The following is a 226,496-nucleotide window of genomic DNA, read 5'->3' on the forward strand; positions in this document are numbered from 1 at the left end:
TTATAGAACTTCTATATGATGCCTCATTGTACTTCTGTATGTACCTCTGTTCGTCCTGTCCCTTACACTTGGCATGTCTTTCCCGTCCCAAATTCCCACAGAATACCTGGAGAATATCTTGTCTTTAAAAATTCTATTCAAGTATCACTTCTTCTTTGAAGGGTTTTATAATGATAACAGGAACTAAAAGGGTAATAAATAATACTAAAAACATTTTTAGAACTCTAGAGGTAAATTTCAGCACATACCCACTTATACATACATGTATATGATGTATTAATATAAAGAATGTATTGGGGTTGTAAACTGTACTTGTTGTCATGGTTTGTGTTTAAAACAAGTTTGACAATGCTGTATTATATAATACATGTAGAGCATTTCACATGATACTAACACACAGGAAGAGAACAAAGTTTGCCACAAAATATTATGACAGGAGAGTTTCAAGGATGGGCTGATTAATGGTGTGAAATACAGCAGAGAACAAAAGAGGGTGAAATCAGAGAGGAGGTTATTGTTTTCAAAATAGTTTACTTGTAAAAAAATCAAACGTGATCAACAAAACATGACTTAGTCCACAAAATATCTATTGTTAATAACATATACAGTAACGATGTTTTATAGTGCCAAATGACAGTAAAAACTATAAAGAAAAACTATACATGTAAAGAAACACACAAGATGATTTCTACACAGAAATTACAATAAACAATGAACAACAGCTCTACCCCTTTAAGCATGTTCTTTAAAAGGAAATAAACTACTTACATTATGTATATAATGTAAGACAAAAACCGTCTTGGAACTTGGGACACATGAAACCTTTATGAGACTCCCTTTTTTTTTGCTGTCTGATATGGATTGAAATTTTGGTTGAATTCCCAGTGGGGCAGGTGAGTCTGGAGGTAAGCTTATGGTTTCTCCAGCAGGTGTCTGCAGACTACAAACACAGCAGTGGTTCCAATTCACCATGTATCTGCGGCAGCTAACATTCCACCCACATTTTCATTAGAATACCGGAGTTTAGTGAAGGTTCTTAAGCTGTTCAAGTAATTAGTCTCCAAGTGCCTGGAGGGGGTGGAATGGGAGGACAAAGCAGGAGAATTAGGGTAGGTAGACAGAGAAATCAAATATCTCACTCTTTCTTACAACATTAGAGGGAAAGCCTCACTGCCTGGCCTCACTGTGAGAGTCCCAGTGCACCTTCCTTGTGCTCCCAGTGTCCTGATCTCTTCTCCACACCCTCCAGACATTAGTTCTTTTTTGCTACTAAATTCCACCTCTTTGCATTTTCTCTAGAATCAGTCATGCTTTCCTACAAAAATTATGTATGCTTATTCTCCCTCTATCTCATCTAGTGTCTTACAAAATGAACAACTGCCAGAAGTTAAATTTCTAAGCTTTTTGTCTGCTTACTTTTGCTCTGTGGAAGGGTAACCATGTCTCTTTGTTCATAACTCCCCCACCCCTGTCCTGTGGGGATAGGTTGATGAGAAAGACCCGTATATTCTTGATCCCACGCATGAAGTGGTGCAGAGAAATACTGGGAATTTTTTGCTATATACTATAGTTGTACTCCCCCAGCTGTGACTCTCAATCATGGCTGTGTATTAAGGGAAGCTTTAAACAATACCCATGTCTAAGCCCATCTCAAACCAATCAAATTAGAGGGAGGGTTCCAAATATCATTTGTTTGTCCGTTTGATCATTTTCTTTCTAAGCTGCTCAGGTCATTCTAAGAAGTTGCTTTGACAGTATTCTGGAGAAGGAAAAAGCTAAAAGGTGTTAGTCCTTCCCCTCACAGAGTTTACAGTCTAGGTGAGTAGGACAGGCAATGAATAAACACATAAAATGGGAGGAGAGACCAGGAAGATGTAAACTAAGCTAGGGTGCTAGTAATAAGCTCTCGAAGAGAAGTTAAGCAGAGACCTAAAGGAAGAATGAAATAGTTTTAGCACAGTAGAAGCTTAAAAAAATATTTGTTGAAATGCATTGAGATACATTTAACCAAATCAGTGCCTCTGCCTGGGCCAGAAATTTTAGAAACATAGTCCTAATATTATGAAACAGTCTGCAGTATTAGAAAAATGGCAATTATGATTTCTTTTTTATTTTCAAAATTCATAAGTGAAAGCATAGAAAAACATAAAATGGAAAGGAATGAATTTCCTTTCTCCTTTCCTTTCCAGCCACACTATCTGGAGGCAATTACTTTTAAGCATTTCTAATTTTATTTCTCTTAGTGGTCATCTCTATTATTATTCATAAAATGTTTATGGTTCTATTTCTTGATCTATTAATTCAGATAGTATCTATTTACTTTACACAATGGAAAGTGAGTTGTTAACTAACTCATGCTGCCATCTTACATCTGACTGTTTTTGATAATTGTATTACTATATATCATAATTCCTCAACTACTTATATAAATTCTTATAATGTACTAAATCCTATCTCTTTTTCAGTGTTTTTGAGATAAATTGACAAAAATGTGTATATTTAAGGTATGCAGTTTGATGTTAGATATACATTGTAAAATATTCATCACAATCAAATTAATAAACATATCCATCACCTCACATAGATATCATTTTCTTATCTTTTCTTTCTTTTTTTTGTGATGAGAATACTTAAGATCTATCTGTTTAGAAAATTTCAAGTATGCAATACAGTATTGTTACGTATAGTCACGTTGCTGTACATTCGCTCACCAGAATGTCATCTATTTCACTCCTATAAAATAATAAGCCACAGGGATGTAATATACAGCATGAAGAATATGGTCATGTAATAACTATGTATGAGAACAGATGGCTACTAGATTTATTGTGGTGATCATTTTATAATGTATGCAAATATCAAATCATTATGTAGCACACCTGAAAGTAACATAATATTGCTCATCAACTGTATTTCAATAAAAAAATTAAACTCACTTATGATAAACTGGAGGAGAAAAAAGGAAATATATGCCTATCTTTAGTACAAATCCTTATATAATAGAATACGTGTAAGGATGTTTATAAGTATTATATAATAATACAATTCAAGGGATATTTTCCCTGAAAATATGAGTACGCTTTTTAAATTAAGACATATTATTACATATTTTCATGCCCAATATGAAAAAATCAAATAATATATTCAGTAGGTCATAATGTTTGCATAACATCGTTTTAGAACACTGTAAAAATAAAGCAACTCCCAGTTTTGACTAAGGACGTTGGCTGACATTTTACTTCCAACATGTTACATTCTGTCTTTATATTTTTAAACAATGGCAAAAATTCAGAATATGAAGGGCCAAGCTGCTCTTGTTGGCTCTGGATATGCCTTGCTTTTTTTGGGTTTCAGTCAAATATTTGACTCCAGTTCAGTTTACTTTTAGACTGTTAATTTCAGAAGTAGACATAATCCCATTTATGTAGTTTAGATGTACATCTCCAAGTTCTTCAAGAACTATGCCATTGTTTGCAAAATGAAGATTTGCACAACATATGCTTCTCATTCATAATGGTAATGGTATGGAAGAAGGAACAAGGTTTTAAGTCAGACTGCCTGGATTTGAGTTCTTGCTTTATAACCTTTTAATCTTAGGCAATTGACTTAAACTCTCCCAGTCTTATTTCCTTAAGGGAAAAATGAGGATGGTAATGCCGATCCTATGCTAGCTATAGGATCTAGCTAATCAAAATCATAACCATAATCTGAGTCATAATGATAATCATAATGAGGAGGAGGAAGAAAAAAGTAGTAGTTATTGAAGAAGGAGGAATAGTAGTAGAAATAGTGCTAATAGGGTGAGATGTGATGTGAATAGTATTTACAGTAACATTTATTGAATTGCTTTTGACGTACCAGGTACTATTTAAAGTATTAGAATGTCTAAAGTGATTTAATCCTTGGAGCAATCCTACAACCCTAGATCTTTAGGTAACTGTGGTGGGAGTGGAAAAAGGAGGCAAGGGAGAGAGATCATGAATTATTATGGAACTGCAGAGGTAGAGAAAGACAAGATCAAGAAAAACTGCCAAGAACATTGGACTTTATTGAGTGTGTGACAGGGTTCTGTCCAAGGTGATTAAGCAGGACAGTAATGTGATTAGATAGATAACCCCTGGAAGAGCTTGAATGCAGCTTAGTCAAGTTTTCCAGATAAGAAAAAGTTCAGGTCCTAACTAAGAGACTGTAATGTGTTCCTTTTCACTCTGATCTTTCATCTTTGAAAATTAATCTTCCTCCATGTCTGGAATAAATATGCTCTTCTTTTTTCTATTGATTTTTCAATTTTTTTTTAGAAAAAATATCTGTAATATATTATGATGTAGTAGGGCTATACTTTTTTATATGGCTGCTATCTAGTTTCTAAAAAAATTATTAAAATTGTTAATTTAGAGACTCTTTAAATACTGTACTATTTAGTTAAAAGTTTGTTTAAATTCTATCTTATCCATCTCTTTATCTTCAGATATTATTAGCACAGTGCCTACTCCTGGAAGATAAGAGAGAGAGAGAGAGAGAGAGAGAGAGAGAGAGAAGTGGGAAAGTAAAAAGTAGAAAGGAAAGGAGGAAAGGCTGATCATGATAATAAATTACCTTAAGGATCTGATGAAGATTTGTGTTATAGCATCTGGTGGTTCATTGTTATTTAGATCCTTTTTGAGAGCAGTAGAAAAAAAAATCATTTCTCCCTCCTTTAGTGGATAAACTAATGCTGTTAATTGGACAATTATTTCGTTTTGGTTATCACTCCAAAGTTGGTAAGAACCCCCTTGGAGAACTTACTTATGTATCTCTTGACTCAGGTATTTAGGTGAAAGGCAGGTGAAGAGCAAATAGTCAAATAACTAAAGCCCTAAATGGTGTAGGATAATTAGTTACAATAAAATTTAAGAATACTATGATTATAATTTTGTTTGTAACATCTGTATTCATTTAAAAGATGGCTCAAAGGCAGTAGAAAAATGCTAACATTTCTTATTGTAGGGTGCTGAGATTGAATAATTCTTGTATTTGTTTCTTTTTCCCCCTGCAATGTGTTCACATTACTTTGAGAAAGAAAAATGTAACAAAAATAAAAATTAAAATATTCTAGGACTAAAAGATCAAACTCTTGCAAAGAGAGCTCTATTTAATTCACTTTTCAATTTTATAAAATTAGACTCTAAATTCAACACATTCGAGCTGGGAAGGAGTTAAAATCCAAGATCATACTTAAAGACCTCTTTCTCAGAATTCGTAGTTATCAGCCACTCTTATGTACAAGCAGGCATAATGTAAACACCTCTATGTGTAAAATATGGTGGAACTGAACAGCAAAACCTAAAAAGATAGAAGCATACCATGAAGAAAATCCAGTAAGGACAGCCAAACTTGCCAAAGCACCATGTCCCAAATGTTCATCTAGCTCAAGTATATTTCCAGGCAAGATTCCTGGGCACCCAACCTACTGGGTAAAAATATTCAAAAGAGCAGAATCTGGGAGAACTCTGAGACTATTCTAAGTTAATTTCCTTTTCAACAAGACTTTCACTAACTCAGAGAATTAGATCTATCCTTAGGGAGAAAGCTCTGGAAAGAGCCGAACAGAGAAACCTGAACCAAGTCCTATGGGATGGGGTACAGGACAAAACAAGATTCTGCGGGACATCTGACTATTATGAGAATGAACCACATCAATGATGGTGTGTGTGGTGTGGAGATGGTGGTTGTTTGTTGAAGAGGAGGGGCAGTGGAAAGGAAGATGGGGAGAGTAAGGAGAAAAATCAAGACTGTAGACTGTGCCAGTACAGTTAAAGAGGAATTAGGAAACACTAAATCAGAAAAATAAGGTCTATGTTTATGCCCAGAACAAAAGCCATTCTTCGAAACAGTTAGGAAAGAGTCTTCCTGTCTAATCTAATCACAGAGCAGTGTCACTGAGAGTGAACATGACCAATGTGTTTTTGCAGAATTAAGAAAAGGATAAAAACAGAAGTTGAGACTTGGAGTACGTGAGAAAGTGGAATTAAATCTGCCTCTTTGTAATAAGGACTTTGTTCTATTTGTCCTCCCAACACAGTTGGGCAGCTGGAGACAAGACAGACACTGTGAGGTGAGTCAAGTGATAAAATCAGACATCACCATGGGGGCCTGTGCTGGGGAAGGGTGTGGAGAGTGGTCAGAAAGAGCAACCTGGGATGATCAAAAGGAAGGAGTTAGGACAAGCTATCTAGAATTAACAACCTTTAGGGCAAACACTAGTCAGGAATCTGTGAAGGAAAGTGGTTCCCGAGTCTATGTGCAGGAATTTGTAACCTGGGGGCTGTGTTCAGAGATGGGGCTCTGGTTCTTAGGAGTTCAGTTAGTCATTATAATTAACATTCATTGTTATAACAAAGAATTCCCAAATCTTAACCACTTAATGGAAAAGAATTTTATTTCTCACTCACAGTGAACCGGTTGGAAGCAGCTCTAACAGCTCTACTGAGCAGCTTTTCTCCAAATAATGACTTAGGGAACTGGGGCACCACGTAATTTTTCTGAATCTCCAGTCTGAGTGAGATATTCCTACCTGTGTCACCTTAACACAAGGGTTTTCCCTTTATAGTAACACCAGCCTGTACTGTCGTATCTCTGTAAGATTTCTCCCACTAGACTATGAACCCTTAAAGGCAGCAGTTATATCTTTAGTTTGTGGTTTTGGTAATCAAAGATATTTGAAGGGGAAAAAAGAAAGAAAGGAGGAGAAAGGAAAGGAAAGAAAAGAAGGAAAACTCTGTTTTAAAGGAAGATTATATAGCAATTACATAGAAAACCGATTTAAGGAATTCACGTAGATAGCAATGACACTTATTAGCAATAAGGTAATAAGGTCGGAACTGTGGCGAGTGATAAAAAATACCATTTATTGAGTGCCTACTATTTGTCAGACACTGTGTTTAGCACTTTACATAGTTTTTTTCTAATCCATACAACCATAATTTGAGATACATTGTATTATCTCCATTTTTAAAAAGCTAAGGTTTAGTGAGACTAAGTGACATTTTCAAAATCGCTCAGGCAGCTGGCATCTGGGATTCAAATGCAGGTCTGGTCTACCTAAAGTCTGTGCAAGTCTTAATGTTGATTCGTTTGAATTAATGCTCTAGGAGAGCAGTTCCCAACCTTTTTGACACCAGGAACTGGTTTTGTGGACGACAATTTTCCACAGACCGGGGAGGGAGGATGGTTTCAGGATGATTCAAGCCATGATTACATTTATTGTGCACTTTATTTCTATTATTATTACATTGTAATATATAATGAAATAATTGTACAACTCACCATAATGCAGAATCAATGGGAACCCTGAGCTTGTTTTCCTGCAGCTAGATGGTCCCATCTGAGGGTGATGGGAGACAGTGACACCCGAAGTGTGTTGCTTATGTCCAATCTCCTTCGTGAACTCGTTTTGGTTGCTGTCACTGCAGAAATCCTGCTTCACAAGGATAGGATGTTGGAAATGGAAGCAGCCTTTTCAGTGCTTTTGTGGCAATCTCAGGATATTCTGCACTGACTTTAATCCAGAATGTATGGAGATTTGAAGTTGTCTCAAACATACTTTTAAGGCCACTGTCATTTGCGATCTCAAGCAGTTGATTCTCTTCTAGCACAGAGTCCATTCACCTGGCTTATTCACAAATGGGTCACGGATCCATTCCTTCCCAGTTCGGGTGCCTTTTGTGGTAGGGAAGTAATGTTCAAACTCTTTTGAAAGCTGAGATAGGTAATCATGCACCAGCTGGGAGAAAGAAGGCCCTGGCTCAGTCTCTTTCAAAATCTCTGCTAATATTTGAAACATGTCAAAAATCCCATTGTTCACTCATAGCCCCCATAATTCCAGTTTGGCTTTGAATGCAGCCACTTTATCTGCCGACTTGAACACAGTTGTCATCTTCCCCTGAAGTGACAGATTGAGTTCGTTGAGCAGGTTGAATATGTCACACAAATAAGCACATTTTGAGACCCATTCTGTATCACTGAAATGTGCTGTCAGTGGTGACTGTTTTTCTAAAAGAAATCTCTGGAGCAGCTCTCATAACTCAAAAACTCTGGCCACTGATCTACGTTTAGAAAGCCATCTCACTTCTGTGTATAAGAGAAGAGGTGTGTGCTCTGTGCCCATCTCCTCACAGAGCTGCGTGAACAGACATGAGTTAAGGGCATATATTTTAATGTGGTTGATAATTTTAAAACATTGTTAAGTTCAGGTGACCCTTTTTTGGCTGACCAGGATTTCTCTATGTATGACACAGTGTGTAGACTCACATTCAGAAGTGACCCCTTTGACCCAAGTAGTGAAACCAGAAAGCTGTCTGGTCATGGCAGCCTCTCTGTCCATGCATATACCAACACAAAATGACCAGTTCAGTTTTCCTGATATGTAATCATTCAAAGACTTGACTAGTTCTGCAGCTAGGGTGTTGGTTGGCAACAAAAGTGCACATAACATATCCTTATACACACCCTCCTGAAAAATATATCACACAAAAACAAGCATTGTTGCCTTGTTGTCAACATCGGTAGACTCGTCAACCTGGATTGTCTACCATGATGACTCATTATTCCTCTCTAACAATTGTGCCTCAATATCCTCTGCTATTTCATCAATTTGTCTAGTTATGGTGCTAGCCGAAAGAGGAAAATGTGCCACTTTTGAACTGCAGGCTCTCCTAAAATTTCATGACAAATGTCCTTAGCAGCAGCAGGATCAACTCTTCTCCAGTAGTAAAGGGCTTCTTAGCTTTAGCAATGCGGTTAGCCACTAAGAATGATGCTCTCAGTGCAGACACATTTGATGAAGTGGTGGCCTTCAATAATGGCTTCTGTTCTTCGTGTTCAAGTTTCTTTTCTTTTGAAAAACTCCAAAGGCTCGTCTTTTAATGCAGGGTGCTTGGTCTCCATGTGGTGACGCAGTTTTGAAGGTTTCATGACTTTGTTGGATAGCCGGTCACCTCGTGTTATACAAAGCCGGCTTGGAGAATGTGGATCACTTGTTGCAATGAACTCATAATTTAAGTAACATTCTTGGTATTTTCTTTTAAATGCAGCTTTCTTTTTTTGGCAGTCTTAGAGTCTTCTGCTGTCTCATCATTGAGTCTTTCCTCCTTTTCAAAGAAGCTCTCCAGTGACGTTTGTTTTTTACTCATTTTGTCTAGGGTTAGCTTGTGGGCTTACCAAAGCTGTGACTGAGACAAGTGTGCAGTGTGGGAAAGAGGCACAGAAGAAAGTAGTAAATAAAATAATGGGCGGGCCACGTGTAGACTAAAATTAGTGTCGGATTCTGACTTAAAGCCTGACAGCAGATGCAGCTGTACAATTGAAGTGCATCAACTCACTTGTCACTATAAAACCTGACACCAGATGCAGCTTAATTGTCATTTGCCACTCACTGATAGGGTTTTTTTTTTTTTTTTCGCGGTATGCAGGCCTCTCACTGTTGTGGCCTCTCCCGTTGCGGAGCACAGGCTCCGGACATGCAGGCTCAGCGGCCATGGCTCACGGGCCCAGCCGCTCCGTGGCATGTGGGATCTTCCCGGACTGGGGCACGAACCCGTGTCCCCTGCATCGGCAGGCGGATCTCTCAACCACTGCGCCACCAGGGAAGCCCACTGATAGGGTTTTGACATGAATCTGCAAGCAATTGATTTATTATGGTCTCTGTGTAGTCAAACCTCTCTGCTAATGATAATCTGTATTTGCAGCCACTCCCCAGCACTAGCATCACTGCCTCAGCTCCACCTCAGATCAACAGGCATTAGATTCTCATAAGGAGTGCACAGCCTAGATCCCTCACATATACAATTCACAGTAGGGTTCATGTTCTTCTGAGAATCTAATGCTGTCACTGATCTGACAGGAGGTGGAGCTCAGGCGGTAATGTGAGTGATGGAGAGTGGCTGTAAATACAGATGAAGCTTTGCTTCCTTGCTGGCCACTCACCTCCTGCTGCACAGCCCGTTTCCTAACAGGCCATGGACCGGTACCGGTCCATGGCCAAGGGGTTGGGAACCCCTGCTCTAGGATCTTAAAATCAGTGTTGCCCAGAAAGAGGTTTGGTCCTCGTTATGTGGGTAGGGCTAAATGTGTGGCCTCAGGGGTCTCATAGAGAAATGCAGAGTTAGAGGTTTACCCAGATCTTTGTAAGAAAAGATTTAAGCCCCTAGGGGCAACTTGATCTTTGAGGTCAGTAAAATTTTGCCTGTTTATTCTCTTGATGAAAATCAACTCTGGCATGTTTGGTATTAGAACTGTTGGACTGCAATAAAGAAAGTCAGCTGGAGCTAACTTAAGCAAAACAGAACAATAAATTATGGTGGAACAAAGGAATGACATCATGGAACCCAATGGGAAGAATGCAGCTGGGCCCCAGGAAGGACTGGGATTGGGTGCTGGAAATAGAAATTATTGAAAGCCCAGGCAGCAATCTCTCTTTCTCACTTTTACTTCTCTTTGTACATATGTTTCTTCTTTTTCTCTACAGTTTGGCATCCTCTGCTTCCCAGTCTACAAATCCACATATGTCACTCTTAATTTTACCTCTTGGTCATTAATTTCACTTCTTTGTCATTAATTTCAAAAAGCCAGAGGAGGGACCCCAGTTAGCTCAACTTGTATCAGGTATCTACTCATGAATGAATAAACTCTGACCAAGAAGGAAAGAAGTGGTATTTATGCAGTAAAGAATTGAATGGTAGTCTAAAAAAAATAGTTTTCTAGAAGAACCAGTATTGATTAAATATGAATGTGTGTGTAGTAGAGGAAGTGAGGGGGAGGCAATTAAGGGTTCTTTGTGTGCTAGACTGACACTCTGCAGGGTCTACTACAGTGACCATGCCTACAGCCTCTGGCTGAAAAGAATATGGGATTTGGAGCTAAGCAGACCTAAATTTGAGTATTATCTCAACAACTCATAACTTTGTATAGATCATTTTAGCTCTATACTTTTTATTTTTTACTTATAATATTGGGTTTATAACTCATATTTTCATAATTACTGTGATGTTTGGCAATACAGTATGTGAAATAACTAGCATATAGTGGGTGCTAAAAACTGATATTTGACATTGTTAGTTCTTCTCTTATATTTTCATTTCTTTTGTGTGTTCTATCTGTATGAAAGTGAGCTCCATCATCCCCCAAAGAGATAGGTTTTATAGCAACTATCCCAAGAACATGGGAGCCCTTGTGCTATAAATGTTATCCCCACAGGTTTCTTTATCATGACCAATATTTGTACATTGTATCTAATTTGGTAATTTATCTTCCAGTCTTGGATATATTTACCAATGAAAGATTTCCAGTATGACATTGAAAAAATGAAAGCATTAAACTGTCTGGAGACGGGATTTTAGAGTTTGTATATTCCCTCTTGTCACAGTTTATCTTTTATAAAGTGATTGGTGGTTGATATTTTGTGTTCTCTTCTTTTTATAGCTTTTTCAAGAATCTTGAGTTTCTAAACATCTCAGGAGATACTCTGGAATGAACATGAAATAAAGTATCCGAAGATTGTATTTGTGGCTTTTAACAAATAATCCCTGGCTTCAGGACTGTCTAGTATCTGTTCCCAGGTATTTTACCTGCTTAAATGTTTTCTAATATTATTGTTTATTTGGTACATTGAAGGTTCATATATTCAGTCTGCTTTTCCTGATTTCCCCAATGCATTCCTTTTTTTTTTTTTTTCCCACCTCTTGCAGTGACACTTTGGTTTTAGTTAACTTGATTATGGTTGTAAATTGAATATATTTGCATTTTCCTGTTCCTACCTTAAAGCCATCCTCATCACAAAGTCACTTAAAAACAAAAAACAAAAAACAAAACTACTTCCGGGCTTCCCTGTTGGTGCAGTGGTTGAGAGCCCACTTGCCGATGCAGGGGACGTGGGTTCGTGCCCCGGTCCGGGAGGATCCTGCATGCCGCGGAGTGGCTGGGCCCATGAGCCATGGCCACTGAGCCTGAGCGTCTGGAGCCTGTGCTCCGCAATGGGAGAGGCCACAACAGTGAAAGGCCTGCGTACCGCAAAAACAACAACAACAACAACAACAAAAAACTACTTCTAAAAACCCTTGAAAATAATGTAAATCTTTACTGAGGGTCTCTTGAGAAAACTGAGAAAGGTGTTAGATGGAACATCAAACACAAAACTTTCAAAAGCACAGTAATAAATACCATACATATATTTTTGGTAGTATCAAGATAAAAATATCAGTCTCAAATATATATGTGTGTGTATATATATATATATATATATATATATATATATATATATATATATACACATACACATACACATATACATGATATTATAGAGAAAGAGACCAAAATTCATGGAAACATGCTCAATGTCATATAATTAGGAAATAACAAAATAGGATTCCAACTCAGGTCTGTATGATTCAAAACTCCATGTTCTTAATCACTATATATAGTTCATACTTACATTCAAATATGAAAAGGTGTAGAAAATATTTACTCCCTTTTAATTTTACTGTAGAGATTCCCTTACAAAGGAAATTTCCTTTCCCCAAACACCCTGATCAGCTCTGGAGGCATCAGGAGGCCCTAAGTACTCAGTTGACTGCAACTGAGGCTTCAGAGAGGAAGAAATATATTGTGTGCTGAATATTCCTATTTGGAAGAATTTTTCACACACCAGTTTCTGGCTCCATGCATTTCAAACCTTTTTTTTCTCCACTGTGCACATTTCTACCAAAGTTAGAGTAAGATCACATCGTAGTCCCTGAGCCTGTACCTTCAGGTCACAAAGTTGAGTATATTGACACAGTAGACAGAGGAATAGTCCTACAACAGGAGAGCTTACAATAAATTAACTATATATGAAAGTGAACTACTAAGGTATTTACTGCTAAATTCCAACCATATGAATCCTCAACTCAGTGTTGCCTTAGTTAGCTAGAAGACATTGATGAAAGAAATTGAAGATGACATAAATGGTAAGATATACTGTACTCATGGCTTGGAAGAATTAATATTCTTAGAATGACCACATGATCCAAGGCAATATACACATTCAATGCAATTGCTATCAAAATACCAATGGCATTTTTCACAGAACTAGAACAATTAATTCTAAAATTTGCATGGAAAAACAAAAGACCCTGAATAGCCAAAATAATCTTGAGAAAAAGAACAAAGCTAGAGGTAACACACTCTTTCATTTCAAACTATTCTACAAAGCTACAGTAAAGAAGACAATGTGGTACTGGCACAACTACAGACACATAGATCAATGGAACAGAATAGGGAGTCCAGAAATAAACTCATGCTTCTATGTTTAATTAATCTGCAACAAAGCAAGACTATACAATAGAGAAAAGACAACCTCTTCAATATATGGTGTTGCAAAAACTGGGCAGCTACATGTGAATGATTCAAACTGGACTTCTTTGTCACACCATGCACAAAAATAAACTCAAAATGAGTTAAAGATTTAAGTGTAAGACTTGAAACCATAAAACTTCTAGAAGAAAAAAAAAGAAAACATAGACAGTACACTCTTTAACATCAGTCTTAGCAAGATTTTTTTTGATCTATCTCCTCAAGCTGGGGAAAAAACCCCAAAATAAACAAATGGGACTACATCAAACTCAAAAGCTTTTGTACAGTGAAGGAAACTATTAACAAAACAATAAGGCAGCCTACTGAATGGGAGAATATATTTGCAAATGATATATCTGATAAGGGATTAATGTCCAAAATATACAAAGAACTCATATAAATCAATGTCAAAAAAACTAACAACCCAATCAAAAAATGGGTGGAAGACCTGAATAGACATTTTTTAAAGAAAACATAAAAATGGGCTATGGACACATGAAAAGATGTTTAACATCACTAATCATCAGGGAAATGCAAATCAAAACCACACTGAGATATTACCTTACACCTGTCAGAATGGGTATCATCAAAAAGACAACAAATAACAAGTATTAGTGAGGATATGGATGAAAATTTACAATCCCACCCTTGTGTGCTCTTGGTGGGATTATAAATTGTTACTGCCACTGTGGGAATCAGTATGTCTATTCCTCAAAAAATTAAAAGTAGAACTCCCATATGATCCAGAAATTTCGTTTCTGGATACTTAACAGCCCCCCACCAAAAAATCCACTAATTTGAGAAGACATATGTACCCCTATATTCATTGAAGCATTATTTACAATAGTCAATACATGGAAACAATCTAAGTGTCCACATATAAGTGAATTGATAAAGAATGTGTGGTGTATATATATGTATACAAACACACACACACAATGGAATATTACTCAGTCATAAGGAAAAAGTCAAATCTTGCCATTTGTGACAACATGGATGGATCTCAAGGGTATTATGCTAAGTGAAGTTAGTCAGACAGAGAAAGACAAATATGTCTGATCTCACTTATATGTGGAATGTAAAGAACAAAAGAAATAAAACAAAACAAAATGAAAACAGACTCACAGATACATGGAACAAATGGGTGGCTGCCAGAGGGAAGAGAATTGTGGGGGGGAGGGGCAAAAGATGCAAAGAGGAGTAAAAGGTACAAACCTCAGTTATAAAATAAATAAGTCATGGGTATGTAATTTATAGCATAAGGAATATGACCAATAATATTGTAATAACTTTGTATGGAAACAGATAGTTACTAGACTTATTGTGGTGATCATTTCACGATGCACACAAATGTTAAATCACTATGTAGCACACCTGAAACTAACATAATATTGTATGTTAACTAAATTTCAATTTTTTTAAATTAGAAAATTAAAAAGTTAAAAATAAAATTTCAATAGTATTACTAAAAAAGTGTTAATTTTTCTCAGATTGATCCAATGGTTCAACTAGATCAAAATTACAATAATAGCAAGATTTTCTGGAGAGAACTTGACAAGCAGATTCTAAAATTTATATGGAAGTTCAAATGACCCACATCAGTCAAAAATTTTAAAAAAGAAAACACAAAGCTGAAGGATTTATACATTTGATTTCAAGACTTACAAATATATATTTGTCAAGACAATGTAATATTGGTATAGAGTTCAATGGAAAAGAATAGATGGTATCCAAAATAGACTCACATATATATGGTAAATTTTCGACAAAGATGCCAATATAAATGAATGGGGAAGGAGAGCCTTTTAAATAAATGGTGCTAGAATAACTGAATATTTCTATGGATAAAAATGAACATCAATCTTTACCATATACCATATAGAAAAGATCAAATTGAAATGGATTTTATACATGAATGTGGAGTCTAAGATATAAAATTTATAGAATAATATGTAAGAATAATCCTTGAAACCTTATAGTAAGTATATCTTATCTAGCACAAAAAAATTATGAGTTCCCAAAACTGATAAATTTAACTTTAACAAAATTTAAAACTTTTGCTCCTCAAAGACACCATTAAGGAAAAGAAAGTACAAATTGGAAAAAAAATATTTATAGAACATATATCTCATGAAGGACTTTTATCTGCAGTACATGAAGAACTCTTTCAACACATTAAGACAAACAGCACAATATAAAAATGGGCAAAATATTTTAAGTGATGCTTTACAAAAGAAGATTTTAAATGGTTAATAAGCACATAAAAAGTATTCAACTTCAGGGAAATGCAAATTAGGACCAAAATGAAATACCTATGGATATAGCCATTAGGATGGCTAAATTTTTTTTAAATAAAAATACTATATATCTGCTAGATATAGAGTATATAAAGCTTTTATTCATTGCTGGTGCAACTGGAAAACGATTTGGCTTATGAAGTTTCTTATAAAGTTAAATATACATCTATAATATTACCCAGCTATTCCACAGGTAGACATTTAACCAAGAGAATAAAAAGATATGTGCACATAGGGATTTATACACAAATGTTCATAAATTTTTGTTTGTAATAGTTCCAAACTGGAAACTAGGACTAATCTAAATATTGAGCCAAAGGTGATTATATTAAAAATGTAGTATATCCATATGATAGAATACTACTCAGTAGTTAAAAAGGACAAATTTCCTATACAGGTAGCAATATGTATTAATTATAAAATGATTATGCTGAATTAAAGAACCAGACACAAAAGAATGTGATTTTATTCATATTCTTTTTGAATATAAAAGCATGCATATTCAGTATAAAAATACAAAAATGTATATTCAATATAAAAGTTTGCATATAAGAAATTATAAACTATTCTATCATGAGAGAAATAAGGTTAGTGATTGACTAGGGCCAGGCATTGAAGCAATTCATAAATGGCATGAAAGAAATGTATGGTGTAATGAAAATGTTCTATATGTTGCTTGTGATAGTGATTGCATGAGTAGATAAATCCATTAATTTTCATTGGAATGTGCACTTAAAATGGGTACATCTTACTGTACATAATGTGCACTTCAACATGTTAAGTAAGCAAATCTTACATAGGAATATGAGGCCGTTCTCTGCAATGATCTGAAAGCCAGAGGAAATCAGATAAATTTTCTGAGCCTTGAGTTTTTTCACTTATAATCGAGATTAAATTAGACATATTTCATTGAAATAAATGATATAGCATAAGTAAACATTTATACTTAATAGCTAATCAGTCCTTGTTAATTTCTTTCCCCTTAGGTTCTTTTAAATAATTATATCTCTTACTTTTAATAAGTATCCTCTCAAATACTGTTCAGGAAAAAAATACTTAGAACTTGAACCTACTTGACTTTTCTAGTAACTAGGCCTTAAACAGTGCTCTGCTTTGTGTTCAAGGTTAACAAATTTTCAGAAATACTTTTTGGGTTTTTGGGTTTTTTTCACTTTTTCTCTTTTTTTAAATTAAAATACAGTTGATTTACAATGTTGTGCTAATTACTGCTGTACAGCAAAGTGATTCAGTTATATATATATATATATACACATTCTTTTTTATGTTCTTTTCCATTATGGTTTATCATTGTATATTGAATACTACTGCTTGTGCTATACAGTAGGACCTTGTTGTTTAACTATTCTATCAATATATATACCAGTTTGCATCTGCTAATCTCAAATACCCAATCCACCCCTCCCCGATCTCCCTCCCCCTTGACAAGTCTATTCCCTATGTCTGTGATTCTGTTTCTGTTTTGTAGATAGGGTCATTTGTGTCATATTTTAGATTCCACATATAAGTGATATCATATGGTATTTTTCCTTCTCTTTCTGATTTACTTCACTTAGTATGATAATCTCTGTTGCATCCATACTTTGATTTTTATATTCTCATTTATGTCTCTTCTCTCATCATGAGGGTGTCTTTTTTCCTTCCTTGTGGTTATCAATATGCCTGCCACTTGAGAGTCACTACTTTCTCATATTGGGTCTAATCTATTTTTTCCAGGTAATCCATGCACATAATTTAGTTAAGCTCATTATAAGTGATGCTAATATAAAGACATGAAAATCTGAGTGAGGCTTTCCTGTTGCCCAAGAGCACAAGTTCCAGAGAAATCTAGTTTATTTTCTTGAAAGACTGTTTTTCTTTTTCCTACTTTCTGGGTAATTGTTTGTTGAGAAGTACCCTGTGATAAACTGTGGTCAAACCACCATGGTTTGATTCTACTTTCCTTAGTAGATATTATTGTTACATACAAGAAAATTAAGAATTTACTTTTACTTTGTGGAAAACATTAAAAAAATCCTTCAATCAATTTCTTAAGTATTTTTAATGGTTCTCATTCAAAAGCTCTAATAATTTCATCTCACTTTTTAGTATTGTTCAAACATTTTCATTCCCCACTTTATTTATAGAATTCAAACCGTTCTTTTATTTTTTTTATTTTTATTTTTTTTCAGCATTTTTTTTTATTTTACAAAATTAATCAGTTATACATATACATATGTTCCCATATCCCCTCCCTTTTGCGTCTCCCTCCCACCCTCCCTATCCCACCCCTCCAGGCAGTCACAAAGAACCAAGCTGATCTCCCTGTGCTATGCGGCTGCTTCCCACTAGCTATCTACCTTATGTTTGGTAGTGTATATATGTCCATGCCGCTCTTTCACTTTGTCACAGCTTACCCTTCCCCCTCCCCATATCCTCAAGTCCATGCTCTAGTAGGTCTGTGTCTTTATTCCTGTCTTACTCCTATGTTCTTGATGACATTTTTTTCTTAAATTCCATATATATGTGTCAGCATACAGTATTTGTCTTTCTCTTTCTGACTTACTTCACTCTGTATGACAGACTCTAGGTCCATCCACCTCATTACAAATAGCTCAATTTCATTTCTTTTTATGGCTGAGTAATATTCCATTGTATATATGTGCCACTTCTTCTTTACCCATTCATCCGATGATGGACACTTAGGTTGTTTCCATCTCCGGGCTATTGTAAATAGGGCTGCTATGAACATTTTGGTACATGTCTCTTTTTGAATTATGGTTTTCTCAGGGTATATGCCCAGTAGTGGGATTGCTGGGTCATATGGTAGTTCTATTTGTAGTTTTTTAAGGAACCTCCATACCGTTCTCCATAGTGGCTGTACCAATTCACATTCCCACCAGCAGTGCAAGAGTGTTCCCTTTTTTCCACACCCTCTCCAGCATTTATTGTTTCTAGATTTTTTGATGATGGCCATTCTGACTGGTGTGAGATGATATCTCATTGTAGTTTTGATTTGCATTTCTCTAATGAGTAAAGATGTTGAGCATCCTTTCATGTGTTTGTTGGCTGTCTGTATATCTTCTGTGGAGAAATGTCTATTTAGGTCTTCTGCCCATTTTTGGATTGGGTTGTTTGGTTTTTTGCTATTGAGCTGCATGAGCTGCTTATAAATTTTGGAGATCAATCCTTTGTCAGTTGCTTCATTTGCAAATATTTTCTCCCATTCTGAGGGTTGTCTTTTGGTCTTGTTTATGGTTTCCTTTGTTGTGCAAAAGCTTTTAAGTTTCATTAGCTCCCATGTGTTTATTTTTGTCTTTATTTCCATTTCTCTAGGAGGTGGGTCAAAAAGGATCTTGCTGTGATTTATGTCATAGAGTGTTCTGCCTATGTTTTCCTCTAGGACTTTGATAGTGTCTGGCCTTACATTTAGGTCTTTAATCCATTTTGAGCTTATTTTTGTGTATGGTGTTAGGGAGTGATCTAATCTCATACTTTTACATGTCCCTGTCCAGTTTTCCCGGCACCACTTATTGAAGACACTGTCCTTTCTCCACTGTACATTCCTGCCTCCTTTATCAAAGATAAGGTGACCATATGTCCGTGGGTTTATCTCTGGGCTTTCTATCCTGTTCCATTGATCTATCTTTCTGTTTTTGTGCCAGTACCATACTGTCTTGATTACTGTAGCCTTGTAGTATAGTCTGAAGTCAGGGAGCCTGATTCCTCCAGCTCCATTTTTCGTTCTCAAGATTGCTTTGGCTATTCGGGGTCTTTTGTGTTTCCATACAAATTGTGAAATTTTTTGTTCTAGTTCTGTGAAAAATGCCATTGGTAGTTTGATAGGGATTGCATTGAATCTGTAGATTGCTTTGGGTAGTAGAGTCATTTTCACAATGTTGATTCTTCCAATCCAAGAACATGGTACATCTCTCCATCTATTTGTATCATCTTTAATTTCTTTCATCAGTGTCTTATAATTTTCTGCATACAGGTCTTTTGTCTCCTTAGGTAGGTTTATTCCTAGATATTTTATTCTTTTTGTTGCAATGGTAAATGGGAGTGTTTCCTTGATTTCACTTTCAGATTTTTCATCATTAGTATATAGGAATGCCAGAGATTTCTGTGCATTAATTTTGTATCCTGCAACTTTACCAAATTCATTGATTAACTCTAGTAGTTTTCTGGTAGCATCTTTAGGATTCTCTATGTATAGTATCATGTCATCTGCAAACAGTGACAGCTTTACTTCTTCTTTTCCCATTTGGATTCCTTTTATTTCCTTTTCTTCTCTGATGGCTGTGGCTAAAACTTCCAAAACTATGTTGAATAAGAGTGGTGAGAGTGGGCAACCTTGTCTTGTTCCTGATCTTAGTGGAAATGGTTTCAGTTTTTCACCATTGAGGACGATGCTGGCTGTGGGTTTGTCATATATGGCCTTTATTATGTTGAGGAAAGTTCCCTCTATGCCTACTTTCTGCAGGGTTTTTATCATAAATGGGTGTTGAATTTTGTCAAAAGCTTTCTCTGCATCTATTGAGATGATCATATGGTTTTTCTCCTTCAGTTTGTTAATATGGTGTATCACGTTGATTGATTTGCATATATTGAAGAATCCTTGCATTCCTGGAATAAACCCCACTTGATCATGGTGTATGATCCTTTTAATGTGCTGTTGGATTCTGTTTGCTAGTATTTTGTTGAGGATTTTTGCATCTATGTTCATCAGTGATATTGGCCTGTAGTTTTCTTTCTTTGTGACATCCTTGTCTGGTTTTGGTATCAAGGTGATGGTGGCCTCGTAGAATGAGTTTGGGAGTGTTCCTCCCTCTGCTATATTTTGGAAGAGTTTGAGAAGGATAGGTGTTAGCTCTTCTCTAAATGCTTGATAGAATTAGCCTGTGAAGCCATCTGGTCCTGGGCTTTTGTTTGTTGGAAGATTTTTGATCACAGTTTCAATTTCAGTGCTTGTGATTGGTCTGTTCATATTTTCTATTTCTTCCTGATTCAGTCTTGGCAGGTTGTGCATTTCTAAGAATTTGTCCATTTCTTCCAGATTGTCCATTTTATTGGCATAGAGTTGCTTATAGTAATCTCTCATGATCTTTTGTATTTCTGCAGTGTCAGTTGTTACTTCTCCTTTTTCATTTCTAATTCTATTGATTTGAGTCTTCTCCCTTTTTTTCTTGATGAGTCTGGCTAATGGTTTATCAATTTTGTTTATCTTCTCAAAGAACCAGCTTTTAGTTTTATTGATCTTTGCTATCGTTTCCTTCATTTCTTTTTCATTTATTTCTGATCTGATTTTTATGATTTCTTTCCTTCTGCTAACTTTGGGATGTTTTTGTTCTTCTTTCTCTAATTGCTTTAGGTGTAAGGTTAGGTTGTTTATTCGAGATGTTTCCTGTTTCTTAAGGTGGGATTGTATTGCCATAACAAACCGTTCTTTTACATCAGGAATGTGTGTTTATGTTTGCTGATGGGGTGAGAGATATATGTTTTGGAATATAATTCCTAAATATTTTGTTTTGATGGGGTTATGTAACGAAATGTTATTAAATACTAGACATTTAGGGGAATTATTAGTATGTTTTTTTTAAATCAGTAAATATTTATCAAGCACTGACATGACAGTATGTACTTTTACATGTAGCAAAGGGGAAAATAAGGCTTTTTGCCAAATATTTTTTTCTCAAATCCTCAGGGTAACAACTGTAGGGTATAAGTCTGTTTGTCTACTCAGAATCACCCTTCTATTAGAGAGCTACCCCTTCCTCAACACTTCCCAACTCTAAAGATGCCATCAGTCACAATGTACTGTCTGTAGTAGTCCTCTTCCTTATTTCAGGATTTGGTAAGTGACAGTGTTGGCCACTAGTTAGCTCTGGAAATTTTGGCTTCATAAATCTCTTCTTTCAGGAGTGCTTCCCCTTGTCCTTTGAATATCAGCTGATATGCCACAGCTTCTTTGCAGATATCTTGATTTCCTTAGTTGGAGGAAATTTCCTCTTTTAAATGATAAAAATTTGTATAGGTCACTTTTTATGTCACTTTTTACTTTTTATCCAATATTTCATTTACCTACATTTTATCTTCTGTTCAAAACCATAATCACCTTAAAATTAGGGTGTTTTTTTGTTGTTGCAGCAGCTGCAAATCTCTCCATAGAACATAACACAGCTTTATATAGAAGATATCATTTGCCTTGAAAAACTTTCCCTAATTTCCTGAAAACCAAGTGAAGTGATATTCTTTTGTGCTTTTACAGTACTTTGCATTTATTCAAGTCATAACACTTCTTATAAGGTTCAAAGTTTTTCTGTTGGCCTGTCTCCCTTATTTCTTTATAATTTAATTGGAAAGTTGAAATGTGTTGATTACTATTTCATACCCACAGCCTAAACCAGTACCTAGGAACATAACAGACACTTAGTATTTACTGAATTAATGAATAAATGCAATGCAGTGTAATCCTATGTAAGGACTATAAGATATTCTTTACAACCTTATAATTTTAAAAATTTACTCCAATACTCATCTTTTTGGTAAAGTTTTAGATCATAATCACAGGTTGACTTTAAGTGGAAAATTATTTGAATGACAAATTAGAAAAATTATAAAAAACGTCATCTTGTTGAGCCTCCTTGCTTAGCCATTGAGAGCACTGAAGCCCTGCAGTCTAGTGAAATACTCCATGTCACACAGTTCATTAAGGACAGATCTTCTCATTTATTTTTCCATTTCTTCCTTTATCATACTGTGCAGCTTTTTGTTTAGTATTGGCTTATCCAATTTGGCAAAAATACTGGGCAGGGATTTCATGGTTTTTTTCTTAGTAAAGGGAATGCTGCTGTGGACTCTTTTCTGTTACCAGGGATAGAGATATAGAGTTAACCCAGACCAAAATGCCTTTGATATAATCTTGCAAGGAACACCAAGATGGTTACTACATATATATATATATATATATATATATATATATATATATATATATATATATATATATATATATATATATATATCATATTATTTTAGTTTGTGTAGCCAGTAGGTCTGATTATGTTTTCTTCTGATTTTACTGGTTTTATCAACAGCAAGTAACATTTTTGCCCCCAACTCCCATCCCACTGATTTTCCATAATCATTAACAAGAACTTTGATAATTGAATTCTTGTGATTATTTTCTATAGATGTCCAGAAAACATTTCCAAATTTTACTGGTATTAATTATGATCTGTTCCTATTAAAGCACAAGGAGTTTGTTCTTATTAAATTTTTGTCTGTTCCCCAAAAGACTTGTTGTCTTTTTTCTTCTTATTTCCATTTTTTACTTATTCCTAACTGAAATTTCTTATGTATGTCTCAACTTTCATGTTGCTTTTCTTTCAATGTTAAAAAAAAAAAAAAACTTAGCTCTATTTAGCCAGTTCATTTAATCTTTATTATTTGGGGATTTTAAATCCAATGTGATTTAAAGTCAAAAGTTTCTATACTATTGATGTTTGCTGGAATTGCTTCATTAAGACTAGAGATAATTTTAACTTCACGTTTTACAAATAGTTTGCCAGTGATTTTATTTTATTCACTCGGTCAATATGTATTCAGCACCTATTATGTTCCAGCCACTCTGCTGGGTGCTGGTCATACAGTGGTGCACAAAACAAACATAATGCTAATTCTTTGGTGCTTATATCCTCATGAAAACAATATATATATTGATGTAATTATAAGGCAGATAAACACTAAAATAACATACAAATGCTTTCAAAGCACATAAAAAAAGGAACAGAAGGATTACTTGGTCAGGTAATACTTAACCAGACATCAATGCATTGATGTGGTTAACCAAATAATTTGAAAACTTGATGAACAACTGGAGTTGTACTTAGCAAATACATAAATTTTATAAACTGAGTCAAATATTAAAAATAGTTATTTAAATTCTTAAACATTACAAAAAACAAAAGTCACTGGAGTTTTAAAAAACAGCAGCTGAAAAGGACAAGAAAGTCAAGTTCTTTGGCAGAAGGCATTCTCCAAGTCATACACAAATATTCATAGCAGTTTTTTTCATTCTAACCAAAACTTAGAAGCAAACCAAATGTCCGTTAACAGGTAATGCATGAAAAATGTTATGTTATTCCCATACAAAGGAATAAAAACAACAAAAACAAATGAACTATTGGTACATGAAGGAGCACTGATGAATTTCAAAAATAGCATGCTGGTCCAAAGAACAGAAACAAAATAAAATATGCTGAATTATTCAATATATATGACACCTTAGCACAGGCAAAACTGATGTATAGATGTATTCAAGAAATGCAAGTTTGGTTTATCATATGAAAATCAGTCAATGTAGTATGCACATCACCTTAATAGAATAAAGAACAAAAGCTATGTGACACATCACAATAGACACAGAGAAGCATTTGGCAAGGTCCATCATGCCATCATGATAAAATATAACACAGCACAAAACAAACAAATGAACAAACCAATTTATCAACAGTTTAGGGATAAAGGGAACTGCCTTAACCTGACTAAGGGCACCTATAAAAAACTCACAGTTAACATCAAGAGAAAGACTGAATGCCCTCCCCCTAAGATTGAGACTATGAAAAGTTTGCCTGGTCTTGTCACCTTTGATAAACATTGTACTACAGTTTCTAATCAGGGAAAAAACAAAGAAATAAAATGCATACAAATTGTGGTGGAAGAAGGAAAACTATCTCTTTTTGCAGATACATGATCATGCATATAGGAAATCCTAAGGAATTCACGTAAAAACTATTATAGCTAATAAATGAGTTCAGGAAGTTTGCATGGTAAAGTATCACTGTATAAATATCAATTAAAACTCCATACACTAGCAATGAATAATCTGAAAATGAAATGAAGAAATCAATTCTATTTACAATAGCATCCTAAAAATAAAATACTTAGAAATAAATTTTACAAAGCACACTTGTATACTAAAAATTATAAAACATTGTTGAAAGAAATTAAAGAAAATCTAAATAACTTGAAAGATATTCCATGTTCATGTATCAGAAGACTTAATATTTTTAAGATGACAATATTCTCCAAATAGATTTACAGATTTAACGTGATCTGTATCAAAATCTCAGCTGGTATTTTTTTGCAGAAACTGACAATCTGATCATAAAATTCATATAGCAATGAAAGGGACCTATTATAGTCAAGACAATTTTGGAAGAGAACAAAACTGGGGGCCTCATACTTTCTGAATTTAAATCAAGATAATGTGGTACTGTCGTAAGGGTAGACATATAGATAAATTCACTAGAACTGATAGTCTGGAAATAAATTTATTGGCAGTTGATTTTTAACAAGGTTGCCAAGAAAAGTTAATGGGGAAAGAATATTCTTTTCAAGAAATAGTGTGAGGACATCGGGATACCTACACACAAAATAATGAAGTTGGTCTTCTTGCTTATACCATATAAAAAATTTAATTCAAATGAACCATAGACCTAAATCTAAGAGTTAAGTTTATAAAAACTCTTTGAAAATAGGAGTAAATCTCCATGACCTTGAGTTAGACAATGGTTTTGTAGACATGACATCAAAAGCACAAGTGGTAAACATGTACACGTGTATACATACATACATAAACATACATATATACATAAATTGAACTATATTAAATTGAAAACAAAAGATCCCATCAAGAAAGCAAAAAGACAGCCCACTGAAAATATCTGATAAGGGACTGATGTCCAGAATATATAAAGAAATTGTACAACTCAATAATAAAAAGATGACTCAATTAAAAATGGATTTGAATAGATATTTTTCCAAAGAAAATGTACAAATGACCAAGAATCATATGCATGGATACTCAACATTATTATACATTAAAGAAATGCAAAAGAGATCTCACATTCAGTTGGATGACTATAATAAAAAAGACAGATAGCAATGTGTTGGCAAGGATGTGGAAAATTGGGACCTTCATACCTTGCTGGTGGGAATGAAGTGGTGTAGTCACTTTGGAAATAGTTATAGCAGTTACTCAAAACATTAAACATAGAGTTATTGTATTATCCAGGTACCACTTTAGGTATCTATCATTAATTTTGGGAAATTCACAGTCATTAATGCTTCAAATTATTTCTTCTATTCTTTTCTCCCTTTTTTCTCCTTCTAGCATTCCCATTGCATGTATGTTACACAATTATAATTGTCCCACAGTGCTCAGATATTCTGTTCTGTCTTTTTCACTTTTTTTTCTCTTTGCATTTCCGTTTGGAAATCTCTATTAACACTTCTTCAAGCTCATTGATTTTCTCTTTGACCATGTCCAGTGTATTAATGAGCCATCAAAAACATTCCTCATTTTTGTTACAGTGTTTTTGATTTATAGCATTTCCTTTTCATTCCTTCTTACTTTCTATTTCTCCACTTATACTGCCCATCTGTTCTTGCATGTGTCTACTTTCTCCATTAGCGCCCTTAGCATTTAATCATAGTGGTTTTAAATTCAGTCTGATAATTCTAATATCCCTGCCTTATCTGAGTCTGGTTCTGAGGCTTGCTCTGTCTCTACAAAAATTTTTTTTTTGTACATTAGTATGTTTTGTAATTTTTGGTTGAAAGCCAGACATGATGAACTGGGTAAAAGTAACTGAATTAAATAATCTTTAGTATGAGGTTTTATGTTTATCGGCCTACGGATTAGACTATGTTTATTGTTTGCTGTAGCTGTAGATGTCAGAGGTTAAAATTTTCACGGGTGTCCTTGTTATTGTCTCCCTATTATCTTTGGGTTTCCCTAGAGACTTCTCAAATAAAACCCGGGACTTGCGGTTCTTTTAGCTGTATTCCCTGTTATTATGCAGGAACCATATTGATGCTGTGATAAGGTGTAGGGGGAAGATAAGCCTTCCATAGCCTATGGTTTGGTCTCAGTCTTTTAGTAAGCCTGTGTCCCTAGGCTGTGACTTTCACAAGTGCTTTTCAGTCCCCCGCACTTTTAATTGAGACAGGAAGGCTATAAAGGACTAGAGTTGGATATTTGCTAGCTTCATGTGGAAGGGCAGAGTAGGCTTCAGTTGGGTATTTCCCTTTCCCGAAGTCGAAGTCGCTTAGGCTCTGGTAAAATCCCAGTTGGTTAGGCTCTGGTAAAACAGTTTCTTTTGAGGGATGGTCTTGTTAAGAACAGAATTCTCCAGGAGTATTTCAAAAAGGCAACTTTCCCCTTCCCCCTTCTAGAAGTGTGAGGAAGGGTTTTCCTTCATTGTGAGAACTTTGCAAGACTTCTGGGGGTAAAATTTACCCAAGTGGGGGAAGCCCTTTAAGACTAGGACCTCCTGAAGTTTTTAACTTTCTGACTTGTCCACAGTGAGCCTCTAGCAATTTAACAATTACAGTTTAGGTTTACCCACCCTGGTACGAGTTCCCAGAGATTTCAGCTCATGGATTTCTGCTCCACTGAATTGTGATTCTCTATATCTACCTGCCTGTCCCTCCAATTTTGGAGTTAGTTGTTTGCCCTGAGACCTTAGTTCTCCAATGGATGCAAAAAGAGTTGTTAATTTTTTGTTTGTTCAGCATTTTTCTTGTTGTGTGGAGAGAAGTGACAACTCCCAAACTCCTTACATGATGGACAGGAAACTGTAAGTCCCACTCTAACTGTTATACCCTAAGAGAAACAAAACATATATGAATGTTCATAGCAGAATTATTCATAATGGTCAAAAAGTGGAAACATGTCAAATGCCCAACAAATAATGAATGGATAAATAAAGTGTGATACATCTATACAGTAAAATACTTCACAATAAAAAGGAATGGAGAACTGATGCATACCACAACATGGGTGAATTTTCATTTATGGTAAGTTAAATAAGCTTATCCCAAAAGACCATATATTGTATGATTCCATTTAGATGAAATGTGCAGAGTAAGTAAAAAGTAAACTAGTGTTTGTTGAGGCCTGGGGGTGGGGAGGCTGGGGAAAGAGTAAAGATAGGGACTAATTGCTAATAGATATGGGATTTCATTTTGAAGTGATTTAAAAACATCCTAAAAATAGAGTGTTATAATTGTGGCACAACTCTGTGAATATACTAAAGACATTGAATTGCATGCTTTAAACAGCTGAATTTATGGTTATGTATTATATTCAATAAATATGCAAAATTTTAAAAAGTGAAAAAGTAAAACCATCTTAATGACTTCCTGGAACCAGGAGCAGAGGAGGATTGACTGCAAAAAGACATGAGGAAACTTATGAGGATGCTACTAATATCCTGCAACTATTATGCTGGAAATATCTTAATTGCAGTGATGGTCCCATGGGTGTATATATTTACCACAGCTCATTGAACTGTCCTATTGAGTGGATGCAGTTTATTGAACATAAATTATATTCCAATAAATTTAATTTTTAAAAACCTTTTGAGTAGAAGAAAAAATTGAATATGTTGACAGAAACACAGATTTATACCATGACATATTTATTTAGTGATCTTGGGCAGATTACTTACCCACCTTGTACTTGATTTCTCCTCGGTAAAATAGGGATACTAATATATACCTCACAGAATTGTTCTGATGATTAAATAAAATAAAAATTTTAAAGTGCCTCATTTATTTTATGTCAAATAAGAGGGACTTACAAATTGTATTTTTTTCCCTAAGAATGTCAGTTTGTATTTCAGGACAATTTATTTTTAACCAGCATTCAAGTAATTGCAAAAATTAAGATCTTTAATCAGGTTCTTTGTATGATGATGGATGTTAATGCATCTTATTGTGGTGATCATTTCCCAATATATACAAATATTGAATCAAATGTTGTATACCTGAAACTAATATAATGTTATATGTCGACTATATCTCAATAAAAAAAGCCTAGAGGTTCTAACTTAAAATGAACTGCTTTAATGACTGAAAACACATGGAATTTCCCTGCCTGACATCATAAACTTTGTATTCTTCAGAAAATATGTAATTGAGTTATGGAAGCCTTAAACATATGACTTGATAGTGATATTCTTACCAAGAAGTTTTTCAATTTCCCATATGCAATGACTAATGAATTTCCTAATAAAAATGATCATATTGAAACCACAGCCAAATTTGAATAGCACTAATACAAATCATTATATTGAGGGTTTTTATAAAGTCTCCAGCTTCTTGGATAAGGAAAGTAATGAAAAATTCCGTCTGGTATTTTTATAAGTAATTAACATGTGGTACCACCTATGCCTTCCATATCACCAAAATATCAACCTATACTTTGTGATCAGTCATTTGTATGCACTGCAGGGAATGCTGCAAGGATCTAGGGTCTCTTGAACCAACCCTCTGAAAATTATAGTTTTTGTGATCCAAATGACCTGTGAATAATCAATATCACCTAAGGGAAGGTAATATTACCTGCCACTATGATTCTTAGACCTTACCCTAATGAAGTAGTTTTTAAGTTTTTTGACTTAGAAACTGAGACAAGGAAGCCATGGACTTTCTCTGTAGTAAAATGTACTTAGACACACTTGAAATTTTTGCTCAGAATTTCAGGAGGTTTATGGACTTGATGAAGCTAATCCATGACCCATCATGTTAAAAAATCCTGTTATAAAGAAATGTGAGCATCATTTTCTATAAAGATAGCCTTTAGGTTGGACAAAATATCTGTTCTGCAGTCTTAAATCTATGGCACATAAATATGTCATCATCCAGAACCTAAATAGGGATTTATAATGTCTGAAAAATCTACATTTCTTTTGCAGGCTATTTTATTTATTCAGCTGACTGCATTGCAAACATTGTTTTGCTTATGTTTGAAAAATTATAAACAGATCCCTTAATTTCTGTGGCATGTCATTGTAAAATCTCACTGGCTAGAGAGCTTTTCATTGTTTTGAATTTTTGTTTTGTGTTTGGTTTTCAATGAGATTTGAAGTCAAGTTTTCCAGGGGACCTAGTGAGTTAAGACAAAGCTCTTTTGGAATTCCTTTCATCAGTGTGGTAATATAATAACAGAGTTTCACAAATATTCCTCTGAAGATTTCAGTAAATTCATTTATTCAATATATTTTCAATGTCAAGTATGTTCTGGGCACTTTGCTAGATGCTGGTCATGCAGTGGTGCACAAGTCAGGACAAAGCCCTACCCTAATGGTACTTGAGACCTACTATGTAGCACAGGGAACTATACTCAATATTTTGTAATATCCTGTAAGAGAAAGGAATCTGATGGCACTTGTGTATCTGTGGTGTTTATATACAGACCAGAACTGCAAGTGTGATTAGTGGGAAGGAATCATAGAATGATTTAGAAACACATGGTAGGTTAGGAAAAGATTCAATGGTCAGGGGGTGTTTAACCTGAGATTAAAATGAACATATTGGTTTAATCAAGAAGAAATAATGCAATATTTAATGAAATCCTGCAAAATATCAAATAAAACATTTCTTTTTAAAAGTGCTCTGTTGAGCTCAGTGTCAAGCTCAGCAATAAAAACACCTACTAATGATATTTATAATCTCCAAATGAAGAAGATTGGTGGTTTTAGTGAGAAGATGTTCCTTTAATATGTTTAAGAGTTCATTAAACTGTGATGATCTTAAGAGAAGTAGGGTCTGTTTGGAAACAAGTCTGAGGTATGTGTGGACCCCATGGAAAATCTGGAGAGTGGTTCTTCTCTTTGGAAAACTTTACTTTGTCCAAATAAATGTAAGCCTCAGAGAATATGAATCCTGGAGAATACTTTAAGTGGTTCTAAATCCTTAAATTGTGCTCCAAAGAAGCAGTTTTAGGAAGGCTCTACTCCAGCTTCAAAGTTGATCAAATTCAGTATTATTTGAGAGAGGACTGTCTTCTGATACACAGGTATTTGTAAACAGGAGCCTGCCCATGATGTTTGCAATTAGACAGCCTGAAAAGGACTAGCCTTAAACAATAACCCTTACTTAGGAAGTTTATACCAGAAAAACCTTCCCCAAACTCTGCACTAAAAGGTGATGTGGACTCCAAAAGAGCCTTGGTACCATCGCTGCATACTAACATAACACAAATAGTTATTTCTAGAAAAAAAAAATGATGCTACGTCAAATAATCCAAAAATGTTTACCTGGGACCAGTGAAGCAGCAGCAGCAGAAGGACTGTATTAAAATTAGATGAGACTTTATCTACCCTGAGATACTGAAGGGAGTGGACTACAAACCCAAAGAGAGGCAATCACTTATTGATTTCTTTTAGGAGTGAACAAAGTTTAAATCCTGGAGTAGAATTTTTGCAAGTTAAGCAGTTCCTGTATCCAAGGCTACTACATGCCTACACAGCATGTAAACTAGATGCATCTTACTGCTAAGATGGAAAAATGATCCTTTTTCAGAAAAATGTATCAAACATTTCAGGCTTGGACTTCCCTGGTGGCGTAATGGTTGGGGGTCCGCCTGCCAGTGCGGGGGACGCGGGTTCGTGCCCCGGTCCGGGGGGTCCCACGTGCTGCGGAGCGGCTGGGCCCATGGGCCGTGGCCACTGGGCCTGCATGTCTGGATCCTGTGCTCTGCGGTGGGAGAGGCCGCAGTGGTGGGAGGCCTGCATACCGCAAAAACAAAAAACAAAACAACAACAACAAAAAAACATTTCAGGCTTGTGAAATGTTCTTATTTTTTCATTTTCTCTGAATTTTTCTTAAACTGTTGGCATCTGCTATTATACATCAACACTATACTCAAGTATAAAACAACATCTGATTCAGTACAAAACTCCATGGTTTGATAGCAATTAAACATACAATCTTTCATGTTCTTTTGTAGGAAGTACTATGATTTTGGGGCACTCTCCCATCTGCACAATTTTGAGAAGCATTGAGCTGTAGTAGTCTCTTGTCTATCACACTCATAGGCAAAATGCGATCCCAGGTATATGGAAGAACATTCTGCAACCTTCACATTTTTGTCTAGGGTGAGTTTGCCTATGTTCAGCCTAGGAAAATAGAAGCTACATCCTGGGATATTTTTTATCTCTCAACAGCAAACATAGGCTTCTTTGCTCTGCATGATTTATGAGGAATGTTCCTTGTCTTCTTCCCTAAGTATCTCAAATGGTCATTCTATGTAGAATCGTAAAGAGGAGGGTGCCTCCTAGGATAAACCTAAGGGTGTGATCGCTTTGGCAAGCCTGACCATCTCTATCCCAGCTAGAGTCCCAATAGGTGCATTGCAGGTGGCTCTTCATGCCTTCTGATTAAACCAAGGGTCCACAGGTTCCTAGGAAGAAAGCTGTCTTTCTATTTACCGCTGTGTAGATTCTAATTATCTCCATTACAGGAGGTTGTGGCTTTTCTACTACCAATCACCCCCAGATCATCTCTTTGATTTATGAGGCCAGCAGAGTCTACCATAATGGAGGTAGAGAATTGTGAGTCAGCGTTGTTCATCTTTATACAGAGTAACATCAGAGAAGCGCTGGTGGTTAAAATCAGGAGACACGGACAGATCTGTCGATTTGTTCTCCCTCAGTCCCTGAACAAAAGTGTGCCTTGGACAGGTTACTGAACGTTGCTTAGTCTAAAATGTTTCACTTTCTGTCCCAGCGGATCCTGTCTCCATGCTTTCAAGGCTGACTCTGACAGATACATTATTTCTTCAGATATGTTGTAAAATTTAGTTTACATTCAGTAACAAACACAGTTCCAGAGGTCACGATGGTTCTCCAGGGTGGTTTTGCACACTTCTATCCTGAATTGTTATGTATTTGCTTTACAGTTGCTACTCATTTCCCTAGTGTGTGAATTCTCCATCCCCCACCCCACTTTTATCTCCATCTAATGCAAGTTGGGTCTCCTGGATAGGCAGAGCCAGCACTAGGCAGAAGGATTTTGTCTTGCTTTGTCATTCCAGACAATTGGTGCTTCTACAAGACGATTACAAATGGCATTTGGGGCTGTGCAAGGCAGGCAGCCCACACTGACCGCTGACATTATATGACACTGACCTTTTGTTCCTTTGTAGTCAACTTTTATTGGAGATTGAGACTATTTTCAATTAATTGTGCTAGTTAATGTCTAAGAGACACTATCTGTTATATTAGTAATCAAGATATATTGTTTCCTTTATACTTCCATTATCTTTTGGCCATGTAATTATGTTGGAAGAAAGAAAGTAATTAGGTTTGCTCAGAATGATTTATTCTTTATAAATATATTCTGCTTATTATTTCTGCTTCTCATTTCTTTTTTTGAGGAGCAGAATCATGTCATTCATCATTTAAAAAAAATAGAAACAGTATAAGTGACATATTTTCATAAAGTCCTCAGTGACATCATGATCTGAATTTGGATCTGAATTATGTTTCTTGAATAATATGAAAACACTAAAATTTTCCTCTATGCTGGATCTTTCTGTCTGGGAGTTTGGATAGTATGGTGGAAACCCTATGCAGTCATACAACCCTGGGTTTAAATAACAACGTTACTTTGTTGCTTTCTGAATTCCGCAAGTGGCTTAACATTTCATAGCCGCAGTTTTTCTGTCTATAAAATAGGGGTAATAATAGTTACCTTACAGAATGTTGTGAGTATTGTATAATACAGCATCTACAACAGGCCTGGCATGGTGCCTGGTAGATTGTTGATATTAGTTTCCTGTCCTCACTCCCTGACTTCACCCTCATAAATCTTTCCAAAAAAATGTCCCTACTTCGGCAGTCTCTGGTTAAGTCTGAGAGAATGGGAATCTTATGACATGTCATTGGTCATATGATTATGTCTGTTTCAGTAGTTGGAATCTGGTTCATTCCTAGGTGTATAACAATCATAATAATATAACAATTATTTTTAAAATATACATTACCACCTCTATTTTCTCAACATGAGTAATCTTAGGGAGGCTAAAGAAAAAAATGGTTCAGAGGTGCTGATGATTAAAGTTACCATCAGGTGTATTTGCAAGCTCTGGGCTGCCTTCCCCCAGGCCAGCCAGAGAGCAGCACTTTTCAGAGAGAGAGCACTCACTCATGGGACATATCACATCTGTAGTACAGACATGCCAACCTTGTGACCTTGGGCAAGTCACTTTTGAGCCTCGGTTTGTTCTTCTACATAATGAAGGTTTGGACTGGTGGCCTGTAAAACTGCATGTAATTAAGATTCTTATATCTAACAGTATCTTCAGGATTAGGGAAAAGTTAATTTGTATATCAATAATTATTGCATTGTACCATTTTAAAAGCATGTTTATGTGATCTCCCTGGCTTTATACATTCTAAATGAGTGGGTGCTTAGTATAAAAATAAATCTCCCTCTATATAAACTATGAAGGCAGATACAAGGTTTGAATTGGTTTAAGTGAGAGAGAATGCTTAACTATTTGGATTTTATTTTCAAGTTATTTAGGTTCTTTGACGTTTGAATTAACTGTGATTTTTCTAAGAAATCATTTTTGTTTTTAAAGTGCCATCATTGCTATTCTTGGGAGAGAAATAATTCCCTCTAGAAGCTTACTTCTACTAAACTCAACTATGAGCTCTCTGATACTTACCGTGTGCAAAACACTAACTTGAGCACTGCAGAAAATGAGAGAAGAGTAAATGAAAGTAACTGCAATAAAGCAGACTATTACATAGGAGACATTCAAAGTGAGGTAGGCCCATCTGTTTAGATACTGATTTGCAGAGAGGGATAGATTTGAGGATGACTTTTAACACAGTCACCTATATACCTCTACACACATCTTTAATCTCCTTGTAATATATATACAGGCATACCTCAAAGATATTGTAGGTTTGGTTCCAGACCACTGCAATAAAGCGAATATCTCAATAAAGTGAGTCACATGAATTTTTTGGTTTCCCAGTGCATGTAACAGTTATGTTTACACTATAGTACAGTTTATCAAGTGTGCAATGGCATTGTGTCTGGAAAAACAATGTACATACCTTAACGTAAAAAAATGCTTTGTTACAAAAAATGCTGACCATCATCTGAGGCTTCAAAAATCAGAATCATTTTGCTGGTGGAGGGTCTTGCCTCCATGTTGATGCCTGGCATTGACTTTTCCTCTCTAGCTATGAAAGTCTTAGATGGAATTTTCTTCCAACAGAAGGTTGTTTCATCTACATTGAAAATCTGTTTTTTAGTGTTGCCACCTTCATTAATTATTCTAACTACAATTTCTGGATAACTTGCTTCAGCTTCTACATTAGCACTTGCTGCTTCACCTTGCACTTTGATGTTATGGAGATGGATTCTTTCCTTAAACCTTCTGAACTAATAACTTCTGCCTGCTTCAAATTTTTCTTCTGTAGCTTCCTCATGTTTCTCAGCCTTCGTAGAATTTAAGAGTTAGGGCCTTGCTCTGGATTAGGCTTTGGCTTAAGGGAATGTTGTGGCTGGTTTGATCTTCTATTCAGACTACTAAAACTTTCTGCATATCAGCAGTAAGGCTATTTTGTTTTCTCACCATTTGAGTGTTCACTAGAGTAGTATTTTAAATTTCCTTCAAGAACATTTTCTTTGCAATCACAACTTGGCTAGTTGGTGCAAGAGGCCTAGTTTTAGGCCTGTCTTGGCTTTTGACATGCCTTCTTCCCTAAGCTTAATTATTTATAGGTTTTGGTTTAAATGAGTGATGTGCAACTCTTCCTTTCACTTGAACACTTAGAGGTCATCCTAGAGTGATTCGTTGGCCTAATTTAAATATTGTTGTGTCTCAGAACATAGAAAGGTCAAAGAAGAGGAGGAAAGATGCAGGAATGGCCTGTCAGTGGAGCAGTCAGAACACAAACAATTTTTATTGATAAAATTTGCCATCTTACACCGGCTTCAGAGGTCAGATCCCAGGGAGAGGATTGGGGTTGGCTGTGTGAACACAGCCTGAAGGAGAGTAGTGAGCCACAGCTAGCCAGGAGGGAGTCCAGGAGAAAGTCTGGACCTGGCTAAGAGGCAAGAGACCATTGTTTCAGGGTACATGAGGAAAGGGGATTCAGAGCACAGCATAAAAGAGCTCCAAAAAGGGGTGCGAGCTGTGGCTATCAGTGCGGACGTCAGAGACAGGCATGAAACACTAAAGCTACTGCTGCAGCCACCAAGAAGCTTATGTGCAAGGACAGGTCACTATCCACACTTCCCCTCCTGGGAGCCTGTGTAGCCCGCCACTGCCAGGGTCCCTTGATCCAGGGACAACTTCCCCGGGAGAACACATGGCACGCCTCAGGCTATTGCAACATCATGTTGCCCTCTGCGGCCGCAGGCTCGCCCCACATTCTGTACCCCTCCTTTCCCCCGGCCTGAGTGAGCCAGAGTCCCTTAATCAGCTGCTCGTTTAACCCCATGCTATCTGAGCGAAGAACAGACACCCTCAGGGGATCTACACGCAGAGGCGGGGCCAGATCCAAAGTTGAACCCCAGAAACTGTGTGAACAAAGAATAGAAACGGAAATTTTTCCCAGCAGGCTCAGGAGCAGCAGATTAAAGCTCCACAATGAACTTGATGTACCCTGCACCTCTGGAATACCTGAACAGACAACGAATCATCCCAAAATTGAGGTAGTGCACTTTGGGAGCAACTATAGACTTCGAGTTTGCTTTCTGCATCTAATTTGTTTCTGGTTTCATGTTTATCTTAGTTTAGTATTTAGAGTTTATTATCATTGGTGGATTTGTTTATTGCTTTGGTTTCTCTCTTCCTTTATATATATATTTCTTTCTTCTCTTTTTGTGATTGTGTATGTGTATGCTTCTTTGTGTGATTTTGTCTGTATAACTTTGCTTTTACCACTTGTCCTAGGGTTCTGTCTATCCAGGTTTTTTTGGATTTTTGTATAGTTTTTAGCACTTGTTACCATTGCTGGTTTTTTGGTTTGGTTGCTCCCTTCTTTCTTTCTTTCTTTTTTTTCTCTTTTATTACTTTTTAATTTTTTTATTTTTAATACTTTAAAACTTTTTTATTTTAATAACTTTCTTTTATTTTATCTTCTCTTTCCTTCCTTCTTTCTTTCTCTCTCTCTCTCTCTCTCTCTCTCTCTCTCTCTCTCTCTCTCTCTCTTTCTTTCTCCTTTTTCTTCTGAGCTACATGGCTGAGACAGTCTTCATACTCCGGCCGGGTGTCAAGCCTGTGTCTCTGAGATGGGAGAGCCAAGTTCAGGACATTGGGCCACCAGAGACCTCCCGGCTCCACGTAATATAAAACGGCAAAAGCTCTCCCGGAGATCTCCATCTCAACACTAAGACCCAGCTTCACTCAATGACCAACAGGATAGAGTGCTGGACACCCTATGCCAAACAACTAGTAAGACAGAAACACAACCCCACCCATTAACAGAGAGGCTGCCTAAAATCATAATAAGGTCACAAACACCCCAAAACACACCATCAGATGCAGTTCTGCCCACAAGAAACACAAGATCCAGCCTCATCCACCAGAACACAGGCACTGGTCCCCTCCACCAAGAAGCCTACACAACCCACTGAACCAAACTTAGCCACTGGGGGCAGACACCAAAAACAACGGGAACTACAAACCTGCAGCCTGCGAAAAGGAGACCCCCAAACAGAGTAAGTTAAGCAAAATGAGAAGACAGAGAAACACACAGCAGATGAAGGAGCAAGGTAAATATAGAACTGATAATCAGTCAAGTTTTTGTTGCATTAGTAAGTTATCCAGTTTCAAGATCCCTCTGCTTTCCTAACTTTACACTTCCATCAAATAACACAACATGCTCCCTCTCTTCACTGAACATTCCCTCCAGCTGTCTCCTCAGTAGGTGAACTCTAGCCATATTAACATGCTAAACCTGAGACCTCTCCCATGCTACCCTCTCTTTCTGGGATATCCTGAATCAAAATTTTCACCTAAGTAAATTCTACTTAGTCTCAGCTTAAATATCAGGTTTTTAGAGAGGCCTTTCCTGACACTTGCTTCCCATTATTCCCATACTATTCTTGATCAAGCATTTTCATTTTTATTATGATCTATGCCATTTCTAATTTTATTTGTTTACTCATTTAACAGTTATCTGTCTCATTTGAGTTTAATCTTTGTCTACCCAGTGGTTTTGGTTTGTCTTCCCCCCTTGTGGTCCCAGTTCTCTTAAGGTACTTTATGTCTAGCAGGGAAGACAAACATTAACAATTCTAAGCTAAAAAGCACCATGAAGGAAAAAATTAAGGTGAGACAGGAGTTTATAATGAGGGAACTTAATCTTCCTGTGTTAGGCTTTTCTGAGAGAGTAGTAGTTAATCTAAAAGACCTAAAAGATGAGTAACAGCTAGTAAAGAGTGACTGAAGAAAGAATTCCTATACTTAGCCTGGGGAAAAGAGGCTTGTGGAAGCAAGCTGGGCATAGAAGGAAAGGTGATATGCAATATTTCTACCTTGTTATGTTTGAACTCTTGCCATGTCAAAGAGAAATTAATCATAGTCTCTATTGTTTTGAAGTTCAGATATAAGACAAGGGAATTAAGATGATAATTAAAGTCAGGATTTTGACACAATATCAGTAAGATCTTTCTAACATCTGGAAATGTCCAAACCAACTGTCTTTAAAATGCAATAACTTCTCTGAAATTTGAGGTGTTCAGAGATTGTGTGATCATTGTTTAAAGGTGTAAATAAGCATAGTTTTGCAGTAGTTCCAAATGTAATATTCTAATCACAAGTACCCTGAAATACAATTTATGCTGGGATTCAGACTAGCAGTTGAATTTATTCATTCATTTATTTGACAATTATAACAAGTACAGCCTAGACATCAAGTATTGTTCTAGGTATTAAGTGAACAGAGGCATTTAAAATAAGTCTGGGGACTTCCCTGGTGGCGCAGAGCTTGGGAGTCAGCCTGCCAATGCAGGGGACACAGGTTCGATCCCTGGTCTGAGAAGATCCCACATGCTGCGGAGCAACTAAGCCCGTGTGCCACAACTACTGGGCCCGTGAGCCAAAATTACTGAAGCTCACGCACCTAGAGCCCATGCTCCACAACAAGAGAAGCCACCAAAATGAGAAGCCCGTGCACCACAGCAAAGAATGGCCCCTGCTTGCTGCAACTAGTGAAAGCCCATGCGCAGCAACAAAGACCCAACTCAGCCCAAAATAAATAAATAAATAAATAAATTTATAATAAATAAATAAATAAAATAAGTCTGGATCCCATCCTTAAACCTGTAATCTAGGAAGTAGCAGTCCAGATATAATAGCAAGGCTTCACATTCAATATTCCTCATTTGAGCAATGTTCTGAAACATCATTGTGTTGCTCAGGGTGGCTAGTATAAAGCTTTCCTTGAATGGAAGGACAGTTTATAAATGAATGCTAGATTTAACTATCTCTCCCATGGCTGTTCTTTTGTCTGGAACTTTTTCTTACAACTCCTTTTACCTTACTAACTAGTACTTACCCTGTAAGACTCAGCTCACATGTCACGTCCTTCAGAAAGTATTCATTGAACAACTGTCAATACTCCTAGTAAATACTTTAGTGTTTTCTCCTCCTTGGTCACTGCTGTTCCAGGACAAATGGTCATCCTGGGCAGGATGATTTGGCATCACTTCAAAATAAGCTCTAATTTTTTTGTTAAACTTTTGTTTAAGGCTAGGAGAGACTGAGCACTTCATGAGGCAAGAGTAAAGACAGAAGATCCTTCTCTTATCCAGTGGTGTTCTTTTCCATTTCATTGCCGCCCTTACTATGTCCACCAACTGGTCATTTACACTGCTCAAAATTGCTCTAAGTAGAAAAACTAATTCTGTAATCCTCTGACCACAACCTCCATTGTTTTGGAGATTAGCTTCCTAATTATTTATATTATATCTCTTCTGCTACCCAGAATTCTACAGTATCCAATTAATTGTCCTATTTTTTCTTTATCCATTAGCCTCCTCTTCTTCATTTATATACATGGCATACATTCTTTAGTCCCCTATTTCAAGCACTTTTGCCATCTCTATATTTTCTTGCCCCTTTGCCCAGAAAAAAAAGCATCACACTTGAGTTAATACAATTCTCTCCCTGGGTTAATGACTCCATGTTCCTGAAATTCATTTAACTACAACTGCACAATGAAGCAGAGAGGTTGTTTTATGATTCAAGACTACCTATTTTAACTGTCTCAACAGGGACTGGCAGTATTCCTGTGTTTCTCTCATTAGCTGTCTTTCCTACTTTCTAAAACTACTATTTTAAACCTTCTCTATTCTCTTCAAACTTCTGATCTTTTGCCTCACTTCCAGCAGGTAAATTTTTTTCTATTTTGCAGAAAAAAATGGAAGCCATCATAGGGAGACCACTTCAACTTCCTGTTTCCAATTTTATAAATCTTCCTGTGTTTTTACCATCTTTTCCTCCTTCCCTTCTGTTAAAGGATGTATCCTTTCTCCAATTAAACTCTACTTGTGTTATGAATCTCATACTCTTCTATCTTTTTAGGAGCATTTCCTATCAACTAGCTTCTTAATTTCTTCTTTTTTTGTTTTTTGTTTTTGTACCACCTACCTTCTATTGGATCCTTACATTGCCATTTAAACATATCCTGCCATCATTAAAAAAAAAATCCCTGAAATTTATCACCCCTTTCAGCTACTGTCCAAATCTCTTTTCAGCACCTTATAGCCAATTATCTGAAAAGGTACCCATCTCCATTTCTTATCTTCAATTAATTTCTCAGTTCACTCACTTTTATTTTCTACTACCCAACCCAGACTACTCCTCTGAGCACTCCAATGACCCCTGTGTCAATTATATTAGTAGGTACTTTCAGTCCTCACTTTATTTGACTTTTCTGCAGCTCTTCATATAAGTGATTGTACACTATTTCTAGAAATACCATCTTACTTTGGCTTCTTTTTTTTTTTTGCGGTACGCAGGTCTCTCACCTTTGTGGCCTTCCCCGTTGCGGAGCACAGGCTCAGCAGCCATGGCTCACGGGCCTAGCCGCTCCGTGGCACGTGGGATCCTCCCGGACCGGGGCACGAACCCATATCCCCTGGATCCGCAGGCGGACTCTCAACCATTCGCCACCAGGGAAGCCCTACTTTGGCTTCTTGACACTAAGTGCTTCTATCCCACCTCTACCCCCACCAGCCTCTGCTACTTCTCTTATCACTTCTCCATTTCCTTGGTTTTTCTTCCTCTTTTCTATGAGTCTTATATGTTAAATATCCTCAGTGCTCTGTCCTGGGCTTTTTCCCATTCCCTTTTCCTCCTTCTCTCTTCTCCTCTCTTTTCTTGTTATGCTTTCTACCTTGAAAACTTAATCCACTCTCATCATGTTAAATACCATATGTGTTATATAGAATCTAAGAAAAAAAAAAAGGTTCTGACGAACCTAGGAGCAAGACACCAATAAAGATGCAGACATAGAGAATGGACTTGAGTACATGGGGAGGGGGAAGGGTAAGCTGGGATGAAGTGAGAGACTAGCACTTACATATATACACTACCAAATGTAAAATAGATAGCCAGTGGGAAGCAGCTGCATTGCACAGGGAGATCAGCTCAGTACTTTGTGGCCACCTAGAGGGGTGGAATAGGGACGGTGGGAGGGAGACTCAAGAGGGAGGGGATACGGGGATATATTTATACATATAGCTGATTCACTTTGTTACACAGCAGAAACTAACACAATATTGTAAGGCAATTATACTCCAATAAAGATGTTAAAAAATAAATTAATTAATAAATGAATACCTTATGTGTGTTAACTGCTCACTTTATAATATATAAAATAATATATATTATATATCCCAAAAATGTCTATTAATATTTAGACCTCTGTATCCAAATGCTAGTCAACATTTTCTTTACGTATTGCATAGGCAGCACAGACTCATTATTCAAAATTGAAATCCTAATTCCTCCGTTCTCCACAGTGATCATTTCTCTGGTGTAATCTAGTTTAGTATACGTTATCCACAACTGCTGGCTGCTGAAGGCTGAGAATACAGTATGACCTTTGAAATCTCATGCTTCTTCAATATCAATATCCAAATTAATCACAATTTTGGTAGTTCCTAGCTTCTAAATATATCAAAAATCTATTCATTTATTTCCATGTAAACTATAAAATCCCTGCTAAATTCACATTATCTCTCACTTATCTGCTACAGTAGCCTCTGGTCTGGTCTTCTCATATCCACAACTGCCACCTCCAATATTCCTCGGTGATAGAGTAATGTTTTAAAAGCAAATCTGATCAGGTTGCATCCTTACTTAAAATCCTTCTATCTCTTTCTGTATGTCTTTGTAGAGTCCAAAATTCATACTATGCTTATCTTTAAGGCTCCAAGTGACCTGACCTTGCCTCCAATTCCAATCTTATTTTGTACCACTTTGTTCTCACTCTGTTTGCTCCAGCAACACTGGTTTACTTTCAGCAGCTTAATTGGATGGAGAACTCTCTTCCATCACAGGGAATTTGCTCATGCTATTTCCTCTGTCTGGACTTCCCCTCCGATCCCCCTCCTTTTTGCCTGTCTATTATCCTTCAGGTATCAGGTTAAATACTTCTTAATCAGAGAAGATTCCCTAGCACTCTAGACTACAGTAAATTTGTTTATTTTATATCTTACAGTATTGTCTACCTTTCTCGGTAGAACTTCCCACAAATGCAATTAATTATTTAGTGTTATAATTATGTGTATATTTTTCTATCCACTTCACTGTAAGTTCCAGAAGGATAGAGATCATGTCTGTCTTAGTCCTTTATCTTCAGCTTTGATATAACTTGGTATCTAACACAAAATATATTAATGTATGTCGGAGGAGTTTTTAATGTTACAGGATAGACTGGGAAATTTATAGAATCAAAAAACCCTAAAACCAGAAAATACCTTAGTAATCATCTAGCCCATCCTGCTAATCTTATATATTAAGAATGCAAAGCTTGGAAAAGTTAAGTTACTTATCCAAAGCCTTCTAACTCCAAATTCACTGCTCTGTCCAGAATATTAGACAGCCTTCCTAACATAACATTTTCAGTTTCACAATCTGATTTTTTACTTACTGAGGAAAACAGTACAACATCTAGTACTAATGAGCTTGAAGGAGGAAATACAATTTGGTAATAATCAAAGAAATGAGCATCACTTTTCCTTCTACTGTGTTGAATATTATGGCCCAGTTATATTATTCCAGTGTTCTCCACACATATTTCTTATTTATATTCTGTTAGAAACCATATTAATGAGTGTTGCCACTCAGATAATTATCACAAATTGAATTGGCTGTTTTTCTTATCTGTATTAAGTCTGTGTGGGAGAGATTATTTGAGGACTTCTTTCTGTGTGACCTCATAATATTTTGGAATACTACAGTGTAGTATGGAATTTGCCACTGAAAATTTGGCTGTGGGTCTACAAAAATATAAAAAGGAACTTTTAAATCTTCTGCTAACAAAGCACATCTCCACAATTACCAAATACTTAGCCTAATGTTGTTGTTTCTGAATTTGCTGTTAAAATAAATGATTAGAATTTTATAGGACAAATAAATAGGGATCAAGAGCATTTTTCATTTAGATAGGACAGATAACATGAGTAATATAATTCATTTCAAATCTAGGACAGGATTAGACACTATGGAAACAAGTTCAATTAACAGGTAAAAGAGGCAGAATTAACATTCATTTAAAAAGCTGTTTGAATCATACAACCATTCTTACTTTGCTATTGTCATTATGTGAATTATTTAATTAATAAATGAAGGCAATGTGTGTTATCATGTCAGGCAATAAGATAAATATTAGGAATATGAAGATTAAGATGCAGTCCCTTACTTATCAATAAATTAAGATGTAATAGAAACATTTAAAATGTTAATATGGCTGTATTTCTCAATATCAAAAATATTCCTCCATTATCAATCCATATTTTTACAATCTAATTGTAACACTTAGGGTATAGACTAAGCTACTGTAACAACAACACAGTGAGTTCATCAAGGTGGTATTTTTTTTCTCTCTCATATAGGAGTCCATCCAATCTTGGTTAGCAAAGATTGTGCTCCAGGAGGTCATTCAGGGGCCAAGTTTCTCCTGTTGGGTTACTCAACTATCTCTTAGAGTATGGTCCTCATTCTCCTCATAAAAGACAGTTCATAGTTCATCATCCATTTTGTTCTAGTTTTGAGAAAGGGGAAAGGGAGAGGAAATGAAAGGTAAGGGATTTCCTATTTAGTGAATGTGACTAGAGTTTTAACACATTACTTCTACGAACATCAAGTTGTCCAAAACTTAGTCACATGCTCTCTCTTACCTCAAAGGTAAACTGGGAAATGCAGTCTCTTGCTGGACAGTTCAATGTTTAGATAAAAGTCTGGAGGTTCTGTTATTAAGTGGACTAGGGGAGAATGAATATCCATGGACAATTAACAGTCTCTGTCTCAACTTTCTCTTTTAGTCACCCAGGTATCTATGCACCCTCATCTTTCCTCACAAATATACTCAAACCTTCTACAAGGGAGCCCACCTAAAATCCTATCTAGTAACTGCAAGCAGCTGAAAATCCATAACCATAGGTAGTCTTTTGTATCAGGTTCTGGAAGTGGCTCCTTTTAATCTGATAACCCATCAACTAAACACAACTCATATGTCTTCTCTAACTCCAATATACAATGATAGAATAGAAACAGGATAACTGAATTTAAAACACCCCAGTTGTGATACCCTGAGAAGGATCACAATGTCACTTGCGGAAATTCCAGTCAAGAACACACAGAAAGGAATATTATTCAGCCATAAAAAAGAATGAAATTCTGACATATACTACAAAGTGGATGAACATTGCTAAGGTTGAATTATGCTAAGTGATGCTATGAATGAATTATGCTAAGTGAAATAAGCCAGACACAAAAGGACAATTATTGTATGAGTCCACTTATATGAGGTACTTAGAATAGTCAAATTCAGAGAGAAAGGAAGTAGAATGGTTGTTACCAGGTTCTGAGGAGAGGGGAATAGAGAGTTATTGTTTAGTAGGTACAGAATTTCAGTTCAGGAAGATAAAAACGTTCAGGGGATGGATGGTGGTAACGTTTGCACAACAATGTGAAGGTGCTTAAAGCCACTGAATTGTACACTTAAGAATGGTTAAAAAGGTACATTTGTGTTATATATATTTTACCACAATTAATTTTTTAATCAAGAAAGGAAGAAAGAAAACCATCCTTTCAGAAATGTATAAAATGGAAAGCTCACAGTAGTTTTTGTCCTTAGCAGATGTTAAATTATCCTGGGCAGGAACTGTGAAAGCTTCTTGCAAGTGGAGTAGGTTCCTTGGTTAATTCATCTGCTAGCTCTGAAGTGTCTCTCCTGTTCATTGGCCCCTTAAGCTTTGCTTTTGTGTGTGGTGGGGAGGTTTTTCCCTGTCCACTATCTATATCAGAAAGCAGCAAGAAAGAGTGGGCTCCACTGAGGGCAGCTTTAGGAGACTGAGTATTGTGTTAGAAATTTAACAATCATAGGCTCTTATACACCAGGCTTGTGGTTTCTTTGGTAATGAAATTCCCTCAAAACCTTAATAGAGAAATGAAAACACTAACTCAAAAAGATATCTGCACCCTCATATTCATAGCAGCATTATTTACAACAGCCAAGACATGGAAGCAACCTAAATGTCCATTGACAGACGAATAGATGAAGTTGTGGTATATAGATACAATGAAATATTATTCAGTCATGAAAAAACAAGGAAATCCTGCCATTTGACATAACGTGGCTGGATCTTGATGGTGTTATGCTAAGTGAAGCAAGTCAGAGAGAGAAAAACAAACACTGTATGTGATCTCATTTATACATGAAATCTAAACAAAACCAAAACGTGCACAAAAAACAAGCTCATAGAAAACTCATAGGTGCGGGGGGGTGGCAGTGAGGATGAGGAATGTGCATTGGCTGAATGTGGTCAAAAGGTACAAACTCATGGTTATAAGATAAATCAGTACCAGGGATATAAGTATGACATGACAAATATTATTAACTCTGCTGTATGTTATATATGAAAATTGCCAAGAGAGTAAATCCTGAGTTCTCATCACACACACACAATTTTTTTTTGCTTTTTCTTTTTATTGTATCTATATGAGGTAGTGGATGCTAATAAACTTATTTTAGTAATCATTTCAAAATATACAGTAGTAAAACCATTATGCTGTACACCTTATACAGTGATGTACGTCAATTATATCTCAGTAAAACTGGAAAAACACAAGAAAAATGTTAGTTAGGTTTTTTGTTTCTAGACAGTTCCATGTGGAATAGCCACACTCGAAGACATCTGCTGGACAAATTTCTGTAGAGCGTATAGACACTATTTAAAAATTTTATTGTCTCCTTTGCTCTGCTCAACTCTCTTTCCCTTAACCTAATGTCAGCCACCCTAATGCCATCTGAAACTAAAGTCTTGGCAAGTTGGTTGGGAAGCTCATACTCTTAAACTGATTTTTGCCCCTTGGCTGGCTCTAATGAAAATGTGATGTCATGCTCTTTGAGGAATAGAAGCAGTTGACTTTTCCAACCCTGTAGGGTCCCAAATTAATGGCATTTTAATTCATTAAAGTGCAGGTCAAGGGTAGAAAGACTCTCCATTAGTAGAGCTATATTCCCTTTCAACTCTATTTGCAAATGGGCCATTTCTTGTCTAACTTTATCACATGTCTCTCGTAGCACTTTGCTAAAAATTCCAAGCAGCAGCCAACATGCACCAAAAATCTGATATCCTTTTAGATTATTCCTCTAGAGCTACAAGCTTGGTAGTAATGTGGTTTGTTTCCAAGTTAGCTTGTATTTTCTAATGACATAACAAAGGGCACTTCTTTCTAGCCTGGATATCTCTTCACCTACTACACAACTTTCTAAATTAATGCCACATATTTATAATGATGGTGTCCCACTTCCAGGAGCGAATTTCTAAAAAAATAGTATACAAGCCAAGCAGATGTAACTTAAACTATAGTGTGTCAGAATTTTATTTCTTTCTCTCACAACAATCAACAAGCAAGCTATATAGGCTGGCAGCTGTGACTCACCTACAAGGTAATCAAGATTCTTAATATCTTATTTCTTCGTTATCGTTCAAAGTGTTATCCTTACCTTCATTATTTGAAGTGTATTTCCAGCTGTAGGAAAGGGGAAAAAAGAAAGTGGAGTGAAAGCAATTTCCTTTGTGATAGTGATGTACACATTCCTTCTGCTCACCTCACATTTGCAGAAACATAGTACCTACTACTGACTGCAAGAGAGGCTGAGACATGTAATTGCTAGCTGGGTGGGTTTGATCCAACTGAAAATCAGGGTTATTTATTATGAAAATGGAGATGAGGCGAATAGTGGAAGATTAGCCAACCCTGCCACTCCAATGAAATCCATTGATATGGAAATATATGGGTAGCAAGTAATTGCATCACAGTTCAGTAATTGAACATATGTAAATAACTGAGCATATGTAAATCTGAAATAAGGACTATGAAAGACCAGTGGAGGCATAGTGCTGCCTTCAGGGGGAATCTTATTCAAAAGAGGCTCCAGATAAAGAACTGATAGAACTTGAAGAAAAAGGGAAAAAGGAATTAAGGATGTAAACCTTTCCTCTTCACCAAAAGTTCCAATTGTAGAGCATGAATCTGGCACTCCAAGATGTCAGATCATTTTGCGTTTTAACATTTGATCCCATACAATATTTTCCCAAGCTATTGAATACTTCTAATCAGCTAGGCTATACATAATTGCATATGGACATAGAGACATGTAAGTTGCTTTGTCAGTATAAGCAAGAGTGAGTCACTAGGTGAGCATGAGAATAAGAACAAGAAATGCTTTTGAAATTTCCAGCCTCAGATATTTGGAGAGTAGGAAAAGTGTTTGTCTAAAGGTTAAATTACATGGAAAGTTGTTGAGGAGGAAGAAAAGACAAAAGTCAATTTGTTTTTCTTTCATGTTCCTGAACTTGTTTTCCATCAAGTCTAGCATAAAATCTTTGCTACTGTCAACTAAAAAAAAAATGCACAACCTAAAAGTTGGGAATTGTGTTTTATTCAGCGGATTTTCTGAGGACTTAAGCCCAGAAGAAAGCCTCTCAGATCACTCTGAGGGACTGCTCCAAAGAGGTAAGGGAGGAGCCGGGATATATAGGAGTTCACACACACAAAAAAAACAGGTAGTTGAACATCAAAAGACTACTGCTAATTAAAGAAAACCAGGCATCTCAAGTTAATGAACTTAGTGCTTTTCTCTGTATGGGAAGATGCAAGTGTCTGGGCTCATTGAAATCATTACTTTGATATGCACCCCTAACTATCTAGGGACAGTATCCTGCTTTTCTCCATCCTGAATCCCCTTAGGGTGCACAGTCGCTATTGGCTTGATGATCGCCGCATCCTTTGTTTACTGACATGGCAGACAACATTTTTCATCCACACTGTACTCTGGGCAAATAGAATAGAATTTTGTGAGTGCTGATTATCCATTTGGAAAATAACCTAAACTGTTACTGCATGCTAGAGTTTCATTCACTGATTCATTCACTAAATATATTTTGAGCTCTTACCATACACCAGGATTTAGGTAATGAAGAAAAATTTCCTGTTTTCATAGTGCTCACAGTTTTAGTTGGAGAAACAACCTAGAAAATACATCAAAAAATTCAGCCTGATATCTACCCTGAGAGAGGGCTACACACAGTGGACACAGGCTCACAAACAAGAGGTTCCTAATCCCATTGGGAAGAACCCATGTGAGCCTCTACGAAGGAAGAATTCTCACCTTGAGTCTGGCCACTAAGTGAGTATCACTAGGTCTGGTATGCCAGGAAGCAAGAATAGCACGCACACAAGGATGAGACTGTGAGTAAAGAGGATATATTTGGGGAAGAGAAAGAATTAGAGAAGTAAGAAATCCCATGTCAGTGTACAAAAGAAAATAGTGTGTAAAGATTATTGGAAGAGAAGTTGGGAAATTTATTCTCCTCCCGTCTTTCATTTCTTTCCCTCAAAATAATTACTGAGAACCTACTCATGTTTCAAGCCCAGGGAAATAAGAATGAGCAAAAACAGAAATATACCTGCCTTTGGGGAGTTCACATTTTATGAGAGAAATAGTCATTAATCAAATAAACTCATGAAAAAATATATAAATACAGGCTATCAGGCTGTGCAATGGCCCAGGGGTGTGAGTTGATGGGGAGGCTGGTGAACTCAAAGGGCTGAGAAAAGGGTTTCAGTCTCCTCTCTAACAAATTAAATGGAAGTTATAATGCTCTCCAAAGCCTTTCCTATTCTGATGTTTTTTATGACTCTAAAACGCATTATTTAACATGGGTTGCAATAGTTATGGCTTAAGATTTTTATGATATGTTTAGAAAGTGAAGTGAGACTAGGAAAGTAGTCCAATCTTATTTCCTTAGCATTTCAAAGCTGTTTGAGGATGCAACCAGAAACATGCAAGCAGGTGTTAAGATCATTTTTTTGGCCTCCTGGGGCACTTCTATTTAAAACTTTAAGAACAATAAAATAACGCAAACATCCAGGAATTATTCTGTTAATGGCTGCATTCAGGAAATGCCACACAATAAAAAGACAAATAATATAAATAATAGACAAGCCCGTCCTTTGAGAATGTGTACTGTCTTAGCAGCACATTGGTAAATTCCTACACACCTCAGATTATTGGGGGGAGTTGCCAACCATGGCTCCATTTGGGGTCTAAAGTTTTACAGCTCAGAATACAGGGAAATTCTAGTTCAACAATGACTAAATGGTGTAGAGGAGGAGCATGGGTATTGGCTTCTTGGAATCTACTACTTAATGCCTCCGAGACCTTGGGCAAATTTGTTACTGTCCATGTGCTTCAAATTCCTCGTGTATAAAATTAGGATGAAGTCAAGAATGGGCCTACCTATCTTACAGAATAGATCTGAGGATAAAATCATGAAAAATAATCAGAGAGGGGAGAGAGAGATAGGGAGAAAGAGAGGGGGTAGGAAATGTAATGAGTTTCTGTAGAAGCTGAAGGTAATCAGTATTTCTTACAGTTATTTTTGTGTTAAAAGTAAATTTTCTTTAATGAGCACAGCAATGGTATTTTTGTTTATTTGTTTGTTTTTTATTTAAGCAATTGTCCTTACTAGCAGTAAAATTTGCATAGTCTGTGTTGGTTTCCATTTAGTTTTTGCTTTTTGAAATTTTATTTGTCTATGATATTCAGACGTTTGGAAAAGGGTTCTATGCAGGGCAATTCCGAACAAAAGTTCATTATCATTCAGTTTTATTCAACAAACTTTTATTGAGCCTCTTCAGTCTGGCATTCTTAAATTGCCTTCACATTAGCAAGCCTTATTTTCCAACCAAGTATCTGATCCTTGAGGGCTTCAACTTCTTCAGTATTTCTCAGGGAATTGACCCAGCTGTGTGAGTGCATGGTAGACATTCCTAAAGGCCTGAATCAGAAGATGGTCTACACTTGTTTTTGTGTAGAAATGACAATGAGTCACTGTCTGGAACTTGTCCCCAGACTTGTGAATGTTAAGCCTTTGGGCCATTTCTTGCTGGTTCCCTGGGGGGCCCTTCTTCCTTGCCAAGGGTCCCAGGGATAAAGTGTAGCTTCCTTTTCTCTTTAATATGGCTGTCAGTTATTCACAACTTTAGGATTCTTTTGCCTACTTTACCAGTTATGCTGCATACTGGGACAGAGTTTTCCTACTTTCTTCTTTTCTGTTTGTAAGAAAAACACACAGGCTCTTTTCCATTTTTGAGTTTAATACTAATGACTCCTGATAATCAGATATGGGATAACCAAAATACTAAACTCAGTCTAAGTCACAAAGGTTAAGAAAGCTTGCTGAGTTCTATCTGGCATTATTCCTGGTCTATAATTTTTGACTTCTTGACAGAAATGCTTAGTAAAAGTTCCAACTTTTATGTCTTAAGGTGAATTTCCTCAAAAATCCTTCTCTCAGGCTGGGAAATCAGGGAAAGAAAATTAACATCAATTAAGTAACTTTAGGTACTAGAGTAGTCTGAATAATGACCACCCAGATATATTACATCTTAATCCCATGAACCTGTAAATATTACTTCTTATATAAGGCAAAAAGAGTTTTGCAAGTATAATTAAGTTAAGGCCCTTGACGTAGGGTGATTATCTTAGACTATCTGTTGAGCCCTAAATACAATCACAGGAGTCCTTATAAGAGAGAGGCAGAGGGAAATTTGACATACACACAATGGAAGAGGCGAGGCCACGTGATCACTGAGACAGAGAGTGGAGTCATGCAGCCATAAATCAAGGTACACCAGCATCCAGCAGAATTGGGAAGAGGCAAGGAACAGATTCTCCCCAAGACTCTCTGAAGAGTTTGGGGCCCTCTCAACACCTCGATTTTGACCCAATCGCCTGATTTGGGATTTCTGACCTCCAGAACTGTGAGAGAATAAATTTTTGTTGTTCAAATCCACTAAATTTGTGATAGTTACCCCAACCCCAGGAAGTTAATATAGGTGCTCACTTGTCCCAGCTGCATATCCTGTGACTAGTGGTATAGGTGACACCCATAGCAAGAGTTCTTGCCCCATTGGTTCTTTTCTGGTAGTTAATTATCGAGCTAAGCAGAAACTTTTCTTACATTATTGGAAAGTTACATTTGAGAAACTGGAGTTTGAGAGAGGCACAAAAAGAAGGATAATATACTTAACTATTATTCATTCATATATCAAACATTCTGAAGCTCCTACTATGTAACAATCTTTGTCCAAAGTCCTGGAATAAAAATTGAATAAGACAAGATCCCTGTCCTTGAGGAGGTCAGTTGATGAGGGGAATTAAACACACACACTCACATGCATACAACTAAAATAATATGTGGAAAATGGAGTAATGATCATGTGTTTGGTGGAGTATTATAAACACATTGAAGAATGCAGACTACAGGATGAGTCTGTGTGAGCATAGAGGTGAGGTGGGCCAGGGAAAGCTTCATGGCAAAGGTGTGCCTCTGAGCTGATACATAAAGAAGCCGACTAATGAAGCAGACCAAAACGAGAAACTTTTATCAATTTTTCCCCATGGATTTCATATTTTGAGGGACACTGTCTACCAAAAAACAAAGCTTCTGTGTTTAGTAAGTAATAAATAATAGACCAGGAACATCTCAAACTGCCAAACAGAGTTTATAATCATTGTAGGATGATCACTACTATTTTACCATTATTTCAGCCAAGAGCAAAGGTAGTTGTCATTTGATTTTTTCCTGTGAAGTTTTTTCCTGGTAAAAGTGTGATTTTTATTCTTGTTGTTGTTGTTGTTATTATGCTTTTTGGAATACTGATACAGCTACAGGATTCTATCTTCATTGCTTTCAAGGACAGCCTTCCTTATCTTGGGAAAGACAGTATCTACTTGCACTAAACAGTTGAGCCTAGAGAAAATTATACTGAAAAGAACCTCATTAATGAGAGTTCCTGCACAACATGGCAATAGCTCTGTCCCCTGGGGATAGCTTGCAGTACTGTTTCCTTGTAAGGCAACATAGACAGTTAGGACCTAGTCCCCTTTTACAGAGCTCCTATAAAATAATAGTGATAAATATAATAATCAATGTTTGTATAGCATTCTATCATGGTACAAAAGAGTTCAGAAAAGGATCTGATTATGGGTTTTTTTGAACCATAAGCAAAAGCCTGTTTTGTCATCTCAGACAGATTTCTCTTCTCTTTTAGTTTATTTTTTTTCATCTTGCGATGTTCGTATTCTTCCAGTTAACATAATGTTTTTCCAGCTTTGTTAAGATATAATTGACATACAACATTGTCTAAGTTTAAAGTGTATGTCATGTTGATTTGATCCATTTATATATAGGGAAGTAATTATCATCCGAGCTTTAGCTAACACCTCTATCACCTCACATAGCTACCATTTCTGTGTGTGTGTGTGTGTGTGTGTAGAGAATATTTAAGATCTATTCACTAAGCTACTTTCAAGTATATAATACAATATGGTTAACTATAATCACCATGCTGTGTATTAGATCTCCCCAAACTATCCATCCTATAACTGGAAGTTTGTACCTTTTAACCAACATCTGCCCATTCTCCCCACCTGCTAAGGCAAGTTTCTTAATCTCTTTTAGCTTCGGTTTCCTCAACTCTGGAGTAAGGGCACTGACATCCACATGTAGAGCTGTTATGAGAATGAAGTGAGATTTTGTATATGAAGTACCCAGGACAGTGGCTGACACAGTAAGTACATAGTAAGAGCTGGATCCATTATTTTTGTCTTTTTTTTTTTTTTAGAAGTAGTTAAACTTAAAAGAAAATTGTCTTTTATTCTACTGTTCTTCAGTTGCTTCCCTCCTCTCAACTCATGAGAAGAACCAGACCATTGTGCCAGAATCTCCCCACTTCCCATCGATTGAAATTGTGGCTGGAGGATGGCTTCTTAGGGGGGAATTTGAGGAATACCAGTGCGTCCCAGAATTTGACCTGCTTCCAGTGGTGACACCCCTGGGTACTCCCTCTTTTTCTTGTCCTCAGGTATCACATGGTCAATAAGAACAGGGTGTTATTCATAAATAATACACTCCCTAGCCCCAGAAAGATCTGAGGCAGTTTTCAGGTTTAGATCATGCATGAAACAGTAAAGTCGTATGTCAAAGAGATGGCAGGACTCTTAGAGCATTTTGTGAATTCTAACTGGGATTTCATACTGATTTATTCGTGTTTTGAACTGGGGGTGGCAGTCATTAATCAGTTCATGAAATTAATTGAGATAAGTACATTGCATGTAGTAAAGGAAGTATGATTTTTATGAAATTATACATTATATATTATAATTTCATATAATTATATGTCATAGCACGTGTTGTAAAATGTATTTCACTAAAATAAAAAAGAGCTTGAAAGCCATGGGATTAGGTACTAGTGGTTTACTTTTTCTGCCACTTATTAGTTGCTAGAGTTGAGAAAATTCCTGATTTAACAAACATTTATCCAACACTTACTTTGCATTGGACATTCTTTCACGTGCATGATTTTTTTTGTTTGTTTTTTCCCTAATACTGATACGTTTCAGTGTAGGCTAGGTAGCCTGTGAACATTCCACACTTTAATCACCCTTCACCGGGCCTCTGGTACAAGTATGAGAGGATTCTTATTACTGAACAGACTCTGATACTAGGTAGTAAAACACACATTTCTAAATAGAGTGAATCTGAGCTTCCCTAGAGCCCCTGAGAATTACGTCAGTTTTAACCATTAACTCCCCTGGACTCTTTATTTTTTTTAATTATTACTTTTTCCTAAAATAATGGGTTTATGAGATGTAATTCACATACCATAAAATTCACATGTTTAAAGTGTACAATTTAGTGGTTTATAGTACATTCACAAAGTTGTGCAATCATTACCACTGTCTAATTCTCCCCAGGACTCTTTATTCAGAAGTTTCTTAAAAGCTTTGCATCGGTGTTAGGGGTGGGGGTAGGAAGGAGGAGGTAGAGGGAGGCTTTAGGTAAGGGTTGTGACGGGGGCGTTTGCTTGGGGGTGGGATGAGTTGCTGAGGGTGGGCGGGAGAAGGGGGACGCTAGTACACAAAAAACAACTTCCGGCTCAAATTTCCAAGGCTCTCTGAGAGGAACCTTTGGGGGTGGGGGGAACGACAAGTCCAAAAGGACTAGGGGTGTGTGTGTGTGTGTGTGTGTCCAAGGGGGCAGCGAGGGTGTCCACTCTATGTCTGAGTACCAGTCTCCACATCTTGGTGGGTCTTTCGGAGCGGGGCAGGCCGGGCTGAGGCTGCTGGGGGACGCCTCCTAGATCCTAGCCCAGGACATCCTGCACTGCGGCATCCACAGCAACAGGCTCGCCCCCAGACAAAGGGGCCGGCGCGGCGGGGCGGACTCGCGCAGCCGGGGAGCGCGCTCTCGGCGCAGGGGGTCCTGGCGGCCGGAGGGCGCAGCGCAGACCCCGCGAGGGCCGAGTCCGCGGCGCTCGGGAGACCCGACACCGGGGCGCATACCCCGCCCGGCCTGGCGAGGCGCCGGCGCCGGGCTTCCATTCAGTCTTTGACCCTCCGTCCCCACCCTGCCCCACCCCCCCCCGGCCGCACCACTGTAACCGCTGTCCCGGCGGCCGCCGCTGCTTGTCGGGCTGGCGGGCGGAGAGCGCGGCGCGGCGGGGCCGGCGGCATGGCTGTGTCCTGGAGGAGCTGGCTGGCCAACGAAGGGGTTAAACACCTCTGCCTGGTAGGATGGCGGGCGAGGCTCTCCCAGCGTTTTGTCTCTGGGACAGCGATTTTGATTCATTCTCTGAGCGAGCGCGGGTGGGAAGCTGGAAGTTTTGCCTCTAACTCAAACATTCTCAACTAACAAAAACTTTCTGCCAGGAATACCTGGAGATAATAACCATCCGCTTCCTCCCTTCCTCCAAGTGCTGGGCAAGTTTCCTACACTTTTGATAGGAGAGCGGATGTGGAGGAAGGGAGAAGTGATCGCTGTTAGTGAACGCAGCTTCTTCCTTAACCATTTAAACATCTCCCCCCCCCCCTTTTGCTCTTTTTCCACATTGCTTCTGTTGGTTTTATTTTATACAGCAAAGTCCTATTTTTCATTATGTATTGTTCATACAATTGATATTTTTGAAGTTTAACAACATGCAACGCCCGGGACGTGGTGATGTCGCTCATTTCTTAGTCTCATTTTGTCCTGCAAGGGGATATCTGCGATCTTTAGAAGACCTGTTTGCATCCCAGATGCTTAATCTCAGGTGTGCAGAGGCTGAGTGAGGTCAGATAGGTTTTCCTCTGGGTGGTTTTCAGCTTGCTGGTCAATTGAGAATGCTCTCCAAAGCCTTTCCTATTCTGATGTTTTTTATGACTTTAAAACTCATATTATTTAGCATGGATTGCAATAGTTATGGCTTAAGAATTTTATGATATGTTTAGAAAGTGAAGTAAGACTGGGAAAGACCATCTTCTGATTCAGGCCTTTAGGAATGTCTACCATGCACTCACACAGCTGGGTCAATTCCCTGAGAAATACTGAAGAAGTTGAAGCCCTCAAGGATCAGATACTTGGTTGGAAAATAAGGCTTGCTAATGTGAAGGCAATTTAAGAATGCCAGACTGAAGAGGCTCAATAAAAGTTTGTTGAATAAAACTGAATGATAATGAACTTTTGTTCGGAATTGCCCTGCATAGAACCCTTTTCCAAACGTCTGAATATCATAGACAAATAAAATTTCAAAAAGCAAAAACTAAATGGAAACCAACACAGACTATGCAAATTTTACTGCTAGTAAGGACAATTGCTTAAATAAAAAACAAACAAATAAACAAAAATACCATTGCTGTGCTCATTAAAGAAAATTTACTTTTAACACAAAAATAACTGTAAGAAATACTGATTACCTTCAGCTTCTACAGAAACTCATTACATTTCCTACCCCCTCTCTTTCTCCCTCTCTCTCTCTCCCCTCTCTGATTATTTTTCATGATTTTATCCTCAGATCTATTCTGTAAGATAGGTAGGCCCATTCTTGACTTCATCCTAATTTTATACACGAGGAATTTGAAGCACATGGACAGTAACAAATTTGCCCAAGGTCTCGGAGGCATTAAGTAGTAGATTCCCAGAAGCCAATACCCATGCTCCTCCTCTACACCATTTAGTCATTGTTGAACTAGAATTTCCCTGTGTTCTGAGCTGTAAAACTTTAGACCCCAAATGGAGCCATGGTTGGCAACTCCCCCCAATAATCTGAGGTGTGTAGGAATTTACCAATGTGCTGCTAAGACAGTACACATTCTCAAAGGACGGGCTTGTCTATTATTTATATTATTTGTCTTTTTATTGTGTGGCATTTCCTGAATGCAGCCATTAACAGAATAATTCCTGGATGTTTGCGTTATTTTATTGTTCTTAAAGTTTTAAATAGAAGTGTCCCAGGAGGCCAAAAAAATGATCTTAACACCTGCTTGCATGTTTCTGGTTGCATCCTCAAACAGCTTTGAAATGCTAAGGAAATAAGATTGGACTACTTTCCTAGTCTCACTTCACTTTCTAAACATATCATAAAAATCTTAAGCCGTAACTATTGCAATCCATGTTAAATAATGAGTTTTAGAATCATAAAAAAATCAGAATAGGAAAGGCTTTGGAGAGCATTATAACTTCCATTTAATTTGTTAGAGAGGAGATTGAAACCCTTTTCTCAGCCCTTTGAGCTCACCAGCCTCCCCATCAACTCACACCCCTGGGCCATTGCACAGCCTGATAGCCTATATTTATATATTTTTTCATGAGTTTATTTGATTAATGTCTATTTCTCTATAAAATGTGAACTCCCCAAAGGCAGGTATATTTCTGTTTTTGCTCATTCTTATTTCCCTGGGCTTGAAACATGAGTAGGTTCTCAGTAATTATTTTGAGTGAAAGAAATGAACGACGGGAGGAGAGTAAATTTCCCAAGTTCTCTTCCAATAGTGCTTTTTTGCAATGACTAATTGAGGTTCCATTGAAAGTACTGTGTCCAATGAATGTACTTGAAGTGTCCATTCATCAGGTAATGTTTATTTTTAAATTTTTTCTCTCCCCCTTCATATGATTTAGCTTATCTGGCTGTCCCTGAATGTCCTGCTTTTCTGGAAAACCTTCCTGCTGTATAACCAAGGGCCAGAGTATCACTACCTCCACCAGATGTTGGGGGTAAGTGGGACTTGGTTGACCTGTGGAATGGCTTTAATGTGGGCAGAGGATGCTACAAAGCTTGGTCAGTTTTTACATTCATTAAAGAAACACTGGGAGGGTTGTTGATTTCAGAAACATTTGTTACTCTCTAAAGTGGTCAAGTTTTCATGATTTATCATTTACACCGGTCCAAGTTAAAACGACTGACTGTTTTAAGAGCCAAAGATAGTATCTTCTAAAGTGAACTGTTGGTCTAGTAGTATCTGAGAAAAGTGCTACTCCTTGCCAGCTGCAAAGTGTCCTGAGGTCTCCTTCACTTGGAGGACCAACCCATGACAGGATTTTAGTTTTTACTAATCAAGACTTCAGCCCACCCAACAACTTACAGAGAAGTTCTGCACTGTTTCCTTTTACTGTCAGTTCTCACAAAGTATGTGTCTAAGGCGGTTATTCACTTCTGGGCATTTCTCAGCTGCTTGCCCTAGGTTAATGGCTGCTTATGGTTCCAGTGCTCTGGTCTAATAGGAGAACGATATTGTGCAAAACTTTGCTCTGATTTATCTCAGGTCGATATTTTTCTTTTCTCCATTCCATGATGTTTCTGTTCTTATTCTTCCTCTCCTTCCCCTTCCTACTTGTCTCCTGAACAAAAGGCAGTGGCACTGAGGGCATCTTACTTTGTACAATACAAGGAGACAGCTTTTTCTAAGCAAAAGCAAAAAATATAAAACATATTGAAAAATCTTAGGGCATCTGAAAAAGCAGATTTTGTCATTCCTTTTCATTGGGGAAGAAAATACATTCTAAATAGGAGATGCATTTTTTTTTCATGGTTTAATGACTATTTAAAATTCTGATTAGTTCAGATAAACTTAGTGGAAACAGCCTTCCATTTTCTGCTTTACAGTTATAGATCTCATTTATCTTTAAACCTCAGCTCCTATAGTAGTGCTTGGCACATATTAAGATTGCAATAAATTGAGGCTGAATTAATTGATTTATATTTCATTTTAAACAGTAAGGCACTATCTTCAATATCTGTTGTTCACACAGTTGATATTTTTAAAGTTTAACAACTGTTGTTTTAAAGAATTTTTTTAGAGCTGTTTAAAGTTCAGAGTAAAATTGAGGGGAAGGCACAGAGATTTCCCATATGTTCTCCTATCCCCACACATGCATAACCTCTCCCATTATCAACCTCCCACATCAGAGTGATACATTTGTTACAATTTGATGACCTACATTGACACATCATAATCACCCAACATCTGTATTTTCAGCTGATGGATTGATAAAAATAGTCTCAAAGATTAAACTCATTTTATTGCAGATTCCTAAATCTGAACATTTCTTTCTTTTGTCCAACCAACCTGACATCCAGCCATCCAGAAAACTGTCATGAAACCTTTACTTTTCAAATGGGCACATAGAGAGTAACACCTCCCCTTTGCCCTCAGGTTGCTTACAATCTAATGGAAACTCCAACAGCTAATTCAATAAACAAGTTAAGAAAAAATTTTCTCTAAGGAACACAGGAAGGTTTACTGGCCTATCATGTTACTTTGTTTCCTAAAAATTCCCCCTTAGGTATAAATTAGCAAACACGAGGTTTTTCAGTGGGAGCTATATTTGACCTATTATATAACTTATGAACAACTTGGAGAAAACTCTTGAGAGTTACGATGGTAAAATTTGCCATTAAAAAATGGTAAATCTTGATCAGGACATAGTTGTAATAATATAAAATCTAAGCCTAGACAACTTGGAACGTCATAATTGAACTTTGGATTTCAGCTCTATGACATTGTATAAGCTAAAATGATAACTTATTTAAAAATTTATTATGTTGGAAACCAACAAGTTAATTTTTTATGAGTTTGGATGCTGTGTAACAGCTTCAAATTTATTTTGGTGACAAGTCAGATATGAAGAATACACACACACACACACACATATATAACCCAACTAATTAAAAAAATAAATGTTTCACCTCTCTCTACCTCATCCCACTTCAGTGGTTTTGTTTGAATAATATGACAAGCTAGTGAGGTTCAATGGTGAGGCCTACAGAATAGCTGGCACATAGTAGGGGCTCAATAAATATTAATCAGTTGAATGAAGACAAAAATGATAAAAGGACTCAATGGAAGGCTATGAGTAAAAAATGCAAGAGTCAGACTGAAGGAGAGAAAGGTCGTTGTAAATTAGTTTTCATGGAAACATAAGAATGATCATAGTGAGTTGACCCTTAACCCATCAAGTCAGGAGTCAACATTTTATGAAGAGTCATAGTGGAAAGGAATAGCTTTTCTTCTTGGCATCATGGAGAAGGAAGAAAGATGACTTACAAAGTCTCACTTTTCAGTAATCACCTATCTGAATTTTCTAGTCATTAATTTATCTACACCATTTGGAATAGATATCATCTGTACTTTTACTGAAAAAGGAACTCTATCTATAGTTTGACTATTTGTTTAATGAAGGAGTATTTAATTTTATTTGTCCTTGGCTTATCTTTTCTAATCTTTTGATGTTTGTGGCATTGTTGCATAGTATAAGAATTTGCAGGCATTTTTCAAATTGCAAAGAAATACAGTATAACAATGAGATATAATTAATTTTAAAATAAATATTGCAGGCTCCCATGTTTTCATGTTTAATAACTATTTATTATGAACTTAATGCCTTAGAACAGTTTTTCTTAGAGCCTACCAAACACTCACAAGAACGTGGTCCCACCATGATAGAACTGTAGAAATCCTGAAAAGGACATAGGTACTCTGATATTATAAGCCCCTTTTAGGTAAATTTTAAGTTCATAAAAATTATGATGGTATTTCTGGAAATGAATTTGATTGCTACCACTTTAAAACACAAATGGAAACAGTACTTCCATTTGTTGAACTTTTTTTTTTTTTTTTTGCGGGACTCGGGCTTCTCACTGTTGTGGCCTCTCCCGTTGCGGAGCACGGGCTCCGGACGCGCAGGCTCAGTGGCCATGGCTCACAGGCCCAGACGCTCCGCAGCATGTGGGATCTTCCCGGACTGGGGCACGAACCCGTGTCCCTTGTATCCACAGGCGGACTCTCAACCACTGCGCCACCAGGGAGGCCCTGTTGAACATTTTGATAATAGCCTTTAGTCTAAGGTTGCTGTTATTCATCTGTAAAATGTAAGGTAATAATAAAGTTGTACTAGTATTATAGGAATAAAGGGTCCACAAGATATAGCTCATTTGCAGGAAGACATAGACATTCAGAAGCAGTAAATTCTTTGAAATGGTCCGAAATCTCTGCTTTCTATTGAAAGATGATTTATTCAACTGTTTATTTATACTGATGATATACTAGTCACTTTACAAATGCTGTGTTTGAGCTAGGAAACTATTCTTCCCATTTGTACCTGGGGAAGTATAGGCTGAGGAATCTGAATGAATGATTTGATCAGGTTCCTTTGGGTGGTCAGTGTCAAAGCTAGGATTTGAATGCAGTGCTCTTTGGCCTTTTGCTTTTTCCTCATGCTACACAGATTTTCTAATTCACTGGCCCATCTAAATCACTACACAGATTTTCCACTTCACTGGCCCATCTCAGATATTTATGTCACTGGTTAGTATTACTCTTTATCAGTGCTACCCAATAGATATATAATGTGAGTCATATGTAATTTAAAATTTTCCAGTAGTAATTCAAAAAAGTAAGAAGCCAGTGGCATTTAACTTTAACAATATATTTTATTTAAAATAATATATCCAAAGTACTGTAATAGATTGAAGCATTCAACATGTGGTTAGTATTTTTTAAAACTATTACTGAGATATTTTACATTATTTTTGCCTGTTCTTGAAATATAGTGTATATTTTACACTTATGTACATCACAATTCAGTCACTAAATTTTCATCAGAAATACTTGACCTGTGCTTAAATTTCATAAAATTTTACAGATGAAAAAGTGGATTCACATACCCAAGTTGTTCCAAACATATTTAAAGATTTTCCTATAACACAGATGAATATCAGCTTTTAAATTTGAATTAAGGGACTTACCTGGCAGTCCAGTGATTAAGACTTCATCTTCCAATACAAGGGGTGTGGGTTCAATCCCTGGTCAGGGAGCTAAGATACCACATGCCTGGCAGCCAAAACACCAAAGCATAAAACAGAAGCAATATTGTAACAAATTCAATGAAGACTTTAAAAATCATCCATATGAAAAAAACCTTCAAAAAATTTTAAATTAATGAAATCAATGAACCTAAAAACTCAGTTTTTTTGTGGCCCTAGATACATTTCACATGCTCAATAGCCATGTGTGGTTAGTGGGTACCATTTTGGACAGTGTATGTGTTGGCTGTGGTTGGGGGAGATTTTCCTACCTTCATGGCCAAATGTATTTATCGTTTTGCTTTAAGGTAAGCAACTAGTCACCAATCAGCCCAATAAAAAGACATCAGCATATGGGTAGTCCTCTTGTTTCCGTTCTCCTGAACAGGACCTAATATTGGGTAGGAAGTTGTGCACTCTAGTTATTGGCATATAACTATAAAAATATATCTGACTTCTCCCTAATCTTCCTAGCTTTCTGGGGTGGGAGCATTTGAGAATGAAGGTAAAATTCAGAACTGGAGTATCCATTTTTATTACTAGTAGCCTTGATGACTGTTCTCAGACCAAAATTAAGGGTTAAGGGAAAAGAAGATCTTAAATGATGGAAGATAAAATAAAATTGGGATTTAATATGTCTTAGTAGTAGTTTTCATCAGAATTGTTTTTTCCCAGACTAGGCTGACCCAGGCCTGGAGGCAACATGGTCACGGCTGGTTTATGCCTGAGTTAATGTGCTAATCAGACTGTGCACTTCCTAGGAGATGTTTAATTATGACATGCTGTGAATATTGGAATCTTAAAATTAGCTAAGAGGGGAAAAAAAAAAGTCTTTTGAGGAAAGCCAAAACAAACACCCAAACAAACCAAACAATAACTTTCCTCACTTTCCCATAACGATGTTTTAAACAAAGGACTCCATTGATTACTTAAGTTGAAATCTGTCTTGATTTATTTATTTTCAAAGAATGGAAAATGTATTTAGTACTTTAATAGCAAATACTAATGTGTTGTGACAGACTGAGAAATTCAGTTTCCTAAATTTTTTGAAATGTTGGGGCAATTTAACTCAGGATACTATCTATAGAAGCCTTCATATTCATGTTCACCTATTTCTGAGTTCTATTTCTGACATTTTAACAATTAAAGGATATAATTTAATTGATATAAACATTTTAATTTGCAAAGAGAATGCATTTTATGGTACCAGATTCAATTAGTCTTTGCTTTATATATTTTTCCCCAAAGCTAACATTTGGGGAAAAAAACCTAGTTTTTCTCACGGTGCCATGATGAGAATTTAATTTTTTTTTTTTTTGCTTCATCTCACAATTATTATTTTAGATCTGCTACATGGTCATGAAGATCTTTTCTTTCTTGTTTTTAAACTCTTATTGAGATACCTATGTTGATTGGTATCTCAATAAGAAGTTGTGAAGAAGAAAGTTGTGAGCATTGAGGTTTTTCTAATCTTACAATGATGATCTTTCTTTGGTCAATCATTATGCTTCAAGTGATTTAGAAACATTAACAATTTACCCTCTCAAGAGTCCTAAGACTTGTATCATAATTAACATTTTTCAGAGACAGAAGTCTGATGTCATGTGAGTTACTTAAGGTTGGAGATTGGAGTCTCTGGACAAACAGACCTAGGATTTTAAGTCACCGTTGGTTTTACAGCTGGCCTAGGCAGCTTTAATTCTGCTGAGAAGGAATATATGCCTCCTGTATGCCTCCTGTCATTTTCAGAAAAGGCTTGATCATTAACTCTTTCCTTCTATTGCACAGAATATTGTGGTTTCACTTCAGAGGATGCTTTTAAATAAGTTGGTTTTGTTTGCTTATTTGTGTTTATTCTTAACATTCTGCTATTGAAAACAAGTTACTTCTTGTTTATTGACAGGTGAAGTGAGTTACATTATATTGATGCAATCATTATGTACTTAATCCATTTACAATAGAGACTCATATAATTTTACACTTGAAAGAGAGCTTTGTAATCTTTACTTAGATTTCTTCCTCATTTTCCCAAATAGAAAAATGAGGTTGAAGAGATTTGCTCATTATTACTCACTCAATTAGTGTCTTGGTCACTATCCTGGTTCATTGCTCCTCTCAGTCCAATATTCAGCCTGTTATAATTAACAACTCTATAGATATATGCAAGACACATTAAATGCCATGCTCTGTAGAACACTAGTTTTTCATCTTATGTGAAATGATATTTAAAGATGTTTAGCAATTCAAGAAGTTATGAAAAATTATTGATTTACACCCAAGATAACATATATTTCCAGTATTACAGTTGTTTTTGACAAATTGTTAAGGATTATGAGATTGATTTTTATTTAATTTTTTTCTGATTCCATGATGTTTGGCAGAATTTTAGCACAATGATTAACCTCTTTGTTATATTCACCTAAATACCCAATGTATAATTCTCTTTTATCAATGCCATCCAAAATAGCATAGAATTGGAATTTGGAATTAATTTCTGAGATTTTCAAATCTACTTCCTTCATTTCCTTATTAATAGTATCAATAGCAGATTGCATTCATTGAGGACTAAGTACCAGGTATTACTCCAAGAGCTTTGCTTGGATTAATTTATTTAATCTTTTCATCCATCCTATGGAGTAGATATTTTTAATTCTTAATTTTCCAGCTAAGAAATTGAATTAAAGAAGCTCTGTAACTTGCTAGTGAGTGACAGAGCCAGATCTCTAGCCCAAACATCCTGATTCTAGAACTTGTACTCTTAACCATTGGGCTCTTCTGCCTCTAGGCAACATTAGTATTACTGTAGGCTGAACCATATGGAATTGTCATTTTGATAGAACAAAAATAATCCAAGGGCTTCCCTGGTGGCTCAGTGGTTGACAGTCCGCCTGCCGATGCAGGGGACACGGGTTCGTGCCCCGGTCCGGGAAGATCCCACATGCCACGGAGCGGCTGGGCCCGTGAGCCATGGCCACTGAGCCTGCACGTCCGGAGCCTGTGCTCCGCAACGGGAGAGGCCACAACAGTGAGAGGCCCGCGTACTGCAAAAAAAAAAAAAAAAAAAAAAAAAAGAAATAATAATAATAATAATCCAATATCAGCCATTGATGTGATTCAACCTAATAACAACTATAACCATTTGTTAATCACATATTATGTACCAGACACAGTTAGCTCTTTGCTCTTTTATAATCTCATTTAATCCTTACATATTTAATTTAATCCTTATAATAACCCTGGAGGATAAGAATGATCACTTTACAGAATTGAGAAACAGATTCTGAGTGGTTAGGTAACTTCCCCCAGGTCACACAACTAACAACTGGAGAAGCCCAATTTGAGCCCACATTTGTCTCATACTAAGACCACACCCTCAATCACGCTGCTCCTCCAGGGAGACAGACCCTCCTCTGAGACACAGAGGGTTAGAGACTGGAATTTTCTACTCTTATCCAAGGTTCTTATGCATCCCACCACATTGGCTCTGGGTAAGACTGTTTGTATGTATGTTTGTGTGTTTTTTTATTAATAAGTAAAGAATATAGTGTATAGATTATTCTTAAACCTGAAGCAGACTTATATACCTCATCCTAACTGATTCCTACTGCATTAATTTGCTCAGGCTTCCATAACAAAGACCACAGACTGGGTGGCTTTAACAACAGAAATTTATTTCCTCATAATCCTGAAGCCCATATGCTTTTTCCTAGGGATCACCCAGCCTGAGGGAATGAAGTTTGTAGAACTGCAGAATGTTATAGGCACCTTAGGTATTGTTCTAGTTCATTTATCTCATTTGATAGACAGATTTAGTATTGGGAAATGCCTTCTTTATGGACTCAGTGCAAAGTTGAATGTGGACAGTAGGTCTTCAAACTCTAGTCAGTGTTTCTAGTTCATTATGCTAAGCATTGTGTTGATCATAGAATTGACTTTAAAAATGCCTAGGTAATTCTGTGGAGGAAAATCAATCATCCTTAATTCCTTATTGACAATGCCATAAGCTTTGGAGCTATATGGATATGAGTTTGAACCCTGGCTTAGGCATTTATCTCCCTTTATGATTTTGGCAAATTACTTCTCTGAGACTACGTTTAACTCACCTTCCTCTTAGGTTAGTTGTGAAGATTTCCTGAGAAAATGCACATGAAATGTTTAGCACTTGGTGCATATGTGCTTAGCAAAAGATAACATTACTATAAATATTAAGTAATATTAATTAGCATTAATGGTATTAATACTATTAATAGTAAATAGTAATAGAAATTATTTATGCTTATCAATAAAAATATTAAAAGAAATTCAGAGAAATATAAAGATGGAAGGAATTTGCTGAGCATATGGCAGATGGCATTAAGACAGAGAGACTTTTCCTTTCCTTTGATTGACCTCTGGCTGCCCCCCAATCCTGTGGACAAAGGAAGCCTATCAGTTGCTATTTGTAATTGGCACAAAATTTGTAGCAACTTGGTTATGATTGCTGAGTGGAATTTTATCTTGAGATAGAATGCATTTTATTCAGAAAAGCTTGTATTAATCTTCATTGAATTTTGGAGTCTTCAGCAGATAAACAGGGAAGTAATGCTTATTTCACAAGATTACTGTGAACCTTAAAATTAAAAGAAATAACCTCAATAATAGCTAGAGCCAACATTCACTGAAATGTTCTCATGGGCCAGACATGATAAATTCTTTATACATTCAGTGTCAGAGTCCTGACTAGTCTACAAGGTAGGTTCTATTACAAAAGAGGAAGCTAAAGCACAGAAATTATAAATAATTTGCTCATGGATTAAAGTACCTTGCACAAAGCCTATTATGTAATGAGTTCCAAAAATACCAGCTTTCCTCTTTCCTTCCCTTTTCTCTCATCCTTCATATTCATATACAGCAATTCACTTAACTGTTCTGTACTCCCATTAAAACATGATGAAATGATCCCACTTATCTCAGAGTATTGTACTGAAGATTAGGTATGACTTAAGAGGCAACTACTTTGAAGAACTGAAAGCATCACAGATGTAAAAAAATAATGGTTATTATTACGTATTGTTTCTGTCTCCTATTCATTCCTCCAGCTTTTAAGGCTCCAGCCATTGGTACTCTAACAGAGCTGCTTTGGGAGTTGTAAGGGACAAAGAAATGAGAAGATTTCATTTTCATGACAGAAAAGCAACAAGTGGCCCTTAACATCTAATATGCTTTACTCCAGTATTGATTATTGAAGTGGGATCTTAAAGGGCTGTGACATGTTGTAATTAATAATTGCCAAGGCATGAACTAAGAGTGAGACTTTAGTATAAGAGTAAATTACCTAGAGGCGGGGTGAGCCTACCTTACTTCTTAGTATCCACGTCTTACTGCAGCTTTGTGATGTGATAAATGTCGATGTAATAAATAGTCTTGTGAAATGTAGTTTCATTTCAGTTCTGGCAATGGGATTAAAGAAAAAGTAGATAAAGAAGAAGATGGTTTTTCCATGATCAGTAGAATTTGTTTACATTGTTAGAAGCTGGAAAGTTGAATTTGACAATGACTCCTATCTATGGATAGATGAATCCAACACATATTTTTAGGGAAAAGTTTCATGCTTTGATGATTTTCATGGATTTGGAAATTGTTAAGTCTCCAGACACATATCAGGAATACCAGAGGTCTGATATAGTTTAAGGTAAGAAGAGATGAATGATGTACACAAAGTGAAAGCATCTTATACACCTGAGATTTTTAAAAAATAGGTACATCAACACCAAGATAAATTTAAGAAATGATCTATGGCAAATGCCTTTCTGACTATAGTCATTTTTCCTATGATAGTGTTATCAAATAACCGATTTCAAATTTCAAGTAATTTTCTTTAATATAATCTTAGAATGCTCAGGTCCATTGGAAGGATCTGAAGTGGTAATGATCTAAACAAGATTCTTCCCCGCCCCCCTCCCCCCCACCCCCCCACCCCACCCCGTTATACTTTTGGTTCTCTTTGTTGACTTCCATTCCCCCAGTATACCCTCTGTTATGCACCTTTCAATTAGCATTTTATCCTGAGTGAACTCCCTGTCACCCCACCTCATATAGGAACATGGATTTCAAGGATGCCCTAAGAAGAGACAGTTGTGGAGCAAGAAAATAAGAACTGTCTATTGAAAATACTGATGAGATAGGGTGATGAGAGAGTTTTTAGTTCTCACTGATTTTCCTTGGCCAAGTTACTTTTGTTAAGTTACTTTGAGCCTTTGAGCTTTGTTAATTTTCTTGGTCTGAAAAGCACAGACTCCAAAGCACATTTGTAAAGTGCTTAGAGTTATACAAACATAGGTGAAGATACATTTTTCTTTTCTTCTTTTTCCATAGCTCAGAATATCTAAAGGGAAAAACCAAGCAAATATCATCAGTGGTCTATACTAATGGATTCCAACTGGAAAAAAAAATGACTCAAATTAAACCACAAGAATGTAGAGCTTCAGTAAGAAAGTTCTTCTCCCACCTGAGAAATGGCATTTTTTGTTGGGCATTCTCTGTATTACGTTTGTTACCTACAATAGAATTTTCTGGGGTTTGGGCCTTAGCTTGGACTATGTAGAACCCATTATTGAACTGTTCAGTTATTTTGATCCTGTTTGTACATTTTTTAAAACTTAAGAGAGTGATAAATGAGTCAAATGAAAATCTTGGAAAAGTTTAGTTTCCTGGATCATAATGGATCTACAAGGTTTACTTAATTTTGGTTTGCCTGAAGAAAAGTCTAGTATTAGACTTGTGCTGGTTTTAAAGCTTGAGTGTGTCATGCTTAAAGAAGAAAATATACTTTGTTCAACCCACAAATTTTATATATATGAAATTTAATTTGTTAAAGTCTTGTGTGACATTCATTCTAATTCTTATCAAAACCAAGTGCCTGCTATTGCTTTTTCCTAGCACAGAGCAACTATTAGCTTAAATTTCAAATAAAAATAATATCTGTAAAAATTTCAGAGTATCAATGGCAAAAGTATAATGTAGTGAAAAGAACATGGATTTTGTTGACAAATTGACCTAAGTTGAAATCTTCACTTTACCTCTCAATAACTGTATCTTTATTGAAATCTTCAAAACCTAGTTTCCTCAATTTTAAATTGAGAATTATATTATTAGATTGAACTACATGAAAATTTCAATATTGAAACATTTTGACTTACAAAAATGGCAATTTGGCATAGTTTAACCTGATTTCTCTCTTTTAGGATTATTATTATTACTATTATTTTGAGGAGAGGATTAAGTAAGATGAAAAAGAAATGAGTGTGAAGACCACAGATTGTGTTACTTCCCTTCTTTCTAATGACAAGTTATAGTAGACAAATTCATGACAATGCTAGACTCATTTCTTTCAGAAAACACTGTTGAAGTTAAGAATGTTTTGATATTGCAATCTCCTTGTAAATGTTTGCTAATGACTAAAAGTTTCCAGTAACTAAGAGAAGTGTTAATGCCTAATTTTGTGCAATGTATAAATTCTGAAGTATTTAAAAAGATAGTTTGCAAATTACAGTATACATTTTTTCTTCATTATGGTTTCAGAAATATTTAAGCTCACAATTAATTGCTTTTCAATTGGCAGTAGTTTTCAAATTTTTGCTCCAAATTTCTTGGCCTTTTTTAAACTTTCCATCAAGCAAACCAAAGTTTGAGGTTCACATGAAGAGGACAAATTTTATAGGACACTAGCAGTGAATCTTCTCTGTAAAAACAAAGGAGTTAGAAAACTATGTTTCTGATGTTAGGTACAGAGTGTTTAAGCATGTACCTCAGTTCACAGCACACTATCTTCATGGGTCTGTACAAGGCCCCTGTTTGCTTTCTTCACCACTGATTTGGCAAAATTTTTAATAATGTGAAGACATGTATCATTCTATATTGGATGCTGGTGACACAGAATTAGAAACTTCACTTCTAAGAGATAACCAACTGTATATATAAAATCTATGTCAATTTCTCTATCTATATTTATGCCTGTATATGTAGATAAACATTTATATGCATGTATATTATTAATTCAAAAATATGTCACATGGGCTTCCCTGGTGGCACAGTGGTTGAGAGTCCGCCTGCTGATGCGGGGCACACGGGTTCATGCGCTGGTCCGGGAAGATCCCATATGCCACGGAGCGGCTGGGCCTGTGAGCCATGGCCGCTGAGCCTGCGCATCCGGAGCCTGTGCTCCGCAATGGGAGAGGTCACAACAATGAGAGGCCCGCATACCAATAAAAAAAAAAAAGTCACAGATATTATTATTTCATTTCCATTACACAAGTTTAATTTATCTTATTTTTAATGGCTACATAGTATCCCATAATGTGTATGATAATTTGTTTTATATTTCTCCACTGTTGGCCCTTTTAGTTCTATTCTTCGTATCACAGATTGTACTGCAGTGAGTATCTTAGAAATTTACCCTTGGTTTGCTATTTTCCTTTTTTAAGAAAGTCCAAGATGTGATATTTTGGTCTTATTTAATGTTATTTTTTTAGGGAAAAAAGGTTAAACTTTATTTACATCTTCTCTCTTATACCAAAATATCATCTTGTATTTGATTTAATGTATTGTTCTACCAGCAGAGGAACTAGTGTGGCCACTGTAAGTTGACCAGGTAAACTCTGAAGACTTTGTCAGAAGAGTCTAATGCTTAAATATGTGTGTATCAGGAAGTTTAAGTAAATGGTCTGTAACAAATGATCCATCCATACAGTCCATCTTTACTTTACCTACTCTGTTAGGTATTTGGGCCATTTGAATGCATCCAGAGTTCTTACTCTTAGAATTGATAACTTCTTGGAGACAGTGTATATATATATATATATATATATATATATATATATATATATATATATATATAGTTTTTTTTTTTTTTTCTTCAAAGAAAGACTGGAAGAAAGTGAACTTGATTCAAACTTGGAAGTTATGGTTAAAAGATGCTGAGTTAGGGCTTCCCTGGTGGCACAGTGGTTGAGAGTCCGCCTGCCGATGCAGGGGACACGGGTTCGTGCCCCGGTCCGGGAAGATCCCACATGCCATGGAGCAGCTGGGCCCATGAGCCATGGCCGCTGAACCTGCACGTCCAGAGCCTGTGCTCTGCAACGGGAGAGGCCACAACAGTGAGAAGCCCGCGTACCGCAAAAAAAAAAAAAAAAAAAAAAAAATGCTGAGTTAGCTAACAGTGCTAGTATTTCAAAGACAAAGACAGAACTTAAAGACGCTTTTATAGTTTCAATTAAAAATGTTATTAACTAACAGGACTGAGTTCGGCAGTTATAAAATAGATATGTTTAAAAGTAGGTTATGCTTGACAGATGTGCGAGAAAAATCTTAATTTTGAATATCCTATATTCAATATATGAGTTTTAATACATGTCATTATGGATATTCTGATTAAAATTCTAACCAAGTGAATGGGTACCATTGCTATGAGTATTGTTTCCTTCCAAAAATTACTCCATATGCTCAAGTTACTAGTATATCTGTTTTGGCTTCCAAATTTTAGGAGGAATATTGAGAAATTGAAAGTGGTGTGAAGATGAAGAAGAAAGATACAAGAATGATTGTTTCTGATGAAGAGTAGCTTAGAGGTGGCTAAATACTCAGTAATTGTGATCAGATATGCTGGACCTGTGATGTAGGAGAAACAAGGCCTTTCTCAGCTTTTTAGCCAACCAATCTCTGCAAAATACATTTTACTCCTCAGTGCTTTCCCCTGTGCATGGATCATTTTTGTAGGAGGAGGAAAATGTAACAATGACGTGCAATCAAATGCTCTGTAACTCTTGAGGCCCTTGTTGTTGGGCCTTAGAAAGGAGTAGAGGAAAAGGGATAGGTGTGAATATCCACAGGGATGTCATAGATGAATTTTTAAAATTCCATTTTAATAATGTTTGTCAGCTAAAGAGGTCAGATAATTTTTACTTTATATGTTTTTACCTTTTAGAACAATTCCATGAGGGAAAGTAGAGGACATTTTTATTACTGTTCTGTTAAATTCTTCAGTGCTAGGTTTTGGAGACAAGTGACCTTGGTAGAGGTCACAGGTGTTAGCTGTGGTAAGAATTTCATACCTTTTAATCTGGTGACTGTTCACTAGACAGCATTGCCTTTAGAAACCCATGAACGTGTTCATATGCAGTTCTGACTGCCATTTATGTTGAAGTTTAACTTTTCCAGACAGACACATAGTCTAGAAGTGAATCTCTTCTGCTCTCTGGGCTTTTGGTACAGGAAAGACAAGGTAGACAAAATCAGGACAAAACTATATCATGTATCCATCTTGCTTTCATCTTTCTCTGTAATAGCTACATTTCCTTCCAATTCATAGTAAATTTCTAAGAAAAGACCACATTCCCACTGTAAATGGAAGAAAGTTCATTTCTAAAAAAGGTAGAATGAAGGATGATGACATATAAAAGGGAAGATTTGAGTTAAGCATAAGGATATCTGGATAAAGTGTCAGGATGGACACTCTACTTTTGGTGGTCCCTTGAGCTATATGGAAAAAAATTTTCCCCCAGCTTCCTTCTTTGGAACTGATAGCTTCTTTTAGAGACACTGTTTTTTTAAAAAAACCAGTTTATAGATGGGAAGAAAGGTCAACTTGAGTCAAAAATTACATCATAGTTAAAAGTCTCCAGGGCAGTTAGTTGACAGAAACCAGCTAGGATCATTTGGAATGAATTACAGTTTTTTATTATGACATGAAGGGACATTCATGAGCTTTTGGATATATCCCAAGAGCACTGAATTTGTAGTCTATATTGGGATTATGTTAAGAAATAATTACTCCAATTATTATTAACGACTTTCTGGTTGCTCATGACATGCTATTCATTATTGTTTCCATATGAAACCTTATCAAATAGTTAGGTAATCCACTTTTGAAGTAGCCCTTCATTGAAATGTCATTTTTTTATTCTTAAGTGCAATCTTGCCCCCATGGAATACTCATCATATTCTATATTCATATCCTTATCATAATATATTAATGGTACAAACTAAACATTTAAATTAGAACCACAGTTTTGATTTATAGATAGAGGAAAAATAAATTGTTCTGATTTTCTGCCATGAACCCTTTTGGTTACTGTAAAGACAATTTAAAAATTCCTACCATTGCCTTGTAAATCATATAGACTACTTTATGGGGTTGTCTCTTCTTGCTCATGTATTTGCCTCCTGACCACTTTCTTTGGCTTTCACTGCTAAAGGAATATTTTCCCCAAGGAGTATTTTTTTGAAATAATTTTCTTTAGTATTGACCATGCGTTTTTGAGGTTCCCAAGGGTAAGAGGCAGTTTGGGCTTGTCCACTTACTATGCTGCCACTTGCTAGCTTTGTGGGGGAGATAAGGATATGATAAATAGGTAAACCATTACAATATAGTGGGTTAAGTGTTCCAGAGGAGGTGTGGTGAAAGGCAGAAGGGAAGCTTTGAGAAGGATGCTCCAAATTTTTCAGGGTATTTGAAAAAGGGAAAAATTTGGAGGTATAAATGAGGATACTGTCGGGGATGTGGCCCTAGCAAGGCCTAAGAGAGAAAATGACCCTGGGCTGAGACTTAAAGAATAATAAAGAGTTCATCTGGTAGTTAGCACGGAAGTGGGTGGAAGAGGCGGGAAGCCATCACAAAGCGAAGGAATGGCCACAGCACGAGCTGTGGGTAGGCAACTGAGATATGCAGGGAAAGCTTGGAATAGCTGGTCTGGATAATGCATCCAGGAGCTGAACTGAGTCATATAATAGAAAGTATAGCTGACTGGCCTTATGGTATCATCAGTTTGGCTTATTTACAGGCTTCTAATACAAGTTGGATCAAAAAGAAGGTTGGACTAGGTGACTTATCCAGTCTTATCAGAGAGCTACAGTGGCCCTGAGGGTTTCCTTCAAACTAGGTGTTGCTCAGTTCCATACAGTTAATCCCAGTCTCTAGAAGGGTGGGTGCTGGGGGAGTGGAGGTAGAGTTGGTATCCTGGGAGATGTGGTGTGCAGGAAGGAGCAGGTCCTGTGCTCTGGCCCTGGATGTTAACCAGATCTCTTGGGTAATCGCTTTTGGTTTTGATTCTTTTTTCTTTTATTTCCAAAATGAGGGCATTGAAGGATCCTCTCAGAGGCTCACTCATTCATCATCCGCCATATACTTATTGCACATCTACTAGTTACCTAGAACTCTCTTTGACTTCTTTAGATACAGTTGAGTGGAATAAAGCTCAGCTCCCATAGCTCCAACTATAACGAGAGGTGAGGATGAAAAGACAGGCTTGGAAAGAGTGATTTTCAGGAAATTATGCCATAAGAGCATTTAAATTCTGTAACTAGACCTAATTTGTGGATGGCCAAGGACCAGGATGATAGCTTCTATTTACTTCTTACTATATGCTGAGTACTACACTTAGTATATATATATATTCATTTAATACCATTACCCTTTGGGGTGATTATTTTCATTTTATAGATGAGGAAAATGAGACAGAAAGGGTAAGAAAATTACCCAAGGCCACACAACTAATAGAAGTGCTTAAAACTCAGGTTTGTCTGACTTCAAAGTGGATTCTAAAACAGTGATTGCCAAGCCTGCTTGTACCTCCTGAGGGCCCCACTCCAGATCTAAGGAATCAGAATTTCAGGAAGTACAACAGAGATATGTTTATTTTTAAATAGTCCATCAAGTGATTTCAATGTGTAGTTAGATTATGGAAATCTTGATAAAGAGTTACACAAAATGACAGGAAAATCTACTGGTTGGATAAGAGGCTAAGCAATTGAAAGAGTAAGAAAGTATTATGGTTTGGAAAGAGTTATATAAGGCATCTGAATTCACATCTCTTTCCTGGAGAGTGACCTGTCCTGTTCTGTTCTCAGGGAAGTAACAGCAAGGATAAATGGAGGCCTGGGTTCTAGTCCTTTGTGTCTTTACAAACTAACAGTGCAACTAGAGGCAAAAAGGTTGGCATGGATGATATGTAAGGCCCCATGAAAGAGCTAAGTTCTATGATTATAAAATATGTAAGAATTAGGTGTTGTATTGGCTTCATTTGGTTTGATTAAAAATATTTCCTTGGAGGAAAAGAGTCAATAAAATTGACCTTAATGAATACAAATTTATATACTTTTTGACAAATGCAAAACGCCAAATCACAATATAAAATCTTTAATAAACCTCTATAATATTTATTTTTAGTTTTTCCTGGAAATTACTAATTGTTGACCCACCAAGGGGTAACTAGAAAACGGACCAATTATTAAAGCATACTATTAATACTACTCTGGGGCTTCCCTGGTGGTGCAGTGGTTGAGAGTCCGCCTGCCGACGCAGGGGACACGGGTTTGTGCCCCGGTCTGGGGAGACCCCATATGCCGCAGAGCGGCTAGGCCCGTGAGCCATGGCCACTGAACCTGCGTGTCCGGAGCTTGTGCTCCACAACAGGAGAGGCCACAACAGTGAGAGGCCCGTGTACCGCAAAAAAAAAAAACATTACTACTCTGGCCTTTTCAAATCCCGTTGAACACCAGTTCTGCATAGATATTTACATGTAGAATGTCATTTTATATTTCCCTAAAATAGCAGAGAAAATTCTGAGTTGAGAGCAAAATGTTCATTTGAAAGTTAATTTACCAGAAAAAGTAGTTTTCAAGTCCTCTCTAGAGTCAACCATTTCAACAGAATTTTGTTACAATTTAATAGCTTTGTCAAGAACTTGGATGAAGATGAGGAAACGTGAATTTGTAAAATATTCAGCTAAGGTAAAATTGGGAAGGAAAACTATCAAAATACGGCATTCACACCCAGTATAACATAATGGGCTGACACCAATAATTCTTACATTTATGTACCTGCTCTCTCACACCTCTCTTTCTTTGTTGCTTGATAGCAAGTCATGTGCGAAAATTGTTGCAAACACAAGATGAGCCATTATGCCTCATGGTTGCCCCACAATATAACACTGTCTTAGAATCAGCTGGTCTTAGAATCAGCAGGCCTTGGACCATGTCCTTGGTGAGGGAGAGCATGATCTTAAGTACTGAATTCTGGTGAATGGGGAAAGGTCACTGAGATGATGAGGCAGTCTTAAATGTATATCAAGAATTTTAGAGGCCTAAAGAATTGTGTTTAGCCTGAAGAAAACAAGATTGAGCTAGGATCCATCCTACTTTTACCTTCAGTTTTTTAATGTCTATTTAGGAATATTGTTATCCAGAGTAGCCTGGTGGGTAGAAGTTGTAGAGACACAGATTTCATGTAAGTGTAAGAAAACAAAATAGAAGTTCTTGACAGTAGAATAATCTGCTGTCTCTGGACACATTCAGCAGAGGGTGGGTTACCTTTGGTCAGGGCTGTCATAGAGGAGGTTAGTCACTGGATGGATGGTGGGATGTGGGTTAGACCCTTTTAGTTCTCCAATCTTAGATGTATATGTTTTAGGAAATTATTTAGCAAAATAAATTTACTGATAAATAAATATTTAGTTGAAACTGAATCCCTTCTATATGTAAGGCTCAGATATAATTACCATAAAATGTAGTCCCCGTCTCAAACAAAATTTCACTTCTGTGATGATTAACTACACAAAGTATTGTCATTGCCCAAATTATGTCCTTCCAATGTGTTCTCCACACTTCATTCAGAGTTATCATTACCAAATACTAATCGCTTCTTACCACCTCCCTACTCAAAACACAATGCTCTGCATTGACTTTAGGATAAAGATGCACATTCTTAATATGACCTACCAAGTCCATCAAGGTCTAGCCCTACCTGCTTTTCCGGTTTTATGTTGTACTCTCCTCCACTTCCAATCCAGCCATATTGGCCTACTATTAATTTCTCGTGTATACACCATGCTCCCATTTGCCACACATCCATTCTCATGCTGGTTTTTTCTGCACAAATGTCCTTCTCATTCCTACATGATTTCTGCTCACCCTCCAGATCTCAGTTCACTTTTCACTTATCAAGGAAGCCTTCCTGACCTTCCTATTTAGATTGCATTTCCTGTTAGGCATGCTCATACTCTGTATTTCTCATTCACAGCATTGGTCACTGTGTATTGGTTACAATTTACATTTGATTATGTAGCTATTTGATTAATATCTGTTTGCCTTACTAAAATATAACATCCTAAGGAAGAAGGCATTTTTTGTTTTTAGTTCACTATTGAACTCCTGGTGCCTTGTGATATGTGCATATCATAATAAATATATCTTGAATGAATAATGTAAGTGGAATAGATAACACTTACTATGGAAACACAGAAGAGACCATTTAGAGAAAGGATGTGATACAGTGACCCTAATCAATAAATTAATTTTTTATAGTGCTTGCATTTTTTAGACCAGTTTTACTTTTCACAAAAGTCTTGCAAGCTAGGATTATTAGACCATATCATATTATATTATATTAATTTTATGGATAAGAAAATTTTATTCCTCTCAACTTTATGGATAAGGACAGTTAACTAGCCCAAGAAGAATAGTTATTAGGTAACAGATTTAAGATTAAAAAAAAAGTGTTTGAGATTTTAAGAAAATGACCATGCACTTGTTATGCCCAGATATTACATTCTTTTATAACTTGCTTTAAATGGCATACTTTCTTATAGGACTGTCTTAGTTCAGGCTGCTACAAGAAAATACCATAGACTGGATGGCTTAAACAACAAACATTTATTTTTTCGGTTTTGGAGGCTGGGAAGTCCAAAATCAAGGTGCCAGCAGAGTTGGTGTCTGTTGAGAGCCCTTTTCCTGGTTTGCAGATGGCTGCCTTCTTGCTGTATCCTCACGTGGAGGAGGGAGAGCGAGCTCTGATCTCTTCCTCTTCTTAATAAGGGTGATAATCCCATCATGGGGCTCTACTCTTATGATCTTATCTTAACCTAATTACCTCCCAAAGGCTCCACCTCCAAATACCATCATGTTAGGGTTTCAACATATGAATTTGGGGGAACGCAAACATTCATTCCATAGCAAGGACCAAACTGTGTATTATTTATACATATTCATCTAAAATAGACTTATAGTTTAAAAAATTACGCTTGGAATTTTCAGTTAATTATGTTTGAGACCTTCACAGGTAAGATGTGAAAGTAACGCTGCCATCTAGTGATAACTAACCTGAATGAGATTTGAAAACTAGAGTAGCAGGTTGAGCTCTCTAGGAATGGTAGAACACGTCATCCACACAGAATGGGCTGGGCACATAAGTAGGCAGTCATTTCTTTTTAGTGAACATTTGAAGTAGCTGATTCTTATGAAGTTCATTAATTAATAATGACTAAATAAAACAAATCTTAGCTGTAGAGTATTACCCATCTAGTAAGTAGATAAAATGGTTTCCTATGATTGTCACTTAACTGAGATCTGTCTCCATTTCCTTACCCTCTTGACTGCTTCTGAATGAGGGAGTTTTGTACTCTGATAACCTAATAAAAAGAATTTTTCATCTTGGTTTAAAGAGCTAAATATATTCAGGAATAAATATATATGAGGAAATGAGTCCTCAGTAAAATTTCCAGTTAGATTTTGCAGCATCATAAGGAAGAAGTGGAATGCCAAAATAAACTCCATTCATCCTAAAAGGACACTTAAAGCCACTTTGAATTAAATTACTGTATGAGTTAATGTAAACACAGCAATAAAACACTTCCAGACGTGCAATAAATGGTTAGAAAATGCAAAAATATAGGAATGCTCTTTAAAGCACTAAACTGCAAAGATAATTTGGATAATTTATTTGTAGCTCTTAAGTCCTGAACGTATATGGTAGAATTTAGCTGATATATTTTAAGTGAGTTATTGTCCTAGTACATTAAAATTACAAATAAAATTATTATCCAAAATCCCTGGAGCTAAAATTTTCTTGTTACATGCAGATGCCATATCAAAATGATATAATTATTCCTTCTCTGGAGGCCTAAACAACAAAACCTATCACTTTGAAATGATATTAATTTTTGCTCATTGAGACAGAAAATTATACTTTACATTTTTTTACATAGTCCAGTGAGGATTATTTCTACTTGTCCACTGACTGGTATACTCATTGAACTGTATCCCTGAGGTGTTCAAATTTGTGGTGTAGAAATAGTCTAACTGGAAATATCAATTACTTTTTATATAACTCAATGAAAATTATGGTTTTCCTGACATGAGTTATTACTCCATCTCCCTTTCAGGAATAATAGTCCGTATGGTGACAATAAACACTGTGTAACAGAGTTGCTATTTTGCCAGGAGTTAAGCTGGGAATCTCAGGGACATGAACAATTTCAAGATAAGAAAAGCATCTGACTTACACCTGTTTCTTAGTTGATATCCTTAACATAAAGTAGTTTTGTGTTTATTTCAGGACAAGTGCACAGATATGACCCCATCTCTTGTTTTCGTGTGATACATTCATCATATGAAGAATGTGGCTAGTACCAGACAACAGTAGATGTCAATCTAGCAAGAATTTGATTTAAAATTAGTTGCCAAAAGTATTGGATCATACCAACGGGACTGATTCTTTGAAAAATATGTTGTACAATGTGATTATGATTAGCTTTGTATGAGGCACAGCTGATCTGGGATCTCTCTTGGTTTTGGTTTGGGGAAGAACTTTTTCTTTTTAATTCATTTTGTTAGTTTATTTACAATGTGTTAATTTCTTCTGTACAGCAAAGTGATTCCATTATGCATATATGTTATACATATATATGTATTCTTTTTCATCTTCCTTTCCATTATTTTTTATTGCAGGATACTGAATATAGTTCCCTGTGCTATACAGTAGGACCTTGTTGTTTATCCATTCTACATATAATAGTTTGCATCTGCAAGTCCCAAACTCTCAATCCATCCCTCGCCCACTCCTCTCTGCCTTGGCAAACACAAGCCTGTTTTCTGTCTGTGAGTCCATTTCTGTTTCATAGATAATTTCATTTGTGTCATATTTTAGATTCCACATATAAGTGATATCGTAGGGTATTGTCTTTCTCCTTCTGACTTACTTCACTTAGTGTGATAATATCTAGGTCCATCCACGTTGATACAAATGGCATGATTTCATTTTTTATGGCCGAGTAATATTCCATTGTATATATGTACCACACCTTTATGGGTCAGGGGAGAACTTTAGAGGAGGAGTGCTTAAGATGAACCCTGAAAGATGGGTAGAGTCAGTAAAGTGAAGAGCTTAAAGGCGGGTGCTGGTGTGGAAGGGAGTTGTGGGGAGGCTCAGAGTGTTTAGAGAGAACACAAATGAAAAGCCTTTGTTTTAAATTATTGGTACCCTACCAGTGAACAAAGGATTCAACACTGCACCTGTGTGGAGGTACAGAATATACTGAAGCTCTCTAGGGCTCTTAACACCCAGAACAGTCCAGGGTGAGTACAATAAGAAAGTGACCTTGCACTGAAACAATGTAGTGAGGTGATTGGAACACTAGTAGAAATGAGGGGAGGCTAAGTTTTATGGCAGTGCAGAGCAGAAAGAGACCAGTTTCTCTTTTGGTGAGAGAGAAAGTGGAGGGTTATTCAGGTCTCTTGAAGGAGTTGGCACTTGCCACAGTCCTGCCGGGTGAGGTCTGCAGCATGCTTGTAGTTTACTTTTGTCCTTGACTGTGTTTTGCCCCTTGCCTTATTTGTTCAGCTAGGATTGTGTCTAAGCAGAGCCTCCGCGTCTGTTCTTAACCTCAACTGCAGCCTTATCCTCTTACCCATGTGCCGGATGCTCCTGGCTTACCTTCGAGGATCCCAGAAGGTAAGAAAAAAATCCGTCACTGATTCCAGCATAGAAATCAAGTGTAAAAGTGTCATGTTAGTCCTACTTAGTTTGCATGGTCTGACTTTCTGCTGGAGTGATTTCTTCAAAGATGATAGTAAAGACCACATCGCATGTCAAGGTGATCAGTGAGCTATTCTACAACAGTTGATAAGGGCAGAGGATACCAGAGTATCAGGCACTGTGTTAACATATATAAAATTCACATATATTGAATACTTGTGGATCCTCACATGATTCTGTGGGTACTGCTGATGAAGAAACTGAAGCCTAGGGAGTTTAAATAACTTGACCACGACCTTGAGACTAGTGAATGGTAGAGTTGAGATCAGCCCCAGTTTTGAGCTCCTTCTCATTCTTCACTGAGAGCTTGTAGTTTCATTTAATTAAATTCAAGTGAGCAAACTAGAGCTGTGTGGAGTTTGATTAATATACAGGATGCCTGCTGGTATTGGTGTTAGTTTATTAAAACACATACCTGTTTTGAGCTATGTAAAAGGCTTGAAATAGATTTCTTGATTAAGTTGTGATGTCATATATGATATTTAGTATAAAACAAAGGATTTAAGAAAACAGAAAAGCCCTTTGAAAATTAAAATTCATCTGAAATTGTTTTTTGTTTTCTCTTATCCTCGTGTGTTTGTGTGTTTGTGAGATACATGTGTGTTTATTCCTTTCTTCAGTAAGATAGTTAGGCACTGCTAGATCGATACTGATATTTTAAAAGGAGTTGTTAACATGAGGTCATTTTGATGTTCTGTGAAGTTCAAGTGAGTGGATTTACTGTGGTAAAACTTCTCAACCTTTTCACATAATTATATTTAGAAACTCTTTGCTTTTAATGCAGTAATTTGTGGAAATAACTCTTTCTGTAGGTTGCCAACTATTGCGAAATGCTAGGTTTTGATCCCTGTGGCTGGCCATTGGCTTGGTGTGAAGAAAGAGAAGATAAATGGCAGGAAATGAAAAGTGCCCACATAAGTCTCTCAGTATTTAATGTCTTAAAGAATTATCCCCCAGTGTGAAACATAGGTACTTAAAGATGCTTGACATTTTACTTTTGTGTAAGATCAAGCAGGCATTTAAACCTGTAGATAAAATTGCTTCATTTAAAAATAATCTTATATTTTGACCACAAAAGGAAATTGTATATATTGTAAAATTAAAACATTCCAGAAATATGCAAAGTAATCAGTGATGGTTCCCCTAAATGTTACTCTGCCAGAACAACCACTATTTGAGATAAATGCTTGCAAATATGTTAACATACATAATGTCATTAATTTTAAACAATACAGGATCATAGTTTAGTTTATGTGTTGTAACCTTTTTTACCTAACAATATATCTTGTGTATGTTTCCATATCAATAATAAGCCTTCTCACATTCTCTTTAATGATTTGAGTGTTCCATTGACTAGATATAGCATACTTCATCTCACCAATTTTTAATTGATAAGCCTCTGCCATATTTACAAAGACTCATGCATATATCTTATTTGCTGCATCATTTTTATCATATTAAATGATTTTTATTTAGGTTCCAAGCAGGAGAACCAGAAGATTGTTGGATAAAAGCAGAACATTCCATACAACCTGTGGTGTGACTATCTGTATTTTCTCAGGTGAGAAAACCAAAAGATGTTAAATATTATGTTAGAATAGCACATTTTATGAATGATATTTTTATTGTTTATGGTTTTCTTATTATATACCTTAATTTTGTCTTCTGTGTATTTAAAGAGATTTATCTAGTGGTGCTACAGAAAATGGGTGTTTTATATATATATGCAAAGTTTGGCCCCCAAGCTGGTAATGATTATTTTCTAAAAGTAAGTCATTTCATTTAGAAAGATTGGAAGAAGGTGATTAAAAGTTTTTAACCTCTAAAAGTAATGATATGATAGAAACTTAAATGTGTGAAAATTAGAATGTGAAATGTGCATTCACAGAATATGATTCTATCAAAATTATATTTGTTAAGTGTTTCTTTGATATTAACACTTGGGCAGAAAAGCAAATGTCAAAATTTGTGGAAATTTATCCTGCTTAATTCCAAGTTAAAATATGAAGTGAGAATCTTGTGGTTGTTAAGAGCCATTTTAAAATAAATTTTTATCCTGAGCATTTATATGATACTTTTCAAATTTTTGAAACAGAAATTAATTAATGTATTAAGTACAGGTACTCTGGAGACAGATTTTGTAGGATCTATCCCCAGCTACCCTTCTGCCTTACCGAGTGACATAATCTCTCTGATCTTCAGTTTGTTGTTAACTGTAAAATGGATCGACAGTAGCACCTATCTCATGGTTTTAAGACTAAAGTAAGAACATGCCTATGAAGTTCTTAGGATAGAATTAGTTATTATAATTTACAACCTCAAGGGTAAATTATCTCAGTGGCATAGCATCTGACATTTTCATCTCTTCATTATTTGATAGGACATAAATTATCTCAGTGGCATAACACCTGACATTTTCATCTGTTCATTATTTGATAGGACATAGGTGTTTTGATACTTGGGACATTTGATCTGAATATTTGTGTATGGCCATTTTGAATCAGAAGTGTTTTGGTGTAGCTATTGCCAAGAAATCATTAAACTTTAAGCTTTTCAAAAATTGCCAAGTATTATTGAAACAGGCATCTTCCCAGTGTTTTATCCCAGAACATCTTCCCACTGGTAGTTCCCACCCTGGAAATGAGAGATGGGGAGAGGCTCAGGGATGGGCTGAAGACTTCAGTATAGCTCAAGGCTAGGAATGGAGTAAGAGTCCAGGATATGATGAGGACCAAGGGTGTGGCCAGGGTTAGGGTTGGATTAGAGCTAGAGAGAGTGAAAGTTCAAAATGGAGGAGGATCGGGAAACGCTGGCTCATTCATAACTTGATTTGTTCTAAATGGGAGTTGTGTCCAAATATTCTGTTCAGTTGGAGAACAGCTGAAAGACTCAGATAGTGTGGAGTATTGCCATGAGTGAGTATGTGTTCCAGAGGGTTTGCCTTCTGCCACTCACTAGGGGTCTGACTTTAGGTAAGTCACCTTCCTTAACCTTAGTCTTCTTATCTGTAAAATAGGGATGAGGAAATTCCCTGGCAGTCCAGTGGTTAGGAGTCCATGCTTCCACTGCAGGGAGCCCGGGTTCGAACCCTGGTTGGGGAACTGGGATCCTGCAAGCTGAGAGGCGCAGCCAAAAAAAAAAAAAGAGGTGATTCCACCTACCTCATTGTTTTGTTATGAAAATTAAATGGGGAAATCCATGCAAAGTGCAATGTTTTCTCTCTTTTGCCTAAAATTAGAAGCCCTGAAGTCTTTTAACCTAAAAAGCCTTTTAAGGAAGGTGAATGTATCCCTTAAGGCTGTATCTCATACGGCTGTTACCTAGGACTTATTTTCGGGAGAATTCGGAAAGAATGGTAATTCCTCTAAGGATGCCCTTACACTTTTTTTTTCTTTTTTTTTTCTTTTTTTTTTCGGTATGTGGGCCTCTCACTGTTGTGGCCTCTCCCGTTGTGGAGCACAGGCTCCGGACGCACAGGCTCAGCGGCCATGGCTCACGGGCCCAGCTGCTCCGAGGCATGTGGGATCCTCCCAGACCAGGGCACGAACCCGTTTCCCCTGCATCGGCAGGCGGACTCCCAACCACTGCGCCACCAGGGAAGCCCTTCGCCACCAGGGAAGCCCGCCCTTGCACTTTTGAGCCATGTAATATGTAATGAACATATAAACCTTTCATTTAAAATGAAGGAGTTTTTTTCCTATAGATTTTAGAAGTACTGAAGCTATAGGACACAGACAGTTTTGCTTCTATAATGTTTTATATCTGTGCCATAGTTGAGTCTCACCTAGACACCCTTTGTTTATTTCTTTGGAACCCTGTCCTTGCTTATTAGTTAATCCACTTTCAGTTTCCTCTCCATTTTTTTTTAACACCTTTATTGGAGTATAATTGCTTTACAATGTTGTGTTAGTTTCTGCTGTATAACAAAGTGAATCAACTCTACATATATCCCCATATGCATTCCCTCTTGTGTCTCCCTCCCACCCTCCCTATCCCACCCCTCTAGGTGGTCACAAAGCACCGAGCTGATCTCCCTGTGCTATGTAGCTGCTTCCCACTAGCCCTGTCCATTTTTTTATGGGACCCTTTTCCCTCCTCTAATTTGGTCATTGGCAGGAATTTAATCCTTTAAATAACTTTTAGGTTATTTAGCATTCTAGCCCTTCTCTCTCACTTTCATTTGTCTTTGTGTGTAATTTGGAACTCTTGGCTTACCTATGTACATCTCGTATGTGAGGTTGGAGGGGTCATAGAATTTTCTAGTTTCCAGGCCATGTCTTCTTTTGAATCTCAACACTCCATATATCAGTGTAAATTGTAATAGTTTCCTAAGCAATTTAGGTTCACTTATCTCATTAAGCCTCTTATTTCTGTCATCACCATTTTACAGAGAAGTAAACTGAGGCATTAGTAGACAAGAAATGTGGCCAAGAAAACAGGTTCTCTAACTAATTAAATATTGTTCTTTCCCATACATTACAATGCGCTGTTAATGTTAACTTTATTTCACCTACAAGGAAAGGTTGGGAAGGGAGGAGGGTATTACATTTCTGTGCAAAATGTCATTAGCTTCTTTCTTGTCCAGGCTTCTCAAGATAATTTTCCTTTCCCTGACCATGCCGAAATGAATTTGTCTTCAACTCTCTAATAACTTCCTAACACTTTTATCTCTAAGTCAGTTGACTACTCATTACTGTGCCATTGTAGGTAGCTTATTAAATGCTGATCATCATCTTCCTGAGTTTTTGTCCCATGAAGTGGTTACCAACACTTTTGCTATTGGGTTTAAACACTATGACTTGAATCTGTGGATTGTGAAAAATGTTAACTGGTTAAAAGCCTTTTCATGAGCCTATATTTTAGGTTGAGTGTCGGTGTAGTATACAAGATATATAACAGGTTTGGAGCTATGGGAGAAGTGAAAGATGTGGAAAATCTAAAGTACAGCGGTTCCCCCTTATCCATGGGGGGATGTTTTCTAAGACTCCCAGTGGATGCTTAAAACTGAGGACAGTACTGAATCCTATATACTGTTTTTTCCTATACAAACATACCTGTGACAAAGTTTAATTTATAAATTAGGCACACTTAGAGATTAACAACAATTACTAATGATAAAATATAACAATTGTAATAAAAGTTACATGAACCTGGTCCCTCTTCTCTCTCAAAGTATCCTATTGTAGAAACTTAATGCCTTTTCTATCTTAACTAAACATGAGTTGCAGTTTGAGGTGTGACAGCAAAGTGAGTACGAATTTCTTTTCTCCTTCCACTTTCCTGGATAGACGATTCATTCTTACCAAGGATCTTAGCAACCTCAACATACGAAATTTTGTCCTTTCCTTATTAAGTCGAGAACTTTCACCTCTTCATTTAAAGGAAGCACTTTACAGCTTCCTTTGGCATAAATGAATTGCCAGTATCACTACTCTTTAAGTTTGGGGCCATTATTAAGTAAAACAAGGACGACTTGATCACAAGCACTGCAATACTCCAGAAAGTTGATCTGATAACCAAGCCAGTTACTGAGTGACCAACGGGTAGGATGTGCTGGACAGAGGGATGACTCACATCCCGGGAGGGATGGAATGGGATGGGTGGAGATTTCATTACACTCAGAACAGCATGCAATTTAAAGCTCATAAACTGTTTATTTCTGGAATTTTCCACTTAATGAATGTTTTCAAACCACTGTTGACCACAGGTCACTAAAGCTGCAGAAAGTGAAACAGTGAATAAGGGGGGATTACTGTATTCAAGAGCTGCTTAAATGAATACAAAATTCCCATATTATTATACACATACGTGTGTGCATGTGTGCCAGTGTGTGTATGTGTGTTTTTAACTCTTGACTTACTAGGGTTATTTTATTCCAGCCTTTGAAAATTCTGTTTCTTTACATGATTTCTCATACTAAAACTGTCTATAATTAAGATTCTTTGTGCTTTTAAAACTTCCCTTTTAATTGAACATTTTATTGCACACATAGCTGTCAAATTGTGACCCTGTGTTTACTTAAAGAGAGGAACTGACTCCCTCTTATAGAGCATATGTGAAAATCCCAGTGATTGGTGTGATTCTATAGGTGTGCACGTGGCTGCCCACCTGGTGAATGCCCTCAACTTCTCAGTGAACTACTGTGAGGATTTCGTTGAACTGAACGCAGCAAGATACCGAGATGAGGTGGGTGGTCTCTGTCTTCTCATTTTTCTTTCACTCGTCGTGAGATGACTAATAAGGGTCTGTGATTTTCACAGAAAATTTGTACCTTGCTGCTCCTTTTGAGTGCTTTTAAAATGCACTTGTCAAGTTGAGTTTTATTCTTTTCAGTAGGAAATATAGGTAATTACTATTTCACAGTCTCTCCCATGAAAATGAAAGTTCAGAGAGTGTCTACTTTTTATATTCTGCAGTGTTCAGAAGGTTGCCACTCAGGTCTGCCTTCTGCCTCCCAACAGCTTTTGTCTAATTCCTGTTGCTTGGTGGAGACTGTTGACAGTGTCATTACAGGGTAAAAATCCTTCAGTACAGTGCTTTGGGGGGAAAAAGGCAGAAAAGAAGGTTGACTATTTGAGGATCCTGGACCATCAGTTTTTTGACTTAAAAAGACTGTTGACAGTGTCATTACAGGGTAAAAATCCTTCAATACAGTGCTTTGGGGGGAAAAAGGCAGAAAAGAAGGTTGACTATTTGAGGATCCTGGACCATCAGTTTTTTGACTTAAAAAGACTGTTGACAGTGTCATTACAGGGTAAAAATCCTTCAATACAGTGCTTTGGGGGGAAAAAGGCAGAAAAGAAGGTTGACTATTTGAGGATCCTGGACCATCAGTTTTTTGACTTAAAAAGATTATTGAGTTTTAATGCTTTACTCTGTTTTATTTTGTTTTTAATTCTTATAGTAGGTGACCTTGAGCTGAATTCTATAGTGGGAAGTATCTAACTTAGGGGTGCTTTTCTCCATGTGAAGCTGCCCATGAAATGAAGTTATATGTACAGCGTGCTGGGCTGGACCAATGAACAACACACGCACAGCCCTAGTTAGGTGTGTGTTGCTCGGCATTTTCATCGTGCCCTCTGGCTGCCTCTGACTCCCAAAGCCAAGACTGCATCAACACCGAAATGTTCAGGGTCCCATGCGATCAGAACCCCACCCCGTTCTGCTAAGTGTGGTAGTGACTTAATGGATTGTTCTCCATCTTCCCCTTACATATCACCAGAGTTCTCTAGATTAATACTGCTGTGACCATGTGCTTGACCTCCCTACCAAAACAAAACAAAGGTCAAAGTAACAACAAACAAGCATAGACATAAATCATGAATCCAAAATAACAAGCAGCCCTGGATAAATCCCATAACTATACCAGTATTTTTTAAAACACCAATGTAATTTCATTGATCTGGGTTAGGGCCAGGCACTAATATTTTTAAAAAGCTCACTAGTGATTGTAGAGTGCACCTAACATTAAGAACCATGGAAAAGTCTAGCTCCTTAGCATGCTGGTGGAAGCTCTTCACATGTAATGATTTCAGAGCAAAGCTTCCATCTCTCCCTGTCTCTCATCACTTCTCTCATTCCTCTATCCTCCTCTGCCCAAATCACATGGGGTTACTTGTGTCTTACTCCCACCATGCAGTTTCCTTTTTTATCTTTTCCTTCTTTGCTTCTCTCTTTTGCTTTCTAAATTCATGTCTTCAATAACTACAATCATCTTATCATTTTATTACAATATACATTTGCTTAATATTCCAATATCTTAGTCATTTTAAATTTCTAGTTATTAAATTTATTTCACTTTAAGAGAGATATAGGCTCAATGGAAAATATTTTAAAACTCCCAAGTAAATGAAAAGCAAAAGCTTCTCTTCCAAAACTAGCCACAGTTAATGATTTTATGTTTTCTTATAAGATATTTGGAGTGGTATTTTATGATATATATTCTTCAGCAATTTGCAAATATATGTATTGTGGCTTGCTGTATCGGAAAGTATACATCTGCCTCATCCTCTTCATATGAATATACCATAATTTATTTTTAGCCTTTTCCTTATTCACAGATGTTTAGCTTGATTCCGAGTTTTTGTCATGAACTGCATGCCAATAAATTAATTTTTTTGTACACTTCTGCTAGGCAGATTCATGGAAGTAGAATTTTGGTTTCAAAGTTATACACATTTTTAGTTTTGATGGACAAATTGCCTTCCAAAAAAGATTCACCGGTTGATACACTCTACCAATTTTATCAGAATGCTTATTTCTACACTTCACTTGTTTGTAAAAAAATTTTGCTGATCTGATGGATGAAAAATGCTAACTTATTTTAATTTACATTTCCCCTTTTTCCCCTTCCTTCCTTCCTTTTCTTCCTTCGTATCTTCCTTTTTTTCCCCTCCCTCTCTTCTTTCTTGTATAAATATTTTTGAGTACCTAGTAGGTACCAGGCCATGTACTAGATGAAGATGAAAAAATATACACATACACAAACACACACTCACACACACATATATTACATATATAAACAGTTATATTCTTCTGTGAATTGTCTCTGAAAATGATGGATTTATGACATGCACCTTATTGTTCTGCTCTGTGCTTTCATCCTGTCTTCTCCACATCTCCAATGACCCCTCCATCCTCCAGTTTGTGATGGTGGCGCATTCCTGACAGCCTAGCTCAGTTGGCCTAATCTCGTCCTCTGTGAAACAGTCTCTTACTCTTCTTCTATTCCATCTTCATTCCCTGGCAATATTAATTGTTCCATCTTCTGAGTTTCCAGAGTTATTTATTCATATTGCTGGTATTACCACTTTGTTCAGCCCATTTGTATTTTTACTAATTTTTTATGTATTAGGTTACTCTAGATTAGCCTTTAGTCATGTTTCTTACATCAATGGTAGAATTCATTTGACCTAAACTGGATGAGGAGTTATTCTTGGGCAAATGGTCCTTGTTCAAGACCCCTAAAATTGTATCATATAAATGGCTTCCTACTTTGTATGTAGCCTGGCCTGACCCCAGATTCAATGGAGGAATGAGGAAAGAAATTCAGAAGTTGTACAATATTAGGCACCCTTAGGATGAAAAATTAATCCATATTCTACTGGGAATTGATCTAAAGTTTTCCAGAAGACAGAAAGGGAGTTGACTTCAGTCCATTATAGCACAAGAATGTAGTTTAAAGCAAATATTACAATAACAATATTAATGTGTTATATTTCTGAGTAGCAGGAACCTGTCTTTCTTATTTGAATATCATCACTTCTTTTTATAGTAGCCTTTGAAACATTTTAGTTCTCAGTTAGTACTTTCTGTACTGAATTTACACAGTACAACCCCCCTTACATATTTTATCACTTTTGATTCTCACTATCTTGACACTCATTAGCTGCAGTTTGGCAATTGTGGTAGATAGAGTATATATTAATGTTTCCACAATATAGGTAAGGTATTGAGCCACAAAATGGTCAAAGGGTGGGCTTCTGGCCACTGCCACTAGCTCATAATAGCTTATAACTGGCCATGAAGATGAAAACCTAGGCTTTCTGACTCTTCATACAATATTCTTCCTTTTTCAGATAGCTAAACTTCTTGGAATTGGGTTTTGTATGTATTATAATCTCCTGTGATATCATAAAAACACTATGAAATTCAATTGCCTCTTATTTCCATTGGGAGAACAGTCTCTTACATACCTAATACATGGCTCTTATCTCTCTCAGACTCACTGCAGAATTTTATGTTATCAGTGTTTTATTTATCAGTCAATTTTTTTTCCCCTTTTTCTCAGGATCCTAGAAAACTTCTCTTCACAACTGGTAAGTTGTTACTCATTTCTGCTTCTGAAGATTCAGGGAAATCTTGGAAATTAAGCATCATCAAATTACACAGCATTTAGATATATGCCAAAATACAACATGGAAAATTTGCATATGAGAACAAATGATTAGGAGTTCAAGCATACAGTTGCAATGGAAACAGAGGGACAGGGCAAACAGTCAGGGTTCAGATGAATGAAGAGTAAAAGTAAGCAAACGCATTTGCCTTTCATATATTCTTTCAAAGAAAATAACATAATGCCTTATGCTTATTGAGGGCCTGCTATGTGCCCACTGCTTTGACAAGTACTATTGGAGATAATATATATGGACCAGTTCTCTGTCCTCAAGGGTTAGAAAGAAACACCAAGCACTCTGAGTGTCAGTGTAGTTCTTCTAATTCAGTAATTTAGTAGGATATTTTGTGATCTTAAAACCCATGGAAAAAGAGGAGAAATTGTCATTAAATTAAGTTATCTTTCTTGAAATGTCTTCTTTCTCATTTCTAATTTACCTTTCCTTCTCAAATATATTGTCCATGAAATCTCAGTATAGACTATTCATTTGTTAAAGCACATTTGAACATCTCAAAATTTTGCCCTGATGTTAGTACAGTTCTTACTATTTTCTTCTTTTTCTCAACCTTACACTTATAATAATGAAAAAGAAACTGTATTTGATGGATTTTTTTTTTTTTTTTTTTTTTTTGTGGTACGCGGGCCTCTCACTGTTGTGGCCTCTCCCGCTGCGGAGCACAGGCTCCGGGTGCGCAGGCTCAGCGGCCATGGCTCACGGGCCCAGCTGCTCCGTGGCATGTGGGATCCTCTGGGACCAGGGTACGAACCCGTGTCCCCTGCATTGGCAGGCGGACTCCCAACCACTGCTCCACCCTTGAGGGATTTTTAACTTGTATTTCAGGGACAAGGACGATTGTGTAGCAGAGATGGTCTATCATAAAGGCTTGGCTGTACTCCCTTATTAAGGATCAGAATTGCATATGGGACTGAGGCATGATTCTGTCAAATGCATTGTTTTTCTTTTGAATCAATTTTATGATGAAAATAAGAATAATTGGGGTGTTTTCCACCTCCATGTCGCAACTACATGTTTAGATTGATAATATATATATATTTTCTGCCTATCAATGTATGATGCTTGCCATTTGCAAAGTACTCATTTCAGTTTTCTCTTTAGGAACACAATTTAGTTTTGTTTACAAATTTGCTCATTGAAAACATGTTTTTATTCAAGCCTTAAGAATTAGGTGAGAAGCAGAAGGGAGAAAAAGCAGAAAAACAAAACTTAATGTATGAATCAATGTATTTTTTGGTTCATATGAATCAGTTTAAGAGAAATAAACAAGAATTTTGTTTTAATATTATCTTGTACAGCACAGAGTATAGTTGAAGACTTGGAACATTTGAAATGCTTAAAACAGTTCAGTTTACAAAGATATAAGAAGATTTCTTATATGACAAAGATATTACCCTAAGAAACTTAGTAAAATTAATACTTCTTTATAAGTAGGTGATCTCTCCACCTAGCTTGAAACACCATCATACTATGTTCTTTCCCAGAAGTTCCCATGAGTGTATTGGGCTAGGTAAAGATGATACTTAAAAACACAAATTCCTGATTCCAGCCTAGAGAGAGTCCAGTTTGGGACCTGCCTATATGTTTTATTAACCTTTCCACTACTGGTTTACCCTTTAGTGAGCATCTCATTATACTCTTGAGCATAACTTCTCAACACTACCTACCTTTTATCTACTCTCTTACTCTCTTTTTTTCACGTGGTCAACTCTTGCTTATCCTTTAAGTCTCAGTTGACATGCCTATCATGCACAGATTTCTGCCAAATTTCACTAAGTAGAGCTGGTCTCTTCTTGCCCTGGGTCCCTAAAGATACATAGTGAAAATACTATGAATAATTTATTTCCTTGCATATACTGTAGAATAATTATTACCTTACATATACTGTGTTTTCCACTCAAAGGGGAGATTCTCCAGTGTGGAAAAGGGATGCCCGTAGGGCATGCAGAGAAAATATTTTCTGTGGCATTTCTGTCAATACAAACAACTTGAATTATCCAAAGTCAGCATGTCAGCATCACTTTAGTGGCCTAGTTCCAAAAAGTTTCATGAAAGAAGTACTGTGCTTGCCATCAGGTGCCATCTACTTCACAGGGACACAGGCCCCCCCTTAAGTATGAGGCTAGAGCTCCTCAGGCATCTGGTTGACCCCACTGAATAGTAGCAAGTGAGAGAACAAAGCAGAATCTAAGGATGGTAATGGGATGAGTGACACTGTTCACTTAGTCCAACTTTGAATTCACTTAGTCCAACTTTGTGTTATGAATACATCTCTGACTGAGTCTATTTCACAACTATCTTTGAACATTGTCAGGCACAATACCTAGGAAGAATAAAGTTCCTGATGAAGAAATGCATGCATGTTTTTAGATGTTCTGATGATAAAACATATTTTCTATTAGTTGATATATTTCTTGAATTTTAATTTGTTTAATGTTACATAGAGTCTTCTCTCTATATATCTTTAAAAGTCTTTCCATGTAACCTAGGCCTAAGAAATAAGGTTGTCTTGTAGAAAATAAAGCTTGTGGCAGCACAAGTGACATAAAATATGGGATTTAGACTCACTAAATAAGAAATGTTAAAGACATTTCAATTAAGAATTTATAGAATAAAATAAGTTTAATAGATTGAATTATTCAAACATTTTATAATGCTTACTACATATCACCAAATTTAGTAGTACTTGTATGATGAGAATAAAATGCATAGTATCTAATTTTATTTAGAAAAAACCTCACAAACAAATAAAATTATGTCTCCAATTATGTTTGTAAAAACAAGATAATGAATACAAGATGGTATATTTCTGACTATATCTGGGTATGGATGAAAATGATCTTTCAGTTTCATCTAGAAATGGCAATATAGTGCAGTTATTCATTTGAAGGGCTACTAATTAATTAACCTAATATGCATAGATAAAAGAGTAATAAGAGTAAACATAACAAGCATGTTTTTTCCTAAGGAAACAAATATAGGTTTTGCTTCATAACTTGAACACTGAGAGTTTACAGTGTACTTCACTTTGACAAGTAACTTTCCCCAGTGAGCTTAGACTAGCACAATAATTTCTAACCTGTGCTTCCTGACTCTTGGAATATGTGTAGCAATAGAAGCTAATTTATTGGGACTTGGCTGAGCTGTTGTCCAGCACTAGGTTAGGATGCCCTTTGATGTACCTCGAAAACACTCAATGCTTAGCATTCTTTCAGCACTTAATACCCTATATTGCAATTGCCTGCTTACGCTGTCTCCCACACTGGACTGGGATTTCTTTTAGAGCAGGATTCATTTTTTCCTCTAGCACTTAACAGTACAGTACAGATGCCTAGAAAATATTCACTGAATGGATAAAAGTCATTTATTTTTAAACTCTACTACTTGTTGCATAGATATTCTCTACAACATTCCAGATAATTGGTTGGCCAACCTGTTTGTTTAATTCCAGTAAATAAAACCATAGCTTTTTTTTATTTTTTTTACTGAAGTATAGTTAATTTACAATGTTATGTTAGTTTCAAGTAGACAATGAAGTGATTCAGTTATACATATGTATACACGTATATTCTTTTTCAGATTCTTTTCCATTATAGGTTATTACAAGATACTGAGTATAGTTCTTTGTGCTCTACAATAGCTCCTTGTTGTTTACCTATTTTATTCAATATATATAGTAGTGTGTATATGTTGATCCCAAACCCCTAATTTATCTCCCCCCCAGAATCCCCTTTGGTTTTTAAGTTACCCACCCCACCCTTTTATTTTGACCACCATAATTGCAATTTTTTTCATTGCTAATTATAAGTCAGTTTTTTTTCTTCATTGCTCTGAAGTCTATTACTCTATAAATTACAAACTCTGTTCCTTTTGTACTTCTGGGAGACAGAAAGGAAAAATGAATTCTTTAGATAAAAAAGTTAACTTCATAAATCTGAAAGAACCTTAAGAAGTATTGAATTGATCCTCAGTTTACAGATGAGATTCAGTGAGCTAGGGGTTTGGCCTAAGGGACAGTAACAGGACCGCAATCCCAGAATATACATACATACCCCAGGTTGTCTGGGGCCTCTACTTCATGTTGAATTCAAATTACTGAGGTCAACTATTTCACCCTCTCTAAGTCTTTCCAGTATGTTTTCCATGCTCTGCTCTAAAAGGTGTGCTCTAATTAAATGTTTGAGGAAGTATCTCTTCAATTTTACACTGGTTTCTTGACTTTAGTACTTCTCAGAAGCTTTACATTAATGTGCTCTGTGATTCTTCAAGGAATGGTTATAACACTTTTGAGTAATATAAATTAATACCTCAAAGAATTAATGTTTAAATAATACCCTTTGGAAATTATAACTTTGTTCTAAACATACTCTGTTTTTTCAGGTGCCCTGATGAAGTGATTTGCAGACATTCTGTAACTAATCTTGGCATGTTCAGGACTACATAGGAAACCTTGTGTGTAGACACAGTAGACATTCATGAAGCCTCAGTAAAATTACTGGAAAGGCCTCTCCAAGCACAAATTTTACATTTTAAGTGAAATTAGTTGAAGCCAGAGAGACAGACCTCCTTTTTTTTTTCTTTAAATTTATTCAGTTACAATTGAAGCACTCTGAATTATACATATGTAAAGCATGCTACTTGATTGGTTTTGATATATGTATACACATGTGAAACCATGATCAAAATCAAGATAACAAATATGTCCATCATTCTGTCCTGCTCTCTACCCCTCCTAACTACAGATCTGCTTTCTATCACTAAAGAATGCTCTGAATTTTCTAGAATGTTGTATAAAAGAAATCATAGAACTTATGTTTTTTCAGGTTGTTTTGGTGGGGGAGGGCAGTCTGGCTTTTTACACTAAGTCTAATAAATTTTGTGATTCATATGTGTTGTCATCTATGCATAGTTATGTATCAACAGTTCTTTCTTTTTAAACTGCTGGTTAATTTCCACGTACAGATAAACAATTATTTATCCATTCATCTGTTGATGGAAATTTGAATTGTTTACAGGCCTTGAGTATTAAAAATAAAGTGGTTATGCACATTTTTTAACACGTTTGGGGTGGATATATGTTTGTGTTTTGGGGGGGTATATTCTTGGGAGTGGAAAAGCTTGGTTATTTTGTAGGCATGCTGTTCTTTTTAAACAGGATTTTTCTGTGCTATTCATCCTTTCATGTGAACTAGTGTAGTTATCTTGCTCTTCTCTTACCCCCTAGGAAGTAAGTACTCACCTGGGGCAATGGGAAAGGGAGTACCCTACAAAACAAGTGTAGAGAAGAGATGATTTGGATTAGGCATATCTGGGAAAGGCAAGGATTGTTAAGCTTCCAAATTTGTGTATTGGGAAGAGTGAAAGGAGAGCATATTCCAGTATTAAGTTCCAAAGACCAACTCCCTTATTTCTCATGTGTCCCTTTACAAGTGGAAACTTGTTTCTATTGTACTGGGATTTCTAATGTTATTTTCCAATGATTCTAAACCCTCTGTGATCCTAATGGTGCACATCACTGTTGCTCTTATATTGTCCCCAGCTTGTTTGCTTCTGCTGGTGGCTTACAGCCCCTGATGGTCCTTCTGTTTCATAGGTGGTTCCTTGTCAAGAAGAAGAGTGGGGGAATGTCTATACTTTTGGAGGCAGAATTGTTTCAATACCTTTTCTACAAAGATTTAAGATGGAATCTCTCAGCTAGGTCATTTAGTACTTATTGTTGCTTGTATGATTATAAGAGTAAATAAAGGTGACTTATAGACAGAATATTTTATTTGGTAGTAATAAGATAATAAGAAATGAGGCTATTGTGATTTTAACTCTTTGATAAAACATATCACCTATTCACCTTGGATGTGCTGTATGAGCTAACACTAGATTTGTAGCAATCTATTATGTCAGAATTAATTTTGAAAATTGACATGTTTGCACACTTTAAAAAATATTATGTACTATCAGAAGCACTGATTTCAAAATGTCTTCCATTCTGAGGGGAAATACGTCTGCAAGTGTTCTTAAAACATCAACACTGTAACTTTTTTCTTCAAATTCACCATTTTTTGTTCTACACTCGAAGTTGCAGTTTTTAGAAAGGTTCAGGTTTTGTTTATTTTTTCTTGAAAATTATTCTAGATAGTGAAGCCCAAAAGAAATTATTTGACATTGAAACTGAAGGAGCTACTAGTTCCATAAAAGCGGGGAGGTGAGAGTAAGGAGAGTTTAGTACTGTGGTGGAGAAAACCAAAACAACAAGGGAGTTGAATGTCAACCCTGTCCTGTTGTATTAATTATTGACTTTTGTTATAGTATGTACCTATAAAAGTATGCACATATTCACCATTCTGGGTAGAATATTTGAAAATACCAAAATGGACTCTTCTGTTAAAGGTGGAAAAGACTCTGCTTTGTCCTAAATACCTTGAAACTTATGCTAATTCAAAAAAGACTTTTTTAAGAGGGAACATACAAGGAGACATACAATTTGAATTGGGCTTCCCACAGATCAGCCTAGTACTTTGAATTTTAAGGTAATAACTTTTTGTACATTTTTTCTCAGCATGACTTAAGTTAAACATACTTATGTACATTTTTATAGTTCCTGGCCTGACAGGGGTCTGCATGGTATTGGTGCTATTCCTGATGATTACAGCTTCGACATATGCAATACGGTGAGTGTCAGAGCCATTATTTTGATGTTCCTTGGTCAGATTATTTAGACTTCCTTAAGATTATCTTCATTTTCATATGTAGGAAATGTCTCGATTAACCTGAATGTTTAGCCAATGCAATATTCTGGTTACTGGACTGTTCTGTGTAACTAAGAGGGGAATAGAGAGGCATTTCTATATATCATTTCCTGTTTTAGAAAAATCTCTTTCTTTCAGTCAAATATTCTGGGTTGTAAGGAATTGTGTATGGAGGCTTTCCAATTACATGTTCTAAAGTGGAATAAAAGGGGGCGGGGTGTGGCTTATGCTTCAGTAACTTAAAACAGGACAGGGAATTACTATATTGTACACCTGAAACTAATATAATATTGTAAGTCAACTATACTTCAATGAAAAAAAAACAACCAGAATAGGACTTACTTGCAAAAATGACCAAGATGTTGAACTAAATGATAGTAGACAGAAAGCGCCGTAAAAGACTTCGCTATATGTAAGAACCTGCTAAATAATAAAGGTGCCATTATAAACTTATGAGGAAAGTAAGGCTTAAGTGAATTAAATTCTAGATAAATTACTGAGTTTACTGTAAAAATTATACCATTAAAGATTTAAAAGAAACTTTAAGTGGATATTTATCAGCTCTCATAATGGACAAGGAAAAATATAGGAAATATTTGGCTACCTAAAAATATGAAAATTAAAACTCCTGAATGTCAATATACATTATAAAACTGAAAAATAAACATGCTATTGCAAAAATTATTACACTCACATGGAAGTAGTACATTCTTAAATTTGAATAGTTTAACCCACAACAATTGAGAAATATGCTATAGAAATGGGTAATTATTATGAATAGATAAGTCACAGAAGAATACAAAGTGAGTAACACAAAAATGAAAAAATACCTAATTCCACTTATACAAAATACTGAAGATGTATAAAGTGGAGTCTGGGTTTGGGGAAACAGGCCCTCCTGCACTATGATTGGGTTTGTAATTTATAAACATGTTTCAGAGAGCAATAGGTAATGTGTATCAAAAGCCTTACAAAATGTGTGTCCTCTGATGTCATAATTCCACTTCTAGAAATCTAGATTCAAAAAGAAGCAGATCTGTGCAAAAAGGCATATGTTACAAGGATGCTAATGAGCTTGTTTATGATAGCAAAAACTGACCCATGTAAAGGTGACTCTACTGGCTCTTGCCTAAATTGGGGATTCTAAAGTTTCTAGGGGTTGTATCAGAATCATCTAAGCTTTTACGAATACCTGCCCGCCACCTCCAAGATTCTAATACATGAATATCTACCGAGATATATGAAATAAAATAACTGTTAGTCTTTACTTCTCTCAAACATTCTAGGTTGTGTTTATTATACCCATTCCTCTTCAAACTCTTTGTCCTCCCCCAGGACAATAACACAAGGTGTTACTTTAAAGTTATACACTATCCAGGAAGATAAGAGAAAATTTTAATAAACACTTATTTAGTTTATCTCCATCTGAGTTTCCTTTGAACTACTCTCAAAATATATATTGGGATAGAAACATTGGTTGTCTTAGAAGTCATTTGCAAATTGAGAATATTGATAAAAAGGACAACAGAAGTACGTATTAGCAGACTATTGCCTGCACCTTCGCCTTACATCATACTAACTTTAATATAAACAGCTGATTTTAATTCTTTCTATGTATCTTTATTTGAAATACAAAGAACCTTCAAAATGATAAAGTGTTACTTATAATTTTTGTCAGTTCTCTCTGCAGTGGTATGTTAATACTTTGATATTAATAGATAAATCTCAGATGAACTCATATTTTAACTTTCAATTGTGACATGTATTTGAAAGGATGCACGATTTTTTTAGTGAGATGGAGTGTAAAGTGGAATTGAAATTAAGTTATTTGTTTTTTCAGAGTTTCTAACTATGACATCTTCTGGTACACTCATAATCTCTTCTTGGTCTTCTACATGCTGCTGATGTTACATGTATCAGGGTAAGTTTAAAAAAAATGTTTTTAAAGCTATGTGTGCCTAAAAATGGGGTAATAAAAGAGAAATCTATAGAAATTTTCATAGGAAATGGTAAAATTATTTGATTACTTGGAATTGAGGATAGTGTCAAGAGTGGGATAAATAGTTCTATTTTTGCCATAGCATGTTTTAACAAAACTAGCATAAAAGTATATTAAAACGGAAAGACAGAGTTACTTCTCCCACAATGTTGTAGTTTTTAAAGCCCCTTATAGTTATGTCCTGATAAGCTCTAAAAGAAAGTGAGTAGGAACTGGAGAACTTCAAGAAGATATTTAGTGTTTGAATTTTCAGGAATTTATTATGTCTTGCTGCTGCAGAGTTTGGAACAGTGGAGTTACTAGTTTACTAATATTTGCAGAGACAGCCAAAGATTTATAAGACCCAAATACGAGGATCTGTCAAAAACACCAGAAAATCACAAAGGGAAGAGAGATAACATCCCAAGTTTTTACAGAGAATTTACCCCAAATACTCTGAAAAGTATGTGGACCCAAGCAGTATACTCAAATGTATGGTGCTTAAAATAATTCATTAGGTCAGAAGATGTAAATAAATAATATATTTTTGTGTATGTATATGTCTGCATGATTACAGCGTGGACCTGTGAGTTTGTCTTGACACTCACACTAATATGACACAATAGGCTATTGTCTGGCATCAGGTCCACTTGGCTTAGTAGAAGGATTCAGGACAGGAAACATGGAATGTCAACAGGATAATGTCAGGTGCTTCTTCAGTAGGGCTCCCTCTAGATGCACAGTAACCATTTTCCACCTTCTCTCCCTTACCTTGCATGTAGTAACTCAGTTTTAAGATGAGGAGACCATATGGATACACAAGGACTACCTTCCCTTGGGAAGGCTCATGCTCCACAGGAACCAGTCTCTTGGTAACAGTCCAAGTCTCCTCAAGGGATGCCCTCAGTTGCTAGAACACACTGCATCAGGAAGCTGAGGTCACTCAGCATCCTCCAGGTCCAGATGCTTTCCATCAATAATAATCAATGCTGGCTGGTAACACAGCTGGCACTCCCTGTTTATCTTAACTCAAAATGTTTCCAGGGAAACAGTATTTGGAGAAAAGTTCAGACCTGCTGTTAATTTTTTCTTCAGAATGTTTTATAATGTACTTTGTCGGTACAGTAAATCTTATCCATAAATTTTATATTTATTTCAAGGTGCATGTTCAAAATGTTGTTCCCCCAGTTTTGGAGGCCATTGATTTAGACATCAGTATTTTATGTGGATCTCTGTCTCCTACGTCCTGGTTCAATTTATTCTGTATCATGGTTCTAGAACATATAATTGTAGAGCATTAGACACATGGCCACACATAATCCCGACTTCCAGCTAGCCATGACTGCCACATAGGGAAGAGGGCCACAGTCAGTGGAACCTCTGGGTTCTGTTCTTTTCCCATTGTAGGGCTAACACATTCTGTAGAGCATTAGGACACCAAGAAAGCCCTTGGTAGAGAAAATCTGCTTTATATTCTGTTCTTTAAATGGCTTGCATGCCTGTCCAGGGCTATTATCATAAAAATGGACTATGAGTAAACAGATGTGCTACTAATGATAACACTAATTTAAAACATTTGCAAAGTGCTTACTATGTGCCAAGCATAAATTCAAAATGATTTAGATGATTTATATTATTAAAGGATTATAGTTTTATAAGGATAAACAATATTGTTAAACCCTTTTTATGGGTGGGAAAACAGATTTAGAGAGAGTAAATAATTTGCTAAAGTTTGCTTAACTGATATATCCTGGATTCAGATCCAGGCATTCTGACTCAAAAACTTATATTGTTATACTTTTTTTTTTGAGAGTTCAGTACTTCTAAGAATTTGGTCTTAAGTTTTTTTAAAGAGGTTAATATCTTGATTTATCTGGAATTGTTCTCTCTTCCTCTCTCTCTCTAGCTATAACAGATGAGAGAAAAATATAATAATTTGTTAGTATAATTAGTTATGCATTCTTTTGCCTTTATGTTGTACTAAATTAAAACTGAAAAAATCTGTTTCTTTGTAATTCAAAGTACAGTTATTTTTCAAAGTTTCAGGAGTTCTAACAGGCTTCTGAAGTTAGGGAGTATTAAGAGTCCTTTCTCCATTTTTTTGGAAGTAAAAGAAGGTATATTTAAAATTTGATTTTACTTCTGTAGAACAGGGGTCATAAACAGAAAGTGACTTTAATTTATGTAAAGAAACAACCAAAGACATCAACAGAATGAGTTAAATATAATCACTCTATTATACTAACTGAATTAATAGTTCTTTACATATGATTGATAAAAATGAAGAAAACAATTATTAAAATACTGTAATAACTGTTGTGCAACAAATATACAATACTCTAAGCATTCTATAGTGCACATTTTTTATAAAGTTTAATTTTTTTAATTGAAGTATAATTGACAAATGAAATTACATATATTTAAAGTGTACAAGTGAATTAACACATCTATCATTTCACATAGTTTCCTCTTTTTTTTTTTCTGGTGTGAACTTTTAAGATCTTCTCTCAGCAAATTTCAAGTATACAATACAGTATTATTAACTGTAGTCACCATGCTGTACACTAGATCCTTAGAACTTATTCATCTTATAACTAAAAGTATGTAACTCTATGAAGTTTAATTTTTAATAAAACTACATAGATTATGCTTCTGGTGTAGGAAAAATTATTACTGATAAATCTTACAGCTTTCTTAAAATGGAACATTTCTCAAAATGTTCTTTTTTATCTTTAAAGGATCTATCTACAAGTAAATCTACTGAAGCTATTATTTGTGCTAATGTTGAAGACTTAGACATATCTTTATTTATAAAATTCCTTGATAATGTCATTCCCTAGCTTTTGGTTATACAAGTAAAGTGCAGCTATTCAAAACAAGCTTCTTGAATTTATATTGAGATTTCTGTTAAACAGTATGCTTTAGGTTTGAACAGAAAAGCACTATTTGTTGGGCATTTGTTTCTTTCTCTATCAATGTGGTAAGTACTATAATAAAGAATGAAGAATGATATAATATATGATACTTAGTCTCCCAGAATTAGTAATTGGTTTGACATTAAAAAAAAAAAAAGAGTTGAAAGAGCTGAAGACAATTTTAAACTGCATATTTTCCAAGTGTAAACATATTTTATTTTCAAGAATTCTGGTAGCCTAGAGAATTGAAGGATCAATGTGGGCTAGAAATTTTAGAAAATTTTTGACTTCAAAAATGAAGCAGTTTGAAATTGTCGACTGGTTTCCTTATATAAGCAGACTTCTGTAGTAAGGAGGAACAATTGCTTCATATGATTTTCTAAAGTCAATTTTATTTTTATAGAATCTCAAACTTTGAAGGAAGCTCAAAAGATGATTTTGACTAAGAATCTTTGAGTCTCCCTACAATATGTCTAAGTAAATATATAATTGTGAAAAGCCCATTCTGTTTTTGGAAAGCTCTCATTTTCACAAAGTCATTTCTCTTTTGAAACAGAATCTAATTTACTTTAATTTCTACCCAATGATTTAGAAGTCTGTGACTCTGGAGACCATGGAAATTGAGTTCTTCTCCTTCTTTAAATTCTGTTCCTCTGTTACTTTCTCCTTTGAATAAATTAATAGTTAATATTCATTGAGTACTTATCTTACTAATGGTTGATTTCATTAAGTCCTCCCAACAACTCTGGTAAAGTTTGCTGTTATTATTATTATTATTATCATTATCATTATTATCATTCCCATTGTCCAGGTGAGAGAACAGGGGCACTGAGAGGTGAAGAAACTTGCTGAAAGTCATGGCTAGTAAATAGAAGAGCTTGGGTTTGAACCCAGGTATCAGATTCCAGAGCCCACATTCCTAACCAGTAAATCAAACTGTTTGGCATGGCTTCCCTATATCCCTTTCAAATCTGGAAACGAAAATTAAATACGGTGTTCTTGGTGTATGCAATGTATATTGGCAAAGTGGAAGTCTTACCTTCTTTGCTCAAAATATTACAACTCAATATTATTAGGATCTAATTATCATGTTCCACGATTATACATGCCTTTAGCTTAGCCTAGTTTTCATTCCTATTACCTATATTTTAGATTTTTTTCATTAGTATAAACAATTCTATTGCATGGCACCCTAAAAAATCCACATTTCATATACAATAAATTCAGATGTTTTATCAGTGTTCAAATAGATCTCTAAAATACATTAATTTGTTTTTTCCTAGGAGGTCAGTATAACATGGCAATTAAGAGCTACATCACTTAATAGCTGTATGACCTTGCCAGATAATTTGCCCTTTCTCTTTTATCTGTTTTATGGGATTAATAATAAAATATCTATATCAGGGTTGTCTCATGTTTAAATAAGTGAATGCAGCAATGTAGGCAGAATATAGATATACTCAATAAATGTTAGCAGGATAAAAAATTATACTGGTACTGATACTAATAACTGTGTAAGGAAGAAACTCCACATTTAATTTGCTGAAGGAACGTTTCTGTTTTGATAAGGACACTGCACTTTTGAAGAGCCCAGATTTTCCTATCAGCAAAGTAATTTGATAAACATATAATGAAAACTGCTTAGCAGATCAAAAGAATAATCCTAAAGGGCAACAGTTTTTATAATGTTGTTATGTCTCAAAGGTTCAACTGATTTTAATGATAAAGGTTTATTTTGGGATTTGCAAGACAAGCCTTCACCTGAGGAATTTTTTTCTGATTTTTAATACACCTTTCTAGGAGGTTGCCATTTGTACACTGTACTAAAGATATTTCAATTCAGAAGACATTCAGAAAAAAATTTTAAAACCAAAACTGTTCCCTCTTTCCAGACATGAATGTAACTGGACGTTTCTTTCTTCATTTTCATTTGAAAAACTCATCAGGAGGTGAGATATACTACCATTCTCACTTACTGATGAAAGGGTATTGGAGGGTATGAAAGGGTATTGGAGGAAAAAGCAATTATGAATGTCAGAGTCTCAGCCCAGAGCCTAACCCCTTTGAAAGGCATGTGGAGGGAAAGCATCGTAAATGAGATCGGGCACCCTAGCCTTTCAATTTTACGACAGTCAACACTCCCACTGGCTTTAGCTCTCCAAAGTGTTACATGGGTAGTAATTTTATTTTATTTTTTATTTACATAAGAGAGGAAATATCATGTGAGAATTCTGGGAAAGAAAGGGGGAAGGTCCTTTTCAAATGTGTAGATGGCAGTGAGAGCCAAACAATAGTGAATAACTGAGCCAGCTGGACTTCCCAGACTATATTTTATTACAAAAATAAGACCTGGATTATTCTTTTAAACAGAGCTTTCTGCCATTTGGGACTACTGCTGGCAAGAGTTCGTGGTAGAGCATGATTTATATTCTGCTTGAATCATTTTTTTCAGAGAATTTAAAAGGAATGGTTTTCTAGGTGCATGTTTCTAGAAACATTTGTTCTTTAAACCCGAGGAACACAATGAGTAGCCCCTGTCAACAATGACAATGAACCAGAGACACTGTCAGCTTCATAGGTATTGAAACTCAAGAAATTAACCCGGGGTAGACAAATACTTATGAGATTAAGCTTATTGTGTTGGTTTATCTTCCCTCTACTATGCCCTTAGGAGGAGAAAATTAAAAATATACTTTTGGGGGATGGATGTATTTATGCAATATAGTAAAGTGTTAGAAGTTGCCGATTCCCAAGAATCTTCTCTTTTATAAGTGCTTGTACTGAGGGCTCCTTTTACCCACACTGATGTGGAAGGAGGAGAGGCTTGTGGGATTTTCCTTTTGGGGAGAAGCACCAGCTCTTCTTAGAATGTCAAATGGAAACTTGGTGAAGCCAAGGGAAAGGAAGACCCAGAAGCTGTATGTTAAGCCAAAAGTACAGAATATTAAACACTATATAAAACCTTAGGTAAAAGGGAGAAAGTCAGGTTATAACTGAAGTTGTAGTTGAATAGTAGAAAATTCCAGTGTTCTCTGCAGCCTACCCCCATTATGCATCTGCGAGTTACAGTATGAAAGAGAAAAGAACATACAGCAGAGTGACGTATCCTAGGTAAATTATAGTGGTTTTGAGGGTAGGACTGTTTCTTACTTATCTTCATCAGTGGAATCCCTTTCATCATCAATCCTAAATCATCATTCACTCAGTGTTTGCTGGATTATGTGGAACTGTATTAATTGGCTTTTAGCTAGGAATGTGTTATTCTTCTAGGCCCTTCCAATTTTCCTCAAATATTAAAGTATTGCAGATAGCAATAAAAATAATCTGTGTATTTATTTAAATGTAACTTGGATTACCATTTTGGGCCTGTCACTTATACTTAGTGTTATCTAGGTAATAAGTTATTATGGCAACTGGAATGTCAATTCCCGTGTCTGAAGAATTAACTTTTAAGTCTTAACTATTTTCGTTGTGTTGTAGACTGGCACATTTTTGCTGGAGATTTTTGTGTGCTTCTGTGGCTAAAAATTCTTTGGATCATGAAGGAAATTTTTTCATCTCTTTTTATTTGTCTTCTTTCACTTTTTTGGTTTTTTTAATTTTTTACTTAAAATATATAGGGTGAATAAAATTCCTGAGGAATTAAGTCTTTGTTATGTGGAATTCAAATCCCCCCATAATATTCACATATTTTCCATATGTTAATAAATATAGTGTTCTATACAACTATGATCTTTAGACATGTATGTGTTTTTTCCCATTTCTAATTTCCCATTCATAGGATTAATTTTCCTTCTTGTGTAAAAAATGATTTTTCTATGTAATAATTCCTGACTAAAGTCTTATGATTTATTTATTTTTGCTGATATTTTATCCTGAAAACCAGGTAAGGGTGGGAATTGAGATTGTGGGGTATTTTCTCCCATAAGGATGCCATTTGTATAGATAGAGATGTGTAGTATATTTGAAGCATTTTCATGTAAATGAATTAATTTATGCTATAAGCTATACTTATTAATGAATTTTTAATCTTCTAAACTGTGAGTCAACGTTCTCCCCAATTTGAGGGTAGAAGTAGTGAGCTCCAGCCCAAATACTTTCTTACATAATTTTAACCTCAGTTTTTCTCCTGGGACCTTATTTATAATAACAAGTGGTTCTGGCTAGAGGTACAGGGTGAGAAAGTTGGGGAGGAAGGAGAAGTAACTAGGGCTAAATTTATTGTAAGAAATATTTTCAGTACATTAATGTTTTTTCTGAAATGTGGAATAATCCTTTTCTATCCCACTGCCCTTTTAGTAAAGCTTGAAAGCAGAGAAAATAGTAACAAATATTAGATGCTTACATATTTTTTCCTTCCCAAGACATCAATGTCCTTTCCTTTATATACCTGTGAATTAGAGGGTAACAGGCACTGTCTCTCTTGCAGCCGAGAAAACATATTAAAATGACCTATTTTACTTTACACACTTAGGGAAGTTTGGGATCTTGATCCTATGTCCTTAAACTCCAAGGCTTTGTTTTGCCAGCTGCATAGTGTCTATGGCAGGGTGCTTAATTGCAGGGCTCACTGCAAAATGAAAATACGGGGCCCTTTGATAGAAAATTATTAAGCATTTCAAGATGATGGCAACAGAACATTGAACCAATTACAGTGCCTTTCTAAGACCAGGGTCCCGTGAGAGCACACAGGTCACACACCCGTGATGCTGGCCCTGTCTGTGTTGCCCAGTCTTGTACCTTGGGTATCACCACCAGCAAGATCTAGACACAATACGTGCTCCAGTCAAGCTGCAGGTTGTGAGTACACTCGGGTATCTGTAGCAAAAGCCCAGCGAAGAATGCAGAGGCAAGTATCTGGCAAGAATCTGCCTAGACCCGACAAAGTGGGGGTGAGAGTAGAAACTTTGGTTGGATGGGTATCTGATGCTTAGGGTTTCCCTGAGGCATGCTGGATCCTTAGTTTAGGAAAGCACTCTATTTCTAGATGCTGCTAACAGATAGGCTTGACTCTCTTGATGACTTGTCTACCTAGGTTAGGATGGGCTCAGATTCAGGGCAGGGCTGAGATCTCAGGTTGGACTTTGCAGTACTCAAGGGTGAAGAGGGATGCTGTAAGTTGCAGACCTATTTAATGCTATTCCCTGCAAAGTTGAACGAACACACATGGTTTATTTTACTAACTGCCATTTGCTAAAGTCTAGATAGCTTTATTGAAATTAGAATGAGTTCAAACTAACTTCTGTGTTTGTTAAAACCGGGTGACTCCTCAATCACGTGTTTCAAAAATAACCACAACAAAAAATTGTTTATATACTTCTAGCCATTTATTAAAACATTCAGTGAATATTTATTGAACACTTGTTACAGATTATAGGCACTGTTCTAGACACCAGAAAAATAGAGGCACAGGACAAATCTTTGACCTTAAGTAGTGTATATTCTAGTGGATTCCTCAGAATCCAGTGGGTTTTGCAATATTGAATTTGGATGTATTTTCTTAAGCTCTTTTTTTGTACTTGAAGCAAAGTAAAAAGAATGGTCAGAAATTTTTTTCTGTAAAGAAAAGAAATATTTTGTATATTATAGAATACAAGGTAAAAATAGATTCCTCATGGGACAAGGATTTTTTTCTCCACTTTAAAAATGGATTAAAATCACCACAAACATAAAGGTCTCATAAGCAACACTGCATTTGTTAGAAATTTGTAACTTGCAGTTAAAGTAGAGATGATTTTGTGATTCTCTTTTTGGCAGGCATAGTGTTTTGTAATATTTAACTTTTGCCATAAAAAGTTATTATGATTTCTATGCTTTAACCTGGTAGGATTTATTCTGTGTACTATATTATTTTCTATGACTTTGTCACAGCCAGGCATTAAAAAATAGTGGTATAACTATAATGCCTAGTGAAGAAAAAAGGAAAGAAAGAAAGAAACCTATTTTGTGGAAACACTGTTGAGTGTTGCAAGCACATCTTGAAATCCTTATGAGTGCAAAAACAATAGTGTCCACAACCATGTGTTTTGATACATCATAAAATCCTTGATCTCTCATCATTGAAGAACGCTAGACATTCCAGAGATACTTAAAAATCTCTCTTTTAGAACATAATGCAATATACCTTAAAAAAATTAGTAATAAGTGTTCCTATTCCCACATAGGCCATGTGCCTCCTTCCCCAACTCCCTGCCACATCACTGTCTTAACTTGGCAATATTCTCTGCTTACCATTCACTAACATCTTTTTCTTTTTTTTCACTTTCAAATGATTTTTCATTTAATTATGAAAGGTACAACAATATAAGAATGTTCCCTTTATTTTTTTATTTTTTATTTTTTCCTTTTTGCGGTATGTGGGCCTCTCACTGTTGTGGCCCCTCCCGTTGCGGAGCACAGGCTCCGGACGCGCAGGCCCAGTGGCCATGGCTCACGGGCCCAGCCGCTCCGCGGCATATGGGATCCTCCCAGACCGGGACACGAACCCGTATCCCCTGCATCGGCAGGCGGACTCTCAACCACTGCGCCACCAGGGAGGCCCATGAATGTTCCCTTTATTTTAACTTTTAGATGCACTTGCTGTATTCAAACAAATTATGTAGTTATTATTTGCTTTTAAAATCAATTCACTAGAAACGCACTGAAGACTTACTACATGCAAGAAACTTGCTGGAGGGCTGATGAGATTTGACAGTGAGTGTAGTTATAAGGGGGATATATAAATGCACAAGATATTATCCCTTCTACTAATTTGGGAATAAACAATGTGCCTTTGTTCATACTACTCCCTCATATTGGAATGTCATTTCCCTAGTCTCTAACATTGGAATCTCCACATCCTTCAGTTGCTTCTCCATGAAGCCCTTTCCAGAATGTCATAATCAGAGTTCATTATCTCTATGTACTCTCCAGGGGTCACTATACATCTATATAGCATTACTTATTTTGGTTTTTAGTTGTTTTTGCTTTCATGCCTAATTATACCCATTAAAGTTGTGCTATTCAATTTCGATTAATTACAATGAAATCATATGAAAAATTCAAGTTTTTGCTTGCACTACCACGTTTCAATTGCTCAATAGCCACATGTGGCCCATGGCTGGACAGCACAGATTTGGACCATTTCCACCACCACAGAAAGTTCTGTTGGATAGAAGTGCACTAACTTCTAAGCGTCTTAAAGACAGAGGCCATATCGTTTAAAGTAATAAGTTTCAACACTTAAATAATAATAAATGTGAAATAGGTATATCTCAGTGGTGATGTGGGGCAAGGAAGAAGATCAGGATTATTCGTCAGACAGATACAGCTGTGCATTATTTAAAGTGTTAATTGAAGTGAGCTCTGTTGTATTTGAAAAGATTGCATTAAACTCTAAAGAAAGACAAGTCTATTATGTTTGCTGAAATAAATATAGGTACTAGGGATTCAAAGAAATCACAAAGACCACATGTAATATTGAACTCAGTTTTAACAAATGTGGTCACAGTGAAGTAATTGGATTAAAAAAATGATATCTGATTTTTATCTATCAATCTAGTATCTATAATATCTAATGTACATTCCTATTCAAAATTCTTCAGAGTGAAATTATTTTATGGACTTGAAATATAATTTTTAAAGCAATGTTATATTCTAGGGTTGCAAATTCTAAGAATTTCTTCAGTAGTACCAAAGAAATTTCTAAAATTTCTAAAACGTTCTGTACCAGTACTAAAAAAGTTTTATTTTTTACTAGTACAATGAAAAAGTAAGTTACTACATTTATTTGAACTTGAAAAATAACATAAAATTATTGGTTTGGTAGAAATACACTACCTCCTTTTCCAGATATATAACCATGTAGAGCCATAAAGTTTATTCATTGCACACATTGGCCTTCAATTTCAGTATATTGTTCATAAGTAGAATGGGGATTCTGCAGGGGGAGCAGGTCTAGTACATGGGAAGGTGTATGGCCTTTGTGCTCTGACTTGGCTACTGACTGACAGTGTGGTCTTGGGCAGATTACTTAACAGTTCTGAATGTTTTCACTCATTCTGAGATGGGGCTACTGACCTTTACCACACAAATGTATTATGAAGTTTGTGGAAATAGGTATTGAAGCATCAAGCACCTGTCTGTCATGTACTACCTATCCTTCCAATACTAAGTTCAATACCTGCCAGTGTCCTTCCTTTTGAACCCATCAGTATCTCTACCACCTAATTTAGCCAAAAAAACCAGAGATTCCATGCTTGATTTTTTTCTGATGAATGATATTTTTTGTTTCTTATCATTGTTTGCCTGTAGATCTTTTCTCTCTTATCCATGTTTCTTCAATGGCAACAATTACAATCTGAGACAAAGAAAAGACCATTTTAATGGGCATAGACAGAGGTAACCTATGCCATTAAGCTTGATAATAGCTTAAATAACATAACACTCTCAACATTAAAAGGGATTTTAGAATATTATATGCTACTTTATATACCAAGAATGGCAACATTGTTTATTTGATTGGGCTGTCCTGAAGATTTGTACTGCATAGTAAAAACATTTGTCATTCTAAAGACCATTAGCACATGGGGTGATGTCCACTTGAATGCTGTGATGACTTAGGAGAAGGAATAAATAACATTTCTTTGCCTGATATGAAGCAGCCCCTTCACACACACACACACACACACACGCGCACACACACACACACACACTCTCTCTCTCTCTCTCTCTCTCTTTCTCTCTCTCTCTCTATCTGACATAATTTCCAGGCTTTTGTTCATTTTGAACCCCTTCCCTTGATGTCTACTTCTTTAACCAACTGATTTGCTATGCACGGTATAGGTTTTTGGAGTGAGGGAGCTCAGGTTTCTGAGTCCCATGCTTTGACTACTACTTAATTAGTCTCTGACCTAAACAATAGCCTTGTGTTTCTCATCTGTGTAATGGGAATAAAAACACCTGGTATGTTATTTTGTTTTGAATTTTAAGTGGGAAATAGATGTTTACAAAATTCCTGACATACTTTCTTAATAAATGTTGACCTTCCCCTCCCTTACCTTTTCAAAGGTATGTTGTGAGGATCCAATGATCCAATGAACTAACATGCTGTATAGTAAGAGGTGAAGAGCTTAGAATTTGAGTCAGACCTGTGTTCAAATCTCGGCTCTGCCACTTATTAGCTGTGTGACCCTAGGGTATTAATTTATTAAAATAGTCTCTTAATTTGTAAAATGGGAATAATAATTTGTATTTCATGTAGCTGTGGTGAGGGTAATGTGAAATGTATACAAATTGCTCTGGACTGGACCTCATGTCTTCTATACATTACTAAGTTCTTATTAAATCACTCTACTCAAATTATTATTTGTGGTCTGAGTTATGTTCAGCTTCTCTAAAGATATCGTCTAAACTGGATTTTAAGTTTTTGGAGTGTTAGGGGCCAGATCTGACTATCTGCAGCACCACCCAGGATAGTGCCAGTTGCATTATGCCAATGTTTGTCCAACTTAACAACCAATAGAAAACAATGCTCGAGATTTTTGGCCTGCCCACCCATCAGCCACTACCCTTGGGATAGTTAATAAGAGCAACAGGTTTGGGTAACTCATTACTTGTAATAAAAGCTGTATCAAATTAATGGATTTTTCAAGTATTAAAATGGCACAATTGTATTATATGACTAGAACTCTATAAAAGATTATGTAATTGGCTCACATTTATATAATATGCATTCATTTATTCCATACCTAGGCCATATCTACTGCATTACTGAAAAAAATGTGTGTGTGGTCTACCATGGATGTTATGTAATACAGCCACTACTTAGATGCTCCTGACGTGTTCTCTGTGCTCTCCAGTGACTTCATAATGACTGGTTTTAGGGAAGAAAGAAAAATGAAGTGAAGAGAGAAAGGGAATTGAACATAAGCAAAAGGGGTAAAAGGGAGAATGATCAGGTTGAGTAGATGGTACATTCCACCAAAGACTACCTTAGTCATTGCTAAGTCATTGACCTATTTAGTATCAGTTTTCTTGTTATAGTTTTTGTTGTTTGAAAATATCATCCTTGTAATATCATTTGTAAAATTATAGCTGTGGTGAACTTAAAGATGTACTTTTTAAATGTACTAAAATTGATTAATTGGGAGCATGAATGGTAATTTAAAAACACTCACAGACAATGAGGAAAAACAATTTTGGAAACCAAAATTTTAATATCTCAAAATTAAAATAAATATTTTCAATGCTTTTCAAAATCTTATTTTTTTCTTCAAGATTTGCTTATGCAAAAAAAATTTTTTTTTATATAATCTATGATTTCATGCACTATCCCTGTGAGGTAGATCTTACTTAACTCCTTGTAAGAAATAGAGCAAAGAAAGTTGAAAGCTTATCTTAAATCTCACAAAATATGAAATAATAAGAATGGTATTTTAGGGTTTTAAGTTCTCCTTCCTGATTCATTATTTTGAGCCTTTTATGTGGTCTTGTTTATGGAGAAATTGAAAAGTAAGTAGGTTTAGGGCCTGATTGCTGTGTATTGTTTTCAGATCACAGGAGGTGCAAGCTTCCAGTTTCTGTTATGTTTGTTTAACGTTTCTCTGTAAATCAACAAGGCTTGTTTTATCTAGTCTTAGCCAAATCAAATATGATCCCCATACTTTTCCATTTGTGTTTGAAATTATAGTGAAAGTACTCATCATTATAGTGTTTATTGAAGTGAAAACTTGTATGTGATTGTATGAATGCCTAATAGACTTGAAGTAAAGGCTGTCAAATTCAAGAATATTTGGAAAGATTGCATGTGTCTTCTCTACCATGTATCTGTGGCATTTGTGGGGGGTGTCTAAATTTTTTGATTTAGTTCCATAGTAAAGAATTTATTAAAAATTTTAAGATTTCTCAATTGCTCTTAAGTAAGATATATGAGAAGCATTTTTTTGGATAAATGCTATGTAAAGTTAATAAGAAAATAAGGTTATTTTCTTGTACTGTGTTCTCTGATTTCAATCTCTTTTTCATCTCCTTGTTTTTATTTTTTTCTTAACTTTAGAGGGCTGCTTAAGTATCAAACTAATTTAGATACGCACCCTCCTGGCTGCATCAATCTTAATGGAACACGCTACCAGAATATTCACTTACCAGAGTATCTCTCAGAACATTTTCATGACTCTTTCCCTGGAGGATTTTCAAAACCAGATGAGCTTACCCAGAACACATTTGTGAAGATTTGTATGGAAGAGCCCAGGTTCCAAGCTAATTTTCCACAGGTCAGATTAATTCTGTCTTTAATGGTCTCTGCAAAGTCCATGTTTCCATAACATTGATCAACATTGTATTTAGACATGTTTTGAAGGTAATGAAGCAATTATTCTTGCAGAAGAGAATGTTTCAGGATGTTTCAATAGCAAATTAGTACCTATTGTTTCATTATAGGCAGCTGACTGCTCAACAAGAAAGAGCTATGATATTACAGAATATAGAAAATCCCTGCTCAACTGATCATATGATCTTTGCATACTGTGGCACTGGTACTTGCCACAAGAAAGGTAGCAAAGATATTTTCCTTATGCATTGAGAAAAATAAGTTGAATTAGGAAAACAATAGTGAAAGAACTAGTACTACTACTAATAATTATTATGGTATATTATAATATTATGGTACAATATTATATATAATATTATAAATACTAAGCTGTAAAATCAATTTATTGAATGCTTAATATCATCTGCTAGGAACTATGCTAAAATATATTATATGCATAATTTTTTCAATATTTACAACTCTTTGAAGTAATTACTATCACCCTCAATTTTTTAATGAGGAAATTGTGGCTTAAATACATTAAATACCTTGACCAAACTCTACAGACTAACACGTGGGAGAAGTAGAGTGTAAAACCAGGTTGTTGATTTGCTCTTAGAAAACTTCTTTCCCAAATACCCAGCCAGTAGTTTGATAAAGGTCCTAATCTTCCCTTGTGGCCATGAGAGCTGCCCACATAGGTATTATGCCCTGTATTCTTTGTCTGTAGCAAATGAAAATCAGAGAATAGTGATGTTGAATGTCTGTTTTAAGAAGAAGAAAGGGGGGTCAAAAGGTCAAGTTTGTAGATGACTTTGGAGTGAGGGAATGTTAGTCTTGTGTTTATTATTAATAATAACCCTCTAGATTTCTATTAGACTTTACAACCTTCATTGCTTTTCTGGGCTTCACATAATGCTATATGTTAGGGAGGGCAGGTATTGGGACTCCCATTTTATTTGTGTGCGATGTGATGCTTGAATGGTGACTGTCCCAAAGTTGCAGAGCTTGTCCTGTGATGCTTACTCTTGACACAGTTTCTAACCAAATGTGAGGAAGAGGCATGATTTGCATGGAAGAATATAGTTCTGGAATAACTCTGTAAATAAGGTTTAAAAAAGTGACCATTAAAATAAGTTTGGGTTGGAGGCCTCCAGGTGTTGAGGGAGGTAAAGTATGCAGCTGCAGGAGAAAGGTTGGCTACACAGGTTATGCAGTTATCCTGGGATCAGGGCTATCCCTCCAGCACACATGGAAAATTGTCATGGTTTCCAAATTCTAAATATTATCTGCTATTCATATTATGTAAAAGTAAGTTGTGAACAGCATATGTGATATACCCATATTTAAAAATATGTGCATATACATATTTTACATTGGGTATACATTTTGTATATGTACATTATGCATATGCATTGTGCACATTAACAATATCTAGGGTTCTCATTTTTTTAACAAACATTGAACTGGTACATTTTTGTTAAAATCTTCAGATTTATTTGAGCTTTTACTTCCCTTTCTTCTCTCATTAAATAAAGATATTGTATATATATACATTATATATTTCTGGTGTGCACAGAAGGATATATGAAACAATGTATACTTACCTGTTAATGGTAGTTATACCCTTAGCAATGGCTAGAGGGTAGGGTCTTTATATTACTTCCCCTTTTATTTTATACATTACTCTTGTTTAAGTTGCAGTGAGCATCTGTTGTTTTTTAAGCATTTTTCTTTACACTTTGTTATTTAAAATACAGATTAAAATATTATTACTGTTCTCACTTCAGCAGCACATATACTAAAATTGGAATGATACAGAGAAGATTAACATGGCCCCTGTACAAGGATGACAGGCAAACTCATGAAGCGTTCCATATTTTTGGCCATGTAACTAGCTTTGGCCAATGGGATGCTAGTGGATGTGATGTGAGCAGAGGATATGATGTGTGTGCTTGTCTGATTGGGCTGGTCCTCTTGTACTTCTACCAGCACCATGGCAAGAGCATACCTGGGGTATCCACTGTTCCTCAAGCTTTGGTCCTATGATGTGACACATGGAACAAACACCCCAGTTTTCCTACAGATATGTTACCAAGAAATAAATGTTTATTATTGAATGCTAAAAATATATATATTATTACTGTATTATTACTATAATGTGTCAAATAAGCAGTTGGGCAGGATATAAAGATTCTTATAATACAAGTGTTTCTTAAAGTGTATTTCAAAAATTCTCCATTAGACCTGGCTTTGGATTTCTGGACCTTTGTGCCTGTATTGTGCTGAAAGGCTTTACAGGTGTATCCGGAGCAATAAGCCAGTCACCATCATCTCAGTCATAAGTCATCCCTCAGATGTCATGGAAATCCGAATGGTCAAAGAAAATTTTAAAGCAAGACCTGGCCAGGTAAGTCAGTGTCCAGAAACTTTTAAAATACCCTTTATCTTTACATATTTTTTGAAAATTAGCATCATTAGACTATTTGAATTTCTTTTTTGGTCATTTAAAAATTTTTTGTTGCTTTTTAGTATATTATTCTACATTGTCCCAGTGTGTCTGCATTGGAAAACCATCCATTTACTCTCACAATGGTAAGTAACTTGTTTTTTGATTTTTTAATTTTTAGAATGAAATATGTCTTTTTCTTTATGTGTGTGTATACTCCACCTCATTCTACAAATCATTCAAACCTGTCACAATATCCTTAATGTTTAAGTAAGCCATCTTCCTACAAAGAAATATAATTATTCAGAAACTTTTAAACTATTTATTATTTTCCACAACTTTAAACTTCAGGAAATTGTATTTTTAATTTATTAAACCTTGTTGATTCAAAATGCAGAAAATTTCCTGAATATTTGGACTCTTCCTTTTATGAAGTATGCACCAGAATATAATATGTGCATGATTTTCTTTAGAGAGATTAAAATTATAGAAAAAGAAAGTACTCTGGGTTGAGGTGGAAGCATAAGAAAATGTTTAGAAAAGAAAAAGCCCAGTATAATTGGCACCCAGGTTGTGTATGGAGAAAGGAAAGGAAAATAAGATCAGAAAAATAAAATGGAATAATAATGAGGGGAAATCTAGCTAAATAACGGCATTATCAAATATTGTTAGCCCATTGTTTAACGTTATTTTTTTCCATTATACAAATGGCATGAGCCCATTATAAAAAAGTAAACAATTCACACGCATGTAAGATCACATTATAACTTTTCCTCATTTCCCCAGTCCCCAGTCCTTTTCTTGAGTTTGACCTATAGTCTTCCAGATATTTTTCTATATACTTTGGCATATATGTGTCTGGTATTTATTTGCTGGATCCTTTGTTTTATCATTTTCTCTTTTTACACAACAATATGTCATGGACAACTTTGCATGTTACTGTATTTGTATATGCCTCGTTCTTTTTGATCACTGTATAATATTTCACAGTAGGAATGTACTGTAATTTATTTAATATTCCCCATTGATGATAGAAGTTAAGATTTTATTCGGTTTCTAACAAAGGTAACTGAGACAGGGACCATATGTTTAAAATATATGCTAAGATATGCAAATAAAATTGAACAAATTATGGGGGAGAGACCAGAAAAATAACTGGTGTCAAAGTGCTAAGGTTTAGGGATGAGACTGTGCTGGGATTGGAACCGCTGTTAAATTTGATGTATTAGTCAAGTTGAAAACTTGGAAACCTTGGCCAAGTTACTTCATCTTTTTGTACATTCATTTCTCAGTGTAATATTGTGATAAAAGCAACAGCTATTCACACATTTATGAGTTTAAATGAACTACTACAAATAAAGTATGAAGAACACAGCCTGGAATGTGAAGTGTCAGGTACATGTCAATACATGTTAGCAAGTATTATGATTTTTATTTTCAGTGTGAACTTGCCCCTTGAGAACATGTACTTGTGAAGATGGTTAGGACAGAAAATTTTGTATTTAAAGGATAAAACAAGCAGAAAGGAAGTGCCAAACGGTTAGAGAAAAAACATAATTTATTTATCCAATAGCAATTCTTTAAAAAGAAAGAGAATTTTTTGCTTCATTTGCTCCAACTTTTGCATTCCGTTTGTGTATAGCAAATTTATTTATCTATTTATTTATTTTTAATTTGTCTTCCAGTTTTATTGAGATATGGCTGACATATACCACTGTAAAAGTTTAAGGTATGCAGCATAATGATTTAGCTTACATACATCATAAAGTGATTAGCACAATAAGTTTAGTGAACATTCGTCATCTCATATAGATTCAAATTTAAAGAAGTAGAAAATAAATATATTTTCCTTGTGATGAGAACTCATAGGATTTACTCTGTTAACAGTTTTCATATGTATCACACCACAGCGTTAATTATATTTATCATGTTGTATATTATATCCTTAGTACATATTTATCTTATAACTGAAAGTTTGTACCTTTTGACGGCCTTCATCCAGTTCCCCCTCCCCACACCCCACCCACCTTCCCCTGGTAACCATAAATCCTATCTCTTTTTCTTTGAGTTTGTTTGTGTCTTTATTTAGTTTTGAAGTATAATTGACCTACAGCAGTATGTTAGTTCTTGTTACCCAACATAGTGATTCAATATTTCTATATGTTTCTAAACGATCACCATGATAAGTCCAGTTACCATCTGTCATCATACTAAGATATGACATAGTTATTGACTATTTCCTAGATTATTTTTTTTTCTCTTTAAAAGGTGTTTATTGATCATATACAAAATAAAGAAAACCTTATATATCACAAACATACACTATGTACAGCAATAAATACCCGGGGCCCGGCCCAGTGCCGCCCCTCCTGGACAATAATTTAGCAATAAATACTGCACAGGGCAGGGAGGGCGCGAGGCCGCCGCCACCCAGGTCAGCCAGAGTGCTCCAGTGGGGCCCCTCCCCACCTGGATCTTCAACAACCCCCGCCCACCCCGGCAGATCCCAACGTACCCACCCCACCTCCTGTCTTCAGCCCTAGGCAGGGCAGGCAGGGTCTGATCAACTCTGCTCCGCCCACCTCTCAGCACCAGGAGAGCAGCAGAGCTGGACACACTGGACATCCCTTGTCCTGCTGCCCTAAGATGCCAGGAGAAGGCTTTCTGTACCCACTCCCGTTTGGTTAAAGGCTTCAGATTGAGGGGATGTGGGGAAGGGTGGGGCTGGGACATGAGGCTGTTAGAGGGGTCCCCCTTCACAGGTCATCGGGGACGAGCTCTCCTACACTCTAGCTCAGACTGAAGGGACACCCACGTACCAAGGCTGCTGCTGCAGAGTGGGGTGGAAATGTGTGCAACTGGTCCAACAGGTACAGCACATGCTCAGGACACACGGGCCAGAGCAGGACAAGCCATCAGTCTCGAGGGCACACCCCTGCCTCTTCCCATCTGCTTCAAAACCAGACAGCCAAAAGGACGGCGAAAAACGGCCAGCAAGAATTATTCAGTGGCTTCTGGAGGAAAAAATCGTTAATGTGTTGGTTCCTTTCACCAAACCACAGCCTAAAAAAGTAACTTAAAAGATCCTAGAGCGGAAATAGTGTTGCAGGCTGTGGCTTCCCAGCTGTGGACGGAAGCTTTGGCCAACCGGCCACCCCAGAGAGGGAAGTCGCAGGGACAAGATGGGGCTCGACCACCCATCCCAAAGCAGGCTGCAGCTGATCAGAGCCGTGGGCCCAGGCACCATCAAGGCTACTGCTGCTGATCAGGGTTATGCCCAGACCTGAAACCTGGACCAAGAGTAGAAAAGCCTCCAGGGAGGCCTGGCACCCGGCAGAAACCAGCACAACACACAGCAGCCACAACCTCTCACCTGCACAAATGCAGTGCCGCCTGGAGCAGCAGCCAAGAGCCATGGGGAGGGCTCCCTGGGGCCATACTCTGGGCAGGAGCTGACCTGTTCTCAAAGGGTTCTCCTCTGAAATCTGAGTGTCCATGTTGGGATAGGGAGGAGGTGGGCAAGGGCAAGGTGTGAAGGAAGGTGCACATTATGGTTTACTTAGCGGACAAGTTTGGGAGACTTGGCCTCGGCCAAAGCCCTCAATTTGCTGTGTCAAAAAGTTGAGGAGAGAGAACACAACACACTCACAGTAGGAAAAACGAATTAACGAGAAGCAGAAAGACGCCAAACAGTCACATGTGGAAACAGGATCTACTGTCAATAACCAAAGTGAAGGGGAGAAGGGGCAGAGCAGCCCCAGAGAGACTGGCTTGACGGGAGCAGGATGCTCCCCAGGCCCGAGGAACAGTTGCTCCAAATCCAAAAACCTCGAAAGGAAGTATAGCTTCACTAACTCCAGAAGCGTCTGTAAACCAAACCAAGGACCTGCAATTTCTGTTCAGCACATGCCCACCCTCAAACCCTCCTCTCTCTAGGTCTACAGCATGGCAGGGGTGCACAGAGATGGAGGACCACCTCCCAGCCAGGATAAAAGCGGGAACCATACTTGGACACAGGGAGCCTGTCCCTTCCCCTGTCCAGGACATGGCATGATCTCTCTTTAGGGATTCTTATGATGTGATTCCAACTTGCTGCTACAAGAAACATCAACTACTCTCGTCTGGACCTTAGGTAGACAAAGCCAGACTGCAGGGAGGCAAAGGGAGCCACTAAGTGATTCAGAGTCAATGGTCAAAATCTCTATTGCAGGCCAACCTGGGTACTGCCAGGAATGTCTCTGAATATCTACAGCCAAGATCAGCCCATCAAGACAACAGAAGTTGACAGCACATCCTCCCTCCTATCCCACAGGCACACCGTAAACTCTGGGATGAAGATTCTGCTGTCCACAAGGTTAAACCCTGCCTGGCCGCATTGTTTTTCTTTTCACTAGCCCACTTGTCTGTGCTTTTTCAGGGGTTCAGGGCCCCCAGAGAAGCCAACCAGTAACCCCAAGGAGTAGCCAAGCCCCACATGGCCAGAGCCAGGGCAGTAGCCTCTTGGGGGACAGGCACCACAGGCAGCCCCATCACATGCCTACGAGCAGCTGCCTGAGCCAAGTCTGGGAGACTTGGCTGCCTCACCGAGTGGCCAGGACGGGGAGGTGGGCTCAGCCCCGGGGAAGCACCTCCACAAGCCAAGCAGTGGATCCCTGGAAGACACAGACCCCAAAGGGAGTTGAAAGAAGGCCCATAGCCAAGAGCTGCCAGCATGTTCAGGGGGAGAGGGGGGACGGGACCTGGCCCTGGAGACTGTAGCCCTTGTCTGGCACTGGTGGAGACCCCCAGGCCCTCAGGCAAGGAGAAGGGGCTGCACCAGGTGGGCCCCGAAACCACCTGGTTCTGCCTGGGAAGCACCGTCCCACAGCATGGAAACAGTTCTGGGATGAGTGGGCCGCGGGCCCCTGGGGTTCCCCTGCTGAGACCCAAACAAGACCCACCGGAACAAACCCCAGATTGGTGGCTGGAGCCCAAACACATTGACTGGAGGCCAGAAGGAAGACAGTCGGGGGCAGCTTGGCCCTGGCCTGGCAGGCACCCACAGTGACTCCTTGGTCCCTGCAAGCCCCCACCCAGGGCCAGAGACGGTGGGCAAGGAAGTAGTGAGGGGGCGGGAGGGGGGCCCAGGATGACCCCCAGTTTCACCTACCCTACCACTGGATCAGCCCAAGCCTGAGACACATGCGAAACCAAGGGTCAGCAGAGGGGTGTGGCAGAGCCCTGCATCTGACCCCCCAGGGGCTTGGGGTGGGCGCCAAAGCAGAAGAGGCTGGGCTGGAGGCACAGACATCCCAAGCTCCACTGGAGCAGGCGCAGCCTGGCACTACAGCCCAGGCCTGACAAGCCAGCAGAAGCAAAACCACAACCAAATCCAAAAGACAAACACGGGAGAACAGACACAAGAAGTGACACCCACAGGTCAAAGGTCACCAGAAGCACCAGCACGTGACGCTGCACAAGACCTCACCAGGCACAGACAACACCACGGCACCGGCAAGAGACAGAAGCAGGAAGGGCAAAGGATTAAGTCACTTTCGGTACAATTGCAAAAGAGATAGCAAAGAGGACGTCAGGACGCGCCTTCTGGTCACTCACGGCTTGGCTTTTTTTTTTTTGTCTTTTTTTAACTAAGTTTTATAAATAACGTCTGATAACTCTGTGTATATAAAAACTAAACTTCAACAGCCACAAAGACTTGTCTGTAAGTTTACAAGAAAGGATGTTTTTTTCTTTTTTTAAACTAGCAAAGTTCTATTATACTTTCTTCCCTTTTCTGTTTATACAGTCAAATGTTCTCACTTTTTTTTTTTAAAGACAGTTTTATAAATACTCTGCAGCTTTTTTTTTCTTTAGCTTTTAAACATATAATTTAATAACTTCGTAAAAGGAACTTCTCTCTTTTAAATAAAGGGCTATGTAACCACACAAATAGGTCATGTAAACAGTGACACGGGACCCATCGCAGGACACTGGACACACCCTTCACGTACGCTCACAACCAGTGATTTGGTCTTGTTCAGTGCAACACGTCAGGTGTGAGTGCCAAGGCCCCCGGCCCACAGCCACACGACACCCCATCCCTGCCAGTGCCAGACCGGTGGCCCGCCTGTCCAGGGCCCTCAGGGACAGCCTACTCTGCAGAGCAGTGCCCGTCTATGCCTGCAGGCCGAGCTGAGAGTGAACTGCCTGGCCCCCCGCTAGCCTGGCCGCTGTCAGAGCCTGTGGGCCATTCTGCAGCGAGAACAGCCTCTCTCCTGCCCTGCAGCCCTCCCTGCTCAGGGACACATGTGCCCCAGAGCACCCGGTCAATCTTTCTCTCTGTCCACTCCCACAGGCCGACTCTGGACTCCAAGCCCACCTGCCCATGGTACAAAGGGGGCGGGGGCGACCCCACGTCACCACCAAACTGACCAATCCCAACGTACAAAACACACGATGACAACGACGAGATCAAAGGGGCTCAGCCCGGCGCCCCTGGGGTGCAGGTTGTGCTTTGCAGGGAAGGGAGGAGGTAGGAGAGGAGGAAAAGAAGAGAAGAGGAAGAAGAGGAGGGAGGGAGAAGGGGACAGGGCTGCTGAATTTGCCATGTGCCTACTGGCCCCTTGCAGACCCGCCTGGGCAAGCGCGTCCCTACGACCGGGCGTCCGTCTTGGACTTTACTATCGTGATGACGCTGGTGGCGGCCACCTTGCCAGGGACGAGGGGCCCCAAGCCAGCAGCAAGGGGACCCCGAGCTGGCGCCACAGGGCTTCGGGCCACGGTCCTGGCGAAGTTCTGCAGGGCCTCGTACTTGGAGCGCAGGGCATCGAGCTCCAGCTTCATGCTGGCATTCTCCGAGGCCAGCTTCTCCACCTCCTGCTGCAGCTCTGCCTTCTGCTTCTCCAGCTCCTCCTTCTGGGTCACCCGCTTCACGCGGCAGCTGGCGGCATAGCCGTGGTTCTTGAGCGTGCGCCGGCGCTGCTTCAGCTGGATGATCTCCTCCTTGGACAGGCCCCGCAGGTGCTGGTTCAGCTCCCGCACTGACATGGTCACCAGCTCCTCATCTGTCAGGCTGGTGCCATTCTCTCCCGGCTCCCGCTTCACCTTCAAGGCCTTGTTTCCTTTATTGGGGGTCGTCATAACCCGAGGGCACAGCAAGCAGGCACTCCACCACACTGCGGGCCCGGCGGGCCGAGGCCGGGGCGGGGTGGGGCGGGCGCTCCGAGGCCGTGCGGGGCTGGCCGCGCGGGGTCTCCGGGCCCAGAGTAGGGGCTCGCCGCCTGCGCGGGCCGGGCCGAGCGCTCTGGGAAGGCCGGGCCGGACCAGGCTTGGGGCTCCGGATCCTCCTCCTCCGCCGCCGCTCCACAGCTTTCCTAGATTATTAATTATTGAGGAAATGTAGTTTGGTATCTAGTGAAATAATTAGCAACATTCCATTTTATCAAGAAAGATGGCAACATTGGCCTACCTTGGAGACAGGTATAGTATAGTAGTTTATAGTCGTTATAGTAGTTTACAGTAGTTTACAGTAGTTATAGTATATATATATACTATATATAGTATAGTATAGTATATATGTATACTATACATACTGTAGTATATAGTATAGTATATACTACATATATATGTAGTATATAGTATAGTATATATGTATACTATATATATATAGTATACATATAGTAGTATATATATAGTAGTTATAGTAGTTTCTCCAATAGTGATGATAGACACCCTTCCATCTGGTGCTGTGTGGGCTGCAGGTGACAGTGAAAAGGGAAATGTGTCACCATGAGTAACAGTGGAAACTTAGTTGCCCTCATGAGATATAAAACCAACAGGGACCTCGGAGTCCTTAGGTCATCAGGGGCCAAGTAGCCATGTCACACCCTTCACTCCTGTAGCATATGCACACCCTACAGGGTGGCTGAATAAGATTGCCCACATTCTATTAGGACAGCAGGAAGCTTGGGGAGTAAATCTGATCAACAAACATTCAAGTGTGATGTTTCAGCTCAGTCAAGAAGCCATTTTCATGTGATTGAATCCACTACAGTCAGAAGCACAGTGCTTTAGTTCTGATAGTTGTAAGACATGTTTCTATTTCTCTGCATCCCTACATCCTGTAGGCATAAAGTTGGGAACATAAAAAGAAGGGGGAGAATGAAAAAGGGAGAAATACACAAGTAATTTTGTCTTGATAGAGTAGTTCAGGAAGTTTGGCCCAATCTTGGGGGTCATATGAAATTTACTTCAGAAATTAACCTTTCTTTGTGTTTGAACTTTTTTCCAGGTTTATTGAGGTATAATTGAAAAATGAAAATTGTATATATTTAAGGTGTACAACATGAGACTATATTTTGAAAATCGTTTCTTCATCATAGCATTAAGTAGAGTATATGGAATAAGAAAAGAAGGCAGTTGCTGAATGTCAACTACAGAGAAGAGAGGAATTTTTTATAAAAATGTTTTTCAACATACACAAAAGTAGAGAGAATAGTATAATGAACTCCCACATTCCCATCACCCAGCTTCAACAACAAAAAAAGAAGATTGTTTACTTTTTAGTATATATTCTGTCACTGAAAACTTTTATGTTCTCTCGAAACAGAAAATCCAGGAACTTTTCACCTGTGTTACACACTGAGTAGATGCTTCTAGATCTAGTCTCTTTCAGCTGGCCTAGAACTTTTTTACAGGGCAAAGGAGAAATAAAATAAAGTGTTGTGTAGAATCTGAAAGGCTTTAAGCAAATGCTTTATGTGGCCTGGTCTGCTTCCTGAAAGCTGATTGGGGAAGAACTGTGATAACCCTGAGCTGGCTTGAGGCACAGATGGGAGGAAAAGAAAAGAGGAGAAAGGAATGTAGGGAACAGACAGAAGAGCAGCAACTGGAAATAGGAGAGAGAGCTAAGAAAGGGACAACAAATTACATGTGAGGTAAAAGGTAGTAAATATTCACACAAATGACAGGAACTTTAGAATTCAGTCCCAACTCTGTCACTTATTAGTTCTGTCTGTGAGTGGATCTCTGCTCTCATCAACTCCCAAATAGTAGTATTTGGATATGAATCAAAAGAAAAGGTAGGGATAGCAGTCTAAAGATAAAACAAGCTAAAATGATATAAGAATTTTCTCAGGTACTTTACATTTTGTTGTGTGAATGAAAGAAAGACTGCTTACATTTCCCCCCCTCCACCCCATGGAATCCTAAGGTGTAAGAATAGGAATAACAATACATTATTCTTGGAGAAAGAATATTGGTTTAATGACTACTTTGAGAAATAGGATGTACTTGGCTGGGTGGGGAGACGGAAGAGCTTCTCCTCACCTCAGTGAAGCGCTGTTAGGTATACAGTCCTCCTGAGTCTCCTTATTTATGAGCAGCTTCCTACAGCAAAGGACCATCACCCTGACTCTAAAGGAGGTCTGGTAAGTCCTCAGCACAAGGGCTCTGTGTCCAGTACAGGCTTGTTTCAGAAGATTCAGGGTTAGAGTATGTTGGATGGAGACAAAGAAGTTGGATGCCTGGGATTCTGTATCCGTCATAGTTTTTCTTCTTTCTTACTTTCTTCAATTAAGAAAAGATATTTCCTTTTTCCTTCTGCTTCTTCCAGGCCAGTCTTCAGTTCTCTTCAAGGAACATGGTTCTCTGAAAATTGTCTAAGAAAAACAAGAAAGAAAAGACCTAAAATAGTTTGGAAAATAGTGCTTAGTGTATATCACTTTTAAAAATTCATAGTTTCTCTTACCATATTAATGGTTTTAAGACATTCTTTAATAAATAATCCCATTAAATTTTATTCACCCATTTATTTAACCCTTTTCTACTTTCTCACTTTTAGATCTTTGTCTAAAGAGACTAATCTCTTTGCCCTAGAAACCAACCACAACTTCTTTCACTTATTCACTCTCCAAATACCATACATTCTCTTGACCTTTTCCTTTTATAAGACCCTGTATATTCTCTTCAGCAATTAGTGCCCTTAAATTACCTTTTTAATAGCTGTCTTCCTCCTAGACTATAAGCTCCAGGAACCCTTTCAAAGTTACGTTCATAGCACAGCATCTGGTACACGGAGTAACGCAATATATATCTGTTGAAAGAGTGAAAAATGCTTAATATATAATTAGTGTTTGGGACTTACCTTGAGAAATACTTCATAGCTGGATTGTCTTTTCCTCCCATCTCTCACTTGGAAGGTGAAGCCAGAGAAAAGGAAAAGCTAGAGGATTTAAGGAGAAAGAGGAAATGCTTATGGCTGATGTGGCTCTCAATCAAAGAGCAGGCTTCCAGTCAGGTTCTGAGTCTAATCTTTAAGGTCATGATGACTATTTCTCTTTAGCTGATAAGAGGAATGGGAAATGTACTTATGGTGGAGGTAGTTTGGGTAGAACCACCAAAGACAAAGGGAAACAATTTACTGAGAACATCTGGTTAGAGACAGCAGGTCAATTTTTCACCTCCGCTGCCCCATTCTCAGGGCTAACAATGGAAAATTACTTGCTCCTAATTTCTGTTGCTTATTTGACAAATGTTATCAATATATCTTAGGTTTGCCTAGCAACCTGCAGGTCAAAATGGATCTTGACTTTGCAAGTTTAGGTTTTGTATTCACATTTATCCTTATTTTAAACATCATTTTTTGTATGTTTTGATCATGCCGTATTAAACCTCAAATAAAGTTTTAATTGCTTTAGAAAGAATTATATCTCATAGATATTTTAAATTGCAACAATAGTTGGCTTCCAAAAGAAATTTTAAGGCAGAGGAAGATTCTTTTCACCAGACCATCTGTGTACCTTGTACTTTGTGTAGGCTTAGGAAATGGTTTATAGCCCTCCCACATTTGGGGGGATTGCTAGCTGTCTCACTCATACCATGCCCCAAGGGAGTCTTTGTTTTTGTAAGAGGGAAAAGAGGTGAACGGTACTGCTGCCTGGAAATGAATTTGTAAAGCAAAAATATTTCTAAGCTAAATTTTACATTATGCTATTATGTTAATTTACTGTCTTTTCCTGCCATTTCCTTGTTTTTGTCCAATTACTTCTGTTTGACACTTACATGTAAAATATATGCTTTTCAAACATTTTCACTGGATAGTTTTAAGGGTTCCTTTGAAATAAAACAAAGCAAAACAAAGTGACTTCCCATATGCCAATTCCCACTAAAATTGTATACACACCCCATCTTTGTCAAAGATAATAGTACCTACTAACTAATTAAATGCCTAAACAAACTTTGAAAATATTATATTATTTAGTTCTACCATATTTCTGTGAGATGTGTATTGTTAACTCTCTATGATGCAGAAAATAATGTGACTCAGAAATATTAGATAACACACAACTTATTAGAGGCACAGGTGAGATAGAAACACAGACTGCCTGGCTGAAAGGTGTATTGTCAGCTATTCTGCCCTGTCTCTCTCATGCCTCACCACCTAGCCATGTTCAGGGCATTCATATTTCTAAAACGCCTATTGCTCTTAGACATACTTGTTGGAGTCAATAAAAAAGAATTACCATTTAAAAGAGAAACTTACTGAAACTATAAAAATGTATTTTCAAGAGAAATATGAAGTTGAAAGTTTTATATTGCCCACACTACTAAGCTCTTCAAATATTGTGGGGACTTGAAAGCCAAATTCCCCTGCTAGAAAAGTCTAATATTTACTTTAATATATTGTGTCAGTATAAGGAAAAATCAGGTCTATAAAATATACATTGATCCCAGATTCAGTAGCTTGAATTTCACCTCATTTTTTAAATGGAGATGAAGCTTTTACAACTGAAAATAACAAAAAAAGTTGGTGCAAAGATAAGGTACAGAAGCACTATAATATTTTTCATAATTTCAGTCAAAGTAAGGCTAAGTTTTGACTACTGATTTAATTAGGAACTCAAAGGTTGGACTTTTCATTGCTTAAAGGGCTTCAACATTTCTTATACTTCACATTGACTTTGCTACACATGGAAGCCATGCTAATTTGGTGGGTGTTCCCAGAAAGTTGTGATTGTTTTCTGCAGTAGCACTTGCATTCTCTTGGGGTGTAACCAGCAGGAACGTTTGCTGACAAGGGTTGTTGGAGAACAGAGGGCACTGTACAGTATTAGACCATAGACTTTGAAATCCTGGACAGCTGGGATTGGAGACCTGAATACCCCACTTATTAGTACTGTGAATTTGGACAAGATAATTAACACACTTACCTTTGGTTTACTTCTTTATAAAACATGGATAATAATAATAACTTCTCTATGAAGCTTTGAATATGAATTAAAAAGATATAATCAAGTGCTAAGCATGGTGCTTGGCACACAGTATGTTCTCAGTCAGTTAGAAGTTGTTTTTGTTGTTGTTTTTCTCACTCCAATCCCACAATTAAAAAAAAATTTTTTTATCGGAGTATAGTTGATTTTCAATGTTGTGTTAGTCTCAGGTGTACAGCAAAGAGAATCAGTTACACATATACATATATCTACTTTTTTTAAAGATTATTTTCCCATATAGGCCATTACAGAGTACTGAGTAGAGTTCCCTGTGCTATACAGTAGGTCCCTATTAGTTATCTATTTTATATATAGTAGTGTGTATATGTCAATCCCAGTCTCCCAATTTATCCCTCCCCCCGCTTCTCCCCTGGTAACCACAAGTGTGTTTTCTATGTCTGTGACTCTACTTCTGTTTTGTAACTAAGTTCATTTGTACCTTTTTCTTAGATTCCACATGTAAGCATTGTCGTATGATATTTTTATTTCCAATAATGAGTGGACAATCAAAACAGGATTAACCTGATTTTTTTTTTTTTTTTTTTTTTGCTTCCTTCTCCAGCATGAAATAACTGACTAAGCTCTGGCCATAGACGGGTTTAGAAACAGTCATTTGGGGGACTGATGATTTGCCTCTTGTGATTTACTAGCCCGTGGGATGAAGGATGTTTCAGGTTGGGTTTCCAGGGAAACAGACTGGGAGTAGAGATTTGCGTGCCAGAGGTTTGTTGGTTAGTGTGCTCAGATCAACACCCGGTAAGGAGTGAGGGAGACTAAGGAGGCAAGGCAGAAGTTGAACTGTGATATAGTCTCCACAGAGACCTCAGCAGCTCACACAGGAGATCTGCAGGTAAAATGATAGTTCAGAGTTGTCCTGTCTTGAAGTCAGGAGGACAAATCTTTGTACTCCCAAATTACAGTCATTGGGTTTGACGCTTAGACATGGATGGGGAAGAGTTTGTCTGTGGATGGTAATTCCTGAGGAGGGTCTCAGAAGTAGCTCTCAGCAGGCAGCACTTTCAGCAGCTGGGAGATTGGGGAAATGAGTGTTTTAATACTGAAAATTGGGAAAAGGGAGAAGGGAAGAAGCCTGAACAGTGCACCACTGTTTCCACTACACACAACACTTAGATAGATGTATTTAAATTTATATATTTATATACATTTATATACCTATAAATATATAAAAGGTGTATTAAAATATAGCTTTTGTGAGATAATTCTATTTTTAAAACTTAAACTTGAGACACATATAAATTCTAATAGTTTATCTAAAGTTATTGAACTTTAAAAATTTGTAGTCCAAACAGCAGATTTACTTGTTTCTTTGCTGTGAGGGAAGGAGGTATCTAAAACATAAATTGTTTAAAGGATCAAAAAAACCAAAGTAACACAATTGATGACAAAGTTGGAACCAAAATTCAAGTTTTCTGATTCTTTTCCTTCTTTAAACCTTTATTGACTTAAAACCTGGGTAGATTTTTCTTTTCTTTTTTTTTTCTTTCTTTTTTTTTTTTTTTTGACTATGTAGTTGATCTCTTAAAGTGTTTTCTAGCTGTGTTCTGTAATTACCAAACTTTGGATTTTCTGCCAAAACAAATGTATTAAGGTATGCTCTCATCTAATTTGATGTGTAAATCAGAGATGATTTTAAAAAGCCAAACTTAAGAAAGCATGAAACCTACTGCTTACTACAGAATGTAACATCTCTGTATTTAACTGAGGTAGATATTATTTATGTTTATTAATATTTTTCATGGATTCTCAAGTAAAGAATGCAGAATCTGCTTTTGTATAGTAGTAATTGATTGAAGTTAGCATATATATCTCTGTATCCTTTCATTATTATTTTTATTCAGAAACACACATGTGCTTTCCTGACATCTGTATTCTAAGTTGTATGATTCATTATTTTTAAACTCGGATAACCTGATTTCACATATTTTTCCATGAGTCACAGGAAAGTCTAGTTGTTAGTTTGTTACTGTCTGTACTTTTGCATAGCATGCCTGCACTTGCCATCATTTTTCTGATTTTTGTTTTTCATCTCTCAACCAGTCACTTTGGGAATAGTCCTTCCAGTTTTCAATGAAAACCAGACAAGAATAGCCATGGATTTCTCAAGATTGGCAAACTATTTTTGTTATTATTTGTTTAATTCCATGGGTTTAAATATAACCAGGAAGTCTGCATCAGTTGTTTTGATCTTGGGTCTTAATCTCATCTATTTAACTCTTAAAAATTACTTTTCTCTAGGGTTTCACAAATCTTTTGCTTGGACAATTTAGAAACTCAGCTGGGATGGATGATACATTAGCAAGGCAACAATGTTTCTTAACCATAGAGCAGGCACAGTGGTGGAAATTGCTCCAGGAGGTCACTAATGTTCAGGAAACTTAACAGGGCATCTGAATTCTCTGAAAATTAGACATTATCTAACTGCTCTAGTTTGACTTTTTTCCAGGGGAAAACAAAATATTCCTTTGGTGCCTAATGTGATCCTGCATGATAAATATGAACTTAAATAGGTCAATGTATTCAGAGCAAACCTGTTGTTTAATATTAAACTTGGTTTATTCAATTGGTATTTTTGGATGCCTCCTTTTACCTAGACACCAAAGAGAAGATGATCAATAAAAGCTCCTTTCTTGACTTAACATCTCCTTTCTGCTACTGCCCCATTTCTCAGTTTTTCCTTTCCTCTTATTCTCTGTTAAATCCACCAACTTTGCCCATACCACTCTACTTAAACATTTCCGAGGTGAACAGAGACCATGTTATTGCTAGGTCCAAGGGTCATTTCGCAGTCCTCAGTTGGACTGACCTCTCTTCTCCATTTGGCACAGCTGATCACTTGCTTTATCGACACCCTGCTTTCATTTTGCTTCCAGAACATCCGCTCACCTAGTTTGTCTCCTAGGTTGCTGGGTACTTTTACTCGGTCTTTCTTTTTTCGCTATTCCTTGTCATTCCATGACCTCTAAATATCAGAACACTCCAGTGTCCTTTCCTTGAACTACTCTTCCTCTCCAGCTAAATTCATTTCTCTGGTGATCTTTCCTATTGATGTATCTGTATGCTATCATCTCCCAAATTTATATATCTGGCCCAGGCCCCATCTCTGAAATTCAGAATCCTGGATCCAATCGTCTACCAGGAACTTCCACTTGGATGTCTAATAGACATCTTATATTAATATGTCTAAAATTGAACTAAACTTTGGCCTTCCAACCTATTCCACCCACCGTCTTCTCCCACTTCAGTTAATGCCAACTCAATTGTCCATGTTCCTCGGGCTGAAAACCTGAACATCATTCTTGACTTTTATCAGTTTTTAAAAATATAGGCAAAAATCCATCCACAAATTTTCTTAGCTCTACCTTCAAAATATGTCCACCATTTCCACTGTTGCCAACCTGGTCCAATCTACTACCATTGGATAGCCTTCTGACTGCTCTGCATCTGTCTGCCCTTACTCAGCTACCTTTTTTTTTTTTTACATCTTTATTGGAGTATAATTACTTTACAGTGGTGTGTTAGTTTCTGCTTTATAACAAAGTGAATCAGTTATACATATATATATGTTCCCATATCTCTTTCCTCTTGCGTCTCCCTCCCTCCCACCCTCCCTATCCCACCCCTCTAGGTGGTCACAAAGCACCGAGCTGATCTCCCTGTTTAGCTACCATTTAATCTTAACAATCTGCCAAGGTGATTATTTTGAAATGAAAATCAGATTATGTCATTTTTCTGTTAAAAAAACAGGCAGTTGTCACCTTGAGCTATACTTGATATCTGTTGACTTGTATCTGTGTGAGTGTGTGTGTGTGGGGAGGGGTGTGAGTGGAGAAGGGAAGTCAGAGGTCAGAGTGTCTGGAATAGACTAAGGAAAAGGAAGGATGGTAGGAAATAATGTCAGAGAAGTCATGAGGAGTCAGATTATGTAGGGTTTATATGACACTGCAAGGGCTTTGGTTTTTACTTTGAGTGAGGAAGGAGCCATTGGATGGCTCTGGGTAGAGGAAGGGCATAACCTGGCTTAGGTTTTAACAGGAGCACTCTGGATGCTATGTTAAGGTTAGATGAAGGGCAGAGCAGAGAGACCAGTTAGGAGGCCATTGTGGTCATCCACCTGGGGTATGATGCTGCTTGGACCAGGATGGTGACAGTGAAGCTGGTGAGAAATATCAGGTTCTTAATATATTTGAAAGAGTTAGCAGGATTTCTTGATAGACTGGGTATGGAATGGGAGGGAAATACAAGAGTTAAGGTTTTTATTTTATTTTATCTTTATTTATTTATTTATTTGTTTGTTTGTTTGTTTGTTTTGTTTTTTGGTCTGAGCAACTGGAGCTGCATTATCTAAGATAGGGCAGGCCCTCCCTATCAGATTCTCATCTACAAAAACTCTCATTCTGATGAGAATTTGTAGAGCTCAGTTTCGGATATGTAAATGTGATATGGCACTTAGTCTACTTTTATCAAATATTTCCTGAGCAAATGAATGACATCTCAGCCCTACTTTCCACTGTACAGGTTATTCCTGTATCTTGAGCCCTTTGTCCCACCTTTACTTGTCCTACTTGTGTTTGGATTTGTTGGAGCATAGCTGCCTGGCTTGTGCTTGGGGTGAGGTAATTTGGGAGTCAAGTTATCCCATATACAGACATGAACACTTTTCTTCCCTTTTTTAAAATTATAAGTCCAACCTTAGCTTTCTTCTATTGTCTGTGAGGTCTCTGAGACCTAAGTTTTCCCAATGAGGTGTGAGAAAGATGGGCTTGCTTCTCGAGGTGATCCCCTTTATGAAGGTTGTGTGATTTCAGCTTTGGAATTTTTTTCAGTCAGTTCCCTAAACCACCATGTCACCCACATTTCGTCTTTCAAAATGTGTTGACACCTCTCTATTGTTGTTATCATTCCCTGTGTCACCTTTGATATTGTCATGTGTATTTTTATATTCATAAATTGTTATTTCAGTGTTTTGTTTTTTTTCTTTTGAGGGAGCTGAGATAGATGCACATATTCCATTGAAGTTAGCAAAAATGTCACTTACATACTTTTCCAGGATCTTTCTGTTTAATATTTAGCATTTTTTTCATGAAACTATACAAGTAAACACTAACTTTTTCCTTCAAGTAAACCAGTAAATATTGAAATGTTATACCTGTCAAAATGTTTAGAGTCACGATGTTGCACTAATTGTGATGGATTTTGGGCTCCTGGCTCATTATCTCCTCTCTTACTTTTAGAACAATCCTCATTGTGAAGTTACATGAGCTCCTAGTATAGTCTGTGAAACTTTTAATACTCAATACATGTTTGTTGAATGTTTGACTAAATTGTAGAAGAATTGCCCATTGTTGAAGTCCTTATTCATTCTCAGGTTAATTCTCCAATATTTTATTAACTGATATTTGAATGCATACCCAATAAGGGTAAGATGCTATGGAATATATGATAATGATTTAGAAATAGTTCCCGATCTCAAGACACTTATAGTGTATTAATACTGGAAAAATTACATAAAATTAAAGAGGTAAACTGTAATAAAGGGCATAAAAGTCAAGTAATTTGGAATTTCAGAGAAGAGAGGGATTTTTGTAGCATGGGAAATCAAGATTTCTTCATGAAAGTGGTAGCATTTGAGATGGGCCTTAAAGAATTACCAGTGTCCAATATGAGAAATGGGAATGAAGTCATTCTAAATGAGTATACTAGTAAGTGGGAAAATGAAGAGACAAGAAAATATATTAGTTGATCCATGTTGGCTTAGCTGGATCAAAGAGGAAAAATGGGATATAAAATTGGAAAGAATTTGGAACAAATGTTGTTGGTCAGAGGCCATAGGAAAGAAAGAATGTGCATGTTTTCCCATAACAGGATACGAAAGGTTAATCAATAAGAGATTGTTGTGATCAGACGTTTTCTTTGGTAATATTATTTGAAAGGACTTGAAAATTGATTGACTGCTGGCAGGAAGAGAAATACCTGGTATTACTCTGAGATTTGAACCTCTGTTCTGGTGGGATGTAGGTTCCATGTCCAGACCTAGGGGAATTAGAAGGAGAAGATAATTTGGGAAAGAAGATAACAGCAATTTTAGATATATTACATTTACAGCGAATTTCAAGTAGAAATTATCTAGCAGACATAGAAAATGTGAAACTAGAGCTTTGGAAAAGAGGGTTAAAAATAAAGACCTGACAATAATGATTAAAGAACATCATATTCTGTGATCATTTTCTCTGGTTTAAGAAATTTGTTACATTGAAAATATAATATTTAACATAGTAACATCCATTTTGGAGTTATTTTTATTTATTGTTGCAAAGCTCATGATTTAAAATAAACACATTGTGGCTTTTAAATTCATTTTCCATGTTGAATAAATTCTTGTGCAGTGAAATCATTTTTACATTTTGTTCTCAAATGTAAGATGATTATGTAATATCTGTTTATATTTTTGTGGGACTGTTATAAAATCATTAGTCATTTGAGCACATTAAAAACCCAATGCCATTTTGAACAAATAATTTGAAAGAAAAGGTTATTTTTCTCCAGGATATCAAAGTACGCATTCCTCCAGGTCTCTTGCAAATTCTCTCATTTTATTTTCTTCTCCTTAAACTAGGTGTGAGTATTCTGCTACTTATATTAAGGTCAATATTAGCCAAACTCCATTCTCTTCATCTAGGAAACTTAAGTGAGACTAAAGTAAGACTCAGGAATGTTTTAACGTTTATATTTTAAATTAATCTTTTAAAGTATGTAAAATTATAAACATTAAAAAGCTTAATAATAAATTTTAAAAATAGATGTGTATGAAATGAGTTATTTTCTCTGTCTTCAATTTTACTTCCCAGAAATTAATATTCTTAACAATGTATCATATAGTCTCATCAATGTATTTCTGTGTATAGAGGAAAAACACTAATATCTGTTTTATGTTATTTTATTATTTATTTATTTATTTATGGCTGCTTTGAGTCTTCATTGCTGCACATGGGCTTTCTCTAGTTGCGGAGAGTGGAGGCTACTCTTCATTGTGGTGTGTGGGCTTCTCGTTGCGGTGGCTTCTCTTGTTGCAGAGCACAAGCTCTAGGCGCATGGACTTCAGTAGTTGTGGCTCTCAGGTTCTAGAGCACAGGCTCAGTAGTTGTGGTGCACAGGCTTAGTTGCTCCGCAGCATGTGGGATCTTCCCGGACCAGGGTACAAACCCGTGTCCCCTGCATTGGCAGGTGGATTCTTAACCACTGTGCCACCAGGGAAGTCCCCTAATATCTGTTTTAATTTTAATAATGTGAACTTTACTACATGTCCTACAACATATTTTAACTGAAAATTTGTCACTAGCATATTTATTTTTAATGTTCTAAGAGAAACAAGATAGCCAAAGATATGAATACTTTATTATTTCTTCCCTTTGAGAAGTTTTCTAAACACTTTTAAAAAGATAGTGAAACAACATTAAGGAATCACTACACTATGCTTTAGACAACATTAATGAATCTGAACATTATTTGTGCAAATGTACTAAAATGTGATTCTAAGATTTTCAGTCATTGTTTCAAACCACACATGCTGAAGTCATTCTGTGTGCTATTCTGTGCAGGCCCCCTTCAAATCTGGGGTGATATGATTGGGCAAATACTCTGTTAAAATATGTCTTTTTAATTCCTAGCTAGTTTGAGGAAGTATCAGTAATTTATAAAGGCATCATTCCCAAGAGTTTGAGAGGAACAATATTGTGTTCTACCTGTTCACAGCCAGATCAGCCTTAAAAGCTATCCTGATACATTTGGCCAACACTTAGAAGAAGGAAGTTTATAGGCCCCTACAAGGCCTGAGGGAATGTTAAACATCATATGTAATTATCTTTTACAATGTCTGCACTGAAAGAATAGAACAGAGATATGAATATTTGGCAAAATGTACATTTTCCTTTAGAATACATTATAAGATTAAATCAAGCCAGATGCGCACTCAGGCATACAAAGACTAACTTTGTTGCTCCCTGTTATATCTTCTTGGCTTAGATCTTCTTTTCATAACCTAAGATTTAGTTCACAATAAGGGAAACATCAAGAGACATGGGAACAATCAGGTTGGTAGCTTGGAACTCTGTTGGGATTCTTGCTTTCTGGCAGCTACAGCTTTTACAGCATAGAGGCTCTGGACAGCGTTAAGTATTGATAGTACGAAGTAAAAGTGGTGGTGGGTTTTTACAGATCGCATCATGTTATTTGGAGATTTACTAATGACAAAACATTGCTCTTGGAGTTATTAAAAACTAGAATGTAAATTAAATAACTAAACGTTAGATTGAGAATTATAAATGAAGTAATATTTTAATAGTATAAATAATATTTAAGTAATATGATTTTTATATTCTTTTCATTTATTTCAATATTTTAAACTACAGTTAGTAGTAATAATCCTATTAGAAACACTGATTGTGGAATAATGGTTTGGAAATTCCTTGTTACAATAAATCTCAACCCTGAACATGTGCTTTTTAGTTTGTTTATGATTTGTCATGAAGAAATGATTAATATCTAACTTTTTATTTAGTGTTTTCACTGACCTCCAAGCTACTTATCTTCTTTGATGAGTTGTTTACATATCTCCATGGTGTCTTCACCTCCTTTATTTCTTTTCCTTAGAGCATCCCTATGTGACCTATGTTAATTAGTCAACATAGTGAGCTCGAGGATCTTCAACTTACCTCATGTAACCCATTCTCTGTCACAAGGCCCACAGAGCCACTGGCATATTCTTTCATCTGTGCTTCAACTTCAGCCCATGTTTCCCCTTAATTCATATTGTTGTACATTGATTCTACTAATTTTCAACAAATCCTTTTTTTCCGTCTACTCCATTTGACTTCTCATGCAATCCTTAGCCATTTTCCGTATCTTTGCTTTAGTGGAGACAGTGGCCTGCCATAGTTACGAACTGTGTAGGCAGACAAACCCAGACCCAAACTCTGTCTTGGGCAAGTTGATTTTTTTTTCCTTTTTAAAATTTTTTTTAAAAATTTTATTGGAGTATAGTTGATTTAAAATGTTATGTTAGTTTCTGCTGTATAGCAAAGTGAATCAGTTATATATATATCTACTCTTTAAAATTCTTTTCCCATAAAGTTGTTACAAGTTGAGTTTAAGTCTTAGTTACTTAATTTCCTTAACTATAAAAAACAACTCACCAGGGCTATTGTGAGCTTTTAGAAATGAGGCACTTAACCCTGCCCTTGGTACATGATATTCAATGAACACTGGCTAGTCACATGCAGATGATCCCTTACCCATAACCCTTATGCTAGATGTATTTTTGGAATTCAGAATTTTGAGGGTTGTAAAAGGTATGCATAATTAATATATTACCTAAGATCTCTAGTAGGATATGAGGCAACATTCTTAAACAAATGGGTATTTCTGTAGGAAAATAGTTCTGTATGAACTTTTATACAGAAGTATTAACCTCTCATCATTACCTTCCCATCAATTCAGGTCTGATAGTGCCACCAAATGTGTTATGAAAAAACTCATTTTTGAAAATTTCTGAATTTTAGAATTGTGGAAAGGGTTTGGGATTCTGTAAAATAAAGGGAGATACTGCATTTTCTTATTGTGAACTAAAAATTATTCTCTCATTTTTACTATGTGGCTGTTTCCTATATTTGCTAAACGTGGGACCACAGGTACTTTTTCTTACCTCCAGTACCACAGCTCACTCCCCTCCTCAAGTACCCTTGCTACTTTACTCCAGATTTCTTCTGAGAATTATGAGAGGGAATGAAATAAAACTCTTTCAGTAGGAGTTTCTTCATTGGACACAGAAAATTCAGGTCACATTGATAATTACTTTTTTCATTTCCCCGGAATTTGTTAGGATGTGAATCATATAAGAATATCTGCAAAGAAGAAGACACTAAAATCATTAGTCTTCATTTCTTCCTTCATGGTTAAAAGCTGTGTCCTCTTAAATATTTTAACTCAAAATATATTTAAGCAAGATTTATAGTTAGATGTAATATACTAGCCGTTTTAGACTATGTGTATTTTTTGTTTTATATAATACATATGGGCTTTTCGAGAAACGTATAATATCTTATTGACTGGTTGGCATTGCTTTTTTTCTCCCACTAATGAGGATATGTATAGTTTTTTTTAGTCCATTCCTTTCTATTTCTTATTGATTTTGGAGATTTGCTATGAGAATAAAAGTAGTAATTGAATCATACTCTGGTGCTACATAATTATTATACAGAATTGATTCCAGTATTTATTTATTTTTTTAGTGTCCTACTGAAACCAAAGCAACATTTGGGGTCCACCTTAAAATAGTAGGAGACTGGACAGGTATGTAGAACACAGAGTTTTAAAATATACACTTTGAAAATAATGGGTCATACAATAATTTTGATGTCTAAGTAGTGGAATGACCAACAGGTATAGAAATGTGTATGTGTCCTCAAGCTGTTTTTTTGTTTTCCTTCTTCGCTTGTACAGTTTTTACATTCATGTGTTTGTTTTTTTCTTCTGTAAGACGCATTTTTGGAATTGGAATACCTTGGATATCAGTAATTGTTAATAGTGTGTTGTTCATGTGATAGTAAACCATAGATTTCTACCTGCTTGTCAGATGTACTGGAAATGGTGGGAACACTGAAATGTCTTTTAGAAAACATCATTTTAAAATTAGTGGTTGGTTTTACTTTCAAAATAATCGACACCTGGGATTGAGATCACACAAATCTTCCAGTTCTTGCATGACTGTCTGCATGGTATTATCTATATATATAGCAACTCTACAACATCTTTTGAATAGTGGTCATTTATAATAGCAGGTCTGTTGGTGATGTTTTACTCTTCTATTGATAAAATTTTTTTTTATTATCTGAAAGGTGCATTGTATTAAGAGTTCTGAGTAAATAAACATTACTCATTCTTATATTCCCTTTGCCCAACAGAGTGACTGACAAGTGAGTGCTCCATAAACATTAGCTTGTTGGCTGGTTGTTTATTTTGGCTATTCAAAGGAAAGGATGCAAATGTAACTAAAAATAATTTTTAATTGAATGCTAAACTAGGAGTTGGTTTGTGAAAATTATACAGAATCAGAAAAAGGCAGATTCAGTGTAATCTCGGGCAATAAGAGAAGCTTCACAGAGAAGATAAAATTTAAGCTGAATATTGAAAATCAGACAGATGAAGAAAGAAGAAGCTCATTTAAGTGAAATCCACAGCACTGTCAAAAATCAAGGAAGGTAATGATTAAACCTTATTGGAGAAGTGTGAGTCAGTCAGCCTAGCAGAAGCAAAGATATTGTTCTGGGAAGTAGTATGGAAAAACCATTTAGGGTCAGCATGGTAAAGATCTTGAATGCCTTGACAAGGTGTTAGAACAAATTAGAGATGTTAGGGAATCTTTGAAGGATTTGGAGCATCATAATGTAAATGGTATTGATAACTTGCTAGTTGATTAGGTTAGGATCAAGAGAAGACATTGGTACTGGAAGGCAGAGGAGAAGGAGTCAGTAAAGGAGTGAGGATGGAAACTGAGGACTAGAAGAAATATATTTGCAAATGCAGCTTAAGAAGTTAGTATTGGAAAGGGGGGATTAATTATTGTAAAAAAATAGGAAAGGACAAGATGTTATGTAACAGGGAAGAGATATTTTAGAAAGGACAGTTGAAAGAGCTTATATTATACAGTTAAATAATAATAGTGTGTATAAAATCCTTTGTCTCTAGAAAGAGCAGTCACCTTGGAAACGGAGATGAGAAGAAAATGGGGAAAATATGCAACATAGGATTTCATGGGCAAACAAAGAAACAAATCCAAATATCTCTGAGCAGTGATGATCTATTTGGAATCATGAAAAATCAGGCTTAAATTCATATTATTCATTTCATAGCTTTCGAAAGAGATCATTGTAGTCCATTGTTAGAAGAATACTGATGTAGTATAGAAATAGTAATTCTCATAAGCCCAGAACTAGTTCATACAATAAAAATTGTTTTGCACTGTTTGGCAAATAAAGAATGAGCTGAAATTCTTCTCTGGTAAGGATCCCAATATAGTAAGAATTAACTTCAATAATGAATGGTAATTGATAGAATTCTATATCTGAAGGGTAACAAGCATAATGAAGTCATAATTTAATTCATCAGGGTAAGCAGAAAGTTCATCAGGGCTTATTATTTTATTTTTATTTTTTAAACATCTTTATTGGAGTATAATTGCTCTACAATGGTGTGTTAGTTTCTGCTTTATAACAAAGATAAGCAGTCATACATATACATATATCCCCATATCCCCTCCCTCTGTTGTCTCCCTCCCACCCTCCCTATCCCACCCCTCGGTGGTCACAAAGCACCCAGCTGATCTCCCTCTGCTATGTGGCTGCTTCCTACTAGCTATCTATTTTACATTTGGTAGTATATATGTGTCCATTCCACTCTCTCACTTCGTCCCAGCTTACACTTCCCCCTCTCCGTGTCCTCAAGTACATTCTCTATGTCTGTGTCTTTATTCCTGTCCTACCCCTGGGTTCTTCATAACCATTTTTATTTTTTTTTAGATTCCATATATATGTGTTAACATATGGTATTTGTTTTTCTCTTTCTGACTTACTTCACTCTGTATGACAGACTCTAGGTCCATCCACCTCACTACAAATAACTCAATTTTGTGTGTTTTTATGGCTGAGTAATATTCTATTGTATATATGTGCCACATCTTCTTTATCCATTCATCTGTCAATGGACAGATGTCTGGGCTATTGTAAATAGAGCTGCAATGACCATTGTGGTACATGACTCTTTTTGAATTATGGTTTTCTCAGAGTATATGCCCAATAGTGGGACTGCTGGGTCATATGGTAGTTCCATTTTTAGTTTTCTAAGGACCCTCCATACTGTTCTGCATAGTGGCTGTATCAATCTACATTCCCACCAACAGTGCAAGAGGGTTCCCTTTTCTCCACACCCTCTCCAGCATTTATTGTTTGTAGATTTTTTGATGATGGCCATTCTGACCTGTGTGAGATGATATCTCATTGTAGTTTTGATTTGCTTTTCTCTAATGATTAGTGATGTTGAGCACCCTTTCATGTGTTTGTTGGCCATCTGTATATCTTCTTTGGAGAAATGTCTATTTAAGTCTTCTGCCCATTTTTGGATTGGGTTGTTTGATTTCTTGATATTTAGCTGCATGAGCTGCCTGTAAATTTTGCAGATTAATCCTTTGGCAGTTGCTTCACTTGCAAATACTTTCTCCAATTCTGACGGTAGTATTTTCGTCTTGTTTAGGGTTTCCTTGGCTGTGCAAAAGCTTTTAAGTTTCATTAGGTCCCATTTGTTTATTTTTGTTTCTATTTGCATTTCTCTAAGAGGTGGGTCAAAAGGATCTTGCAGTGATGTATGTCATAGAGTGTTCTGCCTATGTTTTCCTCTAAGAATTTTATAGCATCTGGCCTTGCATTTAGGTATTTAATCCATTTTGAGTTTATTTTTGTGTATGGTGTTAGGGAGTATTCTAATTTCATTCTTTTACATGTAGCTCTCCAGTTTTCCCAGCACCACTTATTGAAGAGGCTGTCTTTTCTCCATTGTATATCCTTCCCTCCTTTGTCATAGATTAGTTGACCATATGTGCGTGGGTTTATCTCTGGGCTTTCTATCCTGTTCCATTGATCTATATTTCTGTTTTTGTTCCAGTACTATACTCGCTTGATTATTGTAGTTTTGTAGTATAGTCTGAAGTCCGGGAGCCTGATTCCTCCAGCTCCGTTTTTCTTTCTCAAGATTGCTTTGGCTATTTGGGGTCTTTGTTTTTCCAAACAAATTGTGAAAATTTTCCTAGTTCTGTGAAAAATGCCATTGGTAGTTTGATAGGGATTGCATTGAATCTGTAGATTGCTATGGGTAGTATAGTCATTTTCACAATATTGATTCTTCCAGTCCAAGAACATGGCATATCTCTCCATCTGTTTGTATCATCTTTAATTTCTTTCATCAGTGTCTTATAGTTTTCTGCATACAGGTCTTCTGTCTCCTTAGGTAGGTTTATTCCTAGGTATTTTATTTTTTTTGTTGCAGTGGTAAGTGGGAGTGTTTCCTTAATTTCTCTTTCAGGTTTTTCATCCTTAGTGTATAGGAATGCAAGAGATTTCTGTGCATTAATTTTGTATCCTGCTATTTTACCAAATTCATTGATTAGCTCTAGTAGTTTACTAGTAGCATCTTTAGTATTCTCTCTGTATAGTATCATGTCATCTGCAAATAGTCACAGCTTTACTTCTTTGCCAATTTGTATTCCTTTTATTTCTTTTTCTTCTCTGACTGCTGTGGCTAAAACTTCAAAAACTATGTTGAATAATAGTGGTGAGAGTGGACAACCTTGCCTTATTCCTGATCTTAGAGGAAATGGTTTCAGTTTTACACCTTTGAGCACAATGTTGGCTGTGGGTTTGTCATATATGGCCTTTATTATGTTGAAGTAAGTTCCCTCTATGCCTACTTTCTGGCAGGTTTTTATCATAAATGGGTGTTGAATTTTGTCAAAAGCTTTTTCTGCATCTATTCAGGTGATCATATTGTTTTTATCCTTCAATTTGTTAATATGGTGTATTACATTGATTTATTTGCATATATTGAGGAATCCTTGCATTCCTGGGATAAACCCCACTTGATCATGGTGTATGATCCTTTTAATGTGCTGTTGGATTCTGTTTGCTAGTATTTTGTTGAGGATTTTTGCATCTGTGTTCATCAATGATATTGGCCTGTAATTTTCTTTCTTTGTGACCTCTTTGTCTGGTTTTGATATCAGGGTGATGGTGGCCTTGTAGAATGAGTTTGGGAGTGTTCCTCCCTCTGGTGTATTTCAGAAGAGTTTTAGAAGGATAGATGTTAGCTCTTCTCTAAATGTTTGATAGGATTCACCTGTGAAGCCATCTGGTCCTGCACTTTCGTTTGTTGGAAGATTTTTAATCAATTTCAGTGCTTGTGATTGGTCTGTTTATATTTCCTATTTCTTTCTGGTTCAGTCTTGGTTGGTTGTGCTTTTTTAAGAATGTGTCCATTTCTTCCAGGTTGTCCATTTTATTGGCATATAGTTGCTTGTAGTAATCTCTCATGATCCTTTGTATTTCTGTGGTGTCAATTGTTACTTGTCCTTTTTCATTTCTAATTCTATTGATTTGAGTCTTCTCCCTTTTCTTCTTGATGAGTCTGGCTAATGGTTTATCAATTTTGTTTATCTTCTCAAGAACCAGCTTTTAGTTTTACTGATCTTTACTATTGTTTCTTTCATTTCTTTTTCATTTATTTCTGATCTAATCTTTATGATTTCTTTCCTTCTGCTAACTTTGGGGTTTTTTTGTTCTTCTTTCTCTAATTGCTTTAGGTGTAATGTATGGTCGTTTATTTGAGATGTTTCTTGTTTCTTGAGGTGGGATTGTATTGCTATAGATTTCCCTCTTAGAAATGCTTTTGCTGCATCCCATAGGTTTGGGTTGTCATGTTTTCATTGTCATTTGTTTCTAGGTATTTTTTGATTTCCTCTTTGATTTCTTCAGCGATCTCTTGGTTATTTAGTAGCGTATTGTTTAGCTTCCATATGTTTGAATTTTTTACAGATTCTTTCTTGTAATTGATATCTAGTCTTATAGCGTAGTGGTTGGAAAAGATACTTGATACAATTTCAATTTTCTTAAATTTACCAAGGCTTGATTTGTGACCCCAGATATGGTCTATCCTCGAGAATGTTCCATGAGCACTTGAGAAGAAAGTGTATTTTGTTTTTTTGGATGGAATGTCCTATAAATATCAATTAAGTCCATCTTGTTTAATGTATCATTTAAAGCTTGTGTTTCCTTATTTATTTTCATTTTGGATGATCTTACATTGGTGAAAGTGGTGTGTTAAAGTCCCCTACTATGATTGTGTTACTGTTGATTTCCCCTTTTATGGCTGTTAGCATTTTCCTTATGTATTGAGGTGCTCCTATATTGGGTGCATAAATATTTATAATTGTTATATCTTCTTCTTGATTTGAGCCCTTGATCATTATGTAGTGTCCTTCTTTGTCTCTTGTAATAGTCTTTATTTTAAGGTCTATTTTGTCTGATATGAGTATTGCTACTCCAGCTTTCTTTTGATTTCCATTTGCATGGAATATCTTTTTCCATCCCCTCACTTTCAGTCTGTATGTGTCCCTAGGCCTGAAGTGGGTATCTTGTAGGCAGCATATATACAAGTCTTGTTTTTGTATCCATTCAGCCAGTCTATTCATTTTGGTTGGAGCATTTAATCCATTTACATTTAAGGTAGTTATTGATATGTATGTTCCTATTCCCATTTTCTTAATTGTTTTGGGTTTGTCATTGTCAGCCTTTTCCTTCTCTTGTGTTTCCCATCTAGAAAAGTTCCTTTAGCATTTGTTGTAAAGCTGGTTTGTTGGTGCTGAATTCTCTTAGCTTTTGCTTGTCTGTAAAGTTTTTAATTTCTCTGTCAAATCTGAATGTGATTCTTGCTGGGTAGAGGAATCTTGGTTGTAGTTTTTTCCCTTTCATCACTTTAAATATGTCATGCCACTCCCTTCTGGCTTTCAGAGTTTCTGCTGAAAGATCAGCTGTTAACCTTATGAGGATTCCCTTGTATGTTATTTTTTGTTTTTCCCCTGCTGCTTTTAATATTTTTTCTTTGTATTTAATTTTTGATAGTTTGGTTATTATGTGTCATGGTGTGTTTCTCCTTGGATTTATCCTGTATAGGACTCTCTGTCCTTACTGGACTTGATTGACTATTTCCTTTCCCATATTAGGGAAGTTTTCAATTATAATCTCTTCAAATATTTTCTCAGTCCCTTTCTTTTTCTCTTCTTCTTCTGGGACCCCTGTAATTCGAATGTTGTTGTGTTTAATGTTTTCCCAAAGGTCTCTTAGACTATCGTCAATTCTTTTCATTCTTTTTTCTTTATTCTGCTCTGCAGTAGTTATTTCCACTATTTTATCTTCCAGGTCCCTTATCTGTTCTTCTGCCTAAGTTATTCTTCTACTGGTTCCTTCTAGAGAATTTTTAATTTCATTTATTGTGTTGTTCATCATTTTATGTTTGCTCTTAATTCTTCTAGGCCCTTGTTAAACGTTTCTTGTATTTTCTCCATTCTATTTCTAAGATTTTGGATCATCTTTACTATCATTACTCTAAATTCTTTCTCAGGTAGACTGCCTATTTCCTCTTCATTTGTTTGGTCTGGTGGGTTTTTACCTTACTCCTTCATCTGCTGTATGTCTCTGTCTTCTCATTTTGCTTAAAGGGTATCTGTGACCTTTTTTTGATTTTAGGCAGCCTCTCTGCTAATAGGTGGGGTTGTGTTCCTGTCTTGCTAATTGTTTGGCATAGGGTGTCCAGCAGTGTAGCTTGCTGGTCGTTGAGTGGAGCTGGGTCTTAGCGTTGAGATGGAGATCTGTGGGAGATCTTTCACCATTTGATATTACATGGAGCCAGGAGGTCTCTGGTGGACCAATGTCCTGAACTCGGCTCTCCCACCTCAGAAGCACAGGCCTGACACCCAGCCGGAGCACCAAGACCCTGTCAGCCACCTGGCTCAGAAGAAAATGGAGAAAAAAAAGAAAGAAAGAAGAATAAAATAAAATAAAATAAAAAGTTATTAAAATTAAAAATTATTAAAAATAAAATTTAAAAATTAATAAAATATTAAGTAAGAAAGAAGAGATCAACCAAACCAAAAAACAAATCCACCAATGATAACAAGCACTAAGATCTGTACTAAAAAAAACAAACAAACAAAAAAACCGGACAAACCGAACACTAGTTAAAATGGTAAAAGCATAGATATATAGACAAACTCACACAAAGAAGCATACACATACACAAGATCTATAATCCTCTCAATGCAGACCACTAGCGTTCTCAGCCACACATGCACTTATAAATGTTAGTCACTGGCTTCACCTACACACTTGTCTGAAGTTTGCTCGACATGGACATCTTCTTAGTAATCTTCCAATTACTGGCACTTTTCAAGTACACTGAAGAAGATAAAACATGTGGCAGGTGAAGTAATGGTCCCCCAAAGACATGGACATCCATATCCCTGGCATTGCCTGGCTGCTGCGCAGCTATGGGGACCCGGAGCCCCATCATGGCTTATTACTAGCTATTGTTACTGAGTTTCTTCGTAAAGTTATTTTCTATTGTCAGTGGCTCATTAAAATAAATGATTATCTTTTTATCTCATCTTTTATTTCAACCTTCTCTATTAGGAACACTTAATAGTTTTAATTTTGTCCTCTTTTTTAATATACAGTGTCACTGAGGGAGAAAAAAGATCATTCTCTTCAGAGAGTTCAGTTCCAGTTGGATGCTTTTCCATTAATAGACTTTCTTGGTTGTTGACTTTAAATATTTGTTGATTTGTAAAAAAATGTCAGGCATTCATGCAGAGAACCACTAAATAGTTCTGCCACTATCTGGCATTTTATTTCAAAAGACGTTTTAGCTGTCTTAAAAAATGGAATTATAATTATGAAAGGAAAATTGGGAATATCATTGCTGAAATCAAGGATTATTGGGTTTTTATTCTAAAAGAATTACTTATTAAGTATTACTCAGTATTAAGAGTAATAAGTATAGAAAACACCAAAGAGATGCTTAAGAGGTTGAGTATCAAAGGTTTACTTCTCTAAACTGACTGACAGATATTTTACATTGACTATTTCTTCCTTGAAATATGTTCTTCTTGGGCACCTCTAAAAAATTAGGTTTAATACCACCTCATGGGTCTAATGTAAAACTAATCAGCTACACCGAGCTGTAGAGTACCCAAGAAGCAAATGAAGCAGCCAAAAGAAGAGACCTGTAGTGACCTGAAATATACTTCTTGTTGTTGTTGTTGTTGTTTCTATGACTAGCAAATTATAATGGTCATATTTTTGGAAGATAACATTTAAACTATGTGTAATTTTGGGTAATAATCAAATATTTATTAAGCACTTACTCTATGCCAGACATTGCACTAGTCTCTGGAGATACAGCGTTGACCAATGCTGTGTTCTAACCAGTAGAGACTTCCAAGAAACAAAAAAGCAAATCAATACATAGTGTGTTAGATAGTGATGAGTGCTATGAAGAAAAATAAAGAAAGGTAAGGGAGTAAGAATGATGAAGGGTGGTAGTGCTATTTAGATAAGGTTTTTAGTTATGGACTTTCTGAACAGACATGTAAGTAGATGAGGGAATAAATCAGGTGGATTTCAGGAAGAAGTGTGTTTAGGCAAAGGAAACAGTAAGTGCAAAGTCCCTGAGGTAGGGGTAACTTTGGATAGTCAGGGAACTGCAAGGATCCCAGTGGGGCTGGAATACAGTCAGTGAAGGGGGATAGTAGTGGGACATGAGATCAGAGAGGGGAGTTGGGGATCAGACTCTGTGGGTTACAGGAGGACTTGGATTTTAATCTGATTGAGATAAAAGGCATGATTTTGAGGTCTACATTTGAATGATTAGCCATTTTGTTCTAATATATACTACTTAGTGTTTGCCAACCCAAGGGTTTTGTGTGTGTGTGTGTGTGTGTGTGTGTGTGTTTTGTTTGTTTGCTTTGTTGTTTCAAAAAAATACTGAGTTTAGGGAGAAGGAGAAAAAGGGGATACTTCTGAGCACTGTAGAAAACAGATCAAAGAAAAAACAGGTCAAACTTTTTTGGTGAAGGGGGAGGTGTATCATCATTTTGAGATGCCTCGCCTCAGTGGTAGTTCTATCTTCTGCCATATGGGCCTGGTTTATGGGTTCTGGTAGCCTCACCTACACCCTATATCCCACTAGCTTGTATGGATGGTAGTAGCTTCCTGCTACTCTTTGGATTTCTCCCCTATCTTTAATATAGCTTCCCAATTCTTACCTCACCTGAGTTCCTTATATCAAATTCCTTTCAATTAAATCATATAGAGCCCTTCCTGGTTTTGGCTGGACCCAGACTTAGAAGGTCAGCAAATCCTCTCTGAACAAAGCATTGAATCACTGAGAGGAGTGATATATGGGAAAGATAAGAGAAAGTGTACAAGTCCTGAAGCAGTCAAATGTTTACATTCAAGGACCAGTAAGAAGTGCAGTGTTGCTGGAACTGAGTAAGTGGAAATGTTATAGGGAATAAAGTCTGAGAAATACCTGTGGACCAGATATGATAGGCATTTGCAGACTTCAATTTTATTATAAATGTTATGGAGAACCATTGGAGGATTTTGATTAGGGGATGACTCATATTTTAAAATGGTAATTCTGGCAGCTATGTAGAGAATATGTTGGGGGAGTCAAGAGTGGAAATCAGGAGATAAGTTGAGAAGCTCTTGCTGATGTCTAGACAAGAGGAAATGCTAGTTACACATAGAGTGATAGAGACTAGGTCTTGAGAAGTGGATGTATTTTGAAGGTGTATCTGACAGGTTTTTGGATGCATTGCAGGTGGAGTGTAAAAAAGTTAGGACTCAAAAATAACTCCAAGGTTTTTAGTTTCAGTAAGTAAGTGGACAGTGTTGCTGCTTATTAAGATATAGAACACTGTGGCATACTGGGGGGACAAGAGTAGACATTCAAAGTTCAGTTTTGTACATTTTAAATTTGAGAGGTCTAAACTAGAGATCTAAACTTGGGAATCATTAGTATCTTCATGGATTTAAATCCTTGAAGCTGGACAGGATCACCTAGGGCAGTAATTCTCAATCATGTAAGATCCAACACCTTGTTTTATAACATTTTATATGCCCACTTTACATTCTTAAAATTCAATTTACAGGTAATATATACACAAATGATTTATAAAAAATCAATATACCTTAGTATAAAGGAGGTATGTAAATAATTTATAGTAAATGATTTACATTCAATATTTAAATTCTTAAGCATGACTACACTAGAAGTCATAAGAAATAAGTGATTTGTGCCCACATACAGAATCATCATGAATAAAACTGTTCTAAATGCAGGCTCCCAATGCAAGTCAAATACTGTGAGCCCCAGTTCCTTTACGATGTGCTTTTCCAAAATGGTGAACATTTTTGGTAAAGATCTAGACACAATAGAGTACAATAATATTTAGTTTACAGGGTAGTTGCAATCCCAGAAATTCCAGTGCATATTTAAATCATGCAAAACTTTGCATTTTTTATAATTATAAATGAGTTTTTCATGTACATGAAAGTCATTTGAAAAGCATACGGGGAGTGAGACAATTTCTTGTTGCACAGTATTCTCCACAAATTGCAGGATGTCTGCTGTCTCTGACCCCTACTCTCTAACCATCAGTAACTTCTCATCATCATTGTGAGAATCAAATTGCCTCCACAAACTCTCAAAAGTCCCCCTAAGAGGTGATATTCTTCCATCAAGAGTAACTAGTTTGGGCTTCCCTGGTGGAGCAGTGGTTAAGAATCTGCCTGCCAATGCAGGGGACACGGGTTCAAGCCCTCGTCTGGGAAGATCCCATTTGCCACGGAGCAACTAAGCCCGTGTGCCACAACTACTGAGCCTGCGCTCTAGAGCCCACAAGCCACAACTACTGAGCCCACGTGCCACATCTACTGAAGCCTGCACACTCTAGAGCCTATGCTCTGCAAACAGAAGCCACCGCAGTGAGAAGCCCGTGCACTGCAACGAATAGTAGCCCCTACTGGTGGCAACTAGAGAAAGCCCGCACACAGCAACGAAAACCCAACACAGCCAAAATAATAAATAAATAAACAAAAATAATAAATAAAATAAAATAATTAATTAACTAAAAAAAGAGTAACTAGTTTAAGAAATGTGTATAGATAGAGAAGAAATCTAATGGAGGACTGAGTCCTGAGGCATTTCAACATGTAGAGCTCAGCAAAGGTGACTAAGAAGGAGTGGCCACTGAGGTAAAAGGAGAACCAGGCAAATCTGAGTCCTGGACACCACAGGACAGTATTTCAAAAATGAGGAATGGACCAGTTGAAACAAATGCTGCTGAAAATCGGAGAAAAATGAAGGCTGAATTAATGACCTTAGGAATCGTGTTTTTAGTGGAGTGCTGGGAACAGAAACCTGATTGAGGTGGGTTCAAGAGATAATAATAGTAAGAGAGGAACTGGAGATGGTAAGTATAGACAAATCCCGTGTGTTGGGTCCAGCTCCTATGAGCTCACTGGGTTATAGGGTGCTTATTTTCCAACTCTGTGTTCAGTGAAGTCAAGTTTGATAGCTTTAAATCATCCACAATGTGAGTATTCATTCCATAGAAATTGACAAACACCATAAGGTAGGGATTAAAAACATTTTTTAAAGACCTGTCTATTAAGTATTTGCCAAAATACCTCTGGACAAATTCTAAGGAGTTGGGATATAAAATGAAGTAAAGAAATAGGGCAGTAGTTGAAGGGGCGGAGGATATAGGGACAAGGCACATATGAGTTTAGAGTACATATAAAATATATATATATATATGTATTTTATATATATACACTTATATATTTAATGTGAACTATTATGTTTATATATGTCTAAGGACACTATGAATAATGAGATAAAAGTAGAGATGGAAACATTGATAATTCTGGAGAGATAGTGGTTATAATTATAAGAACAAAGCCCATGAGGGTCTCCTAATGGGTTTCAGAAGGACTAGATTACAATGTTCAAGTGGAGGAGTTGACCTCAGGTAAGGCATCTGGGCAGTTCATGCTTTATAGGAAGACAAGAGAAGATGGTTATGGAGCATGGCTACTAATTGGTTGGTGGACTTGGAGTGAGAGGAATGGGATTTCTCTTCTGATTCCTTCTGGGTTTTTTGTTTGTTTGTTTTTTTAAAAATAATTTTATTTAATTAGTTAGTTTTGGCTGTGTTGGGTCTTAGTTGCTGTGTGTGGGTTTGTTCTTATTGAGGCAAGCAGGGGCTACTCTTCGTTGTGATGCACAGGCTTCTCATTGCAGTGGCTTCTCTTGTTGCAGAGCACGGGCTCTAGGCGCACAGGCTTCAGGAGCTGTGGCACACATACTCAGAAGTTGTGGCACACGGGCTTAGCTGTTCCGCGGCATGTGGGATCTTCCTGGACCAGGGCTCGAACCCGTGTCCCCTGTTTTGGCAGGCGGATTCTTAACCACTGCGCCATCAGGGAAGTCCCTCTTTCTGTGTTCTTAGTGAAAAATATAGTAAGGTTTTCACTGAGAATGAGGAAGGGGGGAAGTACTTTGAATTTTGAGGAGAAGGAAGAAAGTGTAATGTATCATTTTAAATAGTAAATTCATGAGTGAAGCATGATGGCCTTTCTGAGTTGTGCCAAGAGTCCTACTGAGATATGTGGTCCAAAATTTAAAGTGAGAGAAGTCAGAATAATTGTGAGTTTTTTCCTGGCATGGTCCACTTTTTCAGATTAGCTATTGAGCAGGTGGGGAGTTGGATTTAACCAGCATTGGTCCACTCCTGATTAAATTCACTATAGTTGTCACTTCCAATCTATTCTCTGCACTGTAACCATAGAAACTTCAAAGCAAGAATCCAATTAAATCACTGCTTTTGCCTCATACACATTAATAGCTTTCCATTGCTCCTCGGATAAAGCAAAAAATCCTTACAGTGGCCTAGAAAGGCATCCCTGCATGGACCCTGACCTAATCTTATCTTGATTCAGTTTTTTCTTCTCTACACAGAGCACCTTGGCTTTTCTGTTCCTTTTGTTTCCCTTGTTACCTCCCACCATATATATATCATGAGCCATATACCTGTAATACTCTCCACCACTTCTTCCCACCCCTACCCACTTAGGTACCTAGCATGTTTAAATCATAGCCCAAGAGCCACTTCATCTGAGAAGCCTTCTAGACACCTCAATTTTGGGTGTTGTTTCTTATATGCTGCCATCACTGTATTTCTGGTTTTGAGAGCACTTATCTCCATTGGTAACTATATATTCAAAGTGTGATCATTGGTGTAACAAGTTTTCTTCGACATACTATAAGCATTATCATGATAGAGATCTGTATCTCTTTTTGCTCACCGTTGTACTCAAGGGTCCATTAAAATGGTTGTTCCTAATAAATGTAAATATTTGTTAAGTGAAGAGAGGAAGGGAGGGAGAGAGGAAGGAAGGAAGGAAGGAAGGGGAGAAGGCAGGTAGGCAAGCAAGAAGGTGTATCCTCTGCTTTGTGAAAAATCACCAGTAAGTGGGGCAGGGGTCAGATATATAATGTCATGCTATGTTCACCAAAATGGAGAATGAAGATGCATTGGGAGGGAGATTTGAGAGGCTTTCTGGGCCAAAGTGAGTGTAATGGAAAAATAGGACTTGTCTAGATTGGGAGATTTTTCCAGGGATAAAAATAGCTTGAATAATAGCACAGAGGGCTGAATTATCATGGAAAATCAGGAAAATGTCATGCTGTTGGAAGGCAGGCTGGGATGGTATCCAGAGGTCATGTTATGGAGGAGCTTGTAGGAATTACTAAGAAGCTTGGTCATTTTTCCTAAAGATGTTGGTGAAAAATTGAAGGGTTTAAAACAGGAACTGAAATCAAATTTGTACTTTATATGGGTCCCCCTGCTGTTTTTTTATACAGATTGGAAAGGAGAAAGACCAGGTTAGAAACAAAGACACCAAATTAAAGGACTGTCATAGCATCAAGGAAGCTGAGGAGATAAAAAGTTCTGTGGAGGGAATGATCTATGGTGACCAAAGAAGTAGGACTGAACAATAACTGTGAGAGGGCATCACTGCTAACTTGATAAAAACCACCTTTTTGGGAAAATGCAGAGAAGAGGTTTGAGGATGGTAGCGGTTGCTATGAATTACTGAGTGAAGTGGAGATCAGTAAGTAGAGAGATAGTGTACAAAGAGAAGCAGATAGCAAATGGGCTTATTTCTAAATTCTTCCTATTTCTAAATTGCCCCAGAACACTGATAGGGATTGAATTTATATTGATCTGTCCTTGTATTAGGGGGGGATGATGAGTAGCAAATACATATGCAATTACTTGTGTATCTATCTAGGTAACTAGATAGATACCTATTTACCTAGGGCAGGGTGAGGATTAACATATTATATCCTACAGTATGTATTATTTGTATAATGAAACACTATAACTCTAGCACCATGTAAGTCTATGTGGAAATCATTGAGGACCATTAATTAGCTAATATAATGGAATTTAACATAACTCATTTGCTATCATGATATAATAAATCATTCAATAAATATGAGCTGTGGTTAAATTGCATATTTCATCATCTCAGAATTCAAGGAAATTTTTCTATCAGGGAAATGAGAAATTTGTATTACCATATAAATGCCCATCTTTTCTCAGGAGAGAGGATCAATTGTTTTCCCCTTGGTTTCTTGGTTTATGAACATGAAATCTATGCTGTCATTTTTTGGTAGATGATAGTTCACTTATAATGCCACAGAAAATATCGAGATTGCTTAGTAAGTGATTGGAATCCACTACTCATTAAGTTTTATTCTAGTTCAGTTATCTTACAACATCAAAGATAGGGAAAAGACAAAATTTTGGGATTTTTATCCAATAAAAAGTTTTACTTCTTATTTTTGAAAATAAGCAAATTATATAATTTCTGGACCTGGAAGTAGAGTTATTATAGCAAAGTGGTTTTTTTTTGCATGGATTGTTACATTTTATTATGAACTGTTTGTTCCTAAGTTTGGGTTCTCTGTTACCTACTATTTTCTGCTTGATTTACTATATAATATTAAGGAAAATAAGAATAGTGATGGACTTCCCTGGTGGTCCAGTGATTAATACTCTGTGCTTCCACTGCAGGGGGCACAGGTTCAATCCCTGGTTAGGGAACTAAGATCACACATGCCATGCAGCCAAAAAAAAAAAAAAAAAGAATAGTGAGGAATTTTCTTGGTAACATAATTTCTTAAGCAATGTCAAAAATATGACAATAATGTACTGGGTGGTCAAGAAAGAATAGGTCATTTTGCCAAGCTAATCTTGTGGTAATGGACTAAATAATTCCAAAGCCAAAAAGACAAGGATTCTGTGCCATTATCATTATCATGAGGAACATTTTTAGTACTCATTTGTTTGACGCGATTGCTAAGCACTTTATAAAGGAAGCTAAATGAATATAGTTCCTGTATTCTAAACAAATTGTAATTTTTAAAGCAAAATTGTAACTTAATGGATTATAATCAAACAGACAGTGTTCTTTAGGGTCATCCAAATGAACACACCTAAGACATTAAGTATGTTAATCCCAAAGGAATATACTTATCTTCCACGGATTCAAAGGCAATCAAGTAAGGGAACTTTGGGAATAGAGTCTAGTAAAAATGCTATTGCTCTTATTATGATTTTTGAACTTTAACAGAGGGGAAGGGTGGGATTTCATAAACAAATATAAATAGAATGGAAAAACTAAACTCTTCCATGAAATGAGATTTTGAGAAAATTTGGAGGTGACAACTTGTGGACATGGAATGCTAGGGAACACCAAGAAATGTACTTTGGATAGATAATAAGGTGAAAAGGTAAAATGGTCTGTCGTAGAGTGATGAAGAGCTTAAAAATAGAAGGCAATCTTATTTTTTATTGGCACTGTATTGAGAAACTAGTAAAATGTCTTGGGATGTGGCTACCCACATAGTTAGAAGGAAGGGAGAGCCAAGAAGGTCCACATAGAAAACTTTGCATATCCCAATATTTTCAATGGCAATATCTAACAGAAAGTTATGCCTCTGATTGGAGCAGATAAGAAAATACATTTTAAGAGTTAGACTGTCCTTCTGGAATAGTCAAGTGATTTGTCATCTTTTCTTCGCCCAGCCCCTTCTTTTCTTTTCTTTCTTTCTTTTTTTTTTTTTTGCGGTACGTGGGCCTCTCACTGCTGTGGCCTCTCCCATTGCAGAGCACAGGCTCCGGACGTGCAGGCTCAGCGGCCATGGCTCACGGGCCCAGCCGCTCCATGGCAAGTGGGATCTTCCCTGACCGGGGCACGAACCTGTGTCCCCTGCATTGGCAGGTGGACTCTCAACCACCACACCACCAGGGAAGCCCCAGCCCCTTCTTATTTGTGATGTATTCCTCTGACATTACAATTTCACAATAATAGTGAAAACCTTTTGTTGCTGCTAGCATGGTGGACTGTTCAGTGGTGGTTTGGAATATCGTGTCCTTGCTGGTTGAGATACAGTACTCAACCATACAGACTTCCAGAGTTTGCAGCAAACATAGTGGAAAAGACAACCAAGGTTAAGATGCAAACTCAATAGAAATGAGAATTTATCATTTTCTTTTTTTTTAGGCCTGGGAATCAATTTACATAAATAAATATTCTTATTCTTATTTTTTCCACAGAGCAGAGACAGAGGCAATATTTTTCAAACCATCCTTTAAAAAGAAGTTCTTAATTGTATTTATTATTTATTTATTTGAGGTCTTGGTCTGTATGATGTAAACTTCTAACAAAAAATTTCCTAAGCCTATCAAAGGCATCCATTGGGTATTCACTACTTTTTCCATATTAGGAGGAAGTCACAGAGGAAAAAGAAATGATATAACTTCAGTGAGAACTGAGAATCAAGTGATGTAAAGAAAATTAAAGATTCTTTTTAAAGAATAGAAAAGTTGAAAGGGACATGCAGTTTTTCTAGATATAAAGGCAAAATATTTAAAACTCTTAATTCTTCCCAAAATAATTTACATCCTTAATATAATTTCAATTAAAATCAGAACTCAAGATCAAAAATAATATTATTTGAAGAAAACTTCAAATATTATTTGAAGAAAAATCATATTATTATTATTTTTTGAATTTTTCAACCACATTTACTGGCTCACATGAATATCTGAAAACAAATCCATCTGTCTTCCCTTTTTGTCTCCTTGGCACAATTTCCCTTAGTTCTTAAAAAACAAACTACTACAAATATTCCAAAGGGGAAAATAAATTTATAAGGTGAAAGAGGTCAGTAAATAGCCAAATATGTCAACCACTGGAAGGATTATTTTTTTTTAAGATTAAGTCACAGATTTTCAACTTTTATTAAAATAAATTTAACCTCTAAACACAAGATAATTGATACCTTGATCTCAACTCAAGTTTTGACAGCACTTGAAGTTTTACATAAACTAACTGCATAAGAAAACAATTAAAAATGAGTAACAAGAAAATCTAGAAAAATTTGAATAACAAGATAGGACTGGCTCTATTTAAACATGTTATAAAGTGAAATGAATTGTACAAACTAAGAATTTACAAGGCTAAATAATACGCCCAGGAACATGAAGCTATTAAGTGGATGAGCTGAGATTTGAACTCAGGCCCATATTATGCTAAAGGATGTGCTAATTTATAATTTACTACACTGCCTACTATAAAGTTCAAGAAGTTTAAGCACTGTGGCACTAGAGCAAAAGTGACAAGAAATATATTAACAAAGGAAAATAGCCTAGAAGTAGACCCTTTGATGCATGAAAATATATATCATATGATAAAGGAAGCTCTGTAAATCAATATGAAGTGTTAGTTTGTAAATAGTTAAAGCATTTGGCACTAACTATTTAAAAAAATTAAATCTTTACTTCAGATGACCAAAAATTACTTCCAGATAGGTTAAGTACTTTAACATAAAAATGTTAATCTGTAAAGGCATCAGAAGAAAATATAGAAATTAAACTCTCCATATGAAAGATCATTCTATTGTGGAAGAATTCACAGAGAAAAGTAAGTAGATTTAACTACATAAAAATTTTAAAATCATGCCAAAAAATAAAAGGAAATTGGACAACAAAAAAAATTTATAGTAAATACACACTAAAACCTTCAATATATAAAGACCTTGTTTAGTTCAATAAGAAGTAAGCTGCAAAAAGAAATGGATAAACTATGTGAACAGAGTAGATCATAATAATATTCAAATAAATGTTAATTAGAATAACTGTAATACCATATTTCATCTATCAATTAACAAAGATTTTCATTATTAATGGTATCTATTGCTGCTGAGGATGCAAAATATTGACATTTTCTCTCATGGATATATAATTAGGGTTCTTTAAGAGGATTTAACTTATTCTGCCTTAGGAAATCAGAAAATTTATGTAGGCATGATGAAGTGCATTTGAGCTGGAACACAGAGGTTAAAGTAGGAGGTTTCTATGAAGAAAAGGGCACTGTTGGAAGAAAGAACACATTGCCATAAAAGGCATGATGTCATAGCAAACAATAAGATGTTAATGCAACTGAGCTTAGAATTCATAGTTAGAAATATTAGGAGATAAGACTGCAGAGATATGTAGGAGCCAGTTGTTTAAAGAATATTCAACACCCAGCCAAACAAATTAGACTTCATTTTATAGTCCACAGGAGATTAAGAATCTCTGCTCCAGTACCTAACCTTATTATGCTGAAAATAAAAACAAAGGTTATCACTGGTAGGCATAGTTTGTGAAGGCCTCTTCAAGGAATGGGAATCTTAGTTGGTCCTGAAACCTTGGACAGGATTTGGTTAAAAGAAGGACAAGCAGCCTTGGCATCGGGAATTCACATGCAATAAAAAAGCCAGAGAGATGGGGGGAAACTCAAATTTATCCAATGAAACAACCTAATGAAGGAAGTGAATTCATATATTTCCTTGCTGCTCTTCCCTAATCCATCATTTCATAGGCTTGGTCTTTGACCAGGAGGTCCTGTATTTAAGAACAGAGAAGATTCCCACTGCAAGGTTGGTTTTGATAGGTTTCAAAGGACCATGTTTTTCATGCCAGTAATTTTGTTTGCCCAGGGTTTTAGGTTAGAACTTCATAAACACATTAAAAAAACCTCCAGTTTCTTTGGATAAAATTGCCTATTCCTCCTTGAATATGTACCTAGGGGGTATTGAGTTTGTGCAGAAAGCAGGGACTGAATTAGTATCAAGCTGAGCCTTGATCACTTTGAGGTGTTTCTTTTGTTGAATGCCAATGTTGTCAAAAAAGTGCATTTGCTGTGACAAATGAAAAGAAAACATTCTCCTTAAGACGTAGATTGTGGAAAGCTTAGTAGTAGCAATAATATGTGCAACTGAAAATGCCTCTGTTACTTGTTTTCACCTTCCTTAAACCTCTGTTCTTTTTTTTTTCACCCTGTCAATTTTTGTATTTAGCTTCAGTGGCAATAGAACTCATATTTTATAAGACAGCCAGTTACAGACATTGATTCATTGATGTATTTAGAGGCCAACAAGTCTGTTTGCAGTTCTTTCAAAAGCTGATTTTTTTGAGTTTTTTTTAAATAGTATGTTTAACAAGTAGGAACTAGAATAATGAATATTAAAGGAATAGACTTTTATCACTGGGCTTGCTCTGAAAATAAAAGCATCCATTAAATAGTTTTTCTTTGTGTAATACTACATGGCCTACCTCCAGACCTTACACTGTTAAAAGTACCAGGTGTGGAGACACACAGATTGTATATGAACTTGCTGCGTTTTTCTCTTATTATGTAATCCTTAGGCAAGAAGAAAATAAGAGAGGGGGGAGGCCAGGAAAGGGAGTATAGTATTTTCTCTCCCTAGAATGAGGCAATATAATGCAGTGGAAAGAACACTTGACTGTGAGTTTTGGGGGTTTGCTTCTGTTTCTGTTTTTGTTTTCTTTTTAAATCTCTTTGCCTCTTGCTAGCCATATGGCCCTGGGCCAGTCAGTGAAGCAGTGTGGTTTTTAGTTTCCTCACCTACAACCTGTTGCAGTGATATAATTTTCTCGTTTACCAGCTCATTGCTGACATAAGGCTATATAATTCTTTTCAGAGAAATAAATCCTAAAATGTGGATAATTTAATTCCACATAGGGTAGGAATGATAACAGATTAATTGAGGGATAGTTAAGAAAGTCTCACAGGGAATATTGTGGAGGATACCTGACAAATATGGGATTTGTGTGTGTGTGTGTGTGGTACGTGGGCCTCTCACTGTCGTGGCCTCTCCCGCTGCGGAGCACAGGCTCCGGATGCACAGGCTCAGCGGCCACGGCTCACGGGCCCAGCGGCTCCGCGGCATGTGGGATCTTCCCAGACCAGGACACGAACCCATGTCCTCTGAATCGGCAGGCGGACTTTCAACCACTGCGCCACCAGGGAAGCCCCCAAATATGGCATTTTTATGTTTGTTTTCTTTCTAGTACCTATTAGTGTTCGTATTCATTTATTAGCTCTGGTTTTATATATTGTGCTCTATGTTCTTATCTTCTGAGTTACAAGTATGGACTTGTTTTTCCCCCCCTTGGATAAGACAAGTATAAGATTCTGTTTTTTTGTATTCCTTTGATATTGGCCTTAATATTTGTGGAGAAGGTAGTTTTATATAACTAGAGCATGCAGCTGATTGTTTTTTTCTTCTAAAATCGCAGTCCATTTCCATTTGAATTTTATCAACAGAAGATTTGTCTATATCTTTAATAGGAAAATATTCTTGCTCTGCAGCTAGATTTTCTGATTTATCTTAAATAGTATTAATTTGAATGCCTTTGATGTTACTTTGAAAGCAATATTTTAAATAGCAACTATTGTTATTCAATACTGAGTTACCATGGTAATAAAGAACATTTACTTGATTTGAACTTTTCAGAAAAGGAAAATTTATACTCTGTATCTTTCTAGTTGGTTTGGATGTACTTCTTTCTAAGTTTGCCCTTTAATTCTCATTTTTTGAAGTAATTTGTTTCTTCTAAGATTAGTGTGCATATTTCTTTTCCTAAGGAAAATAAAACACCAAATTTTGACAAACCATTAATTTCTTTGAATCCCTAGGAGAACAGCTTTTCTTCCCCTCTTTAAGTAATGCTGTAATTACATTCTAAATTCTTTTTCAAGTAGATAGGGGGAGGAAAACTTTTTCCTTCTTCCCTTCTAGATTCTTTGGCTGGCCTAATAATTAAATTGACCTTAGCCAGATTAACAAGAAAAAAAAATTAATTTCGTATGTATTGGAACCCCAAAGAGATGAGGCTTCTTGGCAGTTAGGCAATTGAGGTTTATATGCCATGCTGAGCTAAGGAGAAGCAGGTAGGGTCTTCAAAGGGGAGGAAGACAATTCACAGGAAGATGGGAAGAGCAAATGTTTGGTAAATAAATGTTTCCCATGCCATGCAGATAAGTCTTTCTGATGTAAAAAGTTATGGCTTTAACCTAAAAAGTTAAGGCCCGTTATCTAAATTATTTTAGCTAGTTAAGGGGGAGGTAAGAAGCTCTTCTTGCATCTGTTGGGCCTTGATTGTCTTTAGCTTGGAATAATCCACATGCCAAAGTGGCACATTCTGGGGCAGCCTGCCCCAAGACCCATCATGGCTGTAATTGCATTGCAGTTCTTCTGTTGTCCTGGCATTTCCTTGTGATAAACAGGGCTGCCCTTGAGAATTACAATTTGTTTTGATCATAGTGTGTGACAAATAATAAGTACTTAATGGAAATTTGTTGAATGAGTGAATACGTGAATAAAGGATGCTTTAACTGATTATATAGAAGACAGCAAAAATGCTAGCAAAATTATTCATTTCATCTAACGTCATGGATAAGAAGGACTTCTTTTTGGTTTATTTCACTTTTTTATAAAACCTCTCTGCCTCTTTTGCTTTTTATTACAGATGTATCCAGGCAAAGTTGGTGGCTCTGTTCTTCTGGACTGTTAGAGTACGCGTTTATCACTTATTTATTTGCAGTGTACATCTCTTTTGATAACACCTATGTCTTCCTTACTAGACTTTTAGTTTATTGAGGACCTAACTTGGTACCTTATTTTTAGTACATGATCATAAATGTTTGCTGAAAAAAATTTCAAATATGCAAATTTTGTTTGTATATTTAAGTAGTACTTCCTAAATATTATGGAAAATATTAATTTGTACCTTCTCTTTTAAGCAGCATGTGTGTATGTGTGTGTGCATGCATGCATGCTGTTTCTGCATCAGTGTTATGTCTTCCTCAGGAGATAGAGGAGTGAATAGTGTTACAAAAGCTGTACTGTATGGAGTGTAAATGACAAGTACCCTTGATGGCGTGTGTGTATGTGTGTGTGATAGTATACACATCTATCTTTTTAAAAATGATTACTCTTATATAAGTTCTCTTTAAAATACAAACAAGATACAGATAAAATAAGAATTAATGCCTTTTAAACTTCCATCTCAAATCCTTAACCATATTTATTCTTAACTCTTTGGTATATATGCTTATAGACTTCTTAGATATATTGTAGATGAAGTTATCCAATACCTTAGAGAGACTGGAAAGCTGAAGAGAACTTATTATATATGATGGCTATCAACCCCTTAACTAAATGCCCATGAACGATTCTTTCACTACAGCTTTGAGAAATACATTTGTGATAGACACTCTAGAACCCTTGAAAAGCTCTATGGTGACAGTTTGCAGGCTGAGAATGACAAACGAGAGAGGCTATCATTGGGCTGCTTGAAGTCAGTGGAAATGATGAGGTCCCTGAGAGGCAGGGGTTACGAGGCAGCACTTAACTGATAAAGTCAAGCTGGGTGTGGTTACCATTATGTGCAGCGTGTCCAGAGCAGCGATCAGAATGGATTGACCTGTTGAGATCTTTGGTGTTGACTGACCATGGTGTCCTTAAGACTCAAGTAGATGGACAGCCTAGTAAAGTCTTACTTGATTTGTACAAATGAAAAGAAAACTCAAAGATTGGCAAACAGAGGCATAACCTGAATCATCTCAGTAGAGAGTCACAGCCCTTCATCCAATTCCTAGATCTGAGTCAGTTCACAGACTGTGAATACCTTTAATAAAGGGATGGTTAAAAGTCCCTTTGAGAAAAAACCCTTCTACATGTCAAAAATTAAACTATTAAATGATCCTCTTACTCTGTAGCCATTTGGCAGGGTGCTTGGAGCTATTTGGCAGGGTGGCTGTGCATGGGTGAAAGAAATATTCAACTTTGGGGGAACTAAACATTGACTCTAAGGTGACACCATTTTCTCAGGAACCAGAACCTTACTACAGTATACAAGTAAGGTCTTACAGGAAGGTAATAGTTTTGGCTTTAGTCTGTATCAACATAGGCCCAGTGGGTCTTTGAATCCACCTTAATTCCAGAATGCATGAATTGAATAAATACACTTAGCCACTGTCAGAATCCCATTATCAGTATAATCTCCTTTTTTTCTCCTTTTTTCTATTTTTTTTTCATAATTTACTCTTGGTGTTTTGTACTTCTAGGTAAAAAGGAACATTTCTCATGTCTTATTGTTAGTCCTAAATTTACCTCTTCATCCATGCCATTGTTTCTTCTTTAACTCCAATAGGTAGACCCCATTCTTTTGTATTTGTGTAAAAGTTGTCAAAGTGATGTGTTTGAAGAGCTCGCCTCTGGTCCCTACCTCACTAACCAGAACATGGTCTTGACCAGCTTACTTTCTTCTGTATAATTTCCTTTCCAAAGAAAAGGATGTGTTTGGGAACTATTGATATTATTGGTTTTTTGTGATACAGTAAATGGAGTGGGTAGAAAATGACTAGAGAAGTGAGAGAGAAGAATTTTCATTGGAAGGGATTAAGTTTCGTTTTTTTAAAAAAGAACAAGAAGAAGAAAGAACAGGAAGTTGAGTGTAGAAAGGAACGTTAGGAGAGAAAAAGAAAAATGAAACAAGTACCTGTTCTTCCTAACATGAAAATACAAGCTAGAGACCCTTGGGGGATAAACTGCAGTAGAGAATGTTGAGATGGACAATCAGTGGAAGGAGGGTAAGAGAGTTTAAGATGTTTGTGGACACTTCGAATATAATCTCTTCTCACTCCAACTCACCTTCCCATGTATTAATGGTCAGTTTTAGAGCAATTCTATAAAATTAGAATAGCTTTATTATTTTTTGATGAGTAGCTTGGCACTATGCACACAGACCAAGCCACCTGGATCCCAGTTATTGTCAAGTTACTTTTTTTTCATAACATTGATCACCTACTGCACCTTCTACATATTTATGTGTTAAATTATCATCACTGGACCAGTCTTTTCATAAAATAATGAATAACTGTTGAAGTAGATGCTGATTCATTATCAACAGATTTGAGTGTTTTCTTGTGTTCAGTGAAATTGTTATGGCTTCCAGGGTGGATGGCAAAATACAAATATTTTGTTCAAGTTGCATGTTCATCACCAACTTTCTTGAAAAAGACAAATTTAATATTTACTTTTATTTTTTTTAATGTTTATTTATTTATAAATTATTTTATTTACTTATTTTGGCTGTGCCGGGTCTTAGTTGTGGCATGCAGGATCTTTAGTTGTGGCATGTGGACTTCTTAGTTGTGGCACGCAGACTTCTTAGTCGCAGCATGCAAACTCTTAGTTGCGACATGCACACAGGATCTAGTTCCCTGACCAGGGATCGAACCTGGGCCCTCTGCATTGGGAGCGTGGAGTCTTACCCACTGGACCACCAGGGAAGTCCCAATATTTACTTCTAAATTAATCATTATCTTTTCTTAGCTTATTACTGTTGAAATAAGTTACTACATTTCATGATAAGGGCCAAAACCACTATACTAAGAGTGTTCAGGGTACTCTATACATTAGACTGTTTAACCTCTATTTCCTATACATTTTTCATACCAACCTAAATTATAATTTTCTACATTTCCACTGACATTGTCACCTGAAGGCTTGATGGCTGTGTGCATCTTATGGACTTCAGCATGGGGCATGGTGCAACTGGCTAGTATATTATGTGCCCTGAAAGGCCACTTGTTTATTTTTCCCATCATCAGCCCAGATTAGATGGTATTACTTGTCCCAGGGTATGTGTGTCTGAGGGCATTTCTGAGAGCAATTCTTCTTAACAATGAGCATCTGTGTTGCAGTGAAGGTGTTAGTTATGTTACCTCTGGAAAGAGCTGGAAAGGAAATGACTTATTCTGACTTAACTACACATTCATGCATCTCACCCAGTAGTAACCAAGAACACTACAGAAGCTCTAAGTACAAAGCGGAGGTCTGTCAAGCCCACCTGTTGCAGGTTGGGTTCACCAGAAACTGATTCTGAGAAGTAATTTGTGAATATAAAATGCTTATTAGAGATCAACACCTGTGAAGGGAAGAGGAAGGCAGTGAAACTGGGTAGAGGAAGAACTTGAACCACCATTTAGTCTCTACGAAGCCTCAGCCAAAGTGGCAGGAAGCTTTGGAACAAATTTTGCCCATCAGAGTTGCCTGTGTACAGCTAAACTACCCCTGCCTTGTTCAGTCACTGGATTTGAGCTGTTCTGGGAAAGGCATTTCCCCTGCACCTAAGGCCGACTCTGATGTAACTGACAGCTGGAGGCTACCCGCTGACTGTGCTTTTTGCGTTTTTTCCTCCTTATTATCATAGTGGTAGGGAGAAGACTTTATTTTTTTTTCATTCCAAGAATATATATGCATACTGTTTTTTGTTGTTATGCAGTTTTTTATTGCTTTTGTTACATTCTGCATGTTGGGGAGGATTGCAGATTGCCTCTTTTCCACTAAAGGGAAAATAAAGAATTTGAGTCACAGTAAATGTACAAAAAAGTTTGTTAAAATTGGAAAGAGGGGCTTCCCTGGTGGCGCAATTGTTGAGAGTCGGCCTGCCGATGCAGGGGACGCGGGTTCGTGCCCCTGTCCGGGAAGATACCACATGCCGCAGAGCGGCTGGGCCCGTGAGCCATGGCCGCTGAGCCTGCGTGTCCGGATCCTGTGCTCCGCAATGGGAGAGGCCACAACAGTGAGAGGCCCATGTACCGCAAAAAAAAAAAAAAAAAATTGGAAAGAGTATTTTAGTTTTCTCATCTTTGTTTTCAAATAAATAAGTATATTGTCTCACAATTGGTTGTCCAGGGAACCCAAATTAATGTAATTGTATGCAGCATGTCATCCAGGTCTGGTTGCCTGAGAATCCTTTTGTTGATTGAATGAGAGAAAGAAACAGTGGGTGAAAGGCTACAAAAGCTTGTGTTAATTAAGATATATCCTCTACTGGTAGAAGATTATGGTCAGACATTATCACATCATTAGTCAGCTCATCAAAATATCACTTTGCAGAAAATCCTCTGGTTCTTTTCAGTGGCTTTAATGAAATTGTTCTAAGAAGCCCTGTGAAAGGACTGAGCTCTAGTTTTTGGATAACTGCCATTTTCTTAAGAAACAGACTTTGGGCCTACTGAGAAAACAGATCAGCTGGTGTGACATTTTACTCTAAGAAAAGAAGAATTATTTTAAATTTTTTGCTATCTAACAAAGGAAACATCAATTTATTTTGGTCTTTTCCTTAGCATCAGATAAAGAATGGAATGCTAATTAAATAGCTGAAATTTAGGAGACTAAAGAAGGATTAATGTAAGCATTTGAAACAATTTTTCATTTACTTGGACTTTTCTAAGGATAATTTTTATCATTTATTTTTATTCTCATAAAGAAAAAATAAGCGATCATTATACTTTTACGGGAAAAAGTTAATTATTCTCATTTAGGAATTTATACATATGGTATAAAAATGGAAAATTTAAAAAGGACAGTTTTAAGGTACTGTGTATATTTTCTGTTTGTGTATATGTGAACTTTTTTTTTGACAGTCGCACTAGCTACTCAAGAGTCTTCATGTTCACTTGGTATTCCTTGCATTTATGATACTCAGATTAAAGGATGCTCCAGATGTAGGAATACTAATTATAGATTTCATAGTTTGGGTAGCTTAATAAATGATCTCTTATATGCTACTTTTGCTTTGTGTGTAGAGGGTGGGTTTTTGTTTGTTTATTAGTCCTATCAGTATAATGTCATCTCCAGAGATTTTCTCCCAGATTTACAATCAAATGAGTTTTATGATTATATAAACAAGGATAATCTATAGCAGTATTATATTATGGTCATTTTATTAATAATTCTGATTTTTCTTTGCATTTAAATCAGTTTGGGAAACATTCAGTAAAACTTTAACATATTAATTTTCAGCACCCAAGGATATATCATATTTAATATAGCTGTTTGATTGAACAGTTCTTTACTTGATGTGTAAAGTTCATATTTGCTGTTGGGTTTTGGTTTTATTTTTCAAGACCCATTCTAGGAAAGGCATAAATGGGGGGCAAAAGAAGGAAAAAAAAGAAACACTGCAAATCACTCATTTAATGGGATGCTACATAAATTGGGAAGTAGACTGAAAAGCATGGATCATGTCATCAGAAAAATTTACTAGTCATTCATTGAAATAATCATTAATTTTGTTGATGAAAAATAGCAGCATATCAGTTAATAATAGAATTTAATTTTGAAAAATATGAACTTAAATTAAAGAGTAAGTGTGCCTAAAGGAGAGAAAAATAAAGTATGCTTTCTTGGATTTGTGGACTGTAGGGTACAGCCACCTCTGTTTGAATTTTCTTAGTTCCTCTCCAAGTGTATTGTAAGAACTGTCAGAGTGGTGAAAACAAAATGCAGAGTAGAGGTCAGCTAAACATCTGATTCGATCTATTTTAATAAATATGAGGATAAAATCCACATCCTGTTTCTCAGCCATACTTGGTAACCACTGTACTCACAAATGTTTAAAGTCTGGCTATTCAGTAGCCTGGAAAGGGTGAGTCATCATCAAGTGTAGATTTTCAGTATTTTGTGGAAATTGCTCATCTTTTGTTAGTGATGGATTTACTGCAGTGCAGTGTTTCAGCTTTGTACTCTGTTCTCAGCCTGATGGTGTGACTGTCAAGGCTAGAGTACAGGTCCCCTGGCTTTTTATGGTTGATCGATGACCAGTGGGGCTCTTCTAAAAGGCATTAAGATTAACCTAGGCAAACAGTTTTCTGTATCCAGTGAAAGTGGAAATCGGAAATAGTCTTTCAACAGATAATTATCTAACACCTTAATATGTATCAGATAGTGTTCTGCATCCTGGTGGCACAATACCCATCTACTAGGAGGAGGGGGAGGGGTGGATAGACAAATGTATATAACAGTAAAAATGTAATATGATAGATTCCATGACAGCATAGCACAGAGTGTACTAGGAGTACCCAGCAGGGCCATCTATTCCAGATTTAGCAGGAAGAAAGAAAGAAAGAGGAGGGATCAAGGAAGCCTTCCCTAGGGATGACTCTAGAATTAGTGACTATCTAATCCTAGAAATGTGGGATCAGTATTAGAGTGATAGATTACTCTATCAGTGCAGATAGCTTTTCGTTGTAACTATTTCTAAGGTAGAACTGAGGATTCTTCCTTTCTCCACACTCCTTTTTTTCCTTCTCTTCTTTTCTGTTTCCTGTCTCACTTCTTCCCTCCCTGTCTCTTTCTCTTCCTCTTTCTTTTCCTCCCTTTCTCCTTCTTTCCTTCATTATGAATTCATGAGTACAGAATCGTATTAATCAGATTCTTGGTTCATGACCCACTCTCATCATTGGACAATTTCTGGCTCTCCTTCGCTCATTCATTCATTCACTGATTTATGATGCTATAGTGAATACATATGAATTTATTAACAATTTCTTTCACCTGTCTTTTTGCTTTTCTCCTATTTCATCCCCTCAGTTCTTCTAAAAGGTAACCATTGTCCTGAATTGTGTATATCATCCATTTTTTCACTGGTTTTCTTTGTTTCATATATAACATACCCAAGTAACACATTGCTTAGTTAGTTTTTAACTCAACAAAAAATAATATTCTTCTATATGTAATCTGCTGGTATTTTTTTCACTCAACATCATACTAATATGATTCACTGTGTTTTTATTTGTAACTGAATTCATTGTTTCACTTCATCGAATATTCTGTTGTGTGAATATACAACAAATTATCCATTCTCCTGTTCCTAGGCAATTGAGTTGTTTCCATTTATGTTGTTCTGACCAGTACTGCTATGAATATTCTTTTTCTTCTGCCTGAGACATATTTGAAAGTTTCTGCAGAGTATATACCTAGGGAAGGAAATATTGGCTCATAGGGTATGCAGAAGTTAAACTTAATACGGAATTGTTTTCCAAAGCTATTGCACCAACTTGCATTTCCACCAGAATTATATAAGAGCTTATGTTGATACAATCCTAACACTTGGTCTTGTGAGATTAATTTCTGTCAATTGAATGCCACATAATGTGAATGCTATCTTATGGTGTGTGGTTTTAATTCTTATTTCCCAGGTTACTAATGAGTTTGTGCATCTCTTGGTATATTTATTGGTCATATATGTTTCCTCTAACCTTTCAAATATAAGATTTTAGCATTAGTTTATACTAATGAATACTTGCTATTTTTATATATGCAGTTTTTATGACATCTTAATTAGAAAAATATGCATAGTCATTAAAGTGAAATAAAAACCTATTTTGGTAGTACATAAAATGGTGGGTAAATTTCTAATACAAGATATGCAGTCAAAATAGTTAACAAATTAAAAGAATAGGAAATAATTCTATTTTGAAAGTATGTTATGACTTTTTTTCATAGCCTGTTGTTTATTTTTATTTTGACAGAACGATTTCGAGATTTACTACTTCCTCCATCTAGTCAAGACTCCGAGATTCTGCCATTCATTCAATCTAGAAATTATCCCAAGTAAGCAATAGGAGTTCCCTAGGTATTATAAAGGGAATGTGCATAATGATGGGTGAACTTTGGGAGGGCAAAGAAAAAGTGTTTCCTTTTTAGGATTTCTGAAAAGGCCTGAAAAACCTAACCCAACTAACTAGAGCATCTCCTGCTCTATAATGGCTCAGGCTCTTCACAGCTAATCTCTCATTGGGTTTCCTGTTTTCTATCCTTTAAATGTAAGGATTTATATATATATATATATACACATATTTTTAAACATCTTTATTGGAGTATAATTGCTTTACAATGATGTGTTAGTTTCTGGTTTATAACAAAGTGAATCAGTTATACATATATAACTATACATATATCCCCATATCTCCTCCCCCTCTTGTGTCTCCCTCCCACCCTCCTTATCCCACCCCTCTAGGTGGTCACAAAGCATCGAGCTGATCTCCCTGTGCTATTTATAGCACTAGCTAGTTATTTTACGTTTGGTAGTGTATATATGTCCAGGCCACTCTCTCACTTTGTCTCAGTTTACCCTTCCCCCACTCATATCTTCAAGTCCATTTTCTAGTAAGTCTGTGTCTTTATTCCCATCTTGCCCCTAAGTTCTTCATAACCTTTTTTTTTTTTAGATTCCATGTATATGTGTTAGCATATGGTATTCGTTTTTTCTCTTTCTGACTTCACTCTATATGACAGACTCTAAGTCCATCTGCCTCACTACAAATAACTCAATTTCATTTCTTTTTATGGCTGACTAATATTCCATTGTATATATGTGCCACATCTTCTTTATCCATTCATCTGTTGATGGACACTTAGGTTGCTTCCATGTCCTGGCTATTGTAAATAGTGCTGCAATGAATATTGTGGTACATGACTCTTTTTGAATTATAGGTTTCTCAGGGTATATGCCCAGTAGTGAGACTTCTGGGTCATATGGTAGTTCTACTTTTAGATTTTTAAGGAACCTCCATACTGTTCTCCATAGTGGCTGTATCAATTTACATTCGCACTACATTAAGATTATTCTGATTCTTTTACTGACTCATTGAATATAGACTCCATTTGTGAGAAATATGTTTTAAGAGCTAAAATATGGGTTAAGAAGTGACTTATTTGCCCTATATTACGTGGTGTCACAGAGTGATATTTATAGAGGATAATGTAGCTGACCTTCTTTAAGTGAGACTCACTGTACACTGGTTAATATAGGCTGATGAATGGACAGTGGTAATTTGGATTGGAGGTGGGTTCTCTAGTGAGCATAGTGTCCCTATAATCTTGAGCATCTTATAGAGACACCTAACAGATAATGAAACATGGAAAAAGGTGTCTTTTATTTAGGGAAAAAATTCATGAAGAGAACTGACTAGTTCTTGAAATGTGTGTGTACGTGTGTTTTTTAAGGGAAAGCCATTTTTTAAAAAACGTTACATGCGATGATGCTGGGGAACGTTGTTCTAAAATATAATAATGCTAATTAGTCACATTCTTACATTCCTGAATTCAAAGTTGACCCATTGCCAAAACCGGGCACATCCATTCTCATCAGAATGTCATAGAAGACATTGCACCATGAAAATTCACAGAGCAGGAATAGATGTGTCAGAAATAGACAGATGAGTGAAAAGCAGGAAATGAATGAATACTTAACAGAAAGTAAATATTGATTCATAGGTTAGAGGAAAGAAATGGAGATAATGAGCTTAAGTTTTGTTGCTCATTTCTTAGCTGTCATCATCATTATTAACTGTGAAGTCTTTAGGTTTATAATGTATTTAGAATAGACGGTAGCTATAAATATTCTTATCCTTGTAAATGCAGCTTCGGGATATAAAATGGTTGAAGACATTTGGCATAATTTTACTCACAAATGACTTGCAACCATGTTGGCAATTAGGCCAGCAAAACATATTCCAATGGCTCTGAAAATTTAGTCATAATACATATAAAAATATTGTGGAAACCAGGAATAAAATGTCACGTATCTCTCTTTGGTTCTCATAAAGATCAAATTCTCTGGAATGCTTAATGTCAGAACTGTTTAGAGAGGGGAATACTATTTATGACAAAATTCAGAGCTCTTTCTTTTTGGCTTGGTTTGCCACCAGAGGACAACCTTGATTATTTGGACAATAAAAGCAATGTCTCAACTTAATGTCATTTCCAATGGGCTGTTTAAAAATGGCTTAAAACAGTGATATGGAGTAATATACTTAAATTGCAGAGCCTCAGATGACCTTTCCAGATGTCATCTATTCTCCAAATTGTCTTCCTTTCTCTTCCCAAAGAAAGTTTTGAGTTCCTCTTCTTCCAGAGACCCTCCCTCCCACTTCAGTAATTTTTGTTCAATCTGCACCCTTGTAATATATTTGTTACCTGAGCGAAGTTATTCTCATTTGTAATAAAAAATAGCAAGATTTAACACTTTTTACATGCCAGGATTGTGTTGTGTGCTTTATATGCATTATTTCATTTAATCTTTACCATCCCCTATGAGTTAGGTAGGACCATTTTCCCAATTTTACAGATTTTACAGATTAAGGGATGAAAATTTAAAGGGGTTAAGTGACTTATCCAAAGTCACATGACAGAGCTGGGTCTCAAACCCAGGTCTGTTTGGCCCCCAAATTATACCTAATTGTGCTATACCACCTCTCATTTATTCATCTGTCCATTTTTCCATTCTTCAAATATTTATTGAAAAACTACATGCACCAGAAGCAGTCATAATTACTGAAAATACAAAAATAATTAGGACATAGTATATGGCTTTGAGGGACCTAGAGTCCAATGGGGGAAAAGCAGAATCAGAGTTTAATGGAGAAATTAATTATAGTAATATGATAAGTCCTATAAATTATAGAGAAGTACTAAATTCAATCGGAGAAGAGAAGATAAAGTGCCTTCCTGTCTAGGCAATTCATGTAAAGTTTAATTTTCCCTTTGGGGAAAATCTTGACAAGTGCTATGGAACCAGATGAAGAGGCTTTTTATAGATGGAACAAAGAGCATAACAGCATATGGAACCATGAAAGTGGGTGGTTCATTGAGGGATCATATTTCATATTCAGGAGGGAAGTGATAAAGGATCAATTCTGTCATAATCGTAATAGGGAAAAGCAGATAGATGTCTGAGAATGTTAGGAGGCACAATCAGGAGAATGGGATGACTACTGGACAAAAAGAAGACGGGGGAGAGGATGAAAGGGTGAGGGGAAGGAAGGGAAGAGGAAGGACTTCAAGGAAGGAATTCAAACAGTTTCACTTGTATCGCATGCTGGCTTACTGTCCCCATGACTGAGGACAAGTGGGAAGTCTTTCTGAACATGATTTGTTTTCCCTCTATTTCAAATACAATATTAGCACTATAGGAAAAACTCCCTGTTTCTCCTTTACTCTCACATACAATACTTCTAACACCAGGTACGTGGGAGTTTTTCCCTCACCAACCAATTCTTTGATACCAGATGGGTGTCTGGCAATTCAATTCAATTCTGACACTAACCAGAGTTAGTTGCAGACCCTACAGCTTAAGGGTTCAGTCCCATAAGATTGCTCACTCCCACTTCAGATGCCAATCACAAGTAGTAGGTTCCCAAGTTACTTACAGCTTCTGCCCAAATTAGCTACAAATCAGGGTTCCCATGACCCTCTCCTTGGATTCTGTCCTTCGCTCACAGAACTCAGGGAAACACCTATGGATTTATTATACAATAAAGGATATGAAAAAGCATACAGATGAACAGTCAGATGAAGAGATACATAAGGTGAAGTCTGGAAGTATCTGAAGTGCAGGAGATTCTGTCCCCATAGAGTTGGCATCCACCACCCCCTTGGCATGTAGATGTGTTCATCAACCTGGGAGCTCTCTAAACCCCTTTTTATGGAGGCTTCGTCACAGAGGCATGGTCAGTTATTAACTTCATTTCCAGCTCCTCTCCCCTCTCCAGAGAATAGGGGGGTGGAGCTGAAACTTCCAAGCTTCTAATCATGGCCTGGCATTTCTGGTGACCAGCTGCATCCTGGAGCCCACAAAGAATTGTCTCATCAGAACAAGAGACATTCCTAGAATCAGGAAATTCCAAGAATATAGGAACTCTGTGTCAGATGCTCCTATCATTAAGGAAATTACAAAGGTCTTAGGAACTCTGTGTCAGGAATGAGTCAAAGACTAAATACTAGAATAAAAGATTTTCCTAGTACCCATATGTACAAGAGTTTAGGAGCTCTGTGTCAAGAACTAGGGATGGGTGGGTAGGTAGACAGATAAGTACCTTCCCTCTAGTGTTGCTTTGAGGAACACACAGTGCCTGGCATAATTCTACCTCATAAAGCTTTGTGATTGTTAAATAAAATGATGTAAAGTACCTGACCCTTTGCAAATGTGAATTCTCATTAGTATCCCCATTCCCAGCTCTATTCTACCTTTTCCCAAAGCTATGCCTCACCTCAGGGCAGGGTGGTGAGGTTCTACCCCATGGTCTGCTTTAGTGTCTTCATTCCAGTCTAGATCCTGCCAGAACGGACATGTTCTGCCCAACAATGATGGCTCTGGGTGATGGGATCTGATTGCACAGTGATTACTCAGGAAGGGACTCTTTCTATTGTGGGCCTGCTTATGACGGATGCACAGCTGTTCTAGTAGTTTCCACAATCACAGCTAGTCATAACATTCTTCATAATGTACATAATATTAAAGGATTACTGTCTCTCATTTTCTCATCCCTAAACTTAGGTTTTCTTTTATTTAGTAGATGATATTCCAACACCTGGCTGGCAGGAGATCTAAAACAAATGGTATTTTTAGGATTCTTAATTCTTGAATATTTTCGAATCTAGGCAAACATAATGTCAAAATTAAGCTGATCTATCCATAGCTAGTAGGTCCCAGCCCCTGGGCTGGGATTCACAAGTAAAAACCCTGCCATCAGGACTGCAAAAGCAAGGTGGACCACCAAAAAACAAAAAACACTGAACAATTCTACAAAAACTGAGGCATTGCTGAAATTGTGAAGATTCTGCTCAGACATATGATAAGTCAAAGAACTCTGTTAGTGCAAGACTAATGGACAAGGAATAAGGATGCCTCTGTGCTGAGTGAGAGAATAACTGGTTCTGGACTCCAATAAGAACTGGTTCAGGATGGGGCCAAGATGAACCTGTAGCTGGGAGGTCAGGAAGCTGAAACCTTAGAACAAATTGAGGAAGTAAACACTTTCTAGGAGATTAAGTTAAGCATATTGGATTCTCCATCTAGTGCCTTTGCGAGCTATTTACTTTCTTTGTTCTGCCTCATCCTGCATTCTCAGCTGTCATACATCTTCTCAGACACCAGCTGTTTTTAGTTTTTTAATTTTTTATTTGTCTTTGACTCAGAAATTGTCTATCAGTTGAGAGAGAAAGTGGACTGAAGTTCTTCCTTTGTTAAAAATCTTAAAATCCTATCTTAACATCCTTGGATAGAAACAACCTCCTTTTTGCATAAGGTGATATATAGCTCCTCAACAAAATTCTCAGCTCTAGAAGAGTCAGATATTATCAAAGTTAAGCCATGATTTTGAAACACTTTAGGAGCCTATAGTAAAAATGAATATTAAAAAAGCAGTTAAAATGAATTATTCATAATGGTTATGGTAGTATAATTTTGATAATATACTTGTTTTATGGGAACTTTTAGCCAAAGAATTTTTCTCCTTGCAGCCCCTAAATTAATTAACGGTTTCTGTTGGAAAATCTTGATTAAATGATTCAGAACTCCAAGAAACAGACATCAATCAAAGCAGTTTTTCGAACAATGTTGCTTTTATTTATGCATGAGATTGTATTATGTATTAATCACTCACTCGTTAATTATGGAGATTTCTTAGCCCTCTGCTGGTGAAGTTTTCTTCCTTAAGTTGTTCCTAAAGTCTAAGCAGTGTGGACCACTACCCACCGCCTCCCACTCAGTCTTAACTTAAATGTTAAGGGCCTGCCTGGGTCACCATATTTAAAATCCCCACCTGCACCAGCTCACTCTCTATCCTCCTACCTGCTCTTCTAGCACCATCAATGTCACATGGGATATTGTTAGAAACACAAGTTCTCAGACTTTACCCCAGACTTACTGACCCAGAAAATCTGGGGGTGGAGGCCAGCACTCTGTGTTTTATAGCAGGTCCTCCAAACAATTCAGATGCACACTAGCATTTGAGGACCATTAGAGAAAGATTTCAAAGACTTTCTCAAGCTTTTTAACTCCCTCACACTCCTTGTTGTTTTTATTGATATGATTACTTCCTGGGAAAGGAATAGTCTAAAACTGCAACTGTCCTTTCCAGGGAAACAGTTAATCACATTCACCTTTTTCCAAGAAACAACTGTTATATGAAGGATGGCTCTAAACCCTTCCATCCTGCAAACCAGGAATTTCCAGGAGTTCCTTGATATAATGTGCCCTTTTCATATTTTGTTTTGCCTTTATGTATTATCCATAACCAAAATAATTTCTAATTGACTGTAATCATTAATATGTGATCATTAAGAAGATGAGCTTCGGAGTCAGTCTTACAAGAAATTTAGTAATGCTTCTTAATAGAAACTTGGCCTTGAGGAAATTACTTAACATTTTGAGTTTTGGTTCCCACCCCAGTAAAAGGGAGATTATACCTTCCTCTGAAGGTTGTTGTGTGAATTAGGAGTGAAGGTGTATATAGAACATTTAGGTAGGTCCTGGGTTAAATTTAATGTTCAATGAGGAGTATCTATTATTATGATACCTTATTTTAGGTTTTGGGAGGTAAGGGTCTCTGATAGTTTTTGATTTTTTAAAAAATTAAAATCATTTTTAAAGTAAAAGTTAATCAGATGAAGATAACAAAGGCAAATAATTTTCCAGAAATGTACATTTGCACCAGCATTAAACGTATGTAAATTATAACTCTTTATTCTTAATAATAAAATCTAACATTTATCACACGCTTACTATGTCCAGGCACCATGATAAAAGTTTTGTCAAGTATATTTGCATTCAGCTACATAAAACAGAAACATAGCTAAAAGTGATGAGGGCTTGTTTTTCTCATGTGACAAGAAGTACCAAGGTAAGTGGTCGCTTATATTAATTCAGGGTCAGCATATTACATCTGATGTGTCGGCAACTCCCCTTTCCTTCTCTCGATTGCGAGATGCCTCTTTCAGCTTCAGCCATCGTATTCTCTTTCCAGACAGAAGAAAGAAGAGCAGAGGGCATAAAAGGTGCAGGCAAGCTGAGTCAGCATCCTCCTTTTCAAGGAGCTGCTCAGAACCCCAACCTCAAACATCTTACATCTTATTACCCTAAAGTGGGTCTTATGTCTTTGTAAGAAAGGGTGGGAAATACAGTCATTTTTTTTTCTCAAGTGGATACATTACTGTAATGCCACCACCAATTGGGAATAAGGGAGAGAAAACAGATAAAGGGTAGACAACCAGTGGTCTTTACCTTGCCTGAATTATCTCATTTAATCCTTACAATAACCAGTGAGGTGTGTATTATTTACATCACCTTCTGTTTACAAAGAGTGTAATTGAGGTACAAAGTGATAGGTAACTTGCTCAAGGTTACATAGCTACTAGCTGGTGAAGCCATGATTTAAACTCGATTTAGAGCCTACATTCTAATTTACTATATTACTATATAGTAAACACATAGTTTTATTCATCTTCCTTAAATTTTCTTTAATAGCTCTTTTAAGTTGCAATTTTCCCTCCTACTTGGATTTTAAAAGGCTATTTTTTGCTGTTAAAATCTCTGTACTGAAAGTAATTGCTGTGAAAGTTTTGAGAACAGAAAATTTTACCCTAGTGTGAGCGTTCTCCCCTCTAGTGAATGAGGTTGCAAGCGTATTATCTCTAAATTAAAGGCAAATGAACATGTTGAGCATATTTTATTCTTTCAGTACTTCTTTCAACCAAAATTTTTTAGTGCCTATTGTACGCCAGCAACTGGAGATAACAACTGAGCTAAACTATTTTAACAGTGTCCTGGTTTTCCTGGGTTTTTGAGTTAGTAGTAAAACCCAAGGAGAAAATCTGGTGATTCCTAGACAATAGGGCTAGCTGTATTTATAAAAATATGTTTTATTTTTTATGGCATTTTATTGTTTTCAAAGCACTTTCATGTGTAGTATTTTGTTTGTTACACCCATTTATTCTATGAGTTTATCTTACTTATATAATTTACCTCTTGTTTATTAAAAGCCTCTAATCAATCAAAGTGTAAGCATAGAAGCTAGAATGATAGAAACTTATAGCAGTAGAGTGATTATTTCTTTGTGTCTGAAAAATATTGCAGCTGGTAAGTTGTGTCACAGCTGAAATCCAGCATTTTAGGGTTCTGTTATTCCAGAATCACCTAGGGAGGAGAAAAATGGTGGCAGAGGAAGGTGAGACAAAATATTAAAATCCATATACTCACAAAATATGGTAATATTACACTTAATTCCCAAAGGCTGTCTAACTTTATAGGTTGAGATTTTGTTGATGATATTTCTGAACTCTTACTTTCTTGGATTATATTTTTAAATATAGTTCTGTGTCATTGTTTTGGTTTTGATTTCAGAGTCAACAGTTATATATATATATATATGTATATGACGTTACTTGCCTGTCTTCCTTTTCAGCCACTTTCTTTTTTTCTGTTGGTATTTAGTGACCATTTTTCTACAATAGTTATTCTCTGTCTCCTGGTAATGCTGATATGAATTATGTATGATTTTATTTGCATTCCTTATTGATCGTACAATTTTGGGGAAGATTCACATTCAGATAGCAGACATTACCCTCCAGATCTTGAAATAACTAAATCATCACTTTCTATAAAGTTTTGAAGAAGATAATATTCACAGAATACAAAAGAAAAATAGAGGGAAAAATCTCACTTTATTATCAACATTAATGGAATTCTCTGGAAAGATGCATTAGAGCAGTGCTTCTCAGACTTTAATGTGTTTACAAACCACCCAGAGGCCTTAATAAAACACAGATTCTGATTCAGTAAGTCTGAGGTTGGATCTAAAATTCTGTCTTCTAACAAGTTCTCATATAAAATTAATGCTATTGGTCCAAGAACCACACTTTGGATGGAAACATACTACATATTAGCCAAAGCCTAATGAAAGTCTTTTCATCCCTTTCAAGGTCAAATTTTATCACATCTGTAACCAGGGAAGAGAGGAGTGCTCAGTATTCTGAACAGAAGAGAAGAGAGTAGAATAAGGAAGTCTCTTGCCTCATGGTCTCCTATCTTTGATAACAAAGGAAAATCTGAAAGCACACCCCACCGAGCTGAATTACCAATGATTAGTAACATCATATCTGTAACAATGTTTTTTCCTTAAAGTCTATTTTATCTGAACTAAGTGTTGACTACAAATATTTTACTTTCGAATAAATTTTCCTTCTATATCTTTATTCTTTAACTTTCAACTTTTTTGTACCCTATTTTTTAGCTGAGTCTCTTGAAAAAACCCATGACTCAATTTTATTGTCTTATTTTAGTCTGACAGTCTTTCCCGTTGAGCTGAAGATGTTAGTTCATTTATGTTGAATTACATTCTACAGAATTATTTTGTACTCATTATTTGTCCCACGTTTTCTGTTTCTTCCCCTACACTCTCTATTTTTTTTTTTTTGCCTGTGAAGACGAGATGCATAATAATGACATTTTACTTCTATTTCTTAATTGAATTGAGCTCTCTACACTAATGGAAAAGAAATGACAAAACAAAATATAGCATAAATAAATTTGAGGTTTAAGAGTTTATTCACACTAAAATTAGCCAGCAAATAAGCCAGCGAGCTATACACCTTGCTTTCAGCAGGAGGATAAGTTGCCACATGCAAAAAAGAAGAAAGCTAGGAAAGGGATGGAATGATTTGTTTGAGAAAAAGAAATTGTAAAATATTTGCACCTAAATGCAGATAAGTGGACAGAAAATAAAAAGATTCGGTTATCATCTTAATAAATAACATTCCAAATTAAATACAATTTAAAAAATAGCACTCTGTTGGAAAGGCTGATGTAGTATAAAAGTCTAAACTAAAGATCTAAACTCAATCTTAAAGTGTTTATTTTAACTGAATATATTCCCTCTAAAAGCTTTCAGAGGTAATTTTATTTTAGTGTGGCTTGCAGCTGGGTTTAAATATATGTTGGAATGGGGTGTGAAATGTGGCTAGGTGTTTTACTTGAAGATTCACTAGGGGTTGGTCAGCTTATAATTCATGTTTCCAGTTAACTACCTAGTGTGTGCACAGTTTGAAGAGCTTGGTAGCTTTTCTTTTATATTATTTGAACTAGTTTTTGCATATTAATAAGCATTTCAAGTCACATATTAGCAGATCAAGCCTAAGTTAGCCAGCACAATTAAAAAAAAAATCAAAGGGCAAAAACAAATTCTCCTTAACTTTCTATAGGAACTAATTCCAATAGTGGGGATCCACCTATATGTTTATGTATGTGTATGTTTTTATTTAAGAGTGAAAAATAAACATACTAGATGTTCAATAATAATCTTACTAGTATAGAAAGCCTAAAAATCTAAGCACACAAACATTAGTAATTTTAATACATGTTTGATATGGTAGGAAATAAAAATAATTGCTTGGGGTCGTAACCCATAAGGAATGTCCTACCTAGATGAATAAATGAAGTGAGTGCTAAAGCCTCTATTTGCTCCTAACATCATATGTATTTATCCCCAAAAGTTAGAGCTGGTTTTAACAGGCCATATGGGTGGTGGACAATAGATAAGTCCTGGGCTCTGAAAAGGGTTGGAGAGCAGATCAGAGACCCCTGCAAATGGCCCAGTGGATAAACTAGAGCTTAAATAGTTGGCTCGGCAGAAGGAGGTGGTAGAGATAATTGACTTATTTTGTCCTTGGTTCTGAGGGGAATTAGAAAAGAAATCTCCCCTGATATTTAGTAAACACAAGCTCCCTCTCACTTGAATTGAAACACTGAATTCACAATATGTATATAACCCACTAAACACAGAGAAAAAAAATTAGTTTAAAGTGATTCCAGATTCATGGCGTCCTTTGGTGGCCTGGAAGAGGAAAATGAAAATACTCTTTTAGAGGGACACATTTTAATCCTCAAAGTATTCCTATACATGAGGCACCAAAGAGCTCGTATTTCTTAAAAAATGAAACAAATCACATGTTAGTAAAATTGTATATTTAAAAAGTATAAAGCAAATATTTAATATGCCAAAAGAAATAAAAGAGAGTATTAAAATAATGATTAAGAGACAAAGGACAATCAGATTTCTCAAAACACTTTTGAAAAAGAACCAATAGACCTTCTAGAAGTGAGAGATAAAATATCATAAACTTGAGCAGCTTATTGCAGCCATGGAGAGAATAATGAATTGTCAAGTAGAACTGAAATAATTATCCAGAATGCAACACACAGAGACAAAGGCAAGGAAAATGTGAAAGAAAGGTTGAAGTATGGTGGATGGAGTGAGAAGTTAATGCATTCCTTTACATTAGAGGTTCAAAAAGAGAAAAAGAGAGAGTGAAGGAGATGTAATATTTGAAGAAATAATAGCTCAAATTCAGGGATATCAATGAATCTCAAGCAACATAATAAAAATAAATTCACCCTAGGAAAAATCGTAATTTACTTACAGAAAGGTAAAAGTAGAGACCAACACTTAACATAAAAATAGTCAAAAAAAGGGGGGGGAGGGGAAGAAACAAAAAGTTGGACAAACAGTACAGGTGATACTGTGGTACGTAATTCAACATCACTGAACTAAATTCTACAGTTCAAAGGAAAAGGCTGTCAGCCTGGAATAAGAAAATGAAACAGGGCAATAAACTGTTTTCAAGAGATTTGCTCAGAACATAAAGGTAAAGACAGGCTGAAAAGTTAAAGAAGGTGAAGAATACAACAGAGAAATTCTAACTAAAGAAATATTGTTTCAGATAAAATAGACTTTAAGGTAAAAATATTTTCAGACATAAAGAGAGTTAATATTCAGTGAAAAAAAGGTTCAATTCATTATTTCTCTGGTTGAAAGGATTTGAATGAACTCCTTTTTTAAGAAGACACTTTTGATTTGTTTGGTTTCATAAATAGAAATGGAGTTCATTCTGGTGGTCAATATAAACCACTTCTTAGATGTGTGACCTTGAGGAAATATTTAAACTTCTAGAACCTCAGCTTCCTAACTGAGGAAGTAGAATAATACCACTTAACTCTTGTTTAATAATTACAAATAATTCATCTAAAACATGTAGCACTGTGCCAGTCACATAGCTCTATTGACGTCAGAATAGTCAAGGAAAAAGCTGTTGGTTTTACAATGTAGTATCTTTACATAAACAGAAAGATTAGGCCTATAAATTTATTTTGGTTAGAAAAATAATCCTTGGGCTGTCTAATTTAGTTCAAAGATAGCTATTCTCTTATAAAAATCTCACTACCCCAGAGCCTTGTTATATTCTGAAATTTCATTAAAAATAACATTTCCTTTGACATCAACCCAGATAGACTATGTGGAGGAATGTCCATTTTTGCCAAACACAGGATTGATCTGAGATCAAATCAGAACTTTATAGAGATGTGTTTTGTAAACTTTAAAACACTATAAAGTTGTTCAGTTTTATTATCCACTTAATGCCAAGTAAGAAAAAATATTTACTTTTTTACCTTTATATACTGTTTTTTTAAATTAAATTGCTAGATTTAAATTTTTTTTATTTTATTTTTTATTTTAACTTTTTAATTTTTATTTTTTATTTATTTTATTTTTGGCTATGTTGGGTCTTCGTTGCTGCGCACAGGCTTTTCTCTGGTTGCGGCGATTAGGGGCTACTTTATGTTGCGGTGCGTGGGCTTCTCATTGAGGTGGCTTCTCTTGTTGCAGAGCATGGGCTGTAGACACATGGGCTCAGTAGTTGTGGCTCATGGGCTCTAGAGAGAAGGCTCAGTAGTTGTGGTGGATGGGCTTAGTTGCTCCAGATCTTCCCGGACCAGGGCTCGAACCCATGTCTCCTGCATTGGCTGGCAGATTCTTAACCACTGCGCCACCAGGGAAGCCCTGGACAGTTACTATTTTTTAAGAAAGTTTTTTTTTGTAATAGGAAAAAAGCTTTAAAATGGCAGTGTTTTATATATGTGGGTCTTTTTTTTTAACATAAAGATATCTGGAACTAGTCAGTCCATAGAGGGTATGGCAATTTTGTAGTCATCATAAGTGTTTAGACCATCAAGTCAACATTTCAGGCACCAGGAAGGAGGAAAGAAGGGGACAGGGATAGAGATGCAACTTTCAACTGAGACAGCTTCCTTCAAGGAATCTTCCAGTTTTCCTAACTACACTTCCATTTATATCACATTAGGCATAACAGTCACACAACCGAAATAGATGCAAGACAGTCTGGGAAATGTTGTATTTTGGCTGGGCACTTTGCTTCCCTGAATAACGTTAATGTTTTGTTACTAAGCAAGAATGAGACCTAAATGTCCATCAACAGATGAATGGATAAAGAAGATGTGGTATATATATACAATGGACTATTACTTAGCCATGAATAATGGCTCAGAATGAAATAATGCCATTTATAACAACATGGGTGGACCTAGAGATTATCATACTAAGTGAAGTAAGCCAGACAAAGACAAATATCATATGATACTTCTTATATGTGGAATCTAAAAAAAAATGATACAAATGAACTTATTTACAAAACAGAAATAGACCCACAGACATAGAAAGCAAACTTATGGTTACCAAAGGGGAAGGGATAAATTAGGAGCTTAGGATTAACATATACACACTATTATATATAAAGTAGATAACCAACAAGGACTTACTGTATAACCCAGGGAACTATATTCAATATTTTGTAATAACCTATAAGGGAAAATAATCTGAAAAAGAATAGATATATGTATAACTGAATTACTGTAAACTAACACAACATTGTAAATCAACTATACTTCAATCAAAAAAAAAGCAAGAAAGAATGGGAGGATGAATATCGAGTGAACGATTTTCAAGTTTCATTGTAGTTAAAAAGGATTTCACACACATACACACGTACATTTGAATATACAATCACAAGTAGAGTAATCAAAGATTCCTTTGAGGTTGTGCTCTGCCTATTTCTATACTAATAAACCTAACCACGGCAAGAAGAGGAACAGGGTTAATTTCTTTTCTGTTCACATGGTAAACGTTTCAGGAAATATTTCTGCTGCTGTCTTTACCATGGTGAATAATATTATTGAATTTAGACACAATAAAACAAGATATTTTAATTTAGTCCAATATAGTAATAAAATACATCAAAGCTTTAACTAGTCCTTAGCTAACTATCATGGTCCTATATACATTTCCCTACACTTTAAATGAATGTTTCCCTCAAAATACCCATGCTTTGAAACAGATGTGCTTGTGTTAATACTGACAGTTCATAAACAACACTTCTTGTTCCTTTAAGCTTATCACTATGAGAAACAATGAAATGAGGCCCGAGCCATCACAAAGCCTAGACACTAGATTTATCATGTTTGGCACATATTATAGAAATTTAATTTAACTCATTTTCATTTTTTCCACCTTTGTCTGCCTTCTCCACAGGCTGTACATTGATGGTCCCTTTGGAAGTCCATTTGAAGACTCACTGAACTATGAGGTTAGCCTCTGCGTGGCTGGAGGCATTGGAGTAACTCCTTTTGCATCAATACTCAACACTCTGCTGTATGTCATTTTGATCCATTATGTTAGTCCAAGTAGAGAACTGTCAATATTTCAGACAGCTCTCTTTCAGTAAGAAGTAATTCCTTCCAGAATTCTTTTACTTATTGTTCAAGGAACTGCATTTACCGACTGATAAGGGGAATAACTGAGTAATTCTCAATATGTGGTCTATGGCTTTCAGCGTGTTCTCTCGTAGAATAACGTCAGTATCACAGTTATGCATTCCTCTGTCCTTTTCCTCTGTTAAAGTCATTCCACCAGCCTCTGTTTCTTTTCTTTCTCATCAGGGGCAAGTGGCATTACTAATGCATTTAGTCAACAAATATTTTTGAGCACCTATGTGCTGATTGATCTTATAGTTTCTGGTAATACAGCAATGACTAAAGAGAGTCTCTGCCCTTAAAAAGTTTACATTCAAATGGGGCAGGAAGAAAATAAACCAGTGAAAAATTCATACATAACATTACTTCAGAAAATATTAGAACTATGATGAAGAGAAGAGAGATTAATGGGGTATAGAAATAAAGGGCCCAGGTTATTTTAGAAGTATGGTCAGGGAAAGCTTTTCTGAGGAGATGACAAATGAGCACATCATTCCTTGGTCTGTTACTCAGCAAATTTATAACAGACTGAAGAATAAAAATTTTAAAGGTAAGATTGCTTAACCAGGATATACTTATTCAGTTATTTTAGTTCTAGGATTATAAGCAAAAATTAATGGACAGTAATTATCATGAAACCCACAAACAAAATCTACTCTGTTCACTTTTAAAGAAAACACAATTTGCATTAAAATTTTGTTTTATGAAGTACTAAAAAAGAAATAATAAGTTGAAGTGATGTGTTTGAATGCTATTTTATTTCAATTTTAAATACTTGATATAAATTTGGGACTTTTTGGAGGTTTTTCAAAAAATAACTATATTCCAAACCAGAAATTGTTTATGAAAACGTTTTGCAAGTTATTTGGACACCTAAAGTTTAAAAAAGGAATAATATTTTCTTAACCTCAAGCCTACTTCATAATTTTAAGGAGGAATCCAGACTTGGAATTGTGAGTTGCTAGAATGCATTACATAGTAGGTGGTTGTGAAATCTCTTTCTTTAACAATTATTAAGAAGGGGGTAAACAACCAACTTTCTGGAATGGTTTTGGCTCATTTTGCCTGGAAACCAGGGCAAGATGACCATTGGAGCCCTGTCGAATGGTAGAATTCACTGAAAATAGAGAACTTTCTTTTCCTGAGATGCAGAGCTGATATTATTCTAATCCAGGAGTTTAGTTTATTGCCTTCAAATGGAAATGCATATAATATCCACAAGCATGACCACTTAAATTCATGGAGTATATCATATCTTTGAGTCAGTATATTGCATTTTAAATAAATTTGGGAGTTAAAGTAAGTGGTATGTCAGATGCTAGAATGTAAATGACTGTTTTTTCTATAGGTTGCTTACTAATGAGAAGCAAAATTTCAAGTATATAGGGATTCTTAATTTTTTTGCCATCATAATCACTATCATGTTATTTTAATTTTAAAGGGATGACTGGAAACCATACAGGCTTAGAAGACTGTATTTTATTTGGGTGTGCAGAGACATCCAATCCTTCCGTTGGTTTGCAGACTTACTATGTGTGTTGTATAACAAGGTAAAATTAGGTTTGTTTTTACTTTTGCAGCTTTCTAAATTTAAAATAAATTATTTTATTTCAAATTGTAAAAGTAATAAGTGCTCACTATAGAATAAACCAGAAAATATGCAGATAAGTAGTGAGGAGGGAAAAAAATCCCTTAAACTTAAAAAAAAAAAAAAGGAGGTGACATCTGTTAATAATTTGGTACACATCTTTTCAGATATTGGTTTCTGTGAATTTGTGTGTATATCTAGAACATGTTTTAACGTGGAATGTTTTAACATAAAAATGTATGCATATGGCTGGTGATGTATGCATATAGGATACATATGCATGCAAATGTGAATGCATATGAGATTGTGACAGAGGACAGATAGAGGAAAACATCAACAGGCAATTACTATTACACCTTTCATCCTTTGTTCTAGTATCTCTTATCTCTTATCTCCACCTTTGATATTCCAAGTTGGATCATCAGCAGACTTTTGGCACAGTATACAGAATTTCAAAAATCCCAGATTCTAAGTTTTATTCCTTACAGAGATGAAAACAGGCATTTCCGTCTATCCTACATGTAACCTGTTACTTATCTATTAATGTATCTATCTTTATTTTTTAAGTTATTCAAGTAATACACATATGCATCCTGCTACAGATTTTTCTAATAATCCACATGAAGCAAAATCCCCACCCAATCTTTGTAACCAGATGTAACTCATGAGCATTCTATACATTCTACCATACTATTTGTATTGTTCTGCACATTGCTTTCTATAAACTTATTACTATCTAACCAGACACAAAAGGACAACTGTTGTGTGATTCCTCTTATATAAGGCACCTAGAGTAGTCTAATTCCTAGAGACAAAAAGTAGAGTGGTGGTTGCCAGGTTTCCAGGAAGGACAAATGAGGAGTTACTGTTTAATGGACACAGAGTTTCAGATTGGGAAGATGAAGAAGTTCTGAAAATGGATTGGTGGTGATGGTTGCACAACAATGTGAATGTATTTAATGCTAATCAACTGTATACTTAAAAAACAGTTAAAATGATCAGTCTTATGTATATTTTACCGCAATTAAAAAAAAGTGCAGATTTCTGGGGCTCACCAAGGGCCTGCTAAATCAGGAGGAAAAAAAAGGGAGAGATGAGAAGCCATTGAATGGATTTGAGCATACTTATATGATTGTAGATCATCTTGAGAATGTGTGTGAATATACCAAGCCTCGGGGTACTGCAGTTTCTAGAGGGGCAGAAGATGAGTGATAAGTCAGTAAAGGAGATTGGTCAGAGTGGCCAGTGAGGTAGTAGGAAACCAAGAGGTAGTTCTGTCCTTGAGGTAAGGGAGAAAAATCTTTCAAGAAGAGCATCATCACCACTTTCAAATGTGTGGGTATTTTTTCTAGGTTAATGCCTGAGGCTGGACTTCTTGAGTTGGAGGCTCTGAGGACTTTGGGAATGAATTTAAATTTTTAATATAGACTAAAAAAAGTGTCCCCCAAGGAAGCTAAAACAATTTACATTTCCACCAAAGAATATAAGAGAAATTTATTCCAAACATTATATCACCAATCTTTCAAATTTCTATCCATCTCTTAAACAGCGGCATCTCTGTAGTTTTCCCTGAATGCTAGTGAGACTGAACTTCTCTCCCTGTGCTTACCAACCACTTGTATTACTTTTTGGATTTCCTAATTCTACTTTTGCCTGTTTTTCTAGTTTAAAAAAATTGTTTTGAACTGATAGAGAGCATATACTTTTTTTTAATAAAAGGCTATAATTTGATCCAAGATGTGGAAAGGCACATTTGAATAATAGATGCTTTATAAGACAAGTGGCAGGGCAGGAAAGGAATAAAGGAAAGACAAATATATAAATGGCTGGACATTCGAAGTAGTTCAATCTTAAGATTTCTTCTCAAACTTTTTGGTGGATATGCTTCACCCTTAGAGTAAATAATATAAAAGCTTAAAACTAGTGTAAATAATGTGGTGATGATTATCTCTACACACACCTCTGTATACCTGTTTCGATTTTTCACATCAAGAGGATGAACACTGGTCCTGCCTATGAGGAAGATGTTAAAAAGAAGTCTTTTTTTATTTTCTGTGTTTGCAACTGATTTACCAAGTTCAGTGTGTATGTGTGTGTGTGTGTGTGTGTGTGTGTGTGTTTCTTTAGTAGATACTATTGCTTGTTTTCAATGACAGATAAGTTAAAATGGAGACATTGAAATCATTAAATACATTATTTAAGTCTGCATACTTTTCTCTGGAGGCTGTGGGCACCAAACACGTTATTTTTTTTCTTTTTGTTTAAATTAATTTTTATTGGAGTATAGTTGATTTACAATGTTGTGTTAGTTTCTACTGCACAGCAAAATGAATCGGCTATACATATACATATATCCTCTCTTTTTTGCATTTCCTTCCCATTTAGGTCACCACAGTGCATTAAGTAGAGTTCCCTGTGCTATACAGTATGTTCTCATTAGTTAAGAGAAAAACAAATATCGTATATTAACGCATATATGTGGAATCTAGAAAAATGGTATAGATGATCTTACTTCCAAACAGCAGTTATTGATGCAGGAGTTATTGGGGTGATTTCAGAGGAGCATCCTGGTGGACATTTAAGACAAAAATCAATGCAAGTCGTGTGTTTTGTGAGGTGCTATCCATTACTGGCACCTGGAAATTCCTGTTTCCTCACAATTAAAATTCATAAACCCTGATTCAATTCCTGAAGGGCCTTAAAATGACTTTAGTGTTTGGGTATAACTTGAGGCAGCTGTGGTATGGAATTTAATGATTATATTTTAAGACTATTATGATAAGAGAATCATCACTTATCACTTTAAAAGTAAAATGTGTTTTTATTGGGATTTTATAACTTAGAGTTGCCACCTGTCAGAAAATGTATAGTTTTAGATCTGGAAGAAACCTGTAGGATAATGTCATTCAACTCTATGATTGTCCTGATGAAGAAACTGGGGCCTTTATAAGTTGAGTAACTCCCTAGAAATCTCAAGGTTAGACAGAGATGGCAGTAGAAACAAGTCTCTAGCCACCTGCCAGGTGCCTTTACTATTATAAAGGGTGCCAGAGGAGTGATGTAACCTCACTTAATTACTCCCTATTTGCATAGTGACTTCTTTTGCATTCCTGAACCTTCTTTTTTGAGTCCCAATATATATTCATTAAAAATTATTACTTTCACACTCTGTAAAAACAGTACTTGAAATCAATTGATCCTTTTGCTGCAATAAGGTCCAGCAAAGCCATACCATCTCCAGCAAACCTACTACGCCCACTGATGCTCAAGAAATAGTTTGGCTGTTGAAGAAGTGCTGGTCTCTTCTAAGCCCTTCCTCAGGTTCTACACATCAGATATTCATCTCTCTTCTCCAGAGCACACCATGGTGATTGTGTTCCTTCCTTCTTTTCTACTTTTTGTTGTTTTTTTTTTTTACTTTTTGACTCCTTTTCCTTATCTTTCAGCATCTCCTTATTTCAGGAGGCCTTAAGAAGAATAATATTTTTTTAAATGTAGATTTCAGAAGTCAGGATTGAGTCAGAGCAAGGCCAGAGTCATTAGCAGATTCATTTTTGCCTTCTGGTAAAAGGAAGCCTATGGGGACAAAACCCTTTTACCCCCTTTGTTGAATTCATTTTTCTTCAGATATTTTTCTTTGTCTGTTTATTTTTCAAGATTTCAAAATGTTTGAGAGCTTTTCCAGACTATTTTATTTTGGCAGGTATATTTGCTGCCTCATACATTTTTATACAAGGGAAACCAGTGCTGAATAGGAAGAAGGTAGGAACTGGAACCAGGTTTTGTTTGTTTTGTTTTTTGTGATTCCTAGCATGCTTATTAAATATCACTTTTTACTTTTAAAAAATCATATTCTTTCTGAGTGAACTTTTTAGTAAAATTTAGAGGCTCTTAGGGAATAAAATAAGAAATAATTGGGGAGGATTTAGGGGAATATTAGTATAACATTTAGTGTGTTTGATTTTCTATCTATGAAGATGACAGAGAACTAATCCTGTCCACTACCTCCATCATAACTAATTAAACCAGTAGGTGACAGGTTATTAATGTTAGAATCTGCCATGCCTGTGGTACATATATATGTATGTATATATGTACATTTGCTCATAGATGTTAGCTGTGATAAGACACGATACATCTTAACAAATCGTAGAATCACATATGTTAGGATAGGAGAGAGTCTGTGTATACAGAACAAATTTTAATGTCTATTTATTTTTATGTCCTGTCAGTTTTGGCAAGAGAACAGACCTGACTATGTCAACATCCAGCTGTACCTCAGTCAGACAGATGGGTTACAGGTATGTGATTGAATGTTATTGTAAATTAAACAAGCCTCTTGAGAATAGAAGATTTACTGTAGGGGCTGTGTGGAAGAAAATTTCTGCAGGTGGTTTGAAGAAACGTTTCCCAGAGGAAAGCCTGTTTTGGAATGTGTCCAGCAAACTCATAGCTTGTCCTTGAAGTCAACCGTATTCTCCCTTTCACAGGGAGCTGGAACAGACCTTTTAGTTCATCTCTCTTCTCTCCACAGTTGCCTCATCTAGACATGAGGACATAAGCGAATAGTCTTGTGATTATGTTCATCGAGGGGAGGTTTTGGGGTTTTTTTTTTTTTTTGCAGTACGCGGGCCTCTCACTGTTGTGGCCTCTCCATTGCGGAGGACAGGCTCCGGACGCGCAGGCTCAGTGGCCATGGCTCACGGGCCCAGCCGCTCCGTGGCATGTGGGATCTTCCCGGACCGGGGCACGAACCCGTGTCCCCTGCATCGGCAGGCGAACTCTCAACCACTGCGCCACCAGGGAAGCCCCGAGGGGAGGTTTTATGTGGTGAGAGAAGATAAGATTAAGCTCGTTTCTCTTCAAGGGAAACTAAATAAAGTAACAGTCATCACGCATTATTTACTTCACTGCTAGACGCTGTGCTGAGCATTTCATATATGTTATCTCATGTAATTCCAACATATTCAAGAGGTAAATGATTTTGCAATCCCCATATCATAGATGAAGAAACTGTTTACAAACAACACGGAAGAGCTGTATAGCCGTATAAACCTGAGCATGAATGCTTTCACAAGTTTTATTGTAGTATTTTCCATTGTACATTTTCTATAATAGTTTGAATACAAAATATGAATGCTTGTCAGTTACTTTGAAACTAATCTAAACCTATTTTTTTAGTCAGATTTCTACCCTACTTGGTATGTAAAAACATTTTATTTTATACTCTCATGAAGCAAGTCAGTATCATTATTCCTCATGGTTTCACTGTAATTAAGGTACAGAGCATATATTACATCTGGTTCTCAGTTTGTCTGCCTGGGACTCAGACACTTTCTCCTCTCTTCTCACTTCACTCTCTTTATCACCAATTCAGATCTAATAGTCTGTTAATTGCAAGCACCAGTACATTAGAAGTTGTTTCTTGACAGATCCCAAATTTGGAGCTCTTCTGTTTTAGGCTATCATGCCCAGGATCATTTCCCCAAATTTATGGTGACAGTTTATAGTATTTTACTCATATAATGAGCCAAATATGATAACTTTGCAGTACAAAACGCTTCAATAAAGCTTATGTGCTGCGCCTTTTCTGAGAGTAGGCAATTAGAATGCATTCTTTAACGCTGCAGTTACTTAAAAATGATGCAACTAACTGAAGTCTAGGAAAATCAGCCATTTGTAATAATGACATTCAAGAAGGTAATGGATTTTAAAGGGAAAGAGGGAGGAAATTATGCTTCTAAATGACTTTACCTAATAGGTTGCCATATGATACTTATATTCTTTATATCACAGCAATTTGTTAGGAAGCCACAGCACCAGCAAAGATGATGTTAGAGAAATGGGTTATTTGTCCAACTCTGTGTCATATAAAATATAGTGCTTTCTTTTTGGCAGAAGATAATTGGAGAAAAATATCAAGCACTGAATTCAAGACTTTTTATTGGACGTCCTCAGTGGAAACTTCTGTTTAATGAAATAGCAAAATATAACAGAGGGTAAGTACTATTCCTCAAAAAATTTATGTGGCTAATGATCAAATTAAAATATTCCCAAGTCATCACATGAAGTTTTTAAAGATTACTTAGTAATGGGTTTACAAATTACAGAGTCACTTAAACACTCAATTATCACTACCAAAGGAGGAGGCAAGGCAGGAACCACCTCAATCATCTGTAATGCCAAATACTCAAAATTTGGCTTAAAAGTAGTCTATTTATGAACTAGACTCTCCTACCTACTTTTAAATTTACATAGATCCATATTATAAAGGGTGTTCATTCCAATAGCATAAGTCAGGTAATCATTGGGAAGGTTTTTTTAAATCACGTTAGCAAGCGAGGGAGCTATTCAAGTAGTTCTAACAGTGAATGCACTTAAAAGTCAGATTTTTGGTAGCTTTTTACCAGAATGAATACATTTTTTAAAACTGTTAGTTTTTAAAACTCTTTAATATGCAGTCTCTAAATCAGAAGTATTTCCAAACATATTTTTTTCTTTGAAGCTATAATTCTATAAAGAATTCTGGCATTATGGGCTATATGTCTATGACCTGAAGCGATACAGCTGAAGGAAAGCATTCATTTTGGGCACAGTCTAGGGAGCCTGTTTGTCTTCTGTAAAATTATCTTAGTGCAGGGCAATGGTCTATAAGAATTTTAAAAGCATTTTGAAAACCATATACCCACTCACACATTTTAAAGTTGGCATCAAAAAGGTTTCATCATAAGTTTTAATAGTCCCAAAGGCTATAATTTCTAACATACTGCAGATATTGACATTTTAAAATTAATGTAACTCTTTTAAACATATCTACTGGAATCTAAATATCATAGTTTCTTAATACCAACTTTGTATATTTGTATGTTTTGTAGCTTTCACTATCAGAAATTTTACATCACTCTTTTGTCTAGTTGAACTTGTATTTCTATCCTGTTTATCCTGCAGAATTTTATTAAAATTCAATATAATTTTACACTTGAACTAATCATACTTTTGTTGCTAAACTAAACACACCTGCAATAAGAATGTATATAAATAGAAGATTTTTTTTTTTTTTTTTTTGCGGTATGCGGGCCTCTCACTGTTGTGGCCTCCCCCGTTGCGGAGCACAGGCTCCGGATGCGCAGGCTCCGGACGCGCAGGCTCAGCGGCCATGGCTCACGGGCCCAGCCGCTCCGCGGCATATGGGATCCTCCCAGACCGGGGCACGAACCCGTATCCCCTGCATCGGCAGGCGGACTCCCAACCACTTGCGCCACCAGGGAGGCCCTAAATAGAAGATTTAATTTTTAAAATTTCCTGTGACTCTAAGGCACCAGTGATCATCGTTTTCTTCTAGATTGAATTATGCTACAATTATTAGCATATATTTGATTAATTCATAATTTTAAAAATACATTTTGATAAATATAAAAAGGGTATTTGATTGTAAATGAATGAGGCAGCTTATTAGATGGAGAGTTTTTTTTAAAGCCCCGATTTATAAATTTATGGATGAATATGATCTACTGAAATAATCATGGATTCATCATGGCGTTTGGCTTCATCTTCAGAGATTTTGTTTTAGGAATCATGGTGTGAAGCCCCAGAAGCGAAGTCTAAAAAGGAATACAGTGACCCATGTAATTCAGATTACAACCATGTTTGAAAGCACTCCTAGATTTCCTTCCCTTGATGAAGTAATTTGGGTTAAAGAGGAAAGCATTACTTGGAAAGCAGAGGTCCTTTGCAATTTTCAGGGCCCTAGTTAAAGGTAAACTATACAATAAAGAAAAAAGTCAACCCAGTTTTTGTTATATTTCTTTCCCTTCTTTCTCCAAAATCATCCACCTTAGATGTGATCATCATGTCATATCACCTGGGTCTTGCTATGCACCACAGACTCCTTCCTCCTTAATGACATTTAACTGACTTCTGACAAGCGTTCTTTTATTAGTTTTCATAGTAGTGCTGAAAACTTTGATAGTTTGTTTCTTTGTTTTGCTTGTTTGTTTTTGCTCAATTCTGAAACCAAACCCCCAAACAGTAGAGGATCATTTGCAAGAAATTACATTGGGATTTTTGGTTTCTTTGGTTAGTTCTCAAGAGTTCTCATTTGTTATACTGTTCATATTGAGAGGGATTTTGTATGTTTATTTGGTTGTTTGTTCATTTTCTTTAAACAGCAAAGCTTATTTAAGAAGAGCAAGTGTGCACCATCTATGGTTGACATTTTGTACACTTTCATTTTATGTATTTGCTCTGGGCAGGCACCTCAAATGCACTACTTTTTGAAGGATTTTTATGTAGCATAGCTAGGAAAAGAATGGATCAACGTCTTAAGGTTTGTTAACTGGAAAAAGGCACTATTTAAATAGAAGACTTCATTTTAGATGTAAAATTTTGGTTAACTTCAGGTACATAAATTGCTGAGAGCATATAAAGAGACAAAAATAGAGAAGAGGCATATTAATTTGCACACATGTATGAGAGTGATCCCTTCCTTGTATGTCTTTTTAAAAATTATTTATTATACCTGAGATCCAGTTTCCTGTTATTTATAGTAAAAATACATATCATACCTTAACTTAGTTGAATGTATGCATCATGGAAAAGGAGAAAGAAAGAACTTTACATGGCCTTTGGAGTAGGGAAAACTCTTCTGGGATTGATGTCTGAGATATATCTATATTTTACTGCCCCATGGAGTTTTAAAAACAAAACAGATTAAGGATACCTAGGTTTGGTCTCTTACATTTGCTCTTGTGTCCCTGGGTCAAGTCACTCGACCCTCTGTATCTGTAATACAAGAAGTGAATAATCCCTAAGGCGTGAATAAACTTTCATTATATGAGATCACACACTTTAAAAATGAATGGAAAAATGAGTATCGGTATAATAGGAAAATATTCACCAATATGTTGAACATTTCTGGAACTAGTTCCCAACATCTTCCCCCAAACAACATTCTGTGCTAGCATCTAAGTCTATCTCTACCCATCTCTACAGAGTTTTTGTAGATAAATCTCTAGATGATTGTTGGATTGCAGCAACCTAATGAAAATTAGTGCAAATTAATTATAAATGTTAATTAAAAGTTGTAGGATTTCATTGTTAGTGAAAGTGACATTGGGGAACTCCTCAAATTACACAAACAAAGATCTCCTAGAGTTAAACTAGTTAATAATTGGAAAACAAAATGTAAAAAAGAAAATGATCATATACGGAGCTTTAAAAATAATGATATTATTATGAAGAATTTAAGATAAGCCTTTAGGAAATTTGCAAAATTTGAAAATCTAACTCTATATTTGCCCTATGAAAGCCAAAAAAGAAAATAATGGTATCTTATTGTCATAATACAGTGTTGAAAGAGACTGTATACAGACAGCCAAAATGTCTCATTCCCTTTTCATCTTAATGAAAACTGCACTATGGTTTTTTTAATTTTTGGTGGTATAAATTCAGTAGTTCAGTTTTATTCATTTTAAGTAATCCATTGTTTCTAGCTCTGGTTTTGATAGTAACCTAAATTTTATTAAGTGTAAGAATTTATTTTCATACTTTTTTATTATTTTCTTTCTTCTGCTCATTTTGGGTTTAATTAGCTCTTCTTTTACTAGTTACTTAAGGTGGAACCACAGGTCACTGATTTTAGATCTTTGTTCTTTCATAATAAAAGTGTTTAATACTATAAATTTTCCTCTAAACACTTTAGCTACATACTACAAATTTTGATATGTTTTATTTTCATTTTTTTTTTTTTTTTTGCGGTATGCGGGCCTCTCACTGTTGTGGCCTCCCCCGTTGCAGAGCACAGGCTCTGGACGCGCAGGCTCCGGACGCACAGGCTCAGCGGCCATGGCTCACGGGCCCAGCCGCTCCGCGGCATATGGGATCCTCCCAGACCGGGGCACGAACCCGTATCCCCTGCATCGGCAGGCGGACTCTCAACCACTTGCGCCACCAGGGAGGCCCTATTTTCATTTTTATATAGGTCAAAATATTTTTACAAGTACCATGTGAATTCTTTTTTGACCCATTGTTTATGTAGAAGTATGTTGTTTAATTCCCAAATATAGGGGTATTTTTTCTTGATTTCTGGTTCAAATGGGTTTTAAGAAAACATATTCCTTGTTATTTCAGTCCTTTAAAATTTATTGAGACCTGTTTTACTGCCCAGAATATGGTCTGTCTTGGTGAATATTCCATGGGCACTAAAAATGAATTTGTATTCCATTGTTTTGGGGTAGAATACCCTATAAATATCAATCAGTTCCAGTTGGTTGATAGTGGTATTTAAGTCTTCAGTACACTTACTGATTTTCTGTCTACTTGTTCTGTCAATTTCCAAAAGAAGAGTGTTGAAGTCATTAACTATAATTCTAGATTTGTCTGTCTTTACAGTTCTATCAGTTTTTGATACATGTAATTTGAAGTTTTTTAGATCTAGGGTTTAGTTGTAGTGTTTAAACTATTTACATCTTACTATTATACTGCATTCATTACAAAATAAATTACATTTTATCATTACATAGATTAAAAATATTCTTCGTTTTTCCAGCTTTGTTGAAAAATAACTGACATATAATATTGTATATAGTATAACAATTTGATATGTATATGTTGCAAAATGACTACCACAATAAAGTTAATTAACATATCTATCACCTCAAATAATTACAAATTTTGTGTTTGTGTGATGAGAACTTTTAAGATCTACTGTCTTCTCAACTTTCAAATATACAATAAGTGTTGTTAACTATAGTCACCATGCTGTCCATTACATCCTAGAACTTATTCCTCTTGTAACTATAAGTTTGTAACCCTTTGTCAGTCTTCAGTCATCCCCTACCTTCCCCACCTGCCTCTGGCACCTGCCAATCTGCTCTGTGTTTCTGTGAGTTTTGGTTTTTTAGATTCCACAAATGTGTGAGATCATACAGCATTTGTCTTTCTTTGTCTGATTTATTGTGCTAATCATGATGCCCTCAAGGTTCATCCATGTTGTTGCAAATAACAAGATTTTCTTCTTTTTTATGGCTGAATAATATTTCAGTGTGTGTGTATCACATCACATCGCATTTTCTTTGTCCATTCATCCATCTATGGACACCAAGGTTGTTTCCATGTCTTGACTATTCTAGATAATGTTGCAATAAAATAGGGGTGCAGGTAATACTTCAAGAGAGTGATTTCATTTCCTATGGATATATACACAGTAGAGGGATTGTTGTATCATATGATAGTTTAATTTTTTGAGATACCTCCATACTATTTCCCATACTGGTTATACCAATTTACATTCCCACCAGTGGTATGCAAGGGTTTCATTTTCTCCACAACCTCACCAACATTTAAAATGTAAAAATGAATTGAATAGACATTGTAAAAATGTCTATTCAGTTGTTCTGCCTATTTTTTAACTGTGTTGTTTGTTTTTGTTTTTCTTTTGATATTGAGTTTTATGAGTTGTTTATATATTTTGAATATTAACCCCTTATCAGTCATATCATTTGCAATTATTTTCTCCCATTCAATAGGTTGTCTTTTCATTTTGTGGATGGTATCCTTTGCTGTGCAAAAACTTTTCACTTTAATTAGGTCCTATGTATTTCTACTTTTGTTTCCTTTGCCTTAGGATATAGATCCTAAAGCATATTGCTATGATTTACGTCAAAGAACATTCTGCCTATTTTTCCTTCTAGGAGTTTTATGGTTTCCATTCTTATATTTAGGTCTTTAATCTAATTTGAGATATTTTTTGTATGTGGTGTGAGAAAATCCTCTAATTTCATTCTTTTTACATGTAACTGTACAGTTTTCCCAGAACCACAAACCAAATTCAACAATACATTAAAAGGAACATACACCATCATCAAGTGGTATTTATCCAAGGCATTGCAAGGATGGTTCAGTATCTTTATATCAACCAATGTGATACACTACATTAACAGACTGAAGAATAAAAATTATATGATCATCTCAATAGATGCAGAGAAAGCTTTTGACAAAATTCAGCATCCATTTATGATAAAAACTCTCTGAAAAGTTAGTATAGAGGGAACATACCTCAACATAATAAAGGCCCTATATAATAAGCCCACAGCTAATATCTTACTCAATGGTGAAAAGCTGAAAGAGTTTCCTCTTACTGGATTATTATTATTTTTTTTGCTAGCAAGTTATATGAATTTCTTATATATTTTACATATTAACCCCTTATCAAATATGTAGTTTTCAAATATGTTCTCCCATTCCCTAGCTTGCCTTTTCATTTTGTTGATCATTTCTTTTGCTATGTAGAAGCTTCTTAATTTGATGTAGTCCCACTTATTTATTTTTGCTTTTGTTGCTTGTATTTTTGGTGTCAGTTTCATGAAATTATTGCCAAGACCACTGTCAAAGAATTTTTTCCTCTGTGTTTTCTTCTAAGATTTGATGGTTTAAGGTCTTATATTCAAGTCTTTATTTCCTTTAGAGTTAATTTTTGGGAGTAGAGTGAGATAAGGTGCAGTTCCATTCTTTTGCATGTGAATATCCAGTTTTCCCAACATCATGAATTGGAGAGAGTATCTTTTCCTCATTGAGTTTTCTTGGCTCCTATGGATTGAGTTACAGTCCAACAGTTTACTGTTGCTTTCTATTCATCTCATTTGTTCTTTCCTTTTTTCTTGCTTTCTTTACTTTCTTTTCAATTAGTGTTATTTTATGATTCCATCTTTTTCTCCTAAAGTGACATATTAGACATACCTCTCTGTTTGACTTTAGTTATTTCTTTAAGGAATTGGTTCCCAAGTTGCAATCCTTGGACTAGCATCACCTGGCAACTTGTTGGAAAACCAAATTCTTGGAGCTATATCCAAGATCTGCTGAATCAGAGGATCTAGGAATAGGGCCTTGCTATCTGTGGTCTGTGAAGTGCCTTAGGTGATGCTGATGAAGCTGAAATTGGAGAAGCATTGCTCTAGGTTTACGGTGTACACCATTAGCTTATCACAGTGTTCTTCAAATAATATTATACTACCTCATGTACTTCCATTCACCCTGCATCTCTTTGGCTGTTGTTCTTGTTTATCTTTCTTCTACATATACTATAAACTCCATAATGTATTGTTATTACTTTTGTTTTAAATATCAATTATATTTTAAAGAGATTAAAAATTAGACAAAATATACAGTGTATTTATTCACAGATTCACTATTTTGGTGTCCTTCATAGCTTTGGGAAGATTCATATTTCTATCTGATTTCATTCTCCTTCCCAACGAATTCCCTTTATATACCTTATAGTGCTAGTTTGCTGGTGACGAATTCCCTCAACTTTTGTTAGAAAAGTTTACATTCTATCTTCAATTTTGAAAGTTATTTTTGTTTGGTATAGAATTTGCTTGATATAGAATAGTTGCTTTTTTTTTTTTGTCTTTCAGCACTTTGAAGATTTCACTTCATTGCCTTCAGACTTAAATAGTTTGTGACAAGAAGTCTATCCTTCATCTATTTATTATTTATAGTGTGTCTCTGCCCCCACCCTCTGTCAGCTGCTTTTGTGTTATTCTCTTTGTAACTGGTTTCCAGAGTTTTATTATAACTTGCCTTATGTTGTTATGTGTGTGTGTGTGTGTGTGTGTGTGTGCATGTGCGTGTTCTCCTTGGAGTTCATTAGATCGTTGGATCTGGTTTTTTTTCCATCAAATTTGTAAAAATTTTGGTAATTATTTCTTCAAATATTTTTTTCTCTTTCCCTCTGTCTTCTTTTATGTTGAGACTATGATTACATATATGAAAGACTGGTTGGTATTGTCCCACAGGACCTTGAGGCTCTTCTCACTTTTCTGCCCAATTTTTGTTCTCTGTGTGCTTCCATTTGGATATATTCTACTGCTATATCTTCAAGTTTACTTATTTTTTCTTCTTCAGTGCCTATTCTTCTGTTAACCCATCAATATATTTATCATTTTAAATATTGCATTTAATCTCTAGCATTTCCACTTAGGCCTTTAACAAATCTTTTTTCCTTTCTCATTATGTCGATGTTTTTCTTTGAACATATGAAACATGTTTCTCATCACTGTTTCAGTGACCTTATCTAATAATTCCATCATTTCTGTCATTCTCGTCCCATTTCTATTGACTTATCTTTCTTCTTGTATTAGTTTGCTAGGACTTCCATAATAAAATCCCACAGGTTGATGGATTAAACAATAGAAGTTTATATTCTCACTATTCTGAAGGCTAGAAGTCTAAGATTAAGATGCTAGCAGGGTGATTTCCTCTGAGGCCTCTCCTTGGCTTTCAGATGACTACCCTCTTGCTGCCTCTTCACATGGTCAGTCTTTTATCTGTGCATGTGTGTCTCTAGTGTCTCTTTAATTTCCTCCTCTTACAAAGACACTAGTCGGATTGCAATAGGGTCCACCCTAACAACATCACTCTATCTTAATTACATCTTTAAATGCCCTATATCCAAATACAGCCACATTCTGGGATACTGAGAGTTAGAGTTTCAACCTATGAATTTGGGGAAGGGGACAAAAGTTAACCCATAACACTTCTAGTTATAGTTCATAATTTCTTGCTACACACATTCCTGATAATTTTTAATTAAATGCTATATACTTTGAAGTTTAGACATCAAACTCCAAATTTTTATTTATTCTTTTCAATATTGTTGGAATTGTTTTTGGCATACAGTTTTGTTACTTGGGTTCAGTTTGATCTTTCTTCTTTTTAATTTATTTATTTTATTATTTATTTTGGCTGCATTGTGTCTTCATTGCTACGTGCAGGCTTTCTCTAGTTGTGGCGAGTGGGGGTTACTTTTCGTTGAAGTGTGCAGGCTTCTCATTGCAGTGACTTCTCTGGTTGTGGAGCATGGGCTCTAGGCACACGGGCTTCAGTAGTTGTGGCATACAGGCTCAGTAGTTGTGGATCGCAGGCTCTAGAGCACAGGATCAGTAGTTGTGGTGCATGGGCTTAGTTGCTCCACAGCATGTGGGATCTTCCCAGACCAAGGTTCAAACTCGTGTCCCCTGTATTAACAGGTGGATTCTTAACCACTGTGCTACCAGGGAAGTCCATCAGTTTGATCTTTTCAAGGCTTGCTTTTAAGCTTTGTCAGTATGAGTCCAGAGCAGCCTCCAATCTGGGCTAATTTGACCAACATCCTCCCTACCCTTTGCAAATAAGGTAATAAATTTAGTACATTATCCATTACCAATGTATTATATATGGAGCTTTCCATTTCGGCTTGTGGGAATATAAGTTGTTGACAGCCTTGTGTAAACTCAGAGTTGTTTGACCTACTGCTCCTTGGTAGTTCTCTACCCAGTTTCACATGGTTTCCTCTAACACATGAGGAGATTAGTACTCAGCCAAAGACTTGAGGATACTCCTCTGCAGATCTCCAGAACTTCTTTCTTTTGATATCAAGTTCTAGCTGCTTTGGCCTTCGTGAACTCCATTCTTTTTCTCTTTAACTCAGTAAGACCACCAGTCTCTGCATGAGTTTCCCTCTTCTGTGCTACAGCTTCTAAATTGCCTTCAGGCAACAAGAAGAGATAGTTGTCGGGCTCACCTTGTTTTTTCTTGTTTTCTCAGGGATGACACTTCTGTGCTGCCTGTTGTCCAGTATCTGAAAATAATTGTTTCATATGTTATTTGTTTTGTCCTATTTTTTTTAATGCAAGAGGGTAAATCTAGTCCCTATTTCTCCATCATGGCTGCAAGTAAAAGTTTATTTTGTAGTTCTTTGTTTCATTTTTCAAGGTGAAAAGTTTTAATAAAACTTTTTTCAGTATTTATTATAAATTTTGGTACCCATTTAAATGGATTCACTGTCTTTTTTTCAGCAACAATTATTCTCAGATAATGAATACATACTGTATTTGTCCAAGATATGATAAGAATTGTCAATCATTTTGATATCATAGGAAGTATTCAATGCAAATCAACAAACTTTGTAGGAAATCAATGTGAAATAGTAATCATTTTGTGGGATTTATTTATTCTATTTGTTATGGATATGTATAATTTATCTACCAAAATTTTATGTTAGCAAATATAGCAAATAATAAAACCTGCTTTGTATTTGTTACAATTATTGTGGCACATAAATAAAAAAGAAAATGTATCCAGATTAGTATGCTTTTTGTTATAATGTAGATATAAATTAGTCACTTAAAATTATCCTTTCAAATTGGTAATAGCTTTCCTTTCTTTACACTTATTCACCACTTCCCATGAAAATCCATGGGATCTTTAGGGGGAAAAAATGGCTGTAAAACATTTAGCATGAGAAGAACTGATATGGTCCAGGGTGGATAGAAATCTATTCATATGTCAAATGTGGAGCAGTTGACATCTATCAATTGCTGCTCTTGACTTCGTTTCTGCCCTCATCAATGACGTGCAGACTAGAGGAGCTGCTGCTGTATGAGGGGAGAAACAAGGCTGCCAAGGTGACGCTGTTTGCCTACTCTGACCTGCTGCTCTTCACCGAGGATGAGCCAGGCCGCTGCAACGTCCTGAGGAACCCCCTCTACCTCCAGAGCGTGAAGCTGCAGGAAGGTTCTTCAGAAGACCTGAAATTCTGTGTGCTGTATCTGGCAGAGAAGGCAGAGTGCTTATTCACTTTGGAAGCTCACTCACACGAGCAGAAGAAGAGAGTGTGCTGGTGCCTGTCGGAGAACATTGCGAAGCAGCAACAGCTGGCGGCTCCATCCCCTGAGAGCAAGAAACTGCACCCTTATGGCTCTCTCCAGCAGGAGATGGGGCCGGCCAACTCAACCAATGCTACCCAGGATAGAAGCTTTACCTCATCAGGACAGACTCTGATTGGCTGAGCAAACCCAAGGGCAGGACTCTGCTTCTGGCAACTTAACCCTTTCTTGGGCATCCCCTACCACACAGTAACCTCACCTCAACTGGACCCAAAATGGAGGACCAAGATGGTGGGACTAGGGTCATCTGAAGGGAGTGGCCCCATGGGTGTGTGGACTGGCATCACAAGGACCACAGTGGTGTGCGAGACCCTGTGGGCAGATGCAGATTAGATCAGAAAGTCCCAAATGGAGAAGACCCAGAAGCTTATTCCCTACAAGGAAGAAGGAGGTGAAATAGCATCTGGGCTACTGGTGGTTCCAGCGCCTGCCTCAGGGGCAGCAGGAGAAGTTGGGAGAGGTCAGCCCTGACGGAGAACAATGCCAAGATCCTCTGCTGCCAGAAGATATCTCCACCCATTCACTCATTTTTCATCTGAACTCATGCGTTCATTCCTTCATTCATCAGATATTTTTAGGGTGTCTACTTTATGCCAGGTTCTGGGCTAGGAGCTGGAGATACTATGGAGAATGAGAGGGACATGGTCTCTGCTCTTATCAAGGTTTCAGTCTTAGTAGGGGAGAGAGCATTACATAAACACACACACACACACACACACACACACACACACACACGGGATTACACACTGTGATCATCTATGAAGGAAAAGAAAGGATTCCTTTAAGAGAGAATATTATTAGAGATTGCTGTGTGTGGGTGTGGGGTGGGAGAGGGGAAGAGCATAACTTTTAAGCCAGGAAAGGAGTTAGCCAGTCAAGGCCTTTGGAAAGAATTTTCCAGACAGATGGAACAGCCTGCGAAGAGTACCTGAGATAGCAAGGAGCATGGCGTGCTGGAGGAACGGAGGCCAGGCCGTTGTACCTGGAGCTTAGTGAGGGGGAAGACCAAGTAGGTGGGGGTCAGATCGTACAGGGCTTTGGTGGTTAATGTTGTATTGATTGCATTTGAGACACAGTGGGAAGCCAGTGAAGGCTTTTGAGAAAGGGAGTCACAGAATCTCAGGGACATTTCTAGACGATGAGAGAACCCAAGGAGGGGCCCAAGTGGGTGTGAGGAGATCAGTTTTTTTTGGGGGGGAGGGTCCCTTCAGTCCTCCAGGTGATGGGTGATGGTGGCCCATCCTGGATGATGTCTGGGGAGGCGGGTATGTGAATGCCCAGACCCTCGGGTAGGGGAGGCTCTGTGATGAGAAGAGAGAGTTTCCTGTCCCTCCACCACTCTCACCCTCATCCTCCACCGTGTCTCACTCTTTCAGTGGATGCAAGTAAGGATGGGGCCTTCGTCACAGAGCCCCCTCCTGTTGAGGCCTAGGTAGGGACCAGTGCTGAGTTCTGAGAATGTCCCTGGGAGTTGGGAGTTACGGGTGCTTCAGCTGGCCAAGGTGGTCAAGTTCACAGCCCCCCAGCCTCGGCAGGGGTGGCCTATGCTGTCCTCCATCCTGTGAACACAGCCTTCTGGAAACTGACTGGGTTTGCTTTCTGCAGAGTTCCTGAGGGTCAGGGACTGGGGCTAAGTGAGGCTCGCACACTTAGAGGAGGCCGTCCTGCCATGAGGCTGATGAAAGGCCTACATGGGGACAGCGATTAGCGCTCAGCCCGCTCACTGCCTGCCGCACCTTCTGGTGCAGCCCAGCGCTGGGCAGCTTTCACACCCTTCTCTAACTGCGCAGACATAGCTCACACACAAAGGGTATGTGTAGGATCAGGGTCATTTGCATAGAAAGGGGGTCAGAGAGGCTGGACTTCAGTTTAGAGAAGTCCCCTTGGAGCTTGGACACTCCGTGTTGTGCCTTTTAAGAGCTTCTCCGTGTCTTTAGAGAGGGGTCTTGTGCCCTGGTGAGTTTGCTCAGCTGCTTTGGCTACTTGACCCCTAAGAAGGGTGGCCCAGAAGAGGATTTGCCCCTTACCTCTCACGGATCACCCCTCCTCCCAGCCTAGGAAAGATCAGACGCGTGGCATCAGTAATCTAACAGGGGATCATCCCAATGCCCTGCCCAGCAGGGGAATAGCCTGGGCCTGAAGTGGGACAAGGGATCCGCAGTGTCTATCAGCCGAGACTCCGCCTGCAGGGTTAATTCTGAGTGGCTGAGCAGCTGAGTCTTCACAGACAGCAAGCTGCACCATGATTTCATTTGACTCCCTTACAAAATGACATTAAGGGGAGTGTGAGGCACAGGAGAATTGCCTGACTGGGAAGACAGCGAGCTTTTCTCTCCCGGACCTGGGGACCTACCTCTGTCCACCAGACAGGTGCAGAGGACGGGGGAGCTCTGGCAGCAGGGAAACAGAGACTCGGAACACGGCACTTAGCCCTGGGGACAGCACTTTCCTCTGGCTTGTCCCAACAAGCTTCTGAGTGGAGCGGAAGCTTCCGTCAGGGTCCTAGGCCTGGCTGGCTGCTGGGAAAGCAGACATCAGCTCCTGGAGAGCCCTGGACCCATCTTCCCCGTGACTGTCGTGAGCCACAGTGCCGTTGCTGCCCTGCCTCTCAAATCGATGAGACAATTAATTTGGCTCCACGGGCTTGAGAAGATGAAATATGACCGGGTGGCCACTGCTCCTCAGAGGCCCAGTCCATCCCAGACGTCCAGGATGATGAACGCATCGAAATCGCATTTGAGAGTCATAATCACGGGAAACATGGCCGAGCCCCTCCCTCCACATAAATCACGCTAAGAAGCTCACACAATGGTCTCTTTCCTGATGGGCCAATTGTCTTGGTGTGTGTCTCGGAGCGAGCTGGGAGCATGGGAGCACAACCATTTATTGTTGAAAAGGCCATCTGTGCGATTTGAATACAAAGTGATTCTTTAAGTTCCCCACACATCCTTTGATCCCATTTTTTTGTTTTCTTATTGTCTCAGGCTCTGGGTCTGTTGAAACTCCCAGTCTCTCCTGGAAGCAGTCATGCTCTGGTCTCTGCCGCTTGGGTCCTTTGGCCCTTTGGGAGTTGGAACCTGTTGGAAATAATGATGACATTTATTTAAAAAAAAAAAAATGACGTGCAGACTGCTCACTCTGTCTGATAAACAAATATGTGCTCATAGTTATATTCTTTGAATGATCTTGCTCTCTGGCATGAAAAGTATGAGGTAAATAAAATATCTTCCTAGTGGTCACTTATATTTGGTAATAATTGGAAAATTATTTGTATGCAAAGCAGCAAGAAATTAACTTTGTTAACACCTTAAACATGCTACTAAAAGATACTTCTTGTCACGTTCTGCCTAATTTTCCACCTGATTTTCCATTTTCTCCCTTTGTCTTTCCAGGAAAACAGTTGGTGTTTTTTGCTGTGGACCTAATTCAATTTCTAAGACTCTTCATAAACTGAGTAATCAAAACAATTCATATGGGACAAGATTTGAATACAATAAAGAATCTTTCAGCTGAAAACCTTTGAGATGAACAAGGACTCTAAAGAAGGAATGAGTGCAATTTCTAAGACTTTGAAATGTAGCTGGATCAAACAACTGTGTCATGCCAAAGAGTAGCAAGGTTTTCTTATTTATGATTATTTAAAATGGAAATGCAGAGAATGTGGCAAGATGACAGGTCACTTTACATGTTTAATCTGGAAACCAAAGAGGCCCTGAAGAATATTTGATGTGATTATTCACTTTTCACTGCTCAAATTAAAAGAAAACTATTAGATGCACACTGTTGATTTTTATGGCAGATTCAAGAAATCCCTAGTAAGGTGTTGCTCACTGAGAGGCTGATAGCTTTGGTCCTTTTTAAATTGTTTTTGGTTGAACAAATGCAAGATTGAACAAAATTAAAAATTCATTGAAACTCAGATTACATTTTCTACGTGAGTATAAACAGAGAAGCTTTGATTCAGAAAAGCTCCAGGTAAATATACTAGAAGTCTGAAAATACAGCAAGGACGCCATTGATATGGGTACTTTGTGTTAGTATCTAATCTTGCTCAGTACTGATGCTAAAACCTCTACTTAATATCCATAGACTTTATGCTCAATGAACCTTTTGCAGATGTTGATATAATACCTATTTTTATATTTTTCTTTCTTCTTTGTTCCTTAGTCTAGGGAAATCTGCCCTCCCTTGGCATGTGTTAGACACAATGATTTAATCGGTCCTTTCTATCCCCAATTTACTTAATCTATTACTATTGCATTTTAATGAGGAAAATATCATTACTATAAATTATAAAAGGACATATAGACTAATAACCTTTTTCCTTTTTCAGTATTTTGGCCTCTATTATTTTTATTTACTTTTTTTCCCAATGCAGTTTATCATAGCCTCTTAAGGGGCTTTGTTTAGTTTGCACTTTGAGGACCAAAGGGTGTTATGTCTGCCAAGGTCACTGAGATATAATTTCTCTCTCTTTTGTCACACATTGGTTTATGCTGGAGACATTGAAAGTGTAGTCACAACCCTGAATAGGAAACCTATATTTTAGTCTTTATACAGGAGGCAATACTTTATTTGCTTATTGAAATTTAAGTGCAGAATCAAGAATATTATTGTTGCACTGTCTGGTATTCTGGGTCCTGATAAAGAATTACTGAGTTTAAAGTCACTGTTAGGACTGTGCCTTGTGATCCTATCAGTTTATGCTCCCTGGCCATTATATTCTCGGCTCAGAGAATATAATTCACTACCTTAAAAATTAAGGCATTTTTACAATTTAGTGATTTTCTTTTGTAGACATCTATCAATTGCTATCAAATATAGCACATTGCTGAAATCAGCAGTGTAGCTTGTCATGCCTTTGTTAAAATTTTGCATGATATAACATAACATGATAGATGCTACTGTCATTTTTTAGCTCTGATTCACCAGTAGCAATCAAGCTAGATGTTAAACCATCTAGCATTAAATGCCCATGAACATATTACTTACAGCTATTTCTTCCTCTCCTTGGAACTCTTTCTTCTTCTCTGGAAGGAAAGTGAGTCAGAAAAAGATATGGGAAATGTGCAATGTTCCTGCAGATTTAGCTCTGAAGTCATATTTAATAACCAGTACATCTTGGCAACACTTTCTAAAATAAAAATAATTTTCATAAAAACACATAACAGGAAAAACTGGTAAAAAGAAACTTGAGTTAGTACAGGCTTTATATGCAACACTCTTTACTAATTATAATTTATTTATGTGATTATATTAATACACCTCATTTTAGTAAAACTGGTGGAAAACTTTTCAAGAAGAATGATCTTTCCTAGTAGGTCTGCTATACTAGATGAGCTTCTTTGCCTATTTTAAATTCTAGTGGATGTTCCAACGTTGAGTGTTAAACATAGGTAATTTTTGCTTCTGTAAGTAGGAATGAAACTAAGACTTCATCATGCATGTACAAGAGAGCTTTGGTTTTTTTTGAGGGATTCTTTCTTTGGGGCTAATTCTTGTCAGACCAATCTTAAAACAGTAATTTTAATGGCAATAAATGTTAAAATTGAAAAGGTATCCTTGAAATCTCTATAAGCTGACTTTACATTTGCAACAAATAAAGCAGGCAGAGTTTCTTCACAAGATGACACAAGTTTAAGAAACATAATTTATTTGAGTGTGCACTAGCATGAGTGGCCTTAAGGATCTCAGTTCTGGGGCTGTCAGTGACACTGGTTAGTGGTGTAACTGTGGCAATTGCTCCTCACTCTGGGAGGAAGACTTCTCATTTGGACTAGGTCAGTAGTTAGCAGTCTTTTTAGTAATGTATATTTTTGAGAACCCGATTAAAATGAATACTATGACACACCTACAAAGTATTACAAATAATTTTGGGGGGCCCACAATCTCCAAAAGCAAGGATTCCTTTTTAAGAAACTCAGAACAAATAATCATCATTATAGGTGGGTTTTTTTTATCCTATGCCTTTCTGTTCTCTGATGTTTTGGATGAAACTATCCTTTTTTTTTATAGGATTATACTAAGACATGAACTATATGGACAAAGGAAAGGAAATTCTCTTTATATGCCCCAAAACAAAGAATCCAATGGAATCTTCCATTCAGTTTTAAATCTTTTTTGGGTCTCCTGTTTTATGTAAGGGAATGCTGTGGTTCTTACATATCAATAATAATACTAAGCTCAGATTCACATACACACACACCCCAGACATACATTTAGGGCTTGTTTTCTGGAGTTCTTGGGGTTTTTTTTTACTTTTTTGTTTTTTTGTTTTTTTAAATTCAAGTTAAAAGTAAAATGACTGATAGTTTTTTTTATTTAGTGACTTCAAATGCCAGTAGGGTGATTGTGATAGTGCAAGCACTTAAAACAAACAAAAAATAAAAGCAATGGGGCTTACCTCGTGGCACAGTGGTTGAGAGTCCGCCTGCCGATGCAGGGGTTCGTGCCCCGGTCTGGGAAGATCCCACATGCCGCGGAGCGGCTAGGCCCGTGAACCATGGCCACTGAGCCTGCGCATCTGGAGCCTGTGCTCTGCAACGGGAGAGGCCACAGCGGTGAGAGGCCCACGTACCGCAAAAAATAAATAAATAAATAAAAATTTTTAAAAAATAAAAGCAATGTAGACAAAGCGTAGGCTGAATTGACTTAATCCATATGTCCATGTTACTTGTAACCCCCCAAATCAGTGTTTACTTGGAGCATTCACAGCAGGTAATGGATTTAAATTATAAGTCATTGTTAAAGAGGATTGCTAGAAGTAAGCGGGCCATGGTTGTCATCAATAGATAATGTTAGTGCTAAAGAATGTTCATTATATTAAGGAGAAAAAATTTTAAGTAAAAAAAAATTTGTTTCTTTTTTCCTTAAGGATGGTAAACTCAGCTGAACAGAGATTTTTCTAAACAAACCATGAGACACATTTTAAAGTGCTACTCATGATAAACAGATTCTTTTCCTTGTGCTGTCCAGGATACTTTCATATCCGGTTATATTATAGAAACATAAAACGCTGAAGTTGGGAGTACTCTTATTTTGCAGTTGAGGAATCTGAGACCCAAAGGGAGATAGAAGCTTGCTTCAAGTCATCCACTGAGTTTGTCACAGTGTGGAAACTGGAGTCCAGCTTTTCTAATCTCTGCTACTGAAAAGGACTTTCCCCCTCCCTGTGACAGAAACATCGATAAGTCACAGCTGTTAGTTCGAACCTCCTATAAACTCTATTTAGTGCTACGTGGAAAATAAAGTATGCGTGTTAATTCCAGATTCAGATACAGAAAATTTTCCCTGTATATCTTCTGATTATAATTTGTTAGTCATATATGTTTTGCTTATTAGAACCTATTTCTAGATAATCACTTTTAAAATATGACAATTGTGATAAAGGGATTATATTCTCCAGAAGTTTGTAGTGGAGAAATATGTAATAGTATAGTTTCTAGGAAATGCTAATATTGTAATTTTAAATTAATTGATAGATAGAAGTCATAACCTCACCAGCTTTCTAACCACCCAGGGAAATGTTGATATTAAAACAAATGACCGTTGTTCACTATTCACATGACCATAACATGCTTCTTGTTCAGGAGAAGAAAGTCAACTTTTTGTAAACTCTTGAGACAAGAAATAAATGAAATCAAGCATAATGAGATCGACATTTACTTCAGCTACCACAGAACAATGAGAACTCACCATTTCTTTCTGTCTAAATCTCCCCTCCATTACCCCAACTTCTTTATTTCATTCTGTAGTATTCTCAAAGGACAGAGTTGCAAAAGCTAGCTAGATGAGGTTTTGCAAAGAGAAGAAGCAGACTTCCAATACTTAGCAAAGAAAGGTCCATTAAGGGAAAAGAGAAAAAAGGCCATGTGAATCACTTAAAATTAGCAGAGTTAAGCAATGTTGTTTTAGAACACACACCAGTTATTCTTTTGAAGCAAATACACAGAATTTTTATTTTCTCCTATACAAAAGTTTGATATTCTTGCTTATAGAATCTGAAAATAGATTTTTTATTGTATTTTACACTGTTGAAAAATCCCCAATAATGTTAATGCAGTATCTTTTTTTTTTTCCTTTCTTTTGCGACATGCAGGCCTATCACCGTTGTGGCCTCTCCCATTGCGGAGCACAGGCTCCAGACGCGCAGGCTCAGTGGCCATGGCTCACGGGCCCAGCCGCTCCGCGGCATGTGGGACCTACCCGGACCGGGGCACGAACCCGTGTCCCCTACATCTGCAGGCGGACTCTCAACCACTGCGCCACCAGGGAAGCCCTAATACAGTATCTTAATACTGAAATTTAAGAATCTGTAAGGGCAGGAAATGCCTCATAGGAGCAAAACTAGGAAGGAAAAAAAGGGAGTCAGAGAAATAGAAATTGTTTAACAGATCAGGACACGATTATGCTTTTTTTCATAACGTAGATTCTCAAATGTGGGCAAAGCTAGCTATTACTCTGGTTTTGGAAAATGTGAAGAATGTAGTGTTTCGTTTGTTTTTAGGAATCCTTTCACATTTTCATTGCTACTAGAATTTTAGCAGAAGCTTTACTTTTGATCAGAATTATATTCGGCTTCTATAAGAATTAGAGTTTGATGAGCTACTGGTGGACCTGGAGACAACCCCAATATTTAGGTGAGAACCAGCACCACATAAATGCTCTAGTATATGTGGCAATAAAGAAGTGGAGGCTGCCGTGCACTGCTGCAGCTACATACACTGCACATTGATGTTCTGTCATTGCAAGGGCATATTTCTTAGTGCTTATCCTTCCACACAGGGAATGAAATCTTCCTAACAACACAGACGCTGAGAAAGATATTCTCTCTGCTGTAGCATAACAGTGTATCTGTTCAGCTATATCAGCACATTCATCTGAACCTACTTATCATTTTAGGATGACTATATAATTCATTTTACTGGTGAGAAACAGCCACAAGGCATAAAATGGGAGCCTTGCTTGCTCCACTGGCTAGGGAGAAAGCAGTTAAATCTTCCAGGGTATCCTCTCCAGCTGAGCCTTAAGGAATGCAAAATACCTTACCACACATGTGTTGGAATGTGACCTGGGTTGCACTCCACTCTCCATGATTAGATGTGCTACACAGTTTATTCTGGAAACTCCCAGGGACTATCCAGATCAGGAAAATACCAGCTCTTGAGCCAGCTTGGCATCTTTAATCACATAACTGGGTAACCTACCCACTAGGTACAATTACATCCGTATTTAAAGATGGCGATTATCTGCTTGCCAAATGGTGTTAGCAGGAAACTGCCTTCATGTTCTTCTGTTTTAATTAAAATTTAATTTAATTTCAGAGTTGGGAAACATAGAAAGCACTTTAAAAAGTGGAAATAATTGGCGGCAGTTCTTCCCGAGAGTGTGCCAGTTTCATCATTTTATTCAGCTACCTCCAATGTGTGGAGTGAACAGGATCCTGGGTTAGAAATCAGAAGACTTGTAGCCTTTACCCCTGGAAAGTATTAGACCATGTGCATAAAAGTAGGAATAATATTTACCTCTGCTAAACTTAGAGGGATGCAGTAGGGCAAGAACGTGGGAGAGAGGAGGAAAGGGTGATGAAGAAGGATACACTTCCTGAGCAAATCTTTCTTAATAAGTTTTTTGATAGCACAGCCAAAATAAAACGCTACTCCAAGAGAGTGAAAACACAGGCTTTTCTGAGTCACACTCTATTGTAACTGAAAGAATTAGTATTTGTATTTTCAGGGCAAGTAAAGAAGTACTCACAGGCAAACTGGCACCACTATCTCCCTTTGTTCTTCTGAGATTTCCATAAACAAAGTCACCCATTTGTCCAGTATAACTGCCCTCTGAATTCCTCTTGACTATTTTTGGTCAGGTCCAATGTGGCTGGAGATAGCTGTATTGATCTATGACAGTTGAGCTAGGAATTGCTGGAGGGTGCTCTAAGTTACTTGCTTATTTAAGGTTTGATGGAGAGAAAAGCAGGTGTTTTTGAGACCTCTTACTGGATTAAAACCAAGGCCTTTATCTTAGAACTAGAAATAATTCTAAAAAAGAAAAAAGCACTGCATCATAGCTATTTTTTCCTAGATGGAAATAAATTAAATTTATCTTTTTCTTATTCTTAACAAAGATACTTTGCATCATATATTTTCATCAAAGCTTACACTATTTCATAGATATTTGTATTTAAATTATGAATGCATGTGTATGTGAAAGGGAGAATATTTTTATGATGGATTGAAGGAAAATTGCCTATATGAATATTACAATCTGCAATAATGTGTAATGATACTTTCCATCTTTCATTAATAAGCATTCAATGGTGGCAGGTTCACAATTGGAGGACGCATAGTCCACTCATCACAATATGAGACACTCAGCATTCTAGGTGTGGTATTTGATTCTTGTTAGGCTAAATGGAAGTGTGAGTTTACGCGGTGCTGGGGAAGAAGCACTAACTCAGATTCAATATTTGTAAAGAATTGGAAAAAATAGACTTACTTTTATATGTAATTGTATTGTTGTAAAGTTATGGTATGTTTGTAGAAAATCCTTCATTGTTTTGCTAAACAAATAAAGGTTGGATAAATATTCTTAAAATCCCTTTCATTGTAAACTAATTGCTCACCTTTGGCAGTAATAATCAAGAATTTTTCCAGGATTTTAAGTGTGTTAGTATTGTTTTCATCCTAATGAAAGACCAAATGATCACACTAGTCTTACTTGTGAAGATATTAAACAAGTAATATTTTAAAAATGTCTCTGAAAAATTTTGAACGTGGTGTAGTAACAAGCTTGTCAACACTCTTGTAACGTTCAGTTCAGCAGGATGTATAATTGGGAATAATGGAATTCTAATCTCTAAATTTACTATGCTGGGTTTGGGATTTGGATTTTATCTTTGGTTTCTTTGTTTTTTGGTATTATTCTCAAATCTCATAATTGTGCTTATTAAAACAGTGAAATATTTATACAATTTTAAGATGTCAAAACTATACATATTTCTCTTCATAAAAATTAATAAAACATAATATGTACGTTATGAATTCTAAAAGTTGAGTTTTCATAGTTGATCATTGAGGATTTCTATTTTACCTAAACACTGACTATACTGTAAATATTTACACCTATATTGAAACTTCTGCTTAAAGGATTTTGTTTATTTTTTCCAATATATCACCATCTCCCTTTTTTGAAATTTGTGCATTACACAAAATAAAGAATAATAAGATAATAACTCACAGGTATGTCTGACATTTACATAGGTGGAATATGAGCAGTTTGCTCTGTCTTATTTTTTACACCTGTGCTCCAGTACCATCTGAAAACTAGCTGTGTGACTTCCCCATCAGAAAAACGCACACCAGAATTTTCTCTAAGATTTATTCCATTTTGTGTTTCTGTGTTGGCTGTGAACACAGAATTTATTCCATTTTAGAGTGGCCAGAATGAGTAAAAGTGCTTCAGTATACATGATCATGGTCACATTTAGGTCCTAAGGTATGCATAATTAGAAAAACTTCTTGCAACAGCAGGATGAAAAGATATTTCCTTCAGAGTAACAGACATTATGCTATCTGCATCTCTAAATGTATGCTCTTGATATTAAATTATTTTTCATTGTCTTCTTTAATCTAAAAGTCATTCATGGATCACATAAGATGCCACAGTGCTCTAATTTATAGAGCTTTTCGGAGTGGTGACTTGTTTGTAGGGTTTAAGCAGGTTACTTCACTACGTGGTACTGCATTTTTCTGTCAATTCCTACCACGTTACAACCCTTCAAGTGATTTATTTTCAGGGAATCTGCTTTCCTGAGGTGGTGTCTTGCCTCCTGTATTTCGTCAAGCATACTGTAATGGGCATTCCAATAGGTCAAGTTTAAATGCATTTAAAAAGCAAAATTAGCAGTTATGTGCTTGCATTCCCCATGTGCATTATTTGCTTTGTGTCACAATGGGGTCATGAGTGCATGTTTTAATAGCATTAGTGTTGTAAAATTACTCATCAGCAGTGGCCAGTGGGGAAAGAACACAAAAGATAATTGGGAAAAAATATTTTGGGGTATGTGCAAATCAAGGAGACTTTGATGCAAACCTCAATTCTGAAGATTAAAAGTTCCTCTAAAATGCCTTCCCTTATTCATATTGATTATCTTGTTGTCAGGAATGTGTTTACCAGAGCTCAAAAATATGAAAATGTGTGACAGTAAAAGTTTCTCATTGGACTTTTTATTAGGCGATGAAATATATAAGAAATCTTTTTAAGTGGCTTGTGTTGCAGAGGCCCTGTTTGCAGCTTGGTGACAAATATATCATAAGCAAATATCCAAACCTGGTTTTACATTTCACATATGGACCCTAAGGTATTAAGTAAAAAATAATTTTTGGCTTAGAGTGACTGTTAATTGTGACAGATTTCCAAGTTACCTTTTATGCATTTTGACAGGGTGATTTCTGATATTAAATTCCAGGTTTATTCTGACAAAAGACTTTGGTGGGAGGTTTTGCTTAGTAAACAAATTGAGACTTCAAGTTTTTAGAATAGCACTCTATTTGCCTTGGGTTTCCTTTATGGTGGTGGTGAGAAATGGTAATTATTTATTTAAATCTCTAGCAGGATACTTGGGGAAAAATACATTTGGCCTCCCAAAGTAGATGGAAATAATATGTCTAGTAATGTACTACAACTGTGTAGGCTCTGTTAAACTTTGCCTTTGGAGTAGTTGCCTTTACCCTTTAACCCTTATCTGTTAGTAACAGGAAGTGTGTCCCAAATTAGATTAGCTGGCAGATGAGCCATGGGAGCCACAGCCATACTCCGAAGTTGTACTGTGACTACAACTTCTCTCCTCAGTTGTCCAATATAACTCGTTGCCTCACCTGTTTCCTTTTTTTAAATTTTATTTTATTTATTTATTTTTGACTGTGCCTCACGGCATGTGGGATCTTAGTTCACCAACCAGGGATCGAACCTTCACCCCCTGCAATGGAAGCACAGAGTCTTAACCACTGGACCATGAGGGAAGTCTCTCACCTGTTTCCTTGAACTCAGCTTTAACCTGGAACATGTATCAGGAATCCTGTATATATATTTTTTCCTGTTGGTTCCTTAGCTCAGCTATAGACCATAGAACCTTGAGGTCCTATGCTATACTCAGCATAGCCTATTTGTGTGGGTCCTTAGATGAACCCAGGCTCTGCTTCTGTTTCCCACTCAGCTCCTGAATTAATTTATTATCCTTGGTTCTGAGGTTTCCTTTGTCTCAGGGCTTAGGCAAATCATCCATGCACTGACTCTGTTTGGTCACAGCCCTTCTGTGCCCCTGGTTGTTGTAGCTGCCCATCACATACCAATGTACTAAAGAAACAGGAGTCTTTATAGCGGGTTTTTTGGTAGTTAAATTACATAGGAAGTGATGCCTGCAGGTACAATTAATCCCTGTTTTTCTTCTGGTAGTTCTGTTCTATGAAGACCACACCCACACACACACACACACACACACACTGAATTAGTGAATATTGAACCATTACTCCCAATTAGGTTCTTGTGAGCCTCTGATCACAATATTTTTATCAAACAATCAATACATGACCTTGTTTATGTGTGTTTCTGATTGAAGACACCTTATTTAATATATATGGTTGATTTGTGAATGTTGAATTCACAGCCAGCACCACTATAACTCGTGCCTGAATGAAGCTTGTCTAACACATGTATATTATCCAGAAGGCACATCATAGGTAGAGTGTGAAATTCTTATTGGCCAGCATTTATTAATAGTAGATATGGTTATTATGTGTAAAAAAATGCGCCATACACTTGTGTTCAGAAAATGTTAGAATACCAGGCCTGAGACTGCTATTTTTCTTAGGAAGTCCTTCTTGCAGGATTGGCCATCTGGGAACATAGATTCAGGAGCATTCCCACCACCCTAACAGCTAAGAGTGGCTCAGCGTACCTAAACTTTTGTGCAAACAATGAGGTTTATACTGAACACCTGCTTTCCTTCTGAGAGTCTGGAATTTTGATGAGTGCTAGGCAGAGGGTGTCTATATGATCAATCCCCAATAAAACCTTGGACACCAAGTCTCTAATGAGCTTCCTTGGTTCATAACATTTCCCAAAGTTTGTCACAACTTATTGCTGGAGGAATTATGTATGTCTTATATGATTCTGCTGGGAGAAAGTTCTTGGAAGCTTGTGCCTGGTTTCCTCTGGACTTCACCCCACACACATTTTCCTTTTGCTGATTTTGCTTTGTATCCTTTGCTGTAATAAATCTTAGTTGTGAGTGCAATTATATGCTGAGTCTTGTGAGTCCTCCATAAGAATCACCAAACCTAAGTCATATTGGGCTCCCCTGACACAATCTGCATGACTTTTAGTACAGTTGGCCCTCTATCCACAGGTTTTGCATCTGAGGATTCAACCAAGGTTGAATCAAAGTTGGCTTAGACTCAAGGTTGGCTGAAACTGTGAATGCATATCCCACAGATTTGGAGGGCTGACTGTGTCCATTGTTTTGTGTTATTATACATAAGGGACTTGAGAATCTGCAGATTTTGGTATCCATGGGGGCTCGTGGAACTAATCTCCCAGGTAAACTGAGAGATCACTGCACCTGTTCTCTCACTGTTCTTTTATGTGCCTGGGAGGGAAGTGGATGCAGGACCTTATCCCATACTTTCAGCTCTCCCTTCCATTTCTTGTATTGCATTCATATGGCTGAGCCCTTAAAGCAGGTTGCTGTCTTCTTTGTTATGTCTCTTTTCTCTCTTTGATTTCTTTTCTCCATTTGACAGACCAAGGGCAGTAAGAGCCCTGATTTGGACTCATCCTTTACTAACAGCTGAAAGTTCCATTTGGAAGTATTTCTTAAGCCTCATGCACCAACCTAGGTTTACCAGAGAACCCCAGATTGGGGTTAGGCACTTGCCTAGTTACTAATACCACTTTATCTCCTCTTCTAATGCTGTGTATTGTATATACCTCTTATATAATATCAGACACACAAAAGTAAGGGGTACCTGACACAAAACAGGGGCAGGGCAGGATTCAAACATTCTTTGATTCCCTTTTTAAAGTACCATTAAAATACTACCCCAAACCCTAATATGCCTCATCTGTTTCTCTCTTTTTGCTACTCTTCTTCAACCTATCTGTTCCCATCTTTCTCTTGAGTGGATCATGGTGAATGTGGTCTGTGTTGGTAGAGTTGACTGTTCTCTAAGATATTCCTTTTTCTCTTTGTTATCTTCCCTGCATTCTCCAGACCATCACTTTTCATCAAATCTCACAATTCCAATGATAACCTACAGAAGAGGTTATATTCCCAAGAAAAACAAATTTTACTCCATCAGTCGTTCTTTATTACACTTCTGAAAACTACCACTTACCAGTTTTCCCGCCAACATTTGGTTTATTTCAACACAGAAGAATCACTCTACCTGAGACAGTTGTTTTAGAGTCAATATACAGCACAGTGATAACGATTTGATTGCTTATTGGGTGTCATATTTTTAGTATTATACTTTATCAAGAAGCCTTTAGGTTTCTGTCAAGAGGAAGCCTGATGATTTGTTTCAGCTGACTTCATAGATCAGTGTCTTTCTGGACCTACAGAATTCCAGCATTGGCCATATAATGCAATAGTTAGAATTCCTTTTGAGGCAAACCTTCTGGATTTTAGATTCTTACTGCTTAAGTTAAAATCTTGCCTCCACTAATGTGAGCTCTGTTATGTGTGCCATTTTTTAAAAAAAACTTTTATCAGCTTTAGTTTTCTTATCTGTAAAATGAGGGTTACATGATTTAATAGATATGAAGTATTTAGGGACACAAAGTAAGTACTTATTGCTATTAATAACAATGATAATTTTAATAAATACAGAAAAATAAGTATGAAAGTCTGGAAATGGTATGGTATAGCAGGCAGGTATGAATTAAAAGTCTTAGTCCTAAACTTTTACTAGTTTTGTGAACTTTGGGCAGATTTATGTTCTTTAAGTTTTTTCCTTATTAAAATTAAGATAATATATCCATTTTCAGGGTATATGAGAACTAACAATTATAAAATAATAGTGTTTAGAATTATGTCTAACATATAATAGATAAAGAGGTAACTAGTACAATTATTATGGGAGAAATTAGGCCAACCTGAAGAAATCAGTTAGTAGACTATGGATAATTCATTACTTTTTCTGTATTATGATCTTATTTATGAAAGTGTGTTTTAAAATATTGCTCTGAAGTGATTATATTTCCATTACAATTTTGTAGTTATTTGCTTGCCTGTAACCTCCACTAACTGTTCATTTCTTCAATGAAGTGCACAGTCTTAGGGTCTTAATCATCTTTATATTCTGGTTCTTAACAAGATGTCTGATTCTCAATAGGTTCTCGGTAACTGCTAAATTAAATCTAGTTCTCACTGTGCTATTACAACTAAGGAGCATAACTAATAGGAAATATTGGGTACTGTTATAGGTACTTACAAGCATAGAAAGAATCTTAAAATTGTTGTCCTCAGGAAAGAAGCTATTTTAAAGAAAAGCTAGAAGGAATCAGTTAAGAATTTATATGATCAAAAGATTATTTTTTAGCACTTACACATTAATTACTTGACAAGCTAGTGAAAAGGTAATATCAGACTTAAAAACTTGAATATTAATTAGTTTTCTCTCTTACTTATGCCAGCAAGTCCTCTTAACTTTTCCTTTTTGGAATTTCTTGCAACTGTCCTTTTCTCTTCCCATATCCACCATCTTAGTTGTAGATACAACCTCAACACCAGCTCATTGATTCATTGGCCAAAATATAGAATAGCATTAAATTTGAGACTGCTCACATTACATAATAGAAATGATTTTTCCATGTGTATTTGAAAACATTTTTATTAAAAAATCAATATCACTAGCTCTTGGCTTTCTTTTTGACTTAATACCAATGGTTACACTCAAAATTCTTTTAAGCAGCAACTGGGTTGCATCTCAAAGAAAAGTTTCCAGGACGCTCATCCCAATGATCTATAGTCATTTGAGGAGCAGGAGAGCATTGTTTCCTTTTTCTTTGCTAGAAAATATCTCTTATTGTCAAAGGAAACAAATTTAACATTCTCAAACACACTCTTTTCTGTCTTGTCTTCAAACATTGATTCAAGACATACTAGTTATATAAATAACCAGAAAGATTACCTTAAATGTATTTTCTTCCTTGAACTTGTCTTGATGCTACCACCAGATGCACACACATACACAACACACAAAAACACACATATGGCAATAGCTATAAACATGGTATATTAGAAAAGTACATGAACTTTGGAGTCAGATGTAAGTTTGGATCCCAACTTCACACCAGCAGTATGACCTTGGGCATGGCCTCTTGGCATTCTAGCTTCCTTATCTTTCAAAGAAAGTGAGGATAATACTAAACTCAGAATTTTAGTGACAGTGGAATGAGATCAAATGCATTAAACACCAGATTCTGATATGTCATAAGATAAAACTCTACCTAAATATTAAGTCCATAAAAACTTTCAACTTTTATAATTCTTCTCCTTTGACCGTAAACCAAATCTGCTGCATTTTTTTTGTTTGTATGTGTACTTCTTACATTTCTTCCTGGACTCTAAGCATCTGAAGGACAGAACTTCTGTCTATTCACTTCTGTATCCCCTCAAGTCCAAGCCTGGGGATGCCTAATTCCAGCTCAAGCTTTCTACCAAGAATGGCTCTGAACTAAACTTTATTTTTTAAATAAATTATTCCACTATTATCTATCATTAATGGCCTTTTCATCATGATTTATCATGCTATGGAAGCTCTAATGGGAATCTTCACCATCTGCATCTAAGAACATTGTCTTCTAGAGCCACTAGCAGATTTATCACATTGTTATGCTTTCACCTTCTATCAAGGATTTTTTTCTATGAGCAATTTCTCTCTTCTCAGGGTCATTCTTTTCACTAGCTTCAGCTCTCCACCTTCTTTCATTAGGAGTATTCCCTAATTTTATGCAAGTGTGACTTTTTCCAGTACTATAAGCAGTCCTTACTTTTTGAAAGTCCTTGATATGCTGAGGTGGAGCTGATCTTATTATTTTCTAAGTATTAACTGTGTTTATTCTATTTTTTCTTTTTATCTATTTACTGAAGCCTAACTTTTGTGAGTTGCACTTTCATTCTTCCATTTACTATTCATCACATGCTTCTTAGGCGTCAGGCACTAGAAATATCATGTCTGAAAATCACTGCAGGACTTGTCTTCATGGAGCTTATAGTTTAGTGGAAGAAAATACATTAAACTTTATGCACACAAACAGGTATATAATGAAAAGTGTGGTAAATTCTATGACAGAAAAATAAAATACGTGATGAGAGGTTATAAAAGAAAGATCTGAGCTAGATTAGGAAGGCTGTTTGGGGAAAGTGATGCTTAAGAAGAGATCTAAAAGCATGAGTAAGAATTTGGGGCAAGCTTGGAGTGAAGTCAGAGGGAGGTCCTAAAATGGCAGAAAGAATCATGCTTTTAATGAGCTAAAAACGTGTTATATGGCTAGAGCACTTCTGGTAAGATGCAAAGTGGCATGAGATAGACTGGAAAACCTGGCAGGGACCAAAATGGGAGGCCTTGGTTGAGGATTTGGAATTTAACTGGAGAGGAAAGTTAACCTTCTTTTTTTTTTTTTTTTTTCCTTAGGAAAACCACATATTTATTTCTCCATGATCAACTTCCAACCTACATCCATATGTGTACACATTTTTACATGGCTGTAGCAACAACAAATCTTCTATTTTATGCTTTTGTTTGCCTTCTAAAGGGTTATAAACATGCTTAAAAACAGCCACTTCAGTTGCTATGTGGATTAGAAAAAGGCAGTTGAAGCAAGTAGAATCCAGACAAGAGGTTATTGTAGTAGTTTCAGCAACAGATGATGATGGCTTAGACCAGAACTAAAATAGAGGGATTACTGTAATACCAAGGGCAGGTTAGAATACATTGGAGGCATTACAAACTTACTGTATTTTGAAGGTAGAATCAAGAGTACCACTCATAGATTAGATGTGGATTGTAAAGGAGCATGAAGTATTAGAAGGGATTTCAAGTTTCTTGCATGAGAAATGGCTTGGGTATAGGTGACTTTTATTGACTTGTGGAAGTCTGGAGGAGGAATTAATCTTTAAAAGGACATTAAGACTTCACTTTTAGATGTAAGTTTTAGTTCTTCTAGGTTATTTGAGTAAATTTAAAAATAAGCAGCTAAATATATCATTCAGGAACTCTGAAAAGAAGCTTGGCCTAGAGATGAAAACTTGAGATCATCAAAAATTATGAACATTTTGGAAAAGAAAACTCCTAAAAAAAGTAGAATGGGAAGATAAGAGAATCAATGTGTAGTAGATGCTGTGAACAGATTGCTGCTTCAGGACTGAGGCACTGACTTCCCCAGCTACTGTCAGTGTTGGCTATTAATTGCTCAGAGCTGAGTTCTTCCTCAGGAACTGTGCTCACAGAAAGGAATCCTTTGTTCCAGTTTACATCTCTTTCCTTGGGACAGCTCACAAGCAATGTGGAGAAAAACAAAAGCTGAAGCCCCTTTGAAGGACTATCCCAGCTTCAGATAGCTGTTTGATCAGCTAAGATCTGAGGGGAAATCAGATGAAGACTGTTGGTGCCAGACATGGTCTTATGAAGCAGCCTCTAAAATAGGATCTTGCTGCTGGATAACCTACCAATTAATTGGCAATGAAGACTCCATCACTAGTAGTGGTTGAAGTGTGCATAGGTCCTAGCATGCTGCAGTGGGCAGTTATTCCAAACTTCACCAGTCTTTACTGGAATAGGCTGCCAGTAGAATGGAATGTACTTGTAACTAAAGCATAACTTAGGAGTTTGAGAAGTTCAAGGCAAATGGCTCTTGTTAAGTACTGTTGATACTTTGAAAGAAGACAATGAAAGTCTGGAGATAATTATTTTAAGGTGACTTGTGAGAGCCAATGACCTTACAATTTAAGCTGAAATGTGAAAGCCAGAGATCCTCCTCGACAGAATAAAGAGAATCTCATCTCCTACAACCACAGGAGAGAAACACGTGATGATCAGTCCAGGACTTAATTATATGGGGAACTGAGTTGCTACAAAGTTTGCATCTTCAAACTTAACAATTCTGATACCTGAAGATCAGGGTTCTGGTTGGAATAAAGTGGGATCCTGAGTCAAGAGGGAGACATTATGATTGATGCACTTGGAAATCTTGAACCATCAGCTTCCCTTTAACCCTCTGGCTGAAGAAGTGACCTACTCATCCCTCTTAAGGGCTAGTCCTCCCCTCTTGCTTGAAAATGATGCCAAATTTGCTTTGCAAGACTACACACACCTCTTTCAGTATTGCCCCCAATTCTCTTCATGGATATCAGACCAATAAGTAGGGTCAAGTGACAACATAAAATACTTGGGGAAGTCACTAGGTCATTTAAAAGGGGGAAAAGATACAGAGTGTAGCTAATATATACCCAGGGAGATCTGGAATAATATATATGTGTCTGGATCTTGAGGGAACTGGAAAGATGGGAAGAACCATAAAGTTGGATAAGGAAGAATTCATTGAAATGGGAACACCTACGACACAGAATTTAACATCTTTGAAAGAATCCCAGAAGATGGTGCTTATGTACTGCTAGGATCACTCTTGGATATTTGAGAAATTTATGGCCCACACTAAATAAAAGAGCAATGTCAGAATGTCCATGGCTGATGGTGAAGGAGGGATCAAAGAGCAGGTCAGAAAGGATATCATAGATAAGGCTTGGAAAACCACCTGCTGATTATGTTGCATGATAAGGTTTCAAGAAACCTCTATTTACAAAAGTGGTAAGGAATTGCTGATGAGAAGGACACCAGTATTTCTGAGAAGCTCATTGGTGTCTTTCTCTATGTCAGGGCTAATTGTAGGAGATATAGTTTTAGAACTGGGATCACTGATACCAGTGGGGATAATTGTATACTAACACTATATGGCAAAGAGTATGGGACAGTGGGCACATGACCATGGAATCCAATGGTCCACCACTAAGAAGCTGCTGGTTTGTCCATTTGATGGTAAATTAACAAATACGGCAGCTGTGGCTTGAGAATGGTTCAGAGTATGGAGGGTTCAGTCTTACCATGTGTGATGTCTTTTACTGTGTCAACATGGCTATGACTATGATAAATTATAGTTCCCAGAATCTCCTTTCTAGTATGGACCAAAAGGAATGTTCTCTCACAAGAACTGGAGTAAGCATTTTGTAGCATACATACATTTTCTCCAATTATTCAGTCAAACATTAATCTAAGTGCTGCTGTGAAGGGATTTTGCAGCTATGATTAAAGTTTCTAATCAGTTAATTTTGTGTTAATCAAAAAGGAGATTATTCTCAGTGGACCTGACAATCAGTTGTAAAGCTTTTTAAAGAGCGTTTTGGCCTTTGCTGAGTAGAGAAACTCCCCCTCGTAAACAAGTTTCACTTCATGCTCTTGGGGTTCCAGTTTGTTTATCTTCCCTTCCTAACTGCTTGCCCTAAGGACTTCAAATTTATTTCATCAGCCTCCCATAGTTGTGTAAGACAATTCCTTATAATAAACAAGTAGATAGATAGATAGAAAGATGATACATAGATGATAGATAGATAGACAGATATTAGGTATAAATATAGGTATAGGTATAAATATAGATATAGATATAGACATAGATATAGATATTCATCTTAGGTGTAGCACTCCCTGTAGGGTTGGCTGAGGACTCTATTGTATCACATTTTCTCTTACTTCCACACCCTGCTTCCCTTACTCCTTTAGCTGTGTTAATCCTGCAAGTACTTCCTAGAAAATCTCCTGCATGAAAATTTCTGCTTAGTCTGTTTCTCAGAGAACCCCAACTAAGAATCCTCCAATATTCAGAGGTAGAAGAGTTAAATCTATAAGAGATTCTGAGAAGGAAAAGCCGGGGTGGGGAAGAAGAAAAACCACAAGGGAATTATCTCCCAGAAACCACAAGAAAAGTGTTAATGAAGAAAGCAGTTAGGGCCTCCCTGGTGGCGCAGTGGTTGAGAGTCCGCCTGCCAATGCAGGGGAAACGGGTTCGTGCCCCGGTCTGGGAGGATCCCATATGCCGCGGAGCGGCTGGGCCCGTGAGCCATGGCCGCTGAGCCTGCGCATCCGGAGCCTGTGCTCCGCAACGGGAGAGGCCACAACAGTGAGAGGCCCGCATACCGCAAAAAAAAAAAAAAAAAAAAAAGAAAGAAAGCAGTTAGAAGTTTATTATGGTGCCCAAGGATCAAGTAAATGCGTCACAAAATGTCCTCTGATTTGGCAACATAGAGACGATTAGTGATCTTGGTAAGAAAAGTTTCACGGAGAGGTGGGGACAGAAAACAGATTGGGGTAGGTTGAGTAGTATGTAGGAGACAAAGAGATAACAACCACAAATTTAAAACAGTTAAGAAACATAAAGAAGAAATAGGACAAAAGCTGTGTGGAAATGATATCGGTGGAGAACAATTTTCTTTTTAAGATGAGCATGTCTAAATGCTGAGGTGGTAAGGATCCTACAGAGTGGGAAGAGCTGAAGACACAGGAAAAGATGAGGAAAACTAATGAAGTAAAGGCCCCAGGAAGTTCAGAAGGGTTGGGATCCCAAGATTACAGAGAGATGGGACAGGAAGGACACGTGCATGGAGAGAGCAGGTAATAAAAATATGAGTAAAACTGAAATATAGGACTTTTATAGAGTCTCTGGCAGAAAAATAGATTTCCTATTTTGCAGTTTCATAGACATTATTCACAAAATTCAATATTGCAACCTTACTAATAGTTCCTAATCCACATATGTATGTATATGTTTATATACATATACCTGCACCTGCATGTATATATTATATATATCTGCATCTGTAACTATAGCTGTATCTATAGCTATATCTATATTTCTATCTGTACCAAAGGACTTTATACCTTAATAAACCGGCAAAACAGTGGAATAAAAAGAACACTAATGGGGCTTCCCTGGTGGCGCAGTGGTTGAGAGTCCGCCTGCTGATGCAGGGGACACAGGTTCGTGCCCCGGTCCGGGAAGATCCCACATGCCGTGGAGCGGCTGGGCCTGTGAGCCATGGCCGCTGAGCCTGTGCGTCCAGAGCCTGTGCTCTGCAACGGGAGAGGCCACAGCAGTGAGAGGCCCGCGTACCGCAAAAAAAAAAAAAAAAAAAAAAAAAGAACACTAATGAACTATTGTTGTCACAACTGTTAAGGTGGAATTCATTCTTGGTTTTATAATTACCTTTATCTCTCTTCAGCTACTCTGAATTTCTTGATTTCGTTTAAAGAACAGGGGGCAGCAAACCTTTTCAATAAAGGGCCAGATAGTAAACATTATAGGTTTTGTGGGCCATATGGTTTCTGTTGCAACTACTCAATTCTACCACTGTATCATAAAAACAGCCATAGACAGCATGTAACACAAATGAACGAGTGCAGCTGTGTTCCAATAATACTTCACATACAAAAACAGGTGGCAGGCAGGATTTAGGCCATGGGCCATCATTTGTCCACATTTGCTTTTATCCATGCCATGATTTTGTTGAGACTATCAATCACCTCATCTCATGCGTGAACTTGATGAATTCAAATCAATGATCAGTTTATCTTCGAAATCTTCTATACCTCCCTTGATCATATGAACTGTACCTCTATGGTATTATTATAGTATTCCTAAAGTACCTACAATATTCCTTTGTGATAATACTTGTTATGCAATAATTTGTTTAGGTATTTTACTCTGATTTCACTGAGAATGGAGATCAAATCTTATTAACCTTCATATCCCCAGCACAGTACCAACACAGAAGGGAAGTCCTACAAATATTTGTTCATTGAATAAATGAACAAACAAACTATGAATCATTACTGTCCAACTCAAAGAGAAGTCTTTCCTGCTAGGGCAGTTGGCCTAACATGTTTATTAGATTCAAGTTTAGTACCACATTCACAGGTGGTTTAATAGCCAACTTTTGTTTGTGAACTGTGAGCCTGTTACTGGCTTTATTTGTATTTCTATGTCTCAAGTGTTTCGCTGTCTTAAATGTATTGATATACACTTGTATTTATCATGATATCATTTCATTAAATAGGTATGTTATATTAATATTCATGATTATGCAAAACAATTTTACACAAACACAATGATGATTATATTTCATCTCTCTTTTTTTAAGGCAGTTGTGCTAAGTTAACGTGCTCTATGAGAGTTTATTAAATCACACTTGCTGAATACTTATGTACTATTGTAAATGCTTTGTTTATTCCTCCGACTATGTTGAGGAAAATACTATTACCTACATTTTAAAGATGCAAAAACTGACGAGCAGAGAGGTAAGATAATTCACACAAGGTCATACAGCTAATGAGAGATTGAGCCAGGAATCAAATTCATAGAGTCCGACTTCAGATCCCACATATGTTAAAGGTTTTCTCATATCTTTAATGTACTGAATATCACAGTCTGTGGCATGTTAATCACACAGGAAGAGCAATTTATCAGCTGGCCAATTCTTACTACTTTTTAGGTCAGTACTATAGGCAGAATGATGCTCTTTCCCATCTCCCCTCCAAATATTCCTACCCTAGTCTCCAGAACCTGTGAATATGTTATAATACATATATGGCTAAAGAGGCTTTTCAGATATGATTAAAGGTAAGAACCTTGGGATGGAGACTCTAGGAGTACCAGGTAAGCCCAAACTAATTACATGAATGCTTAAAAGCAGAAAACTTTTCCTGGCTGCAGTCAGCCAGAGAGAGATGTGACAACAGACTAATGATCAGAGTGATACAACCTTATCTGGCTTTGGAGATGGAAGAAGACCATGTGACAAGGAATGTAGGTGGCTTCTAGGAGCTGAAAAAGGCAAGGAAGTAAATTATTTCCTGGAGTCTCCACAAAGAACATAGCCTCACTGCCACTTTGATTTCAGCCATTTGAG

General features: G+C 36.7%; 2 protein-coding genes and 2 non-coding genes across 5 annotated transcripts; 2 read left to right on the plus strand and 2 right to left on the minus strand.

Annotated features, from left to right (window-relative positions):
- The first annotated feature begins 54,336 nt into the window (after nt 1–54,336).
- Nucleotides 54,337–207,033, plus strand: NOX4 (NADPH oxidase 4). 2 transcript variants are annotated; one of them, XM_060102762.1, is made up of 19 exons: nt 54,337–54,860; nt 57,225–57,320; nt 79,165–79,314; nt 80,057–80,167; nt 81,728–81,812; nt 86,340–86,437; nt 90,042–90,069; nt 96,755–96,827; nt 98,746–98,826; nt 112,834–113,050; nt 115,331–115,495; nt 115,618–115,680; nt 138,087–138,147; nt 168,276–168,357; nt 182,967–183,086; nt 184,629–184,737; nt 189,008–189,076; nt 190,674–190,774; nt 204,871–207,033. In XM_060102762.1, exons 1-19 carry the CDS (start codon nt 54,804–54,806, stop codon nt 204,989–204,991), a joined length of 1,887 nt encoding a protein of 628 aa, XP_059958745.1. In that variant the 5' UTR covers nt 54,337–54,803; the 3' UTR covers nt 204,992–207,033. The 2 variants fall into 2 exon arrangements, with proteins under 2 accessions (XP_059958745.1, XP_059958746.1); XM_060102763.1 differs by lacking the exon at nt 79,165–79,314 and having other exon boundaries at nt 54,344–54,860.
- On the plus strand, nt 114,863–114,969 carry LOC132494543 (U6 spliceosomal RNA). Its single transcript, XR_009533120.1, has one exon. It is a non-coding gene; the product is annotated as a U6 spliceosomal RNA (small nuclear RNA).
- On the minus strand, nt 121,764–122,733 carry LOC132492934 (transcription factor MafG-like). The gene has a single exon (XM_060102764.1). It carries the CDS (start codon nt 122,651–122,653, stop codon nt 122,165–122,167), a length of 489 nt encoding a protein of 162 aa, XP_059958747.1. The 5' UTR covers nt 122,654–122,733; the 3' UTR covers nt 121,764–122,164.
- On the minus strand, nt 163,172–163,244 carry TRNAW-CCA (transfer RNA tryptophan (anticodon CCA)). Its single transcript has one exon. It is a non-coding gene; the product is annotated as a tRNA-Trp (tRNA).
- Nucleotides 207,034–226,496: the final 19,463 nt, after the last annotated feature.

This window comes from Mesoplodon densirostris, chromosome 7, assembly GCF_025265405.1.
Source record: "Mesoplodon densirostris isolate mMesDen1 chromosome 7, mMesDen1 primary haplotype, whole genome shotgun sequence".
NCBI lineage: Eukaryota > Metazoa > Chordata > Mammalia > Artiodactyla > Ziphiidae > Mesoplodon > Mesoplodon densirostris.

What these genes read in the sequence shown, in the direction of transcription:
- NOX4 (XM_060102762.1), top strand. Translation starts at nt 54,804, where the DNA reads ATGGCTGTGTCCTGGAGGAGCTGGCTGGCCAACGAAGGGGTTAAACAC. An exon ending in ACCTCCACCAGATGTTGGGG is followed by an intron (nt 57,321 to 79,164) that starts GTAAGTGGGACT and finishes TTTTTATTGCAG; the next exon opens with GATACTGAATATAGTTCCCT. An exon ending in CAGCAAGATACCGAGATGAG is followed by an intron (nt 86,438 to 90,041) that starts GTGGGTGGTCTC and finishes CCTTTTTCTCAG; the next exon opens with GATCCTAGAAAACTTCTCTT.
- LOC132492934 (XM_060102764.1), bottom strand. Translation starts at nt 122,653, where the DNA reads ATGACGACCCCCAATAAAGGAAACAAGGCCTTGAAGGTGAAGCGGGAG.